This window comes from Sphaerodactylus townsendi, linkage group LG13, assembly GCF_021028975.2.
Source record: "Sphaerodactylus townsendi isolate TG3544 linkage group LG13, MPM_Stown_v2.3, whole genome shotgun sequence".
NCBI lineage: Eukaryota > Metazoa > Chordata > Lepidosauria > Squamata > Sphaerodactylidae > Sphaerodactylus > Sphaerodactylus townsendi.
In genome coordinates, this window is record NC_059437.1 from 55,598,082 (window position 1) to 55,882,044 (window position 283,963).

The 283,963-nt window shown below is 50.7% G+C and overlaps 6 protein-coding genes, 1 long non-coding RNA gene and 1 other non-coding gene across 16 annotated transcripts; 4 read left to right on the plus strand and 4 right to left on the minus strand.

Annotated features, from left to right (window-relative positions):
• Positions 1 to 204: 204 nt before the first annotated feature.
• NAA25 (N-alpha-acetyltransferase 25, NatB auxiliary subunit) lies at positions 205 to 36,246 on the minus strand. Of its 3 annotated transcripts, XM_048514402.1 has the most exons (25): positions 36,226 to 36,246; positions 33,398 to 33,483; positions 30,509 to 30,647; positions 29,757 to 29,875; positions 28,481 to 28,555; positions 27,180 to 27,287; positions 25,768 to 25,846; positions 25,443 to 25,554; positions 24,053 to 24,142; positions 22,704 to 22,873; positions 19,873 to 19,985; positions 16,308 to 16,515; positions 14,976 to 15,065; positions 13,774 to 13,954; positions 11,564 to 11,663; positions 10,755 to 10,906; positions 10,139 to 10,264; positions 9,229 to 9,475; positions 8,888 to 9,011; positions 7,895 to 7,960; positions 6,126 to 6,223; positions 5,891 to 5,998; positions 5,578 to 5,724; positions 3,169 to 3,330; positions 205 to 1,540 (listed from the first exon to the last, which is right to left on the minus strand). In XM_048514402.1, exons 1-24 carry the CDS (start codon positions 36,239 to 36,241, stop codon positions 3,208 to 3,210), a joined length of 2,877 nt encoding a protein of 958 aa, XP_048370359.1. In that variant the 5' UTR covers positions 36,242 to 36,246; the 3' UTR covers positions 205 to 1,540; positions 3,169 to 3,207. The 3 variants fall into 3 exon arrangements, with proteins under 3 accessions (XP_048370359.1, XP_048370361.1, XP_048370358.1); XM_048514404.1 differs by having other exon boundaries at positions 205 to 3,330; positions 7,895 to 7,957; XM_048514401.1 differs by having other exon boundaries at positions 205 to 3,330.
• A 1,266-nt stretch (positions 36,247 to 37,512) lies between these two features.
• On the minus strand, positions 37,513 to 45,042 carry DENR (density regulated re-initiation and release factor). Its single transcript, XM_048513876.1, has 7 exons — positions 44,673 to 45,042; positions 43,081 to 43,195; positions 41,036 to 41,055; positions 40,244 to 40,328; positions 39,033 to 39,116; positions 38,618 to 38,829; positions 37,513 to 37,587 (listed from the first exon to the last, which is right to left on the minus strand). Exons 2-7 carry the CDS (start codon positions 43,184 to 43,186, stop codon positions 37,513 to 37,515), a joined length of 582 nt encoding a protein of 193 aa, XP_048369833.1. The 5' UTR covers positions 43,187 to 43,195; positions 44,673 to 45,042.
• TRAFD1 (TRAF-type zinc finger domain containing 1) lies at positions 44,843 to 61,131 on the plus strand. Of its 3 annotated transcripts, none has more exons than XM_048514514.1 (13): positions 44,843 to 44,903; positions 48,035 to 48,102; positions 49,724 to 49,794; positions 51,548 to 51,683; positions 51,785 to 51,838; positions 52,666 to 53,080; positions 54,497 to 54,754; positions 57,039 to 57,106; positions 57,831 to 58,058; positions 58,179 to 58,299; positions 58,708 to 59,038; positions 59,856 to 59,913; positions 60,334 to 61,131. In XM_048514514.1, the coding sequence occupies exons 3-13, from the start codon at positions 49,736 to 49,738 to the stop codon at positions 60,376 to 60,378; spliced, it is 1,773 nt and encodes a 590-aa protein (XP_048370471.1). In that variant the 5' UTR covers positions 44,843 to 44,903; positions 48,035 to 48,102; positions 49,724 to 49,735; the 3' UTR covers positions 60,379 to 61,131. The 3 variants fall into 3 exon arrangements, with proteins under 3 accessions (XP_048370471.1, XP_048370469.1, XP_048370470.1); XM_048514512.1 differs by lacking the exon at positions 44,843 to 44,903 and adding an exon at positions 46,179 to 46,515; XM_048514513.1 differs by lacking the exon at positions 44,843 to 44,903 and adding an exon at positions 46,688 to 46,840.
• Positions 45,622 to 45,785, plus strand: LOC125443173. Its single transcript, XR_007246078.1, has one exon. It is a non-coding gene; the product is annotated as a U1 spliceosomal RNA (small nuclear RNA).
• A 734-nt stretch (positions 61,132 to 61,865) lies between the features above and the next one.
• Positions 61,866 to 159,833, minus strand: HECTD4 (HECT domain E3 ubiquitin protein ligase 4). Of its 5 annotated transcripts, none has more exons than XM_048514102.1 (76): positions 159,164 to 159,833; positions 144,245 to 144,762; positions 142,041 to 142,130; positions 140,863 to 140,993; positions 139,538 to 139,646; positions 139,010 to 139,148; positions 136,322 to 136,492; positions 134,445 to 134,637; positions 132,940 to 133,101; positions 131,626 to 131,739; positions 130,363 to 130,503; positions 129,129 to 129,361; positions 127,509 to 127,654; positions 124,572 to 124,642; positions 124,324 to 124,429; positions 123,413 to 123,533; positions 122,181 to 122,303; positions 118,458 to 118,582; positions 118,149 to 118,302; positions 117,445 to 117,545; positions 116,430 to 116,628; positions 114,397 to 114,516; positions 113,679 to 113,783; positions 112,433 to 112,596; positions 111,293 to 111,526; positions 108,427 to 108,619; positions 108,148 to 108,252; positions 105,394 to 105,482; positions 104,946 to 105,121; positions 104,043 to 104,178; positions 103,772 to 103,913; positions 103,313 to 103,479; positions 100,374 to 100,520; positions 99,122 to 99,306; positions 98,136 to 98,289; positions 97,629 to 97,909; positions 96,802 to 96,991; positions 96,638 to 96,719; positions 95,545 to 95,747; positions 94,844 to 94,979; positions 94,257 to 94,439; positions 93,501 to 93,671; positions 92,955 to 93,124; positions 90,759 to 90,874; positions 90,418 to 90,521; positions 90,039 to 90,200; positions 89,339 to 89,487; positions 87,434 to 87,513; positions 87,156 to 87,319; positions 86,034 to 86,271; positions 85,156 to 85,292; positions 84,089 to 84,215; positions 83,437 to 83,574; positions 82,772 to 82,908; positions 82,104 to 82,264; positions 81,073 to 81,254; positions 80,646 to 80,851; positions 79,797 to 79,927; positions 78,632 to 78,837; positions 77,958 to 78,137; positions 75,871 to 77,174; positions 74,644 to 74,851; positions 73,263 to 73,486; positions 72,675 to 72,826; positions 71,628 to 71,734; positions 70,536 to 70,659; positions 70,189 to 70,379; positions 69,907 to 70,053; positions 69,072 to 69,191; positions 68,769 to 68,924; positions 68,281 to 68,384; positions 67,908 to 68,129; positions 67,230 to 67,396; positions 65,723 to 65,918; positions 65,140 to 65,362; positions 61,866 to 64,675 (listed from the first exon to the last, which is right to left on the minus strand). In XM_048514102.1, exons 1-76 carry the CDS (start codon positions 159,335 to 159,337, stop codon positions 64,539 to 64,541), a joined length of 13,254 nt encoding a protein of 4,417 aa, XP_048370059.1. In that variant the 5' UTR covers positions 159,338 to 159,833; the 3' UTR covers positions 61,866 to 64,538. The 5 variants fall into 5 exon arrangements, with proteins under 5 accessions (XP_048370059.1, XP_048370057.1, XP_048370058.1 ...); XM_048514100.1 differs by having other exon boundaries at positions 90,039 to 90,221; XM_048514101.1 differs by having other exon boundaries at positions 122,175 to 122,303.
• A 15,472-nt stretch (positions 159,834 to 175,305) lies between these two features.
• RPL6 (ribosomal protein L6) lies at positions 175,306 to 181,128 on the minus strand. Its single transcript, XM_048514368.1, has 7 exons — positions 181,026 to 181,128; positions 179,678 to 179,827; positions 179,087 to 179,185; positions 177,401 to 177,544; positions 177,266 to 177,314; positions 176,397 to 176,581; positions 175,306 to 175,498 (listed from the first exon to the last, which is right to left on the minus strand). Exons 2-7 carry the CDS (start codon positions 179,825 to 179,827, stop codon positions 175,346 to 175,348), a joined length of 780 nt encoding a protein of 259 aa, XP_048370325.1. The 5' UTR covers positions 181,026 to 181,128; the 3' UTR covers positions 175,306 to 175,345.
• A 2,483-nt stretch (positions 181,129 to 183,611) lies between these two features.
• On the plus strand, positions 183,612 to 226,994 carry PTPN11 (protein tyrosine phosphatase non-receptor type 11). The gene is made up of 13 exons (XM_048513877.1): positions 183,612 to 183,666; positions 206,458 to 206,615; positions 207,825 to 207,921; positions 208,455 to 208,534; positions 208,919 to 208,957; positions 210,351 to 210,509; positions 215,376 to 215,507; positions 216,084 to 216,238; positions 216,641 to 216,708; positions 218,323 to 218,474; positions 221,777 to 221,889; positions 222,922 to 223,028; positions 224,193 to 226,994. Exons 1-12 carry the CDS (start codon positions 183,612 to 183,614, stop codon positions 222,992 to 222,994), a joined length of 1,281 nt encoding a protein of 426 aa, XP_048369834.1. The 3' UTR covers positions 222,995 to 223,028; positions 224,193 to 226,994.
• Positions 226,995 to 247,969: 20,975 nt separating this feature from the next.
• LOC125442676 lies at positions 247,970 to 273,813 on the plus strand. The gene is made up of 3 exons (XR_007246028.1): positions 247,970 to 248,126; positions 268,633 to 268,728; positions 273,801 to 273,813. It is a non-coding gene; the product is annotated as an uncharacterized LOC125442676 (long non-coding RNA).
• The last annotated feature ends 10,150 nt before the right edge of the window (positions 273,814 to 283,963 follow it).

A 283,963-nucleotide genomic window follows, 5' to 3' on the forward strand; every position in this document is an offset into this window, starting at 1 on the left:
GCCTCTTTTCCAAGGGTTTTTGGCAACTCTAAACTTTGGCATCTTGCCCTGTTAACATGGCCAATAGAATTAAACATCTGGGGTCCGATCAGGTGTACCCTCCCTGTTTTTGTTACCTCTGCAACCAACTTTTCTAAATGTTCAAATAAGTCACAGACAAGAGAGAAACATCTCATACATTCATGATGAGCAAAAGTCGAAAGGTAAAGAAACTGACTTTTTAATATAAATTATAAACCCATCCAGTTTAAAGCAGATCACTAGCAGTTTTGTCACTTAATTATGTCAGAGGCAAAGTGATACACAACCTTCCACAGTCATAAATTAAAGAGAGCAATCAAGGAAGTGAAAATGTTCAAAGGTGGTTTCTGCAGATAGCAGAAAACCCCCTTTTTATTTAGGTTAAAAGAAAACCCCTTCCCCAAAAAATCATGATTAAACATAACGATTGCAAAATATAAATGCAAAATTTAAGCAGGTCAAAGCTACTAAGGAAGATATAAGAGCCCCACCCTCCAATGGGCAACACAGTTAAAGTGATATAGTTTTGCTTCACGTAAAGGGGAGGCAGCTGAATGAAAACACACCTCACCTTTACCCCATGAAGATACACCCAACAAAACAGGCTTAAATCAAAGAATTTGGTTGCAAAAGACAGCTGCAGAAGGATCCTGGCTCATGATCCCAACAGTATATAAAATTAATTTCTCTCAGTCTGTAAACAGTAGTTTTGGTAGCTCACTTCTATATGCACATACCAGTTAACCCACAAATAAACGGGATAAACAGCAGCACGAAATTAAATCCAGAAGGGTGTGTGTGCCTTGACGAAGGAAAGAACCACGGGGTTAAGAAGAACTCATTTCACAGCTCACCAAGATCTAAACTCTTGGGTTGCAGAGTTTACTCCCTGTAATGGACAGAAATGCTAGGAATGCTTAGGTTGGAATCAGATGTTGCCTCTCTTATGTAACTGAAGACAGAGTGTGGGGTATACACCTAACCTACACAAGAAGACAGCAGCATCCTTTTCTCCAGATTGGGTATTGAATTTTTTGTGTGAAGGCCATTTCAGAATTCAGTTTCAAAACATCAAATACAAAAGGCAGCTCCAGGGTTTGGCATTCTAAAAGCCCTACATTTGTAAATTAAAAGGAGGAGAAAAAAATAAGGTGGGGGTGCTGGATTTCCTCACAAATTGGTCTCAGGCCTGGTTCAGAGGGAAGCTGCTAGCTGAAAGACACTTCAGAGCCCATGAGCCACCACACATAATTCTCACACAATTCCAACGGAGAAAGACATTCCCGGCACAAACAGTCAATACCACCACAACTCTTGTTTGATCTCCGGCAGTGCAATCCGAAGAAGGGGTCGTTGTGGTTTTATCTTTCAGTGAGTGAGTATAATATGGCAATATTCTGACGAGAATACCTTCAGATGGTGCTTTTATAAATCACAACTGGTCTTGAAGGCCGGGTCTAGGTTGGTGTCATTGGATGGTGAACTGACATGTTGGTTTCAATTCCGAGGCATATCAATCCTGGGAACAAATTACATCAAACTATTTATTACAGACTTGCACAACATTTTCCTAGACTCCTTCTCAGCACCTGGATATGTAGCCCTGGGAGCAGCAGCTGCTTTCCCCCTGGGACAGAAAGACAGTCACTCAAAAGGGGGAAGTTATCTCCAAAGAATCTACAGGATCTATCAGTCCCTGTCAGCTGCCTGGAAGAACGAAGAATCAATGCAGATTAAAGGTGACCCCCACCCCCGCATATGGGGCTGATAAAGGGTGAAGATTCCAACCTTAAGACCCCCTGCTGATAAAAAGGAAAGGCATACATAGTTGTACAGTTGTGCTTTGCAACCGTCTTGCCACAGGCAGCAGAGGCTCCAGAATCCTACGCGGGCAATGTTGAGTGCGTTACAGAACAAGAGATTGGGGGTGGGGGTGGGGGGAGAGTGCTGGTATTATTTTTTAAAGTTACACCTGTTATTTTTCTTTTGTTCTGAAAAAAAAAACCCCAACAGGTTTAGTGGTACCAGACACCATAAAACAGCCCCAGCACCAGGATAATCAAAACTGGCTAGCTACAAAAATAAGTGAAGAGCAGCATCCTTTGCTAGAAGCTGGTGCTGCGGCCGCTGGAAGATGGACAGGCTGGTTTTCATCTGAAAGTTCTTTATATTACCTTCAAAAATTTGGAGCACCTATGAAAATATGCAACACTCCACCCCAGCCACCCAAGAATGAGCCGTTTACTTGTGTTCCCCACACTTCTTGTCTGAAGTTTATCTTGCGTGCATCTTCCCGAAAAGTGGTCAGGATCTAGTCCAGAATTATGAGGAAGCACTACGCAAATGATGCACCTTGTCTCCTTCACCATACTATTTGAAACTGCCCAAGGACAGAGAGCAATAACACTTGGGTTTCTGTTCATCCAAAGCTTAAGAAACTGAGCTTTCACCCTGACTGATGAACACCTTTTGCAACTCTCACTTCATCTTTAGTAACCTGTATATTTATACAGCCTTCTCCAACATTGTTCTTTTCTCCCGACAAGAGTGGAAAAGGAGACTCAGTGGTCTTAAAAACTGAAACTTGCTTAGGTAGCACTTTCACCCAACAACAGTCTTTAGGGTGGCCGTATGAACAGACTGACAGTCAGACGGACAGCTCCACAACCAAAGCAGGTGCTGTAGTGGAAAGAGACACCCAGGGAGTTTCACAGCTGAACAGAGACCCTGCAGACTTCTGCTTCTTCTAAGGCAAAAAACCAACATGCAAAACTATAAACACTGCCGTGTAATGGAAAAATACAAACTCCTTTGAAATATGCTTTACACTGGATTTTCTATTGCTGCTTCTAAAGACGTCAAGCACCCCAAGAGTTTCTGGAGAATGCTCCCCCCACACCAAGGTAAATGAAACAGGTCAGGGTTGTTTTTTTTTGTTACAATAGGCTTATGAACATGTATAAAAAGTGGTCTAACCCTGGCTGAGGAGGGTCCCTGCTTCTGGTTTTATGTACAATAATTTAATCAGCTTGAATATATCTTTTTAATACATAAAAAAAACTATTTTACGACCAAAGTCCTTCATGCATTTATGAGGAAGTTCCAGATTTTAACTTCAAAGGTATGGCAGCAGATGTCAATTCTTGCCTGGCGCTGGCCGGCCTCTGGAGTCCAAGATGCGTGTCCTCAAACTTTCAGGTTTCTGATACTGTCAAGTCTTTTTTTCAGCAGTTCGCCAATTTCTTGAATCGAATGCTGGTAACTGTTCTGGACCTTCACTAGCGCAGTCTTTGTAAACTTTTTTTCTTCCTGCAAAAAAGTTACGTACAAATCAGGCAAGTCACATAGAAAGCTGCTTTCATTTAGCCATCCTTGCACATATCTTCAAGTACCACAGGCACATGTTGCAGAATTAAATAACCCTGACCTCTCGGCTTCTAAGGAGAGATGGTAGAAAATCATGTTGCCTTGCTCCAGCCAACCCCATCATGTAGGACCCAAGCTTAGGTCACCAGAGATCTTTATTAATATCCCAGATCAGGCTGAACCTCAGCCCAATAACTGCATCCTCACACCAAAGGATGCAATTTAGCACTTGAAGCCAGCGAAGGTGGGTTTATTGTACATCTTGTTTTTCTCATGCAGCTGACAAACCTGCTGCCTGGTGTTTGAGCGGTGTATCCCCCCCTGTATCTGCGGGGTGAGTTTCCATAATAAAAACTTGAGCTTTGGCTCAGCCTTAAACAGCTGCAGCATGCTTTATCACTGTTTCCTCAAACTATACTGTCTGGCCTATGGGAGTGGGAAAACCCCTAGGATTCCAAGCTCATGCTTATGCCCAGGTGGCAGGAAATGAAAAGGTTAGGGAGATTTTTCTCACTTGCTTTCAGTCCCACCCACCCCCACGCAAACAGTGCTTTGGGGGGGGGGGGGAAACCTGTCCATCTGTGAGCAAGAATAAAACTCTCTGCCTCTCCTGAACTGTTCACTGTGGTGATGTCACTGGCTTAAGACATCTCTGAAATCTAGAACTTCTTCAATTAGAGGCAAAGGTCACCTGGTCAGCCAGAATAGATGTGTCAGAAGCTAGAACTTCCCAACTTTCCGGACAGTGTATCCACACTGGGGCTGCACTAATCTGTGGTCATTCTGATCCTGGATGAGCTAACTCCAGAAAAACACTCGCCCAAAACAGGGAAGTACAACAAACTGATTTATAGCATGAATGACAAGTCTAAACGCATTAATAGTATTATAAATACATTCTTATACATGAATGGAATAGCACTGGAATCAAGTTCATTCATAAATCCCACAGATAGACCATTCTGATCCGGCCCGGTGGTGATGGTGCAGAGGGACTGCTCTCAGCAGCTTGGTCTTTGGGGTCCCAGAAGGGGTCCCATCTTGCCCCCAACGTTCTTTAACGTCTACCTGAAACCACTGGGTAAGGTCATCTAGAGAGGTGGGCTGCAGATGACACTCAGCTGTATCTTGCACTTCATGACACCAAAGCTCTAGAACTCTCTCCCCAGGGAGAAGAGGCTGCTGCTGTGCTTTGCCAGTGGGTGAAGGTTTTTTTATTCCACTTGGCATCCCCTCAATGATCCCTCTTTCCTAACCAATCGTTTTATGCTTTCTATGCATTTTAGTCTGTTTTTCAAACCTTTGTCTCGTAAATAGAGCACATTTCCTGTCCACTGTATGTCTTTCCATATGCTCCTTGCTGTATGAAAAAAGAGGGGGACGAAAGCAAGCAGCTCCTGTGCCGTCAGAAAACAGGAACCGAGAGAGCAAGAGGTATTTTACTGGTTTTAGCTCCCACAGCTTTCAGGCCCAGTTTTGGCAGGAGAGACATGTGATGGAAAACATACACAAATAATCTCAGTTGTTCACCTTCCTTAGTAGCCCTGCAGAGATGGGTGGGTGTATGTGTGATAGAAACATCCCCCCCCCCCCCCAAACAAATGGACCAAAACTAACATTTATGCTTTGTTTGATACCCTCTTGTGGCTGCCCCTTGAAAGGCATCATGTAAATATCTTTGTTTACACATATAGGTGTAAAAGCCAATTCTCAAACATCTGGTCACAGACATAAAGGAGCAAATCTTAGGATGTGGTTGGGCAAAAAAGAACCAGCTGGATTCACACTAACTGGAAACACCAAGGAGAAAGGCTGTTTCAGATTTTTCAACCCCACCTCACAGTCGTCTTGACTGCATGTTACATTTGCTTCATAAAAAAATGGCTGCCTTCATTTCAGAAGGTGGAGGAGAGTGAAGCACCAGCAAATTTTGCTAGGGGGAGGACAAAACCTTCCCGGACATCAGCCTCATGAAGATGCTAGCTCGACAGCCTATCATGAAGATGGTAGCTCGACAGCCTATCATGAAGATGCTAGCTGCAGCAGCAGCAGAAGGCCATTGCTTTCACATCCTGCATGTGAGTTCCCAAAGGCACCTGGTCGGTCACTGCGATTAGCAGAGTGCTGGACTAGATGGACTCTGGTCTGATCCAGCAGGCTAGTTCTTATGACATACACAGATTTTCTTACCGGTGACAAGAAAGTGTCTTCTATGGACAGCTCTTCAAGTTTAAGTGCAGTTAGAGTAACTTCAAGCCCTTTGATGTAGTCAATCACATTGGAAGTGAGTGTCTGAAGACCAGAAACATAGTCCTGGAAGCTGGAGAATACTGGGGGCTGCCATAAGGAGAGAAAAGCATAATTTTAAAAGGGGGACATTTCCCCACTGCCTTTTTCCTTTGCTGGAAGGCTGATGTGTTTGTTTGCTGCTCCCAGAGCACAAATATTTATATTGCAGACTCCCACCCTCTTGCATGTGCACAAGGAGGAAAAGACGGCCTACCAGGGCAGCACTTTCTTTCTTCTTCTTTTTCTTCTTCTGCAAGTTTGACCTGCAAGGTCGGAGGACGGCATCAGAGTAACTACACACCCACAGGACAATGGAGATTGTCTGGAAGGATGAGAAAAAGCGGGATGTGGGATGGAATGAGTGCTTTAGGGTGAGTAACTGGGCTGCAGCCACCAGCCATCCCTGCTCTTTTGTGGCTTTGCTGAAGAAAAGAGGCCTGTGTACTCACCTCAAGGAAGAAGACAAGGTTTTCTAAGATATTTGGATGGACCATGAAGCTCCCTTCTCTGACTTCCAATAAGTCCCCTTTGCATGTACTGAACAGATCTTAAAAACAGAGAAGTATTTTTTTACCATTTTTAAAGTTTTTATTGAAAAATCACCAATGTATGGAAAACACAAATAAATAGCAATTCAACAATACAGGAAGAATAATTAAACACAACAACAATCAGTGTTCTATACATGCACATACAAATGTACAACATAATGCTGCAGTTTGGTTTCCAGGTCTCAACTTGATCCCGGAAGATGAATACCTTCAGATTTAAATGTGTTTCCCTGTGTTTCCACTCCCATTGCGCTGGGCGTGAAGTTCTGTCTTATCATATTTACAATGTGTTCCTTTCTGTATTCCTTTCTGTCAAATGCATTGCTGGATTTTCTGTTTTCTGCGTTCCTTTTAAGTTAGCTACATTTTTAAATGTATGTACTGTAGAAGAACCCACTTAAACTGAACAAATTTAAACAGCTTCCTTTCCTTGAGAAATTTAAAAAAGAGAACAGGTAGAAGCTGTGCACTTCTAAACTAGTCTGGGGCAATCTGCAATGTGCCTACTCAGATCCAAGACTCAGCGGGCATCTTCTATTTATCTGGAGTATCTAGAGAGGACCAAATGGACCTATGGGTATATACACAGCCCAACACACACCTTAAAATCAGAAGAGGGGTGGAAATATTTACTGTAATCATTTCCTCAAGCTGACTATGACAAAGGTAGATTTACAACTATTTTAAAAAGAAACCAACAAGAGCTTGCCTGAGCAAAAATCAACCCCAGGCAAACAGGCTTCTGGGGTTTCTTAGTTTAGAAAGGATCTGCTAGGTTTATAAAAGTAGTGAAGGCATATAGAAAATAAAAGGAGAAAACTGCCCTCCCCCCAGTACTAGAACTGGTGTTACCCAACGACTGATTGGCAGTAGCGATTTAGCACACACATACCCCCCACTTCTTCTCACAATATAGATTATTTACAGAATTAGGTCTCCTTGTGGACATGGCTGAGATGTCTTCTAGCCTTGCCTGAGCTGGGATGCTGCTGCAGCTGTTGCCTAAGCAAAAAGCTGGTGAGGGCTAAAACAGCATATCTATAGTGCCAAAAGCAGGTGCGAGCCTACTCTGTTGTAGATTTGCCAGGTCCCTCTTGACAGTCAGTGGGAGTTTTTGGGAGACAGGCATAGGAGACAGCAAATCCCCACTGGAATTGCACTGGGGGGATGATCTAGTACTTGCCCCAAAACTCTGTGGTTTTCTGGCACGTCCTCATTGTACCAGTAGGAAGAATTAGCAGGCAACTGTCTGCCACTGGTGGACACCTCGGAACCCTAGTCAGCTGCATGAGTTCATGTACATGATGTTCGTGTTTTATGTATCATGAGTGTCTCTTTCCATGTTTACAGGAAATTCACCATTGAATACTAGCCATATCCCTCTGTCTGTTGGATAACATGCAATATCTGGCAAAGGCTACTGCTTGCATGGCCATAAGCCAGTGGACTTTCCAGAGGCCTTAGCCACTATGGCAAATGGAGTAATGAACTTGATGGATTCTGTGTCTGATCCCGGTAGATTTTCCTTATGTTCTAAGGTTGCTGTGTAAAAAAACTTTTTTCCTTGAGGCTATAAACAGTTCATACTGCAGCCTAACCTAGTTGGAACCTAACTGTGTGTAGGCAGGCTGGTAACATTTGCTGATTCATTTTCAAGGCCAATTTACCTGTCAGCTGTTGAAGTAACAATTTAAAGCTGTTCCCTATTCTCTCTTGAATTACTGTTGAATCTTCTGTAAATAAAGAAATCCAATCACTTATTTCGATATGCAATCATAGAACTTAAAATCACACATGCACAAATCAACAGTAATTTAGAATAACAACAAAGTGCAATAAAGGATTACCACAATCAAGTCATGAATATCTGAAGTACAGAAAATGTTGTCTTTATTAAGAAGCAGCCACAGCTGCTGTGACACAAAAAATGTAGCCACGGATGCAGAGCAACCATTGGGACTTCCTATGTTACTGGCTTTTGAGGTCACGGCTTCCGTTTGCAAAAAGGTCTAGTCCTCTTCGTTACAAAAATAAGCCAGAAAAATGGGCAGAACGACCTTTAGCCTGATGGCAAGTTCATTAGTTTTTTTGTATTTTAAGCTGACATCACGAATTTCTCAGAATATGATTTTTTTTTTCAGCGTAAGTGTTGTTCGTGGGGTTCCCAAACCTTTTTGAGTCTGTAGGCACCTTTGGAATTCTGACACAAGCGGTAGGAACAACTACAAAACGACTGCTGCAGGGAGTGGAGCCAACCATACAAATGCCAGGGAGTGAGGGGATGCATAACTCTAACAGCAACCTTCCAACATTTCAGGCACAAGTTCTGTTTAAACAGGATGCCTTTTAAAATGAACACACACAGCAACACATTGAAGATCCTTGTGTTGAGGGGACAGCTATTGATGAGACAACTATTTGGAACTCTGCACACCCGAGCAGATTTCCAACAACCAATCAGAAGCCCTGCTGGGAAAAGTCCCACCCCGGCCCTGCTCACTATCGAAAAGCACATGTCGGGCACCAGGAAACGCGTTGGTGAGTGCTTTGGGCACCATGTTGGGGACCCTTGGGTTCTGCAGAAACTTTCTGTGACCGAACAGCACCTGTAAGAAGGTCCACCCTCAGCCCACCCTGCCTTCTTTTCCCCAGGGACTTACCTAAGCCATTGGTATCTAGTTCATAGATTTCACTAACAAGATGAAACAAGCTCGTTTGACACTGGCAACTTCCACTGCTGAAAAAGCTGGCCATTCGCGAAGGAGGAGGGCCGAGGACTGGATACTGAGCAAAAACAAAGAGGGAGGGTGGGTGGGCGTTAAATAGCACAGCTCTCTTCTAAGGGAGACAGAAGCAATGTTTTCGGCTGGGCAGAAATGTGACACAGCAACATTCTAATCAGACCGCTGAGCTGAATGTCAGGAGATGAATCTCACTTCTGTGTCTACTGCTACAATTCAAGAGGTTTAATACATTTGGGGACTCCTTTGCACAGCACTACCTGAATCTTCTGCTCCAAAAACTGCTTCCCAGATTTCACTGCCGCGTCTAGCTGCTGCAGGAGATCCCGGACCGTGTCAATCTTGGAGGAAACGCCATTCTCTGTGGTCTTTTCAGAGTTCTTTGGGTGTGGAGCGCTGTGCCCAAGAGCCGGTAGTCCACTTATCAGCCTTAAAGTCAAAGACCGGATCTGCAACCAAATGGTCTCTTCCTCCAGTGACAGTTTTCTGTGTTCTTCAGAAATGCTCCTGCGGGAGAACAAGGATTCAGATTCAAAAGCACACTGCAAAATGCCAAGGCTGTTGGTACGCCTTCTTCCGTCAAAGTGGGAGGGGGCAACATCAAATCTATGGCAGCAATTTGCAGTGGTGGCGAACCTTTGGCACTCCAGATGTTATGGACTAAAATTCCCATCAGCCCTTGCCAGCATGGGCATCTGGAGTGCCAAAGGTTCGCCACCACGGGACTAGGGTGTGTTGTCTCTTCCACACAAGTGTGAGGGGGCACAGAGTCTGTCTCAATCATTGCTTGTATTACAAGCAGCGATAAATTGTTGTTTTAACTGCTGACAATTAAAAATGCTTACTGGCAAGAAGCTCTTTACTCCAATGCCCAGCATTTCCCAGCACAAAAGGTGTCTGACTTGTGTCCACGTGAATGAAGGCATAACACCATCACTAGCAGAAATGACTTGAGAGTTTGTGCACACATAGGCAGGCACACTATGTATTGGGAAATAAGAGGATTTCCCCATGGCATCTGCCGACCCTTAGAAAAAGATTCAGAAAACTATCTCACATTTGAGAGAGTGGAGTCTGGCCCATAAACACCCCCACCCACCCACTAAAGCAAGTTTAATGTAGTTCATGATATTTTTTTCCCCCCAGTGTCAGTGGGCCCTTTGTGTTTACCTGTCTTTTGGGTCCCAACTGAATAAGACAGTGAGGTCTCTGTTATCCCGCAGGTCTTTCCAAGGAATGTCATCCTCTTCTGGACTTAGACTCATGGACTTTATACTTTCTTCCAAACTCACTGATCTAATCCATGGGAAGAAAAACAAAACTACTGAGTTGGGAGTTTTAGAAAGACCTTAAGAAAGCAGTCTCTTTCAACTCACAGAAATGGTTAATCGCAGGGAAAAAGACAGAACTTCTCTTCCACATTTCTCTTCCACATTTGAAGCACAAGTATACTGGCATGGAAGGCAACAGGCAGAAGTGGTCCGAATTCTTGACAACACAGTGAAGCACATCTGAACTGACCTCGCCTGAAACTACTACTGCACCCTATGTAAACGTAACCCACATTATGGCTAGAAAAACAATATCCTATAACCCCATTCACATGTGGAGGGCCTCTGACCTAGAGAACTCAGCAGTCAATATAGCTGGGAACTGTGTCTCAGCACTGTAGGTAGCTGTTAGCAGCTGCTGCCCTCATATCCACACATTCCTCCCAGCTGCAACACCCTCTAGCCTGCTGGACTCCCAGGATGCCCCACGGCAAGAAAGGCCCTTCCATACTCACATATTTGCTTCAAGTAAGAGGTCCAATAACATCCGCTCTATGCGGACTTGTGCAAAGTGAAGCGAGGAGTTTAGCCTGTTCCTGAAAGCAATGAATTCTGGTATCTTCTCAAATGCACCATATTTGTAAGCTTGAATAATGTATTCTGAGGTCTAGAAAAAACACACACAGTGGTCTCTGAATTACATGCAACAGAAGAGGAGCTGCTGATTGCTAGCACAGATGCTACCGTGTTTCCCCGAAAATAAGACAGTGTCTTATATAAATTTTTGCTCCCAAACATGCGCTATGTCTTATTTTCAGGGGATGTCTTATTTTTCTGTGTTCTGTTCGTTGGGCATGCTTCCAAACAAAAACTTTGCTATGTCTTACTTTCAGGGGATGCCTTATATTTAGCACTTCAGCAAAACCTCTAGTACGTCTTATTTTCAGGGGATGTCTTATATTCGGGGAAACAGGGTAATAAGGACCAGCGCTGAAAGGCTCCTCCCTCCTTGCATCATCTGAGTTTTATCCCAGAAACTGAGCATGCTCCTGCCTGCGGAGGAAGTGGGAAGAGTAACCCAGTCTGGGGCAATTATGATGCAGCCACAAAGCAGGATAAGCTGCTGTAAGGGGTAGGCCATTGGAAGAAAGCAAGGCCAGAATTACAATCACATGGACAAGACAGGAATTGCTTCTGTCAGTGGATACTCTGGTTTCTGGTAATGATTGGCCTAGTGCAAGCTAGGGCCTGTCTGTAAGAACCAGAGTCTCTGTCCTCACAGTTTACAATCTACATATGATGAAAGAGACAGTCTGCCACTTACATCTTTCTGGTTGGAGTGAAAAAACCTGAGCGCAAAGTTGCAGGATTGCGATGCAGCAATATAGTTACCGAGAGCTGCGGCATAGCGCGTCAGCAAATAACTGAAATGCAAAAGTAAAAATCAGAATGGCAGAAGTTCTGTCTCTTAACAACTCTGCTACATTGAGCTTCATTAGCTCCCCCCAACTTTCCCCCACCCTTTCTGAGATGACAAAGTACATGGCTAATGTCCCTCTTCTTCCCTCACCCGTAAGAGATGTGAAGCTAGGGTGTGAACTGGGAATGATGTGGGTTGAGATGTCTAAATCACCATCGTTAATCTGATTGGGAATGTTTTAATTGTATATTTATTGACACTGCTTTTACTGTATTTTAAACATGTGTATTAGCCACCCTCAGCCCGGCTTCGATTGGGGAGGGCAGGGTATTAAATCAAATTAATAATAGTAATAATAATAATTAAAAGTGACAAAGTACAGGGGGGGAGGGGGAAGGATCTGAATAGGGCTTCACCCAGCAAAGATCCATAAACCTTCCCAGAACCACTAGGTCAGTGGTGGCGAACCTATGGCACGAGTGCCAGAGGTGGCACTCAGAGCCCTCTCTGTAGGCACGTGCGCGCACATCTAGGCTGGCCTGGGCCGCTGGACTTGATGCGCATGCACCTCAGCAAGCAAGGAGGACTCGGCTGGCGGGCCTGGTGCCTGTGCTCCAGGTGGCTGCTGCCCGGGGGTGGGGCAAAGGTGGAAGAGATGCTAGAGAGGCACAGAGCGGCACATGTAGGACTTGCTGGAGGCTATAGCAGGCTGGCCCCTGCTCAAGGGGGTTATTCAGGTTAAATTGCCGCATTGGCACTTTGCAATAAATAAGTGGGTTTTGGGTTGCAGTTTGGGCACTCGGTCTCGAAAAGGTTCGCCATCACTGCACTAGGTCTACTATCCCTTTCCCAAAGGGGCTCTCCCCCAAAAATCAGTTTCATATTTGGATATGTAAAGTATAAGGGACCCTGACCTGGGTACCCCAGGATCTTTTCAGATCTTGAAAGCTAACAGGGTTAATCCTAGTTAGTATTTAGCACAAGATGTGGGTTTTGACCTTTAAGGCTTTGCGCGGCCTGGGACCCTCGTACCTTCGGGACCGCATCACCCCATATGTCCCAATTCGGCCCCTGCGTTCTGCAGAGGCCAACTTACTGGTGGTCCCCGGCCCCGCTATGATGCGGCTGGCCTCCACGCGGGCCAGGACGTTTACGGCACTGCCCCCGGCCTGGTGGAACACCCTTTCTCCAGCTGTCCGGGCCCTGCGGGACCTAGGTGAGTTCCGCAGGGCCTGTAAGACTGTGTTGTTCCACCGGGCCTTTGGAGCGCCCAGCTGCTGATACGGTGCCCCCTCACTGCTCTGTGCCTGGGGCAGTTACATCAGGGGCCCCTCATGGGGGTAGGTTTTAAACTGGGGTCGGACGCCTCTTGTTGTTATTATGTATTATGGTTCTTCGCTGTTTTTATGAGTTTTAAGCTATTTTATGGGATGGAGCTTATGTATTTATATTTGTATGACTGCTCCTATTGATGTTCAGATAATGTTGTTCACCGCCCGGAGCCCTTCGGGGATCGGGCGGTATATAAATTTAAGAAATAAATAAATAAAATAAATAAATATTTGGATGGAAACCACCAAGGAAGTGCAGGGTTGCTACACAGAGGCAAGCAGTGGCAAACCACTTCTGAACATGTCTTGCCTTGAAAACTCTACAGAGTTGCCCTAAGTTGGCTGTTACTCAACAGCACTCTCTACCACCAAAGCTAAGGGAACTGTATCATGGCTTAGAAATAGCCAAACGATACACGGTAAGATACTCTAATTCAGAATGTGTGTACCCATCCTACAAAACCCACACCTGACATGGGATCTGGGTAACATAAGATACATGAAATTCATTCATATGTAGACTCTTCCGCTCAAGCCTCCTCCCCCAAGTTTCCAGCCTCACAGAAAAAGGTGCGTAATTTTGTTTAAGCGATCTTAAGTTCATAAAGTACTAATCTCAGTAGCTAGCCTCAAAAGCAGCTTAAAGGGTTTTGCACTTATGTAATCCATCTCAGTAGGGTTAAAGAAAAAAAAAAGACGAAGGAGCGAGAAATGCAAGATCTGAAAGAAGTCCCAGGGCTTAGGGATGAAGCCAATAGATTATTCTACGTACACACTACCCACCCAATGGTGTCGTGCTGTATGTGCTTTGCGTCGAGGCTGGAGTAGAGCTCCACAACTGGTTCGAACGCCCCGAGCATGCAGTAGATTCGGATGAGCAGCAATTTGAACTGAGCGTTCGAGGGACTGTGAGTCAGCCCTTCTTCTAACAAAGTCAAGCACTGCCAGGCAGCGGGCTCTTCACCTGGTAAAGAACACCATACTCAAGACTTCTGTAAAAACAGAGCATCCATTCCAGAAGAGGATGGACAAGACAACCCCAGCAGGGCTGGAAGGGCCTCCCCCTCCCCACCCCCAATGCACCCAAGACCCTCAGGCAGCCTTCCTGCAGGACAATATCTGAACTGTGGAGAGCGCAATGAAGAGGCAGACAACATCCCTTGGAGAGGGACCAGCACATTGACTGGACATGGGTTTTGTACAGTGAGTGTTGGGAAAGGCCCTTCTCCACTCAACATTCAGGAGAGCAGCTGCTTAGCCAGGGTATGTAAAAACAGCCACTCTGGATCATACCAATGGTCCATCTAGTCCAGCATCCTGTTTTATACTCTGGCCAGCCAGATACTTCTGGAAGGCCCACAAGCAAGGCAGAGAGGCCAGAGCCTCCCCCTGTTGCTGGTTCCTCCCCACACTGGCTATCACTTCTGAACACAGAGGTTTCATTCAGTCTCCAAGGGTAACAGCCACAGATGGACCTATGCTCCATACATGTGTTGACATCTCTAAACTAGCGGCCATTAGCACATCCTGTGGCAGGGAATTTACAAAGGTTGAATCAGTGCTGAATCTTTCAGTCCTTGACCGCTGTGAGTTCTAGTAGTATGGAAGAAAAAGTTATTTTATCCATTTTCTCCAGCCTGACTCAGCATACGCCAGCTTCAAAGTGTTGTGATTCCCACAGCAGCCTTGCTTGTAATGTCACCCCCCCTCCGCCCCCCCCATCTCCTTGGGTCAAACACTGCCAAAGCAGCGTGGGAAGAAATGTGGACATAAGTGATGCCCATGCAGGCCCTCTGTGGACTCCAGCGATGCATGTGGCCTTATCAATCTCCCCAGGTTTTGCAAGAACAGAATTTCAACACACTCACTTTCTAAGGCACCAAAAACGCATAACAGACGGGGCATGACCTAACTAAGGGCTTTCTCACCCCACCCTGCTTTTCCTTTTTGGACACATGCAGTGAGGGAGGTTTATATAGACATACCTGCCTCTAGCCAGATGTCAAGGAGCAAATGAACAGCAAGCAGACAGTAGTAGTCTGAAAACTGCAACTCTGTTTTCAAACAGGATTTTCCTGATGGGTAAAAACACACACATACAATGAACAAGACATGGCAAAAACTACCTGTTCGCATCCTATTCAAATTTTAACCAATTATGGGGGGGGGAGGGGGGGGAGGCATCACGTGTCAGATAATTTCTCAGAAACGCCACCAAGGTCAAATTCTTCCTCTGCGAATGAGCATAACTTCAAAACTTAATCATGCTTGATTAATTTAGGGAGCTGATTTAAATGTAGTCGCCAAGGCAGGGTGCTGCCATCTGGAAGATCCCTGATTCAAATTTTGCCTCTGCCCAGAGTTTACTGGGAAGCCTTAGGCAAGCCAATCTTTCACAGACTCAGCTCCTCTGCATACAATACAGAGATTACAACAGTAAGGCCCACTTTACAGAGTAGTTACAGAAATAAAGGAAGTTATGTATGTGAATCACTTGACACTAAATGTGCTACGTAGGCACACTACATTAACATGTTTATTCAAGTTATTCGTGCTCTTTAGTGTGTTCTTTGGACTTCGTTTTCCCAGTCAAACTACTGCATGCAATTCATGCATATAACCCTCATGCTAAAGCAGGAGTAGGGAACCTGCGGCTCTCCAGATGTTCAGGAACTACAATTCCCATCAGCCCCTTTCAGCATGGCCAATTGGCCATGCTGAAAGGGGCTGATGGGAATTGTAGTTCCTGAACATCTGGAGAGCTGCAGGTTCCCTACCCCTGTGCTAAAGTAAATGCAACCAAGTATGCAGAAGTTTCAATGAAACTAATTTGGAGAAAAACACAGCCAGGCAGAAAAAAAAAGGACGAGCATCCAGCATTACAAATGTCAGTTGGCTTGATGAAGATGTCACATGTCGCCTGATACTTATATATTTACTCAAGGAAGGCCTACTTGAGTCTATGGGAGTTCCTCAGACTTAAACATGCACAGGACTGCACCCTAAAGATTTTCTGGAATCAGCACCAATTTCAAGTCTGATTCTCATAATCGTTATGCTAGACTTGCTTATATTATGTCTGCGATTGTTTGATTTGTTCTAATAAGTAAAAACACCGGTAAAAAAGCAAAATAAAATCCACTTGGCTCAGAGGAATACTTTGAATGGGGCTCTGAACCCCAGGGGAAAAGGACAGCAACAAGGAATTAAATGAAAGCACAGACTGATGACAAGCAGGCAGGCAGTGAAGAACTACGATCATTCACCAAGAATTCTGGCATAATCTTCAACTGAGGGTAAATTCAAACACTTCTCACCAAGCTCTAACCCGTGCTGATACCGCAACATCAGATCCCGGACGGCTCCCAGTTTTTGGGCTTTGTCCATTGTGTGGTAGAGGCCAAGCAACCTTGTCAACTGCACAACACACAAATGCTGTTGCAAAGCCTTGATGCTTTCTGGCAGCGCGAGTTTGCCTTCTGATGGTGCTGACAGAGGGATGACTCCTAACAATTGGTTGATAAACTGGGGGGAGGGGGGGAGAAAAGAATGGAAACTTGAACTTTGCAGAGCCATAGAAAAGTCCTTTTTTATAACCTTGGAAGAGAAGCAGGAATTAACTTTTTCTCTTCTATATGATATCATGAATAGGCATGGTACAGTACAGTAAACCTTTATTAGGCATGGTGTTTCACAGAGTGCATAACCAATCAAATCCCTGCCCTGGAGAAGCTTACAATCTGAAGCAGAGCCCCCAAACTTTTTCCAGCCTGCAGATACCTTTAGAATTCAAACACAGTGTGGTGGACATAGCCACAAAATGGCTCCCACAGGAGGTGGAGCTAGCCACGACTGAATGCCACAGCTTACCTGCAGTCACACAGTGAAGATCCTTGTGCTGTGGGGGGACACCTGTTGCCAAAGCAACGTTTTAACAAAATCTGCAATCAAATTTCCAATAGCGTTGCTGGTCAAGAGCCCCACCTGGCCACAGACACTTTCTAAAAACACTTGGCAAGTGCCAGGAAAAGTGCTGGAGGGTGCCCGGGTGCCCACAGGCACCATGCTGGAGACCCTCGATATAATCTGTGACATTAAAAAGATAAGCGGGGTGAGGAATTAATTCCAACTGCACGTTCTTAGGCTCCATTTTCTCGGGGAAAGCCTATTATGGGAATTTGCTATTGGCTTCATGAAAAAGGTGGGCTTCAAAGAAGGAGTATGAGGGAAGAGAGAGGCAATATCAGACTGCTGCCGTTGTGGGAAGTGGCTCCAGCTATTACAGGGGTCTGCAACCTGTGGCTCTCCAGATGTTTGTGGACTACAAATCCCATCAGCCCCTGCCAGCCCCTGTTCATGGATTACAAATAACATCAGTTCATGGACTACAAATCCCATCAGCCCCTGCCAGCCCCTGTTCATAGGCTACAAATCCCATCAGCCCCTGCCAGCATGGCCAATTGGCCATGCTGGCAGGGGCTGATGGGATTTGTAGCCCATGAACATCTGGAGAGCCACAGGTTGCAGACCCCTTGCTGTATGGCCAACAGTGATGTAGCTGGAGGAGCAAAAGTCACTGGCCAGGATCTGGCAGAATAAGGAAGCAGGAAGATAAAGAAGCAAGGCTCTGGGCTGTTTTGAAGGGCCGGAAAAGGAGACTGAGCTGCAAAATGGAGGTATCCACTGTCCCTGCAGGAAACAAAGCAGGAAACAGAACAGACACAGGACTGTAAAACTGGGATGGGATCTGCTGTGCCTGAGTGGTGACCAGACAGAACTTTTTCAAGTCTGCTACAGTTAATGAACAGCGGGTAACGGAAGGAGCAACCAGCAGGGAATTAGGAAGGTGGGCTGTGCACACTGCTGAAGGGAATATGGTGATGGTCAGGAACGTGATATTCCACAGCAGAGAGGTAAGAAACAGAGGTGAAGGTAAGCGCAACGAGAATGCCTGAGACCGTGTGTGTCCAGGGAACCAACCAGGGAAGCTAAGCTCATTAAGAATAAGCAAGTTGCACCTGTATGCATCATTTGGTATCAGCATTGAAAGAAACACCTCAGTTGTAATTCTGGAATCTATTATGCACACTCAGTGAACTTTAGTTGCAAGCACTGAGGAAGAAAGGTTAGTGGAAGAAGAGGGAAGCAACACGGGTGACAAGGAAGGAAACGAGGGAGGGCCATAGGCAGAAACCTCGTTAATATTCATTAACCTACCCATGCATAAAGGTGTAACTTGCTTGCTCATTAGTTAAAAAAGCATTCCCATGAAACTTGCAAGGTGCTAAATATAAAACCTATGGGGGCCTGTGAACAAAACATTTCAATAAAGGGAAACACAGTACTGCCGAAGGCTTTCATGGCCTGTGAAATCTGCTCCTACCGTGTTTCCCCGAATATAAGACAGTGTCTTATATTAATTTTTGCTCCCAAAGATGCGCTATGTCTCATTTTCCGGGGATGTCTTATATTTCTGTATTCTGTTCGTCAGGCATGCTTCCAAACAAAAACTTTGCTACGTCTTACTTTTGGGGGATGCCTTATATTTCGCACTTCAGCAAAACCTCTACTACGTCTTATTTTCCAGGGATGTCTTATATTCGGGGGAACAGGGTAACAGCTGAGGCATCTAAAGGAGGCATAAAGCTCCAGGCAAGGGCCTTCGAAACCCAGGGCTGAGCAAGACCTCCTCAATTCTCAAGAACGGCCAAAATTAAGACCAGACCACAGGTACTACTGGCTTTACTCAGCTCTATCCATCCTAACATTTGCTCAGAGAGAGATGAAAACAACTATTGTCCCAATGTAGTTTGTAAACCACTTTAAAATAGCACCTGCTAGAGTCTGTTCAAATGCACAGTGATCTTTGGTGGGAGCTGAATGAGAGCCAATAACAGGAAGAAAATATTCAGACAAAGAATTCCAGTTATCAACAATGCCAACACCGTAGCCCTCAACAATGTTGTTTACAGATCCTGGCTGGATGAGTTTTTTTACGTATAACCTCCTCGCCACAGTATTTTCCCACAGGGGCTTAAACAAACAATGGGGCTGAACAGGATTCTCAGCTGCTGAAATCATCCTGCAAAGCTTCTCTTGATAGCATAATAAGCCCTCCCCTTCTTTCAGAGGATGTCTAAAGTGGGACAAACCTCCAGTGAGGACTGGTGATGCACCATGTTCCTCGTCAGCATTAAGAGGAGGCAAGCAAAATCACAGGGCTGCAGCAGCTGGGTGAGGATGAAGACCCAAAAATGGGAACAAGCACATGGAGAAAATGGCTTCCTGTGTTAGATCAATTTAGTGAAACATTTTAGTGCACATTCTTGCACATTTCGTGCATAGTGAAACAATTTAATGCACATTCTTGCACCCAGGTTTCTCGCAATCGTTAATTAGAAAGAAGAGACGAAGAAGAATTTGGATTTATATCCCCCCTTTCTCTCCTGTAAGGAGACTCAAAGAGGCTTACAATCTCTTTTCCCTTCCCCCATCACAACAAACACCCTGTGAGGTAGGTGGGGCTGAAAGAGCTCTGAAGAACTGTGACTAGCCCAAGGTAACTCAGCTGGCATGTATTGGGAGTGCACAAGTTAATCTGGTTCACCAGATAAACTTCCACAGCTCAAGTGGCAGAGCGGGGAATCAAACCTGGTTCTCCAGATTAGAGTGCACCTGCTCTTAACCACTACACCACACTGGCTCTCAGAGATCTGTGAAATGCAGGAGCTTTCATATTCCCAAGTTGCTCCAATGAAGACAATGTTGAATCTTTCATGAGTTGTGATAAACAAGGTGACCACAGTCTAATTAAAAACATCATAACCCTTCCCCAACCCAACAGAACAGCCATGTGAATTAATCCGGTGCAACTAAAGTTACCTTTGTATACTGGGTTGATGGGAGGAGGTCTACAAACACTTTGAGATCAGTAAAGCAGCAGGGTTTCTCCCCAAACCGTTTGAAATACTCGAACAGGAGTTCTTCTGGATTGCCTAACAGCAGAAACAGGACCAATAACAGATAATGTGCTGTTTGCAGTTGTAAATAAGTCAATGACGAAGTGACACCTTAGCCAATGTGACTGAACTGACCTCCAAGCCAAGGCAGCGCATTTTGCCATTTCTGCTCTCCAGCTACCGTGTTTTCAAAGTTACTGTCAGCCCAAGGAATTACATATCTTTTTTGATGCAAAGACCCCCCTCCTGCCAAACTGTTCTCCATCAGAGAACAACTGACCAGTAGAGTCATTGGATCCAACCATATGTCTCTGCGAACAAAATTAGTATCTTTTCAGTTTCTTTAAGGAAAAAGCAATCCTGCTACTTATTTACCTATTCCTATCACAAACCCAGCCCTGGGCCCTCACAACCAAATGGTTCTCACAGTGGTTTATATCTAGAATAGAACAAACACCACTAGGTTAGAATCCAGGCACCATAAGTGATCTTATTACTGCCAACTCAGTGTTAGAACACATCAGATAAACACAGTGGGATTCAGAGGTTTATTGCCTCTGATCGTGGAAGTCCCCTTCAGTCACCAAGGTTGGAAGTCACTTGATAGATCTCTCCTTCTCCATGAATCTGTCTAATCAACTGCCAACCAACTCCACTGAGTGCCCCTGTATCCCAGTATTATTAAGGAGAAAAAACTATCTACTTTCTCCACCTATGCATAATTTTATAAACCCTTATCATGTTCCACCATTAAATCTTTTTTTTTTTTTGGATAAGCGGAAAAGGCCCAGACTTGTCAGCCTTTCTTCACAGGAAAGAAACCCCTTAATAATTTTGGTGGCCTTCTTCTGCACTTTTTCCAGCTCTGTGATATCCTTTTTGAGATACTGCGGCCAGAACTGTACTCAATATTCCAAATGAGGCCACATTAGAGCACTAATTATATTTGATTTCCTTGATAACATCAAATGGCTAAGTGCGGAGGAATACCAGATTTCAAGCATCCTCAGAAGTCAAATTCAAAGGCATAAAAAGCTTCCTTTAAAGCCTCGTTTGCCTGGCTGTACCAAGAAATCTAATACTCTGCATTGCGGTAAACAGTCTTAGATCAAAAGAGATGAAATGTCAATCAGGTAAGTCCCATCGGAGGGACCTCTGGCTCGATCTGTTCTTTGGGATTCTAGCAGGGCAAAAACAGATCTTGCAATTTCAGGATTATTGACCTAACGTAAACTATAATGTATCAGGAAAATGGTGGAGGTTGGTAAAGTGATTGGGTCAGCATAACAGTTGTTTTTTTCAATCAAACTTTTCAATTCAATTTTCTCTATGATCCAGCTGTCGCTCTGACTCAGAAATTAAACCTCCCAATTCTCTTCGATACATAACGCTCAAGGAGGCCATATGGCTACCCATGAAAAATGTTGTTTTCCCTCTCTTCATTCTCCTCTCTTTGTTCTCTCTGCATCCCAACCACCACCACCCTTTTATTTCTTCTCCTTCTCAGAGGTCTTTCAAACTGCCTCTCAGTTACCCCCTCCACACTTTAATCTTATCTGTTTGCTCTGTCTATAACCCCCTTTTTTATTAGTACTGCTCATTGCTGTGTGCAATACAAGACTTTCACCCTTCCAGCAATTCACAAATGGAGGAATCCTTGGACTCAGGTGGGTCATACATCACAGCAGGGCTGCCACAAATGGTGTCTGTGAAACAGGGGTGGGGGTGGGGTAGTGCAGGTATAGTAAAATAAGCATTCCTCATCAAGGTTGATAGGGATGGGATGGCCCTTAGATCTTCCCACAAATACAGGAGGCAGAGTTGGAATCAATGAGTATCTGAAATTTACCCGGGGGACTGCAGTTCACCTATTCAACCTGTTGGCCTGCTCTAAACCTCCCAAGGACAGAAATATGGAAATAATTTATTTTGCAGAAGACCGAGGTGAAATCTCATCAGTCACAATACTGGATCAGCAAACAAACTACCAAGGAAGGGGAGTTTGGATTTATACCTCGCTTTTCTCTCCTGTATGGAGACTCAAGGCTGCTTACAAACTCCTTTCCCTTCTTCTTCCCACAACAGACACCTTGTGAGGTAGGTGGGGCTGGGAGTTCTAGCCCAAGGTCACCCAGCAGGCTTCATGTGGAGGAGCAGGGAACCAAACCACCAGTCCAGTTCTCCAGATTAGAGTCCAACACTCTTAACCTCCATACCGTGCTGGTTTCCATCACCTTTTAAATTATACAGGCTAAATATGCCAAACTCCTTAGTTCAAGAAAACTTTTTATGTAGCAAACATACAAAGCACATGCAGAAAGGTCAACTAGTTTAGAATACATTACATCCGTTCTGGAAAGAATCCATCTTTCTGTTCTGTGAATTTCTACTATTCCTGACTGATATTTAACCTGCTGCAAAACCCATCTCCCTCTCCAAGATCATTTAAAGGAATTTTATTTCTCTTGCAGCAGGTGGGGGATAATTCTTAAGTGCCAGCATTTCCTGATAAATGCTATTTGGTCAATGTGAAATTAAAAGGTGGTTTTGCTGCATCAACTCATGTTTACCACCCTCAAATCATTTCTTAATGCCAAGGATTAAAATAGAAGACAAACAATCCTCTCCCCAAAGCACAGGCACATTTCTGCAATTCTGGTACACAGCTTACATCAGCTGCTGCAATTCCAGGATAAGAAAGCTGCCTTCCGTTTTGCACCCTCTTCCCTGGGGCACCCTATGATCAGCTCTTACCCAATTTGTGTTCCTCACTGCACCCTCTGTGCCGCAAGCGTCTGATCAACTCCAGCCGGGCGAGGTATGGTCCCCGGAGAGGCCGGGTGCTGTTGCATTCTTTTGATATCCTCTGCTCTACAAAAGTCATGGCTTGCTCTATGCTGTGATGCACTTCACCCTCCAGAGAGCTGCATGAAAGAAGTGATGTTGAGTCCCAGCATTTCCATTCTATCTTTCCTTACTGGGTAATTGCAGCGAAGACACAATCAGATATATTGCTGCTCTGCAGCTCATTTCGTCTCAAAACCCAAGAGCCAGCATGACCAGAACTGCCCTACCCGACAGAGCTTTTGCAACAAGAAACAAGGCGTTGTCTCCCCCACCAATTCAACTGGCAAGGAAGACTTAGGCAGAGGTGGGAAAACTGGGGAAATATGTTGTGAATCCAAGGATAGAAGCCAATGCAGATATAGTGATGCAGGAACACAAAAATGTTGATGGATTTGGGCTACATTACATGTTCCCACAAAGATAGAAAAGATAGCTGTAAACAATGCCAATCCTACAAGCAATGGCTGGTTCTGTGTGCAACACAACCCCTAAGCAGCAGCAGCTTTCTCTCCAGCTTCAGGCACACTGACTTTTAAGCAAAGTCCCTACATCATTCTGCACCTCATCTGCTTTCGCCGGCACAAGCCAAAGAGCAGGCTCTGGGAACAGGCCCTAAGGGAAGTACTGGCAGGCTCCACGGGCAGCATGTTGGGGAACCCTGCCTAAGGCTCATTCCGCACACGCAAAATAATGCACTTTCAAGCTGCTTTCACAACTGTTTTTGCCATTCCGCACAGCTTCAAAGAGCCCTGAAAGCAGCTTGAAAGTGCATTATTCTGCGTGTGCGGAATGAGCCTAAGCCACTCACTTCTGTGCATGGACCAAGACAGCTCAATTTGCAAGATGGTCCCGGTTAAAAGTTAACTGCCCACTAGAGACCTGGGGAGAAAGGCAAGAATGCACTCACCAGGTCTCTGTGACAGTGGATCAGGTCCTGAATAACTAAGGACAGCTATAAACACTGGGGAATTCCCTCTCCCAGCAAAGAAAATAGCACCTCCCCCCACCTCTTTTTTGCCGCTTCATGCAAGGAGGCGCCTCAGGCACCCATCTTGCCAAGGCAGCGCTAGATCTGTACGTTCAACCACAAGGCTATATCTATTATCTTGGCTTCACCCCATCCTCTAGAAGAGCCCAAGGTGGGTTATGCTGATTCCATGCAGCAGGAACTGAATTCCCCTCCTTTTACCTAGACCAAACATCTTGGCTAAAAGAACAGAAACTCTTGAACTGTTAAAAAACCCCAAGAAACTCACTGCTCCCCTTCCGCTGGAGGCGTCCAGGCTGCATCAATCAGTTGAAAGACAGAGTCAAAGTAAATGATATAGAATTGCCAGTCATCCGGGCTAAAACAGAAACAAGGCAAGAAACAGTTCAGCATTAGAATTTTTTTTCCTTACTTTGGGGAGTCTGGCTTTCCTTTCTTACTCAAGTATTTCTATACTGCTTTTCCGTTCACAAAAAGGTTAACTACAACATAAAGAAATGACTAAAACACGTCAAATGTATTTTATAAAATGCAACAGCCCCCTCCCCTAATCAACAGCAGACAGATGCCGTAAAATAGCGTAGCCTGCAAAGAACCAGCAGCACATTCAAGCTACATTAAAAGTCTGTTGAAAAACCCCTTTCCATTATCTTCTGGAAGGAAGTTCCATAATAATAAAGTAACCACAACGAAAGTCCTGCTTGGTTCAACCACCCACTGTACCACAGAAAGCACAGGGAACACTGAATGGGGCTGCTCAGGATGATTTGAGCAAGGTGGGTTTGTACTGGAGAAGGCAGCTCTTGAGATACTCTGGTTTCAATCCCAGAAGGATTTAAAAGGTCAAAACTAGCCCCTTGAATTGGGTTTGAAGTCAAACTGGAAGTCATTTTGAAGGCTGATTAGCACAATCCTAAGCAGGTCTGCTCAAACACATACTCAGGTCTATTCGATTTATTTATTATTTATTAAACAAGCCCACACCACAGTCCAAGAGGGAACTTGTAACCAAACATTTAACAGTGCTGTGTATACCCTGTTTCCCCGAATATAAGACATCCTTGGAAAATAAGACGTAGTAGAGGTTTTGCTAAAGTGTGAAATATAAGGAATCCCCCAAAAGTAAGACGTAGCAAAGTTTTTGTTTGGAAGCATGTCCAACGAACAGAACACAGAAAAATAAGACATCCCCTGAAAATAAGACATAGCGCATCCTTGTGAGCAAAAATTAATACAAGACACTGTCTTATTTTCGGGGAAACACGGTATGTTTAGGGAGTACAGCCAAATGGCAAAATCCTGGGTGTTGTGCCAGGTGTCTAATTGCTGTTAATCATCCCAAGGGCTCAGTAGTCAATGTATAAGAACGCTGGAAAAAGACAGTAGGCAACTGGGTAGCTGGTACACATTCAAACCCTTCTATCACCATAAAGAAGAGAGCTAGAGTGATTTCTTTCTTTCTTTCCTTTCTTTCAATTATAAAATTTGGGGATGGGGAGACTGGGGTTCTTCTGAGAGTAGCACTCAGAGCTTGCTTATCCTGCTCAGGAACCGGCGGCTCTGACTGCACTGCACACAAAAGGAAAAGCAGCAGCCTTGAGGAAGGGACTTTGCCTTCAGTTCTGCACTGGGGACCAGCAGCCCAAACTCCCACTTACTTTTTCAGAAGGAGCTTCCTGGAGAGGGCGCTGCACTCTGGCCACTTGCCCAGCTTTCTGTACATCTCCATGCACTTGATCTCTCTGGACTGGAGCTCACTCGTCAGCTTCTCTAAGTTGAACAAAGAGGCACGGATTCATACAGTCAACCCCACACTTTCTACCACTGTCAAGATTTCAGGTTTTTAAACAGTCACTCACTTGATCACCCACAACAAGTAAAAGTAACCCTGGGAGACCAGGTAGGGAAGCTCAAAAAGATATAGAATAAAACACCGGTTTGCCTTAACCACTGGGCAGCTAATAGGAAAAAGGAATAAGTTACCTCCTAGTTTTCCTCTGACAACATCCAGGGCTTCCTGGTATTTCTCCAGACGTTCCAGAATCATGTAATACAGCTTAACCTGTACACGTTGAGAGAAATGGAGCACAACTGTCAATCAAGAATCACTAAGATATACAGAAACAAACACAGTCTGTGGCACTTTTTTTTTTAAAAAAGAAAAAGAACATTCAAATAAAGTGGTGGTGTTTTTATGCATTTGTGGACATATAAAAACAGGATGAATCATAGCTATAACCAAAGGAAAGGTGATCTCAGACAAGAAAAGTCATGTGTCCGAAGACAACCAAGGAAGCCCAGGGTAGCTATTCAGAGGCAGGCATCGGCTAACCACCACTGAACGTTTCCTGCTTTGAAATTCTACGGCAGAGGTGTCAAACATGCAGCCTGGAGGCCGGATCTGGCCCCTTGAGGGGCCTTATCAGGTTCATGAAGCAGCTGAGGCAACCCCTTCCCCTGTTGCCAATCTGGCCTGGCAAGTCCACGAAAGCAAGGAGTTGCCTCAGCTGGCTCACGTGGCTGATAAGCCCTCTCAAAGCAGTCACCCAACCCTGCTGCAGGCCCACCAGTCCTAGTCCCACCCCCCACCCCGATCAAGTCACATTTATATCATATCCGACAAATGAGTTTGACACCCTGCTCCTCAGGGTCGCCATCAGGCAGCTGTGACTGGACGGCACTTTCCCTGACCAAAAAACAAAGGCAAATTCTGACTACTTTTGCTGAGCTTTCTGTGTTAATCAGCTTCGACTTCTCACTACTAACATGTCCTTGCCCTAGGATGGCTCCATGTCCCATTTTTCCCCCGTACATGCCAGCTTTTAAAGGCTGCTTTCCAGAAAAGATTGGGGTACAAAACAAGGAGCTGTTGCAATAATTAACTCCTTGTTTTATATTCCGCTCTTTTCTGGAAAATTATGGCCAAATTCAGGAGAAAGCAGAAAAATGAAGGGCAATTTTTAAAATAAAACCCCTACCATTTCTTCATAATGATTGCTTAGCCTTTCTATACTGTGGCCATCCTAGCAAAAAGTAAATAAACTTGACCTGAAACTGATCAGGTTAAATCTTTGTCTTGGGTTTTTATGTTCCCAGGCTAAGCCAGGTGATCTCAGGGAAGTAAAAGTAAATGATTTCAATCCACCCACAACATGCATATTACTGTTATCATCTACTTTCTCAGAGGGTTCAGTCTCTGTTGGCTACCCATGGTTTTTATCTCTCACCTCCATACATGCGGCCATAGTTCCCCCTATGTCATCTCCTTTCAACAGTACCAGAATGCTGCATAAAGAAAGCTATTAAAATCTACTGCCTAAGTCAGCAGAAGAAACAATTATGATTAAATTTATTATGGTCAAATATGAATTCTGATATACATTTCAAAATCTTACTTCTGCTTCAGCTTCAATTTTGTCTTCCTTCACCATTTTTTCCACCATCCTTTCAGCTAGTGGTAAAAACATGGTTTTTGAGAGGTTTTCATCCTGTGCAGATATAGACTGGAAAAGAAGAACACATGAAGCGGCCTTACAGTAAGCCAGAACATTGTTATTTGGTCAAAGCAGGTGTCTTGTTCCCTGTGATGAAGGAAATAAACCTAAGACTTTCTGCACAGAAAGTCCTTGTTCTGCTGCTCTGTTACAGTCCCGGCCAAAGAAATAGTTTCAAAACGCTCTAAGTATCCCGGAGAACAAGGACTGTTGGGGAAAAAAATTATTCAACAGCTTTGTTTCTATAAGTAATTTACAAATTTGTAAGACTAGAAGCTCAGATGTATCCCAATGAGTCACATTTCTTAATCACATCAAACACTAATAAGATATTCATTCACCATACTCAATAGCAGATTCACCTCAGTTTTGTTACTGACTTCTAGAAGAGGTTTCCTGCTGAAAGTCCAGATTTACAGTTACTTGTGATAACAACCCCAGAATTCACACATCCATGGCAAAAAGTAAAGGATGCAAAGAGTCAGGGAGTTGATTACCTTTGGAAAGATTATAGGCTACTGCCTTTCTTTGCCTCTCTCAAACAGAGGCCCCTTTCATACACACGCAGAACAATGCACTTTCAATCATTTTCACCATTGTTTGCAAGTGGATTTTGCTATTCCGCACTGTAAAATCTAGCTGCAAAGTGCATTGAAAGTGGATTGAAAGTGCATCATTCTGCATGTGTGGAAGGGGCCTAAGGGATTGTACACAGCAGAGCTGTAATGTTTAAAGTGAGGGAGTTCCTGGTCTCATAGACACCAAGAGGGTAATCAAAAGCATGTAGTTGAAACCTTCTGAAATTCTTCATTCACAGAAACTGGGGCTAAGTTCTGTCATTCAACCTGCTGTACTGGTGTTCACAAAAACTACCAAGCACCTCCTTTCCTTTGAATTTTTTATTTATGTACTTACTTCATTTATTTCCTGCCTTTCTCCCCATGGGACCCAATGTAGCTTACATTGTTCTACGTTCCTGTATTTTACCCTCCCAATAACCCTGTGAGGGAGGTTAGGCAAAGTGTGTGTGTGAACCAATGTCACCAAGAAAGTTTCCATGGCAGACTGGCGATCTGAACCTCAGTCTCCCAGATCTTAGTACGACAAGCTAACCACTACATCCCACTGACTCTCAATTTGCATTATTTTCAGTACAAGGAAAATTATCCAGTCGGGCAACTGTTGTTTTTTTCAGTACTCACCTGCATAATTAAGCTCATCACCGACCAAAAATAATAAGGATTTTTTGGTACAATCTTATAAAGTGCCATTCCAGCCTAAAAAATGAAGAGGTGTATAAAGTAAGCATCCTGAATATTAGTGCATCTTTATATTGATTTACAAACCAATATAATCTGCTATAGAGATCTGTGAACACTATAGCAAATTAGCTATCTTCAGGAACAGCCTCTAATTCACTGATCTTCTGAACTTAGAAAAAGAATACACATCCCTTGCCTCCTATCTTATTTGGGTGGCAAGACTATGTGGCTAATAACTTGAATTTTAAAAAATGTGCACATGTTCATTTTTTATGTTCCAGTCATCAAACCTCAGAACAGAGGTTCTAGAATTTTAACCAAAGGAATAACTACTATGCCTCTGGAGCTTATTAGCACAACGTGAAATTGCTGATGGAAGACAAGATTCTTGGAAGACTCCTTACTCACCATTATTCCCTGAAACGCACAGAAAAAGCAGGTGCCTGCTGCATACATTTTTATATATCAGTTTACATTCATTAACATAGATACTTCTCACACAGACAATGAAATGCTGACATGCTCAAGCTGATAGAGATGGCCCTCCCTGGTAGATTTGACTTAGGCACACTTGAGGAGCTGCACTAGGGAGTTAGCAGTGTTTGCCTAGGGCAGCAAAAACAAACAAGAGCCCTCTGGTGCGTTAAATGGCAACAATTTTTTTTTCAAATATAAGCTTTCATGGACTACTGCCCTCTTTGCGTGACAAAGTGGATTCTAGTTCGTGAAAGCAGATACTACCGTAACACTGCTACTCTTCTTTGCCACAAGACTCCTATTTCTTTTCAGTTTCATACTGCAAAATGACTGCACTCAAGTTGTCTGCCTCTTTTTCTCACACGGATCTTACACACAGAGCCATGCAAACACATTAAAACTCACTGTCCTTGTACCAAGACACACCCTAAAAGGCTTTAAGGGTTCGCTTGACTAGGCCCAAGGATCATTTTCCTGTTAGCGCACACATGCACTCACACACAATTTTTAAACAGATCTCAGCTCACAAATAAAATAACTGAAGCCAAACAGGAGATCCAATTGTTAAACAAGGCTGCATGTTTATCAGATGGCAGAAGCTTCACAGTCAATGGCTTGCATATATAATATGCTTAACAGAGCCAAAAGAGTTCTTCAGGTTGCAACTGCCTCTCTAGTGAGTCCATTATTCATTCACAAATCAAATGGGCTCAGTCTGCCCCCTCATTCTGACAAGCACCTGTTGCATCTTCTTGTATTCTCCAACCCTCGCATAGGCCATGAAGAGATGGGAGTGATACTCTTCGCTGTTGGGAACTTTCTTCACAGCTGCCTCATAGAGTTTTGTGACCAGCTCCGCTATAAAGAAAGGGACATTATAACAAACCAGTGAATGTTTGTCTAGGGCTGTAGGTTTTTTTCTTTTAAAACATCAAAGGGATTTCATAAAGAACTGAAGCTGACACAGGCATCAAACATTTCTATGCAAGGCCAAGAATGTGAGGAAAACCCCCATCAATTTTTAACCACCTGCCTAGAATATTTGTGTGCAATTTCCCCTGCAACCTGTGCTGAACTCTCTACACCCCAAACTTCACAACATATTGTGTTTAGTACTTGTGCCTATTTCAGATGTTTGCTTTCTATTGATTGCACTGACTTATGTTGTTTAATCTGCCTTGTGCCTCAGTGACAAAAGTAGGCCATACACACACACACACACCCCAATTTAATTTGCTGCCCCCCTAATATGTTCCAAATGGATGTCACCCTGTTAAGGGCACACTTTTGAACCGACTGCCCTACAGGGGGTCTGCAACCTATGGCTGTCCAGATGTTCATGGACTGCAATTCCCATCAGCCCCTGCCAGTAGTCCATGAACATCTGGAGAGCCACAGGTTGCAGACCCCTACGGCCTAGCAAGACCTCAACGAAAGCTCCTCCAGGCCCTACGTGAAGCACAAAGGAGAAAAACAAGCTGGGAAACCTACGTCTATGCATTTCCCGGTACAGGATAGTGAGGGCCTGTAATGAATTGTCATCCGTCGGTTCAAGGGCTGCTACTTCTTGAGCCAAAGCGAACGCCTCATCTTGTTTCCCGGTTCTCTGCAGGCCAATTGCTTTCAGAACCTGTCCAAAAGGAAGAAGTAGCTTTCAAGGAGTTTCTCAACTGCTACAAAAAGGAAGTTTCTCTTAAAAGGAACAACTGCAGAGATGCACAGTAAAAGGGGCAATGTGTCTGTGTTATGATACCACAAGCCTGCCTCTCCCCCCCTCACCAGACAACAGGGTCACCCCAACAAGCACCCCAAACCCTGCAGACCCCAATTCTGGCAGACCTCACTTGGCCAAGAAGTGGAACCAGGGAGCAGTCTCAGGCTCCACTATTTTTTTGTGAATGAATGAATACATTATTTATTATTGGGGAAGACCAGTTTTAAATACAGGCCATAGCACCATTAATAGTAAAATAAGAACATAAGAAAGAGCCTGCTGGATCAGACCAGAGTCCATCTAGTCCAGCACCCTGCTACTCGCAGTGGCTCACCAGATGCCTTTGGGAGCTCGCATGCAGACTGTGAAAGCAATGGCCTTCTGCTGCTGTTGCTGCTGCTCCCGAGCACCTGGTATGGTAAGGCATCTGCAACCTCAGATCAAGGAGGATCCAAGATTGGTGGCCATACATGCGAAGCTTCTCCATAAATCTGTCCAAGCCCTTTTTAAAGCTATCCAGGTTAGTGGCCATCACCACCTCCTGTGGCAGCATATTCCAAACACCAATCACATGTTGCGTGAACAAGTGTTTCCTTTTATTAGTCCTAATTCTTCCCCCCAGCATTTTCAATGTATGTCCCCTGGTTCTAGTATTGTGAGAAAGAGAAAATTTTCCAGTGATCCTGTAAAAAGAGCATCCTGAACAGAGCTGGCCTTAAACTGCTAGGGTATAATGATGTCATTTCTGTAATCTAAAACAGTACTTTGTCCTTCTAAAATTCCTGAGATGGTTTTATCAAATTTAAGTGAATACACAAACTAAGAAAGCACAAACCTCAAGCAACACATAAATAAACAGGAAGTAAGAGTCATAAAGGCCATCTACGCTAATTATAAAAAACCTGTAGTGACAGAGCAAGATGAGCAAGCACCCCTTGGCACAGTGCTCACTCCCCAAAAGGCATTACAATTGGAGCAACCTCTTCCTGTGCAATCCATCACCATACTTTAGATGGGCGGGTGCACATGCCAAAGGGGATCTTTGATGGTGCTTTGAGGACCACAGTAGGTTAATACAGAAAATTACAATGTTTGAAATACTTTGATCCCAAAACTGTTTTTGGCTTTGGAGGTGAAAGGCAGTCCTTTAAGTTCAGCCAGGAAACTAAATGGAAGCCAGTTTCACTGATGTAAAACTGTCTGTCCCCACTGACACCCTCGTAGCCATAACATGCTGGCCAATTCAGACTCCCTAAGAAATCCTAGCAAACAGACTTTGAAGAACTTTCTGAAAATCTCAGGGAGGGGCCCTCTCTCATGTCTTCAAGCTGACCCATTCCACAGAGCTATGATGGAAAAGGTACGGGGCTCTTCTCAATGTAGATGGGTCACCCTACGTAAGTGGTGGCGAACCTATGGCACGGGTGCCAGAGGTGGCACTCAGAGCCCTTTCTGTGGGCACGCGCAGAGTTGCCCCCCCCCACACACACACACACATCTAGGCTGGCCCGGGCCACTGGGCTTGATTATTAGCATTAAACTTAAGACCTAGTTTTGGGGAAGCAGTGTAAGTAACCCTGTTAAGCGCTGTTAAACCCCACTGATTTTGATGGGAAGAACTAAAGCGTGATCTTTACCTGGGGTAAGCTCGATTGCTGGCAATGGGGCTCGCTTCTGAGTAAACCCTCCTAGGGTCGTGATTCACCCATTGGAAGAGTTCTTGCGGTTGCTTCGAAAGCAAAGGCACTGGCTACCACAAGCTTACTCCCAAGTAGCACTTGCATGGAGCCAACCGTTTTTTCTACACTAAAACCTCAGTATTCAGGTTAAATTGCTGTGTTGGCACTTTGCGATAAATAAATGGGTTTTGGGTTGCAATTTGGGCACTCGGTCTCGAAAAGGTTCGCCATCACTGCCATAAGCTGAACTACCTGCACACCTAAAACCACAGGCATCCCATGTACACTCCAATAATCTGTTCTTGACATCACTATGGCATACATAACCATACTCAAATCACCTTGGCAGGTAAAAGACACTCCCAGGCACGACCACTTCATGGTCATCTGAGAATAGTGATGGTTCCAGAACTTCTTGAAACTGAGAACCAAAGAGGGAGGTACAACCCCATTCTTTTATGCAGTGTTCTTTTAGAATATATACATTCAGCCAACCTCTCCCCATCAATTTGTCCCCCTAAACATTCTATAACACTTCCTACTGCTTCCGCCAAACATGCCACTTCAAAGGGTTCATTTGGGGAGAGGGGGGGGAAAAAAGAGAGCCATTCCAAAAAAGAGAGCAATTCCTTCACTGCCCCCGTTGTTATTTGCAGCAAACAGCACTGGGTTATTTAAGTATATTATTTAAATAATATATTATTATATTATTTAAATCATATTCAACACCCTGAATAAATCTTTGATTTGATCTTGAGATTCCAAAGGTTGCTCAGTGTTAAAATATGTTTAACATTAAACTTAAAGCACATGCAGCAACAGGTCACAAAGGACACCAGTCAGTTTTTAAGCAAGGCTAGTGTAGCAGAGCAGAAATGAAGCATGTTAGGGAGAGGAATGGTCAGCAGCCAAAGAATACAATTGCCCCTGACTTGTGTACAATTCAAGACAATTTAGCAAACTGAAACAAATGAACCCTGAGCATACCTTAGCACAGTGAAGATCTTTGTGTTTTTTCAGCAGCTTGTCTGCCTGTTGGATTGCCATTTTATTATTGCCATTATCAAGGTAATCTAAAGAAGAAAAGACCCAAAATGGTTACAACCACAAACCGGAAAGCTAGGTTCCTGTCCCCTGGGCCTTCCTACCCCCTGGGCTGCATTCACATCTGGCTTCACATGGAGGGCAGGATGATGACTACAGGGGAATGTGATCAAGATGTACACGCATATGTATACTTATTTAAAACATTTCTACCTTGGTTTATCTCCTAGCACACTCCACTTTCATTCTCTCACAGCACTAGAATTTGGGAGTCACCTGCTGAGTTACAATAAACAGAAAAAGTACAGAGGGACTATATTTCAGTCAGCAGAAGACCTGTTTTGCTTCCTCGAGGTTCCAGATTCAACTCCAGGCACTTGCAGTTAAAATCTCAGGGAGCCCTTGATTAAACACTTCCTTCTCTACCCAAGACTCCTTAAGAGCCACTGCCAGATACAGTAGGGCCGGGCAATCAGAGCTAGCTAGGTCACTGGTCTGATTTGGTAGAACGGAGGTCCAAAACAATTGGTTCTTCACACATCATTATCCACTAGTTAACTACAGAAGTGGAATTACAGTGTCCAGTATAAGTTTGTAACTGGTTATTTGTTCTTTCTTGCTTATTTGTAGATGGGTCCTAGGTTATCATTCATCTGGGTGTGTAAACACAGCACATGCTTCAGGAGTGCAAACCATGTAATTAGCACAAGTGATGAATGGATGTTTCCTATCAGTTTAATGGAAGCAGGAACATTATAAACTAATGTATTGTTGAAGGCTTTCACGGCTGGAATCCTTGGGGTGCTGTGTGGTTTCCGGGCTGTATGGCCATGTTCTAGCAGCATTCTCTCCTGACGTTTCGCCTGCATCTGTGGCTGGCATCTTCAGAGGAATCCTCATCCTCTGAAGATGCCAGCCACAAATCGTAACGTCAGAGAGCGAAATCTTTCATAAATTTCCCAACCGGAAACCACACAGAACCCCATTATAAATTAAGTTGAAGAAATAAAACACGTCAATAAAAACAACCAATAACAAGTGCATAAAACAAACAGAATAGCCTAAAATGATACTGATAAAATAGTCTGAAACTACTTAGTTAAAAACCTAAGTAAAAATAAATGTTTTGGCCTAGAGCGGGGTGTCCAACTCTGACCCTTTAGCTGTTCATGGACTACGATTCCCATCAGCCCCTGCCTAGAGTCTGAAGGAAAGCAAAGTGAGACAGATGAGCTTCAAGGGGGAGGACGTTCCAAGGGCAAGATGCCAATACCAAAAAAGCCCTGCCAGTGATTGCTATCTGCCTAACCTCTGCATGGAAGGCACAGAGAACAGAATTTGAGAAAAGAATCTTAACAGGTGGGAACTACAATATGGGCAAGGCAGTCCTTCTAGTACCTGGGCCTCAAGGGACTCAGGACCTTATAAGTAAGAATCAGGACTTGAATTTACTCCTAGAAACAGATGGACAGACAACATACACAGATCTTTCAAGACAGGGACATAAAATCCTGATATCCTGGTGCCACCAATATGTTACTTCATTCTGCACCAATTCAAGTTTCCAAACAGTTTCTGAAGGCAGCCTCATTTAGAATGCATTACAATAATAGAATCCGACTCTGATTAGAGCACTGACCACTGTAGCCAAATTACTTTCTTAGCAACAGCACCTCTGAGTGCTTTTCTGAGAAACAGCCATACTTGCCATATCAGTGGAAGGCCAGGAGCAGCACCCCCAAACAACAAACCTATGGCTTCAGGGATAGTTTAGTAGTCCCTTCATCCCATTACCTTCTTTAGGTATCTGCTCAGGGCTGCACAGACTCACCTGACCCAGCTGTTAAGGAGAAACAGAGCTAAGGGCCAACTGCATACTGGCAACTCCTTATTCCAAATCTGGAGGAAGTACATAGCACAAATACCACACAGCTGAGCAGAAGCCCCCTAAAACCACTTTGTGGAATCGGTCCACCAAGTAAGAGCAAAGCCACTGAATCATGGTGCCAGCCCAGCAAGATACTGTGGTCAATGGTACTTTAAGCTGCTGACGGACGCAGGAGAATCAATTCAGACACACTCTCCCCGTCACGACCTGTCAGGGCAATTATGGCTGCTGCCATCCCAAGCCCAGGCCTGAATCTGTCTTGAAAGGGGCCCAGACAATCCACTTCCTCCAACAGCACGTGAAACTGCATAGCCACCACCTTGAGCACCTCACCCAAGAGTGGAATGATGGCCACTAGGAGACAGTTATTTAGGTCATTTGAGTCCAGGGCACCGTCCACAGTTCTCACAACCACCTCTTCCATAGCAGCCTGTTAATCACATGAACACGTAAATATTTATTACCTCCTGGACCCAACCGACCAACCAGGCCCAACTCAATATTACTAGCCACGAGGGCAAGGGCTGAGGCTAGTTGTGATGGGCTGAGTACTTCCAAACAGCCTTCTTGTCCACTACTGCATAAAGCCTCATGAACTGAAAAGTCACCCGTGTAACTAGAACCAGACTGAATTCCAACAGCATTCCAAGATGTAACACACTCAGCCATGGCATCTAAGTTGCAGCAAATGTGAGCAATTCTATCTTCAAAATGCATTACAAGAGAATAACCACGGGTCTGTGTGTTCTCTAGTAAAGCCCTCTCAGAGGCCTGAGACCAAAGCCCTCTCACAACATGGAAAAGTTCTCCCGGCCCGCGCTGCATGGATAAAACAGTGAGCTCATTTTGTGGCCATCACTGCCACAGAGTAATGCCTCCTTACCCATGTCCAGCCACATTCACTGAGTTTCTTCTGATAAATCCTGCACGCCCGACTGTGTTACTGCTTTCCCATGGTACTCTAGTCAGAACAGTAACTAACGAGAAGGCTGCAATATGTTTTATATGTGGTGAGATTGGAAATGGGGCATGTCTAAAATACTATATGCATTGAAGTAATACGAACAAGTTTATCCAGAATCTAAAATGCTTCCTGTACCAAAAAGATAAATTGTTACCTTAGAACATTTTAATATTTTGAAGGATGGCGATTAGGGAAAACAAGTAAGTACAGCTTAATTAACCTTTTCTGTAACATGTAACCAATTAAGACAAAAGGAACACAAACCATCATCTAACCTTCACCAGATAAAAGGCTGCATGTTGCTGATGAAACAAAATATAGGCTTGCTTGAACATAATGTTAGACGCAGGGCTTTGCCCTGATGTTTATATCTCATATTCATAGATGAAGTGCAGTAGATACCATACGGGTGTCAAACTCTGGCGCTTCAGATGGTCATGGACTACAATTCCCACCAACCCCTGCTGGCAGGGGCTGATGGGGAATGCCGAAGTCCATATTTCAGTGCCAGTTGAACACCTAGTCTAAGGAGACAATTTGCAGTCCTACCTGTACTGTGTTCATTTTTGTGGTAAATTTTCACATTGTACTACATGATAATTACACATTATTAGGAGCCTATAAAAACAGAGAACCTTCGCAACACGACACTGGCATTTTCAGTTCAAAACATTCCAGACAGTGTGAGTACTTATTTGTCTAACAGTCTTATTCCGAGGCATTAGCCATTCAAAATAACATGCATGATAGGACTCTGCCAGATCCAAGCACATTTAGGATTACCACTTCTCTTCAAAACAGTTCCATGAATGTAATTTGTTGAGTCTTTTCCAAAATGACTTTGGAAAACAAAGACACAAAAATATATCACCTTATAAAACAAAGTACATCTCATTTTTTCTAACCTAACTTTTAAACTTAGCATCCCTTTGAGAGTGCATTCTTTATTCTTCCAAGGCAAAAACATCTCACTACAGGATGCTGCTGTGCCCATCCCCTTGGGGAAATGAATGACAGCAAAACACTCCACGTTCGTTCCTTTAACACACTCCATAATGAAGGTTAAAAAAGCAGAGTGGGTGGCATATTTTGGAATATCATGGAGCTGTTTCCTGTGTAGAGCAAGGTATCCAGGTCAGTTTATCTTGCAAGTTTCACTGTTGGGGATGGGAGGGGAGAGACGCACAAATTAACATAGCACATGTCTCACAGTACTACCCAGTACCGGCCCTTCACTTCTGAACACATGGAAGAGGCCAAGATCTGAAAAGTTTCATGCAACTGAAACACAAAGATGAGGCAACAACACATTCAAATGGAAGGAGAGCAAACATATATCCTGAAGCTAGGGGATAATTAATACTTAGATCTAGGAATCAGTCCTGGACCTGGGTCATGTGTGCGCACAGAGATATACAAATATGTTGCGGAGCCATCCTGAAAAACAGATTAGGTTTGCGGACTCCTAACTGCATGTAACAATGCTTGCAAGGATTGCAAAGGGGCCTTCAGTGCTCCTGTACCACAACATGGTGTGCAAAAGCAGAATGAGAGGGAAATCCAAAACCCATAATGGTTATGGGGGGACACACACATACTTCCACTCTTGGAATTTAGCTTCCACTTGACAATTATCTTCCCCATCTCAAATCAGCCAAAGTCACCCCGCTCACCCCCAATGCTTAACTCCACTAATGTCCAATCCATACATGTAACATATGTTTTTAAATTTAATAATTTAATAATAGTGTATAACCCCCACTGTCTCATACCTAATGCCAATAAAGGTTACTGTGACTGTGACACTAATATCCACAAGGGATCTAGCCTAACCACAATCAAACAAAATGCAAAGTTCACATCCCCAGACTTCCGAGGACAACAACCCTTTAATCCTCAATTAGGAAGAATAAGTTTTATGCCCCATGCCCTGTCTCAGCACCGAGAATTTTCCAAAGAGAATATGATGGGGTGAGGGGCTTAAAATCCAGAGAGACCCCCCCCCCCCATACACACCCTGCCCCAACTGCTAACAGGCCTGGATTTCTCCCCAGCTTGCAGTTGAACTGCATAAAAGTATCACCCCAAAAAGGCTAGCGGGGTTCTCCAACGCACAACCCACAAAAAAACCACGTGGGAGGAAAAACGACACCCCCCCCCCTCAAGTATTTCATTTGGGGCCCTCTGCACATGCACACACGCGCTCTCTCCAGCACAGGCAGCCCGTGGGGAAGTTGTGGGGGTGGGCACAGGGGCACCATTTTCTCTCCAGAAAACCTTCCTTCTGCTGATGGCACCTCATAGCACCTACTGACTTGGGGGGGAGGAGGGGGGGGAATGAATCTTCCCACTTCTCCCAGCCCTCATGCAGAGACTTGAGGAGTCTCCACCCTTGGGGCAAGGTCACGAATGTTGCAAGACCGCAGACTCTCGTGACGTATTTCTTTTTCGCCCGAGGGATTTTTGCTATCGTAACTTTTTGAGGCACGGTCTTCTTTTTCTGTTTTATCTGACCTCTTCCACCTGGGGAATGGGGCAAGGAAAGGTCGTGAAAATCACTGCAGAGGCTTCAGAGCCAAGACTGGGCTGAGACATCAGATCTTCACATGGTCTGCTGGCCTCTCCGCTCACCAGCCTGGCCAAAGAGGGCCGCCGTGAGCCAGGCTCTAAAGAGGCCCGTTATTTGCTGCGTTCAGCCTGCAAAGAATCAGCTATTTAGACCTTGCCTCTCTTTTGCTTTTTCTTCTCTTCCTCTTCTCCAGCTGTCCCTTGACCTTCTCCAGTCCCGGATTCTCGTTTAGGACAGTTCTCTAAAATGGAATAGAAAACAAGGTCAAATTTTATAAAATGGTTAATTCAGAACGAAACTAAGCGCATAGCGGGGTTTAGGCAAGGTGTTTGGGATTGCAGCACCCAGTGTTATTATAGCGATATTATCATGGCCAGATCTTGCAGCTAAATTGCACATTAGCACATTTATTTCCGAAACTGTTCTCACTGAGAAAGAAAGCAAAAGGGAAGGGGTGGAAAAGTAATACTGAGTTTGAATCCCTTCCTCACTGATGCAAATACCGCCGTGGACCTTCCTAGGATGCCTCTGCCTGCTGTGGCAAGAAGAACTAATACCTCTCGAGGGACATCATCATATGCCCCCATGGAACTATTCCCAAAGATTTGCCCTATTATGTCTGGTTCACACATGCAGCAGAACGAGGCAGCGGAATGGACGGTACCACTTTAGACTGCAGGGGATGGATTCCAGCTCTGACTGTTCCTTTGCTTTAAAAACTCTATGCAAGAAGAAAACTAGCACTGCAGGGAGAACAAGTTTCAATTTACACTACTGTCATGGAATGATGCTATCGCTACAGTAAAGGGAAGTCACATATGACTGTGAAAAGCATCTTTGCCTTTTGATCTCCTGGAGGGAGGACAGGAAGCCATACAAAGGTGCCAGGGTGAAACTTCAAAGGACTAAGTTACCTCGTGGCCTGAACAGAGTTTTCCTGAGAAGGGGAAAACAAAGGTTTTGGAATTCCATCTTGAGATGTGGACAGAGAAGCATCTCTGGGCCATGGGTTCCCGGAATGGGGACAAAGAACCAAAAGGAATGTAACCAGTTGAGCAACCTCTGTGCATTTAAGTTTTATTTCTTTGATTTCTGTTTTTCAATAAAAATCGTTGAGACCTCAGGTGGTTGGAGTTATTGGAGAAAAGAACCCAGTTTTTACTGAAACAAGCGTGGCTCTCCCAGGCTTGCTTTCGTGATAACTACTTTATATACAAACACCCAAAATTCAACCCTGATGCTATGAATGTCCACCACAAAATCCCCATTAATGTCAGTACAACAGGTTTAACAAGTCTCTGTTTGCTTTTGTACCCAACTCTCTAGGCCCAAAGTCTCCCAGAAACCCCACAAACAAGATCTCCTTACCTACAGTCAGTTTTGCAAACTCCTTTGGAAAATTCTTCTCTAGCCACTGTCTGCATTTTGCCACATCAGGCATGTATTCACAATACTGGAGGAGGAATGCAATTTGTGAGTTGAGAAGTCATACACACACACATTCACGACAAAGGAGTTTGTCTTTGCAAACGACGACTGTGGGAGAAGAACTAGCAAGGCACATGCATCTATCATACTTAATTTCCTGTGAAGTTACGGTGGGAGCAGGCAGCAAAACTTTGATGCTCTTTGGCTAGAACGGCACTCTCCTGCTCAACCTTACTCACTTTTTGGAGACCAGCTAAAATTGTCTGAGACTGCCAAGCCCAGTGCACTGCACTCAATTCCATGGATCAATGGTCTGACTTAATCTAAGGCAGCATCAATTACCTGCTACATAAATATTTATTTAAAACAAAGAAATCATCCTTAAAAAGAGCAGCCCACAGGGAGGAAAACTCACTCCGCCTCGGCAGACTAAAGACCTCCTGAACAGAACAGCCTCAATATATCCCCTTCTGGAGAAAGCTAATTATATGGGGCTCTCCGTGGTAAGGAGTTCAATGATTGAAGTGCCACCACAGAAAAGTCCCTCCTCCTTCCTGTTGCGTCATGCCACCTTGTGCCAGGCCTCCTTGGTCAATCTTGGGGCAAGGGAGCAATCTACAGAAGGAGGACCACAATCTGGTCCTGTCCCTGCACTCACATGTGAATCTCTGCTTCAGTGGGACATGAAATGGACACCAGCCATGAAAATAAGGCAATAAAAAGGTGACTCACCTCTGTTGGCAACGAGCAGACTGGGAAAGGAAAAAATAGAAAAAACTTTTTGATTGAGAATATCACATTTTCCCTATTTCCAGAGGGTAGCTGCGTAACACTGCAATCCTACGCAGAGTTCTGTCAGTCTAAGGCCCCTTCTGCACATGCAAAATAATGCATTTTCAAACCACTTTCACAACTGTGTGCAAGTGGATTTTGCCATTCCGCACAGCTTCAAAGAGCATTGAAAGCAGTTTGAAAGTGCATTATTCTGCATGTGCGGAATGAGCCTAAGTCTATTAAAATCAATGCACTGGGAGTGGAGGAACTCTGCAAAGGATTGTACTGCCAGCACGTTATTGGCAGACTGCAAGACAGTCCTGTGATACCTTAAAGCCAAACAGATGTATTACGCCAGAAACTCTGCATTACAGTAACTGTTGATTACATCCGTGTGACGTACATATTCAAATCTCCCAAACACACATATCGGAAGTGTTGAATCCTGTCATGAACTGAGTTTTACCCTGACTGGGCAGAAAGGCAGGATATAAACATTTGCAAGTCAATCAAATAAATAAATACATTTTACATAGAAAGCAAAATGACCCAAATTATCACTACCAACTCTTTATAAAACCACATTTTAACAACCAAAAAGGAGGGTAGAGTTGGGTGTGAATTCTACTCTTTTTCAAGTAAGTGTTTACAGCTGAGCTTCTCAAGATACCTACACTCAAGCACCTACACTGGGAACCTTCTGTTGGGCTTGCAAAACCATGTCATGTCAGGAAGCACCTCATTTATTTTTCTTCCTCCTTCCACTTACAATACCTAGTAAGAAGAAAACATACAGGGGAAATATCCTTTGTAGACAATAGAGGATACAGTCCACTATACAGCAATCATTACAGGAAAATTGGTATCATTTTTCAAAGGACTGCCTCTCCCCCTATCAACCAACTCACCAACTTCGGCCCCTGCTGTGTGGTTCCTGCCCACCATCTGCCCATCCTTGTCCCCTACTCCTGAAGATCATCAATCCCCACCTAAATCCTTGGCTTTCCCCCTCGCTACCCCTATGTAGCAAAATCATCTTCTAGAACAGTGATGGCAAACCTTTTTGAGACCAAGTGCCCAAATTGCAACCCAAACCCCACTCATTTATCGCAAAGTGCCAACTCAGCAATTTAACCTGAATGCTGAGGTTTTAGTTTAGTTTAGTTTAGTTCCTCCGCCCCACCTGCTCGAGAAGCAGCCAGCCTGCTGTACCCTCCAGCAAGTCCCGCGCACTGCTCTGTGCCTCTCTAGCATCTCTGCCTCCTCTGCGCCCCCCTCCCCCCCGGGCAGCAGCCACCCAGAGCACAGGCACCAGGCCTGCCAGCCAAGTCCTCCCTACTCACTGTGGTGCGTGCACATTGTGCTCAGTGGCCCAGGCCAGCCTAAATGTGTGTGTGGGGGGGGGGTGATTTTCCGCCCCACGCATGACAAACTCTGCGTGTGCGTGCCCACAGAGAGGGCTCCAAATGGCACCCGTGCCATACGTTCGCCATCACTGTTCTAGAATCAGTCCAGAAGGCACCTACACTGGTAACCATCTGCTGGGCTTGCAAAACCATGTAATTTCTACAGGCTTTCCTCCAGAAGGGCACATGACGACATGCCCGATTCAGGGCAACATGCCCAATGCCATCAGGTGCAAACGCCCGCCTGCCTCAAACCCCTGGATTCAACACCGCAATTCCGCCCATTTTAGTTTCAGCCCGCCGTCCGTATCGGTTATGCTCAATAAGCTTGGAAAGATGGGAGATAATTTCAACAATACAAAATAAACATTCTTTATGGCACATTGAGGCTGCGGCATTTGAGCCGGCAAGTCCTACGACGGGAATATGGTATTGACAAATCGTGGACCATTTCCCCTTTTCCGCAAACATCCAAGAGGAGTCCCACAGGGAGATCTTTCACTGTCTGTTCTGGGCTGTTATGGTGAATGAAATTATTACTATCATAACCGTCATCACCCAAACATGCCCCTCCTCCACCACCCTTTCAGCACTTGCCTCCACAATACAGAACTCGCAGGGGGTAGTTAGCATCTGCCCTGGTGTTGCACCTTTGGTCTCCTTTGCAGTTAAGGACGACAGGCTCCATGGTGTCTGTGGCCATCACACAAGCCTAGGAAAACCCAAGCAGAGAACGTCAGCATCAGCAGGGAGTCTAGGAATCGGTATTCATCTCGGCAGGCCTCTGTTCCCCAAACCAAAAAGTGAGGTGAGAGAAATTAAAGAACAGAAACAGGCAGACAAAAATTCACTCAACTAGTAACAGCAGAACTCAACATAGCACAATGATAAAACTACTAGCATTGCCAAAAATGTAGATACAACGATAACAAATCGAAACACATGTCCATACATTAATTGCACATAGCCACAACCAAGCACTTTTAAAAATATTAGAAATCCCAGTGCTTGAAATGAGCTGGAGCATATTTAGAACATTAGAACATAAGAACAAGCCAGCTGGATCAGACCAGAGTCCATCTAGTCCAGCTCTCTGCTACTCGCAGTGGCCCACCAGGTGCCTTTGGGAGCTCACGTGCAGGAGATGAAAGCAATGGCCTTCTGCTGCTGCTGCTGCTACTCCCGACCACCTGGTCGGCTAAAACATTTGCAATCTCGGATCAAGGAGGATCAAGATTGGGAGCCATAGATCGACTTCTCCTCCATAAATCTGTCCAAGCCCCTTTTAAAGCTATCCAGGTTAGTGGCCATCACCACCTCCCGGGGCAGCATATTCCAAACACCCATCACATGTTGCGTGAAGAAGTGTTTCCTTTTATTAATCCTCTCTCTTTATTTGTTCATAGTCCATAGACTCCATACAATTTTAAAAACAGATAACAGTTAAACAAGTGATATTATAATTGCGTGGAATTTAAGACAGTGTAAAACAGTGCTATTTGATGCAAAATTATGGCTTCATTATCTTAGCCGATTTTATTAGTCCTAATTCTTCCCCCGCAGCATTTTCAATGGATGCCCCCTGGTTCAAGTATTGTGGGAAAGAGAGAAAAAAAAATCTCTCTGTCAACATTTTCTACCCCATGCATAATTGTATAGACTTCAATCATATCCCCCCTCAGCCGTCTCCTCTCCAAACTAAAGAGTCCCAAACGCTGCAGCCTCTCCTCATAAGGAAGGTGCTCCAATCCTTCAATCATCCTCGTTGCCCTTCTCTGCACTTTTTCTATCTCTTCAATATCCTTTTTGAGATGTGGCTACTACATCCAATCCCATTCATTGCTGTGAATTCTGCAGAATGGAGGGCCAGGAGCACACCAAACGTGCAAGAAGGTGCCCCAGACGCACGCACCAGCCCCTTGTCCCAGGTTCTAGAGTTCCCGACGTGACTCAGGGGGGATAACACGCATTATAATACCAGACAGTCCATAGCAAACCTAGCAAGACAAGCAGTAAAAACGCTGACAACTACGACCATCCGGCACTATGCAAGTGACCTGCGTCCTTAGGGCGAGCGAGCGACCGAACAGCACTCCTCACAGCGATGCGCAGAGAGTTGTGAGCGCTGCAGGTTTGCAAGTTTCTACTACAAGTAATTTCAATGTAAATAATTTAAAGTTGCCCCAAACCTTATTACAGTGAAAGAAGAGGGCGAGTCACACTCCGCGCTGCGATTTGGCCCTGGGCGCTCGCCGTCCCTGCGGAAGAGCCGCGCACGGGATGAGCCAGAGAGGAAACCACGGAGAGGAGGGGAAAGGAGAGGGCCTACGGGAGCGCCGTTGGGCCAAAATAGTGGCGATGGCTGATTCCCGAGCGCGGGGAAGACCCACCTGGTGATGGGGTCAGCGGGGAGCTGGAAGGTGAATTGGGGAGCCCCGGGCTGAGCTGGCAGGTGGTGCAGGTGCGCACGTGGCTCTTCTGCCAGGGACCTCTTGTGTTGCAAGCCGTCTTGCCTGCTGCTAGGGGTGGAAAGGTGGCGTGGAAACCTTCAAAAGCCAGGGGTGCCCAACTCTGGCCCTCCAGATGTTCGGGCTATGCAGGTAGGGACATCTAGAGGGCCAGAGTTGGATCATTATAGCAGCTCTCCCGGAACTGCCCCCCCCCCGCCCACCAGCGACAATGCATCCACCTCTGGTGTTTCAGATGTTCATGGACTACAATTCCCATCAGCCCCAATTGGCCATGCTAACAGGGGCTGATGGGAATTGTAGTCCATGAACATCTGAAGCATCAGAGTTGGACACCCCTGATCCACCCGGATGCATTGAGGCCCTAGCCCTGCTTTCCCAGAGTTCCAAGGGAAAGGCGAGTGAAGCAGTGGTCTGCCAATTGCTTCAGAAGGAAGCAGTGAGAGGTGGGCGGGTATGCAAATGAGTGTAGGCTCAGAGCATTGTGGGACCAAAAAGAAGATCAGATCGGGGTTCCCCTTGCCCCCCCAGGACGTATCCTGCAGTTTGGAGCAGCACAGCATTACTGAGCTGCTGGACGGAGGGGATGGGAAAGGGGGGGCTTGTGGCCACCGTGAGCTGGGTGTCAGGGCCCAGGAGAGGCGAGGGGGGGCGGGTTCCCTCCCAACTCATACTTACCTGGCAGGGGAGACACCATGATCACGAAGGTGGTTTTCCCAGGGTGAGGCTCATCCATTGCACTGCGGGTGTGCTGACCCCTGCGATTTCCCCAAATGCGGGAAACTCGACTGCATAATTTGTGGTAGTGGGGGACTGCGTTCGCGCTTTCCCCTGATCCTCCTGGTTCAAAGACAGAAACTTCTACTCCATATTTGTTCTGATTTTATCCTTGCGTCTGTTCGTATTGGGTGGGTTTGTGCCTGATTCAGCCAACCCAGGTCATGTTGGCCCTTTATCTTTTCCTGGCGTTATTTTTCCAGTGATTCTTCTTGCGGTCTGATAATGTGGCTACAGGACAATAGCCTCAGTCTAACCGTTTTAGCTTCAGAGAGTTCATAGAGTTGGAAGGGACCCCAAAGGCCATCCAGTCCAACCATCTGCTCTGCAGGAAAACACCATCAAAGCGCTGCCCAGGCGGCCTCTGTTAAAAGACCACCGAAGGGGGCGGCTCCACAGTGCATTGAATGAATGAATAAAGCCTTTTCCCGCCACCCTCATTCAGGAAAGAGCCCCCCCCACGCCCTCCCTCGCAGGAAGGCGTGGCCCAAAGGAGGGGGCGTGGCACGTCCCCGATTACGTCCTCCGCTGCAGCCAATCAACGCGTTCCGCTATTGCGGCTGTCAGGAAAAAGAGAGCGAAGGAGCGAGAGGGAAAGTGGGAGGTTCTTCGTGAGACGGGCATGCTTCTGGGCCAATCGCGAGGAGGCTCGTGCGAGTTGACACAGCCACTGGCCAACGAGCGCCGGCGAGAGGCTAACGGGAGGCGGCAGCTGTCTCATGGGCCGGTGGAGGCGGATTAGGAAGCGCGGAGCGTCTGAGGAAGCGGCGGCGACTTCGTACCGCGGGTGAGAGTGGAGCGGGGCGACCACCCCCGGGCGTCGTTCAGGCGGCGGCGGAGCACAGGACCGGGTCTGCGGGGGGCGGGGTTTCAGGAGGGTCTCCCCTGGGCGGGGGGCGGCGGCGGGGGCTGTGGGAAGCCCCCTCTGGAGAACGGCTGCCGTGGTGGACCCCGTTCCCGGGGAGGTTGCTAATAGGCCCAAATGGGGCCTGGAGGTCTTCCGGAGTCAGACCTGGTCTCCAGGGGGCCGAGCTGGGACCCCCTCCCCGGAGGAAATGGCCGCCCTAGGAGAGGGCAGGCAGGCAGGCTCTGTGGTATACCATCGAGACCAGGTCAGATTCACGCACACGCTCACAGGCACCGCCTCTAGGCATGCCCCACAAAAGTCTTTGAGCGTCTCTTGGGCGGGTGGTGGTGGTGAGGGGGTCTTCCACCAATCAGGCAAGTCTGGGCTCATGATCCTTTCCCCACCTGGCTTCTGAACAGGTGATGTGGGGGGGGGGGGCTGTCTTTGGCCTGGCTCTTCCCCTCCCTCCCACCCCTTCCTAACCAAGCAGGGGGTACCTGACTGATTCTTGGCCTGAGTGGGTGGTAAGAGTGGGTGGTAACTGTTTTTTTCAAATGGCGAACCATTTATCTGCATCCAATTTCATCCTGCCCTTTTCCCCTGGTGGCCTGGAGTGCGTGGCTCCCTCTCTCCCTGTTTTATCCTCACAATCACCCTGTGAGGAGGGCCAGGTGGAGGAAGCGTGCCTGGCTCAGGGACACCAGCAAGCTTCCAGGGTGCGTGGGTGGGCAGGGGGCTTGAACGTGACCTCCTCAGAGTCTGGTCGGTCAGCTCTCCGTTTTTGAAGCTGTTGAGGGCAGCTGCCTCTCATGGGGACGCAGGGGCTGCTGATGTTTGGGGTGCCCCAAAGCGCCATGTGTTGGGCCACGTGTCCTCAACTCTGCCAAGATATTTTATATGGCGCTCCTGAGAACCCAGAGAGCCTCAGAGGCGCATTGTGGGCCAAAGAATCCTCCAGGCCTCTTTGACTTGTGTCCCGAACTGCCTTGAAGGCTGCCGAATGACTCACCTGCATCGCATCCGTTGGGGGCTGGCGTGGTGTTCTGTGGCTTCCTCTTTCCCAGGTCTTGTGGTTGTGGGCTTATGTTTGGCGCTCATTCCCTACTGGAGGTCCCCAGCCCAAAGGAAATCTTGAGTGGTGTCACCCAGGCCTGGTCAAATTCTCTGCCACCTGAGACCTGGGCCCTGTGGGACTTGGCAGAGTTCTACAGGGCCTACAAGGCAGAGATGTTCCCCCAGGCCTATCTAGGGGGTCTTGCCTTTTTGCCCCGCCTCCCCTCTCCCTTCTCTTCCCCTCTGAAATGACCGTGACCCTTCAGCATCTTCTGCACACTCCATTCTGCAAGAAATACAATCCCCTGCTTTAAGAACTCTTGAGATACTTTCTTGCTTTTCCAGTCAATTTGCTTGATGTTTATGAAAGAGCCCCACAGTTACAATTTGTTCATTCTTCATGTAGACTAACCGGAGACCAGATTGGACGACTTTGCCAGAAGTGCTGTGAAGTTTTTTTCTGGTGATTTTTAGGTAAGTTGTTGAAAGATTTCCTTGTAAAAGATTGTGGGTTTTGAAACATGTGTGGTGCTGTCAGACATCTGCTGTGTTTTTTATTGTGTGGCCAAGAGAGAACTAATCAGGAATCCTCCCCCCCCCATACACACCCCGCCCAGCATGAGTGCAAAGGCAGAAAGACCATGAACTGAAGGAGTGGGGGGCGGGGGGGGGGGGAATGCCACAGATTCCTCGCTGTTCCATTCTAGAAGCCTCATGACAATGCCCTGCATGGGCCTGTGTGTAAAAACACACAGAGACTGAGAACAATGGTGGTGTGTTTAGAATGTGTGCATGTGAGCCATAAACCTCTGAGCTGTGGTGGATCTCTCAGACACATCAGCCTTCCTAGTCTTCGATCAGATGTCATGCCCTGAGCTGGCTGTTCCAGGTTAGCCTGAATCTCCTCAAGCCAAGCAGGGTCGTTCCTGGTTAGTATTCTTGTATTTGGATTTATACCCCGCCCTATTCCTGCAGGGCTGAGTGCGGCTAACAACATAGCGAAACAATATACATTAAAACAGGGTAAATATGAATGGAATACATGAAACTAAAAAACAAGAAACAAATACAGATGGTGACTTAAACACATCAAGCCTAACAATTTGCCAGTAACAATAACAGCAGTGTTACATATCAATGCTAACATGTACATATCACTACTATGGAGGGAAGGCAGTCTGAAGTATACTATTACAAAATAATCCAATCCAAGCGAATCCAGGACGAGTTCCCAGGTATGTCCTTGTTTGCGTGGATCCAATGTCCACTTCTTCCAACACGTGTGTCTCGCCGTGTCCGTTTCTAATAGTACTTGGATGGCAGACCACTGAGGAACTCCAGGGTGGCTACGCAACGGCAGGCAATGGCAAACCACCTCCATGCGTCTCCCTTTAAATCTATCCCCCCCCAATCCACACAAAATTTAGGCAAATAAAGCAATGCTGTTTTTCAGTGTTGTTTAAAGGGGGCCCATGAGGCTTCCAACCCCTCCCCCTTCAAAATGTATTTGATTCCAGTGGAGGGGGCATGCGGTAGCCTTGTCATGGTATCCCAGGGTACCATGGAACCCTGGTTGGGAATCACTGGGCTGGTCTGACCTCATCCCATCTCAGAAGTTAAGCAGGGACAGTCAGCAATTGGGTGGGAGCCCACCCAGGACGTCCAGGGTCGCTATGCAAATGCAGAAGCAGGCAGGAGCCAACCACCCTGCAAGGTCTCTTGCCTTGAAACCCCACAGGGGCCCCTTCCACACACACAGAACAATGCACTTTCAATCCACTTTTGCAGCTGGATTTTATTGTGCGGAATAGCAAAACCCACTTGCAAACCATTGTGAAAGTGGATTGAAAGTGCATTGTTCTGCGCGTGCGGAAGGGGCCAGGGTCTCCGTAAGTCAGTTATGGCCTGGCGGCACTTTCCGCAGCTGAATAGATTTCCTTGGAATGACGCCAGCAGCATTGAAATGCGGCTGATCTTGACGATAAGAACAGGGAGGCAGAGAACATGAGTAGGAGAAGAATATGAGTCAGCAGGACGGGGGGGGGGAAGGAAAACAGAAAGTTACCTTTTTTTCCCGCTCTCTTTCTCCTCCCAGTTCCTGGATCAAATGGTCGTGATGGCTGCAGTGGCAGAAGAGGAAAGCGAAACCCAGCTGTGCAGCAACTGGTAAGACGACTTCAGTGGCGCTCTGGAGGGCGTGGCTTGTTCACTGCCTGTGCCGGCTCTCCGTCGGACTAGGTCTCATAGTTGGCTCTTAGAGTTCCGTTCCTTGTTTTGTTTTGAGAATCCCTCTCTCCATGGAGATGATGCTGAGGACAATTTCAAATGCACGCCCTTCTCAGTTGCCTGGCGTGATTCATTTCGTTTTAAGTTCTGCTTGTTGACCAGGGGTTCCAAAGGTGCTCTTGACATTCCAAGAATATGAATATATTAGTGCAACACCGTACAGTTTAATGTGCGCCCCGCCCTGAGCCCTGCGGGGAAAGGGCTGGATATAAATAAAATAAATAAAATAAAAGTACTTGTGTCAGGAAAGCGTGGGATAGAGCCAAATAAAATGAAATAAGTGTGCCCGTTTGGAGGTGAGTGGGGTAGGGTGAAAACTGGAATTCATTTCTTTTAATTCCCCACTTTTAAAACCTTGCTGTGGCAGAGGAGCAGGGTCAGTCCGCCTGATTTACAAGCAGGTATGTAAAAGTATCTTTGACAGTATACCTGTGCAGGCTTGTTTGTGGGAGCATGAGCTTCATTTGCCAGAGAGAGCGCCTGCCTGCCTCTTATCCCTGTCAGATGACCCTTTTCCCATTCACTGTTCACTTTGAATGAGTCCTTAAGTGTGTTAAGAAGGTGAACCCGAACAAGAGAGGACAGGCTGTATTTGAACAAAAGGGAGCGAGGCTCAGAGCAGAGCAGTTTTTCAACTAGCTTTTGGGGGAAAGCCAAGAGGACTTTCAGAGCCTTAGATCTGGGATGACACATCCCAAAGGAATGGTGTACTGAATTCTTAGGGCAGTATTGGTGGGAGTGCATTAGAAGTGGAGAATGAGGCAAGGCCAGTACAGGAAGGCCAAGAGACGCGCAGGCCCTTGAAGAGGGAAATGAGGCACAGGTACCTGAATGCAAATGCTAGAGGTCACCCAGCTGACACGGTTTGGAGTGCACAAGCTAATCTGGTTCCCCAGATAAGCCTCCACAGCTCAAGTGGCAGAGTGGGGAATCAAACCCGGTTCTCCAGATTAGAGTGCACCACACTGGCAGAAAGCAGAAAATGTGATTCAGGTTTGCTTCAGTTATCTTACTTTGACTGGGGAAATGCACCCTCAGGCTTTCCATGCACTGTAAATGACTGTGAGCTGGAGCGGCTGGTGTACTCAATTCTGGAAGCTGGAAGTGCAACAGGACTGGTCTTGGTTCTGACCGAGGCTGTAGACCTGGTACCAGATGTCGCTACGGTTTCATCCCTGGGAACTGGGACCATAGTGCTCCTGCTACTACTACTTAGTTCAACATTCATGACAACTTATTTCTGTAGGGGGGGCAGAGCAGTTATGTAAGGAAAAGGAGCAGATTGATACACAAAGGAATCCTGAGAAGGAAATGCATCTTTTAGTGTGGATTCCTGCCATGACTCACTAATTGGTCATGGCTGATGATTATGTAAAAGACTGTACTTGACTTGGAGTTACAGACAGACGTTATCTAAAAATAAGCCTTGTACATACATTTCTAAAATAGTAACAAGGTTAAGGGAGTCATCGTAAACTGGTCGACGTGAAAGTAACTCTCCTGTTACTCACTGGGGCTTATTCCCAGGGAAATGCCGTTAGTGCCCAGAAGTTTGATTCCAATACATTGTTCCAAAGCCATTCTGTTGTTGCTTCCTGGGTGACCTGCCTGAATGCCCTCTCTCTCATCCCAGCAAAAAGGATATTCCTGTGGCAAACTTCACCATCCACGAGATCCACTGCAGCAGGAACATCGGGGTTTGCAGTTTCTGCCAGGAGTCCGTCCCCAAGTCAGAAATGGAAAACCACATGGAACTGGAGCACACTCAGGTGACTGAGCAGCATCACACACCCCACACCCCGCCCCGCTCTAATTTGGCTCCTCCCTGGGAGGGGGCTTTCATCCTGATGTTTACCTTTTCCCATTGCAGATCACCTGTAAATGCAGCATGAAAATGGAAAGAGGCAACTTATTGGAACATGAGGTTAGCAGGCTGAGCCTTGGGAGCCCTTGTTTCTTGTGGGCTGAGTTCCAACTGAACGACCACGGGCCCGGCTGCTGTGGCTGGCCTCCAGGTTTTTGTGTGCTAGAGGAGAGCAGAGTGTTTCAGCCTGAGTGACCAGGGCAGGCGACTTGGGGCACATCTCAAAACGGGCTGGTAACCTATTTGCAGAAGCAGACCCATGTCGGTTGGTTGTAGCAAAATTAAACGAAAGTCCAGGGGCACCACAAAGGCTAACAGCATTTGTTTCCATATGCGTTAGAACTTAGAACTCCTTTCTTCAGTTGCACGGGCGAGTGCTCTGAGTCATAAAAGCTGATACTGAAATAAATGTTAGTCCTTTTGTTGGCATACTTGCTTGGCTGGAATTTTTTAAAAAATTGTAGATGGGGGAACTTTGACAAAGGGCTTTTTCGTCTATAGCTTTTTAGCATGTAAATGGAAATAGTAGACTCTCTGAGCGGGTTCAGATGTCCAAGGGAGGTGGCAAAGGATTTCTGCACGGGGGTGTTGCTGCCCAGGGGTCCAGTTGCAGCTCATAAGACTCCTCTCTTTTGAAATGCCTGGCAGACTGTGTTCTTGTGCCGCTTGCGTGAACACAGCCCTCGCTGCAGGCAGCTAGACCAGATGGTGTCCTAACCTGACTCTTGGTAAATCGCCCGTCTGTGGCTTTGAACTGGACTTGCCAGAGCTCGAACCGAGGACCCTTGCCTTAGCACTGAGCCACAGCACTTTGCAAAGTGCCTTTGTTTGCCTTCATCTTGGCACGATGCTTTGCAGCTGTGGACCTCTTGGTTTTCTCCTCCTAGGCCTCAGCTTGCCCTTTGCGCCCTGTTGCCTGCCAGCACTGTGACCTGGAGCTCGCGTTTCACAAGCTGCAGGACCACATGGACTACTGCGGCACCCGGACGGAGGAGTGCAGCAGATGCAGCCGCAATGTGATGCTGAAAGACCTGGAGGAGCATCTTGAGGACTGTGGGAAGAAGGCCGAAGAAAGCCGAGTCGGCCAGCCGCAGCCCTGCGTGAACTCTGAGGCATCTCTACGAAATATCCAGACGATCAGAAACATCCTCCATTCGGACGGCTCCCCGGGGCCCCCACCCGGGGTGAACAGGCTTTACAACTGTCTTTCTGGCCAGAAGCTGCCCAGGAACCATCCCAGGAGGAATGTAGATCCGTTGCAGCCAGATGGAAACCAGGGGGATGGCATCAAAAGAGAATCGGGTGACTAAAAAAATTGATTTAACATCTTAGGTGTTTTTAGTGTTCAAAGTTGGCTGCCCTGAACCTCTTCTGTGCTGCCTGTCCTGGTTATACAAAATGTCTGGCTTTTATTCCCACCCACCCCCACCCCTCCCCGCCAAAGAAAAAAGTGTGTAAACACTGGCTTTTAGGCTGCTAGTTTATCCCTGGGCTAAGCCAACACCTGGGGTTTTGTTCTCCTTTCCAGTGGTTTCATTTTAGTGTGGGGGGGTTTACGCATTAATACCTCTCTTCTTGAGTTGACTCCTGTGCTAAGGGAGAAGGGAACCGGGCACCTTGTCAGCAGCCGCCTGTTTTTCAAAACCAAAGTACTTAATTGCTGAAGTAGATGACTACTGTTGGCAGAGGTTAGCTTAAGACTGCCCCAGGGATTAAGTTCAAAAGTACGACTGCTTCTGTCTAATGCAGACCTGGGCATTATATCCGCCGGATGACCCTGACTGGCCCGCATAGAAGGAACAGATCGCAACTGCATGGGTTTCCGCGCGGGACTACGTTTCCCAGGGTATTGTGCGGCAAGATTTGGAACGCTCCGATAAATACACCCATGGGCAATGGAGCGGTTAGGGTTTCTCCCTGCCTCTCCCAGCGAGCAACCCTTTAAGCAGCGCGGAGCGGAGGTTGCAGCTCCCCGCCAGTTTTAGGCAAGGCGCCCATAGGCAGGGGGTGGGATTGCAAAAGAGGGAGGGAAGAGACTTCCACTCACTGGAGCTGGCAAGCTGCGGTAGTGCAGGAGGAGGAGGACGACGAGCTGGTGAGGAGGTGGAGGTGGCGGACTACCGGGAAGAGCCCCTACGGCTGGCTGGCTTGGCTAGCCCAGGCGCTCACAGCGGCGAGTCCCGGCGGTGAGAGGCAAGAGCCTGGGACGCGCCAGCAAAGATACCCCAAAGTCCAACTCAGTACTACCAATTGTATTCAGTTGAACTTCATGGAATACATTATGCAAATCCATGACTACTACTTGTGTATCAGTAGGAGAAATCTCGGTAATATAAGCATGACTGTTGGGTTACTGATTAAAGTCAGGCACAGTCAAATGTTAGTGCAGGCAGTCCTTTCTCTGAGAAAAAAATAACAGTCCTATTGGACAAAATGCAGATAGGTTTAATGGCGAGGTGAGTAAAATTGTTGATTACATTGATGTGATAAAATCACACAAATGCTGAGCTCCTCAAAACATGTTAAAAGGTTGCCTGCCCATTGTAACAGCCAAGGGACTGATAATTACATTGATGCTATGTCAGGCCAGTCTTGAAGCTAGGAATATAACATTCTGCAGCGGCCCTCCACTATATTTTCTGTTTCTTATGCGGCCCCATGGAAAAAATAATTGGCCACCCCTGGTCTAATGGGTGGTTATGATTCTTCCCCCTGAAGGTCGCCTGGAGAAGACAGACAACACCTTGGCCTTTGGTGGCGGAGAACCCGACTGCCACTTGGATTACCTCTTGGCTCTCAGTTTGCAGCAGGACAACTTCCAACAGGAACACAGCCCAGCCAAACTCCAGAGGGACTTCTGGAAGAGTATCTGCCCCGCAAGAACTAGCCCCACCGGCAATTCCCTGGAGGCTAATCACTTCAGTAACTTCTCTCAAGACTTCCTGGGGTCTGTGAACTCTTCCAACAACTCAAAAGGTAAGCGTGGCTTGCGGCACACAGAATTTTGTCCTGGCTGCTGGTTGTGGAATGCTCGAGCAAGCACTGCGAACACTTGGCAGAATTCACGATGGAAGACTTGCAAAAGTTGTAACTTCAGTGGGGGAGAGAACAAGTGGAGCTGGGTGGAGAAAACTGGAACCAGATTCAGAAACAGTCTACATTTCAGTGATAAGCGTTGGGAGGAAGCGGGGAAATGAGCATTGGAGGCTGGTGTGGTTTTAGTTCCGCCACAAGCCCAGACAGAGGGGTGGAGTTGAGCACAGAAATGCCCGTGTGGCATGGGTTCTGTGGAAACAGTATCTCATATGCTGTTGGATTGTCCTTTTTATGAGATAGGTAGGAAGAAGCACATAATCCCCTTCCTGCATGGAAGTGAAGACATTACAGATAAACAGAAGGTTATATATCTTTTAAACAGCCACAACGACGAGCTGTTGGAAGCGGTGGCTAAATTTTTAAATGGTGTTATTTTAACTCGTCAGAAGTTGTAAAGGCTGTTATTACCTTGCAATGTTAATGTTAAACTATTTATATGCCATTAAAGGTATTTGAAATCAAAAAAGAGTTGAGCACAGGGGCAGGATTTCAGAATTCATTCAAGCTGGTCTTCTAACAGTGGCAGTTTGGGGGATCTCAGGATTCCCGTGTCACATGTAGTGCCCTTGCTGGGACTCCCTCCCCATGTGGCATGAAGTGTCTCTCACAGCTATCTCTGAGGCACAGGACATATCTGTCCGGCAGCAACTCATGTCACAATGGGACTCAAGTGAGGGAACGTGGTGGGACTAAACTATTTGGCAGAGGAAGGGAAAAGTTGGCTGGTGTTCCCCAGCGAGCTTCTGATCACGGGGCGAGTGCTTACAGTTGAGACCACACAGCTGTAAAGAAGACACACTCATGAAGGGATGCGGAGAGTGCTGTCCTGCTTGATTTCCCACCCCCCGCCCCCTTCTCATTTTCTGGGGATGGCACAAGATTGCCTTGTGCTGCAGAGTCAGTTTTCTTCTGCAGCTGCTTGGACAGGAGCTTCAAAGTGATGGCCCCAAACTCCTTGCTTCCAGAACTTTGCCAGCCAGCCCTCAGCCACTCACCATCTGCTGGGCCTTGAATCATCCACTGCAAAATGGGAAGAAGCGCAACCTGCCTCCCAGAGAGTTAGCTTTAGAGTATGTGCACTAACGCAGTCTGTGATGCTCTGAATATGGCTCTAGGAGGAGGGAGCCACGTAGCGCTACTGAATTTGAATCCGGCAGGACCTCAGAGACCCGTAAGGTTTTCCGGTTGGAATCTTTCAAGTGTCAGAGCTTCCTGTGTTAGACCTGGCGCAGCATCGGATGGAGGCAGCTTTGACTCTCAGAAGCTTATACCCAGAAAGTCCTGTTGGTCTCTAAGGTCTTGTTACGAGGGCTGGATATAACATAAATGTGACTTGGTTGGACCAAGCCCTTAGTGCGGGATGTGGCTGTCTCAGCTAGAGAGCTCTCGGCAGGCTCCCCAGCCCTGATTGGCACTTAGGGCAGTGGTGGCAAACCTATGGCACGGGTGCCAGAGGTGGCACTCAGAGCCCTCTCTGTGGGTATGCACAAACAGAGTGCCCCCCTGCACATCTAGGCTGGCCTGGGCTGCTGGGAAAACTAAGACTTAGTTTTGGAGAAGTAGCGTAGGTAACCCTGTTAAGCGCTGTTAAACCCCACTGATTTTTATGTGAAGAACTAAAGCATGATTCTTTACCTGGGAGTAAGCTCGGTTGCTGGCAATGGGGCTTGCTTCTGAGTAAATCCTCCTAGGGTCATGATTCACCCATTGGAAGAGTTGCATGTAGCCTTAAAAGCAAAACCACCAAGCTTGCTCCCGAGTAACGCACACCTCGGAGCCAACCATTTTTTCTAAACTAAAACCTCTGTATTCAGGTTAAAATGCTGTGTTGGCACTTTGCGATAAATAAGTGAGTTTTGGGTTGCAATTTGGGCACTCTGTCTCGAAAAGGTTCGCCGTCACTGACTTAGAGGGCCTCAGGCCAGCTGAGGAGCAAGTGGCGATTTCCTCAGGCAGCTCACAGGCCTGATAAGCCATCTCAAAGGGCTAAATCCACCCCCACCCCCCATGGTTGACATCCCTGCTCTAAGATATTCCTGGGCTCAGATCTAGTGCTCTGAATGTCCGTGTGTGATGGGGATGATAGGGGATCCAAAGGATAAGGCTGCTTGCTGGGTGCTGTGGGGTGCATGTGTGGACAACCCTTCTTTTCTTCACCTTGCAGGGCCGACTTTGCTACCCTGTGAATTCTGTGAGGAGCTGTACCCGGAGGAAGATCTAATCCTTCATCAGGTTAGTATTTCCATCTCTGTTCAAGGTTCTGGGTGCTGCAGCTGCCTCTCCTTGTATTGAATTGATGGTCGTAATCTAAGTGAAGTTGAGTGGGGGTGCGCAGCCAGAGAGGAACAGGGCCGGCCTCCTAGGACCAGGGGGAAAGCATCACTGTTAGCGGCAGATATCTGTGGGATGCAGTCCCGTATGGGGGAGATACAGGTATAATTTTGAGAATTCCTCCCCGGAGAGGGTCTTGCAGGGAGGTAAGATCTAGCACGGCTCAGAGCCCCCTTGGTGGTGGTGCCACAATAGTAACACATTTGCCAAGTCAGAAGTTCTTCGATGTCCCAAGCTTTCTGTTTTCAATTGGTGGTCGGTATAAACAAATGATCCCTCCTGTTCCTTGAGCCTCCTAGGAAAGGTGAGCAGGGAATATTTATGGAACTGGTGATTCAGAGCTGAAGTAGGAAATTGTCGGGGTGGGGGAAAGGGACACAAAGACAGATTCTAAATGTGTGCTTACTGCAGATGATACCGTATACCTGGAGAGGAGGAATGGGCTTTAAAAAATGCATAGTTCTTGTGGGCTTAGAAAAATGCCTGGAAAGGAACGTAGAGAAATGGCGTCCCTTCTCTCCCTACCCCTCTTCTTGCGTGGTTGGGGAGAGATGAAGCTGTTTCTTACTTGCTATGGGGGCCTTATAAGCCGGGCATTCATTGACACTTTCCCCCCACGTGACAGACGGGGTGCAGCCCGGCGAGTGCTTTGGCTTCCTTCAGCAAGAGGAGCTCCCTCCCCCCTCGGCCGGATCAGGATGAGCGTCTGACAGACTTGTGGGAGCAGCTGCAGAGGAATCAGTCCAGCGGCAGGGAAGCGTGCCCCCTGCAGCCTGACTCTGGGGGCAGCGTCATGATCCCCTGCGAGTTCTGCGGAGTCCAGCTGAAAGAAGAGGCCCTCTTCCACCATCAGGTACGGTGGCTGTCTCAGGCAGAGTCTAATGGGCCTTACAGGTCAGCCCCCTGTTCAGACTTGGCCTGTGTGCATCTCTGAGGAGGTCTCCAAACGTTTATCCTCCCGTCTTAACCACAGGACCGTTGTGACCTGCGTCCAGCCACAGGAAGATCCCTGTCACAACCACGGCCTCCAGCCATGGAAGACTTGGAGAGGACGGAGTTGCCGGACCTGCCCAAGAGAAGCGTCCATCATCAAGGTATGATGAGCAGTGGGTGGGTGAGGAGAGCAGCTCGCTTCGTTGGCTGAGACAGATGCCTCCTCCTTCAGAGAAGGGACATGCTTTGTTTGCAGAGACTGTTTGCTACAAGAAAATGGTAAAGGGCTGTTTGTGCTTTAGAGTGAGGTGCAGGGAGGAGCTGAAGTTTCTGGCTCGGTTTCCCTCCTTTCCTGGCGACACTTCATGGTGTTCCCGTTGCTTTGAAACAGAAGCCTGCAGCAGCTGGACTGTCCTTCCGGCCTCCGTCTCTTCCTGGTGTTGAGCTGCCGGCAAGGCTGGCCCCCTGGGGCAAAGCGGTCATCCTTTTTGCTGTGGGCTTCCAAGTACTGCTCAGTTCTCTGTTTTGCAAATGTGGCTTCAGGTGAAACTTCCTCCTTTCTGCCTTAGGGGACGTCTCACCTCGGTACCTGGAGGAGTTCCAGCAGCAGAGTCCTCCCCAGCCTGTACGAGGGAGACACTCTCGGGGTCACCCAGTGGCTGCCAGACGGGTCCAGCTGAATTCTCCCAGTAACAAGAGAGAGACTGAAATTGGCCCTTCGGAGCGAGGGAAGCTCAACGACCAGGGTGGAGGAGGCAAAGAAGAGAGAACGCAGCGTGGGGGCCAAAGGGACAGGATGGCAGAGCTCCGAGACCCTGCGCCAGTGAGGCGTTCCCCTCACAACTGTCCTCCCAGCAGTTACGTGCCAAGCTTCCCTGTTGCGGTTCCAACACGACCCAGGTAGCGTGCCCGGGGGAAGCGTTTGTGTGTGTGCTCTAGACTGGAAGCAGCTCAGGTTTCCGTTAGGGATAGACGGCACCCACCCACCCACCCGTTCCATATGTAGAAGCTGGCACTGGTCTGCAGTTGAGACTGACCAGTCTGCTTGGGCTTCCAATTGTCCACAGGAACTGTGGGTATTGTAGTTTTTCTCCTCCATTGAATCAGTAAAGGAGGATAGGAAAATTGCAATTTGGGAGAAGAGGAACATTTAGAGGGTTTCAGCCATGACAGAAGGGGGCTCTAGACCAGTGGTGGCGAACCTTTGGCACTCCAGATGTTATGGACTACAATTCCCATCAGCCCCTGCCAGCATGGCCAATTGGCCATGCTGGCAGGGGCTGATGGGAATTGTAGTCCATAACATCTGGAGTGCCAAAGGTTCGCCACCATGGCTCTAGGCGATCTGTGGTTTCCACCCCCCACTGCCCACTTGCGAAATTCTCTTTTTCCACACAGTTACCGTATTTCCCCGAATATAAGACAGTGTCTTATATTAATTTTTGCTCCCAAAAATGCGCTATGTCTTATTTTCAGGGGATGTCTTATTTTCCTGTGTTCTGTTCGTCGGGCATGCTTCCAAACAAAAACTTTGCTACGTCTTACTTTCGGGGGATGCCTTATATTTCGCACTTCAGCAAAACCTCTGCTATGTCTTATTTTTAGGGGATGTCTTATATTCGGGGAAACAGGGTACTCTGTCCGTGCCAAGTGCCGCTTTCAACTTGGAAGTGCTTTTTGGGTTCCACTCCTAACATTCCCTCTGTTTTGCTCTTAGTCTGAGAAGTGAAGGCAGCACAAGAGCCCCTGGACCTGGCCAGTACAGCCGCCGTACGGTAAGGGCCGTCCCTGGGCCTCGCTTGGCTTGGGGCAGGGCTGCCACAGGCCCCGCCTCTCCCACAGAAGCACATGGGGTGACCTTGGGCCCACCACATACTGGCCCACCTCTTGGGATGATTGTGAAAACACGAAGGAGAACCATGTTCAGAGTGCTTGGAGCCCCATCTGGGGAGAAAAGTGGGCGAGAGATACAGAGTCTGTATATTAAGCACCTGAGCAAACATACATGGTTCTGGAGAATGTCTAAATTTGGAGCAGAGATTACCAGACTTGGTTTGAAAGCGTTCTAAAAATCCTAGTCATTTCACAGCCTCTTGAGATGCGAGCCTCCCCCTGCGCCCCCCTCCCCCCCCGCCAAACACCTTGGGAGGAGGAGGAGGAGGCCGTGCTTTACTTTTTGTTGTTCTTTCTCACAGGCCAAACCGTGGCAGACTGAACCCGCCTACCCTGACGAAGAATAGGAAGGTGTCGCTGGACTAATTTTTTTGGTGGGGGGAGGGGCAGGTGTTCACCTGCATTTCTTCTAGCACAAAAGATTTTTGTGACTGTACCGGTCTTAATGTAGGCAGTTACATAGCTGCAGGGCAGAGATGTGGCAGCTGGAAACATCAACTCCCGTTCACGTTATGTTTTTCGATGTGCAGTGTGTTCACGTGCTCGGCTGCGGCAGGGTAGGCAGACCATCCCAGCTTCCTTGCTTAACGAAAGCACAGCTTTGGGGGCTGGCTGGTGGGCGGTTTGCATGGGAGCACTTGGCTCTCAGGTCCCTTGGTGGGTTTTGGCATCCGCCGTTCACAGAGCCAAGAAGCTGATGAGCCAGTTGGTACCCCTTGGGCAGCTTGAGACTGGGTTGGAAAGCAGAGGACCCCCCCCCCCAAGGGAGGTTGGAGGGTGCGCTGCTGTAGCTTGGAGCCTACCTTGCACTCCGTTGGGGAGAGGAGTTTCTCCTCTTGCCCTCAGCAAATTGGGCTGAGTCCCTAAGCAAGTCTGTGCATCCAACCAAGAAGAGAGAAACATGGGGAAAAGCCATACTCCAAGGTGCGGGGTGGGGGTGGAGCTGTTCGTCTTTAATACCATAAGTGCCCAGTCAAAAATCCTAAGAATTGAGACATGCTTTGATAGGTCGACTCGTTCTCTTCCCTCCTGTGCTGACTGTTCTGTAGTAGAGAATGTCCATTTTAAAATTCTTGTAATAAAAATTTGTATTTACCAGGTTTGTGCTTCCCATTTCTTTTCACAGCTGCTAATACGGGAAGCCCCCACATTATACAGCAGAGGCTGCCTGGCTGACTCTACTGGCTTGATGGGTGGGAGAGGAATCTTTTGTCAGAGGTCTCACCCAGCTGAGGTGCTAGGGCCCAACATGGGCGGTTGTGGCACTCGCAACCGAGATGGGTTATTATGTGGATACTTGCTCACCTTTCCTAGAAGGCTCAAGGCACAGAACGATCATTTGTTTATACCAACCACTGTCTGAAAACAGAGAGTTTGGGACATTGAAGGGCTTCCTTAGGCCTGGGCCCTCGGCCTTTGTGCCCTAGGAGCAGCAGTGGCGTAGGAGGTTAAGAGCGCGTGTATCTAATCTGGAGGAACCGGGTTTGATTCCCAGCTCTGCCGCCTGAGCTGTGGAGGCTTCTCTGGGGAATTCAGATTAGCCTGTACACTCCCACACACGCCAGCTGGGTGACCTTGGGTTAGTCACAGCTTCTCAGAGCTCTCTCAGCCCCACCTACCTCACAGGGTGTTTGCTGGGGGGGGGGAGGGCAAGGAGATTGTAGGCCCCTTTGAGTCTCCTACAGGAGAGAAAGGGGGGATATAAATCCAAACTCTTCTTCTTCCTCTTCCTGCGGTTCCATACGAGCCCTCTTCCTTCACTGCAGCTGTTAAACATACCGGAGGGGACGGGGAGGAGGGCCATGTTAAGAACAAACCAGCTTTAAGACACTTCCACCAAAAGTAAGCATTTATTAAATACAAGAAAAGCCAGAGAAAGATATTAAAAACCAGTGGCAACCAATCTTGCAGTGTTATATTGAAGAGCAAAGTGCTATGAGGGGGTTACAGAGGGAAGCCGGGGGAAGAATTTGGATACGCTCAGAAAGGGATAACAGTTCTAAGGGGAGACACTTTGGTGGCAGAATAAAGTGTAGAGAGAATAAATTAACCCCAAAAAAGGAAGAAGCAGCGTGTCGGTGCAGCCGGCCTTGCGCTTGAGCAGCAGGAAGCAAGGTCCCTCCTGCGCAAGAGGAACAGCCAGCTGGGACTCGCTTGTTCCCTTTTATACAAAATATTTACACCTATGCTGTTTTAAGTACATACAAATAAAAATTAGTGCATTAACCTATTCCCCAGAGAGCAGGCGTCCTTCCTGCCTGTCATCTCGAGTAGTTTTCAGTGTGGTTAACAGTGTTTCACTTGCCTCTGGGCCAAGAATTAGGAACCACAGAAGACATACAGAGACGGACACACACGCACGCACACGACCAGTAATCGGAAGAATTCCCCTCGGCCTGGATGTCTGCTACCTGCCCGAGAGCGCTTGAATAGGCCAAGAGGGACGCTCAACGGAGGCTTCTTCCCTCAGTGCCTCAACGTCCGTGGTCGCGGCTGTTCTTAGGACAGCTGTACATTCAGAAGGAGTATTCAAGTGAAAAGAAACAGCCCTCGTGGTCCAAGAGGTGCTCTCGCTGGCAACCACAGTCAATATATTCAGACAGAGATCAGGGAGCAAGGGAACACTTTGGCGACTCCGGGTCGCCAGCCTGCGACTGGCTCGTTCTCAGCAGCACCCTTCTGCTTGTCCTGCCTGCTCTTCCAAAGGAATCCTGAATGCCGGGGAAGGAGGAGGGCATCGGAAGCAGTTTTGGACATACAATGTCCCCAAGAAAGAAGCTCCGTTACGCAGGGTAGAATATGAACAACAGGGAGAACCATTTCTCTTTTGTTAATGCAACCATAAATAACTAATAAATATACACATCAAATCACTCAACAGCACGCTCTCTTCAGGGCCGAGGAGTTGGGGCGGGGGGGGGGGGGGGCAACTTCTCCAGCAACAGGAAGGCCTGTGAGGTATTTGACGGAATGAGAAGTCTCCTCGAGAAAAGGTGGCGATTCAAGGCAAAGATGGGCAGAGCCCTGTGCTGGCACCCATCTGGATACCCTGTTTGCCCAGCACAGCCAAGAATGGCCTGGGCAGGTGGGTGGAAGGAGGCTCTTTTCTGCCCCGTTTGCTGTGGCCAGGTCTCTCTTGGGTATTTGTGAACGTACCATATGACTGTCATGCCCACCTGGGCTGGAAAATCTCCAGTTTCAGAAAGAATGCTTCAGCACAGGGAGGTTCTCTTTCTCCACTGTGCAGCACAGCTGGATTTGTCATGCACCAATCGCTAAGCCAACCCTCCTCCCCGGGGTTTTTGCTCGTTCCCCTCAGCTCCACCCACTGACTCTGCAGCCCTGCCCATTAACAATATTCACAGTCATGTTTTGTCATGACTGTCTTTCCTGCCATTGCTGAGAAGCAAAATTAATTGAACTTGTTTTTCTGTCTCTCAGCAGCTCACACAGTTAGTTCCCTGGGAGGTTTCTGCAGGCTAGAATACAACTTAGAGCCCTGCACCCAACCGGCCAGTTTTGATCCAGCAATATCTTCACATCAAAAGGCTGCATTCCAAAGCTTTGAAAGAGCCCTGGCAGCAGTTGAGGGATAAGAGGAAAAAGAAAAGAGAATGTGGATGCTTGCCGGGTGCATCTTGGACTGAACACAAACACACTCCGCCAAGCGGGCTCCCAAACAAACCTGGCTGCAATTGCAAAGCTCGATGGACCATCCCTGCCATTTTCCCAGGGAAGAGGAACACAACCTGTTGGAATCCAGCATGGTTCCCTCTGCCCTCCCTTTTCCTTCCCTTCTTCCGGGTGCAACCTAATTTCAAAGCAACCATGTCTGAGTGCCAGAGATTAGCAGGGCTTTCCGCTGTCCTGTGATTTGCAGGTAACAGAGGCATCTCTCTTCTGTCTTTGACTGAAAGATTCAAACTTGCAGTATCTTGCAAACCTTTTGCGCCCTGTTAAAATTTAGATTCTGTGGAAACACATTTGTAGGTTCCTTTTCACCCAAGCCCATTCCACTAGTGTCAAGGTCAATTTGCCCACCCTCTCAGCTCCTGCCCCAGGGAATGAGAGGGTTTGAGTGTCTCATAGTAGCAGCTGGTACCCGACGTGACAGCAGCCTCGTGTCTGAAATGAGAAATGCGAGCAAGAGAGAATAATAGGCTGCCTTGCCTTGAAAGGTCTTGGCATTCAGTTTTTGTTTCACAATCAGCACTTGTAATTACAAAAGAAATGTAAGAATTTCAAGGTTTGGCCATCAGTCTGCGTACTAAACTATCCTACAGGTATTTCACAAACAAGGCAGCAACGACAACCCATCCACCTATGACTACAAAATGGAAGTTTTCCAGCAACCAACCAACCACTGTGGCAGCGAAATCTGGAAGGAAATGTCAGCACTTGGCTCTTGCTGTGGTGTCACAGGGAAACCTTCCATGGAGCTTTGCGTTTCAGCAGGGGCGTGGAAAGGGCTTCTCCAAAGGGGCCGGTTGCCTTGGCACAGAGTGGCTCAGCCACTGAGAGGATCCTCACGGTAGTGGATGGCATACCGGAGTTTTTCCAACATTATATCTAAAGATGAGTACTGAGGGAGTTTGATCATGAACATGCACGTCTCCACACGGATGTAGCGTGAGTCTGGAGAACCTGAAAAGAATTGCAGAGAAGAACCGTGACCTGGCATGGTAGGGTTTTGTTCCTTCTAAGTGAGTTCCTCTAAGTCTAAGACATAAGTTGTCACTCTGCTTTCCAGAACTGGTTTCAACTGTCAACCATCTTGAACACCACTGAGAAAGGGCTCTGCTATTCAAGATGGAGGCGGCTGAGATGGTATTTGGCCTTGTTAAAACCAGGTTGCTTACTACTGCTGGACATATTTATGGATACCCAAGATAAAGAGTCATCAGAAGTCAGACTGGGTTCTAATCCCATTCGTTCTCAAACTGCTGGGAAGAAAAGTAACTCAACTGAAGAACAAATGTTAAAATAACCCAATCCCTTGATTACATTTTTGGATAATTCCAAAACTGTAACATCTAAAATTCTTCTTCTTCTTCACTTCCCCGTACAATATTCAAATCAAGCTGTTTCAGAGCCTTCTGGACAATTACCTGCAGTGCCATCTGGAGGTGCAATTTTCATGGGGTACGGGGGTACGTGTGCTGTATCTGGTCCCCCATCCTTACATGGGCAGGTAAAAGGGATTCTCTCCTGGTTGCAGGCAAACTTGATGAACTTGCAAAGTTCCTCCTGCGTAAACATCTCTAAGGCTCCCCAGAAAAACTCAATATGTTGGTCCGTTTCCATCAGTCCAACTTGATACATGGTATGTGCCTATTCATAGGCAAAAGGGGAGAGGGGGGTAGGGAGAACGAAGAGAGAGAGAGAAAGAAAGAGAGGAAAAACTGTGTTATGTCCTGAGAAACAGGTTCTCTTTTGTGATGGCCATTTGCAGCCCCGCCCCCCCGACCTTCAAGGCCCCCCAGCTCATGACAGCCTCTGATCATCATGCTGTTACACGATCGCTACACAAGAAGGGAGAATGGCTGGCTGCTTGTGCTCCCCAATCCGTTCCACATGAGCATGTTCTGGGCCTGTGGAATCCACACCTTGTCTGCAGAGACAGAAGGTGCAGAACCAAACACATGTACATTTGGTTACTGTCTCAGGAAGGTGATCATGAAATATATGAACCTTGAGGAACTCCAGGTTGATGTAGGGGAGTCCACAGGTCCTTAGTTCCATCTCCAGCGGCGTCAACATGGTCAGGAGCTGGAGGGGGATGATGGAGCCCAACCCAGCTCGCACAGCCGTCACGCACTCGGGATTCTGCAGCTCATGCATCCTCAGATTCCGGATTGCTGTTGCATAGATATCCTTGTTCTCCCATCTGAGATGAGAGAAGATGCGCTGGTGTCAGAATGCTGAGCATGTGCACAAAAAGGCTTTTCTTATACCTTCATCACACCGACCTTTAGAGCCTCTTGGAATAGCTTGCAGGTTGATTTTTGATTCTCAGACCCCACTGCACATCTCCACCAGTTCCATCCCACCCAATTTCACTCTTAGCCAACCCTCTTCCTACTTTCTGGTTTTGTGTATTTTAATTCAGTATTATAAAGCTTTCGTCTTCAGGCTTTAATTGTGTGAATGTTGTGGGTTTTCCAGGCTGTAGGGCCGTGTTCCAGTAGTATTTTCTCATGACGTTTCGCCTGTATCTGTGGCTGGCATTTTCAGAGGATCTTTTGAAGATGCCAGCCACAGATGCAGGTGAAACGTCAGGAGAAAATACTACTGGAACACAGCCCTACAGCCTGGAAAACCCACAACATCCTAGTAATTCTGGCCGTGAAAACCTTCGATAATACATTTAATTGTGTGATTTAATTTTACACAAGATACTGCATCCTAAACATGGGGCTGGCCAAATTCTTAGTAAATGAATAGAGAGCGTTATTATCTTTAGATTTATCTTGGGAGAAGAATGCATAAATTGCCTAGGGTGCCTTTTATTAAAGAGAGTGATTTATAAATAGTTCTTCTAAATACAACTTGCTGCCAATTTATTTATTTCTATCCTGCCTTATCACTTACTCAAAATGGTTAACAGAACAAAAAGGAGACAGAAATGTAACAGCTTATTAACTGGGCGAATGCATTTGTGCACCCAGGAAGGTCAAATTGAGTAATTCTGAGAAATGGCAAATATAGAAGATAGATTGGTTTTAAGTTTCATAGAGAAAGTTACATGCAGCGCTCTAAAATTCTGATGTGATTGTTGAAAAAATGATGCTCGTGTCACAAACGGACTTGCTTAGATCTGCTTTCACCATTTGCCAAGGCTCAGACACCCCCCCCCCTTGTTTTTTGCTTTCAGAGAAATGCACAAACTGGGTGGTCTACAGAAAGGAGCTGGCACTCACTCATTGCTGAAAATCAAAGGGCCCCCCCCATAATGGGTGGATCATCTGCCCATTGTGCCATGCCCTTCCCTGCCATTCTCTGCTGCTTCCGGGCTCCGCCACCAATCCATACAGGTCCCTGTCCTGATCCACCCCTCTGCCACCACCATCACGGAATACTTCAAATGTGCCAATCCACACAGCCTTTTCCCAGTGGGCATGTGGCTGCCTCCATGACACAGGCCCTGCTCCCTCTGCTCTTTGCTTAGCTTTCGGTGGGGGGAGACTCTGTGACTCACACGACAGGAATGTGTCTGCCTCGGGCACACAGCTCCACCTCTTCTCCTGTCATGGTCAGGTAGGTGAACTTGCAGCTGGGTTTGTTGGGGCAGTCGGGGCTCTCTATTGCCAGGTGCTGGGAAACGATCTCGGCACACAGGGCCTCCAGCTCCGCCTCGTCATTGAGCTAAAGCAACAGAGAAGAAGTTCACAAGGGAAGTCCTGACAAACCTTCATGGGCAATAAAGCAGGATTGGATTGGATTGGAAGAGTCAGAGGGAAGTGCCGCTCCCCCTCACCCGCCCCATGTTGAAGGCTTCTTTGTGCCTTGCTCAGGACACAAACGGGGCCCAGTGAGGTGCTCAGAAGTCTCCTTGCTGCCCTTTCCTATGTCAATGCCGGGGCCCATTTTTCTGGACAGACCCAATTCTCTTCCAGACAGACTGCATTGGGTCAGTTTTGTTTAAACACATCACTCCGGATGCGCTCCACGGCTGCTGAGTCCTGATGGTGGCACTTTCCCTACTACAAACACTGGCACGAGCAGAACAGATCTGAGAGAGCCAACCCCTGAGTAACTTAATCCAAGATGGATCCCAGCTGAACCACCCAGGACCTTCCAACTGTCTGCTGCCTAGCATTTTTTATGGCTGCTGGAAACGACGCAGGGGGACACCCAAGGGGCACCCAAGACTTACATGTTCAATTTTTTTGACATAGTTGTAGGTGAGCACATCTGCTTCCTGGAGGTCAAGGTCTTGATCGAGTGGTTCGCCTACTAAGGTCTTCCAGAACGAGGGCAGGAGATCCAGCGGCAGGGGCACGTCAGCGCGAACAGCGATGCCCAACAGCTGCCCAAAGAAGTGCAGAAGCTGCTCCTCCCCGTAACTGATGGGACTGGGCGTCAGAATGTACTTGCCCTAATGACAGAGGATGCCGTTAGCCAAGAGGCACACGATGAGGGCAAGAAAGCAGATGGTAGTGCCCCCATCCCCCCAAACAAGGGATCAGCTGCTGTGCCAGAAAGGCAATCAGATGTTTCTGCCCTTCTCACAGGCTGGGACAGCGCACCTTGTTCTTATTGACGGCTGAGCTGGGACAGAGCAGGAGGAGGGACAGCAACGAACTCTGCAGCTCCTTACAGACCTGCCACAGGAAGTGACGGAAAGAGCCACCTGGAAGAGCCAAGACGGATCCTTCAGAGACACACCCCAGTCAGCCACGCCCCCTGCTCTCCTTCAACCAATCACCCTTTGGCTCTCGTGAGGGGCTTTGTTAACTAAGGTCAGCCTTTCCCCCCACCCATTCCCTGACATCTCTTAAGGTCACCAGAAATAACTGGGAAACGATTCTGAAATCTACACCTCTGATGGCAGCCAAGTATTGTGGTGAGTATGCAGCACAGTGGTTCATCTCAGCTGAACAGGACTTTTTGGACTGGGGGACGGGAGATTTTTAGCTAAATATTCTCTGCCAACTTTTCCAAGTTCCACACACAGTCAGGACCTGCAGCACAGCTGCTGCTTGAAAAGCAAAGGTTGGAAAGCGACGACCCTTACTGGTGCCGTGGACCTCCTCGCCCGTAAAACGAATGTTGAAGGCGTAAGTGGGATCGCCACCGCTGGCCAATTTCACACAAAGCTGTGAGGACGGGACGCAGGCCAGCTGCCGGGCCGCTTGGCAGAAGTAGGAGTTTTCCGAAGAACGAATCTCTCCTGTCAGCCAGAGAGGAAACGAAAACAAAACATCTGGGTTTGCGCTGGTAGAAATTCTCACAGCTCTCAAATCCATAAGAACTTCCTCTCTGCCCCAACAGTAACCCAACATTTCAAACAGAAAAACCAAATGAGAGCCAAGAATACCTCCGACTATTTCAAGTGGATCCAAGGTGATCTCTGGGGCTGCGTGATCCGCTGTCCTTTGCACAGTGGCATTTAGCACCCGGTTCACAACAGTCACTTTTGTATCATAAAAAATGAATCCTAAGGAAAGGCCAAAGGAACAGATGTGAGAAATGCATCCTCTGGGTACGGCTACTATCCAAATGCACCATTTTCTGGGTGACCTGGACATCTGGCAGGGACTCTGTGTTCCGGTCAGTTCCTGGCTCCTTCCTTAGAGTGATGCGCACGGTGCTTCTCCACTGCTGCCTGAGGATTGGGGCTACTCACCTCAGAAAGAAGGAAAACAGCCCGCTCCCCACTCTTTCCAGCCCCTTTCTTTGTTTGGGGGTTAGAGATTCAATTCAGCAGGTGCAGAATGCCACAGCTCACACATTGTTCCCATCCTGTAGGCACTCCACTGCCGGCCCACCAGTTCCTTGCCTCGATTTAAGGCCTTGAACCCCCATATCTGTAAGAATGCCCCTCTTGTACTCCATGATTCACAAAGTTACTTGGGCAAATTATTAGGGTCTGTGGTCTATACCACTGTGTATAGAGTGCTGAAACTAGAGTCCTACTGTGGAATTTTTGATCTTTTAATGTGTCATGTTAGCACTTATGGTTTGCTTCAGTTTTGTTTGCAGACCCTAACCCTATTGCACTGACTCCCTCCAAGAAATCCACCTTGAGTCCCAAGTGAGAGAGATGAACTACACAGAATGTAAGTAAATAGGTCTGTCCATTTTGTATTATTGCAAAACAAGCCCCCTTCCTTCCCTTACAGACAGGCATAGAACCAGTGCATAATCCTCACCTTTGGCCACTTGGAGCAGGGCTGCGATGCAGTTCATGTACATCTCAGTCTGGCGGAGCTCCACCAGCGGCAGGAAGAAGGTCTCCAGAGTGGTGTTGAGGGACTGAAGCAGTGCAAAACGGAGGCGCAAGCTTTCAAGAGGGACATCTGCGCGGGAGAAAGAGAAGCCAGCCACTGAGAGGGGGGTGGGGAAGGAGAGCCGACTCCTGCTTGGGCCACCAGATCCCCCCTTCAGCCTGGAAGCCCCAGGGCTGGGCTGGCCCACCCTGACTCCACACATACTCAGCAGGCAGGAGACGCGGGGGTCGGCTGTGTCTGCAGGGTCCAAGTACACTTCGTGTGGGTGCAGCCGAGCTGGGGTAATGGCCAGATGGCGGCAGAGGCGGTTGACGTACTGGACAAGGGCAACGTCCATTTCTAGGGACCACTTGCGGGAAGCCTTCTGAGCGTGTCTGGCATCAATGCAGGCACACCTGGGGACATGGGGAGGTTACAACTCAGAAGAGTGAGGCACGTGGTTTGGGACTGACGGACAGACAAGGTGCCAGAATCAGTCCCTTCTGGGTCATCTGTGGGGAAAGCATCATCCAGCCCCTCTCTTGCAAAAAAAAAAAAAAGCCCTCCCTCACCTTTCAAAATGAAGGTCATAACCACATGACAGAATGGCTCGCCACACACTTCGGATGTCCTGTTTTGCCCGATCAATGACAAATCTGTGAAATCCATCCAGTGTCAGATATTTCTCTTCCGGAACTAAAAGAGGCATCAAGAGAGCATCCAAGAGGCAGCTTAAAATACTGGCCGTGCTGCTACATTAACCTCCCCGCCCCCCCCCGACACACAACCACCAGCAAGCCCAACCCTCTTTCTTCTAATTTTCAAATCACAACCTACTCTGGATTTGTATTTATTCTTTAAAAAAATTCTTCCCTACTTCTATTTTAGGTCACATTACTGGTTTACATCAGTCTTAAAAATACACAAGGAAAAAACACAGATGCACATTCAGAGAGCCAGCGTGGTTACAAGGTGAGACTAGGATCCAAGAGACCCAGGTCTGAATCTCCCCTCCCATGGAAGCCAGGTGAACTGAGGCCAGCCACACACTCTCCGGTTAAGCTCAGGGTTGTTGGGAGGATAAAATGAAGGAGGGGAAAATGATGCAAGCTCCTTTGGATGCCCATGGGGGAGGACGGCACATGGCATCGGTGAAATAAATACATCTGTTTCAAAGCTGTTAAAACAAAAACAGCCAAAGGAGACAGAATAAAATGAACCCAGCCAGCAATTACAGGCAACCAATTATTTAATACTGCAAATACTAAAAGCACCTTAAAAGACCATCATGGGCCAGATTCTGCACCATTTTCCAGTCAGCCATTCAGCTGGATCAGGCTAGAACAGTGGTGGCGAACCTTTGGCACTCCAGATGTTATGGATTACAATTCCCATCAGCCCCTGCCAGCATGGCCATGCTTGCATGGGATGATGGGAATTGTAGTCCATAACATCTGGAGTGCCAAAGGTTCGCCACCACAGGGCTAGAAGCATTTTAATTCAAGCGAGCACCGAGCATAACTGGAATGCAGACCAGCCTGGGAGGAATCTGCAAAATTTAGGTGCTGCAAATCTGTTGTTTGCTGCCTCACCTCTCCTAAGAAAAGAGTGGAAGTATTTCACACACATACAACACACACGCACACACAGACACGAGGGCTTACCCTCTTGCTTCTTTGTGGGTGACTTGTCTGGATCCTTTTCATCAGGTTTGCTTTTCTCAGGGGACTTGGGTTTCACAGTTGGCTTTTTCTCACTCAAGGCTGTCCTGCTAAGAGAGAGGAAACTTCAACATCAGAATGAACACTTTCAGCTGCTTTTGAAAGCAAGCAACAATCATTTATTCAGCCACTGAGTGCATACACATTTTCTTATGGGCGTAGACAATGCCTGATTAAGTGCGTGATTTCTTGCCCTGCTGTGTGGTTAAGCAGTAGGAAAATAAAATAATGGCCCGTCAGCAAACCTGTGCCGATGTATGTTGTTCTGTGTAATCCATACAGGTTGCAGTTTTCCTTGGCACAGAATTTATGTATGTTTGTTTTTAAATTGTAGTATATAAACAACTCAAAATATCTGACTCCACATGATCCAGAACAGAATCCGGACCACATGACAGAAGGCAAGGAAATGAGACCCTGATTGGGCAGCTCAGAAAAGAACTACATGCCTAATCCAATGCAAGTCACCCTTACCCACCTACCCCCACCCACAAAATGGAAGCTGGGACTTTAGCTGCATGTGGAAGGAAGTCACCATGAAGAGTTTGGATTTATACCCCCCCTTTCTCTCCTGTAGGAGACTCAAAGGGGCTGACAATCTCCTTGCCCTTCCCCCCCACTCCCCCCTCCTTGCCCTTCCCCCTGTGAGGCAGGTGGGGCTGAGAGAGCTCCAAGAAGCTGTGACTAGCCCAAGGTCACCCAGCTGGCGTGTGTGGGAGTGCACAGGCTAATCTGAATTCCCCAGAGAAGCCTCCACAGCTCAGGCAGCAGAGCTGGGAATCAAACCCGGTTCCTCCAGATTAGATACATGAGCTCTTAACCTCCTACGCCACCATGGGAGGGAGGGGACATGGTGGGGTCAAGTGGAGCGCTTCTGGGTTGCCAGTTGCTGTCCAGAGCGCAGGATGCTTCGTGCGGTCTCTTGCACAGCTCCCAAAGAGCTGCCTTTGCAGCTCCAGGATCACGCCCAGAAAGGCCCCAGGCTCTCACCTGACACTGTTGAGCACGGCCTTCTCCTTGGCTGGCGGTTTTGTGACAGGCCTCTTGGTGCTGACCACTTTCACCGGGTGCTGCTCTTTGCCAGCCTTGCTGTACTTGCTCTTGTCAAACTTTGGCTTGGGAGCCCCGTATTTCCTCAGAATCTTCGGAAGTCAGAAGAAAGAAGCGTTAGCTGGCACTGAGCGCGCATCGTGCCAGGCAAAATGGAGCACATTCTGCAAAAGGCATGATGAGACAGAAAGAGGCCCTGGGCGCATGTGTCGGCAGCCAAAGAATCTCTGCCCCCTCACTTGTAGCAACTAGAGTTCATAAGGACTGCAAAAAAACAACAACCTTGAACGGGTATCTTGGGAAACCTTAGGAAACCGGGGCCAGGGGAGAGTCAGGCTTTTTAGCAGCTGTTAAGAAATGCAGCTGCCGTTCTGTCCTTGTTCTTTGCCTCTCTTCCCTATGACTAGCAGAGAGCTATAAAGCACAAGAATATGCCAACAACACACAAGTTGCAGAATCCAATCTTTCCTGCCACAGAACTTCCTCTTCCTTAAGCCCAGGCAGAACGGCACAAAATGTCACGCTAACCTGAGTGAGCTGATCCTCCAGGACCTTCTTTGGGGGCCGGACATTGGTGAAGAAGGCATACAGGAGGTTCCCAGGCGTCTGTGCATTTATCTGCTCTTTGCTTAGATAGATCTCTGCCACTTTGGTGGGCTTTGTGGGAGTCAAGCTCAGCATTTGCTCAGAGTTGAGGCAGCTTTTGAATATTTCAGTGAGGACTTCGCGAGCACCTGGCACAAGCTTATCTCCTGATGAAAACAATTTTTAAAGAAGTTGCAAGAGGATGTTAAAGTGAGTTTGAAACAGTTTTCCTTCCATTTAAGAATAAGCATTTATTGTCATTGTGCACGCACAACGAAATTTACAGCAGCAATTCCTCGATGCACACAATTTCAGACTCATACCCCATCCTCACTTTCCCCTTCCTCCACCCATCCCTACACAGCCCCAAACACATCAACACGAAGCCACGGAGTTCAGCATAGCCACAGCTCTAGAGTAGAAGCTGTCTCTAAGCCTCTCTGTCCTAGTTTTGATAGACCTGTATCGTCTGCCGGATGGTAACAGTTCAAAAAGAGAGTGTGCTGGATGAGACGGGTCTCTCAGAATATTACATAGAACTCCAAAACAGAACTTTCAACACATTTATTCTTTATTTAAATCTTAGGCTCATTCCGCACATGCAGAATGATGCACTTTTAAACTGCTTTCAGTGCTCTTTGAAGCTGTGCGGAATGGCAAAATCCACTTGCAAACAGTTGTGAAAGTGGTTTGAAAATGCATTATTTTGCGTGTGCGGAAGGGGCCTTATATTCCTCTTGCCTGAGAATTATGTCCCTTCTCCCTGACTGAACTGGTGGCTGGGGCTGCTGCTTGTGGTGCTGACCAGACCTCCCAGGAGCCAATTTGCAAGCAGGAGAATCTCTTTTCCCCCCTTCTCCTCAGACACCTCCTTGACAGGCCTGCCTGAACAGTGAACAAGGCCTGGTGCCGGAAAAGATGGAAGGAGTCACTCTGGTGGATCAGAATCCGGCCTGACTGGTGAGTCAAGATGTGGTGGCAGCAGCCCCGACCTTTTACACAGGAAGTGCATGTGCGGAGGACAGAGAACAAGATGAATGAAGGAAATGTCACAGGATTCAGGGCATTTGTTGTGGCCAAGGACAGGAACACATCTTGAAATGACACGCCTCTGAAGATGCCAGACATAGTTAAGAGGCAAAACGTTAGGACCAAAAACTACCACACCAACACAGCTCAAAAAACACACAACAGCCAGTGGAATTGGCTGTTTTACAGATGCAGCATAAGTCTTCAGATGCTTGCACTGCACAAGTCTCATGGAAATAAGTCCTCACACTTACATACACATAAACACACTTGATAACTGCAAGAATGCGCTCACCTTTGATGGTCTTGTCATTGAAGTAATCTTCAAGCACAGGACTTCCTTGAGTATCAAACAAACTCTGGTTTACAGTAGAGACAGTTAAAATCTCCTCTGTGGACATTTCCATGAGCTCGTCCTCCCCATCGAGACTGGACAATCCAATCAAATCGCTGCTGTTAAATAAACTGGCCCGTATCCTCTCTATCTTAGCCCGGGATCTTATCTGTGGTAACGACACAAGCGCACTCAGCAAAGCAAAACCATCTCTGGCGTCCAATAGTCAGCTCTTCTTTTGTTCCCATTCTGATCTAACCCAGGACAAACAATGGGCTGTCGAAGGCTTTCACGGCCGGATTCAGCTGGTTCTGGTGGGCTTTCTGGGGGGTTATGTGGCCATGATCTGGTGGATCCGGTTCCTAGCGTTTCGCAGGCATCTGTGGCTGGCATCCGAAGATGCCAGCCACAGACCACACAGCCCGGAAAACCCACATTGAACAGCACAAGCAGCTTCTCTCCCTCAACTGCAGGCCTCCTCGGCATCCCCAAAGTCATTTTTTCAGAATCCAAGATCAAATACTCTCAATGCCCTACCAGTTGTATTAATTTAAATTGTGGAAACACTGAGATGCATTTTAAGCAGCATCACTCGTTATCAAAACACCCTGCCTGACATTTTAGAAGAGGAGTCGTGTAATCTGTTGCGACAGATGAAACAGCAAAACAGGTTGAACCCAGCAGATTTGTTCCATGAATGGTTAATAGTCTCCCTAAACCTAATCCTGCACATGGGCAAAATCCACTGCCATCTGCGCATGCGCAGTCTCAGTTGTGGCTCCCACTTTGCAGAATGTGCAACACAGAAGTGTTCAGGGGGGCATTTTTATAGAGGGAGCAGCACTGTCGCCTACTGCCTGGTCTGCTGCATGTATTATCTTGCTCTTATTGCATTGCCTTCTACCTTTTTTTGCATTTTTTGCACACCATGCCTTAGTTTTATTTATTTACTTACTTGTTTTTGCTTGCAGCATTTTCTAACTCTGTAAGCCTGGTCCAACTGAACTTTTAACGGGATATCTTATGCTTTCTATCATTTTTATACCATGCAACCCTCCTTGAGTCTCAGTGGGAAAGGCAGGCTACAAAATAAACGTATCAATAAAAACAAACTCTGGAGAAAACCCAGTGCCTATGGATAGCTTGTCTGATCTCAGTAAATTCCCATCTGCAGAAAACTGTTGTTACCTCCACAACCGCAAAGCCTTTGACGGGCCTGGATGGGATCGACTGACTGTCCAGCGACGTCACGGTGTACATTGAACCAACGTCTGACACCGAGGCCGTCTCCACATTGTCAAGCGGCTCCCCGAGGCTCCCCAGGCTGCCCAGACTGCCTGTACTACACAGGGAAAGGTCTAAGCTCTCCTGACTGGGGGCCTCATGTGGCTCCAGCAATGCAGGTGGCATGGGCACCTCCAGGCCCGCCTGGAATTGGTCTACAGAGATGTCACTAATAGTCCGGGAGATGCCCTGGGAGCTGCACAGGGAGGCCTGGCTAGTGGAGGCAGACGCACTGACGCTCATGGCTGGCGTGACGCTGCTGGAGCTGCTGATATCCAAGCTGTCCACACTACTGGAGACCACCGGCTTGTCCAGCTCAGTCCTGCATTCCCCACCCTCTGCTTTGTCCTTTGTTTTTTTAGGATCTTCCTCCTGCAAAGGGATGTAAATTTCATCCTTGAAGACGCCGCCGTGGGCATTGCAGGCCTTGCGGATGGCGTTCCGCACAGTGCCCTCTTCCAAGTGAGTGGGGATCCCTGAAATCACCAGCAAGCGGCTGTGAGCCGTCGTCCCAACTAAGGCTTGGCAGGCGTCCGTCACGGCGTCGTTTGTCACACTGAGCCCCTGGGGGTCCTTCTTGGTCAGGTGCCGGAGAATTATGAGCAAAGTCAGAGTCCGATGGAACCACAACATGTCCTCTGGCTTGCTCCCCCCGATGCTTAGTATGGCAGCGTCTGTTTCAGCAGCTCTGGACAAAGTCCGCTTCCCTGAAGACGACGTCTTCTCTCGCTTGATTTTTACCTTTTTCCTCTTTGACAGGAGACTCGGGCTCTGGGGGGTCTGCCCCGGAGAGGAAGAAGAGGAAGAGGAAGAGTCGCTGAGGTTTGGGCCCCCAGTTGTTGACATCACATTGGCCGTTATGCTCATATTGATAGGCAGAGTCACTTCTGCTACAGCCAGACAAACCTCCATCAATGCATGGAAATAGGTGGAGAACCTCCCCTGATCCGCTCCTCCAACCCCGGACCCAGCACAAGTGCTCCCAGACACCCAATTCTGGGTTTCTTCATCATACAGCTTGTGCAGCTCCGACTGGAGAGCCATTAGCATCGCCAGGCACGGGTTCAGCTGCAGCGCAATGGAGGAGGACAGCCCTGCTGGATTCTTCTTCTGCTCCAGGCTGTGGATTTTGCGAAGCAGTTCAGCCAAGAGGTGAAACAGCAGCTCCTTCACACAGGCGGCCATGCTGGTGGTCCACAGGAAGTTTCCTAGGAATAGTCAAACAGGGCACAGAGAAAATGAGGAATTCTAAAGCATTCCACCGATGTGGCAGAACTCACGGGAGGAGCATGCATCCAACAAAAGGGCGAATGTGAAGTCCGACTGGTTGAACAGCATACAGCTTTCGGAATGTGTTTCACTCTAGTCTGAACGGAGTCTGCGTAAGCTGTGCCCCATGCTTAGCTAACAGGGCAGATAACATCCAGCTCATCATAAACCCGTGTTTTCTATTCTTGGGGGGGGGCAGGGAACAAAGGAGCCAAGGTAGGTGGCATCTGCTGGACCTGACACAAGACTGTATGTGAGCTCCCAAAGGCACCTGGTGGGCCACTGCGAGTAGCAGAGTGCTGAACTAGATGGACTCTGGTCTGATCCAGCAGGCTAGTTCTTATGTTCTTATGTAGATGCCACCTTAGATGCCATTCCTGGACTTGTGTCCGCGTCCCACTGGAGCCAGGTAAGCCCCTCCTACAAGGCAACTTTCCTGGATGAAATATGTTTGGTGGGCCTGTATACAAGAGCAAGGAATTATCAAAGCCATTCTGCCAAAACTGAGACCCTGAGCCCTAAACCCAACAAGTTTTCGCTCCAAGAGCTTTAAGAGGATTGGCTCCAAGTGAACTTGCCTGTTTTCCTTTTATTCCCCCCCTTTAAAGTAACTGTAGGGAAAGACTGCAATTTCATATTTGGCTGAAAATTCCTGCCAGACTACTCCCCTCTCCCCCCATACTCCCCAGCGTACGGTCTGCCACAGGGAGCTTCATCCTCACCTAAGATTTCCACCACTTGCAGGAGAACCGAGGCAGGGATCGTGTCCAACTCCTCTTCAGACTTCCCATCACAGTCATCCAGTTTCCAATTCAGGAGCTGTTCGGCGAACGCCATGGCCAAGGGGAACTCCAAGGGAAGGGAGTGCAAGATAAGCACAGCTCCCGGAGGGGGTGAAACTCCTTGAATGAGACCCACAGAAAAGGAGTAGCTGATACAGCTTACTTCTAGTAAATAGTTATGCATATACAAACCTAAAAAAACCCTTACAACCAAGGGGGGGAAAGATATTCAACCCCTCCCCTCCCTACGCCCAAATCAGGCATGAGTTTGGAATTCTCCCAAGGCAGTTTTAAAATGGTGGTGGAATTTTCCCATCCATCAAAATGTTATCAAAAAGTTTCTTTAATAGACTCTAACTGCCTGCATTCTACAGAGACAAACTATAGTCAAGACATGCTCCCAAGATCTTGGTCTGGTGGATATTTGGTCTGAGCTCCCAAAGGCACCTGGTGGGCCACTGCGAGTAGCAGAGGCCTGGACTAGATGGACTCTGGTCTGATCTAGCAGGCTCTTTCTCATGTTCTTATTTGTACCCAGGCACTCCATTGTCTACAACAGTTATCAACACCCATTTGAAATGTTCATGGGCGCTCGTTTTTTGTTTTAACCTTACCGAGTTTGATGTGGACCTTGTCTGTGGAGATGATGACTGAAGGATATTGGTTGGCTGTGGGGGGTGGAGTCAGGCCCGTGTTGGTTGGAGAAGCATCTCGAGGGTAGCACACCGCCTCAATAAGGTTCAGTTGGCCATTCCTCTTTACTTTGTGGCCCAGGCCATAGACTAGAACACGTGCCCAAGGGGCCTTATACAGAGAGGAGCTAGAAAGTAAGGTAAAGAATGACTCTTCATGCTTCAACACACTTCAACAGCTCATTGTTGGCAGAGACCTATTATTTTGTGTAGACTACTATGCAAAGCACCATATATGCCAGGGGTCCCCAAACTTTTAAAACAGGGGGCCAATTCACTGTCCCTCAGACTGTAGGAGGGCCGGACTAAAAAAAACTATGAACAAATTCCTATGCACAAATGATTGTAAAATGTTTGATTTCACCTTTCAGCCTTTCTGTCATGGTCTATTTTTAGAACAGTGACCAAAGTATGTCAAGTACAGGGTGGGCTCCAAATATTGTTGGGGAGGCTGTGGAATACCTTCCCCTGTAAAAAAAAAAAAGCAGAACTTTCCCAATGAAACATTCCATCTAACCCAGGATCAGGTATCTTCCTGGGTTCTTTCCTCCCTAGCAGCCAGTGAGCGATTCGCCAGCCTGGCTGATCCCAATGGGAGTGAGGCGGAACAGAAAGCCTGAGAGCAACACATGGAGTAGCTGAGAGGGAAGGGCGGAGCAGGTGTTGCCACATGTAAGGTTTCCAACTCTGGGTCAGAAAATTCATGGAGATTTGGGGGTGCCATCATGTAACTCCAATCAACAGCCGTTGGGGCCGGTTCCTCCTCTCCCTCGAGCCCCCACTGCACATGAATGGAGCCATCGCCGCCATGCCTGGCGGGCCGGATAAATGCCTTCAGGGGGCCACATTTGGCCCCCGGGCTGTAGTTTGGGGACCCCTGATATATGCCATAACCCCTGCCAATGGGACTGCTGAGAATTATTTCTGCATTGCATAAATATAGTTATACAGAATCTTCCTTTCATGCAGCCATCCAATTTAAAAATGTGAAGCACTTTGGTAAAAATAAACATAACACGAGTTATTGAGCAGACAGGCACATTTCTGAAGACAAATCCCCACCTTCTGCCCATTCACTGATACTTACTCTTTGCGGAATCCAGATTGACTTTCCTTACAGGACACAACTACAAAGGCTGCTCCAGGGAAATTAACATCCATGTTGACTTTTGATTCAGAAATAGGAAACTCTTCAGAAGGGAACTGGTCAGGTGCATTCTGAAAATAGTATTTAAATAGTATTTAAACAGTCAAAACCACCCACTGGAAACACAACCACCCCTTATCAGGTTCTAAACATAGAGAGGTCCTCAGTCCCACAAATGTGTGCAGTCACAAGATGCTACCTCTTCATGCTGAAAAGTCTGAATACAGATATAAGATGTGAAGTTCCATCCAATTGCCCTCCATTTTTTTCTCAAAGCAATTGGGAGAAACAAATCACTAGGGGCAGGTGAGCTATTCTAAGCCAAGGAAATGGAGTCCATCAACTCCTTAACAAGAGTATGCCAACAAATATGGAAAACAGAACAATGGCACACAAACTGGAAACACTCAATTTATATTCCAATTTTCAAAAAAAGGAGATGTCCAAGACTGAAGCAATTACTGGACCAATAGAGGGCACCAAGTGATGCATCGCTCACTGCCACATATATTGATTTATGGGTAAAACTTGGGAATGATCAGGGCAGGAGCAGAAGAGTAGGATTCGGCTGGAGACCCTTGACACCACAGCACTTCCCTTCCTAAAAAATGAATCACTCGAATGTTTCCTCGTCTACACTCCGGTCCCCTTTGAAATTTCCTATTTTCACTCTTGTAAAATTATTGTTACACCCAAAAACATTTTGTCAAGGGAGGAGCCTATCTGGTGCCTAAGACGCTATTTTATAAATACAACCAGGATGTATCCTAGACTTAATTTTCAACTTGCCTGCAAGAAGGAGCAGATCTGTTTTGTCAAGTCAAGCAGGCTGTCCTCCCCCTGATGCAGGCTCCGTGTGATGGCGACAGAGAGCCACTCCTGGACGGTTTGGGAATTGCCCTGGTAGAAGAGGTCTGTGGCTGAGCAGTTCTGGGAATGGATGCAGTGCTGCAGCGACTGAGCTAGAAGGATAGAGCTGGAGCTGATGGTTCCATCTGTCAAAGGAAGTAGACAAGGGACCATAAATACACCGATTTCCGAAAAACAGCCTTCCTTCAGCCCTTCACTAGAGCAGGCTGACCACATGCCTTATTAAATCTCCACAGCTATAGAGAATGATCCAGTTGAAAGCACACCCACTTCCTCTCTTTATGGATCAGGTAGAGTCTATTGCGTCACCACACCCCTCCCACATGACAAGCTAGTGCCATTTTACCAGGAAGAGGTGGTGCAAGAAGTTGATTGGACAGCAGCTGGAGGTGCTCCAGGGTGATGTCCCGGATGGCAGGTATGTGAAACAGATGAGTAAACATATGAGGAGATTTAGGGGCAAAAATATTGAGCAGAGCCATGCGGCAGTACAGCCTAGCGAGTGCAGCCTCACATCGCAGTAGTTCTCTGAAAAAAAGATGGAGGGATACATCTCAGGACACTTAAAACACAACATCTGTACCTGCAGAGTATTTGATCCCCTCACAAGGAGAGAATTGCAGACTGAGATGGCTAAAAACTTTTAATCCCAACAATAAAAGCATTCAGAGGGTCTTTCATTTGTACCATAAATGCAGGCAGTTATGATACTGGGCTTGATTAGTTGGTTATAATGTTTTAACTGTGCATCCTCTCAATACCGGAACATATAAACGTTGTTTCAGCCCTTTGAGTCCTGTTTTAAACATGCTGAGTTGTGCTGCTACAGAGCCGGTTATGTCAGCATACCCAAGACACAGCACTACAGGGGCACTGTACCCAAGCACCCAGTGACAGAACACGGTGTCAGGTCATAGAACAAAACCTTGCAGTGAAAAACAACTGCTTTTCTGTTATCTAAGACTGGGCCAGGCAAGTCAGTGGGGCTAGATTACATAACCACAGACGCACATAAGAAAATAAATGTCAACCAATTTGAGTTATCAGAGCGTAAGCAGGAATTAACCACAGTTGAGAAGTTTAAAAAAATCCCATATGGAATATAAGAATTTCAAACCCATTGCAGTAGAGATTTTGGGGCTTTCAAGGTTGACCACCCATGCCCCTTTCAAAGCAGTAGCCAGAAATATAAAGTCAATAGTGCAGAAGATGATAAAAAGGTCCTGCCCAGGTTTTCCTTTTAAATGTTCAAGGATTCATTAACAAAGTGCAGCTATTAACTGAGTCTAAGACGAAATGCGCAAATGTCTAAGACGAAATGCGCACTGAAGCAAAAGGAATAACCTTAAACGACATGCAGGCTCCATGTCTTTTTACCTATGAATCTGAATGTTTGCATTGTCCAGAGAAACCAGTCCATTTGTTGCTGTCCGCCTATAGCCAGCAGGTGGTCGTTCGAGCATATCAATAGGATACCAATATCTTACCAAGACACCTTCACTTCTGAGGTATGTCTCTACCTGGACCAGCTCATTTACCTAAAACAAAAAACACCCACCATCATCTGACACCTTTCAACCATTGTGAACACGGCAGCAAATACTGGATTGGATCCAGACTAAAAGGGCAATCTTCTCTATACGACTAGTTTCCACTTCCTGCTGTAGATTCCCCCCACCCCACCCCCGTGTGTCATTCCTCAGAAACCCCATATCAGGACTACATCTCCCAGAATCCACCGGCTCCCGCCTCCACCCGAGAGGCAGGAAAGAGGACCAATAGCAGTCAAGAACCACCCGTTTGAACGCCCCATATATACTGGAACTGAGGGCAAAAATCCTCAGTTCCAGCACCTTGTAGTTAGGGCAACATAAATCAATAAAGTTTGTTCGTTTGCTAAGTTGACTTTGTTTGTGTGTTCAGCCTTAAACCCTTGGATAGTACTTTCTGGAGATGAGTGGACTTCAGTGAGAAGAGGGAGTTCCCTCCCGCTTTTAAAAAATCCAACCTCTGTTATATCCCAGCTAAAGCGAGGTACAACTTGCCGAATCAACATCCAGAACCACTCCATGGAGCCCAAATGTCTTCAGCATCCCACGAATGGCAAACTTAGGCAAGGCAGTTCCTACAGTGTTGGCAGCTACGTTGTTACTGTCTGGGCAGCGAGTGACAACAGTCAGGCCTGAAACCGAAAGAGAGTTCTCTCATCATCATGACCTTCACCAAGAGGCACCTAAGGTCTCGTTCAGTAAAGTGTCTGGCACAAGGATCACCACCAAGGGAGAAGTGCAAATTTGAAGGTAAATTGTGGCAGGCTCCACCCCCTGCAGGAAATAGTGGACTGCAGTGGCAAGGGGGAAGCGATCAAGGAGGAGGAAGCAGGAAGGAGGCGGCCACAGGGAGGGGGGGAGGGGAGATGCATGGATAGGAGTGTGTGGTCATGTGTAGAAGGGGACTTTTGAAAGGGAGGCCCAGAAATCTGTTCCGCAGAATTTAAGGCACCTAAATATGGATCGTCAAGGAGTTGCTGCTGTCACCTGCAACAGTTGTGGAATGTTTGTTTTTCTGCCAGAGGATATGGGTAGCTACACCTGCAGCAAGTGCAAGTTGGTGACTTTGTTAAAAGAGATTGTACAGCAGCTTGAAACACAAGTATCGACACTTCAGCACGTTAAGAAGAACGAGAGAAAACCAGAGAAAAAAGATGTACCTTTTCGAACTTTATCAATGGTGAATTTGTTTGCTTCATCTTTGATATCCTCTATGGTGGGAAGGTACAGATCCCGAGGAATGCCCCCATTTTCCTCATAAAGGAATTCGACTGTTTGTCGGGCTATATCAACCATTCCTGAAAGAGAGATTGCACAGAGCTACAGGAGCTTTCGCAGTCTGCCTGCTTCATTAGGGACAGGAGCCAACTGGCCAATACAGCTCAGATTCTCTGGGAGAGGCATGCTCCATTGCTCCAGCTTGCTCACCTGAGCCAAGCCTTCTAAAGGTACCACCCAGCAAACGGGTAAGGTCAACAGCTGCCCATACCTAAGTGGTGGCTCCCGCTTGGTGCAATGGCCTGAATGATGAAATCAGGATGGCCCTCATTTCTTTTATTTCATACAAGCTATAAAATGGAAATGTTCCGGGGGGCATTATATAAGGGGAAGAGGATTGCAGATGGCATCTGAAATTTTACGCAGTTTTCATTGCATTGTTTGTTGTATAAAAACAAAAGAAAAGAATGAACTTCTGACAGTGTTCTTGACTGCAAATAAAAGCAGAAACAGCAAAGCCTTCTCTCTCGTGGTCTCTGGAAAACAGTGCTAAAATTCAGAAGAGAAATACATGGAGAATTCTGACAGGCATACCCAGCTGCAAAGCTCCTTTGATCTGATCCAAGCCAGACTTCCTCTCTGCTTCATTGCGGAAACGTCTTCTAATTGTAGGGAACACTTTTGTCTCCCAGGCTTTTACCAGCAAAGCATAGTGATCCTCCTAGGACAACATAAAACATAAAACAAGATCTACCAGACCACAGCTACACAGCCTGGAAAACTCACAACATCCAGTTGAATCTGGTCGTGAAAGCCTTTGACAATACAAACTAATCTCACTTTTGCAGCAGCTGCCACCAGATTGATTTTATTTTCTCTCACTCCTTTTTCTCAGTGTATTTTTAAAATTATCCCTTTTCTCCTTTGCACTTGGATGCCCTCTGTGGGGTGGAGTGGCTCCAACTCCTGCAGCAGCCATTTTGTGATTGCATCCCCCACCCTGAGTCAGAATTCCAAAGGTGTCCACAGACTCAAAAAGGCATGGGACCCCTGCCTTCCTAGCCTTGTGAGAAACAAAACAGAAAGGAGTCTCATGACACTTTGAAGACCTAGCGTAACTAGGGGGGAAAGCACTAACACAGTCAAAGCAGAGGAGGAAAAAATAATGGTGCAGTGGGGAAGAAGTATTTTTACAATGTTTCACTTGAAGATCCCTCTGTTGTTCCACACACTGCTTCATCAGGGGATCTGTAAAGTTGTTTCTCTGAATGTTCCAATGATAATAAGATGTGTAGGGATCTCTGAGGCCCCTTCCGCACATGCCAAATAATGCACATTCAACTCACAATGGTTTGCAAGAGGATTTTGCTATTCCACACAGTAAAATCCAGCTTCAAAGTGCATTGAAAGTGGATTGAAAGTGCATTATTCAGCATGTGTGGAAGGGGCCTGAGTGAACCATAATAAACGTCTTTTCCCTTCCTGCTGCCCCATCTTTTTTTCTTCTCCGCTTTGCTTGGGGAAGACTATCAAATACACTGAAGCAGAAGCTTTGGGGGATTAGAATTCTTTTCATCAGATGCATGAACAGAATTCTCAGGCACGCAATATGGGGAGGGGAGAGAGTGGGCACAAACACTTTGGTACCACATTCTGTTTACCCGTGGGATGTCATCATCATCGTCGTCATCGCTCTCATCATCTGCAATGGGAGGAGGGTGAGGATCTGGGCCCGACGTGATGAAGTTTTCAAAACTGAGTTCCATCTTATAATGGCAGGAGGTGTCGCTGTCATACTCTGTAAGTAAAAAGTATTTTGTGAATTTTAGGTCTCTGTGATTTAACTGCGAATTGGATCACATGGATCTGTTCTGCTAAAAGAGACTTCTCTCCACCCAAGAGGAGTTTGTTGTGTCAGGAGAAGGCTCTTGATGCTGGAAGAAAGTGACTCCCTTTGATTTTTTAAAAAAGAAAACTTTTATGTATTACACTCGGTAACAGCCTAGCTTGGACTGTCCTGTTTGTTAGAGCCTCTCATAGTTTTGTGTTTGCTTGTTGTAGGGAATTTATCAAGATCTGGAGAAGCTGGAAGCTTCCTCTACAGTGGGCTGACTACCTTCCAAGGGATGATAGTCTGTTGCTTATAGAATTCTTTGGCTAATTCATTCACAGAAATACAATTTCCGGGTGTTTGGAGGGGCAGGCTGCAATAAAGACACAGCATCAGTTTTTCAGATTCATTACTGTAAGACAGTGATTTTAAGCTTCTTTGCACACCAGGAGCTCTCAAAACCTCTTTCCCCGAAAACGCTGCTGGTTTCTAAAGTGCTACTGAATTTCAATCTAACTCTCTGCACACAAAGAATATTCTAGCAATGATAATGATATTATAACTAGGAACATTTAATTGTCAGTTGAGCCCAGAGCTCTACTTATTCTGTCCTTAACTGCTAAATCATTTGCTACGGCCATTATTGATATTTTGCTTTGCTACTATGGACAGAGAATGCTACTTGAAAGCGAGGCGAGATGACTTTACGTTGCTGAGCTGTGGCCACGGCAGCAATCCTGCAAGGAGGCCCATGAGTCCCGGGGTCAGAGGCAGTGCTGGTGCCGGCATCATTGTCGCTATCGGAAGCCATGGCAAAAGGCAACGCTTCGAAGTTGGCACTGATTTCTTCCGCAAGATCCACACAGAGGTCAGCGGCATTCCGGTGAGCCTGTCCTTCTGCATAGGCAAACTGGCGAGACCCAAAATTTGCCCGTACTTTGGTGTTCTAGAAGAAATGGAAGCAAAGCAGAAATGTTGAGCCCTATCTGTTCTTTAATATGCTATTAAAGGGTTCTCTTTGGGTTATTAAAATACTTTTCAGAACCAGGATCTTGCTGAATGAGGAACCAAAGCATTTATCTTAAACAGGGGTCTTCAAACTATGGCCCTCCAGATGTTCATGGACTACAATTCCCATCAGCCCCTGCCAGCATGGCCAAGTGGTAGGGCACATGGGAATTGTAGTCTATGAACATCTGGAGGGCCATAGTTTGAAGACCTCTGATCTTAAATGATGGTACTAATTACTGGGTAGCTGGTAGTTCAGTTCACATGAAACCTTCCTAATCCTCCTTTCCCTTTCCTTTGGGCCTTCTTTTACTTCCAGTTTCTTGACATACCAAAACTTATTGCTAGAACTGAACCAGGCAAGCTATGGTTTGTGCAAACCAGAATTCAACTGAACTGCTTGCCATGGTATGATGGTGTGTGAGGAAGAGGAGGGATCACATGACCCAAAGCTTTAGTACAGTCATCACACATGAACCAAATTATCATCAAGAGAATAATCAACATCTGGGAAATGAAAAGAAAGCCAGAAATATTAATAAAAAGTAACTGTACTCTGCAATGGACACAAATAAATATACAGCAAATATATGGGGCGCCAGGAGCTTTAATGTCCCCAGGTGAGAAGGGCTAGGATTCTAGCTTGCTTTGAAAACGATGCCCCAGAACTGGACTGCTCTAACCCCAGATATCTGTGGGCAGTTATTACACAGTAAATGAGGGGAAGCCACAAAGATGCTGCTTCTTATTGTTCTGCCTGTCTCATGCCTTAAAGTAACAGAGACCCAGGTGCCAAGCTTTTGTAAATGAGGTTTAACCTGCCTTCTTCTGGATATGTACAACTGGCCACATTCCCCCTGAAACATCCTCCAGATAAGGCCCCAAACGCTGTCCACAGTACGTGAAATACACTCGGCCTTTGGCAGGCTGTCCCGGAGGAGGAGGGGTGCCTTCTGCCCTCTCCCAGCCAATTCCTGCAACGTCACCTAGAGGAAGGCAAAGTCACAAGAGGGACACAAGGTCAAATCTTCTTTCCCCTCCTTGTGACCCTGCCCTCTTCAAAGAGGCTTGGAGGTGAAACAAAGCCAAAGCTGACATACCAGGAGAGAGGGCCACATCCAGACGCACGCTCTTCCACTGCAGTAAACTAGAGCCATTGTAGTGAACAGCTCGTCCATTGCTGGAGAAGTGAGAAGCAAGAAGCAAAGCATTAACTGGCCACATGTCAGGAGAAACCGTTAGCTTCTAGCTTCATCTTTCATTACAGAATTGGCAGACTTCAAAAACGGTGCTCTTTATTCTCATTCTATAGACATCTTTGCTGAGGCCTAAACTGTTTCCAACACTTTACAGAAACAGAGGCCCTTTCTGCATGGGCCTCTATGTGCCCTCACACCGGCAAGAATTCTGCCGGCGTGGGGGTGGAGGCCGTTCGCACGCAAGCGTGCAAGCGGCCCCAGCAGAGGCCGGCGCAGGAGAGGCAGCTCCACACGGAGCCGCCTCTTCCCCGTCCCTCTCCCACTTACCTCGTCGCTGTCGTAGCCCTGCTGCCCTCCTAAGCCCCGCCCACGCTGCCCTCCGACCTCCAGGGGTCGGAGGACAGCGAGGGAGGGTCTTAGGAGGACAGCAGGGCGACGATGGCGATGAGGTAAGTGGGAGAGGGACGGGGAAACAGTGTGTTCCCGGCTGTGCTGTTTGCACCGCGCCGCCGGGAACACGCTGTTTACTCAAAAACTACCCTTTAAACGGGTGTTTTTGAGGGCGGCCTGATGCCACCCTGAGGGAGGGGAAGGGGAGCCAGGTCGGCGCTGCTGCGTTTCAGCAGCGCCGCCTGTGCGAACGGCGGTCTGGGGATGGCGTTTTTGCCGTTCCCAGGCCGCCGTTTTTGGCCCGTGCGGAAAGGGCCAGAGTATCTAAAATGGCTTGGATGATGCTTTTCCTTGTGCCAAATAAGATCCCAAATTTTGGGGCAGAGTTGGTAGTACATTTTCAAGCTTCCCAGAGCTTTTCCTTAACCAAGATCCTTCCTTTTCTCTAAGATGCATGCTTTTGTTTTATTTTAAAGGGGGGAAAAATCCTGAAATTAAAAAAAAAAAGGAAGCAGAAGCTTCCTCTGCTACTGAAGGTCCACTGTGAGGGCAGCATTAGCAGGCATTGCCTGCCTCTTGTTCTGAGGCAGCTGTGTGGGCAGGAGCAGGAAGGCCAGACTTATTCTTCCTCAAGACCAGAGGTGGGATCCAGCAGGTTCTCACCAGTTCCCGAGAGTGGGTTACTAATTATTTGTGTGTGCCGAGAGAGGGTTACTAATTGGGTCCGCTTTTCCGCCTCCACGCCCTCACCTCCCCGAGAGGCATCCTGCCTTTGAACGTGAAGGTTCCATATAGCAATTGCGACTAATAATGTAACTCCCTGAACTGGGCTAATCCCTTTCAGGTACTGCAATTCATTGATTCTCAGCCTTTCATATCTTTTATCTCACCAGTCTCTATCAAAGAACCTGTGTGTTTCACCATTGCTGTGTTCTGATTTGTGAGTTGGGGCATTTTCTATAATGGGATGATGATTTAGAAATGACCAGGTGGAAAAAATTTGGGGGGTCATGGTGGGGTGGCTGCCCATGGGAGGGGGGGGCATCCAACTCAGGTTTTGCCCAGGGCTCAGGTTTGCCTAGGTACGCCTCTGCCCCCTTTGCTGAGGGCGGGGGGGCTGGCGAGGGAACCTGTTGCTAAAATTTTTGGATCCCACCACTGCTCAAGACCCAACCAAGCCCAGGTAGGAGGTGCATGTGCTGGGGGAAGGCTGAATGGAATAGAAAATACCTCCGGCAGTTCAAAATGCAGCACTTTGCCTGTGTGGTCAGCATAAGCAACATCAACCTGAGTAACTAGCCTATCACACCCTGGGAGTCTTGCAACAGAAATCCCAGTTGCCTTGTTCTTGCGTGCTTCAACAGCACTGTATTAATACTTGAATATAGCTTTGCAGCAGATATATCTACAACGTACTTGTGGAAGAGGCAAGTGCCGACAGGGTTGGTCCAAGCGCCATCGCGTTTTTCTGCTTCTGTCGCAAACCCAAAAGATACTATTGGGCCCGTGTCGTCATCCGTATCTCCGTAGGACACGATCTCTATCTCCCAGTAGAAGGACGGTGCCTATCAAAAACAAGGTTCATAAGAACATAAGAACAAGCCAGCTGGATCAGACCAGAGTCCATCTAGTCCAGCTCTCTGCTACTTGCAGTGGCCCACCAGGTGCCTTTGGGAGCTCACAGGATGTGAAAGCAATGGCCTTCTGCAGCTGTTGCTCCCGAGCACCTGGTCTGCTAAGGCATTTGCAACCTCAGATCAAAGAGGATCAAGATTGGTAGCCATAAATCGACTTCTCCTCCATAAATCTGTCCAAGCCCTTTTTAAAGCTATCCAGGTTAGTGGCCATCACCACCTCTTGTGGCAGCATATTCCAAACACCAATCACACGTTGCGTGAAGAAGTGTTTCCTTTTATTAGTCCTAATTCTTCCCCCCCAGAACTTTCAATGTATGCCCCCTGGTTCTAGTATTGTGAGAAAGAGAGAAAAATTTCTCTCTGTCAACATTTTCTACCCCATGCATAATTTTATAGACTTCATGTAGAGAAAGAAGACACTTCTTGGACCCGTCTGGAATGCACAGACTGGTTCAAACGCCCAGACTGCAAACTCTCACCTGTACTGGAACTGGTGATGTGGCATAGATGAAGGTACCACGGGGCAGCCCTCCACCTGCACTGGGATCCGCAAGGAAGGTCACGGCTGTAAGGTGCGAGGAGAACATGCAGGCACGTACTGGTGGGAAGACCCTAGAAGGGCTCCAGGTGATTTCCTTAGGCTGAGTGAATAAGAAAAGGATCTGCTTTGATTCTACATAACTGCACTGAGGATGCTGGATGTTGTGCCTATATAGTTCAGGGCCTCTTCTAAAATGCACCCTTGGTACAAGGCAGTCTGGCATGATATATCCCACATGGCAAAGCCTGACTACTGCCTTCCCCTGGCCCAAAAACAGAGGAAGAGGCAGGGAGTTATGCCTCAGCTCACATATTTACCTGTCTTCGATCGGTCTGAAGGGGTGGAGGGGGAGGACGAGCGCTATCGCGGTACAGCATCCTTAACTTTTCACATTGAACTTCTACAACCAGCAACCGCTCCCCTAGGATATTGCAAACAAAGATCATCACAAAGACAGCAGAAGTATCATTGCTTAAAATAAAGTTTGCTGTTATTCATTCTATTTTACAGCTAGCGGCTGACCTCTGTGTTACTCCCGTCCAAACTGAAGGGTCAAGCCGTAGTAGAAAAATACACTGAACTGCCTGACTTTTTCTTGAATGCACCATGGCTCATGTCCACTGCTGCCCTAGCTGTGCAAATAAGACCAAGTTCTTACCAGGGTTGCACTCCTGGGCCACAAGGTTCAGGACCTCCACAGCAGCTGGGCACTGCTGGATGAACTCTTCACAGAAGGAACTGTCTTCCAGCAGCTGTGCCATCACCAGGCATGCTCTTAAGAGGAGGGGAGGCAAAAGTGAGCAAGTATTTTAAAGCCACACCAGAACATCTACCATGCTATACTGATTGCACTGCTTGTAGAAAGAAGCTTCAAGAAAGAGGACTTCCTGCCCTCTGGCTCTTGAAGCACCATGAGTTTGCCAAGTCTATGCTTTAAAGCAGCTGGCCACTGCAATGCATGTTGGAGTCTGGTGAATGAAACCACATGTTGGAGTTTGGTGAATGAAACTAAAAACAGCGTCCCTGGGGAGGGGTTCGCACGGCTGCCGCCGCATCGCAGCAGCAGTGGCCTCACAACCCCCGAGCGGCGCGAAGCTGCTGTTTCGGAAACAGCGGCTTCCAACTGCTGCCGTGCGAACGGCAGCAGCTGGAAGGCGCCATCCCCCCCCTTCCCAAACGCCTACCTTGTCTCCTGGCTTCCGGCTTGTCGCAGAGGCCAGGGGACACGCCCCCTTGGCCTCTGCGACAAGCCGGAAGCCAGGAGAAAAGGTAGGCGTTCGGCAATGGCGCAGCGTCGGCATTGTTTATGCCAACGCAACCCCGCACCATTGCGGTGCGGAAAGGGCCTTACTGCCAATTCTTAGCTGACATACACAGGCCCTCATGCAGACACAACACTCAGTCTCAGTTTGTTTTCCTGAACTGTGCTCAAGCATTGCAGCTGAATACCAAAAACAGGGTTAAGGATGGCCACAAACCAGGATGTGCAACCATGTGTTGAAGTGCGCATTTTTAAATGCACCAGTTACACTTTTTAGCTGAAGAATAAGAGTTAAGGGAATTTCCCCCACCTGGCCCTTTGCAAGGCAGCAAGCAAGACTCCCTGGCCTCTGGGGGCAGGGATAAGCTGGCTAAGCCGAGCTACAATTCAAGATCTCTGCCTGCCCTGCATGGACCATACGACACAGCCCACCCTGACCATAAATGATGCACAATCCCACAATGTCCAAACCCCAGAAACAGCTTCTACTCTAGCACACATTCATCTGGCATTTTCATTATTGGAGCACAATACTACTTCTGTATGTCACAGCTTTGACCTGGGGAATTAATTGCTCTATCAGGCAATCACTGTGGGACCCTTTTAGCATTCGCTCTCCCACAAAGGAGCTACTTAGCAGCAGGCAACTGTAACAGCTGGGAGAACATTTCACGATCCCGACTGTGGGCGGGGACAGAAATGTGTGCACGCTCCCTCCCAGCATGGCGCTGATTGAATGGAAAAGAGCTGTGTACGACTGGACTCCACTAACACGGTTAGGCCGCTTAAACGTCTTTGTTGCCCATGGCTCCCATACAGCAGGGAAGACCTCTAAAGAGCTTGTTTCCCATGGCAATTGGCCTGTCATAGCTACGTCAGCTAAAGCTGCCCTTTCTTCACATCTCTGAAGCTCAAGGAATGCTCACTTCACAAACAAGTTGGCTTAAGATTGAGCCAGCTGCACGTCTCAAAATGGACATTTGGCAATTCAGCTAGCTGCATGCCTCAAATGGACATACGTTGCTTGGTGTGCCACCAGACTTCCCAGGGTAGCTATCTCACTGGCCTAGGAGACGTGTTTGCTGATCACTGCTACCTGTATTAAAGGTGAAGACAGACACACTGAAAGCAGTGAAAGTGCTCTGGCTCCAAAATGTACTTTTCCCTCTCCAGAGCAAAGTACTGGGGAAAGAACATTCTGCAATTCTGAAGTTGAAGCCAGCGGCTGACTGGCTGGCCCATCATGTCACCAAGGGCCGCCCCAGACTGCTTTTGCACTTTCTGTTTGTTCCAAATTCTTTAAAAATAATAAAGGCAAGAATCTTCACTGAGAATGCCCAAAGCATGGAATTGGGCTGACAGTTGTATCAGTGTTCCATTTGCTGGCAGGCACACCTGTCTTTTCAGGTGTGAAACTGGGAGAAAGAACTGGGATGAAGACCCCTGCAATAAGCCCTGTTCTAATACTATGTCTGCCTTCACCTTCAATCAACTGTACTCCTAGATGGCATTATGGATCCACCAAACAAAGCATCCAGCATTCAGATCCGGACTCCCACCCACTGCTCAAATACGGCCAAAATGTCAACTTACCTGGTTCTAATTTCAGCAAGGAGTCGGACCACTGCCATTACTGGAGTTGAGCCATCTCCTGTTGCAGGAAGTGAGGTATGAATAGATAGACTTCCCTCCTGAGGAAGCAACATGGACTGGACTGCCTGTACTACCTTCTCAGTAATGGACAGTTTATGGAGAGGCAATGCCTGATGGTGGTGGAGGGGGCACGGTAAAAAGTTAAATTCAAGTCGTTAGTTTCTAGGAAATAAGGGAATTACCTGGAGTTGTGTGTGTATATATATATATATATATCAATATTCTTGTCTTTTATACACATTCACACACACACACACACACACAATTAAAAATGGCAAACCAACAAGCTGTAGAATATCTTCAAACTGAAGATGTGTCAGCTATATAACTTGTATACAACTTTCAAACTGTGTACTCTAAATCCCGAAAATTCAGCTTCAACAAAACATAAAATGGCCCCTTTTACAAAGTGCTCGTAACCTAAGCCTGATTTTTAATGTAACAAATTGCCATTACACTTGATGTTGGATTTTAAGATGACCTTACCTCTGATCTTGGAACACAGAGCCTAGATAATGGAATAGTTAAAATGTCTGATGCTTGGGAGGTCTTTCTACCGTCTATACTGGTAGGCGGGAATCTGACCGTTGCTATACCTTCCTGTTCGTTAATGGATGCCACCACTCCAATGCTTCCAGCAATCCCCCTCCCTAAAACCTATACATGAGAGAGTGGGAGGGAACGAGATAACAGAACACTGATGAATGAAGGAAAGCTTAAAAACAAGGCCTCAAACTAAATGCTGAGGATGCAGTAACAACCACGGCACGGAGGGAGAGGAGAAAAATGACAGCCATCCTACCCCATGCACTCTCTCTACTCCAGGAATATAAAGGAAAAATCCTGCCAAGACACAGATTCTGAACTTCGGCTATAAGCCAAGAATTGCTGCGCAATGATAGCCCAGTGACCAACATCTCATTTTGGGACAAGGTTCTAGAGATAGTGGTGGAAACTGAGCTGCAGGGTTACTTGGAAGAAACTGATTTTCTAGACCCAATCTGGTTTCAGGCATGGTTACAGCACAGAAAAGGCCTTGGTCACCCTGATGGATGACCTTTATCGGGTGAGAGATGGGGGAATACTACTACCCTGTTGATTCTCCTTGATCTCTCAGTTTTCCTCTGCACTCACTAAATGGCATTAGGCAAGCCACACTCAGTCTGAACATCAGCCCTCTTGCCCTTATGTAACATGTTGGGGGCGTGGGGTTAGGAGAAACAAAAGAGCCTGACCAGTCACCTGCACTTCAGAGCCGATTTTGATGGTCTCTTTGAAGCCACCAAGAGCACAGAGAGCAGCCACTGCCTGGCGAGCAATCCTCTGAAGTTTGGCCAGCTTCCGCCCACTGCTGCTGCCGTTCTCCAGGATGCTCTCGGCATACTTTCCAAGCTGAGGAATATACATCAGAGCACGCGACAGAACCTGGGGGCATTTTAAAATTATATATTAATAAACATAATTATTTAAATTGTGACAGATTATTAGACTGCTGAATTTATGTTAGCCTTTTGGGGTAATTTTGTCACTGTACACAGAGCAAATATATTCCTATTAGAGAAGCTGATGTATTTGACTTGTGGATGATTTACTTAGTACTTGATGCCCTTAAGGAAATACTGACACAGCCTATGCTGTGAGCCTTTTCGGTGTAAATCCTTTTCCTTTGCGTTCTTGTGTTACACTACCATCCCCCTCCCCTTTGAATTAACATGGAAGATATTGGGGTTTCAGCTTGCGCAAGCAACTCCTGAGATGCAAAATGTTCTCACTGAGGGCTATTATCTTTACTATAGAAAAGCCATTACAGAAGTCCTCCCCCTGCTTACTTTTTCAGCTGTGGTTGTCCATATCTGGGCTGCATTGGATTCTGGAGCCATCAGCAAGCTATGAAGCAGAGCAATCACTTCTGCGGCCATGCTGTTAGCAACATGGCCGCTAATGAAAGGCCGCACAGGGTCAGTCCTAGGGAGAAAGACAGATGCTCTACTCAGCTCTGAACAAAAATGTGGAGATGGCTGGGCAGTGCATTAAAACACCCTGGAAAGTGTAAACAGCTACTACATAGCCCTCACGTAGCTACCCACAGGAAAACAAGAGAAGTCCGAGGAAGAATCCATCAACTAGTGGGAAGATGCTTCTCTGTGTGGCTTGGGAGCCTTAGGGAGATGATACCGAAAATCACAATAGTCTGAGATCTACACCAGGCTTAAACTGCTTCTGGCAGCATGCACATAAAGTCTGCTGACAAAACTGATATTGCCCCCATCCCCACCCCATTGAGTGCACTTCTGTCACTGAACCTAAGAGGTAAGTAGGATGCCACATGTGGCAGGCAGATGGCTAGCTGAACCCCATTGCTCCGACATGACCTGGGTAACTTGGCTGCTAATATCTTCACTGATTTAAAACACTACAAAAACGAAGTCCACTCTGCTAACTGGGTTCTTGATTCAGTTTCTAGGAGATGAACCAGCACAGCTACGTGATCACACTCTAAATACTGGGAAGTCAAGCAGGGGTGTCTGACCTGGCAAGCTCCGAGTTCCGCTCCCTGCAAATGGAAGTCTGTGCTGTTTTCTTTTTGTCTCCAGTTGACAGGCCGCTGCTGCTTTCCGGATTGACGGTCTCTATGGGTGGCCCCACACTCACAATTAATCCAGACTGTGCCCACTTGGTTGCTTTCCGCAGAGCTGCAGCCGCTTCTTCAGTGATAACTTCACAGGAGCCACTCTGAAAAAGACAGACATGCCTTTGCAGCTATCTCCGTAGTGTGTCTGCCTTGGCCACATCACCATCAGAGAAGCATTTTTTCATTTTTGCAAACTAAAAGTATACTATAGAATACCTCCGGCAAAGCTAACAGTGGCTACAAGTCAGTTTTTGATGCCAGTTGAAGCCTTATTTTGTTTACTCAGGCTTCTTGCTGAATTCGTTCCATCGCGTTTTCATACAGCTTTTCTTAACATCTCCTCATATTGTCTTCCAGCTCCTAATACTGTCAGCACAACTTCCTACTTTTATATTAGCGATATTGGTTTGCTTATGCTTGCATCTGACCCATCCTGAATGCCAAAGTAATAGCCGGTGTAAAAAAAACTACAACCCAATAGATGATTTTCTACTGTGACGTATAAAGCTGGAGACAGTCAGCCCAGCTGCTCAATTTAATCCTGGCCTCAGCGAGGCTTCAGTGAAAGTCTGCAGTTTAAAGCTGGATCAGAGCAAGCTAAGGGCAGTATCAAACGGGCCTGCCAGCTGGCATTCAACTGCATTCCTGCCCCCGAGGGGGAGTTTGGGGGTGGGGCACAGCTGTAGGGGGGGGTGGCACCCAGGATGAGGTCATTGGGCTTGCCCCAAGCACCATTTTACACAGCTATGCCTCTGCTTGGTTTTAATACAAGTAATTTAAAGCATTTTTATCTTGGTAGAATTACCAATTTTATTTGTAAATAGCCTTGGGAGCCTCCTGGCTGACAGAGTGGAATAGAAATAATGCAAATAAATAAAGCATTGACTAGCAAAAGCCCGCCTTCTAGAAACAGGATGTTCAGATTTCTCCTTCTGAGTCTCTAAGGAAGGGATTAAGCTACTCAAACGTATGCTCGTTAGTGGCTACTTACTTTCGTCATGTCTCGATCCATCTTAACCACCTTCTCCATATTAGCTCCTGTTCCGAGTCGAAATGGACGGCCTTCTGAGCTGCTATAAAGGGAAGGAGACAGTACAGTATAAATGCAGATGCCTAAGACAGATTTTTAATTGCATCCTGTTGGGGCAGGGTTACCTTAGAAGTGGCTGAAGGACTTCATGAGATGACTGGTCTTCCCGCTTATGAATAAAAATGGAAAGTTTACCGTCCACAGCTTCACTTTCTTCTCCTGGATCTTTGTCCCCTTTAAGGGAGCTTTTTGGACTGGATTTTGTCAGTGAGGTATCAGGTTCAGAAGCAGTTGGAGAAAGAACTGTCTGACATCCTATAAAAGCAGGCAGAAAGAAATATGCTGCAAAACAGTAGCTAAATGTACAATAGACCTTTTCAGGGAGGACACAGATCCAATTCATAACTCTCTCTAGTCCAATGGCTCAGAGTGACTAGTAGCAAGTTAATCACAAACTCCCCCACTACCCTGATGAAACTCAACCCTGCAGCATCATACACTATCCCCAGCCAACAAAAGCCAGTCTGAACAAGGTCTTACAATGTCTCTGGAAGACACCTAGATCCAGGTTTTAGTGCCTCTCCAAGGGAAGGGAGAGAGGCATCCTCCAAGAACACCCCTGAACACTGTAGAGTCCTAACTGTATATAGATGGTCTGCTAAACAGGGCATTTCCAGTCATCCTTAAAGGCCATGCTGGAACAGGTAGATGGAGGGCCTGTTAGAATACCTGGGCCCAGGTGGTTTTGGTTGGAGTCATGGTCAGCCTCTTAAATTTACTGCCGAAGGCAACACAGAGCCAGTGTGAGCACTGAAGCACCAGGATAACACTTCACTCCTGAAGCCTCTAAAGTAAACTCTTACACGGTGCAACACAGTTCTGTGTTCTTATGCAACACTGATTCATTTCTCAGGCTATCAAGCTGCTAATGTAAGAAGGTAACATTCACTACCTGGTACCACATAATCGGCCAGCTTTGCCAAGAGCAGGGAAGCAATTTTGGAAGCCGGGTCACTGGGATCATCCTGTTCACTATTCAGGGAGGGCACAGAGTAACTCCAGGGGGGCAACTCAACATTCCCACAATCCTCAACACTCATGAGGGGAAGAGCAGCACGGCAGAGCTGAAGGATGATGAGGACCAGCTTCGGAGAGGGACGCTGGTCCAACAGCAGGGACAGGAGCTTGGACACGCAGGCCGGCTGGCTCAGGATGGCTTTGCCAATGTGACTCCTGGAAGAACAAAACAGGGTTAACATTGAACACATCTAGGATGGCCAGTACCGCATCGGGACTGGAACTACAGAATTACTATAGAATTTCAAAAATAATTTATTTCGAAAGGTTCGCCTGCTAACGTGTATGAAACAAATCAGTTCTGTCCAAGAAAAAGCAGCCTCTAAAATGAAGTAAGTAAATAAATAAAAACCCCACACAGTAGGTCAGAACCAGGCTGTACCTCGACAGATCATTCAGAAGACTAAGGACATCTTGCAGGGCGTCATTTCCAGCCGCCTGGTTGCCACAGCACTCTGTGGCCCGTGCCAGATGATTGGTTAACAGACTGGAGACTTGGCGAGCCAGACCAGAGTGCACAGCCTCTGTTGACCCACCTGCAAGCACAACACAAAAACAACCAAAAGAACCCAGCTGAAACACAGTGGAAAGTCATTAGATAACAAAACTGACATCAAAACATTTGAACTGGAAGTTGTCTTGTTTGTTTTTTAAAATAATTTAAAAGAAAATCTGAACAAGTCACTAATGTTACCATTTTTTGAGACAAACTATATTTACGTAGAAGGACATGTGCTCAACCCCAACTATTAGCTTAGCTTTAAAACACAGCACACTGGAGCTTAGGTTGGAGGGAGGCATGCTAAAAATTATCCCAGATCATCACAACAAAAATAGGAAGTCACCCTGCTGTTAAGGACAGTTTCCACAGTCTCATCACCTATTGCTGATGTTTTAGAAAGCTGCCAACTGCAGAACAGGCAGAAATGTATGACATCATTACTTGTCCTTTGGATCTTTCCTCTAGGCCAGGGGGTCTGCAACCTGTGGCTCTCCAGATACTCATGGACTACAATTCCCATCAGCCCCTGGAGAGCCACAGGTTGCAGACCCCTGCCTAGGCTACCCTATTAGAAAAAATGGGACACTGAGTTTTTTCAGAATTGCTGAAAGAAACAGGGCAGGGGCAAAGGGTCCAGCCAGGCTAGAAGCAAACAAGCATCCTTCCTGGGGAAACCAAGACTTGGTTTTTAGCTCCTAACTTAGCTCCTAATTTAACATTTTTTTAAGCAAGCTGTCATCACTGGGTTGCTCTATGAGTGCCATGAGCAATGCAATCCCAGACTCGGTTCCTTCTCTTCCCCTGCTCTCCTACCCATTTTGGCGCTTTCAGCCGTCAGCAGCGCCATGCGGCCCCCTGCTCCTTACCTTCTTCCTTTTCCCATTCCACACAACGGTTGGCCAACACTTGGAAGGCAGCCCAAGCCATGGTGGCCACCTTCTGCTTCTTTGTCTGCTTCTCGTTGGAGCTGGACTCCGTCTGGCTGCTTAAGCTGCACAGCCGATCCATGAGCTGGACCAGGCCACTGCGCACCAGGCACTTCTCCTCACTCCTGCCCCAAAAGACCAAGGGCAAGAATTGGGCCACAGCAACAGTTCACACACTTCAGAAGTTACCAGATGACACTTACTTACTTACTTACTTACTTACTTAATTAATTAATTAATTAATTAATTAATTCAATTTTTATACCGCCCTATCCCCGAGGGGCTCTGGGCGGTGTACAACAAAATTAATACAATAAATTAGGGCAAACCATACAAATAGAACAACAGCAGCCCATAAAACTCCAACATTAAAACATACTGAGTTTCATTAAAACAGCGGTAATTTCATAATAAAGGCACCCGGAGAATCCTTTCCTTTAAAACCCTCCCCTAGGGAGCAATCGGACTCCTCCATAGGAGGATAATCTTGATGGAATCGAACTGGTCTACATTTCAGCAGGTCTACCGACAGGACTAAATCAGATCACAGCTGAATATATTCTGTGTTTAGCATTATGGATTATGCATTTTGTTGGCTGGGCTTGAATCTTTTCTCCTATTTTTGGCCATCTTTGATTTCATTGTACGCTTTAATTTTGTTAGCCACCACGAGGAAACATAGGATCCATAATTTAGGCTTCAACCATCTCAACAAACAAAATAAACAAACAGAATCTAACCTAGACTTTCTCTCATTACACAACCTTGCAAAATGCACAAAAAAATATTCAGCATTTGAAAAGATGAACTTTAGGCACATGAACTTTAGGCACATAAAATAAAGCTGGGGTGTTGTGGGGTTTCCGGGCTTTATGGCCATGTTCCAGTAGCATTTTCTCCTGACGTTTCACCTGTATCTGTGGCTTCAGAGGATCCTCTGAAGATGTCAGCCACAGATGCAGGCGAAACGTTAGCAGAAAATGCTTCTGGAACACAGCCATAAAGCCCGGAAACCCCACAACACCCCAGTGATTCCAGCCGTGAAAGCCTTCAACAATACATTAAAGCACAGGTGTCAAACTCGCACCCCTCCAGATGTTATGGACTACAGTTTCCACCATCCCCTGCTAGCATGATGCGAGTTTGACACCTGTGCAAAGTAAAGCTGCTTTTCTTATCGGCGCGTGCCTACCTGGTGTAAGGAATGGTGCACAGTAGACCGATGCTGTTGGCACAAGCGATGGGGTAACGCGCACAGAGAGCCACCACAGAGGTCATGGTCCCTCCAAAGGCTTCTTGCACTTGCTCCACCATCCCGCCACAGGTGAGCTCTTCAATTCTGTGAGGAGTCAAACAGATGAGACCCTGAAAGCCAACTCTTCCAGCACAAGCAGCCCCTTAGCCCCTTGCAAGAAATGCAGGATGCAAAGCAGCTTTTTCATACTGGGCAAAACAGGAAAGGCGGCACACAAGCATTTCAACAGCAAACCACAGCAGCTACCCCCCCCCCTCCCTTGAAAGATAATTTAAATAGCTTCCTCCGCTCCTGCTGTCTGACCATTGGCATTGGAGTCAGGTTAAGAGAACTAGAGCCCTGCATGTCTCACACCCACCATCCCACAAGGACAATTGGCTCATCTCATGTGGAGCTGTGTAGATGTCATATAGATAAAAGCAGGGCAGCATTGCATGAAATGCATGACCACCGAGTCACATCGCCCACTGAGGATGCTTTGGTCGTCCGAAAGCAACTTGCTGGTGGTCCCCAGCCCGAAGGAAATCCAGTTGGCCTCAACCAGAGCCAGGGCTTTCTGGGTTCTGGGTCCAGCCCGGTGGAACTCTCTGTCAGCTGACACCCGGGCCTGCAGGACCTCAATCAATTCCACCGGGCTGGCAAAGCAGAGATGTTCCACAGGAACTTTGGTTGAGGCTATTCCCTGAGCTGAATATTCCATTTGAAATGGTTGGCCTCCCACACCTGTTATATCGGTATTTATGTTATCATCACCAGCCCCATTTACATTTTCACCCGTGTATTGGCCCTCCCTCACCTGTTCCCTTATCTGCCCCTGGTAAATAAATACTAGAGAGTGGTGAGATTCATTGTATGGCAGTCATCTAGATTGGGTCTTTAGAATGATATTGGATTGTTTTAGGATGGTATTAATATTGTAGTATTTCACTTGTGATTTTCTGATGTTATATTGGATCTTAATTCATATTGTAAGCCAAATTCATATTGTAAGCCACCCTGAGCCCAGCTTTGGTCAGGAATTGGGGGGGCGGGTAGAAATGCAATTAAATAAACAAGCCAACAAACCAACAAACAATTCTTAAGGTCTATTCCTTGGGCTCCTGCAGCAGCTTAGAGGAACTGAAGGAAGAAGTGTGTGATGGTTCTTTTTACACTGCGTAAAATAAATAGTCTTTAGTTTGGAGAGGAGACGGCTGAGTGGGGATATGATGGAAGTCTATAAAATTATGCATGGGGTACTAGAACCAGGGGGCATCCATTGAAAATGCTGGGGGGAAGAATTAGGACTAATAAAAGGAAACACTTCTTCACGTAACGTGTGATTGGTGTTTGGAATATGCTGCCACAGGAGGTGGTGATGGCCACTAACCTGAATAGCTTTAAAAGGGGCTTGGACAGATTTATGGAGGAGAAGTCGATTTATGGCTACCAATCTTGATCCTCCTTGATCTGAGATTGCAAATGCCTTAACAGACCAGGTGATCGGGAGCAACAGCCGCAGAAGGCCATTGCTTTCACATCTTGCATGTGAGCTCCCAAAGGCACCTGGTGGGCCACTGCGAGTAGCAGAGAGCTGGACTAGATGGACTCTGATCTGATCCAGCTGGCTTGTTCTTATGTTCTTAAGGTGCACCTTCAGGGACACCTTGCTCTTGAAAGAAGCTGTGTGTGACTGCACAGAAGACCCCTGAATGAACATCAGTTGCAGGTAAGTGCAACCTTGTTTTCCGTGTGAGGACAGAGAGACTGTGCAACAGTGTAAGTGTGTAGTGGAAAACATGCCCTTGACTTGTATTCCCTTTTAAATAAATTAATTACATTAGTTTCCCTTTCTCTCTTGAGTCAACATTTTCTTTGGAGGAAGGAGGGATGTTTCTCGAGTGGCCAGACCCCCAGTTTAGGCCATGGTGTGCAGCAAGGAGGGGCCTCAGCCTTATGCCCAATGCCGGCCATCACAATAGATAGAAAGCTCTTTGGTTCCTTACATTTTTTGACATCTATTCTCAGAACTGATAATGACTGAGATAATGTCTGTGAGGGAGCTGCGGGTTGTATAATTACATCCGTGCTTAGAAAAGACTTTTCCCATAAAGTTGCCATGTTTTCAGAGACTCAGTCACTCCTTGCCTTAGGGGAGAACTATATAGAAATCAAACATTCAGACACGTCACACCCCTCTCTAGGACAAAGGAGACAGAAGGCACGGCCATCTGAGTAAGGCATTCTGCCATCATGCTGGGCACATTTTGCGTAATGACGAGAAAGGAAAATAGGTCATCTCATTCAATAGATGATTCATCCCTTTGCAGTAATTTTTTGTATCACACATAGGTACACTTTTATTACTATTATGAAACTCGAGGCTGCAAGAATCATGTTGACTCTGCAACAGTTAAGAGACACTGGTGGAAGAGGCATGACCCCTTCCCTTCCTGCTACGAGAAGGCAGGAACAACCATTAGAAGAGGGGAAGAAGCTCAAACTTGGAAGAAGCTCCGGAATATTTTGTGGCTGGCCTGTGGAGTTGATGTGTGGGTACCGCACAGAGAACTCAATGATGAACAATCGCCAAGTTTCTTTGGAACAGGAAACAATCAATATAAGTTTGTATGGTTGATCTGTTCAAAATGAGTTAACTGCGGACAAACCATCTGCAACAGAGTGCCCACTAATTAAGCACCCCTCTCACATTTGGCGGAATTTTGGAATCCCAAGCATTTTAAGCTAGATCAACAATTACTAACTAGACACTCCCCCTGACACACACTCTGAGAGAGCTAATTCTGAAATTTCCTGTTTCAGGAAATGTGTTCCAATTGGTAGATAATGTACTCCCATTCAGCCTTCCTCAATCAGGGTTTTGAAGAGGAACTGACCGTGGGCCCCCTTGGAGTACCATCGTGACTGGACCCACAAGATGTGTCACGCCCCCGACACGAACAGCTGCCGTCAGGAGTTCCCGCATGTGCACCAAAGCCTGTTTCCTGGTGTTTCCACGCCGCCACCTGGTCTGAGCAGCTAACAGGAAACTACTGCTAGATACCTAGGAGAGAAGAGTGTTTTGACTAGAACATTAACATTATTTTTGTTTGACTAACTCACTTGGAGCATGAGAGCCAGTGTAGCGTAGTGGTAGAACCTGGATTTGTACCAATGAGATTAAGATTGCAGTACCAACTCAGCCACTTGTTTTCAAACTAGAGCTCTTCAACCCCCTGAGGTTCTATGGCTCTTTTGGCCATGTAGCTTTGACCTTCAAAAACGTATACCCCCCAAATCCTGCTGATCTCTAAGGTGCTTCTGGACATTAGACACCTTATATTGACACAACTTACTGCTTGGTCAGGGTTTGTGCCAATGAAAGCAAAGAGCTGCCCCAGCAAGACACTGTATGTGGGCTTATCTCGGCTATCCTCGATGGTCAGGGACTGAAGAAGAGTGAAGGAGCTGCTTCTGTGACTTGGAACGTGGCGCCTTCTAAAGGAGGGAGAAGAGAGCCAGTTAGGAAGAGCAGCTTGATTGTACTGACATTTGGACTCTTAAAACTGACTGTGTTTTAAGGGGGATTAACAACAACAACAACAACAACAGCAACAATGCACATACCTCTGGCTTGACCTGGTGAACTCCAGATCTTCATTTGCAATCATTTCAAGGTCAGATGGTGCTGACATACTACGGAGAAAGATGGGCTGGCGGACAGCATGAGAAATCACCTTTGTCTCTGAAGCCGACTTACAAGCTGCAGGATTAGGAGTACAGAACAAGAAATTGCTTCTAATCATTCCAGGATAACATTTTAAGAAGTAACTATCTGTCATGAAGTCTTTAATGTGACTCTTCACCTACATACACAACATGTCTGCTTTTCATGACTGATACACTAAGAGAGCTTTGGATAAACAGAGAGGCATTAAGTATATGCGGGGAGGAGAGGTTGAAAGCATGCATGTTGGGTTAAATATACCTTTTTTTGCCCCTGGAACAAGCTCTGCAGAAATCCACTCTACAAGCTTTCAGGGTGGTTCATTTTGAACCTAAGGGTGTTTCCCCACTTGCCACGACCCCCCCTATGCCACACGCTCCTCTCAGTGCGCGTCATTTCAGGCGTGTGCCCGGGCTTCCCCACGACCCCGCGCCCTGCGCAGGGTCATCAAAAGGCGCCGTTTGGAAGAGCGCCAGGAATGACATGCGCTGAGGGGGCACGACAGCGGCAGCGTCAGGGCAGCTGCGTTGTCACCGCCCCTGTAGTGGGGAGTGCCGGGGGACCCCGCGCTACTTGCCTACAGTAGAGCGCAGCTACTGGTAAGTGGGAAAATGCCCTAAGACATCTGCTATGAGATGTAGCAAGGGGCTAGCACCTGCGGAGTGACCATATATTTTCCCACCTCTCTCCCTGGATTTGTTTTTAAAAGTTTGGACTTTGCAAACTCAATGCTACAAGCATATTTTGTCTTGAAATAAATGTTAACCAGTTGCTCAAACATTCCTTGCTGCAGCCGCCCTTACCTGGTGTCTCGGCAGGTGTTCCAGATATGCTCCTGGTGAGCCCAGACTGTGCTGCAATAGTGACATGCAACAGCAATTCCGCTCGGTTCATCAAGCTCTTAACCAGTGCCTTGGTTTTAGCCATGGGGTGCAAAGGCTTCTGTAGCAAGGAGTTTACTTCCTGGAAGAACTTTTCTCTACAAAAAGTAAAGACAAAACTTAGATAGACTGGATGTTCATTACGTTTTCAGGAATCCCTACACATACAAAAAGGAATAAGTCTAGGTTTTTCAGGTCTCAGGATGCAGTGGGAAAAGAACACAGTAGCTGGGGTCTACACATCCACATAGCCCAAATTAACAGAGAGAGAGAGAGAGAGAGAGAGAGAGAGAGAGAGAGAGAGAGAGAGAGAGAGAGAGAGCGCTAAGGAAGAGAGGGGGACCCGATCAGATTCAATGATTACACCAACCTCAGTGAGAGAACCATATTCTCAAGATCACTTCCATCAAAAGAAACCTCCTTCATTGAGCACAGAAGTTCCAATTCTTTCATTTTGCTCTGAAGAGACACAAAATGGCATTCAGATGTGAGCACACCTGATGTAAAAGGTGTCATAGAATTCAGTTGATCACAAGACCAGCAGGCCATGAATCCACTATTTGGCAGCAAATGCAGGGTCTTAAGAACACATCCAACCCATTTTTAATTAGGTCCCTAGGTAGAATGATGGCACATAGAAACTATCTGTAAGTTAGTAAGAAGAACAATTATATTGTTAACAAACAAATAAAATAAACTGTTGGCCACTGTTGGCCACCCCCCCCCCCCCTCCCCACCAATCTTTGTTCCAGGCTGAATCCCAGAATAAACATGCTATACCAATTATTCATGTCTCCCTGGTTTTTGTCTACAGAGTTTGGGCTTCCTGAGAGAAAAATTCAAATGTATTTTGTTGGAGTTAACTACAGAGTCCTGATCTGAATAATTCAGGCTAGCTTGATGGGAGACCACCAAGGGTTGTTAGGCAGTCAGCTATGACTTGATAGCACATTACACACACCCCAACACACAGAGAACTGCTTCATTCTGTTAGAAATGGACTGCCAAGTTGAGAAGAAGAAGAAGATCTCCAAGTATTAGGGGGAAACCATGATATTCATATCTTGCTTGTGAAACTCCCCGAGGCATCTAGATGAATATCAGTGGGGACAAGTGTCATGGAAAGATGCTATCGCTACAGTAAAGGGAAGTCACATATGACTGTGAAAAGAATCTTTGCCTTTTGATCTCCTGGAGGGAGGACAGGAAGCCATACAAAGGTGCCAGGATGAAACTTCAAAGGACTAAGGGCCACTCCCCACTTACCTTGTCTGAGTGCAACCCCACAGCGACCCCTCGTAGAAAAGCCTCTGTGGCTTTTGACAACGGAGACATTTGTTCCCCACTCATTTTCCATTTAGGAAATAGTGTGGGGTTCCACATCAAGAGTCAAAGAGGCAATCGAGCGTTCTGATTGGCTGGCACGCGTGTGCATCATTTACACGTGGGAGTTGCAGCCAGCCGAAGGCGGGGCTCCATTTTGATTGGCTGACCCGAAAAGTTCGTTTGGATAAGCTGAACGCATTGTTTTAAGACGTCTGCACATGCTGACGTCACTACCTGTTGCAAATTGCTTGGGCAGAAAAATGAAAGTAAATATCGGTTTCGGTTTACACCGCTGACAACCCTGTGCTCAGCAGCACTTTGCCAAGCTGCAAAACAGTGGAGCTTGAGCAAAAAAGAGCAATGTTGGCACGTCTTGTTGTGCACACGTCTCAATTTCCTAGCACTTTCTGACGGGAATACCCTCCCTAAACAAAATGACGGTTCCTGTTTCCTGATTGGCCGGAAGCTGCGCTTCAGAGCGAATCAGCCACGCGTAAACAGCTGAGGTTCCCCACCCCCCTGCGGCACCTGCAGGGTTTTTGAAAATGTTGCTCTTTTCAGAGGAGCTAATTTGCCGCGCAACAAGGAGGTGGGAGAGCAGCAAATTAAGGGCAGCTGCGCAGTGGGTGCTGCTGACGTGGGGAACGTCCATCCTCCTCGTGTCTTTTAAAGAGGTGACCCCGCGGCTTATGGTGAGTGGGGAGTGGCCCTCTGTTACCTCGTGGCCTGAACAGAGTTTTCCTGAGAAGGGGAAAACAAAAGTTTTTGAATTCCATCTTGAGACGTGGTCAGAGAAGCATCTCTGGGCCATGGGTTCCCAGAATGGGGACAAAGAACCAAAAGGAATGTAACCAGCTGAGCAACCTCCGTGCATTTAAGTTTTATTTCTTTTATTTCTGTTTTTCAATAAAAATCGTTGAGACCTCAGCTGGTTGGAGTTATTGGAGAAAAGAACCCAGGTTAAACTGAAACAAGCGTGGCTCTCCCAGGCTTGCTTTCATGATATGGTGACAAGTATGCTGGAATAGATGGATTCTAGACAGCCTGATCCAGAAAAGGAGATTTATGGTGGCCAAAAATTTGAGGCAGTGGCCCACACTCAGTTAAAAGAAAAATTCTGAACATGTTGGAAGTATTGCATTCTCTACATCCAGACCTCCTTCTAGTTCTCTGAAAGCAAATAATAGCAGCCATGTTCAAAATCTATCACAAAATCCATGACAATTGAGCTTTGTGAGGAAACCTCCACACTGGAATGGCTGCATCCTTAAACATAAGCTAGGAGAAAATAAAAGGGCTGTGCTAACCATGAAGGGCTAAAAAAAGGGCTAAAAAGTCCAAAGCTGATGGTGCAAAATAAAGTAAAAATATATTTTATTACTCAGTTAAAAATCCCTGTGTGTTTTTCCAAGTGAATAATAGAAAAGCTACTGCTTTTGTACTCTTTTTGAAGAAACACTACATGACTAACAGATTTCCCTGAAGAACCCTGATGGTGAAAGGCATAAGGAATTTTAAGTAACAAAATATATTTTTCCTTTCTTTTGCACCACTGGCCTTGGCTTTATTTTTTTAATCTCCTAAACATATGCTGACAGAGTTCCTGGAATCATCAGCAGTCTATTTGCAACAAAGGCTTAGTCAGCTGGTTTTAAAGGGCATGTAATTTATCCCTGGGCACTAATAAACCTGGAACAATGTTTTACAGGAACAGAGAAAGTGGATTTAGAAAAGAGATATTCAGAAAGAGCATCAGCTGATTTCTTCAAGTCTTATTGATGCTCTGCATGTCACTCACCTCATTGAAATGATAGTCATAAAAAAAGGGGACATTGTTCTCCAGTTTCCCGTGCATAGCGTCTTCCACTTCACTTTGCCATTTCTGTTCTAGCTCGGCGACACTCTGGCCAAAAGACAAGAGCAAAGTGAAAGGGGCTGATCTTCATTAGCTTACCGAGGCCAAAGGTAAAGTAAAAAAACCGGAGCAGAATGGGAGCACAGAGCTTTCTGAGAAAGAGACAGTTTAATTTGAAAGCAATACTATCTTGTCTATCTCTCTACAGAAAATCAGTCTTACCTGCAATTGCCTTTCCATGGCATTAAGTTTCTTAAAGGTCTCTCCCATAATTTTACAAAGCAAGTCATATTCCTCTGCATGCTCCTCTTGATACTGGAAATTTATTAGGGATTGGAGTGCGTCGACCAGATTCAAGTGCTTGATAACACAAGAAACTACCATTTCTTCCATTATGTCTGGCTGGATCACCTCCCTGTTAAAGGGTGGCAAGAAGTTACATTCTGGCAGACTGGCATTTGACAGTTCAACTAGTCTGAGACAGGTGAAATAAAGAGGATAGGAAAGGCTGCTCTGAGGTGGGGTGAGGGGGGGTGAGGGGGGGGGAGACAACGTAAGGCATCAAGAATCTCCCAGAGTCTAGCAAGAACATAGTCCAACCAGTATAATGGAAAGACTAGACGCCATGGTGGCAAACCTATGGCACTCCAGATGTTCATGAACTACAATCCCCATCAGCCCCTTCCAGCATGGCCATGCTGGCAGGGGCTGATGGGGATTGTAGTCCATGAACATCTGGAGTGCCATAGGTTCGCCACCACGGGACCAGAGGCATGAGAAGCACACTGAGACCGCAGCACAGAGGGGCCCAGAGGAAGCACTGACATCATTTTTCAGCACTGACGCAGAAGAGCCTTGCCACCAACTACTAGCCAAAATCTGGGAGAAAACACCAGCAGAAGACGGAAATCAGGGCTTTGCTGAATGTTGGAAAAACATGTCAGCCACCAGCAGAAGAGGAGATGATGAACTCAGGAGACCATGGTCAGACCTGGACACCAAGGACAATACTGGTCAATTTGAGAACTAGGACGCTGGGAGAAAGGGTAGATTTCTTGCTTATTCTTAGGCACATTAATTCCCCTCAAGCATTATCTACCCTGTGATAAATAAATAAAAGAGCAAACACATCACACAACATGTATCTAGTTGCTAAAATATTTTCATCATCGTAAATAAGTTTGGCAATGTTGGGGAAAATAAACAATATATGAAACGAAAGAGGATGGTGTGGTGGAAAACAGCAAATTACACTAGAGATAAAAACCAACCACACGAAAGGCTACTGTATCAAAGACATATAAAAAGGAGTCGGGAGGAGTGCATATATAAATATCCAGATGCACAACACGTCAAATAAAGCAACAGCAAGCAAACAGCAAAACAGACTGTAATTGACAAGTGCAAAATACCACAGGAAAAACAGGTAAGTCCAGTAAAGCAACACTTCAAAGGTAAGTGCGCAGGAGGATTCTACATATAAGATAATGTTTTTGTAATAAATTATATAGGATATTGAGGAGATAGAAAAGGTGCAGAGAAGGGCAACAAGGATGATTGAGGGACTGGAGCACCTTCCCTATGAGGAGAGGCTGCAGCGTTTTGGACTCTTTAGTTTGGAGAGGAGATGGCTGAGCGGGGATATGATTGAAGTCTATAAAATTATGCATGGGGTAGAAAATGTTGACAGAGAGAATTTTTCTCTCTTTCTCACAATACTAGAACCAGGGGACATTCATTGAAAATGCTGGGGGGAAGAATTAGGACTAATAAAAGGAAACACTTCTTCACGCAACGTGTGATTGGTGTTTGGAATATGCTGCCACAGGAGGGGGTGATGGCCACTAACCTGGATAGCTTTAAAAGGGGCTTGTACAGATTTATGGAGGAGAAGTCGATTTATGGCTACCAATCTTGATCCTCCTTGATCTGAGATTGCAAATGCCTTAACAGACCAGGTGCTTGGGAGCAAAAGCCGCAGAAGGCCATTGCTTTCACATCCTGCATGTGAGCTCCCAAAGGCACCTGGTGGGCCACTGCGAGTAGTAGAGAGCTGGACTAGATGGACTCTGGTCTGATCCAGCTGGCTTGTTCTTATGTTCTTATGTTCTTATTTTTAATAAATTATTCACATCCAATATTTCTTTTAACTTCTGATATTTAACAATACTGAAAATAATTACAATGGGTATTTATAAAAACAATGTTGAAGTGTATTGTCGAAGGCTTTCACGGCTGGAATCACTGGGGTGCTGTGTGGTTTCCGGGCTGTATGGCCGTGCTCTAGCAGCATTCTCTCCTGACGTTTTGCCTGCATCTGTGGCTGGCATCTTCAGAGGATCTGAGATCCTCTGAAGATGCCAGCCACAGATGCAGGTGAAACGTCAGGAGAGAATGCTGCTAGAACACGGCCATACAATATTGAAGTGTTTACAAAATTCATTGTATTTATACACTAGTAATTTATTGCTTTACTTTTAAATAAATTATTTTTGCTAAGAAAACCCATAATTGGGCAAGCTTAAATAATTTGGGGTGCTGATGAAGCAGTCTTGGAACTGCGAAATGGGAAGGAAAGTCGGATCATCCCATCCTAAACTATCCTACACTATCGCTGTTGGAAATATCCACTTTCTTTGAAGAATTTTATTTTATTTTCACATTTACTACAAAAACATATGAAGAATCCTCTCACAGTGGAGAATCTTGACTTCCTGCACATTTACCTTTGTTGCTTTACTGAACTTACCTGTTGTTTCTGCGGTATTTTGCGTTTGTAATTTCAGTCTGTTTTGCCGTTTGTTTGCTGTTGCTTTATTTGATTTGTGTTTCTGTATACTTATATGTGCTCCTCTCAACTCCTTATTATATGTCTTTGATGCAGTAGCCTTTTGTGTGGTTGGTTTTTGTCTCTAGTACGCTTTGAAAATAAAAAATAAACAATAAAGTTTATTTACTTAAAGGGAAGTTGCTTTAAACAGAGGCATCAAACAAAGCTGCTGGTTTAAATAACCACAAAATCAAATTTGCTGGTAAAAGAAGCATTGGAAAAGAACTGCTGTTGGGAAAAAGAACTGCTGTCACATACCTGATACTGGGTCTAAACTGAGGCCGAGCACGGCCAGATATTTCCCTGAGCTTTATCATGATTCCAGGAGGGAGCCTGATCCTTGGCAGGTCAAAGTAGTGACCCACAGGGGGCACAAGGACATCTGAAGGGTAGATGAACTCCCGATCTTCATCTATGGTAAGAGGCAGTGGAGAAGGGCTTGGTGTGAGAGCTGGGGAGATGACGCCATTGGCTTCCACTTGCCACTGGCACCTGGTAAACGACAGAGTGGAAAGTCTTAACTTCTTTCCAATCCAGACAAAATCCATTGTCATTTTAAGACCCTTTAAATCAAGATGGTGTAATTAAAATCATACAGTTCCAAAAAGGCAGATAAGGATACAGCACATTGGAAGTGCATTCTCTCTCTCATGCATTCTTTACAGAGAATCTCATTGCATCTAGTTTTGAGAATCAGCTCACTGGACTCCTTCTCACACAACCCATACCGATAACAAGATAACCTGGTAACCTCCTGCCTAGACTACAGCTATGCACTCTACCTGGGACTTCCCTTGAAGACAGTTTGGAAGCTGGTGTAGGTGCAGAATGCAGCTGCTAGACTGCTGACAGGTCATAATGCTGGCCCGGAAAGCTCTGTGCTGGCTCCCTTTTTCTATGGGCCCAATTCAAGGTTTTGACACTGATGTTTAAAGCGCTAAATGGCTTGGGTCCCACCCACTTGAAGGCACCTGTGCCCATATGAAACTGTTGGTGTACTGGGGTCAAGCGGGGGGGTGAGGGGGGCTCCTGGTGGTCTCTTCCTCTGCCAAGATATGGAGGGAGAGAGTATATGGGAAGGCTTTTTGTGTGGCCACCCCCAGACCGTGGAACAGCCTCACCATGGACATTCGCCTGGCGCCAACCCTGTATGGGTTTCACCACCTGGCAAAGACCTTCTTATTCACCCAGGCCTTTGACTTTTGACCCCCTAGACACCCTCTTTGGTAGCTGCCAGTCTGGGGTGGGGGAGGAGTTGTGGGTGGGTATGCTTTGGTTTTATGATTGTCATATATGTATGAATTTTTAACCAATGCTTTATTGTTGTTTCCTGGTTTTGTGTAGGGCGGGGTATAAATCTCAATAAATAAATAAATAAAACTTTAAAAAGATAGTTACCTCTGCAGTAGTTTGGACCTTAAAAGTTCTTGGCACGTTTCCTCCTCTTTGGTTATTTCTGGTCCGTTGTACAGTATCCTCAGCATAGAACAAGCTAGCACAGACAAGCCTAAAGCAAGGTCTACCAAGAATGGCAATCCTCCTGATACATCTTCTGAGGATTCCTTCAAGGAGGAGGAAAAAGGGTAGCTTTGAACAGCATCTGTTGGAGCCCCCATCTAATTAAGAAATATGGCCCTGAGACATATAACGTGGGCCTTCTAATTCCTCACTTTCAGAGCAGCTAATCTGAACTACATCAAAAGTTCCTTCTGAAATTGTACCAGAAGCAACACACAACAAAGTGGAAAGGAGATGCAGGTGAAAAAGGAAGCACCTCATTGTGCACACTTTGACAGGTGTGTGAGATGCCAGTGAGTTGAATATCATGGATCCATAACACTAAGAGTGGCATCTTCCCTGGGCACTATGAGCCTGCCCTGGCCTTCAACTGTACACATTTACTGAAAAGCCATGTTTGTGACAATGCCCAGGCTGAACACATTCTGTGCAGCTATGTGGAACCCGCAAAAGCACTGAACACAAGTGACAGAACAGTAGAAAACAGATGTACAGAAGAACTCATCTGATTTGTCAGACCACTCTCAAAAGCCTCGTTTTGCCTTCTTCCCACAAGGATAAGGATGAACCCTGTCTCATGATGACCAGGCCGTCTTTGCTTCCCCTTGGCAAATTTAAACACACCCTGGCAGTTCAGTTCCTGCCAAAATCACCTTCCCCTTCCTCCACACAGCTGTGGTCATACTTGGATTCAGCTTGAGCACTAACTACCAACATGAGCTTCGTCAATATGAGTGATGGGAGCTTCTATTTTAGAATAGGGGCCGAAGATGTTCTCCCACCAGTGACGTAGCTATAGATTTGGTATGGGGGGTGTGGGGGTGTGGCCATGCCTCCCAAGCTCCCCCCCCCCCCCCAGCCTCAGTGCTTATAAAAGCAGCTCTCCGAGGCCGGGGACGGCAGTCTCTTCTCCCCGTAGTGGAGGGAAGAAGGGACTGCCGGCTGGAAGCCCAGCCGGTGGGGGGTGTGGTGGGCAGGGGCAGAGCTTCGGACATGTAATGGGAGGGTTTGAACCTGTGAACTGCCCCTTACCGACGTCCTTGTCTCCCACCCTACAACACAGTACTCTTAGGCCTACTTTAGTAGTTCATGAACCACATGCAATACAAGTCTGAAACAAGCATACCTGTGCCCGGACAGTGCAAGAAAACCCCCACATCGCCTTGTCTGGGGTGTTGTGCTCTCGGCCACTCCTCATTTCAAAGGAGAAGGTCACGGTATCCCCTTCCACCTTAGGTTTCCAAAAAGCAAAGCAAAAAAAGACTGTGTTGAGCATCCAAGTCATGGAGGGACGGATTGTGGCTCGGTGGTACAGCAATGCAGAAGATCCCCGTTTTGATGACTATCATCTCCAGTTAAAAGGATGAAGTAGACTGCATAGGTGTCAAACTCGTGGCCCTCCAGATGTTATGGACTAAAGTTCCCATCATCCCCTGCCAGCATGATGCTGGCAGGGGATGATGGGAACTGTAGTCCATAACATCTGGAGGGCCACGAGTTTGACATCTGTGAAGCAGAGGGTGATGTGAAAGACCTCCACCTGTGGACCTGGAGCGCTATTATCAGCCACATGATCAGTGCTAACTTTCACAGACCGACAGTTTGACTCAGTGTAAAGCAGCTTCGTGTGGGACGCACAGATGCCTCTGCTTCTTTCCAGTGGGACTTTCAGGGGAACAGATAGGACTGAAACAAGGGGGTACAACAACTTAACACAATTGACTGGTGGTCTTAATTGTTCTGAGGTCTATCTATCCTATTTTCTTAGGGTGCAGTGGCCCCTTTGAACCATGATGTGACCTCTACGCCCTTTTTGAAGAACAGAAAACTTACTCATAACATACCTTGACAAGGTCTTTGGGCCAACCAGTTCCTAAGACACTACGGCTGCCGTATCCAAGGGTGTTGCCTCCATATTCAGCAACCTTCCGACTATTTGTGTTGGGGCCAGCATAGATCACCAGCTTTAAAAAAAAAGAAATAAAATGTCAGGCAGCAAAAAGTGAGAGTACATGCATACAGCATTTTGAATACTGAAACAAATTCTTGAACTGCTATGACGGGGACAAGCAAGTGCTGTTTAACAAACAGGAACATAGGAACGAAGAGGTATTTGACATAGCTTGCCTAAAGTAATTTCAGAATGACTGCTTCGATCCAGAAAAACCTTTGGACTCTCATACATCCTACCCATCTGAGCCTCACTAACCCACCTGCTTCTCTGCTTAGAGGAGTTAATTTCCTTTAGGCCATCATTGCTTCTAATGGTGTCCTGTGAAGCTCAAAGGCTCTATCAGGTGGGTCTCAACTTCTATTCTGAAGTTCCTGAGAGCAGGGGAATTGCAGTTATCTTTGAATACCTCATCCAGCCACCCTGGTATCATCATGTCCCTGGTTCGTCCAACAATCAGACTCAACTGATAATGAAATCCATTTATTGAAAGACAGACTTCCGGTATGGTACATGGTAAGAATCTTTAGATGACACTAATTTTGGTGCCCAAATCCACCCCCACCCCGCAAGAGAAACAACTCAACATCTTCCTCCCTCCGTTGCTAAGCAATCCAGTCCTCTCAGCTATCACTCAAAGCCTTGCAAGGTTCCCAGACAGACCTATCTCTCTGTTTAGGAATCTTTATTCTTTGAAACCACCTGCAAGCAAAGCAGTGATTCAAGTAAAAGATAAAGCAACCCGAGTAGGGCAGTTAACAATTAGCTCAACAATCTAAAAACACAAATGCCACATCCCAGATCTCTCCTCTCAGTTTTCCCCATCTTTCTAGACTCAACATTTCACACTTCTATCGTTTCAGATTGTCTCCACTTTGGGCTTTTTCACGTGTGGTCTCCTTTGTGTTGAGAGTATGTACATTCCCAAAGGGTTTGATTCTCAGTGAGGCACACAGTTCCCCCTCTTTGGCAGTTAATCCATCTTCACATCAGAGAATCTGAAAGTGTGACTTTTCCTCTCCTTTTGCAGAGAAAGGGAAGATCATCATGTGTTCAACTTTCTTCAGGTTTTCTCACTCCCCCCCACCTTCCCCCTTCTCCCACCCACACCACTGCAGTTCCTCCCACTCTTTTGGCCACCATTTGAGAAGGCTCAGAAGGGCTTTCTTTTATTTTTATTTTCATGCTGAAGATCTATCACTGGAGTGATAGACCAAATGAAACTGACAAGAAATTGAGATGGTTGAGCAAACTAATGCTAGAGGTGGCGAGGCGGCAGGCAACCTCCCCAAATGGAGTGAGGGGTGGGCAAAATGGCAGATTGGATCAGCTGGGGACACTTAACGGGGGGAGTGCAAACAAAACAACCATAAGAAAATCGCACTGTGAAACAAACAGCCATGGGATTTCATTACTGCATGCATAAATGGCCTTCATAGCTAGATTCTACAATTGCAAGAAAATGCTGGAGCAGCACTGTTCAGTCCTCAAAACCTCCCTCCCTCTTGTCGTTCAGGACATAAGGATACATGCTCCATGCCATCAAGGATCCAGAGACGCTGGCTTTTCTAGGCTACATGGCTGTGGTCTGGTAGGTTTTGCTCCTAATATTTTGCCCACATTTATGGCTGCCATCTTTAGAGGCATCTCACAGTAAAATGTGCCATGAAGAGATGCCAGTCATAGATGTACGTAAAACATTAGGAGCAAACACTCAACTCACAACACCCAGTTGATTCCAATCATGAAAGCGCCTTCGACAATACATCAAGAGATGTATTTACGACACGAACATGCTATGAGACATAATATGTAGAACAGAAGCAAATGGGAACCTCACAAGAGTAAGGCTCCCTACAAGTAGGAAGAGAGATCCTTCTAGCAGGTCATGTGCAAACTGACATTTCCATTCTGGTCCTGACTTACCTTGTCATAATCATACTGCGAGGAGCATCGGCTATCAAACCTCAGATACAAACAACGGGCTCCTGGAATATGCACTGTCTCTTTAAATTTATAGTTGTCCCTGACAGGATGAACCGTCTCTACAGTCTTCCCAGCAGCCCAAGGAGCTGGAATTTTCAAGCCAGTAAGGAAACCTGGCTCTTCTTTCTCTTCTAGCATTCTGGTATAAAAGAAAGAGAAATTATAGCAAGAAGCAACCTTGCAGGATCTATATTCTCCTCCAGGGACTTCAAACATTACTACATTTTCACTGGAATTCAGTTAGGACAGGAAATATACAGTACAAGTGAAGCTCACATGGATATCTCATCTCGAATTGTCCTGGTGATAGAATACCCGTGGAATACCTAATAGATCGCAAAGCAGGCTACACAACTCTTCAACACTGCCTTATCAGACCCAGTGTGGTTCAGTGGTTCCCCAGACCTGGTTCAAATGCCCATGCGGCCATGGAAGCTCACTGGCTGACCCTGGGTCTCTCACACATATTTAGCCTAACCTACCTCACAGGGCTGATGTGAGGATAAAACAGAGGAGCAGAGAAGAATGTAGGCCACTTTGGATCCATACTGGGAAGAAATAATTGTTATCTCTGGACTAAATTCTGAAAATCAGGATGAGGTAACTACACTTTGCCACTTGCTATGTTCTTAATCTCCCAGGCTAAATAGCCTCTGCCGCTCTTCCAAAGGTGGCAGGGAAAGGGGAAGAGAAATAAAAGATGGAGCTCATTCTTCAATAGACTTTCTAGTTAGAATAATCACTGTCAGTTCTTTACAGGAAAGCTTTGTTATGAGCCTAGAAAGCAATTTAAAAGGATAACCCAACACTGACCCCTGAGCTCCCTGCCTGTGAATCATACAAAAATGGGCTAGTTTAACAGCAATACCTACAGCAAATTACGAGAGTGCTTTCAACATATTACTGGGCAAATGCTGGGTGTAAAAGGGCAGTGTGATGATGTTACATCAATTACCTCTCATCAGGGAACAGCTTGCTCCTTTGTTCACAGGCTCCCCCGGGAGAACTGCCCACTTCGGAGAAAACTGGGGACTGGGTTTTTAGCAGCAAGGCTGTCTGTAGCACGAGACATGTCAGGATAAAAGCTGATCAAACTAATATGGGTTACAACAAATAAAGCCCCACCTAGCTGGGGGAAAGGAAAACTGGGAGGCCTCTTCTCTGGGACCGGTCCTCCCCACATCAAGGCAATCCTTTAAGCCTCCTTACTGTCCATAAGGAGGCACACCCCTCCCAGCCCATACTATCCTTCAGGAGAGGGGGAGACTAGATTAAGCGGCAGCTGTCAAATGCAGCTTCAGAGAATCCTGGCCTGAAGCCACATGACAGCCCCCATCAGCAAGCAATTCAATTAAGTTTTTGCAAAGGGTATGGAGAGGATCCCAGATTGCCTAAATGCATTCTGGAGAGGCAAATACTGCTTCAGTTTCATTGGAACCAAAAACGGAAAAGGGGAGTTTTAAAAAAATAAATAGAGGATACTGTCTGCCAAAGCAAAATGCTTAATGCACTATTGTAAATATCATCATAGCCGCTGAAAGTTGTCCACTGTGTCAATAATTGTTCTGAACAACAACATTCGTCCTGATCCCCCTGGGTAAGACAAACAAATGGCACTAAACTGTCAGATGTGCAAAAGGCTCAGTAGAATCGCTGCACCTGACTCGTGTAAAGAACCAGCTGTACCAGTTGCGGCATCAGAGCATCGGCCATGGTCAACGTCTGCAGGTTGGGATGCATCAGGGAGGTCAGCAGAACTGGCAGCAAATGGCCCAGCATTGTGGCTTTGGTTACCTGCTCCAGGCCTTTTAACCTGCAATGAGAGGTCCGGTGGATTAAGTTCACTTCAAGGCCCTGGAGAATCACAGAATTAGAAGGGGCCATGCAGGCCATCCAGTCCAACCCCCTCCTCAACGTAGGATCAGCTGGATTACACAGTGGCTATGGAAATGCCAAACAAAATCTTACCTCTGTTCCCTATCGGGAATATCACTGTTTATAAGAGCCATGGTGACTTGCTGCAGCATTTCTAGAACTTCATCGCACCCAGTCAAGATTTGTGTAGCAAGAGTCAAAATACTGGCCTTAAGTTCCTAGGCATAAAATGTTATAAAACAATAGTTTACATGGCCAAGGGAATGACCAGCTTTACAACAAAATAAAGGATGCGCTTCCAAAACTGATGCAGGGATCATGATAATGGAACCAGGCAAGGGCAGATTTAGCTCTGACCCTGAAGTCCGACAACGGCTTTTTGAGAGAGCTGAAGGTGATCTAAAAGGGACGTAATTCCCCACGGTGCACACAATCACTTCTATCCACACAGGTCTCCATTGTGCACACACAAAAAATAGAGAAACATAAAGAAATGGACACACCATACAAAACAGTGCCTTCCACTCTCTAAAAAAGATTTGCCTCTCCCCAACTCAAAATTTAAAATATTCAATCCTACAAAAATGTAAGAGCACTTTTATAAGAGATGCACCTGGTTCCAGTGAAGAAAACACAGGGCTGGTTTTGTCTACAAGGATTCCTGTTGACATGGCTTTACTATAGGTTTAGAAAAGCCATCATACATACAACTCAAAATTTCTCATCTTCCAGCCTTCATATCAAAAGGGCCATAATATTTAGTTCAAATAATTTAAACACTTTTGCTCAATTAAAGAGTGCCCTCAAAGGTTTGGGGGGGGGGGGGGCCCTTAAAAAAGATTTTAACTATTTTTAAAATAGTGGAGAGAACAGTATACTGTCATACTGGAGAGAACAGTAATCCTTTATATTGATCTATTGCTGGGAACATGGCCGTGGCAGTCTATTTCACAGTGCTGGAAAGGCCAATTTCTTCCTATCTGCACAGAAGAAAAGGCAGCAAGACCAATACAGTGCGAGGGGAACGGCAGTTACTCAAAGGGAAGGGCTCTAACTGGGCCAGAGCTGACACTGCAGAGTACTTATCAGAATGATTAATCCAGCCCTGACTGCTGGCCAGACAAGGGACGAAACAGACAGCCCTAGAAGGGAAGATAGAAGACAACTGCAAAGAGAAACTGGAAAACAAGGTGTTTGTTGGATGCGAGACATCATGGACACATTTAGCACTTAGTCACTTTACTCATGGCTGCGTTAGAGTGGCCTATATAGGACAAGTTCACAAATATACCAATGAAAATTGAAAGGCACTGATGAACAGGGGCGGCAGTCAAACACAGACTTCTTGTTGTGGGTTTTCTGGGCTGTGTGGCTGTGGTCTGGTAGATCTATCAGACCACGGCCACACAGCCTGGAAAACCCACAACAACTAGTTGAATCCAGCCGCGAAAGTCTTGACAAAACTTAGACTTGGTTGCAAGAAATGAAAGCCTGCTAGTATCAAAGGGGCACCAGCAGAAGTTCGAGGTCCCTCAGGGGCTGTAAGCAGTTGCAAAAACAGATGCAAAATTGTCCAGAAGAGGACAGATCTTGCCCTGCTCCTTTGGATGCACAAGTAATAGTCCTTGGAGTGCATGAACTGTTCTATTCCCTCAGAAACTCTTCCTCTAATGGCAGTATTTTACTGTAACCAGATCACCACTAGCAGCGGCACAACGAACAGGAGATTAAGTAGGGCATTAAAGCATTTGAGAAGCTACTTTTCTTTCTCCAGACCCAACACTTGCCCCCTCAGGAATACGCTGTCAAAGCAGCAAGTTCCAAAATGGACTCACAAAGATACACTTGAACAGCATTCAGCTAACAATCAATCTGAAACAAGGGTCCAAATGTCAGGTTAACAAGCTCTGTCACAGCAGACATTTTTATGCACAGAAAAGACTACTTGCAGGTACATCTTCACCAGAGATGCACATTTCCCCCAAGAAACCGTGAGGAAATGAGAATTTTTGGTTAAGAATTTCCCAGTTCCCTCGCTGAAATGACATTCCCAGGGTTTGAAGCCATGATTGTTGAAGTGATGAACCTGTTTAGAAGCCTACTGCACAAACCTGACTCATGGGTATGACAAAATAGAGGCTCCCGGATGAGCTGGGGAGAAGAAGAGGAAGAAGAAGAGGTGTTTGGATTTATACCCCCCTTTCTCTCCTGTAAGTAGAATCAAAGGGGCTAGAGGAGGAGGGAGGCACACAGCTGCATGCTTCTAGAAAAGGCTGAGGGAGTGAAATTAAAAAGGGGAAATTTCGGATTTTGGTAGATGAGGAAATATAGATTTTGAGCCAGGGGACTGAGGGGCTCTCAGTAGGATTTAAAGCCCCACTGTCCTTAGTCGGAATTAAAGGCCCAAGATTGAATTCCAACAAGTTTAACAGAATGGTTTAAAAAACTAGTAACTACACCAATGTTATCAATGCACAGTCTCACACATACATGCTTTTTAAATCAAATGGTTTGTGTACGAACAGCACACGCAGCAATGGGATTTTCTGTAACAATAGTACATGTATAGAATCAGATAGCTGGCCCCAAGCAGAACGGCACTCAAGAAACAATTACATGTGGACTGAAATCTAGGATGGGAAGGTATGATTCCTACTCCATCGCTGCATTTTTTGAATGGCACAGGGCAGTCAACATACGCATGACTTGAATCAGCCTTGAATTAGGTTTAGGAGCCCCACCCTTGGATTGCCTTTGGGAATACCAGCTGAAGCAGGGGGCAAGTTGTAGCTTTCTGTCACAAAAGACACTGAGGGTCACTATCCACTCACCATAAGCCGCGGGGTCACCTCTTTAAAAGCCACGGGGGTCCTGGACGCTCCCCACATCTCCGGCGCTCACTGCGCGGCTGCCAGGGATTTACCTCTCTCCCGCCTCCTGGCTGCGCGGCAAATTAGCTCCGCTAAAAAGAGCAACTTTTTTAAAAACCCCGCGGGTGCTGCGGGGTTGTGGGGAACCTCGGCTGTTTGCGCGCGGCTGATTCGCTGTGACGCACAGCTCACGGCCAATCAGGGAACAGGGAGCGCCATCTTGTAAAGTGGGGGTGTCCCCGTCTAAAAGTGCGTGTAGTGATGACGTAGACACGTGTCGACATCCAGTCGAAGTCCGTCTTCCGTCTCAACTTGTTCAAAGCCGTGCCGAGCAAATGGAAAATGGTCGGTAGCCAGTGGCGAATGAGGAAGTACAAGAGGCGTCGCGTCGCGAGCTGGCTTCTGCTTTCACTTCCAAACACTGCTGATGGCGTGTCTCCACAGAAAGCGCAGCCAGCGATTTACTGCTGGCGTCAGCGTAATGTGCCGATCTTAATAGAGCGCCTCTTTGATAACGTTCGCACTCACGCTCGTGCGAACCTATCATAAACAACCTCTTCCCAGCCAATCACACTGGAGACCCGCCCTCAGCTGGCCGCCACTTTCTCGTAACTCATGACGCACACGTTCGACAGCCAATCGGAGCGCTCCATTCCCCTCATTGCAACGGAACTCCCGCTCTTTGCTGCCCGCGTTATTTCAAGAATTGCAAACGTGTGGGGAACAAATGTCTCCGTGGTCAGAAGCCACGGAGGCTTTTCATTGCGGGGTCGCAGCGGCGTTGCAGTTTAGTGAGGTAAGTGGGTAGTGGCCCTGAGACAACAAGAAGCGATGCCACATGACAGAAGGTTACACCTGTCAGATCACCTGTATCGACACAAAGGTCAGGAAAGAGAGGGGCTTGTAGAAAGAGGTACTGGAATTTAATCTTGATGTTTACCTGTACCTTCAATGTCTCTCCCTGCAAGGAGCTGTCACTGTCATCGTTTTCGTCGGGCTTAATCAAAATAGTATTACTCAGAAGATGGTTCTGTACAGCCATCAGATACCGCAGGCAGGAGGAGGCAGCCTTTAACATAAACGAGCACCATTCGCATTACTGTCTCAACACTTCAATTAGAAAAATTAGTGCAGAAAAGGCTGGGTGCTATTTTTGAAACACAAAGGAAGAGAACAAACGGGGAAGGGTACAGGGGAAATGTTAAATTATTCTCTTGTTAGACTCAAACTCAACCGCTTTGCGACAAAGCACAAAAGCACTGCAAAAGCTTGCTCATTCGGGCTAACATGACTAGGAATCATGATACAAACTGCAACACTTTGCCAACTTTGCAAGAAGGAACAAACTTAAAAATGTGCAAATAGACAGACAACTTCACTTTTAAAGCAAGGCTGGATTGCAGATAAAGTAAAAAGTGGCTGTTGGGCCTATGATGTGACATCACTTCTGGGGGAAACACATCTGGCTGGGGATCTCCAAAACTCTATGGTTTTATCAGGCTTCTGGTGATTCCTAGAGAGGAGTGACATCATGTCATCATGACAGAAGCCACCCCATGCCAACCCCCATCTCCTACTGGTGACAAAGCCAGGCCTGGCACTTCTAGCTTGTTAGTTAGGTGGAGTCCCAGTGTATAAAAAAAAAGAGATGTCAAAAAAGAAAGAAGCAGAGGCAGAGGCAAGCTGGCTGGGAAAAGCTAAGAAGGCACCAAGAAGGGATGGGGAGTCTAGAGGAGCAGTTGTGATCCTTTTGTTTCGAATATGGAAAGGGAAAGCAGGATAACGTGTGGACAAAAAGAACCATGGAATGCCCATGTAAGCATACAGGACACTGGGCGATGAGTTGTCTTTTTTAAAGATACTAAATGGGAGACGGCACACGCGTTTGCAGCACTTTCCGTCACAGATTACACAAAGACAACCATGGAAGAACACTTACCTCAAAAGTCTTCCATCTTGCCAGTAATGTATGCCATAGTTCATATCTGCAGCCCAAATTCAAGAGATCTACCCTGCAACTTTGCAGAGGCCACAGCAAAGCCCCTGTCATCATTGTAAAGGTGCAACCACCAGGTCATTACTGACCCGCAGAAAAAAGTCACATCACGACTCATCATCGTAATTGTAAAACAAGGATCTTTTGGAAAAAAGAAGAGTAAGCCAGAGGGTTTTACTCACAGGCACAGTTGAAAGGAGCCGTTGAAATTCATCTCTGGACACAGTTTCGCACTTGGTGATTAAGATACAAGATTCTCGGACAACTATCTTGAGAATGTAGTGCAAAAGTTCATCATTCAGTCTTTAAAATGCAGGAAAGACATGGTAAAAATGAATGAAATACAACATTGCACACGCAAACTGCAGTGGACGAGAACTTTCAGTACAGTAACACTGATTTGCATCTTTTTACCTACTTAACTTCCATTGGCCAGGATTCAAAGAACAGCACAGTCAGTTCTTGTCATAAATAGAAGTCCTCTTTTCTAAAATTCTCACAGACCACTGGGAAAGTGCACGTTTCAAAAGCAGCTTCGGATAACAGAATGGGAGTCTGCTGTTCAAACTGTACCAGTACACATAAGTACTCGGAGCCACCAACATTTGCTCTTTGCTTGGATCCTGGCCTTGCTGTGTACTTTCCTAGGAATATATCCTGGGCAAATGAACAATATTCCTAGCAAGTGGTCCAATGTTTGTGAAGAGGAAATCTTTAGCAAACAGGAATCTGCACTGTTCATAATCTCAAAGGCTGATTTTAGTGCAAATAACTGCTATGGCACATTAACAATAATTTATTCCCTAAGTTTACTGTAGGGAAATTGCTCTCTCACAGTTCCAAGCATCTCTTTGATTCCTCTGAATCCTCATTCTAAAAATTATCACTGTCTCTAGAGGGGAAAAAGGAATCTGAAGGAAAATTAGCTGACTCTTTGGTCCATCTGGCAAGGTTCTGTTACCTGAACTACTTTGACAATTATTTTACATTTCAGTCGCTTGTCTTTATAGAGAATGGGTCTACTCATGAAGACTAGACTTGGTGGTCTCAACAGATTGCTCCCTGACTATACAAGATGTCCCATGCAAGTTACCTGTAATGCTCATCCTCTTCACTGCCAAATCTGTTGTTCTGAAGCTGCTCGGCTAGGTTAGTCATAATCACATCTCGAAGTTGGGCCAGCCCGCTATTTCGATCCCCTACAGTGAAATAAATGGTGGGGCCACTGGTTATGGGCTATGCAGCCAGACTAATGTCCAAAGTATGCTTTCTGGACTGTGCACAGTCAGTTCTCAATTTTCACATGAACTTTCTTTCCAATGTCCTTGAAAGGTCTCTTACCTTCTGTTAAGACCAGTTTAAGCAAGTTATTAATCTCTACTTCTCCAGGATACAGGATATTTAGACCAGAGCTTGAGAGGAGAGAAATTAATAAATACATTTCAGCATTTGCTTAGAGCAAAATATCTTTCACACACACAAAATTACGTAGGGGATTATAGATAGTTTTATTAGGAGCCAAATGAAAGCTAGGTTTCCTTTTCACAACCTGAGGGGAGGACTGGGGGTTCCTCAATTACACAGCCCCTCAGCTTAGACATGTTTTTCCATTCATTGCAGAAAATATGGTAGAACATGGCTTAATATAGAAGAGTCACATTTCAGCCAGTATTACTTTAGAAGATATTACTAGGATACAATATAAGCCTCATCCTAAAGAAATATTAAGTCATCCTAATTATAACTCTTAAATCTGGGACAAATGGTGCTCTAAATTGGCTTCAGGAATTTCTCCAATCCAGTCATATCTAGCATAAGAATATTTTGTTCCAGAAAAAGGAAAGAATTCCTTTACAGGCTTGACAAACCTATTGTAATTCAATAGGTTTCAATAACTCAAGGTTCAACATTGAATATACACTGCACCAGAGGTGGGATCCAACCAGTTCTCACCACTTCTCTAGAAGTGGTTACTAATTTTTTCTGAGTGCCGAGAAGGGGTTACTCAAGGTTCAGCATTGAATATACACTGCACCAGAGCAGCAGTGGCGTAGGAGGGTTAAAAGGAAACTGCGAGGTATCTAATCTGGGAGGAACAGGGGGTTTGATTCCAAGCTCTGCCACCCTGAGGCTGTCAGAAGGAGGCTTATCTGGGGAATTTAGATTAGCCTGTACACTCCCACGCACGCCAGCTGGGTGACCTTGGGCTAGTCACAGCTTCTTGGAGCTCTCTCAGCCCCACCTACCTCACAGGGTGTTTGTTGTGAGGGGGGAAGGGCAGGGAGATTGTAAGCCCCTTTGAGTCTCCTGCAGGAGAGAAAGGGGGGATATAAATCCAAACTCAAAACTCTTCTACTAAAGCAACCTCCCTGCCCAATAGGGACTGAAGGTGCGTGTGTGCGGCGGCGCCACTGTTTGAATCCTACCACCATCGGAACCTGTTATTAAAATTTTTGGATCCCACCATTGCACTGCATACATTAAACAGCAACTTGCAAGGGAATACACACAGTTTGAGAAATAGGTTGCCAATAGTTCTTCTTACCTTATTAAAGCTAAAACATTAGGGAGTCTAAGTTTGGCACACAATTCCTAAATATATTGCCTAATTAGGGAAGAAGAATTCCATGAACCAAAAGACCCCACAGTTTGGTCCTTTATATGTACAAATCCATCTTTTTCTTTCTCTACACAAGTTCTGCATTACATAATATTTATCTTCAGATAGAACATATTTATACTGTATCTTCAGCCAAATGTCGGAAGAAATGAAGCAACAGAGGTATTTATTAAATCTGGTGGCAGCGTACCAAATTTCAACTTTTGGGGCTCTGATTAACATGATATACAAAAAATAACAAGGTTTACCTTTCCTTTATGAGTTAAAACACTTAGGCTCATTCCGCACACGCAAAATAATGCACTTTCAAGCTGCTTTCACAACTGTTTTTGCCATTCCGCACAGCTTCAAAGAGCCCTGAAAGCAGCTTGAAAGTGCATTATTCTGCGTGTGCGGAATGAGCCTTAGGAAAGAACTTACAAATCTTACACCTGCTAAAATGGAAATAGCACAAAAAAGGAATGAAAAAACTTTCCCATCTATTCAAACTTGGTACAATAGAATATGACCACAGATAAAATGTCATCGCACTTAAAGGGAATAGGAACCCTGCCCTATACTTCCAACTTCCAGTAAAAGTGTGTGTGTGTGTGGAGGGGGGTTGTACTCTGTTTTAAATGCTGATCTAAGCAAAAACAAAGCCAACCTACATCTTATATATACACAATTTTAAAATAATGGAAGCAACACCATAGTTTTTTCTCTATTTTGTTAAACTTTATAATGAACAGCTGTATCATAACAATACTTAGCGGTTTCTATTACTGTAATGGATGAAATCTATACATATATTTTATTGTATTTACATCATTTTGTTGCTAGAGCTTATATCAACAGTTTCTTAACAGTTGATGGATTTGACATATTTGTTCAATATGATCTGCTATCAACTTGCTGAAATAAAATAAAAGACCCCCAGAACAAAAGTCTCTGTTTAAGCTAGAAGGGTGTCAAATGGCCAAACCACCTCCAGGCTCAAAATGAGCACACTTGAAGGTCAAACATTACATTTTTTTTTGTTCTTGGAATCTGATTCAAATTAAGCACCTTTTTATATTACAACATTGGAACATCTCCGTGTCTACAATTAAAGGAATAAACAGGCATGTGTTTCAAAGTCTTCACTAGTTTACATGGTGGTGCTGCTCACACTACCGGTGAGAGGTTTTACTCAAGAAGTCATATGTTCTAGCTGATGCCTTGGCCTTCGCAACTACTAAAGCATTTTACAGTCCATATTGTTCACAACCACCCAGTGAGGTAGGTTATCCCTATTTCACAGAAAAAGAACTGAGATTCAAAATCTGTGGCTTTATCAAGGACATGCAGCGAGTTCGTGACTGAGGAGAAATTTTAGCTCAGGTCTCACAAATTCAGGCTTAAAATTCACCCTCTGGAACACATTTATACCCTAGCATTTTCCTGTGGAATTCAAGGGGGATATATGTACAGATTTCCAGGAGGCCAGTGCCCTGCTAGGAGACTGGGCACAGACGCAGACCTGCTAAACTTCAGAAGATGGCTGCAAGATAGGCTTCCCTTCAAAATGTTAGCCTGAAAAAGGTGATAGGATATCTGCCCTCTGTACAATGTTGTGGTTGATCTTTAGTGCAGCCGTGGAAATCAGTGAGATATATATATTCCTTTTCAGAACGCACCTGATTGCGAGGCAGACCTCCCTCTGAATTTCAGGGCTGATCTGGTCTGCGGGTGCCATCAGTAACTGCCACAGCAAGAGGGCAGATCGCCTCACAATCTCACGATTCTTCTCTGTTTGGGGGCTGAAGAAAAATTTAAAAACCACCTGCAAGGACAATCGTTTGAGGAAAAATGCTCATGTTGAAATACCAGCTACAAATTAGAAATAAATGACTCATTAGAAGACCATATGGTCATTTGGTCATTTGGATCCAAAGACGCCCTTTCCCTTGCAGAAGATTTCTCAGACACGAGTGGCCCATGAGAGCAGTGAAACCAAGGCCTCTTCCGCACATGCAGAATAATGAACTTTCAATCCACTTTCACAATTGTTTGCATGTGGTTTTTGCTATTCCACAGCTTCAAAGTGCGTTGAAAGTGAATTGAAAGTACATTATTTTGCATGTGCGGAAGGGGCTTTAATCTCAAGACTCTCTTCTGCCTGCACAAGGGCTTATGCAAATTCTTACTCCAATTCTCCTGAAAGTGGAAGCATGAAACCCACTCTGGAAGCTGCGTGGGTTTTCTCATAATTTTGTGAGTACACTGATGGGATCAAGTGGCCGAGAAAAAGGAATTTGGTTTGTGGTGCTAATTCCAGCTCAGATCCCAAATACAAGCTGAAAATCCACCCACTGGAACACACTGGCTCTCCAGATGTTCATGGACTACTATTCCCATCACCCCCTGCCAGAATGGCCAATTGACCATGCTGGCAGGGGATGATAGGAATTGTAGTCCATGAACATCTGGAGTACCATAGGTTTGCCACCATGGCACTAGGTGATTCCAATTCTAATATTAGAAGCTGCAGGCATCCTATGAAACCAACTGACAATAGATTCAAGACAAACAGGAATAGGGAGTATTACTTCACACAATAGGCAGTTTACTTGAGAATCTCACTGCCGTGAGATGTGCTAAGGGTCACTGACCTAGATGAATCTAAAAGGGGTTAGACAGATTGAGAGGTGATGGTCTAAAAGCAACATGGAATATAATGCAATTGAAATAGAATATACATAAAACAAAACAGAAGGGGGAAAAACCCAAACAGCTGCCAAAACTGGGCAGAACAGTTAGGCTTTCATTCACTTTCTAAAATTCAGAAGATAAAAACTTAGCAGGCCTCTTTGGACTGTGAACACTCATGCATTTTCTTCAGAATACACAGCCTAACAGGCGTCACAGTTTTCTCTGCGCACAGGGGCCTAACGTCCTTGCAAGACTTTGGAGGAACAGAAACCAGGTCCAGAGAATGGCAACGGCAGGCATGTGCCAGAGTCCCAAGACTTGTGAAGGGTCCAAAACCCCATCAGTGCTGACACTCTTACTTTACCCCAACAGTGCTGACACTCTTACTTCAGAACACTGAAGAAGGTTAGAGACAATTTTGAGAAAATTCAGTTTGCAGACATCTTTTCCAGGTTATGGGAACCACATCAAGGGTGACTTGCTTAAACCTCCTGAAAACAGCCAATTTACCACAAAAAATTTCTGCAGACATTCAGAACAGGACAATATGTGCAGCAGGAACTGAATGCATTGCCTGCAACTTGGATGCCCATGTACAAACCTACCTGGAAGACAACCAGGATACAACGTATTATACAGGTGTCTCCATTGACCATGGCTTTCTCCATAATGTCACAAATGCTACTGAGATGATGAGCTTCAATTTGGTGCTGCTTGCCCAAAAAATTTGTAATTGGAAGGTTGTTACTTGCTGCAAGCAGGTTGAGCTGATGGATACACATGGCACCAACATGGTGTAGTAACTGGTTGATAACCTCATTTGTGGTGATGGCATCTCCTAGAAGAAAACAGGGCAACACAGTTAATAATATGTCATGCAGATATGCAAAGTGCCTTTCAAGTTATCAGGCCTTATGTACTCTCACCCTGCAAATCAGATCAGCATCTAATTGAAGCCCTAGTTGCAAGGACATTCATTGGCAGAGCAGGTGGCCTGAAAGACATCAACTGTCAGCTGGACTAGACAACCCTGAGTTAGACTGATGATAAGGCAGCACCATATATACATGTATCTGGACAGACAACAGGAAAAGAGCAAGAGTTTGGGATTAGGCTGGCAGCAAAATTCAAATAACCAGCAACTACCACTTGGAGAGGGAACCAAATAGGGCTACAGGAAAACATCCACTGACTACTGGAAAGCTTTGCCAGGATTGTCCAGGCTTCAGAGCACTTTTATCCAAAAACATGCTTTGAAAAATGTGTGTTTATGCTATTTTTATTTAACCTTTTAAAATATTTTTGTATTTTACATGCTTTTTAATGTCTGAAATTTAATGTTTTGTTTTAATGCTTTTATTTTTTTATATTTTATATGCTACCCTTCCCCTTCCCAGCTCAGGGCAGTTTACATCATGTAAAATACAATAAATACATTTCTATTTTTAAATCATTAGTACAAAGGTATCTTGGGGATCCCAAACTGGGTGGGAAGGCAGCATAGACAAATTTTAAATAAAATAAATAAGTATATTTTTAAAAAACCTGAACTATTTTAGTGCTAGTGCTTGAATTCAAAAACATATTTCTGTGTATTTCTTCTGTGGCTGAAACACTGAGCTGTCTCACTTAGCACACTTCCGATGAACTCAAAAGAACTAACCAGGCTTCTACAGCCACAGAACTTCCGAGGCCCTGGGTATTCCTTCATCAGCCTTACACACAAGGGCGGAGCTACACTGTCGGTGTCTTGGCAAGGTGCAACAAGCTTAGAGGAGAGCCTCACCGACCTGGGCTGCCTGCCTTTGTACAGAGGGTCGATTGCTGATTTCCCCTCACCTGTTGGCTCCATGATGATATGGCTGACTCCTAGCCTCTGGCAGACATAGTGGAAGGCCTGGTTCCCAGGATTGCACCACTGATCGATATAGTCATTTGAGCATGTCCAGATCATGTTGTTCATAGCATCATAGCATGCACCTGAAGACAAACAATGCAAAAAATGAAAGCTGGGAATTCAAAAGCCCCCACCAGTGGGGGGCCATTGCCAAGGAACCAGGGCAGGGAAGCTACAAAGAAGACTGCCACGTGGAAGCCCTGTTGCCACTGCACTATTTTGGCAGCTGGAGTAGCAATGGGGAAGCTATACAAGCCTGTCCCTGTGTGGAAAAGACCAAAGAGCTTTCACTCATCTCTCCCTCCTTAGCAAAACCATGACAACATGAATCAGGACCAAACTAGATGCAACAACGTCCTTCTGACATTCAGGATTGGGTCCATGTGGCACTTTTAAATCACTTTACAATGGCGGCAGCAGTGTCCCTGTGGCAGACACAAGGATGCTTTTACATCTATAGTTTGGCCCACAGGCTTTCTGGGGACGGCGCATTCATTTCCCAGCCAACCCAGGCTGTTTTCTACTGCAGTCAATGTGATTCTGAATACCTAGAATTATAAAACTTGGAAATATGCTGAATGGCATTTATTAGGTAAATTCCAAGTATTTCCAAATCTGAATTGCACATCCTTACAAGAATCAGATTTCTAACAGAATATCAGGGAATCTCCAGCTTCCCTAAGGAAACTATTTAAAAATCGCTTCCTTCTACCTCTTTCCCCATGAATTGCTCAACAGGTATATTTCTCTCTTGCGCCCACCACCCCGACTACAGAGCCCTGTGGTATAAAAAGCCCAGTAAACTAAAAAGTTGCTGTTCAAAGAAATCTTTGAACAGCAGTTACTGCTTCTGTTGACTACATTTTGTCTGCCGGATCCCTCTTAAAATCAGGCCAATGTGTGCTGCTTACTGGCATTGTATAACTGACTTCCTGAAACCATATGGTGTCAGCCCCTTAATAAGGCTGAGGTTCACATAAAGTTTACAGTTTCAAAAAGCGGTTCTATAATTATATACCAGTAATTGCCTCTTATTTTAAATGTTATTAGCTTCCTCTTCCTTTAGTAAGTTATTTGCACACTTAAGAATAGGCAGGGTTCAACTCATTAACTATACATAGCAAACCTGATGTTTATAATCTGAGCCATCAGGTACTGTTATTTCCAACAGCAGGTCACACTTAAAACACATCTTCATTCCTTACCTAGACCAGGAACAAGGGCGCTGCGTCCAAGGGAGCTCCCGGCAGCGTCGATGAGATCCGCTCGGCTTGCAAACTGCCCGTCTGATATATTGTACACCAAGCTTGAAGCCAAAACTTCAAACAAAGAACCTCCAGTCAACATCTCAAAACCTGACATATTTTTCAATAATAATTTTTCCACTGAGTCTACAGGAAGTGTTTAATTTCTTTAAGGCAGCAGGTGCTGCATCTGGAACCTGACTGGAACACACACCTTCTGACCTGGAACATCTAGGGGAGGAGCCATCACTCAGTGGTAGAACCCCTGCTTTCCATGCAGAAGGTTCCGGGTTCAACCCTTGGCATCACCATTTGAAAAAAAGTCAGGTATCTGATGATGGGATAGATCTCTGCTGCCAGTTGGGATAGACAATAATGGTTCCAGATGGACCATTGGCTTGGCTCCAAGGCAGCTGCTTTAGTTCATCTATGCCTGCTGTTCCGCCATTTGGGGAGAACGACTACGGCTACTAAGCAGGGATGAAAAAAAGACTCTCAAGTAGGAATGCAGGCCCTCCTCTCCGCTTCCCACCTGATTGTTACTTGGAGCGCCAAAAGCTTTTCCCCACAGAAATGCTTTCAGCCTAGAGGCTCTCTCTTTAAGCTGAACTGCACGCCTATGGAGCAAGAACGAACATTATGCAACTCACAGAGGCATTTAAGGCAGCAGTCGTGGCTGTCTGTGCCACGTTTGGAACATTTCTTGAACAGAGCCAAGTTCAGCGAAACAATAATCAGTCCATATCAAGGAGCCATCAGGCATTACCTCAGGAGTCTGACAGTCTGAAATTGAGGGTCTCAACAAGCAAAGAATGACATACAACAAGCACTTTCACACATGGTGAATACACATTTTCAGTCTGCTTTCAATGTACTTTTATGACTGTTATTCAAGTGTTTTAGACGTTTGTTGTACAAACACTTGAATGAGGTGGTGATGTTTTGTTTGCTGTAGATTAGCAACCAAATGAACACAGCAAATATGCAGACGCATCACCATCACCATCACACACTCCAAGGCTAAGGCCTAAGCCAAACACTGATGTGGGGACTGGCCAGCCTCACCTAGGCTCATGCTAAATCCTGAACTGGCCAACCATTGGAATCAGACTGGAAGGAAACTCTTCCTTTGAGGCAGAGGGGGAAAAAAGGATTCTCAACGTAGGAATGGGTGAAAAAGAGGGCCAAGGACAGAGCATTTCACAGAACACTTTGTCAACTTCTGAGGTCACAAGAAGGAGCCACAGTAAGGAAGGTGGGCAGCAGAGAACTTACTTTTTAAGGATGACAAACCGCTTGTTCCACCAAAAAGAGACCGTGTGGCAGAGCTGCCAGAACCACCAGGGGGTGGGACCAACATCACCAAATATGTTCCACATGTGTATATTGGAGTCTTCCGCAGCATTTTGAGAGGTAAGCCACAACTCGTGTTAGCAGCTGAAAAGTTCAGGCAAAAGTTGTGAGAAGCAAGCAAAACACTTTGAGCCCCATCCAAAGGGGGTAGGGAAGCAGCATGCTGCCACACCTGAAGATTTGTCCTCCCAAGGGCACTTACCCCAGTGGAGGAGTAATCTTGCCGGCATGTGGCTGCCACCCTCCACCCCCCAGGTGTGGAATACCATGCTGAACACAATGCCAGAGTCCTAGGGCCACTGCTGCTGCCATGGTGGCGGTGGGCTGGGGGCGTGGCCAGGGGAGGAGCCGACTAATGTCAGCTCCTTCCTTGCCTTTGCTGGCATTATACGAGTGGCCCGTTCCTCAGACTTACTCCACCCTTTAGGGTGCCACAGTTCTCTTGAGGCCCATAGAGGCTTCTCGGCAGTGGGGAGGCTCTTTCACTTTTCAAGCCTCCCCGTGCCACTAGGACACCTCTTCTGGGGGCGGTGGTCAGGCACCTGGCTTTTGGATGGGGTTGCCCCCCTATTAAAAGGAAAGCAAAAAGCTGAAGATCTGGTGGTAAAATGGAAATCAGCCTCAGGAGAGCTTTAAACATAAGCATCCGCAAAGCTAAAGCCACTTTCAACGTGTAACATTTTGAGGAATGGCACAGATCATCAGGATTCCTGGAACTTGCTGACTCTTCATAAGAGCGCAAGCAGGTCCTTTCAACAAGGCTTGTTACAGGAGTCAGCCCCAAGTAAGATGTGCACCACATAGCCAGAGAGGCAACCCTAGTCAATTCTAAGGACTGGACTCTAGTCTTCCATACCGGTTAAAACAGGTTGGCTTGACTGAAATATGGCTGAATGAAACAGAAATTGTAAGTCACAGGTAATATCAGTGGAGTAGAAAGCCACCAGCCTCAAAGAAGATCTTAGTGATCTTTTCCCCATGCCTTTTTCAAGCCATAGGTATCTGGTGCAGACAGAAGCCAGCCTTGATCATATGCAGTGGTGGGATTCAGCAGGTTCGCACCACTTCGATAAAACTGGTTGTTAAAAAACTGGGGCTGATGGTGAATTGTAGTCCATGAACATCTGGAGCACCATAGGTTGGCCATCCCTATTTTAGAAGATGCTGTAAGGTTGTTTATTTGCTAGAATTTCTGACATGGTTTGAGAGTAGAGAGAGGGCTGAGACAAGATTTTATGTTAATATGGATAGTTTTCATTTAGAATTGTAAGTTAAATTGAGCCACAAAGGAAAAGTCAAGTGCCTGAGCCTTCAGGGAGGGCGGTATATAAATATAAATAATAAACAAATAAACAAACAAACAAATAAACAAACAAACAAACAAATAAATAAAGGTGCAACAATATAGCGATCAATTCCCTCCTCACCTGCTTGGTCTTCTTTCAGTGTATTGGAGATTGTGGAGCCAGTAAGTGCAGCCAAAGTTGCTGATGGAGAGGCTCTGTATCTTGACAGCCTGCTCAGAAGCATCTCATTGATACTCTTGGCTGAGTCCCCCTCTTTCCTCATCAGTATGATGCGTTCTTGAAGGGGATTGGCTATACAGACACCATGTTCCACCTATTAAAATGATCCATGTGTTTTAATTCTCTTGAGGAGAAATGAAATTTACCTTGAATCATACGTAGATCCCAAAATACAGCATCAAAAGGAAAAAGTAAAGTCCCAGTCCCAGCTATGTAGAGTTTTGAATACTGACGATGGGAACTGGAGACTTATAAAACTTAAACTGCTCTTTTATTTAAAGAAAGACCTCCATGCAATATTTAAAAAATTAACACCATAAAAACAGTTGGAACAGAAAAGGGCAAAACACCAATACACAGAATCGAATTTTAACAGCCTCAACAATCATTTGCTAGAAAAAAATAGTTTGGCAGAACAGTTCGACTAATGCCAAGAAACCTCAGGCAGTGTGGTCCACAATAGAAACAGCAGCAGCTGAACCTTCCACAGCATTTCTTGGATAGATCTTAGTAGGGATCAGGGGTTTAATCTGTAGTACACAGGACAGGGAACACTCAAGTTTAAACCCTTGAAGGCTCCTTTGTGTCAAGTTGTAGTCCGGCCTCCTTTTGTGAGCCATTGTGAATATTTATTTATTTATTTATTTATTTATTTATTTATTTATTTATTTATTTATTTATTTATTTATTTATTTATTTATTTATTTATTTATTTATTTATTTCAATTTCTATACCGTCCCATCCCCGGAGGGCTCTATATAAGCATGGTTATATAGAGGGCTCTATATAGAGGGCTCTATATAAGCATGGAGAATATATAAGCATGGAGAATATATAGAGCCCTCTATATAACCTATATAAGGGTTATATAGAGGGCTCTATATAAGCATGGAGAATATATAAGCATGGTTAAGATTTGCTGCTTTTCTCAGGCTTTCACAGACTGATGTCCTTCTACTGTGGATCTCTTTCTACTGAGCTCATATCCCTCCCAGTCCCTCTGCCCTACAAGCATCAATCATATCCTTTAGATCAGTGATTCCCAACCAGGGTTCGTGGTACCCTGGGGTACCCTGAGCACGTCCCAGGGGTACCATGAGAATGCTACCACCTGCCCCGCCCCCCCACCGGAATCAAATGGATTTTGAAGGGGGGTTGGAAGCCTCATAGGCTCCCTTTAAACAACACTGAAAAACAGCATTGTTTTATTGCCTAAATTTGGTGTGGATTGGGGGGGGTAGATTTAAAGGGAGATCTCCCTTTAAATCCCCCCAAATCCATGCCGAATTTAGGCAAACAAACAACGTGGCTGTCAACACTGCTTTCCCTCCCCTCCCCTCCCCTCGCTTGCCATTCCCTCCACCTACAGGCCAAAAACAGAAAAAACCTTTAAAAAATGCAAAAAAAAATCAAATGAACCTCAAGGGTACCCTGAGATATGAAGAGCGAGGTCAAGGGTACCACGACGTTGAAAAGGTTGGGAAACACTGCTTTAGATCATAAGCTGTGGAATGGGGTCCTCATAGTTTCTAATCATGAAAACCTAACTTAAGGCACTCTGTGAATAATAACCAAGTACTAATAAAACTATACAAAGGATATATAACCTAAGCCACAGGGTTTGAAATGGAAAAGATCTAAATACTTAATAAGTAATTAAGCCACAGCATGGAATGAACAATGACACAGACCTTAAGCAGTGAGCACACTAGGCAGAATGCAAGGTGAATCGGTATCAATCTTAATTCTTTCCCACCACCTTGGAAACAGCACTTACAATCAGTTCAAAAACATCCATAAAGACAGAGTGTCCCTTGGGGGTTTTTTCATTCAAGCTTGCAGGTGACCAGATCCAATAGAAATAGGTCCCATCAGAAGAAAGATGTACGGTGGTCATAGTGCTCCCTACTGGGAAGTGGTCTGCAGGCATTGGGATCAGCTGACATACCTGCATCATGACATAAGAAGAGAAGGAGTGAGTGGAGAAGAGAGAGAATTCATTTCTTCTCAGAGGCCCTTTCCGCACGGACTAAATACGACGTCATGGAAACGGAAATAAAAACATCACAGCGAGAGTAAGTTACGCGACGCCAGTAATGCGGGCGGAGGTCGCGAAGTCGCTACTGCCATCATGGAAACGCTTCCACCGTAGCGCTGGTTATGCCGTGAGATTCAAAAAGCGCCTCTGGACCGAGAGGTTTTTTCAAATGACGCAACGCTTAATCGAGGCCGCGACTCACGTGTGAACCGCCGCCGTTGTCAAAAATGGCGATGTCACTGCCTGCTCAAGCACCTTTCCCGGATCCATGTCACCTGTGCAGATGGCGGCTGCCCATACGACCTCTGGTGCCATAGGCGACATGAACTGGGACGGACAACAGCTGGGAGGGGAGGCGATGACAGATGGGGCGGGCAGAACATCAGGGCAGTCACTTCGGCCAATCGCGCTGCTGCACGGCCGTGACATCGGGCCAACGTGGCTCCGCAACTGCGCAGCTGCAACGAGACGCGGCTTCCGCAGCGCTTCCGTGCGAACCGCCACATTTCTGCGGGGCTCTGTGTGCACGCAGCTCCACCTGTCTGTGCGAACACTTCTCTGCGGATGCGCTGCTATTAGCGACGTCATCGCATCGCTCTTTTTGTATGTGCGGAAAGGGCCGAAGTCTTTCTGGCTTCCATCATGAATTCCCATTCTGAAAGTACCCCAGCAGGTTGGCTTGGCTTGCCTATCTCATTTGCCCAATTAAGAAGAAGAAGAGTTGGGTTTATATCCCCCCTTTCTCTCCTGTAAGGAGTCTCAAAGGGGCCAACAAACTCCATAAATGAATGTTTTCTAAAAATGAGACTGAAATAATTCTTACTTTTCAGTTTACGGAAATCACGACAAAACATGATTTTACGAACTCGCTCTTGAAAATCAATACACTGAAATGCTAAGAATTTTAAAATGCTCCTGGTAACGCACTTCGCATATAAGAACTCTCAGATTCCCACATCTCTGAAATGCAGAATTAACCAATGGAAACAGGAGAGGCTGCAGACTGGGGATGGAGCATCTGTTCCTTACATGCCTCCCATCCCAGCTTTGAAGTCTAGCACATCCAGTTAAAAAGGAACCATTTTTATGGCAAAGCTGAGAAAGATCAAGGAGGAGACAATCCTGGCCTATGTGGATAAGTCCGCTCCATATCATAGCAGAACAGATCAATCCCCATTTGTAATATTGATGTGGCTAATACTGTGTTCAAATGTATAAAAATGTTTTCATGCTGCTGAAAAGTGACTTGCAGGCAGCAGTTGGAGCAACCATAATCTTTTAAAATCATTTTTTTCTAATCATATCTTGAATGCAGACAAAACACAGTTTTAAAAAGCATAGGGCTCCCACCCTCCTAGAATCACTTATACCCTTATCCAGCGTGGTGTAGTGGTTTAGAGCAGTGGACTCTAATCTGGAAAACTGGGTTTGATTCCCTCAGTCCTCCACCTGAGCTGCGTACCCTTATCTGGTGAACTGGATTTGTTTCCCCATTTCTACAATCCTGCTGCATGATCTTAGGCTAGCTGCAGTTCATTCGGAACTCTCTCAGTCCCACCTACCCCACAAAGTGTCTGTCATGTGGAGAGGAAGGGAAAGGAGTTTGTAAACTGCCTTGAGCCTCTCCTTACAGGAGAGAAAGGCAGAATATAAATTCAAACTGTCGTCTTCTTCTTAACTTCTACACTAGTATATTAGACTGTACACTCAGCATTTATTGCTACCTCTGTCACTCTGGCACAACATTTTGAGGCACTGTCCAGGACAGCAGCTGATACCACTCATACCAGTGATTTATTTTACTAAATAAATAGAATCAGGGTCATGAATCACACATATGGCCAGCATGCAATATTTTGCTGCTCCACAGACATTCTGAATTCCAGTCCTTCAAAGACAGATTGCTACTGAGTCATCTTTAACAGACATAAGGTACAATTTTCTGAGCAATTATTCAAGTGCCGAAGTTTTACTTTTATGCTTGAAGACAACAGGCAATGTGTTTCTAAATTTTTATATGAATAAGTACTTAAAAAAAGCACAAAGACAAAATCTAATCTGATTTTCTGAAATGCCACACACTTTGAAAAGCGCAAATGATAGACAGAATGACTGATAAGTCATGCTGAAGAAGTCAATATAACAGCTCATGTTTGTAAACAGGAAAACTCATCAGAGTTCTTTGTATCTTAACGGAATATCCTTTAATAAAATTCACTAAGTATTGGAATGAGTTGACAACGCACTTCCAACCAATGGGTGTGCAGGAAGGCGGGTGGGGAACTGATTGGAATGTGAGGAACACACTCCCAACCCATAGTGAATTATATTGAAGGATTGGTTGAATATGCTATCTGCCAAGCAATAAATCTTTTTTCCAAGCTATATCCCAGATAAGAAACAAAAGGTAACTTCTTAATGTTTTACCTGAAGGGTATTCTGGTCAATGACCTGGAAAAGGGAATGAGGTTTATTATCGAAAGAGACAGGCCTGTGAAGAAGTCTGCCATTGCCAAAAGCAACCCAGCCTGTCTCCAACTCTTCATTACGGCAATAAACAAAGCCTCTAAAAAAAGAAAAAAACAGGAAGTTAAAGGTTTACAAAATGTTTAATGAATTAACTTTATCTTAAAAATAAATAAACAATAAAAATATAAGCAAGGAAATATTATGGGTTCCTGGGGCGGGTATTTTTTAAATTTTTCAGTATCCTCACCAATAGATCAGATTTATTCATTCAACTTACTATGCAAACATTATTCCACATATGTGGAATAGGAACAACAACAAAATAAACACTCTGCAAAGTTGAAAAACAGTTGAGGCCACACGCTGAAATCCCCTACTGTGGCCTCAGAGAAACTATGGTACAATTATTTTAGATGCCTCTCTCCAATAAAATGTTGCATTTTAAAAGAGTACATGAATTGGACAATGAATGAAAACATGGCTTACCGTAGGGTTCCATGTAACCCAGATCCTAATTTGCTTATTCCCCAGCCAACTGAGTTTGTTGTATAAAGATAAGACCCGTCTGCTGCAAGGCAGCGCCCCAAGTCTGCATCTATAACAAGAAGAATGCATTCAAAGGAAAGCTCTTCCCAAGCAGCAAAGTCATCATTATCAGGCAGGACTTTCACTCCTATGTGCTGCTGGGACAATGCAGAAGCCAGTTCTTCTATGGGGGCCAGAAGCAGTGCACACAAACGCTACCCAAATTACTTCTTACCATTAGGCCAACAGCCTCAGGACTGCTTATTTCTGTTCCTAAAAACTGGCAGCATTTGCTTGATCTCTTAGTCTAGTTTTATAGCCAGTGATTCAATAAGGAAAAGAGGAAGAAGAAGAAGAAGAGTTTGGATTTATACCCCACCTTCCTCTCCTGTAAGGAGACTCAAGGGGGCTTACAAGCTCCTTTCCCTTCCTCTTCCCACAACAGACACCTTATGAGGTAGGTGGGTTGACAGAGTTCTGAACAAACTGTGACTGGCCCAAGGTCACCCAGCAGGAATGTAGCAGTGTGGGAACACATCTGGTTCACCTACTCATGTAGGTTCACGCTACTCATGTGGAGGGCAAGTCATGCTTCCTTCCAGGCAAGTACTCAGCCATTCAAGCTACCCAACAACATATAGAACAGGAATGCAGGTTAGACTTCTTCCAGCACGTCTGCAAGTATTTTGCCCCAATCTATATGCCCCCACACAAATTACTAATTTTCCTAATACTCAGATTTTTGAAATTGCAATATTGGTCCTAACTATGTAAAGTTAATGCACAAGACCCACTGTTAGAAGCACATTTCTAAGAATAATGTTACTGTCCCAAATGGGCAACTAACTGGCACAAATTCATTGGTTACATCTGCACCTTCTGGGGTTGATGCCCCTTGTACCCAGGAACTGTGAACTCTTAGAAAAAATACTTTGGAATATTGTCCTTTAGCACCTGCTCAAGCTTGTATAGTTTCCAGCAAGCAACCCTGATCTTGTGGCACCAGATACTTCTAAGGCAGTGGTTGTCAACCTGTGGGTCATGACCCCTTTGGGGGTCGAACGACCCTTTCACAGGGGTCACCTAAGACTCTCTGCATCAGTGTTCTCCATCTGTAAAATGGATAAATGTTAGGGTTGGGGGTCACCACAACATGAGGAACTGTATTAAAGGGTTGTGGCATTAGGAAGGTTGAGAACCACTGTTCTAAGGCAAAGTGATTTTAATGAAAAAGTCACCAGACAGCCTGTGACAGCAGTTCCCCTTTTTCACATCAAGAGTCTCACCTTTATTTTCTGAGCCGGAACCAGGATTGCCATCAGGTGCTGGCAACATATCTTCAAAACCCCAGGAGACCACGTGCTTGCCCCCGAGCAAACAAGAGGGAGATCCAGGACCCCCTTCCAAAAGCAACAACCTTTAGAGAACAGAGACAGAGCTGCTATGAAATGGAAATATTTCTCCATACAGGTAAAACAGCTCATATTAAAATATGTTTAAGTAGTATATGATCTATGTTGAGTGGTGTGAACAGAACTACTAATGTAGTTCACGGAAGAAAGTGGCTAGGCTTTTCTGACTGCTGATTTTGAAACTCTGCTAAGTTACAGAAATCTCATTACTGCTCAAATATGAGTATTAAATATATTAATTGGTCTAAATTAATACTTGTACAGAATGCGGCAGCCAGACTCCTCTCCGGAGCAACAGCTAGGGATTCACTGGTCCCTATACCTCAACTGCACTTTGGCTGCCGAATCGAAAACAGTACCAGGTCATGTTTAAAAGTTTTGGTATTGAGCTTCAAAGCCATTCGCTGACCTTACAGCCCTGCTTATCTGAGGTGGACCCGTCTCTCCCTATATCAGCCTTCTTCTAGGGCCCCTCCTCGTTCATCGGAGGCTGGACTCCTACTGGTGATCCCTGGCCGCTAAGGCTGATCTGGCTGGCCTCTACAAGGACTCACAGGGCTTTTACTGGCTCTGGCCCTGCCTACCTGTGGGTGAAACAAGGCTTTAGGGTGAGACTCAGGGCCCTGCAGGACTTTCATACAAAGTTTCTGCAGGGCCTGTAAAAGGCATCGGACCCTTGTCTCCTGCCATGGCGCTTTGGCCAGCCGGGATGATGTCAACTTGCCATAAAAACATCTGGCCTCCCATGGGTACATAAAGGGGAAAAGAAGAGCTGAAGCCATCTATAGTTTAGTATTTTATGTATTTTAGGTAAATTATATATACGATGTTTTAAACTTTTATTGTTGATGGAAACCACCCTGAGCCTTTGGGGAGGGCGGTGTGTGTGTGTATATATGTGTGTGTGTGTGTGTGTGTGTGTGTGTGTGTGTGTGTGTGTGTGTGTGTGTGTGTGTGTGTGTGTATATATATATATATATATATAAATAAATAAATAAAGCCACACACAATACAATTACACCATTGCCACCACCTCGAATACTCATTCCTACCTGTATAACACATCAGCCACAGGCAGCGATCCCAAATCACTCTGCTTCTGCAAAAGGTGTACTGTGTGAACAAATGTTTTCAATGATCCCCTAAGAAAAGAGCCAAAATTCAAGGCACTGGTCACTTTTTTGAAACACTGCAAGACATCAACTAACAATTCTTTACACATTCAACAATGAAGCAACCCATTCTAAACCTCAAGACATCTTTCTGAGAGAACCTGTTTCCTTTCCTAAAATATATGGTCCAATATATGGCTTCCCTCTTTAGGGGAGGTTTTGATTTCTAACTGATTTCACAGAGTTCTAACATGGGGCTGGTATGTCTTGGTGGAAACCCTCATGTTATGCCTGAAAGACCTTTAGGCATGACCCTTGATAACCCAGATGCCCCTGATCATAAAATACACTGGATAGCAGAATCTGCCAAAGGATATAATTAACAATAGGCTAATTGCACCCAGCCATATCCCAGGGTTTTTTTTAACTGTAACTTCCTCTTCACCTTCCAGAGTCACAGAAGAATAGTGGTGACAACACTGAAGACAAAACAATCGACAGATAGGCAGAGACCAAAGGGTAGAAAAATTGGGCAGTTGAGGATCTGAAAAGACCACTAATTTCCAGCACTGCTGCTGCAACAGCCACTGCTAAATTTCTGCATGAAAAAAAGGAAAACAGATGTTGCCTCTTACAGAGTTTTCCCCAGGAGAACAAAAAATCATGGCAGAACTAATCCAAGGGCATAAAGAAACAAAAAGCTGATTGAGAAGAAAATGGTTAGCTTTATTTATTAAGTAGGTGACAATACTGAAGAGTCCAATGATATTTCTTTGGATTTTCCAACATGTTGCTTTTCAGTGAGACAATTTGTGAACAGTATGATCTAACACATAAGCAAAGTGAAACAGGATTGGGCGGGAAGAGGGGGAAAAAAACCCATTGCCCATAACTCCACTTCCCCAAATGTCAAGTTTATGTTCATATTTTATTGGGTAAGGTAAACAAAATAACTAGATAGCACATTCAACAGTAAAAGAGTAGAAGTTGTGCTAACAGTGTCTTCTGAAGAATCACAGATCATTTTTATAGCCAACTTCAGATTTAAAGCCACCTTGGAAAATGCATCAGTTCCCAAGTGATGGCAATGTAAGAATGTAAGAAGCCCCTTGTTGCTATTTTTTGTATATAAACCATTCCATGTGATGTATACACACAAAGGTTTTTGGGGTAAAAAGAATATCAGTGGCGTACCGCTAATTGCAAAAATGCCCAGCCAGCCCTTCTAAAGGGCAATCTGAGAATGGTTGTCAAATTACTGTATAATTTGCTCCTGTGGATACAATTAATTCTGATCACACGTCAAAATGACAGAATTGTCATCTGACTCTCATATCGGGGTCTTGTTTATGCCTTCGTTTTGATGAGCAAAGTCACAGCACTACTGAGGCTTGCAGTGTGGTGTAGGAGTTAGTGTTGAACTAGGGTGTAAATGAACCAGGCGTGAATCGCCACTCTGCCATAGAAGCTTGAGAGTAATCTTCAGTCAGTTACACACTCTCACCCTAATCTACCGCACAGGGTTGCTGTGATGGCAAAATGGAGGAAAGGAGAATTATGTAAGTTGCTTTTGATCACTTTTGGAGAGAAAGATGGGGTATAAATGAATTAAATACATGATAAATGAATTCCAATAAATACAAAAGCAACAGGAAATAGTTGAGGTACTATAGAACTGTGGCCCATCATTCACTTGCACTAGATACAGTGGTGGCGAACCTTTGGCACTCCAGATGTTATGGACTACAATTCCCATCAGCCCCTTCCAACACGACCAATTGGCCATGTTGGAAGGGGCTGATGGGAATTGTAGTCCATAACATCTGGAGTGCCAAAGGTTCGCCACCATGGCACTAGAAGGTTCCTCTTCCCTGTGACAATCTGCAAAACCATCTATCTGAAGAGGAAAAATTATATCCCAAAAAAGTTATGCAAAGGAACTCTGCTAATGACAGAACACTTTGGGCAGCCATGTTGGTCTGATTCTTAGTAGCAGAGAAGAACAAGAGTCTACTCGCACCTTCAAGACTAACAACATTTCTTGCTTTTGTGGTACAATGTTACTCAAGCAATGAGAATCAGAATATTTTCTCCCACAGGCATACAGTTCAACCCTGCCCAGATTGCCCTCTCCCTTCTCTTACCTTGCACAAGCCAAGGCAACAAGTGCGGCAGCAGCGTTTTCTTTTTGCTTGTGTGGAATCTGTTGGCCTGAAGAGGAGGTTTCCTCCAACCAAGAACAGAGTAGAGCTTCGATGCCATTAAGACAGTCCGCTGGCTCCTTAGTCAAGCTTAACGGCTGGCAGTCACGAAGGCAAGTTAAGAGCACCTCAGCAGTTATGTTACACAGGGAAGGGTCCGTTCTACTTTGGGATTCAATGAGAGGAAAGACCAAGAGAAGTCCCATCCGTGACGTGAATGGTGCCTGCTCAGGTTGCTGCAGAAGGCCCTGCCGCTTAAGCAAGGCCAGAGTTTCTTCATCTCCCGAATTTTCCCGTTCATGCTGTTCTTCCAAGGCAAGTTGACGTTGGGCATTCCAGAGTCCACGCAAAGCATTCAACCGGTATTCCAGAAGGCGGGCATAGGCGTTGCTTTGATTTCCACAAACAGAACGCAGGCGCTCCGACAACTCTGTGGGACTCTTAGTCTCAAAAGATAAAATCTAAGGAAAAAATTAGAAAAACTTGACGCTGACAAATGCATTGACCAGGTTGCTCTACAGAGGGTCTCTCAAAAATTGAGCTACAATTTTATGTAACTTGGAAACATCTATTATCCCAAATCTAAAAGTTCTGCATAACAATTACAGACTTCAGATGAAAGACATATCACCTCATGTCTTGGTTCATAATTCAGAAGCTGCAAAACAAGTGGATGTCACTAGCCTGATTTGAGTGACCAAAAAAAGCTTTCCTTGGGGTCTACAAATTGAATACTAAAGTGAAATGTTAGATTTCAGAGATCCATGCTTGTTTTACCTCCTTTATGGATAGTTGATTGCTCATCAAACACAAGATATTTTGACATATTTTCCCTTCCTCTGGGCACAAGCTACATCACTTCAAAGAAAAAGTGGAAGAAGAAGTTGTGACACAGGATCACAGTCAACAATCCTGCCCTGCTTTAATTACCAGGTTTCTTTAATAATAAATTAAGCTATAGCTAATGACATTGCTGGACAGTTCAATCACATGTTTACTCACACAGATGAGAACAGATGCTTCAATACTGAAGTTCCAAAGATTGGCTTTCTAAGCACCAAGACCTAATTTCTGGCCTTTACTAATCAAATCCAGACTGCCCTAAAATGGTCACTTTGCACAGACCAGCCTCTTGTCCTGCTACTCACTGGCCACCATTTGTATGTCAGTTCTACAATTTAATTTCTGTCCCAAGAAAAGCACACATGCCTCATTCACCTTCTGACCTCATCCGTTTCATCACTGTGCCTTAACAGCTAAGCAGTTAAAAGCCAGGCCTGCACAGGGGAAAAAATTCTATTGATTGCTCCCCCCCACCACATTTTCCAATTTCATAAGCGCATGCCATACACAATGCTTTTATCAAGCACTTGTCATAAATGTGTCCTGCACAAAGAAAAATCACCATCTGGTTAGATTTTTTAAGAGCTAGGGTTGTGTTAAAAGGTCCCTCAAGGTCAGTATTAAAGACTTCTGAATTTGCTTCTGTAAGAGCTCTTAATGTTTTCAGATGATGTTCCTTGAGATGCAACACCAGTTCCTCCAACCAAACAATTTTAATGGAATTTTGAATATTGTTTTAGTCATTTTCAAGGACAAAGCTCAGTTTACACCATATGGGATTGTCCCGAATGGGTTTCAATAACTAACCAAATAAACATCGGCCGGCACACATACACACATGCTGCAGGTATTGATTTAGCAATATCCAAATCTCACAGCTGCTTTTAAAAACCCATTAGGATTTTCAGGGGTACTAATCTGCAGTGGGACCTTGCAAGTCCTAGAAACTGCCAATTTGATCAGGCCTGTCGGCTTTTCCCTCCCGAAGGTTTTGATGATCTTCCACCGTTGCTATTAAACTGCAGGAGAAGGAGCTGTGGCTCAGTGGTAGAGCACCTGCCTTGCATGTAAGAAGGTCGCAAATGCAATCCGCAGCAGCCCCAGTTAAATGGATCAGGTTGCAGATGTCTATCAAAGATAGCGTTGGCTGTTCTCACTGCTGTTAGTTCTCCAAGTTCACGGTTAAAGGACTTTCACAGGACCTACTTTGATTTGATTCAGTATAGGGAACCTTCGTGTGTTTGTGTGCATACTGTGGGCACAAGGGAGGGTGGGCAGATGGTCTAGTGTGCAGTCTGCCAACCAAGGTTATCTGCTTCCTCAGGCCAGGGTCAGGGGAACGAGACTAGCTGGGCTCCAAAACCTTAATACAAACATGGAAGAACAGGATGCAGACCAATGCTCTGTTTAAAACATTTGTTCAGCACTTAGTTTTCATCAAGGGCTTATACAAACAGATTGAGCTTGGTATCAAAGATAGCAGGAGGAAGGTCACAGCGTTATAGGTTCTATTCCCAGCATCTCCAGTTAAACAATGTCAGGGAACAGATGCCGGGAAAAGCCTTTCTCTGCACATGACCTTCCATAATCCAACGTTCCTCCAAAACAAAATCTCATTGCCTTCAGAAATATTGCATGGTTGAGGGGAGAGGTGGATACAGAGCTAAGGGGATGTGCAGCAGAAGACAAGAACTCCAGGACACAATCAAAATATGATGTACAGAAGTAGAGAACGGATAGAAACTGTGGCAGGAACAGACCCCCAAACAAGCCAATCTTGTTTTATTCTAGCTATGCTGGTCAGGTTGCTATGGTAATGGTGATCAGGATAGAAAGGTGATGAAGATCAGCAGCCAGAAGCTGCAGGGCAAAGATCTTTGAGAAGAAAAGGCTTGGGCATACAGGCCAGACAATAACAAAAACACGCTGCTCCAGGGAGCTCTGAACACACCAAGGGCTTTAATAGTGTTAAGACCACAGCTGAACAGCAAGTTGGGCACGAAATCTTGTAAGGGTAGGACCAGAGGTGGGATCCAGCAGGTTCTCACAGGTTCCCGAGAGTAGGTTACTAATTATTTGTGTGTGCCGAGAGGGGGTTACTAATTGGTGATTTTGCCACGTGATTTTTGCCTTAGTTACGCCCCTCCTCTCAGCAGTAGCGCGCAGAACTTGAAGCAGTCTAGCAGGAGGTGCACCGGCGTGCGCAGCAGCCTGCGCCTGCGTGCATTCGTTTCCCGCCCAAGGACCGGCGCAGCGGCTGCGTCCTTGCCACAACTCTGCCCAGGAATGCCCCACCCCGAAATGCCCGGCCACACCCCTGTCGTGCCCTGCCCAGCCGCATTGGTGCTACGCCACAGTTTGAATCCCACCACCATGGGAACCTGTTACTAAAATTTTTGGATCCCACCACTAAGTAGGACAGTTGGGACAGTGAGACTGCAGAACCCCCTCGTCCACAAGTCTTGAGAATTTTCTACATATTTGGAAAACAGCGGCAAGGACAAGAGCAAAAAGTATGAGGCACAAAGAACTACTGATCTCATTCACTGCCCAACTGTAAATGTACATCAGCATCCAAAAGAAGGTAAGTATGTTTGTGGGAGGGGATGGGCACAGTGTCATCCATGCCATATATCAGGGCAGCTTTCTAACAAGACATTGCAGTTTGCAGCACCCAAAGAATCATACTGAGCTCCAAAGAGCTTCAGACACATACTTTTTGCACACATGCAATGGCAAACCACTCCTGAAACAAGCTTCCAAAGGACTTTGTGATTGAGCAGTGGGATCTGCTTTTCAAAAAGAGACTTGGAGTCAACTGAATATGCATGAGCTCTCCCCCCACCCCAAGAAACTCACTGGAGCCAAGCCATGCCACAATTTCATGCATCTCCAAAGTGGGCCAGATCATGTCCTCTAAGTACCTGTCTGCGTCTGGAATTGCAAAGAGGATCTTGTTTTGGGCCTTATCAGAAGATTATCCCATGCAAGAAATAACAGGATTAGCTGCTGTGAAAGGGATATCTAATGATGTGATCAGCTGGTCGCACAGCTCCTTCATAATAAGATCACAATAGCAAAAGAAATCTTTGCTATATCTATTGTGTGCACATGCGTATACATTTCAATGGGGTCAGGATATGTTCTTGCTATACTTTGTAGAAGATGATGAATCATAGAATCACAGAGTTGAAAAGGGCCATCCCTGCTAAATGCAGGATCAGCCAGAAGCATCCCTGACAAGTGGTTGTCCAGCTGCAGCTTGAAGACTGCCAATGAAGGGGAGCTCACTGCCTCCCACAGCAGCCCATTACACTTTGGGTAATAACTGCCCAATGGCTAAGATGAAAGCAGAACAACAGCTAAGTTACTCCTTGCTACCTGATGGAACAAGCAGAAAAGAATGGGGAAATACATGGGTTGGGGCAGTGAAAACTTTTTGTAAGTGCTAGTCACATCTTAAAAATAAATCATTCTCCCAAATGGAGAACATTTAAAGCAAGAAAAACAGACACGTGTGTGTATGCATATAGTTATATATATGTGTGTGTGTGTGTGTATGTGCATAGTTACACACACACACAAACATACCGTTATACCTTTTGTTCATGGGAACACAAACAGTGGAGGGCACACCTTGCTCCCACCCCCAAAAAACTACTCTCAAAAACAGAACTCAGATCAGCCTTCAATGTTAACACAAATATGAGCCTTTTTACAAGAAACACTGGGAGAATGTGCATAAGTGCTTGTCTCCTGTATGACCCCTTGAACATTTTTATTTATTTAAAACATTTTATGCTGTCTTTCCCTCTCTTAGTAGTAAGAATCTGGGACATACTCTGCCACCAGATATCATGATCCTGGCATTAGCCCAAGATCTGTAAAGTCAACATCTGTTTCCTTTTAATTAGACAAAAGTTTTCTCCAATAAGAGCCAATGTGGGGCAGTGAACAGGGTTCGTTTGAGAAGCTCTGGTTTCAAATCACACCCTGCTAAAGACAATGCAAGGCCTTGGACAATAAGCGATCTTTCAGCATTCATTCCAGATTTATTAAAAAAGGCGTTCTTGGGACCTGAAGCCTCTAAAACCTTCTGCAGCCTTATCAGCACATCTTATACAGCAGTGGTCTCAGATGTGCATGCAGGTTCAGTCACCAAGTTATACATCAACACAGCATACTTAAATACATACAAGAAAGCCCTGGGTTTGCCAATGAACCAGAACAGAGCCTTATTATTTATTTATATTTTCAGGCACTGCATCTGAATCAAGTCACTGAATTGAAGCAGAACCCTTCGGTTCAGCAAGCCATAAATGCGGCATCCGATATGGAATAACCCTGGCACACTATTTCTTCTGAGAATATGCCAAGGAAAGATATTTTAAAGAAATAAATGCGGGATAATTTAAGTCTGATCAAACTTACCTTGGGAAGAAGCAGTGATTTACTAAAAGATATTTTTAGCAAAATGAGTAGGAAACAAGGTGCACAGGACACACACATCCAACAGTAATATACATTTAAAGTTATTACTAAGCTCTATTCGAGGTTCTCTTGTCCCATGAAGAGTATTCCCCATTCCCTTCATTACCCTCTAGGACACAGGTGTCAAACTCGCGGCCCTCCAGATGTTATGGACTACAGTTCCCATCATCCCCTGCCAGCATGGGATGATGGGAACTGTAGTCCATAACATCTGGAGGGTCGCGAGTTTGACACCTATGCTCTAGGATCAAGACAGTCACATTTCTAAATGGAAAAAGGATTAGCACAAGAACATAATTGCTGATTTTGGTCTGCCTAATTTGAGGCGTACCACTGTTTTTACATTTTTAGATGCTGAAGTCAAAAGCTTCAGCATCATATGTGAAACATCATGAGTTCTGCTCAGGTGCCAGAAGAGTCTCAGTGGAGCTCTGGCAAATTCCCAGCCCAAGAGTGGAACAAGAAGACTCGGCTCAGCTCAGGTATTTGATTTAACCTAGTCAGCTGCCAGCTGACTGGAACAAAAGCTAAAGGGACAACGACAGGCATGCACAGGGTGGAGTTCTTTGCAGAAAAGGCAAGGCTGGGACAAAAAGGATTACATTTCATTATCAAAGTGCTTGCGGGAACCTGGTGGGATTTTTGAAGTTTTTTTTACTAGATAGCACACAGCCCAAAAAAGTCTGTTTTCAACAATCATTGTAGGCCTTTTCCACATAAGTTGTTTACTACGTATATCGTAACCAAGTGCTGCATTTGTTCCCTTTTAATTTCACATGCTTTTTCCTCCATTTGGTTCTAGAAATATTTTCCCTCATTTTCCCTCCATTATTTACCTGAGCATTTTTACCACGATTTTAAAAATCCATTTCCAAGCCTGCTTCCCTTGAGAAGACAATAAACAGTCTTTATTTCTCTACCTCACCAAATACCTGGCCCTTATCCATGCCCCATGTAGTTGCCCAACCTCCCCTTCACCAATTTTCTCCTCCTCGGTTTTCAAAAGGATTTCCCCTCCTTTCTTTGTCATATCTAACTGGCGGTTAATTTTCATATATACACCCTGTCTCACCAAAAGATAAAAGCTCAATTGAGAATTGAGCCCCCTCCTTTGTGGCCTGTCATCTGGCCACTCACCATCTAATGAGACTCACCATGCCTCTCCCTTTTCTACTGAGGGAGGAATTTAATTTGGATTACTAGGCGTAGCTATGCTTTCATCAACTGGGACTTGTGTGTACATTGTTTTTAGCTCTTACCGCTGCTTTTAACTGTTTAATTGTTTTATACTGTTTATTTGATATGCTGTACACCGCCCAGAGCCCTTTGGGGATGGGGCGGTATAAAAGCTTAATAAATAATAATAATAATAATAATAATAATAATAATAATAATAATAATAATAATAATAATAATAATAATAATAATTAATCCACCACCACTGTGACCTGGACCTTTTTCCCTCCTTCTTTTCCCCCTGGCAGAGAGTGGTGTCAAGCTCAGGCTGAGCAGAACAGTCCCATCCTCAGATTTTAAAATTTTTTTAAAACCTTTCCTCCCCACAAGAGGCAGCGGTTGCTCAGACCCCGCCATGCCGGCTGCCAGACAGGTAAGAAGTAATCAGTTCTAAGAAAGTTTGTTTGGAAGCAAGTTGCTCGCTGCCCCACCGGGCCTGCCACCAAGCCTCCAACAACCCTTCTCCTACCGAAGGGAATTTTTTTAGAGCGGAAGTACTCTACTTCCACTGAACAACTTCCAATCGCAATTTCATCTTTCGTTGAGATGGGGTATAGAACCTGTAATGCAACATTCAGGCAGAGGTACAAACAAGCAGGATCAATTTTTGTGGGGGTGGGTAGGCTACACAGTAACGTTAGGGCATGGACACAAGCCAAGTTGATTATATCAGCTTTATCAATTTCACCTTGAATTAGCAATGTAATATTAAAACAAAGAGACACTGTGTCCCAGTTAAGAGCCCATGAAATTGACAAGGGAGGCTGCTTTGCAGGGAGAAATAGACAAGAGATTGCTGGAGTAAGGATTGTGTGTTAATGCAGTTCTAATTTGGTCAAAAAGTGCGGTCCTTTGTGTGTGAGGGATGGGCTACATGTTGCTGCTCCTTCAGATAAAGGCATCTACTTCAGTAGGGTTTTTTGGCTTCCATTTTGTGCAAACACCTGGCTGTTATGCATGCCTGTGTAGTTGACCAACCTCCTCTTCAGCTATTTTCTCCTACCCTTCCTTCTCTGTGGTTCAAAGGGAGTTGGTTTTATTTATTTTTTATTTTTGTCATATCAAACTAGTGATGCAACACTGAGGCATAGATACAAACTAGAATAGTTGATTGGATCAGCTTTGTCAATTTCACATAGAACTTGCAATCTTAACATTCAGGCAGACAGCGATTTTGAAGTTGGGGGTAATTGAATAGAGTAGAAGGTGTAATTGCTATATGTAATCTGGGACTGCTGCAGTAATGATTGTACATTACTGCAGACCAAATTTGGCCCAAAAATGTGGTTCTGGAGGGGGAGGGGCTACATGTTCCTGTAGATAATGGTACCTGCATCAGGAGCTGTTTCAGCTTCCATTTGGTAGTTCTCAATAGTAGAAATGGAGGCTGCAACATTTTTGAATTACCACTTCAAAATATAACTGTGCAGTAACACTAGAGCACCTGCGCAAAAGAAATAAAGGAGGGAAAGTTGTTCTGCGTTATGGATGACATCCCACTACCATCAAGAGTAATGTACTTTCAGCAGCAGCTCATGGAATAAATGCAACTGAAGAGGCAAAGGGGGAAATAAACCCAAAACTAGGAGAAAAGGAAGTGTGTAGGATGATTTCACAGAAAACATATCCAAGACACAAGGCTTGAGAACTGGGAAAATTTTGTGATAAGCTGAGCATGCGGAAAAGACCTTCGTCTCATATAGTTCGCCATGTAGCAAGAAGGAACTACTACTACTTAAGAAACCCAAGTCAGATACCCAGAACTAGTTATATGATTGTCTGAGTCCAGGTCAAAAACTGGTCACTGAGTTCAAATTAATGTAATACATTATTTACCATTTTGTTGTAGTTAAATGTAACCATACAATAAATTGAAAAGTCAGTCCAGGGAAGCAGATTTAGAACCAGGATACTCACGAAGCTGGTGGTGGGAAGGAGAGACAGACCTGACCTTAGCTCAGTCAAGCCTCACCTACCTCACACAGTTGCTAGGAAGATCAAATAAGAGGATGGAGAGAAGGCAGCCATGTAGACCAGCCAGGCTGCCTTGACAAAAGGGCAAAAGACCATTATCTTCATTTGTTTTATCATATAATATTTTGTGTGATGTTATTTTGAAACATTTTCTAAAAACGTACGTGCCATTTTCATGACTAAGCAGTAACTGGCCTTATACCTTTCTCAACAGTCAGGTCTTTTGCATCCTCCGTTTACTTTCCATTTGAATTCATTCTGAGCCATGTCTGACGTTAAACATTCCCTTATTTGCCCAGGAGCAGTTCTGCAGGCGGCTCAGCCATTGGGCACCTATAAATTAGAACTTAATGAAATAATGATTGGGTCGGCGTGCTACACCCTAAGAAAGGGATGTGAATGAGGCCAGCCAAAAAAAATCATCACTTCCTCCCTCTGTATCAAGCAACACCACCAAGGTGAATCGCTAAGAGGAACATTCAGAGAATGCAGTCATCCTAGTTAGTAGCATGAGTAACTGAAATGGAATCTTATAGGCCTTCAGGTTATTACCTTCGAATTGGTCCAGCATTTTTAGCAGTTCAGCTGATATCTACTATGTACAGCTACTAACCTCCTGCTGGGGACAGAAAGCCTGGAAACAATCACAAGGGTCAGAGAAGTCTGTGTCAAGCAATTCACTACTTGTTTTTAAGGCCACCAAAGAGGTAGCAGCCGCATGGATTCTTGAGCATATGGTAGCTCCAGTGCATATACAAAGCTTCTGCATGAATAATTACTCCCTTGCCTGCTATAACATTAAGAACATAAGAACATAAGAACAAGCCAGCTGGATCAGACCAGAGTCCATCTAGTCCAGCTCTCTGCTACTCGCAGTGGCCCACCAGGTGCCTTTGGGAGTTCACATGTAGGATGTGAAAGCAATGGCCTTCTGCGGCTGTTGCTCCCGAGCACCTGGACTGTTAAGGCATTTGCAATCTCAGATCAAAGAGGATCAAGATTGGTAGCCATAGATTGACTTCTCCTCCATAAATCTGTCCAAGCCCCTTTTAAAGCTATCCAGGTTAGTGGCCATCACCACCTCCTGTGGCAGCATATTCCAAACACCAATCACACGTTGCGTGAAGAAGTGTTTCCTTTTATTAGTTCTAATTCTTCCCCCCAGCATTTTCAATGAATGCCCCCTGGTTCTAGTATTGTGAGAAAGAGAGAAAAACATTAGAAGCAGCATTACATGCACAGAGCTATCCATATGCGTAACCTGGGGGGGGGGGGGGGTTTATAGCATCTATGTAGGTATAATGCATGTATAAATAATAACATTTGCATTATACTAGCAAGGAACTAAGTTCTCATACAGCCGCATCAGTATACAATTGCCACTATAAGGAAAACAGTGGCTCCAAGGGCTCTTCAAAGTTGGGAAAATGGTGGAGGGCCAACTCTTAAGGCCCCTATCCCCTAGTCTCCACACACCATGATCTAAATCACGGTGATCAGCAGCCTCTCCTTAAGAACTCAGTGCCTCAATGAACACAGCACTGTTTTTCATACCACAATGATAAGAAGCACTGATTACATGGTAAGCTTTAACTATATTAGTTTGGTGCCCCAGCATCAGAAATTCAGTGCTCCTTTCCCGGACAACTGAGAGCTGAACCTGATTATGTTCCTAATTACATTTCTTGAGTTGCAAACATCCATTACCAAAGGATTCCAGATTTCTGAACATAGCTAGCAATTTTTAAATTTATTGTTGAAGGCTTTCACGGTCAGAATCACTAGAGTGTTGTGGGTTTTTTGGGTTGTATGGCCCTGTTCCAGTAGCATTTTCTCCTGATGTTTCACCTGCATCTGTGGCTAGCATTTTCAGAGGATCTGATGGCTGTAAAGCAAGTGTAGTATATATACCTCTGAAGATGCCAGCCACAGATGCAGGCAAAATGTCAGGAGAAAATGCTACTAGAACACGGCCATACATCCAAAAAACCCACAACACTCTAATTTTTAAATTATAATCTGTTCTAAGTCATTCCCATCTGATGCTGCTGGTTGAATAAACAACCACACAAAATAATATTTTAAATTACTGATGGGAATCAAATAGCTCTTTCCAGATTAATATCCAGCGGCCCAATGGCTTGGAACATTCATTTAAAATTTGGAACATTTGGAACATTCATATAAAAATAAATACATTTTAATATGCTTTTTATGGATTCAACAAACATTCAAATAATCATAACAACCAATCAATGGTGCAGGCCCTACTGGAAGAAAAGGCTTGTGTGTGTAATGGCAACCCTACAGCCATAAGAAACTGCAACATTTGGACTACAATCTAGTACGCCACACAGCTGAGCCACAAGTTCATAGCTGAGCTTTTAAAACTTAAAAATAAAAAACAAATGGGGAAATAAGACTGCTTGTTTTGGCCTTGGCCCGATGTGTCCTGATCTTGCAACCTATTGCACTGTCCTGCATGCAACAATTGCAATTATGACCATTACTGTTCAAGTTAACCTGTGAACAGTTAGAGATATTAATTATACAGTTTAACAATGAACCCCAGCTCTTATGAGCATTGGAAACACACGAGAATGAGTAATTCTTCAAAAGTAGGAAGCAAAAGTTAGATCACATATTGCACTATGGATTGATACAATGTGAGACTTTACAGACAAAGAAAGAGCTGTCTTTAATAGACAAGAAACAAGAGTGGAATACCATGACACTTGGATTAAATTTGTGGATTTATTTGGATATTGATATGTGTTGTATACAGTATGGAATTAGCCAGCTGCTTTGGGGCAAAGCAGGAATATTTGTGGGCTGTCTTTAAATGGCCACACAAAAGTCCCTTTTTGCCTGCTTCATATCATAATCAAGGACTTTAGCTTATGTAAATGGATCTGGTCAGACTAGACCAGGTCAGCCTAGATTGATAAGATCCTAACTTAGGGGGCAAGTATGAAGCTGGCACGATGGTTGGTGCCAGGATGTAAACGTGCATCAAAGTTAAGGGTGTTAATCTGAAAATAAATAAGTCAAAATGTGTATTGTAAAAGGCTTTCATGGCTGGAATCAACGGACTGTTGTGGGTTTGCTGGGCTGTGTGGCTGTGATCTGGTAACTGTTAGGAGCAAAAACTGTTAGACCACAGCCAAACAGCATGGTAACAGATGCAGAACCAGGGGGTGAGAGGGGGCAGGCACCCCAGGCATGATTCGCATGGGTCACATGGGGACTGCATTCAGCCATCTGCCCCCTCCTCCTCAAGCAAGGAGTTTGGGCAGCCACCCACTGGCCATAGCTCATCCCAAGCTGGAGGGTGGAAGACGTGGCGAGTTGGTGGGTCACCCCTTTGCAAAGCGGCCGGCCCAAGCCCAGCATGGCCTGCCTTCTGAGAAGCTGCGCTGTTAGCCGGAGCACATTTTCTGGCCCAAGGTGCCTGGTGCTGCTACCTGAACTGCGCTGCTACCTGAACACTCAGTCTGCAGTGCAGGAAGGCAGGCAAATGAGGGGGTGCCCTAGCTGCAGGTGGCCGCTGACTGGCTGAGGAGAAGGTGAGAAGCAGCAGCGGCTGGGCACTTGGGATACCTCCAAGCAGTGGCAAAACCTCAACGTCTACAGGGGCGAAATAATAGGCGGATCTAGAAGTTGAAAGGGGGGAATAATAGGCAGATCCAAAAGTTGGGTGGGTGCAATTTGACAGCTTGCCCCAGGCGCCATTTTCTGTAGATAAGCCCCTGTCCAGAAAACCTACAACAGCCAAATATTTGTATTTGTATCACTTTTTAATAAAAGTTTGAAAGTGAATAAATACAATTTTTTAAAGTCAGGAAAACCTGGCAACCATATTGAGGCATCTGTTGATGAAGCAAGTCTGCCTAAGCCAACCATTTATCAGTTACATGGACACAAAGGGGCATGGTGCTGCATGGGTGCTGGACAGCATTCAACTGGACCCTGGCTGCTAAATGGACCAGGAGGATGTTGGTAGGAATCAGAACACTCTTGGCACTAGTCTATGCAGGAAATGAAGTGCCAAAAATGTTCTTCGTGATTGGTTGTTGTGGGCTTTCCAGGCTGTTCTTCATGACACTCACAGTTGACAAATAATAACATTTAAAATATATAAATGGCTTCCTCTTTTTAGAAAATGTTATTTAAAAAGAGAAAATAATCAGTTGCCATTTCCCTTTTTAAAAGGTCATGCACATCCATTTTATCCTGCAGGAAGCAACTTGGGCCTGTTTAGAAATCAGTCGGGCTCCTCAGCCAGCACATGCCAAGCACTACCATGAACCTGCCTGAACAATGGCTACCAAGAAAGCAACTACATAGCCACATCACTTGCAAAGCTAATGGTTTCAGCGCCACCTCTTTTCACAAGCTTTACTGCTACAAAAATGAACCTGGACCACAAGACCAATGAATCATTGCATTCTTCACTCCCCCAGACACAGTAAATAAGCGACTCTCCAGAGAAGTACCCCCCCCCGCCGCATTGCTCGACAAAATGTATTTTAAAAACTACAATCCCACAATATTTGATTTTATTTAAAAAACGCAGCCCCACAATATATGGAGTTATCTATCAAAAACAATACTTAGACCATTCTCTATAGTTAGGAAACAGGCATTCCCTCTTTCATCGTATTATTCTAATGGGAGTTTTCCCAAACAAGCAACTGACCTCTGTGTTACCAGAATACATCCATCACACCCTCTGGACTGCTAGCTACTACATTTGGATCTTTTGGCAAGGATACAACCTGCCCCTACGCCCTAAATGAATATAGGTGACTGAACATAAACATTCAATGCAGCGCTTCCCGAACCATCCCCATTCGGCTCACGCCACCCAGTTTCTGACAAAGAACCTGTGTCACTGCAAGCCACACTGTGAGTGGGGGGGAGGGTGGGGTGACAGAGGGAGGTGCATGGGGGGAGGATGCAGACTGTGGAAGAGATGCAAGCAGAAATTACAGACAGCAGAAGTACATATTTCAAACAACACATAAACAGCTCAGATGTACGGTTATCCATCTACTGATGCTTCCATTTACAGGAGGAGAATGAGAGACAGAGAGGGGGAAATTACAGCTGCTCCTTTTGGCCTTGATAAACACATCCTGAATACCCAGCACGTAAACACACTTCTGAACCCCTGGTACATTTTTGCTGTAAAAACAAAGAGCTATAAATCACCACTACCAAACAACAATAATTATAATCCTACATAATTAAGATTAGAAAGTTACAAATATAATTAGTGCTTTACAAGCCCCTTTCTGGAAGAGAAAGACAGGCAGTGTTTTTACCCTTCCTGGTTTAAAAACCAGGGAGGCTTCAAAGGGTGTATGTATCTTCTTGCCTCCCTGCTCCCAACCCAGTGCTGAATCACCTTTGCACCACCATTTCAAAAAAATCAGGTGCTGACAGACCTGCGAGGGTATGTGATCTTGCTTCAATCACACTTCTTGTCTGCTAAATCCCCCCCCCCCCGCCCCCTGACCCTCAATATTATGATTCTGGTGGGCACAGACATTCCTGAGGGGGGAAAAATCAGGCAGTTCTCTTATGACCACCATATCAACAGTCACCTCCTATTGATTCTCCACTTGACACACCCAGTTCCCCATCTTCCAACTGGTCTCCATGACCCCCTAATACTTGACAGACCATTCACCACCCCTTGGCCTCCTCTACCTGTACAGCCCTTCATCAAGGACCTGCCACCTTAACTGCATTTGATGCCCACACTTTTTATGCCCAAGTGTGCCCCAATCTTCCAACCATCCCCATCTCTGCTCACTGCCTGTAGCTGCTCTAAGTCCCTGCTCTCCTCCTCTGCGCACCAATCTCTTGTGGACCCCCCCCTCCACCTTTCCCCTTCATTCCCACTCATCTCTGCCAGGGCCTTTTTGGCACACCCCCCCTCCTCTTTCCAACTCATCCCTGTCCCTGACTCCCTCCACCACTATCACCACCCTTCCTCGTAACTTGATATCCTCTTTTCATCCCTCGGGTACCACAGAGCTTCTTATTTTATCCTCCGGCCATCAGGCACCTGCATTGGCACCTGCCCATCCTCTCCCATAAGAGTCACCCTTTTCACCCCATCCTTCCTGTCAAATGCTGGCATCCCACCCCTGGATGACTCCCTCCCCCCCTCCACTGCACCCTCCCTCATCTGATTCTGATGCCCCCCTCCCCCATAATCCATCATCCTCCATGTTATCCTATAACTGGGGGGGGGGGGAGGGTTGAGGAGGAGGATGGTGGTCCAGTCGCCCCCCTCTCCCCCCTCACCTCCAGCTCGGTATCCGCGGGCTCGGCCACGCCGATGATCTCGCTGGGCAGCTCGGCCAGGTCCGTGACCCGGATCAGCCCGTCGTGGAGGAAGATGGTCTCCTCCTTCACCGACAGCCACTGCGCCGAGTCGGCGGCGGCCGTCGAGCTGGATGCGCCCGCCGGGGACCCCATGGAAAGCAGGGCGGCGGCGGCGGCGGCGGCGGCGGCCTCCGGGAGGCGAGCCTGAGGCGGCGGCGGCGGCGGCGGCGTTGACAGCAGCACCTGCCGCCCGGCGGCTGAGGAGCAGCAGGGATGCTGAGGGAGGGATGCTGAGGGAGGCGGGCGGGCGGGCGGCCAGGCGGAGTCCTTCACCCCCCCACCATGGTGGGGAGGAGCCAACCGGGGGGGGGGAGCGCCGCCTTCCCCTCCCCCACAGATCAAAAACAGGAGGAGGCGGAGGCGGGGGGGAGACGGACGAAGCGAGGCGACCTTCCTCCCCTCACGCCCTCCCCGCCGCCCTCTTTCTCCCCCTCACGCGCAGGTGACAGCGCCGCGCCGCCATGTTGGGGGGCAGGCGAGGAAAGCGGCTGCCTCGAGAGGCGGGCCCGACATGCACTGCGCGGGAGCGCGCGGCTCGCCCCCGAGAGCGCGCACCGGCACCTTCCCCGGCGCCGCCTGACCGAGCGGGAGAAAGACCGCGGCTGAGGAGGGACTGACGGACACAGGCGGGGCGGGGCCGCCGGCGCCACGGGGCCCTCTCACTGGTCGCCGCGGACGGTGGCCCCGCCCCTCAGCGACCGTGTCCCCGCCCCTCGGCCTCAGCGCTCGTTTCATCAGTGGCTCTTTGGAGGGTTTTCTCCTCAGAGGTGGGTCTCTAGTTGCAGCCTCTGGGGGAAGACCTCTCTTCTCAGGGCTTGCGCCAGAATTATTATTATTATTATTATTATTATTATTATTATTATTATTATTATTATCATCATCATCATCATCATCATCATCATCATCATTAGTTAGTAGTAGAATTAGTAATATTCCATCAGTGACTATGGTTTTTCTCGCAGGGGTCTGCAACCTGCGGCTCTCCAGATGTTCATGGACTACAAATTGGCCATGCTGGCAGGGGCTGATGGGATTTGTAGTCCATGGACATCTGGAAAGCCACAGGTTTCAGACCCCTGCTGGAGAGTCTAGGGAAAGGACAGGTCCTTGACCCTGAGGAGGGGGGCTGTCCTATCTGTCATAATTCTCACAAAAATGGCCTTCCTTGCTTCTCCATTGCCTCTCCTGGGGCTCCCCCCAGGTTTCCACACATCTCCTCAGAGTTTAGGATCTCCCACCAAGATTTATCCCCATCCCCCCCCCCCCCCGCCCAACATAAATGATGGTTCTTGAAAGCATGACACCTCCCGCCCAAGCCTGGATCTGGCAACTATTCTCTCCCATCCCCCAGAAGAAGTAGAGTTTGGATTTATACACCACCTTTCCCTCCTGTAAGGAGATTCAAGGTACAAGCTCCTTTCCCTTCCTCTTCCTACAACAGACACCTTGTGAGGTAGGTGGGACTGAGAGAGTTCAGAGAGAACTGACTAGCGCAAGGTCACCCAGCAGGAATGTAGGAGTACGAGAACACATCTGGCTCATCACATAAGCCTCAGCCACTCAGATGGAGGAGTGGAGAATCAAACCTGGTTCTCCAGATTAGAATCCACCTGCTCTTAACCACTATACCACTCTGGCTCTGATAAAATCTGGCTGCCCCCAAACATAGGAAACTAGGAAACTGCTCTTTGCTTGGTCACCTATGGAAAATCAGTAGAGTTTGGACCTTTATTTCTTGTTGGAGGTTGTCAGTGTTCAGCATGATGGGTAGATGTGGGCAGGCAGACTGACAAAATGTGAAGGGAAAGGTGTGAAGGAACCTGGCAACCCCTATTGTGCTCTGTCTGCCTTGAATGCCCCTCTCTTGTTCTCCCTCCCATTCAGAGTCCCTTTGGACCTTCTGGGTGTCTTTGCGCTTCAGTCTCTTGCAATGGCTTTGCAGCGGCCGGGAATCAGAACCCACAACAGCAAAGTCTCGCACATAGCAGAGAGTCAGCCTTTAAAAGCTGGGGGGGTGGACTGCACAGCAAGGGGTCTGGAGTCTACCCCCTGAGGAGGCATCTGCTAGGTATCTGCCATTAATAAGAGATACATTGGGGAGGAGTTTGCATTAGCACTCTGTTGCCGAGGATCCTTGCAAACAGCTAGACCTCTGCCATGTGTTGTCAGTCTGCTTGCCCACGTCTACCCATCATGCTGAACACTGACAACCTCCAAGAAAAAATAAACATCCAAACTCTACTGATTTTCCATAGCTGACCACTGACCAAGCAAAGGGCGGTTTCCTCATCTCTCTGTTTTGTGGTGGTTGATTTCATAATGTCAGCCCCCCCCCCCCCCCCCCCGAGATACCCATTGGGTACACTGGAGTCCACCCTTTCTTGGCACCCACCAATTATTTTTAGAAAGTGAGAGGAGTCAGTTTGGACTTTTATCCAGCGAGACTTCTGATGGGCCATTGGAGATATGATTGGCCATGCACGTTTCTGAAAACATTGGTGCCCACCACAGCACAAGGAGCTTCGCTGTTGACTGAAGGTCAACCTCCAAAGAAGGAGACTCCACCACACTCCGACGTAGCGCGTTCCACTGTTCAACAGCCCTGACAGTCAGGAAGTTCCTCCTAATGCTTAGGTGGAATCTCTTTTCCTGCACTTTTAATCCATTACTCTGTGTCCTAGTCTCTGGAGTAACAGAAAACAAGCTTGCTCCCTGTTCGACATGACATCCCTTCAAATATTTAAACATGGCTATCATGACACCCCTTAACCTTCTATTTTCCAGACTAAACATACCCAGCTCCTTAAGTCTCTCCTCCTAGGCCATGAATTCCAGACCTTTTACCATTTTGGTCACCCTCCTCCAGCCTGCTGGAACTTCTCCTGTTCTCCAGGAGTTCTCAAAGATCATAGCAGGGTTATCAGTAATTTCTTACATCAGCAAATATAATTCGACTATTGCATGACTTTAATTTTAAAACAGTGCAAACAGTTTTAGAACTGCATGTTTTTCTTGGAACTGTACATTTTGTACCCAAGTGCACATATTAAAACATTAATAAGTCATTTAATGGGGAAGGGGGCGGTGGCAATGCTGTGGCTAAGAAATTCCTCTTACAACTGATTCTGTAGTGTTATTTGAAAGTAAAATTTTCACTGAACTTGCCCAGAAAATTAATATTCTATTTACATTTATGACTTGCCCTTTACCACAGTCTCAAGGCAGGTTACAAGAAAACATGCAACATTAAAATCATGACTTTAAAAACACAATGAAACCACATTATTAAAAAAGTATTAAAAAACAGATGCATATGTTGTGTTTAACAGACTGTATACACAGTCTCTTTTGGGTTATTGAATTAGGGGAATCAACTTACTTCAGTGGGCATGGCCGTTTAAGAAGGTTCAAGAAAGTTGCTGCCTGTCAGGGTTGCCAGTAGCAACGCAGTTTTCTACAGTCCTGTATATTCCTATAAAACTCCAAATCCTCCTTAAGGTAGCAACGAGAAGTCCTGTGTGGCACATTAAAGACTTAGTAAATATAATGTGACATAGATTTTTATTATGTCAGAGCCCACTTCATTAGCTTTATTATGACCACTTATGCATCTACGCTAGGTACAGAATCATTGTTCCCTGGAAGGTGAAGCAGTGCAATCATCTGTTCCAATTCTTAATTCAATTTGCCTCTCAGCTGCTCATTTTTAATATGTTTCTAGGTGAGCAGGCCCCCTGGAAAGAGGTTCATGCTTGGGTGGCATCTGCTTGCGTTCAGAGCCACGCTAATCCTTGAAGCAGGACACTGTGCACTCCCAGAGGCATCTTTCCTTGTCCCACAAGGTTGTTTTAAACATAAACCAGAGCATCACCATGTGTTTTGAGCCTTGCAATGTGTTTTAGTAAGAAAAGAGCTTCTTTAGGCATCCCCAGCTTAATTCATGAAGTAATTCCCAGTGTGATTCATGCATTGTATTTGAAGTAGCTGATGATAAAATAAACAACACAAGGCAGTCAAATAACATCACTTGACAATTGCCTAAGCTGAGCAGTTGATATAGACTAGCATACCGAATACAGCATTAGTATGTATGAACACGGATCCTGCTCTAAGGAGACTTTTGCCATTAAGGGATGTGTCCTGAATCAATAGCATGGTTTTAATTTTTGCCCAATTGACCAGGTGTCAGGAAAACCTCTGGTGGAGAAAGGTACTGCGCAGTCGAGGGGCTACCTCTGAAAAAGCCCTGCTTTTAGTAGCCACCTTCTGTCCAGCTGACATAAGGAGCAATAGGATAGTATTACTATAGAATATACTACTAGTATATATATTACTGTATATCGCTAATTATATAATACTATATATTACTCGTATATATAGACATTACTATATATTCTATAGTAATACTATATACCAGTGATGGCGAACCTTTTTGAGACCGAGTGCCCAAATTGCAACCCAAAACCCACTTATTTATTGCAAAGTGCCAACTTGGCAATTTAACCTGAATACTGAGGTTCTAGTTTGGAAAAAAAAACAGTTTGCTCTGAGGCACACGTTACTTGGGAGTAAGCTTGGTGAAGCAACCGTGCAGCACTTCGAATCACGATTCTAGGAGGGTTTACTCAGAAGCAAGGGCAGCCTAGATGTGTGTGTGTGGGGGGGTGATTTTCCGCTCCCCCCACATGACGAACTCTGTGCGCGCGTGCCCACAGAGAGGGCTCTGAGTGCCACCTCTGGCACGCGTGCCATAGGTTCGCCACTACTGCTATATACTGACTAATAATATTTACTACTAAACTATTAATACTCTAGTAAATATATCTATATATAGCTAGGGTAGGTATTACCTAATAATTATTATAGGTACCTACTATACCTCCCAACCTATACTTAATTATTACTGGAAGGTATATAATATACATTTTATATATTGTACTATATTTAATATAACATTTAATTAATATGTATAAGTATGTAAAATTGTAATATACCTAACAGTAATTATTTATTAGAAGTAATTACTATGTTATTAGTACTATATTTATATTTAGTAGTATTACTAGATTATTACTATTTATGATATATATCATAAATTATATTAACACAGAGGAACACACAACACAGGATATTGATGGGCCCAATGGCATCAGCCTACCCAGCAGGATTTTTAACTCTGTTTTGCTTACTTCCTTTCTTTGAGCGCATTAAATTATTGTATGGTTATTTGAATCCGGATCACTGAAATAATTGTGATCAATTTTTTAAAATTAGGAGATAAGAGCAAATACATTTTCTGGGCTTCAATACACGTCTGGAGTAGTATTACGTATTTGCCTTGCGGTGGCCATGCTCAATCAAGAACGGAAGCAGAGCCCCATATATTCAGCTATAATAGAATACATATAATCTGCACGCCACATATAATACAATATGGCCACTGCTGAGATTAAATATGAGTCCTTCATGCCCCATTTGCAGCATCCCAGTCCAATGAGCTGAGAAGAGAGTATTGTCAGGAAAAAAGGGGTCAGTGGTACTTGGCAATTAGATGCCCATTTTCATGGTGCTTGGCCATGCTGTCAGGGGCTGATGGGAATTGTAGTCCATAACATCTGGAGTGCCAAAGGCTCGCCACCACTGTGCTAGGACATCATTCAAGGGTTAGGTGCACCTAAATCCCATTGAGTTGCAATTAGCATTTTAATCACAATGGTTCAATTCAGACATCTTGCTAGAACATAATCTAAGAGGCTTAGCTATGTTTTGGTAGATGACTGTTTGGCCATTGATAAGCAAACTAGAACCAGAAACCAGCAGCAGCAGTGGCGTAGGAGGTTAAGAGCTCGTGTATCTAATCTGGAGGAACCGGGTTTGATTCCCCGCTCTGCTGCCTGAGCTGTGGAGGCTTATCTGGGGGATTCAGATTAGCCTGTACACTCCCACACACGCCAGCTGGGTGACCTTGGGCTAGTCACAGCTTCTCGGAGCTCTCTCAGCCCCACCCACCTCACAGGGTGTTTGTTGTGAGCGGTGAAGGGCAAGGAGATTGTCAGCCCCTTTGAGTCTCCTGCAGGAGAGAAAGGGGGGATATAAATCCAAACTCTTCTTCTTCTTCTTCTTGGCTTGCGGCTTGGTATGACCAGATGTCAAAGTAGACAAACTATCTCTCATATTCTTGCTTTGCTTCTGGAGACCACTGCTCCCAGAAACAGGAGTTCTGAGCCGACGGACAACAAAAGCCGACGGACAACAAAAGCAGACAAGCCACTCTAAACCACAGGTTGCCTGATTGTCCAGAATCTCAATCCACCATTTGGATTCTTATCTCCTATTGACAGGAAACAGGATTTAGCTTGAACTGTGCCATTCTTTTCAGTAGCACTTTGATGCCCATAGCTTTCTCTGCACTGTACCCTTTGGGTATTCCGAGATCAGAAAGGGATAACTGTGGGTACTTACAGTCAGTGTGTGATGCTTTTTGCTCGGTTACATACCACAAAATCAAGATAACTGTTGTTAAATATAATCATGTCATCTTTTACACTTGTCAAAACAAAGATAGATCATTATCTGCTAGAGACAGAATAGAATAATTAAGGCAAACCATTTTTAAACGTTTTAAGCACATTTTTAATAGCCAGAAAGGAATTTTATTTCCCTTCCTACTTAGACATTGGAACAGTTCTGAATTTGAGAATGGTAATTTAAAGAAAAGAGAAATTATAGAATAGGGAAGCAAAAATCTGCTAGGAATCATTAGTAGTAAAATATAGGCCAAAATTACTGTAATAAAGAATTACAGAATTTATTTATCAGACAGAATAAAAATTAAATTTCTCTGCAAGTGAGATTTTGGTGTGTTTTGTGGCGGATTCTCGATTGAAGGCTGCACACCAGAGTCGTGTACTGTACGATATTTCCTAGTCCTTTGCAGTGTGCAGGGTTTCCACAGCAAACATGGAAGAGTTGCTTAGTCACAACAAGCATAAGCATAAGCATTTTATTGTCATTGTGCACGCACAACGAAAATTTACAGCAGCAATTCCTCGATGCACACAATTTCAGACTCATACCCCACCCTCACTTTCCCCTTCCTCCACCCAACCCTACACAGCCCCAAACACATCAACATGAAGCCGCAGAGTTTAGCATAGCCACAGCTCTAGAGTAGAAGCTGTCTCTAAGCCTCTTTGTCCTAGTTTTGATAGACCTGTATTGTCTGCCGGATGGTAACAGTTCAAAAAGAGAGTGTGCTGGATGAGACGGGTCCCTTAGAATATTTTGGGCTTTTTTTAGACTTCGGGAATTATAGAGTTCTTCCAAGGAGGGGAGAGGGCAGCCGATAATCCTCTGAGCAGTAGTGATCACTCTTTGGAGTCAACAAGTCATCATTCACAGAGGAAGTTTTGGAAGGTAGCCATGTTGGTCCACAGTAAAACACTTATATTTGAGTCCAGTAGCATCTTAGTGGCGTAGGAGGTTAAGAACACGTGTATCTAATCTGGAGGAACCGGGTTTGATTCCCAGCTCTGCCACCTGAGCTGTGGAGGCTTATCTGGGGAATTCAGATTAGCCTGTACACTCCCACACACGCCAGCTGGGTGACCTTGGGCTACTCACAGCTTCTCAGAGCTCTCTCAGCCCCACCTACCTCACAGGGTGTTTGTTGTGAGGGGGGAAGGGCAAGGAGATTTGCTTCAAGATTCAGTCCTGTGTCGGAAAGGGAGCTTTAGCTCTCGAGAGCTGGCAGCCGAAAACATATTGGTCTCTAAGATGCTACTCTATGCAAATCTAGCTGTTGCAGTGCCTCTGGAGTGGAAAAGTATTTCAATGTATTTAGGTGTTTTAAAAAATAAGTTTGCTCTGAATCAAAACATGTCATCTGAACTATAATGAAGATGATTAAACATTAGTAGTGTATCCTAAAATGTGCAAATATTCTTGAGAAGATTTGTCCGTGTATGAAGGGTAGTTAAGCAGTAAGGAAGAGAACATCTGGGCAGTTCTGAAGCACATGTACTCAGTTTAGAAACCGCAATAAAATTTCCATATTCATTTCACACATTGCCAAACACAATTTTATAAAATCAGTTTAAAGCTACTTCATTGGTTTTGATAGCCAGGGAAAATACACTTGTTCACACACTCTTTTAATATATCTCTCTCTCTTTCTCTCTGTACTACTGGTTTTTATATTATGATACATTGCTTTTCTTAACTTACAGCTGAACTTTATACTTTTTCATTGTGATTACTTAGCCTGTGCTGTTTCTTTATTTCATCCTTGTTTCTTTTGCATTTCTGCTTCAATATAATTAAAATAAAACTTGCTAGAGGTCTTTAAAAAGATCCAAAATCACCCCTTTTAGACATACATTACAAAATGCAGATATGTAGACTGCGACCCTGAACACACATACTTGGAATTAAGTTCTATTTAAATTAACAGCTTTTCATTTTACATAAATACATTTGAACAGAGGGATCAGGAAGTCTATGAAACAGGGACAGAGTTGAAACCAAAGCTCCTTCCATGCACAGTATTAGTAATGATAATCAATTTGATGACGTTGGTATGGCAGGATGTTACCTCCCTGCCAAATTCTTTTTCACCAATAGCTCTTTATTGAGCTAATAAAGATGATGGCTTGCATTGAAAAAGGCACAGTCTTCTATTTAGCTTCCCAATGGCTTATTTTTAATCTCCTGGTAAAAGATGTACCATTCCAGTAATCCTTGATTTATCTCTGGTACAGCTCAATAGTAATACTATTTAAGAATCTTCAAATGCATTTTTCTTTTATTGACATTTAAACACACAACATATTTACAATTAATTAGCTTGGAAAACATAGAAGTATCTGCATTTACTTCTACACAAACCATTTATAAAGAGAGCTTTTTGTGTGAGTCCAAAATTCAACTTACCCACTGTAAGTCTGGTCCAAACTAGGAAGTTTCCACACTGTATTGTCGAAGGCTTTTGTGGACAGAATCAACTGGCTGTGTGGTTGCGGTCTGGTCGTTTTAGCGAAAACCACCAGACCATGGCCACACAGCCCAGAAAACTCACAATAGCCAGTTTCCGTACAACTTAATGTATGATGTTTAGAAGTCCATGCTTTCTTTCATTTCAATTTGAGATTTCTGCTTGTCTCCAGATTTTTGTAGTCCAGGCTCTATTGCATCATTCACTGGATATTCTATCCTGCTGATTGTACTTGACTTGTGTGTGTGTGTGTGCTGTCAAGTCACAGCTGATTTACGGCGACCCCGTGGGTTTTCAAGGTGGCTTGCCATAGCCTGCCTGTGCATGGGTGGAGAGCACTCTAAGATATAGGTGTCAAACTCGTGGCCCTCCAGATGTTATGTACTACAGTTCCCATCATGCTGGCAGGGGATGATGGGAACTGTAGTCCATAACATCTGGAGGGCCGCGAGTTTGACACCTGTGCTCTAAGAGAACTGGAAGCTCTGGGTCTTCTGGGCTGTGTGGCCTGCCAGTTTTTGCTCCTAATGTTTCGACTGTATCTATGGCTGGCATCTTCAGAGGCATCTCACGGTTACATTCTGGTCATAAAAGCCTTCACCAAGCCGTTCTGAGAGAACTGTGACTGGCCCCAAATCACCCAGCAGGCTTAATTATCTGCAAATGGTATGCAAACTCAACTACATGCTGGCGTTTTCCAAGCTCCAGCCATTCTGTGCATTTACCTGAGTTTAAGCTCACTTATTTCAACGGGTTTAGACTGGAGCAACTCTGCATCGCATGGCACTGTAATTCGATTTTTTTAATTGTCCTATCGGAGAGACCAGGCCCTTTGGACAAACGTGTACTAAACCACACAAGACTGTTCTTGGGCCAATGTTTCTTGTATATTTAAGGTACAAACAGCCCACAGAGATACCTTCACATTGGACACAGGGAAATAATTCAGCCATTATTTGATATCTGTATTACCCACATAGACCATATTTCAGGCCATTGCAGAGTAAAGTATTTTGCTGCACAATCTCCGCTTTAGAAAAACCCAATGAAACTGTTAAAATGTCAAATTTGAAAAACAACACTAATCTCAACTGCCAAATCATTTGGATGTTTTGTTGGCCCGACACCATGAGAGCTAGAACCACATTTCTTTACTGCAGTGCTAACTTCTATTTTTAATCTTACAGCTTAATGCTTCAAGGCAAATCTTATTGCCTGTGGTTTTCTGGGGGGAAAAAATGGACAAATAAATTTTTATCTAAATCTTATTGGCACCCACTGGCTCCTGGATATTTTTGGTAAATGATGTGCGTTGCAATACAAACATGAGGATTATAATGCAAAAAATCTAGTGTACAGAAGTATTATCTATCCATTTTCTAGGACTGAGTTGCTATGCCCCGTTAGCCAATAGCCCTAGAATCACTCAAGATACTTCACAGAGGTTCATCTCCACGTACTTCCTGGTTGTTGACAAAGGAGTGCGTGCTGTTTCCTGTAATTTTATAGATTAAATCAGAAAGGCTGTCATTTGTATACCATCAAACTTACAGAACCGGTTTGTACTTCTGGAGACAGGATTTCATTTCCTGCTATTGGAACTAAGCAAGAGGCTCTATTCGTCTTAATGAATTTGCAGTTTCCGATTATTTGAGTATTCATTATTAATTGTAAAGATTATATACCCTGCCTTTCTGCCATATATGGCCAAGGTATCTTACAAAATGTAAAAAGATTTAAAATTTTTGTTTTAAAAAGAGGCTAATTTCAGCAAAATCTGTGAATCTTTAAGGCTCATTCCGCACATGCAGAATAATGCACTTTCAAACTGCTTTCAGTGCTCTTTGAAGCTGTGCGGTAGGGCAAAATCCACTTGAAAACAGTTGTGAAAGTGGTTTGAAAACACATTATTTTGCGTGTGCGGAAGGGGCCTAAGTTTCAGTTCCTAGTTGAGACCGCAGTATTGAATGATTTCTTAATCTTTTCCCAAGTTGGTACATACCTGTATAGAAATTTTTATCAGACACATAAATGTTTCATATTACACTTCCAGGATCTTCATTCATACATTCTGTGGCAACCTACTAGTTATTTTGTCGTCTTCTCTTGGTTTTTCAGTGGGTGTATAGTAATGCTTATTGAGAAATCTCATCTTGCTGAGGTCAAACTAATTAGTGTTTGGAAACCCCGAGATCCTTCAATTAAAGGGGCTGTCATGTACGCATCTAATGATGATTAAGAAATGCTTCATTCAAATAACCTTAACTACGTCCCTGTCTATTGTCAGGATAATGCAACTTAAAGGGCTTGGCAGATGTGGTGATATTATGATTTTTCTTTCTGTTCCCTTTCAACAAAATATGTGTTTGTACCACAATGGCTGAGTGGTGATTCTAAGGTTTGGACTGTTGTTAAAAAATGATCAGTCTTGGGAGGTAATATCTTTCCATCACCAGGTGAGCATCACGCCCTACATGAACGAGCCTTTTTAGTCCTCACAGAACCACCTTGGAAAAAGGTATACTTAGAAATTAAAATTAGTGTCAGATCGTTATTTAGCTACAATTAATTGGGCATCCTTTTGGCCTTCAGTGTGTAAAAAAAAAAACTTAGATGCTTGTCATATGTCCAATAGGCCACACTTGAGAACTAGGGTGGCTAGAATCTAGATGAGATCTGGGCTCAAATTCTTCCTTGACAATGAGGATGAAGCCCTCTGTTGCTGTCTCTCACCCCAATCTCCCTCACAGGGGGACAGGAGCACCTGGCATGCCATCATTATCTCCTTGTAATTTTGAAGACAGGCAGGCAATAAGCACAATGGGAATGCAAAGGGCTCAGCGTTTAATTATGCATATTCATCCTATAAAGCTCACAAAAGTTTGGCGGGCCCTCCTTTTCCCCAGAGAAAAGACCAAACCTCTGCCTCCCGTTTCCCTAACCAGTACACCATTCGTATAATTGCCATTTTCTAAATTAGAACACTCAGCATCGAGCAGATCTGATGCTAATCAAATGTGTTGCTGTGCTTGACTCTGCAACTATTTTTGGTAACAGATACCTTTTTAGCATTTTCTATTGGCTGTCCCAAGCTGCGGAGAGGGAAGGAGAGCTCGCAGCCCTTTTGTGCGCGAAGTGCTCAGCTGAAAGCAATGAGTCAGCAAAGGCTGCCTGCTGCAGATTCTGCGGCTTGCTTGCAAACGGGGATGCAGCCCTTGATCGTGTGGCAGATTGAAAGATCTGCATCAAACCTCTGATCTATTTGCAGGATTTCGCCGGCATGGCTTGTATTGCCAGCCATCCTATTTTTAGGACAGCTTCACACACAACTTTAGATTAGATTGCTCTGCTAAATAACGCACCTTGTGTAGTGGAAGTTAGCCTTTCACAGAGCCTAAGTAACTAGGTAAAGGCCAGCATCTCCCACCCTATTGGGCATCATCAAGGTATGATCTTGAAACTGTCATCATCCCCCCCCCCCCATTCTGGAATCTGGAGCTTGCAAAAGTGCTCAGGACAACCTGACCATCCTTGCCACAGACTTATAAATAGCTGCGGGATGAAAACATAACATAATGCACACTCATTAGGTCTGCATAAGAATAGCTGCAACCAAGCTATGGAACTCCCTTCCGGAAGACATTGTACAACTCGATCTCTGACAGTATCCTACGAGTCAGGTATGGCCTGTTTATTTCAAAATCCCATCCTTCTTGGCTGCCCTTGGTGAGTTGCAGTTATTCCAGTTCAAACACACTGATTGCATTAGGCACAGAGGCTGTGGCAACTTCTCTTAAAATGGCAGCACACCACCAGGGTACCATGTGATTTACGACTAGCAATACATTGCACGTGATTTTCACACTTTTAAAGTTGTGTAAATAATAATAAAATGTAAAACCAGGAAGTCAGCCACTGTTTGTTTCCTGCGCAAGCTTCAGTTGTTGTAGCAGTGGCGTAGGAGGCTAAGAGCTCGTGTATCTAATCTGGAGGAACCGGGTTTGATTCCCAGCTCTGCCGCCTGAGCTGTGGAGGCTTATCAGGGGAATTCAGATTAGCCTGTGCACTCCCACACACGCCAGCTGGGTGACCTTGGGCTAGTCACAGCTTCTCGGAGCTCTCTCAGCCCCACCTACCTCACAGGGTGTTTGTTGTGAGGGGGGAAGGGCAAGGAGATTGTAAGCCCCTTTGAGTCTCCTGCAGGAGAGAAAGGGGGGATATCAATCCAAACTCTTCTTCTTCTAACCCTCTAGTGCCTTAGCCTAGGTCCTGCCATATTTCTATCTGTTGAGAGCTTCCTGCTCCAACAGGCCTGGGAAAGTTTGCTTGTACTTGGTACTGTTATCTCTTTGCAGCTGCAGGGGGATGGGGTGGAAACGGTTAAGCTCTCATCCCTCTCCTTCCTGGTTATCACTGTCTGTGGAATGAGTGGGCGTGTATGCATGTGACCGCTATCCCTCTTCCCACAAAAGGGTGGGTGGGGTGGGCCTGATGTATCTGTGTTGGGGTGGTGGTGGTATAATCCTTTCCCTGTTGAACTCAGTTCAGACAATAGAAGTCATTTGCCCTCCTATGCTTGTCATCAATAAATGAGAATTTGGCTTGCAAAGTAGTGATTCCTTTCACTGAGCAAGTCTGGGGTTGTGACATCAGCAAGCCCACCCTGCTTGCAATAGGTGGATCTTCTGATATTTTAACATTTGGCTCCCCCCCCCCCCACCAGCTGCTCAGTTTAGAAAGCTACACCTGGAACTCTGCTCACTGGCGCACTCTACTGACAAATCCCCCTTTACAACCATGGGGAGCATCACAAGGCTGTGCATTCTGGCTTCAAACGTGAAAGCATCCGAACAGGGCTTGTGCGGATTGAAAAGAACCAAGCCTCCCCTCATAGGAGAAGTCTCTCTGCTTTTGTACAATTCTGCCTCCTGCTCCAGGACCTGAGGGCAATTCTGCTTTGTGCATGAGCTGTGAAAGGTTTTCTAAGATAAAGGATGCTGCATCACTGAAGATATTTTAGGATTGGAAGGGGAACCAAGGAAAGCATCTGTAAACTCAAAAAAATTTTTCCAGCAAGGTCTCTTGTCAGTGTACCCCTTTCTAAGGCCTACTACCAGTACCCACTTTATTCAGACTGGGATTTGCAAATGATTGATGTGAGCTTTTAGAACAAAACGTAGAGGGCTTCTATTCTCCGGGCTTTTCAGCAAGGCTGCAAGAGGGAGTAGAGGTTAGAGTTAACATTTATCATCTTGATTCAATTGCCACTGTTTTACCTATGATGTTCCTTCTTGGGATGCTTTATTGTTTTAACTTTGTTGTAAGCCGCCTAGAGACTTTATACGAGGTGGGTTATAAATATTTACAAATAAATACAAATTTTGGAGTGTATTTCAGAGCAGCTTGAACCTGCTAATGAAAACTCAATGAATTCTTCTTTGGTTTTAAGCAGTTTTGAGGTATTTTGCTTTAACCATTTTCAGGTGCAGGAGTTTCTACACTGCTGTTACTTAATCTTGGAATCCTGAGATGCTGGGAAAAGAGATATATTCAAAAATGTTTTAAATAAACTCCTCCTCCTGTAGGTTTTACAAGGCACAAGCCTGTTCTGTTGTTCCTTAAATATTTTAGAAAGACGACAAAATGTGAACAAGAAGTACTGGGTACTCCACCACCACATGCAAATACTTCACAGCTGAAACCAGCAATAATCACTCCACAAAAGCAATTCCCGCTGACCAAAAATGTGCCACGTGACTATTGTCTGCCCTGGGCACTCCTACTCACATTGACTAGATATGTATTACCTTTTAAATTACAAAAAAAAAAAAAAACCCCACACCCCTAACTACAGTAGTGTTCTCTTCCCCCACTACAATGGGACCTCAGCCAACCCTTGAGTAAAGGCTAAGTAAAAGCTGTGACAGAAAACTGTGAGCAAGATTCTGATTTTTCCCAGCACCTTCATCAGGCTGGGTGTTAAAAATGTTTCCCTAAGTTGAACTCTTGCACTGTAGGAGTCACACTGGTTACAACTTCCCTCCATGCCAAGTTTTCAGCTTGCAAGGGATTGTTTTATGGGGCGAACATTCAACAGTGGAACACTCTTTTCCATCACCTCATGTCAGAACTGTCTCCCCTAAACAGAGAAGTCTCCCACAACCAGATCCTTTTAACTGGAGACTGAATCTGGGATTTTCTGCATGCTAAGCAGATACTTGGCCACTGAGCCTCACAGCCCTTCCTGCCTTTTTCTTCCCTCTTATCACCCAGAACGAGGGCCCCAACTCAGGACCACAGAAGACACTCACAGCATCCCTAACGCACACCATCCCTACTTGATTCAGAGACCTCTTCTCAGATACATGCATGTCGGGGTGAAGACCACGCAATACACTTGGCAGTGCTTTCCTGCTGACAGGCATCAGGGATGCTAGCAGGTAGCCCTTGCACTCGTCTCTCCGACAGCAGCTGTTTCAAGTCGGAACACCCCCCCCCCATTAAACTTAAGTCTGGTAAGGCATGGCTCTGCTCACTTTCCTGAAGCAGAAGGCAAGTGTCAAGAGAGGCCACTGGCACATCAAAGAGCCGCATGTGGCTACCAAGAAGTGGAGTTTACCAAAATGGACATATGTACGCTCACAGTTAGCATTGTTCATGTGGTTCATAATAGCGCTCCAGGTCCACAGGTGGAGGTCTTTCACATCACCCTCTACTTCACAGATGTCAAACTCGCGGCCCTCCAGATGTTATGGACTACAGTTCCCATCATCCCCTGCCAGCAGGGGGTGATGGGAACTGTAGTCCATAACATCTGGAGGGCCGCGAGTTTGACACCTATGGCCTACGGGAACCCAGTTCCAAGACTGAAGGCGGGTGGGGGCAGTCGGTACAGCGAAGGCAGGTGTGCAGGCCAGCCAGATTCAAGCCAAAGAGCTTGACCAAAAGCTCTGATCAAACATCAAAAGAAAACCACACCAGCACATTTTGACCCACATTTTCTTGCAGAGGAAACTCAAGTTAAAAAAATGACTTCAGAACAGGAATGGGAGAACAATAATGCCTTGCATGGTTTTGCCAAAGCTTTACTGTGATGTCTCCAGGCTTATTTAGAAGACCAATTTGTGAGGATAGACGCCATTGGAGAGTGAAAAGGTCGACCGCAGGTAGCCACGAAGCTGAGGCGTCTTCTTCACGATGGGAAGGATCTGAGAGTCCACAGCCTTCTGATCGGCCTTGCGTCGCTCCGTAACCTCGTATTTCTGAGAAAGCAGGACAGCAGTTTCTTTAATGCCCCTTCGACAAAAGGACTCACCAGCCCATGATCAGAGCAGCCTCTAATCCGGGGAATCCCACCCCCAGCCCATCCCCCTTCTATTGCTCTCGATCACTGCCTGACTCCCTGACTGGGATCCTATGAACTACTCTGGGGGCACTGTGTAAAAACACGGGTGTGGCTGTAGGCATTTTTAATTGGCTCTCAACAGCAAAATACCACCACCGAATTAAACATCATGGAAAATGCCTCTCTGTTCAGGTCTGTCCTAAGGTGCCCTGGATACCAATATGTACTGATTCAGTTCTTTGGACTCTCCATGGACATTGGCACAGAAACAAATCTAACACCAGGCAACCACCTACATAAACAGCCATGACTGACAGCAGCCTTGAAATAGAACTGAAGGATGGGTATGAGCCCCCAACATGCTTTGCTGAAGGACAGAGGCTGAAGAACTTGTGTAGCCAACCACCATCTGTAGAATAGATGTTGTAAACTGCAGCCCAGGAAAGGCTGAAGATCACACAGACGGGCATTCGATCTCTCAAAACTAATTTCTATTGCTTCACAAGGGTCAGCCTTTGCTCCACCCTCTGGCCCAGAAGCACCTCTGAAGACCCCAGGGCCAGGAAGTTCCACTCAACTGCTAGTAAGACCGTCCCTCAGAGGACTGCAAAACATACTTAGAATGGCCTGAAAGATTCCAACACAGCCCCTTTTTGTTTGCCTGTCCGAAGGCAACAGATCAATCTCCAGGGGAACCACAGTCTATGTTAGATACCCACTTCCAGATCTACCATAATTTTCAGATAAGCAGTCCTAAAGTCTCACTCCATAATGAAAGCCAGCCTGCCACACATACCCCAGCCCAGCTCACACACCTCTTTTTCAGTATCAAAGATTTCACCCTCTTGGTGTTTGGGTTTGCGCAGCCTCTTCTTTTTGAAATAAAGATCGCTGAGATGCTTGGGAAGTTTCACGCCAGAAATGTCGATCTTAGTAGAGGTGGCGATGACAAACTTCTGATGAGCCCTGCGCAGAGGGACGCGGTTGATGACCAGGGGCCCTGAGGGCAAAGAGGAAACCAAGTAAGTGACACAAAGGCCTGACACAAGAAGAAGAGTTTGGATTTATATCCCCCTTTTCTCTCCTGCAGGACTCAAAGGGGCTTACAATTTCCTTGCCCTTCCCCCCTCACAACAAACACCCCGTGAGGTAGGTGGGGCTGAGAGAGCTCCGAAGAGCTGTGACTAGCCCAAGGTCACCCAGCTGGCATGTGTGGGAGTCTACAGGCTAATTTGAATTCCCCAGATAAGCCTCCACAGCTCAGGCGGCAGAGCTGGGAATCAAACCCGGTTCCTCCAGATTAGATACACAAGCTCTTAACCTCCTATGCCACTGCTGCTTTCCTGCCATCCAACACAGAAACAGTTCCAGCACAAAGCAGCTAACACACATAGAGACCAACTGTGCCCCATCAGCAATCCTGCTCCCCTTGGGAAACCTGGTACGTTCTGAAGCCATCTTATAGCACAGTACGGTACGGCTCCATCGCATTCAGAATCATCTATTCCAGTTGGCAACAGCTCCCCCAGGACTTGGGACAAAAGAGAGTCTTTTCTAGCAATTAGGTCCCTTAACTATTGAACTTGGGATTCTCTGCATGCTGACCAGTTGCTCCAACCCTGAGTCAGACAAAGAAAAATTAAGCAAGATACAGCCCCAGGTTGGCATCTGAGGAGCCACTTACCTGTCACCAGCAACAGCCCGCTTCCCAGCTGCTTCAGAAAGACCACACGCTGGAAACACAAGAGAAGGGGATTGTCAGAAGGTCACGAGAGAACAACCCAGCAGGGATGAAAACGCCTTGTCCGGTTTCCCTCACCTTGCCTCGGTGGCGGCCGGTGAGAAGGATCAGGATCGTTCCCGGGGTGATTGTGGCGCGCAGCTTCCTCTTGTGCAGGGCAAAATTCTTTTTACCGTGACTCAGGAGTTTACGGGGAACGTCTTCCGTTGGGTAGTACCTTGGCTGTGGGGATTTAAAAAAGGCAACATCATACAGAATTCCAAGAATCCCCTTGGCTGGCAAAGCACCTGCACCTGCCATTCAGTAAATGAGGATGACCTCAGCCATGGGGGCTGTGGGTGCCTGGAGGTGTCCCCGCCCCCCGTGTGTTTTACTGGTTCTTAGGTGTTCAATTGTGGTAGCCACAAAGCTCAAATCATTTTCAGTTTCTGTGCAAGTTTTTGAAGATCCTTGGCATAAAGCTTCCTTTGGGATGGAAAAGAAAGACTTATAAGCCCCTTCGCTCCTCTGAAAGCATGCTGCCACGCACAGACACAACGGGCAAGAGTTCATATCTTCTCTGCACACTATGTGACCTTTGACCAGATGCACTCAGCCTAGTTTCAATTCATGTACATTACAACTCCGGGTGTGCAGAAGGCAACTGGAAAGTGCTTTTAGAGGTTCTCTGGCTCCTGCCTTTGACTCCGGCTGCAGGGAGACAGCCTGCCACATTAAAATGGAGAGAAAAACAAAATGTCACCAAGCCCAAGGGTGACCAGGCACTGAACTCACACCTGATGTGCCTTCCAGGCAGCACTGAGCACTGGTCCAAGCGCCAGACTAGCATCTGGGGGACGCCCATTCAAATCCGTGCTCTGCCATGGAAACATGCCAGGTGACCTTGCGCCAGCCACACTCAGAAATGGCTGCACCACACAACGCTGTTCTGGGGATAAACATGATGCAAGCCACTTGGGCTCCCCACTGGGGAGAAAGGCAAAGTATCACTGAAGTGAATAAATCAATCTACAGGGGAACCAACCAACAGTTGGGTGTGTGCTTCTCCCAAGCTTCAAGAACCATTAACTATGTTTTAGCCTACCTTTTATACAGTGAACTCAGGCCAGTATCCATGGGCCCCCTGTTTAATTTCCACAACTACCCTGTGAGGTAGATTACAATTGGGAGGCTGCAAAATCACCCAGCGAGCTTCATGACTGAACTGCAATCTGAAGCCTGATCCTTCTTTAGTCCAGTCCAGATGTTCTTCCCGTATGCACCTCGTGCCCGCCAGTTGCCTTCTCAGTCACATATTGCTCCTTTAGGGCCACTCACAAAACCGTACAGCCAGCATCCTTCCCAAATAACTCAGCGCCAAACAACTACCATAGATACATCTGCCCTCCTTTCTGCACATATCCTGCTCGTGTCCTGGCTAACGGCTGACATGACTGACGCCAGAAATGGCAGTCAGAGCCCAAAAGGTTGATTTCAGCCAGATTTGCACCTCAAGCCACCACAACTTTCCTGAGCTATCCAGCTCACGCATTGCAAGACCGGTTATCTGCAGTCCTTGAGGGATCAAAGAGCCAATTTCTCAAACGCTTCTCTGTCTGGTGGGGGACATCTGACACTGTGAGGAAAGAGACCCCTCACAAGCAGGTATTAATACACGGATACAGCTGTTTTTAAAAACACGTTGAAGTAATATACTGACTGCCAGGTCATCTGGAAGTCTTGAGCCCAACCGCGTGGCCTCGACTTTGGACTAAATCCTCTTACCATTTTGCGAAGTTTGACCACCCGGTTGCCGCCATTCTTATCCCCACCGACGGGTTTCGTCTTCGTGGCTGGCTCCTTCTCTCGCTTTTTCTTTTCGATCTGCACATGAAACACACGTGAACGTCACAGTCTCGCAAATCCTACTGGCTCAGTCCAAAGGTTTGTCTCGTCCAGCATGCTTACCCCAAATGAACCAGCCAAAAGCCACTGGGAAAGTTATAAGAAAGGAACTCTTCCCTCAGTGCTTGTCACGACATGCAACAATTGCAGGTCCAAAAGTTTGGAACATGGAAGCTCCATTTAGCACAGGGGTGTCCAACTCTGGTGCTTCAGATGTTCGTGGACCACAATTCCCATCAGCCCCTGCTGGCACGGCCAATTGACCATGAACATCTGAGGCACCGGAGTTGGACACCTCTGATTTAGCAGCTATGGTTAACTGCTGTCAATAGACCTCTTTGCTACCATGAAAAGCGTCCAGCATTGTGACTGGGCTCTCAAAGCCAGTACGACTTCTGGGAAAGAGAATCCCATGGGTTACCCTGAAGCTTCCTTTACTCCGTGGAACCGCCCCCCCCCCGATCCCCCTACCTTTGTTTCCGGAGCCTTGTACTTGCGCTTGTACATGGCCTTTCTGGCGTACATGGCCGATCGGGAATACCTCCCAATCCCCCGGGCCAGCACGGGGTTACGGCTGGGATGGCATTTCCGAACCCTCTTCGCTTTTTTCTCGTTCGCCATCTAACCAAAGGAAAAATGAAGATTAGTGACTTATACGATGTGGGGGGGAGGGTGATAAAAAAGGAGAACAAATCATCTCTTTTTGAGATCACTGAATATGCCCCCAATGCTTACAGTGTACACAAAAGGGGTTCCTATTAAATTCAACAGTGCTTCACTCTCAAATAAACACAGGTTACTTTACCCTCCCACCAACACACCCAAGAATCAAAAGGGGCCAAATATGTGGGTCGGCATGTGAGCCCCTCCCCCAGTTCAAGTCCAGCTCATCAATGAGAGATGATCAATAAGAGATTGTTCACAGACGACCCTCAATCACCATGCAGAGGAGCAGGCAACAAGGTGCCCAAACAGGGAGGGGAGAGAGGGAGTCAGGTGCGGGTTGCAAAAAGGGGCCTTCGGACGCAAGATAGGTTGCAGTCCAGGTGCTCGGGAGCAACAGCCGCAGAAGGCCATTGCTTTCACATCCTGCATGTGAGCTCCCAAAGGCACCTGGTGGGCCACTGCGAGCAGCAGAGGGCTGGACTAGATGGACTCTGGTCTGATCCAGCTGGCTTGTTCTTATGGACAACCTCCAAGAGGCTACCAGCCCCAGGCATTGCTTGATGCAAAGGATATACAACTAAGTTCACACGTGTAAAGGAAGGGGTGGGCCAAGAACAGAACCGGGTCACTCCTAATGCCGGCCGGTACCATGCTTTTATCATCCAGTTATACTATGTTATTCATAACCTCTCTTTTGCACCGAGACGCCATGTCTGGCCCATCGAGAAGCCCCCTGCAACTGGAAAGCCAGCCCTGAGCCACGTCTCGGCCCCTCTCCACTTGCTCAGCTCGCTTTCTACTGGAGGGGCGGCTTTCATTGTCAAACAGGGCGCTCCAGCCCCTTGCACGTGTGAACCGGGCTTCACGCATCTTCCCATCCCGCGAGAGGCCGGCACCGAGCACAGGCAGGTACCCCACACCCCACGCGGCCTGGTCGGGGCAATCGGGCCGCCCGCAGGAGCCTACCGGCTTCCCGGCCTCCTCTCCGCAGCGCCGCGGCCCGACCCTGCATAATAGCGGCGCCCGGCCCGCCCGGCGCCCCCGGGCCAGCCCGCCCTCGCCGGGAGCCCACCCGGCCCTCCCCTGAGGCGGATGGCGGCGGATCCCCACTCCCGGCCGCGGCTGAGGAATTGCCCAAGGCCGCCATTCTTACCTTCGGAGAAGGGAAAGGGAGGCAACATCCGGGAACACGGCGCTAAAGAGGGACGGGTGTGTGACGTCATTCCGGGTCCCCCTGCGCCCTCTGGGAGATGTAGTTTCTGCCGCCGTCCAAGCCAGGAAAGGTTAAGGGGGAAAAAGGAGAAAATACGACCTTGCTGCCTTGTGGAAAACAGAAGTCATGCATGCCCCAAACCTATGGCACCACTCATCTGCACGAGGCAAGAATCAAGAACGCCATGACAGGGAACCGCAGCATACACATTTCACCATTAAATAAATACTAGTATACAAATCTCATAGAAATATACAAATGAATGGTGCGAAACAAATCTCACACATAAAAAATAGTGGTATACAAATCTCATAAAGAAATAAATAGCAGTATACAAATAAATAAGTAAATAAATGGGGTGGAATTTATTTCACGGGACGCTGCCGCCTCAGTCCATTGCAAGAAAAGAAACTAGAATCTTACGGCAATGGGTCGTTGAAGGCTTTCAGAGCCTCAATCAATTGGATCTCGTGGGATTTGGGGCTGCGTGGATGTGGTCCAGGCCCATGGTCAGACAATTTTCATGAGCAGAGCAAATGAATACAGTGGTGGTCAGACCATCATTGTTTATTTCCTTATTTGTGCTTTATTTACCAATTTTGTAGTTGAGACTCAAGATGTATACACAGTATAAAGCAACGTAATTGAATTTTATTAAGGATCTAATAAGCAATGCAATAGTTAGGATTACAAAAATTTTAAAAGGTGCAAAAACTTTCTGCCATCTTCCATCAATCCCAACTCCTGCTGGTTTTTAAAATTAGGACCCTTCAGCCTTGCTAATTTCTAAGCCCATTCTAGCCAGTTGCAAAGAGGATTCACATCGGGACGATTGATGAGAGGATTCATATCTTTTTATCTCAGCTTCTTACTTTTTTTACATAAAGACTTTACACTTGAAAAACCCGGCCTATGCCGATTGGAGGGGCCACCCTTTTTCACACGCACTGTGGCTTGCGCATGGTTTTTGCTCCTAACGTCTACTGCTGCTGCTGGGCTGATCTTGTGCACGTCTGAGCGGTGCACGGGAGTCCCGCCTTGCCAACTTCAGGGTTGCTGCGCCAGTGCAGGTTCCCTTGGGGCAACTGCGGAAGTCGGACCTGGGGCTGGGATGCAGCAAATCTGTCGTCGTTCCCTCGAGCGGCCACAAGGGGCCTTTGAGTCGCTGTTGGGATAATCTCCCAGGGCCGTATAGTGCTGCCCAGCCATGTGCGGGGCTCGAACTTCATGAGAGGATTAATGGCAGGAAGAGCGGGAGGCCCTTCCCCTCCCCTCGTGCCCACGAAATGCAGCGCGGGGGGGTGGGCTGGCGGGAGGGAGAAAAGTCGCTTGTCCTCCCAATCGCTGCATTCCGCCTATTTTTATGCCGCCTCTCTGAAGTTCGCTTGAGAACCGGACGTGTTAGCATTATCCTCATGGAACGTCCGGACGTCCCCGTTGATGCCGACAGAGTGAGCGCATGCGCTCAGGGCTCTCCCCACGCAGCATCGTTCCTCCACGGGAGGAGGCAGGCCTGCGCGACGCGAGCCGATGACGCACAAAGGCCTGCGACGTGTTGCTCTGTGTGGCTCCCAGGCCCGAATGCGGCTGGGCCGGGGTTGCTTCTTGCTCTCCGTCCGGCGAAGGGGCCTCATGTAAGGGAGCCGGAGGCGGGCCGAGGTGGGAAGATGACCTCGAGGAGGTGAGGACGGGAGAACGAGGCCGTGCAGGCCCCGCCCCTTCGCTTCTCCCCCTCCGTTGCTATGGAAACGGATGGGGTCTAATCCCCTGGATCTGTCGGGGGGTGGGGGGTGGGTGCTGCCCTCCGTTTGTGCCAAGAAGTTGGGCGGGGGGAGGGGGGAAGCGGGCAGCAAAGGAGCAGCTGATTTGCCTGCCTGGTTTAGGGTGCAGTGAAAGATTCACCCCCGTCCAGATTTACCCCGAGAGGAATCTTCCGCTTGCGGAACTCCCTGTCACAAGAGAGTGAGACGCAGAGGAAGAAGTGACTTCGAATATTGGCTTGTTTACATTCTTTCTAGTCCCCCTTTCTCACTTGGACTCCAAGCAGGTTATGCAGAGTCGGTCAGCGCAGTTGACGAATGGAATGTTCCGTAAACAGTGCACTGGGATGACCCCAGAAATGTGAAAACAGAACCAAAGCAAAGCATAAGTGTCAAAAATGACACATCAAATTGATGCAGAGTTCCACAGTAGGATCCTAGTTTCATTAGTCTGTACGCAATGGTGTAGACCACAGCCCCAAATAATTTGCCCAAGTGACTTTGTAACTTGTGGGCAGTTGTGGATTTTGCCCTTTGGCAGGTTGGCACCTGCAGAAGACCCACACCAATGAGTCACACAGTCATGGCAGGGCATCAGGAGGAGAGGTGGGGTCAAAGATATGAGGGTACAAGGCCAGGAAGAGCTTTGTATGTGGTTGCCCAAACCTTAAATCAAGGCCCGTAACTGATGAGCAGCCAGTGGCGTGCCCGCAGGATGGGAATAATATCGACAGTAGCTGAGCTGCGTCATTCCACACCTGCTGGCATGCGTCTGAGGGAATGTGATGCTGTCACTTTGCTGAACCTGAGGCAAGGGTCAGGTCAGTGCCTCCTTGAGAGATCTTGTCGGACTGGGGGAAGAGGGAAGGGAATCTGCTCACCTGTCTTTCTGACATGACTGAAGGGTCATCTCATCCCATATGGTAGGTGGCACAGGGCGCCTTGAAGTTGACGGGTGGAACTCTCTGTCACAAGATTAGTTTAAAAAGAGTTAGGCATAGACAGTAAGAAGGAAGGAAAGGGCAGGAGTTAATCCTGGCAAACAGGCCTCAGGTATAGTCAGGTCTGCAGTGCAGCAGACTTACAGGTGTGTGGGTTTGGTCAGTGCTTAGAGGCCTCCTGGCTTCCTGATGTTCTTCCACAAAAGCTGTGTTCATCTGAGCAGGGTTTTTGCAGGTATCAACCTGCAAATGGACAAAATCTCCAACTGCCCAACACATGCTTTCAACTGCCCAACACGTTATGGCCCCCATCTTATGAAATGGCCTGCCTGAAGAGGGTGAGAAGGCTCCCACTTTTCTGGCTTTCCACAAACCCTGCAGAACTGAATTATTCAAGGAAGCTTTTCTATGCCGGAACAGAGTTGCACTATATTATTATTATTATTATTATTATTATTATTATTATTATTATTATTATTATTATTATTATTATTATTATTATTATTATTATTATTATTATTATTATTAATTCAATTTAGTATACCGCCCCATTCCCAAAGGGCTCTGGGCGGTGTACAACATAATCAGTATAAAATATAATCAACAAGAGGAGCAAGCAGGTAACAACAAATAAATAAATAACATCTAACATTAAGAACTCAGCCCCATAAACTCTAAAATATTAATTTAAAACAGCAATTACTACACTAACTTGGCATCCCTCGAATCCTTCAGTTAAAATCCTCCTAACATGGAGGAGGGGGGCACAGTGGGTCCCAAAGATGTGAAGGGACCCTCAAACAGGAGATCAGAGGGGGCACAATTCAGCGACTGGTCTCTCCAAAGGCCCGGTGGAACAACTCAGTCTTACAGGCCCTGCGGAAATTGCCGAGGTCCCGCAAGGCCTGGACAGCTGGAGGAAGAGTGTTCTACCAGGCCGGGGCCAGAGCCGTAAAGGCCCTGGCCCGAGTGGAGGCCAGTCGCATCATCGAGGGGCCAGGGACTTCCAGTAGATTGGCCTCTGCGGAACGCAGCGGCAGATAGGGAGATATGGGGTAATGCGGTCCCAAAGTTGGAGTAATGCGGTCCCAAAGTAAATAGTTACTTGGATTAATTATTAAGCACTGTTGTCTGTACTACTGCATATATACTTTTTCATCATTTTGTGTGTCATGTTAACACTTGTGCTTTGCTTCAGTTATGTTTTTAGACTTTCAGCTGGCTCTGCCATGCTAATTCTATTGACTATTGCATCCCGTTGAGTGTATCGGCTGACTCTGTAATCTGCCTTAAATTCAAGAAAAAAAAGCAGACTTTAAATAAAATACATTTAAAAATCATTACCTCCCTGACCAGCTTTTTGGGCTTCCTAGTAACATCTGATTGGCTGCTCTTGGGAAGGCAAGGCAGCGGATCAGGCTAAAGGTATTTAATGCATGGAATCTTGGTGTAGGGTTTGACGACTGGAATCTGGAGCTAGACCACCCGCATCTAAGTGAGTTTTGTGGTTTTCAGGTTCATTCTCTTAATCTTTTAGGGTTTTCTTCTCTTGTTTCAGGGAAGCCACCCTTTTTAATCAAAGCCAACTCTTTTTAATGCACCACACTCAGCAAAATTTTGTTTTTGGCTTCTCTGCTGAAGCAACGGTGCTTTGAATTATGCTTTGCAAGACAAGCAAAAGTTCAACAGAGGGTACTTTTTCTGGTCATTGCATTGATTGCATTACTGCTTGCTGTGCCACTGTTAAAGGGACAGAGGCCCGTTCGTGAAGTGGCACACGGTCAGATATTTGTGTGTAGATTTTGTAACCCTAAGAAATAGAGAATATCCATTGTTTGGGTTGGCAGCAATGAAAGTTAACAATAGTAACAGTGGAATAGTTTTGAAGCAATTTTGCGTGTTTGCTTTGGAGCCTTCTTAGAAGCTTATACCCTAAAAATCTTGTTGAACTCTAATGTGCTATGGGATTCAAATCTGGTTGTTCTATTGCAGACTGACACAGCTACCCTCTGAAATTATTCTCAACTGTGGTGTTGTGGGCTTTCCGGGTCATATGGCCGTGTTCCAGTAGCATTTTCTCTTGACGTTTCACCTGCATCTGTGTCTGGCATCTTCAGAGGAGAAAATGCTACTGGAACACTGCCATATGACCCGGAAAGCCCACAACACCTAGTGATTCCAGCCGTGAAAGCCTTCGACAATACATTCTCAACTGTGTTATCATTTAAATTCTATTTAAATACTGTCCCTGTTCTAGCACCACCTGCTAAATCAGAGGTCCTAGCAGGAGGTCATATTGAAGCTGCTGTATGCAGATGCAGGCCATTAGTCCACGTAGCTCAGTGTTGTCTGTGTTGATCGGCGTAGGCAGTAGCATGGTGTCACGCAGGGAGGGATCTTCCCCAGTTTCTGTTGCCTGAGGTCCTTTAACTAGAGTAGTGGTGGCGAACCTTTGGCACTCCAGATGTTATGGACTACAATCCCCATCAGCCCCTGCCCCCCCCCCCCACCCCCCCCCCCCACGACCCCCCACCCCCCCCCCCCCCCCCCCCCCCCACCCCCCCCCCCTCCCCCCCCCCCCCCCCCCCGCCCCGCCCCCGCCGCCCCCCCCCCCCCCCCCACCCCCCCCCCCCCCCACCCCCCCCCCCCCCCCCCCCCCCCCCCCCCCACCCCCCCCCCCCCCCACCCCCCCCCCCCCCCACCCCCCCCCCCCCCCACCCCCCCCCCCCCCCACCCCCCCCCCCCCCCACCCCCCCCCCCCCCCACCCCCCCCCCCCCCCACCCCCCCCCCCCCCCACCCCCCCCCCCCCCCACCCCCCCCCCCCCCCACCCCCCCCCCCCCCCACCCCCCCCCCCCCCCACCCCCCCCCCCCCCCACCCCCCCCCCCCCCCACCCCCCCCCCCCCCCACCCCCCCCCCCCCCCACCCCCCCCCCCCCCCACCCCCCCCCCCCCCCACCCCCCCCCCCCCCCACCCCCCCCCCCCCCCACCCCCCCCCCCCCCCACCCCCCCCCCCCCCCACCCCCCCCCCCCCCCACCCCCCCCCCCCCCCACCCCCCCCCCCCCCCACCCCCCCCCCCCCCCACCCCCCCCCCCCCCCACCCCCCCCCCCCCCCACCCCCCCCCCCCCCCACCCCCCCCCCCCCCCACCCCCCCCCCCCCCCACCCCCCCCCCCCCCCACCCCCCCCCCCCCCCACCCCCCCCCCCCCCCACCCCCCCCCCCCCCCACCCCCCCCCCCCCCCACCCCCCCCCCCCCCCACCCCCCCCCCCCCCCACCCCCCCCCCCCCCCACCCCCCCCCCCCCCCACCCCCCCCCCCCCCCACCCCCCCCCCCCCCCACCCCCCCCCCCCCCCACCCCCCCCCCCCCCCACCCCCCCCCCCCCCCACCCCCCCCCCCCCCCACCCCCCCCCCCCCCCACCCCCCCCCCCCCCCACCCCCCCCCCCCCCCACCCCCCCCCCCCCCCACCCCCCCCCCCCCCCACCCCCCCCCCCCCCCACCCCCCCCCCCCCCCACCCCCCCCCCCCCCCACCCCCCCCCCCCCCCACCCCCCCCCCCCCCCACCCCCCCCCCCCCCCACCCCCCCCCCCCCCCACCCCCCCCCCCCCCCACCCCCCCCCCCCCCCACCCCCCCCCCCCCCCACCCCCCCCCCCCCCCACCCCCCCCCCCCCCCACCCCCCCCCCCCCCCACCCCCCCCCCCCCCCACCCCCCCCCCCCCCCACCCCCCCCCCCCCCCACCCCCCCCCCCCCCCACCCCCCCCCCCCCCCACCCCCCCCCCCCCCCACCCCCCCCCCCCCCCACCCCCCCCCCCCCCCACCCCCCCCCCCCCCCACCCCCCCCCCCCCCCACCCCCCCCCCCCCCCACCCCCCCCCCCCCCCACCCCCCCCCCCCCCCACCCCCCCCCCCCCCCACCCCCCCCCCCCCCCACCCCCCCCCCCCCCCACCCCCCCCCCCCCCCACCCCCCCCCCCCCCCACCCCCCCCCCCCCCCACCCCCCCCCCCCCCCACCCCCCCCCCCCCCCACCCCCCCCCCCCCCCACCCCCCCCCCCCCCCACCCCCCCCCCCCCCCACCCCCCCCCCCCCCCACCCCCCCCCCCCCCCACCCCCCCCCCCCCCCACCCCCCCCCCCCCCCACCCCCCCCCCCCCCCACCCCCCCCCCCCCCCACCCCCCCCCCCCCCCACCCCCCCCCCCCCCCACCCCCCCCCCCCCCCACCCCCCCCCCCCCCCACCCCCCCCCCCCCCCACCCCCCCCCCCCCCCACCCCCCCCCCCCCCCACCCCCCCCCCCCCCCACCCCCCCCCCCCCCCACCCCCCCCCCCCCCCACCCCCCCCCCCCCCCACCCCCCCCCCCCCCCACCCCCCCCCCCCCCCACCCCCCCCCCCCCCCACCCCCCCCCCCCCCCACCCCCCCCCCCCCCCACCCCCCCCCCCCCCCACCCCCCCCCCCCCCCACCCCCCCCCCCCCCCACCCCCCCCCCCCCCCACCCCCCCCCCCCCCCACCCCCCCCCCCCCCCACCCCCCCCCCCCCCCACCCCCCCCCCCCCCCACCCCCCCCCCCCCCCACCCCCCCCCCCCCCCACCCCCCCCCCCCCCCACCCCCCCCCCCCCCCACCCCCCCCCCCCCCCACCCCCCCCCCCCCCCACCCCCCCCCCCCCCCACCCCCCCCCCCCCCCACCCCCCCCCCCCCCCACCCCCCCCCCCCCCCACCCCCCCCCCCCCCCACCCCCCCCCCCCCCCACCCCCCCCCCCCCCCACCCCCCCCCCCCCCCACCCCCCCCCCCCCCCACCCCCCCCCCCCCCCACCCCCCCCCCCCCCCACCCCCCCCCCCCCCCACCCCCCCCCCCCCCCACCCCCCCCCCCCCCCACCCCCCCCCCCCCCCACCCCCCCCCCCCCCCACCCCCCCCCCCCCCCACCCCCCCCCCCCCCCACCCCCCCCCCCCCCCACCCCCCCCCCCCCCCACCCCCCCCCCCCCCCACCCCCCCCCCCCCCCACCCCCCCCCCCCCCCACCCCCCCCCCCCCCCACCCCCCCCCCCCCCCACCCCCCCCCCCCCCCACCCCCCCCCCCCCCCACCCCCCCCCCCCCCCACCCCCCCCCCCCCCCACCCCCCCCCCCCCCCACCCCCCCCCCCCCCCACCCCCCCCCCCCCCCACCCCCCCCCCCCCCCACCCCCCCCCCCCCCCACCCCCCCCCCCCCCCACCCCCCCCCCCCCCCACCCCCCCCCCCCCCCACCCCCCCCCCCCCCCACCCCCCCCCCCCCCCACCCCCCCCCCCCCCCACCCCCCCCCCCCCCCACCCCCCCCCCCCCCCACCCCCCCCCCCCCCCACCCCCCCCCCCCCCCACCCCCCCCCCCCCCCACCCCCCCCCCCCCCCACCCCCCCCCCCCCCCACCCCCCCCCCCCCCCACCCCCCCCCCCCCCCACCCCCCCCCCCCCCCACCCCCCCCCCCCCCCACCCCCCCCCCCCCCCACCCCCCCCCCCCCCCACCCCCCCCCCCCCCCACCCCCCCCCCCCCCCACCCCCCCCCCCCCCCACCCCCCCCCCCCCCCACCCCCCCCCCCCCCCACCCCCCCCCCCCCCCACCCCCCCCCCCCCCCACCCCCCCCCCCCCCCACCCCCCCCCCCCCCCACCCCCCCCCCCCCCCACCCCCCCCCCCCCCCACCCCCCCCCCCCCCCACCCCCCCCCCCCCCCACCCCCCCCCCCCCCCACCCCCCCCCCCCCCCACCCCCCCCCCCCCCCACCCCCCCCCCCCCCCACCCCCCCCCCCCCCCACCCCCCCCCCCCCCCACCCCCCCCCCCCCCCACCCCCCCCCCCCCCCACCCCCCCCCCCCCCCACCCCCCCCCCCCCCCACCCCCCCCCCCCCCCACCCCCCCCCCCCCCCACCCCCCCCCCCCCCCACCCCCCCCCCCCCCCACCCCCCCCCCCCCCCACCCCCCCCCCCCCCCACCCCCCCCCCCCCCCACCCCCCCCCCCCCCCACCCCCCCCCCCCCCCACCCCCCCCCCCCCCCACCCCCCCCCCCCCCCACCCCCCCCCCCCCCCACCCCCCCCCCCCCCCACCCCCCCCCCCCCCCACCCCCCCCCCCCCCCACCCCCCCCCCCCCCCACCCCCCCCCCCCCCCACCCCCCCCCCCCCCCACCCCCCCCCCCCCCCACCCCCCCCCCCCCCCACCCCCCCCCCCCCCCACCCCCCCCCCCCCCCACCCCCCCCCCCCCCCACCCCCCCCCCCCCCCACCCCCCCCCCCCCCCACCCCCCCCCCCCCCCACCCCCCCCCCCCCCCACCCCCCCCCCCCCCCACCCCCCCCCCCCCCCACCCCCCCCCCCCCCCACCCCCCCCCCCCCCCACCCCCCCCCCCCCCCACCCCCCCCCCCCCCCACCCCCCCCCCCCCCCACCCCCCCCCCCCCCCACCCCCCCCCCCCCCCACCCCCCCCCCCCCCCACCCCCCCCCCCCCCCACCCCCCCCCCCCCCCACCCCCCCCCCCCCCCACCCCCCCCCCCCCCCACCCCCCCCCCCCCCCACCCCCCCCCCCCCCCACCCCCCCCCCCCCCCACCCCCCCCCCCCCCCACCCCCCCCCCCCCCCACCCCCCCCCCCCCCCACCCCCCCCCCCCCCCACCCCCCCCCCCCCCCACCCCCCCCCCCCCCCACCCCCCCCCCCCCCCACCCCCCCCCCCCCCCACCCCCCCCCCCCCCCACCCCCCCCCCCCCCCACCCCCCCCCCCCCCCACCCCCCCCCCCCCCCACCCCCCCCCCCCCCCACCCCCCCCCCCCCCCACCCCCCCCCCCCCCCACCCCCCCCCCCCCCCACCCCCCCCCCCCCCCACCCCCCCCCCCCCCCACCCCCCCCCCCCCCCACCCCCCCCCCCCCCCACCCCCCCCCCCCCCCACCCCCCCCCCCCCCCACCCCCCCCCCCCCCCACCCCCCCCCCCCCCCACCCCCCCCCCCCCCCACCCCCCCCCCCCCCCACCCCCCCCCCCCCCCACCCCCCCCCCCCCCCACCCCCCCCCCCCCCCACCCCCCCCCCCCCCCACCCCCCCCCCCCCCCACCCCCCCCCCCCCCCACCCCCCCCCCCCCCCACCCCCCCCCCCCCCCACCCCCCCCCCCCCCCACCCCCCCCCCCCCCCACCCCCCCCCCCCCCCACCCCCCCCCCCCCCCACCCCCCCCCCCCCCCACCCCCCCCCCCCCCCACCCCCCCCCCCCCCCACCCCCCCCCCCCCCCACCCCCCCCCCCCCCCACCCCCCCCCCCCCCCACCCCCCCCCCCCCCCACCCCCCCCCCCCCCCACCCCCCCCCCCCCCCACCCCCCCCCCCCCCCACCCCCCCCCCCCCCCACCCCCCCCCCCCCCCACCCCCCCCCCCCCCCACCCCCCCCCCCCCCCACCCCCCCCCCCCCCCACCCCCCCCCCCCCCCACCCCCCCCCCCCCCCACCCCCCCCCCCCCCCACCCCCCCCCCCCCCCACCCCCCCCCCCCCCCACCCCCCCCCCCCCCCACCCCCCCCCCCCCCCACCCCCCCCCCCCCCCACCCCCCCCCCCCCCCACCCCCCCCCCCCCCCACCCCCCCCCCCCCCCACCCCCCCCCCCCCCCACCCCCCCCCCCCCCCACCCCCCCCCCCCCCCACCCCCCCCCCCCCCCACCCCCCCCCCCCCCCACCCCCCCCCCCCCCCACCCCCCCCCCCCCCCACCCCCCCCCCCCCCCACCCCCCCCCCCCCCCACCCCCCCCCCCCCCCACCCCCCCCCCCCCCCACCCCCCCCCCCCCCCACCCCCCCCCCCCCCCACCCCCCCCCCCCCCCACCCCCCCCCCCCCCCACCCCCCCCCCCCCCCACCCCCCCCCCCCCCCACCCCCCCCCCCCCCCACCCCCCCCCCCCCCCACCCCCCCCCCCCCCCACCCCCCCCCCCCCCCACCCCCCCCCCCCCCCACCCCCCCCCCCCCCCACCCCCCCCCCCCCCCACCCCCCCCCCCCCCCACCCCCCCCCCCCCCCACCCCCCCCCCCCCCCACCCCCCCCCCCCCCCACCCCCCCCCCCCCCCACCCCCCCCCCCCCCCACCCCCCCCCCCCCCCACCCCCCCCCCCCCCCACCCCCCCCCCCCCCCACCCCCCCCCCCCCCCACCCCCCCCCCCCCCCACCCCCCCCCCCCCCCACCCCCCCCCCCCCCCACCCCCCCCCCCCCCCACCCCCCCCCCCCCCCACCCCCCCCCCCCCCCACCCCCCCCCCCCCCCACCCCCCCCCCCCCCCACCCCCCCCCCCCCCCACCCCCCCCCCCCCCCACCCCCCCCCCCCCCCACCCCCCCCCCCCCCCACCCCCCCCCCCCCCCACCCCCCCCCCCCCCCACCCCCCCCCCCCCCCACCCCCCCCCCCCCCCACCCCCCCCCCCCCCCACCCCCCCCCCCCCCCACCCCCCCCCCCCCCCACCCCCCCCCCCCCCCACCCCCCCCCCCCCCCACCCCCCCCCCCCCCCACCCCCCCCCCCCCCCACCCCCCCCCCCCCCCACCCCCCCCCCCCCCCACCCCCCCCCCCCCCCACCCCCCCCCCCCCCCACCCCCCCCCCCCCCCACCCCCCCCCCCCCCCACCCCCCCCCCCCCCCACCCCCCCCCCCCCCCACCCCCCCCCCCCCCCACCCCCCCCCCCCCCCACCCCCCCCCCCCCCCACCCCCCCCCCCCCCCACCCCCCCCCCCCCCCACCCCCCCCCCCCCCCACCCCCCCCCCCCCCCACCCCCCCCCCCCCCCACCCCCCCCCCCCCCCACCCCCCCCCCCCCCCACCCCCCCCCCCCCCCACCCCCCCCCCCCCCCACCCCCCCCCCCCCCCACCCCCCCCCCCCCCCACCCCCCCCCCCCCCCACCCCCCCCCCCCCCCACCCCCCCCCCCCCCCACCCCCCCCCCCCCCCACCCCCCCCCCCCCCCACCCCCCCCCCCCCCCACCCCCCCCCCCCCCCACCCCCCCCCCCCCCCACCCCCCCCCCCCCCCACCCCCCCCCCCCCCCACCCCCCCCCCCCCCCACCCCCCCCCCCCCCCACCCCCCCCCCCCCCCACCCCCCCCCCCCCCCACCCCCCCCCCCCCCCACCCCCCCCCCCCCCCACCCCCCCCCCCCCCCACCCCCCCCCCCCCCCACCCCCCCCCCCCCCCACCCCCCCCCCCCCCCACCCCCCCCCCCCCCCACCCCCCCCCCCCCCCACCCCCCCCCCCCCCCACCCCCCCCCCCCCCCACCCCCCCCCCCCCCCACCCCCCCCCCCCCCCACCCCCCCCCCCCCCCACCCCCCCCCCCCCCCACCCCCCCCCCCCCCCACCCCCCCCCCCCCCCACCCCCCCCCCCCCCCACCCCCCCCCCCCCCCACCCCCCCCCCCCCCCACCCCCCCCCCCCCCCACCCCCCCCCCCCCCCACCCCCCCCCCCCCCCACCCCCCCCCCCCCCCACCCCCCCCCCCCCCCACCCCCCCCCCCCCCCACCCCCCCCCCCCCCCACCCCCCCCCCCCCCCACCCCCCCCCCCCCCCACCCCCCCCCCCCCCCACCCCCCCCCCCCCCCACCCCCCCCCCCCCCCACCCCCCCCCCCCCCCACCCCCCCCCCCCCCCACCCCCCCCCCCCCCCACCCCCCCCCCCCCCCACCCCCCCCCCCCCCCACCCCCCCCCCCCCCCACCCCCCCCCCCCCCCACCCCCCCCCCCCCCCACCCCCCCCCCCCCCCACCCCCCCCCCCCCCCACCCCCCCCCCCCCCCACCCCCCCCCCCCCCCACCCCCCCCCCCCCCCACCCCCCCCCCCCCCCACCCCCCCCCCCCCCCACCCCCCCCCCCCCCCACCCCCCCCCCCCCCCACCCCCCCCCCCCCCCACCCCCCCCCCCCCCCACCCCCCCCCCCCCCCACCCCCCCCCCCCCCCACCCCCCCCCCCCCCCACCCCCCCCCCCCCCCACCCCCCCCCCCCCCCACCCCCCCCCCCCCCCACCCCCCCCCCCCCCCACCCCCCCCCCCCCCCACCCCCCCCCCCCCCCACCCCCCCCCCCCCCCACCCCCCCCCCCCCCCACCCCCCCCCCCCCCCACCCCCCCCCCCCCCCACCCCCCCCCCCCCCCACCCCCCCCCCCCCCCACCCCCCCCCCCCCCCACCCCCCCCCCCCCCCACCCCCCCCCCCCCCCACCCCCCCCCCCCCCCACCCCCCCCCCCCCCCACCCCCCCCCCCCCCCACCCCCCCCCCCCCCCACCCCCCCCCCCCCCCACCCCCCCCCCCCCCCACCCCCCCCCCCCCCCACCCCCCCCCCCCCCCACCCCCCCCCCCCCCCACCCCCCCCCCCCCCCACCCCCCCCCCCCCCCACCCCCCCCCCCCCCCACCCCCCCCCCCCCCCACCCCCCCCCCCCCCCACCCCCCCCCCCCCCCACCCCCCCCCCCCCCCACCCCCCCCCCCCCCCACCCCCCCCCCCCCCCACCCCCCCCCCCCCCCACCCCCCCCCCCCCCCACCCCCCCCCCCCCCCACCCCCCCCCCCCCCCACCCCCCCCCCCCCCCACCCCCCCCCCCCCCCACCCCCCCCCCCCCCCACCCCCCCCCCCCCCCACCCCCCCCCCCCCCCACCCCCCCCCCCCCCCACCCCCCCCCCCCCCCACCCCCCCCCCCCCCCACCCCCCCCCCCCCCCACCCCCCCCCCCCCCCACCCCCCCCCCCCCCCACCCCCCCCCCCCCCCACCCCCCCCCCCCCCCACCCCCCCCCCCCCCCACCCCCCCCCCCCCCCACCCCCCCCCCCCCCCACCCCCCCCCCCCCCCACCCCCCCCCCCCCCCACCCCCCCCCCCCCCCACCCCCCCCCCCCCCCACCCCCCCCCCCCCCCACCCCCCCCCCCCCCCACCCCCCCCCCCCCCCACCCCCCCCCCCCCCCACCCCCCCCCCCCCCCACCCCCCCCCCCCCCCACCCCCCCCCCCCCCCACCCCCCCCCCCCCCCACCCCCCCCCCCCCCCACCCCCCCCCCCCCCCACCCCCCCCCCCCCCCACCCCCCCCCCCCCCCACCCCCCCCCCCCCCCACCCCCCCCCCCCCCCACCCCCCCCCCCCCCCACCCCCCCCCCCCCCCACCCCCCCCCCCCCCCACCCCCCCCCCCCCCCACCCCCCCCCCCCCCCACCCCCCCCCCCCCCCACCCCCCCCCCCCCCCACCCCCCCCCCCCCCCACCCCCCCCCCCCCCCACCCCCCCCCCCCCCCACCCCCCCCCCCCCCCACCCCCCCCCCCCCCCACCCCCCCCCCCCCCCACCCCCCCCCCCCCCCACCCCCCCCCCCCCCCACCCCCCCCCCCCCCCACCCCCCCCCCCCCCCACCCCCCCCCCCCCCCACCCCCCCCCCCCCCCACCCCCCCCCCCCCCCACCCCCCCCCCCCCCCACCCCCCCCCCCCCCCACCCCCCCCCCCCCCCACCCCCCCCCCCCCCCACCCCCCCCCCCCCCCACCCCCCCCCCCCCCCACCCCCCCCCCCCCCCACCCCCCCCCCCCCCCACCCCCCCCCCCCCCCACCCCCCCCCCCCCCCACCCCCCCCCCCCCCCACCCCCCCCCCCCCCCACCCCCCCCCCCCCCCACCCCCCCCCCCCCCCACCCCCCCCCCCCCCCACCCCCCCCCCCCCCCACCCCCCCCCCCCCCCACCCCCCCCCCCCCCCACCCCCCCCCCCCCCCACCCCCCCCCCCCCCCACCCCCCCCCCCCCCCACCCCCCCCCCCCCCCACCCCCCCCCCCCCCCACCCCCCCCCCCCCCCACCCCCCCCCCCCCCCACCCCCCCCCCCCCCCACCCCCCCCCCCCCCCACCCCCCCCCCCCCCCACCCCCCCCCCCCCCCACCCCCCCCCCCCCCCACCCCCCCCCCCCCCCACCCCCCCCCCCCCCCACCCCCCCCCCCCCCCACCCCCCCCCCCCCCCACCCCCCCCCCCCCCCACCCCCCCCCCCCCCCACCCCCCCCCCCCCCCACCCCCCCCCCCCCCCACCCCCCCCCCCCCCCACCCCCCCCCCCCCCCACCCCCCCCCCCCCCCACCCCCCCCCCCCCCCACCCCCCCCCCCCCCCACCCCCCCCCCCCCCCACCCCCCCCCCCCCCCACCCCCCCCCCCCCCCACCCCCCCCCCCCCCCACCCCCCCCCCCCCCCACCCCCCCCCCCCCCCACCCCCCCCCCCCCCCACCCCCCCCCCCCCCCACCCCCCCCCCCCCCCACCCCCCCCCCCCCCCACCCCCCCCCCCCCCCACCCCCCCCCCCCCCCACCCCCCCCCCCCCCCACCCCCCCCCCCCCCCACCCCCCCCCCCCCCCACCCCCCCCCCCCCCCACCCCCCCCCCCCCCCACCCCCCCCCCCCCCCACCCCCCCCCCCCCCCACCCCCCCCCCCCCCCACCCCCCCCCCCCCCCACCCCCCCCCCCCCCCACCCCCCCCCCCCCCCACCCCCCCCCCCCCCCACCCCCCCCCCCCCCCACCCCCCCCCCCCCCCACCCCCCCCCCCCCCCACCCCCCCCCCCCCCCACCCCCCCCCCCCCCCACCCCCCCCCCCCCCCACCCCCCCCCCCCCCCACCCCCCCCCCCCCCCACCCCCCCCCCCCCCCACCCCCCCCCCCCCCCACCCCCCCCCCCCCCCACCCCCCCCCCCCCCCACCCCCCCCCCCCCCCACCCCCCCCCCCCCCCACCCCCCCCCCCCCCCACCCCCCCCCCCCCCCACCCCCCCCCCCCCCCACCCCCCCCCCCCCCCACCCCCCCCCCCCCCCACCCCCCCCCCCCCCCACCCCCCCCCCCCCCCACCCCCCCCCCCCCCCACCCCCCCCCCCCCCCACCCCCCCCCCCCCCCACCCCCCCCCCCCCCCACCCCCCCCCCCCCCCACCCCCCCCCCCCCCCACCCCCCCCCCCCCCCACCCCCCCCCCCCCCCACCCCCCCCCCCCCCCACCCCCCCCCCCCCCCACCCCCCCCCCCCCCCACCCCCCCCCCCCCCCACCCCCCCCCCCCCCCACCCCCCCCCCCCCCCACCCCCCCCCCCCCCCACCCCCCCCCCCCCCCACCCCCCCCCCCCCCCACCCCCCCCCCCCCCCACCCCCCCCCCCCCCCACCCCCCCCCCCCCCCACCCCCCCCCCCCCCCACCCCCCCCCCCCCCCACCCCCCCCCCCCCCCACCCCCCCCCCCCCCCACCCCCCCCCCCCCCCACCCCCCCCCCCCCCCACCCCCCCCCCCCCCCACCCCCCCCCCCCCCCACCCCCCCCCCCCCCCACCCCCCCCCCCCCCCACCCCCCCCCCCCCCCACCCCCCCCCCCCCCCACCCCCCCCCCCCCCCACCCCCCCCCCCCCCCACCCCCCCCCCCCCCCACCCCCCCCCCCCCCCACCCCCCCCCCCCCCCACCCCCCCCCCCCCCCACCCCCCCCCCCCCCCACCCCCCCCCCCCCCCACCCCCCCCCCCCCCCACCCCCCCCCCCCCCCACCCCCCCCCCCCCCCACCCCCCCCCCCCCCCACCCCCCCCCCCCCCCACCCCCCCCCCCCCCCACCCCCCCCCCCCCCCACCCCCCCCCCCCCCCACCCCCCCCCCCCCCCACCCCCCCCCCCCCCCACCCCCCCCCCCCCCCACCCCCCCCCCCCCCCACCCCCCCCCCCCCCCACCCCCCCCCCCCCCCACCCCCCCCCCCCCCCACCCCCCCCCCCCCCCACCCCCCCCCCCCCCCACCCCCCCCCCCCCCCACCCCCCCCCCCCCCCACCCCCCCCCCCCCCCACCCCCCCCCCCCCCCACCCCCCCCCCCCCCCACCCCCCCCCCCCCCCACCCCCCCCCCCCCCCACCCCCCCCCCCCCCCACCCCCCCCCCCCCCCACCCCCCCCCCCCCCCACCCCCCCCCCCCCCCACCCCCCCCCCCCCCCACCCCCCCCCCCCCCCACCCCCCCCCCCCCCCACCCCCCCCCCCCCCCACCCCCCCCCCCCCCCACCCCCCCCCCCCCCCACCCCCCCCCCCCCCCACCCCCCCCCCCCCCCACCCCCCCCCCCCCCCACCCCCCCCCCCCCCCACCCCCCCCCCCCCCCACCCCCCCCCCCCCCCACCCCCCCCCCCCCCCACCCCCCCCCCCCCCCACCCCCCCCCCCCCCCACCCCCCCCCCCCCCCACCCCCCCCCCCCCCCACCCCCCCCCCCCCCCACCCCCCCCCCCCCCCACCCCCCCCCCCCCCCACCCCCCCCCCCCCCCACCCCCCCCCCCCCCCACCCCCCCCCCCCCCCACCCCCCCCCCCCCCCACCCCCCCCCCCCCCCACCCCCCCCCCCCCCCACCCCCCCCCCCCCCCACCCCCCCCCCCCCCCACCCCCCCCCCCCCCCACCCCCCCCCCCCCCCACCCCCCCCCCCCCCCACCCCCCCCCCCCCCCACCCCCCCCCCCCCCCACCCCCCCCCCCCCCCACCCCCCCCCCCCCCCACCCCCCCCCCCCCCCACCCCCCCCCCCCCCCACCCCCCCCCCCCCCCACCCCCCCCCCCCCCCACCCCCCCCCCCCCCCACCCCCCCCCCCCCCCACCCCCCCCCCCCCCCACCCCCCCCCCCCCCCACCCCCCCCCCCCCCCACCCCCCCCCCCCCCCACCCCCCCCCCCCCCCACCCCCCCCCCCCCCCACCCCCCCCCCCCCCCACCCCCCCCCCCCCCCACCCCCCCCCCCCCCCACCCCCCCCCCCCCCCACCCCCCCCCCCCCCCACCCCCCCCCCCCCCCACCCCCCCCCCCCCCCACCCCCCCCCCCCCCCACCCCCCCCCCCCCCCACCCCCCCCCCCCCCCACCCCCCCCCCCCCCCACCCCCCCCCCCCCCCACCCCCCCCCCCCCCCACCCCCCCCCCCCCCCACCCCCCCCCCCCCCCACCCCCCCCCCCCCCCACCCCCCCCCCCCCCCACCCCCCCCCCCCCCCACCCCCCCCCCCCCCCACCCCCCCCCCCCCCCACCCCCCCCCCCCCCCACCCCCCCCCCCCCCCACCCCCCCCCCCCCCCACCCCCCCCCCCCCCCACCCCCCCCCCCCCCCACCCCCCCCCCCCCCCACCCCCCCCCCCCCCCACCCCCCCCCCCCCCCACCCCCCCCCCCCCCCACCCCCCCCCCCCCCCACCCCCCCCCCCCCCCACCCCCCCCCCCCCCCACCCCCCCCCCCCCCCACCCCCCCCCCCCCCCACCCCCCCCCCCCCCCACCCCCCCCCCCCCCCACCCCCCCCCCCCCCCACCCCCCCCCCCCCCCACCCCCCCCCCCCCCCACCCCCCCCCCCCCCCACCCCCCCCCCCCCCCACCCCCCCCCCCCCCCACCCCCCCCCCCCCCCACCCCCCCCCCCCCCCACCCCCCCCCCCCCCCACCCCCCCCCCCCCCCACCCCCCCCCCCCCCCACCCCCCCCCCCCCCCACCCCCCCCCCCCCCCACCCCCCCCCCCCCCCACCCCCCCCCCCCCCCACCCCCCCCCCCCCCCACCCCCCCCCCCCCCCACCCCCCCCCCCCCCCACCCCCCCCCCCCCCCACCCCCCCCCCCCCCCACCCCCCCCCCCCCCCACCCCCCCCCCCCCCCACCCCCCCCCCCCCCCACCCCCCCCCCCCCCCACCCCCCCCCCCCCCCACCCCCCCCCCCCCCCACCCCCCCCCCCCCCCACCCCCCCCCCCCCCCACCCCCCCCCCCCCCCACCCCCCCCCCCCCCCACCCCCCCCCCCCCCCACCCCCCCCCCCCCCCACCCCCCCCCCCCCCCACCCCCCCCCCCCCCCACCCCCCCCCCCCCCCACCCCCCCCCCCCCCCACCCCCCCCCCCCCCCACCCCCCCCCCCCCCCACCCCCCCCCCCCCCCACCCCCCCCCCCCCCCACCCCCCCCCCCCCCCACCCCCCCCCCCCCCCACCCCCCCCCCCCCCCACCCCCCCCCCCCCCCACCCCCCCCCCCCCCCACCCCCCCCCCCCCCCACCCCCCCCCCCCCCCACCCCCCCCCCCCCCCACCCCCCCCCCCCCCCACCCCCCCCCCCCCCCACCCCCCCCCCCCCCCACCCCCCCCCCCCCCCACCCCCCCCCCCCCCCACCCCCCCCCCCCCCCACCCCCCCCCCCCCCCACCCCCCCCCCCCCCCACCCCCCCCCCCCCCCACCCCCCCCCCCCCCCACCCCCCCCCCCCCCCACCCCCCCCCCCCCCCACCCCCCCCCCCCCCCACCCCCCCCCCCCCCCACCCCCCCCCCCCCCCACCCCCCCCCCCCCCCACCCCCCCCCCCCCCCACCCCCCCCCCCCCCCACCCCCCCCCCCCCCCACCCCCCCCCCCCCCCACCCCCCCCCCCCCCCACCCCCCCCCCCCCCCACCCCCCCCCCCCCCCACCCCCCCCCCCCCCCACCCCCCCCCCCCCCCACCCCCCCCCCCCCCCACCCCCCCCCCCCCCCACCCCCCCCCCCCCCCACCCCCCCCCCCCCCCACCCCCCCCCCCCCCCACCCCCCCCCCCCCCCACCCCCCCCCCCCCCCACCCCCCCCCCCCCCCACCCCCCCCCCCCCCCACCCCCCCCCCCCCCCACCCCCCCCCCCCCCCACCCCCCCCCCCCCCCACCCCCCCCCCCCCCCACCCCCCCCCCCCCCCACCCCCCCCCCCCCCCACCCCCCCCCCCCCCCACCCCCCCCCCCCCCCACCCCCCCCCCCCCCCACCCCCCCCCCCCCCCACCCCCCCCCCCCCCCACCCCCCCCCCCCCCCACCCCCCCCCCCCCCCACCCCCCCCCCCCCCCACCCCCCCCCCCCCCCACCCCCCCCCCCCCCCACCCCCCCCCCCCCCCACCCCCCCCCCCCCCCACCCCCCCCCCCCCCCACCCCCCCCCCCCCCCACCCCCCCCCCCCCCCACCCCCCCCCCCCCCCACCCCCCCCCCCCCCCACCCCCCCCCCCCCCCACCCCCCCCCCCCCCCACCCCCCCCCCCCCCCACCCCCCCCCCCCCCCACCCCCCCCCCCCCCCACCCCCCCCCCCCCCCACCCCCCCCCCCCCCCACCCCCCCCCCCCCCCACCCCCCCCCCCCCCCACCCCCCCCCCCCCCCACCCCCCCCCCCCCCCACCCCCCCCCCCCCCCACCCCCCCCCCCCCCCACCCCCCCCCCCCCCCACCCCCCCCCCCCCCCACCCCCCCCCCCCCCCACCCCCCCCCCCCCCCACCCCCCCCCCCCCCCACCCCCCCCCCCCCCCACCCCCCCCCCCCCCCACCCCCCCCCCCCCCCACCCCCCCCCCCCCCCACCCCCCCCCCCCCCCACCCCCCCCCCCCCCCACCCCCCCCCCCCCCCACCCCCCCCCCCCCCCACCCCCCCCCCCCCCCACCCCCCCCCCCCCCCACCCCCCCCCCCCCCCACCCCCCCCCCCCCCCACCCCCCCCCCCCCCCACCCCCCCCCCCCCCCACCCCCCCCCCCCCCCACCCCCCCCCCCCCCCACCCCCCCCCCCCCCCACCCCCCCCCCCCCCCACCCCCCCCCCCCCCCACCCCCCCCCCCCCCCACCCCCCCCCCCCCCCACCCCCCCCCCCCCCCACCCCCCCCCCCCCCCACCCCCCCCCCCCCCCACCCCCCCCCCCCCCCACCCCCCCCCCCCCCCACCCCCCCCCCCCCCCACCCCCCCCCCCCCCCACCCCCCCCCCCCCCCACCCCCCCCCCCCCCCACCCCCCCCCCCCCCCACCCCCCCCCCCCCCCACCCCCCCCCCCCCCCACCCCCCCCCCCCCCCACCCCCCCCCCCCCCCACCCCCCCCCCCCCCCACCCCCCCCCCCCCCCACCCCCCCCCCCCCCCACCCCCCCCCCCCCCCACCCCCCCCCCCCCCCACCCCCCCCCCCCCCCACCCCCCCCCCCCCCCACCCCCCCCCCCCCCCACCCCCCCCCCCCCCCACCCCCCCCCCCCCCCACCCCCCCCCCCCCCCACCCCCCCCCCCCCCCACCCCCCCCCCCCCCCACCCCCCCCCCCCCCCACCCCCCCCCCCCCCCACCCCCCCCCCCCCCCACCCCCCCCCCCCCCCACCCCCCCCCCCCCCCACCCCCCCCCCCCCCCACCCCCCCCCCCCCCCACCCCCCCCCCCCCCCACCCCCCCCCCCCCCCACCCCCCCCCCCCCCCACCCCCCCCCCCCCCCACCCCCCCCCCCCCCCACCCCCCCCCCCCCCCACCCCCCCCCCCCCCCACCCCCCCCCCCCCCCACCCCCCCCCCCCCCCACCCCCCCCCCCCCCCACCCCCCCCCCCCCCCACCCCCCCCCCCCCCCACCCCCCCCCCCCCCCACCCCCCCCCCCCCCCACCCCCCCCCCCCCCCACCCCCCCCCCCCCCCACCCCCCCCCCCCCCCACCCCCCCCCCCCCCCACCCCCCCCCCCCCCCACCCCCCCCCCCCCCCACCCCCCCCCCCCCCCACCCCCCCCCCCCCCCACCCCCCCCCCCCCCCACCCCCCCCCCCCCCCACCCCCCCCCCCCCCCACCCCCCCCCCCCCCCACCCCCCCCCCCCCCCACCCCCCCCCCCCCCCACCCCCCCCCCCCCCCACCCCCCCCCCCCCCCACCCCCCCCCCCCCCCACCCCCCCCCCCCCCCACCCCCCCCCCCCCCCACCCCCCCCCCCCCCCACCCCCCCCCCCCCCCACCCCCCCCCCCCCCCACCCCCCCCCCCCCCCACCCCCCCCCCCCCCCACCCCCCCCCCCCCCCACCCCCCCCCCCCCCCACCCCCCCCCCCCCCCACCCCCCCCCCCCCCCACCCCCCCCCCCCCCCACCCCCCCCCCCCCCCACCCCCCCCCCCCCCCACCCCCCCCCCCCCCCACCCCCCCCCCCCCCCACCCCCCCCCCCCCCCACCCCCCCCCCCCCCCACCCCCCCCCCCCCCCACCCCCCCCCCCCCCCACCCCCCCCCCCCCCCACCCCCCCCCCCCCCCACCCCCCCCCCCCCCCACCCCCCCCCCCCCCCACCCCCCCCCCCCCCCACCCCCCCCCCCCCCCACCCCCCCCCCCCCCCACCCCCCCCCCCCCCCACCCCCCCCCCCCCCCACCCCCCCCCCCCCCCACCCCCCCCCCCCCCCACCCCCCCCCCCCCCCACCCCCCCCCCCCCCCACCCCCCCCCCCCCCCACCCCCCCCCCCCCCCACCCCCCCCCCCCCCCACCCCCCCCCCCCCCCACCCCCCCCCCCCCCCACCCCCCCCCCCCCCCACCCCCCCCCCCCCCCACCCCCCCCCCCCCCCACCCCCCCCCCCCCCCACCCCCCCCCCCCCCCACCCCCCCCCCCCCCCACCCCCCCCCCCCCCCACCCCCCCCCCCCCCCACCCCCCCCCCCCCCCACCCCCCCCCCCCCCCACCCCCCCCCCCCCCCACCCCCCCCCCCCCCCACCCCCCCCCCCCCCCACCCCCCCCCCCCCCCACCCCCCCCCCCCCCCACCCCCCCCCCCCCCCACCCCCCCCCCCCCCCACCCCCCCCCCCCCCCACCCCCCCCCCCCCCCACCCCCCCCCCCCCCCACCCCCCCCCCCCCCCACCCCCCCCCCCCCCCACCCCCCCCCCCCCCCACCCCCCCCCCCCCCCACCCCCCCCCCCCCCCACCCCCCCCCCCCCCCACCCCCCCCCCCCCCCACCCCCCCCCCCCCCCACCCCCCCCCCCCCCCACCCCCCCCCCCCCCCACCCCCCCCCCCCCCCACCCCCCCCCCCCCCCACCCCCCCCCCCCCCCACCCCCCCCCCCCCCCACCCCCCCCCCCCCCCACCCCCCCCCCCCCCCACCCCCCCCCCCCCCCACCCCCCCCCCCCCCCACCCCCCCCCCCCCCCACCCCCCCCCCCCCCCACCCCCCCCCCCCCCCACCCCCCCCCCCCCCCACCCCCCCCCCCCCCCACCCCCCCCCCCCCCCACCCCCCCCCCCCCCCACCCCCCCCCCCCCCCACCCCCCCCCCCCCCCACCCCCCCCCCCCCCCACCCCCCCCCCCCCCCACCCCCCCCCCCCCCCACCCCCCCCCCCCCCCACCCCCCCCCCCCCCCACCCCCCCCCCCCCCCACCCCCCCCCCCCCCCACCCCCCCCCCCCCCCACCCCCCCCCCCCCCCACCCCCCCCCCCCCCCACCCCCCCCCCCCCCCACCCCCCCCCCCCCCCACCCCCCCCCCCCCCCACCCCCCCCCCCCCCCACCCCCCCCCCCCCCCACCCCCCCCCCCCCCCACCCCCCCCCCCCCCCACCCCCCCCCCCCCCCACCCCCCCCCCCCCCCACCCCCCCCCCCCCCCACCCCCCCCCCCCCCCACCCCCCCCCCCCCCCACCCCCCCCCCCCCCCACCCCCCCCCCCCCCCACCCCCCCCCCCCCCCACCCCCCCCCCCCCCCACCCCCCCCCCCCCCCACCCCCCCCCCCCCCCACCCCCCCCCCCCCCCACCCCCCCCCCCCCCCACCCCCCCCCCCCCCCACCCCCCCCCCCCCCCACCCCCCCCCCCCCCCACCCCCCCCCCCCCCCACCCCCCCCCCCCCCCACCCCCCCCCCCCCCCACCCCCCCCCCCCCCCACCCCCCCCCCCCCCCACCCCCCCCCCCCCCCACCCCCCCCCCCCCCCACCCCCCCCCCCCCCCACCCCCCCCCCCCCCCACCCCCCCCCCCCCCCACCCCCCCCCCCCCCCACCCCCCCCCCCCCCCACCCCCCCCCCCCCCCACCCCCCCCCCCCCCCACCCCCCCCCCCCCCCACCCCCCCCCCCCCCCACCCCCCCCCCCCCCCACCCCCCCCCCCCCCCACCCCCCCCCCCCCCCACCCCCCCCCCCCCCCACCCCCCCCCCCCCCCACCCCCCCCCCCCCCCACCCCCCCCCCCCCCCACCCCCCCCCCCCCCCACCCCCCCCCCCCCCCACCCCCCCCCCCCCCCACCCCCCCCCCCCCCCACCCCCCCCCCCCCCCACCCCCCCCCCCCCCCACCCCCCCCCCCCCCCACCCCCCCCCCCCCCCACCCCCCCCCCCCCCCACCCCCCCCCCCCCCCACCCCCCCCCCCCCCCACCCCCCCCCCCCCCCACCCCCCCCCCCCCCCACCCCCCCCCCCCCCCACCCCCCCCCCCCCCCACCCCCCCCCCCCCCCACCCCCCCCCCCCCCCACCCCCCCCCCCCCCCACCCCCCCCCCCCCCCACCCCCCCCCCCCCCCACCCCCCCCCCCCCCCACCCCCCCCCCCCCCCACCCCCCCCCCCCCCCACCCCCCCCCCCCCCCACCCCCCCCCCCCCCCACCCCCCCCCCCCCCCACCCCCCCCCCCCCCCACCCCCCCCCCCCCCCACCCCCCCCCCCCCCCACCCCCCCCCCCCCCCACCCCCCCCCCCCCCCACCCCCCCCCCCCCCCACCCCCCCCCCCCCCCACCCCCCCCCCCCCCCACCCCCCCCCCCCCCCACCCCCCCCCCCCCCCACCCCCCCCCCCCCCCACCCCCCCCCCCCCCCACCCCCCCCCCCCCCCACCCCCCCCCCCCCCCACCCCCCCCCCCCCCCACCCCCCCCCCCCCCCACCCCCCCCCCCCCCCACCCCCCCCCCCCCCCACCCCCCCCCCCCCCCACCCCCCCCCCCCCCCACCCCCCCCCCCCCCCACCCCCCCCCCCCCCCACCCCCCCCCCCCCCCACCCCCCCCCCCCCCCACCCCCCCCCCCCCCCACCCCCCCCCCCCCCCACCCCCCCCCCCCCCCACCCCCCCCCCCCCCCACCCCCCCCCCCCCCCACCCCCCCCCCCCCCCACCCCCCCCCCCCCCCACCCCCCCCCCCCCCCACCCCCCCCCCCCCCCACCCCCCCCCCCCCCCACCCCCCCCCCCCCCCACCCCCCCCCCCCCCCACCCCCCCCCCCCCCCACCCCCCCCCCCCCCCACCCCCCCCCCCCCCCACCCCCCCCCCCCCCCACCCCCCCCCCCCCCCACCCCCCCCCCCCCCCACCCCCCCCCCCCCCCACCCCCCCCCCCCCCCACCCCCCCCCCCCCCCACCCCCCCCCCCCCCCACCCCCCCCCCCCCCCACCCCCCCCCCCCCCCACCCCCCCCCCCCCCCACCCCCCCCCCCCCCCACCCCCCCCCCCCCCCACCCCCCCCCCCCCCCACCCCCCCCCCCCCCCACCCCCCCCCCCCCCCACCCCCCCCCCCCCCCACCCCCCCCCCCCCCCACCCCCCCCCCCCCCCACCCCCCCCCCCCCCCACCCCCCCCCCCCCCCACCCCCCCCCCCCCCCACCCCCCCCCCCCCCCACCCCCCCCCCCCCCCACCCCCCCCCCCCCCCACCCCCCCCCCCCCCCACCCCCCCCCCCCCCCACCCCCCCCCCCCCCCACCCCCCCCCCCCCCCACCCCCCCCCCCCCCCACCCCCCCCCCCCCCCACCCCCCCCCCCCCCCACCCCCCCCCCCCCCCACCCCCCCCCCCCCCCACCCCCCCCCCCCCCCACCCCCCCCCCCCCCCACCCCCCCCCCCCCCCACCCCCCCCCCCCCCCACCCCCCCCCCCCCCCACCCCCCCCCCCCCCCACCCCCCCCCCCCCCCACCCCATGAAGATGCCAGCCACAGATGCAGGCGAAACGTCAGGAGAGAATGCTGCTAGAACACGGCCATACAGCCCGGAAACCACACAGCACCCAAGTGATTCCGGCCGTGAAAGCCTTCTACAATACAAGAACTTCCCTGTTTGTGACTTGAGAAGACAACCTGCTTTTGGTGTCCAGGCAGAATTAACCAGGCTCTCTCTCTCTCCTCCTGTCTCTGGCAGCCCCTCAATACCACCCGCATCAATGCCGCAGAAATTGAGAGCAGAGTTCGAGAACTGAGCAAGCTCGCGGAAACAACCGACAAAGTCAAGCAAGGATTCTGGGAAGAATTTGAGGTAGGTGGGGGAAATGGGCCGTGCCAGCATGGAAATGGCTGACTGCCTCATGGAAAGTGAAACCGACACAATCTGAGATTGCAAATATCAAAAGAAATCTGAAGAGAATGAAAGGAAATAATAGTTTTTCATTGTAGACTTTTTTGTTTTTACATTCACTGCAGCAATTGCAAAATGCCCCATATTTATTTTGCAATTATTGCAGTTAACTAGAGATAATGCAGCAGAGTAGATCTGCAACCAGCTTTTGGGTGCTGTGTAATTCTGCCAAGGGGCCACCAGGAGGAGGCACGAGACTGCTAGAAGGTTTGCTTTGGCAGCTCTCATCCTAAAAAACTGTCTGAACAGGGCGGAATGCCGGCCAGTTGAATGGATTTCTGCGGTAAAAGCAGAATTTGAATATTGCTAAGAAGGCAACTTCTGAAGCTATCTGAGGGTAGAGACTTGAAAGGATGCCTCCATGGCTTGCAATTCATCAACACTGGACTAGGCGCACACTTGTGTGCCCCCACCATATCCATGACGCCTTGGTATTGCCAGTCCCACGAAGCCACCAGTCAGAATTCCAGCAAATGATACGGCTTACGAAAATCACAGACGACCCTTTACTAGCTTTGGAGGGCTGATAGTAGGATTTCAGCTCTCTTCAAGAGCCGACATCCCACTCAGAGCCTTCTCAAGTGCGCCCGGACCCCCAGTAGGCCCCTGCTGGTGCTCCAGAGGCTCTCGAGTCATTTAACCCTTTCTGAGGAGCCTCCACCCACTCGTCAGCGCTGCAGCCCACAAGGCTGATGCTCCTGAGATATTGCTAAGCGGCTCAAGGGCTGGAAGAAACGCCCCTGTTGGCCAGGGTATCTTTTGCCCACCCCCTCTGCTCCAGGCATTTCTTACCTGCTTATTTTGCTGGCCTCTGGATGTGAAGCCCTCCCTGGCAAACCTGGGCACTGCTATCCTGCCTTCTCCAGCAGCAGCCTTGGACTCTCACAGCTGTCAGCAAATGGCAGTTCATGGCCTTGCCTCACAGCTGGCGCTCAGAAGCCTCTTGAGCAGAGAGGTTTCTCCTGGCAGAGACACCCTGGGCCAGCAGGCGTCTTTGGTGTCCATCCTGTCTTCTTTAGACCTGGCGGGCGGGGAGCTGGCAGAAGCCCAGGGAGAGAGAAGTGCACGAGGCTCATCGTTAATTTTTCCACATTGTTCTCTTCTCTTTAGACTCTGCAGCAACAAGAATGCAAACTCCTGTACAGTCGCAAAGAGGGGCAGCGGCAGGAGAATAAGAACAAGAACAGATACAAAAACATTCTTCCCTGTGAGTCAGCCGTGGGGTTCGGTCTGCGGTGGTCTCCTGGCCATTCCTGTATTGTTTAAGACTTGTTCTAATTTGCCAGATTTCTTTCCCGTTCTTCCTCCGAGAAACTCAGAGGGCATACCTGGCATGACTTTTTTTTCTGCAATATCCTCACCACAACCCTGTGAAATAGGCTAGGTGGGGTGTGGGGAGGCTTTGAGATCCGCTTTGAGACTCCTTACTGGAGTATAAATCCAAACTCTTCGTCTTCTTGATGGGTGGAGAGTTACTCCCATCTAAGCTCATTCATTTTTTAGTCAGCTTAGAATGGAGAAACTCTGCATAGAATTGCGCTGCAAGTGTACAAAAATATAGCCTGATTAAAGTACTCTGAAGATCCTGGGGGATGGGATTAGAAAATACTCCCAACTTCTTCTCCCTGCCTGGTGTTCTGGAGGCAATTTTTATTCATCCCAGGTGAGCAAGCTTTATTTTGCCCTCAAGTGCAGCTGTTTAACGAGGTGTCTCTGGTTTTCTTTGTGTTTCTGTTCCAGTTGACCACACCCGTGTTGTCCTACACGATGGTGATCCAAACGAACCTGTTTCTGATTACATAAATGCCAATATTATCATGGTAAGGCCTTGTCCCCTGCCTTGGGTTGTAGGGATTTCTCTGGCCACTGAGAAACAGGCAGTCTGAGGACGGCTTCGGAGGAATCCCGTAGCTGAACACTTCACAGCCAGAGCTTATTTTTTAGTGGGGGGGGGGCGGGGGCGGGGGCAGGGGGCACAGCCTTTTCAGTCATATCTCAGGTGAGGTGGTAAACCAGGGTTGTACCCCACCAGGCTGCTGGTAGGGGTTCAGATGGCTTAACTGTTTTTCTATACCAGAAGAAAGGAGAGAAGGTTGGATTCATTCCACTAGCAGATACACTTTCCTCTCTAGGAATAAGCTTTCCCCCTAGCAGGTGTGTGGTGAAAGGTTACTTATTTGTTTTTTTATCTACATTATTTATAGCCTGCCTCTCTCGCTGGGACTCAAGGCGGATTACACAGAGTAAGTCAATGCAATCAACAGGATGGGACGTGCAATAAACTGTGTAGATTAGCAGGTTTTGGATTACGGAAAGTAGGGCACTTCCAGAAAGGTTGAGAGCTAAAAGAATATCTAATCCTGGAGGGGCAACCGGGTTTGAGGATTCCCAGGCTCCACAGGTGCTTGGGCTGTGGAGGCTTGTCTGGGGGGTCCAGATTAGCCTGTACACGCTCACACTGCATAGCTAAGGTGATGCCAGGCTAGTCACAGCTTCTCAGAGCTCTCTCAGCCCCACCCACCTCACAGGGTGTTTGTTGTGAGGGGGGAAGGGCAAGGAGATTGTAAGCCCCTTTGAGTCTCCTACAGGAGAGAAAGGGGGGATATAAATCCAAACTCCTCCTCCTCCTCCTGGAGGGAAGGGCTTCCGCTAGCAAAGAAACGATCCACAGGGTCTTCTTTCATGAAGATTATTAGTGGGTCAGGGAGCCAGCTAGTCAAGCAGGCCTCTGGAGAGGCGGCAGGTGCATTTTCCAATACATGACATGTGAGTTGTGTGCGCGCGCACTCAGAGGTGCATTCAAGTGTCAGTCCTGCTTACAGCTGAATGCAGGATTTAGGGTGTTTGGAGAACCAAGTTTTGTAAAGACCTGAGGGAGCTGGTGCACACAAGCTCTTAATTGGCTCCCTTGCCCATAAATGTTGATCAGTCCCCGCCTCCCTCCTGTAAACATGCCCTTCCTGGTTGCCAGAGACAATTTCTGGTCACTTCCAGCAAGCCTTAAGAGACTGGAGGGGAGGGACCTACACTTGCCTATGAGTGAAAACCAATTTTTGGAGGATAGTGATATTTTTTTGGGTAGATTGGGTGAGTGGCAGCAGTGGTAGCCAGGGAGTCACTAGCTATGCAAGGCAGACACAGAGGAAAGATACAGAGAGCTGGAACAGAGCCAGACGAGGGTAGAGAGATGAACCAGGAAGGATCATGCCCAGTGCATGGTTTCAGTGTCAGCACAAAATGCTCCTTGAGGGAGCTGTGTTGCTAAAAGCCTGCCTTCCCGAAGGAGCCCAGCTCTCAGCTAAAGGGGCCTCTCTTTCTCTTGCTCCAGCAAGGCCTGCTATAGTTCCCCTGGGGACGAGGGAGTGGCAAAGGCAGCCGGGTCCCCAGAGCCAGGGGCACTTACAGCATCTGGGGGGGTTGGCCATGAAACCCACTAGCAAGAAGGGATGAAGAAAGCACAGACCCCAGAGACATTCCTCCAGTGCGCGAGGGGTTGCCTCCGTGGCTGTTTTCAGAGGAGTCCATGGTGGGGTCCCCCTCGCTCTCGCCAGACATCTCTCTGATGCAGAAGTGTCCTGACATAGGGACGCACCCTTCCTAGAACAGCCCGTTGACAGCTTTTTCTCTGATTTGCAGGCCGAGATCGAAACCAAATGCAACAACACAAAACCGAAGAAGAGCTACATTGCCACCCAAGGCTGCTTGCAGAATACTGTGAACGACTTCTGGAGGATGGTGTTCCAGGAGAACTCCCGCGTGATCGTCATGACCACAAAAGAGGTGGAGAGGGGAAAGGTAAGAGAGAGAGAAAGAGAGTGCCTCCCAGTGGCCAGCTTTGATACCCTCGTGGTTACTGGATTGCCATTCTGGCAGGCTGGTGTCTGACCCTAAATCGGCAGGCTGCTTCTTGCCTCTGCTGGGGCTGAAAATAAAGGCCTCTTATCAAAAAGCCAGAGCTCTTGAATTGGCACTAGATGGTGCTAGAGCAGGTGTCTGCAGCCTACGGCTCTCCAGATGTTCATGGACTACAAACCCCATCAGCCCCTGTCTGGCATGGCTACATTAGGTGATGGGGTGTCGAATCTGCATGAACATCTGGAGAAACACAACTCCCAGGCTCCCTGGTCGAGTACGAAAAGAACTTAAGGATAAATTTGGATGTGCCTGACCAACCAAAGGAGATATTGAATGAATTTAGAACAAAAAGGAAAAAGCCGCCCTTTCTCGAGAGTGCAGAGCTTTGAGAGCATCTTCTGTGTTAGCTCCATGGACATGATGGGGCTGAGCCTTCTTCTCCACCTCTGTCCCACCAGTGGTGCCATTTGTGGTCGTAGCGGGGTGTGCGTGTGTCATCCTTATGTGTCTTAAATTGTGAGTGCGTTCTATAATGATGCAGAAGTAGGCATGGTCCACTTGCCAGTGAGTGGGGCGGAGGCCGTGGCCCTCGGCTCTCTCAAATTGACCATGCTGGCAGGGACTGATGGGATTTGTAGTCCATGAACATCTGGAGAGCCGCAGGCTGCAGACACCTGTGCTACTTGGCCTTTTATCACATCAATTGGCCGGATGGCATTAGTCAGGCGGTAGGATGGCATTAGTCAGGCCCCAGTCTCCCGCCGTTTCCCTTTTCCTTGCTGAAGCAGGAGCAAGTCAGCATTCTCAGATCCGGTGCCTGCAATTTCCATATTCAGCATCCCGGCAGACAGCATGTTCTGCCCCAGTGCCGCTGCTCACTCGACCCGGGCGCTGGGCGAAAGGGCTCTGGGGTGTGCTTGTTAGGCCGTGACTCCTTGACGTGTTCCAGGCGAGCAGTTCTGCTTTCCCAGGGAAAAGACCAGGTTGGGGGAAGCGAGCTGGAACCACAGACAGCTCAGGGATGTTGAGTGAAGTAGAGGACGATTAGGAATTTCCTTTCATTTTCCTCTTGGGGTCCTGCACCCATTTTCTAGAATGGGGCAAGTGTGTCTGCAGCACGCTCACAAACATGCCAAAAACCTGGTAACAAATCTATCACGTTGCTTTGGCGTGTTCCAGAGGTCCTGGGGCCGTGTAGAATACTAGGGGTTGTTTTTTTTTACTGCATTTGCCACTTAAAAGTGTTGTGGCAAGATCTCTTGGCCTGCTGACTTATTCCATTTTCAAGAGGTTTTTCTTGAACATTAAGAATTTGCTGACTAGCAGTGAGATTTACATAAGTGGGGGGAAATGTTCCAGCTGTGCACAAAATACATTCTTTGCCCCAGCTCCTAAAATCTATAAAAGTCCAACCAGTAAAGCAGATGAGGGCACAATTCCAAGCTCCTTTGATCTTTCCCCAGAAGGACAGCCGGCTGCTTCCGGCACCTGAGAGGTTGTCAGTTTCTGCACAGGTGAGACTCCTAGGTCTACCTGACACTCGCTCTTCCGGATGTGAGCCAGGAAGTCTCTGGGGCAGGTGTGGGGGAGGGGGGTGTCAGTCCTGGGCTGAGCTGCTCAGGTCTTAGAAAGGGGCAGTGGAAAGGAGGCTGGGAAACCAGAGTTTCCAGGGAAGCCAGGAGAAGAGAACAAGGAGCAACGGAAGAGGGGTTGAGGTTAACCTGCAGGTGGCCAGCTCCGTGGTCTCCTTTGAGCAAGGGCCTACCTTCATCTGTGAAGGAAGGGCCCCCCAAATTCCTGAATTTCAGGAATTCCTGCCAAACTGAGCAGCCTCCAGGGGACGTTTTTTATTCCCACTTGGAAACTGCACTTTCGGTGGTTTTAGCGAGTTGGCTTTTGTCATTTTAAACGTGGGACGTTTCCACGCTGTTGCTAGTCTTTGCATTGTATTTCGGGCAGCATATCAGGAAATGCTCCTTTCGGTTGCTTCCTTCTCCACAGTGGCAGAGATTTATGGAGGAGAAGTCGATTTATGGCTACCAATCTTGATCCTCCTTGATCTGAGATTGCAAATGCCTTAGCAGACCAGGTGATCGGGAGCAACAGCAGCAGACGGCCGTTGCTTTCACCTCCTGCATGTGAGCTCCCAAAGGCACCTGGTAGGCCACTGCAAGTAGCAGAGAGCTGGACCAGATGGACTCTGGTCTGATCCTGCTGGCTTGTTCTTATGTTCTTATGTTCTTATGAGCACAGGCGGTCCCAGGTTCACTCCACAGCCGCTTGAGTGAGAAGGATCAGGTGGGAGGTGATATGAGACACCGGGAGAGCCCCTGCTGGTCAGAGCAGCCCCGCCAGCCTTGCAAGGCCAGTGGGCTGAGTTGGCTTCAGTGTGCTCATCCCAGAGTGTGCTCATCCTTTGCCCCATCCCCCAAGGCCTTCTTTCCACTCCCAGTCTGGTTTCTGCCAGTGGGGTGTAATGATTTAGAGCTGGTGGATTCTAATCTGGAGAACCAGGTTTCCCCACTCCTCCACCTGAGTAGCAGAGGCTTATCTGGTGAACCAGATGCGTTTCCGCACTCCTGCATTCCTGCTGGGTGACCTTGGGCTAGTCACAGTTCTTCGGATCTCTCTCAGCCCCACCTACATCACCAGATGTCTGTTGTGGGGAGAGGAAGGGAAAGGAGCTTGTAAGCCGCCTTGAGCCTCCTTACAGGAGAGAAGAAGAAGAAGAGTTTGGATTTATATCCCCCCTTTCTCTCCTGCAGGAGACTCAAAGGGGCTGACAATCTCCTTGCCCTTCCCCCCTCGCAACAAACACCCTGTGAGGTAGGTGGGGCTGAGAGAGCTCCGAGAAGCTGTGACTAGCCCAAGGTCACCCAGCTGGCATGTGTGGGAGTATACAGGCTAATCTGAATTCCCCAGAGAAGCCTCCACAGCTCAGGCGGCAGAGCTGGGAATCAAACCCGGTTCCTCCAGACTAGATACACGAGCTCTTAACCTCCTACGCCGCTACACCAAAATCATCTTCTTCTTCCTCTTCCTCACCTGCACCTATCCCATTTGTCAGACTACCCTTCCACCAAGGAGCATCAAGGTCAGGTACACAATTCTCCCCTCCTTCCATGGGATGTCCGGAGGCTGGGCCTGGTTGGCCGATGGTCGCACTGCATGTTCTCAGTGTCTTTGAAGGCCAGTAGAAGATCCCAGCCAAGGTCAGCCACAGACCCCTTTGCCTGCCCTTCTGCCACTCTGCTAATCACTGCCAGAAGCTTTGTGTTGTAGTAAGGAGAAATTTTCCTCAACCCTTTCCCCCAGTGCTTTTCCATGTGTTGGCCAACAAGCCAGGGTCAGGCATTGTGTGAATGGGGTTCCTGCTGGCCATGCGAATATTGATTGCTTTGGTCTGCACTGGGTCTCTTGGGAGGGAATATCAATGCAGGCCTGGCTGCCTTTGTCAACCGCAGAGAACGCCTTGGGAGTCTTCTGTTTCATGGGAGAAGAAGTCACCAGGTTCTGGTTCCAAGGCACATTAGCAGCCATGGAGGTGCCATTCAGTTCCTTCCACTTCTTCTTTCCTTGGGATCAGCCGTCAGAGACCTCTCTTCCTTCCGGAGGCGTTCATTAACAAGGTCTTGATTCTCAAAGGCAGTGCTGTGGGACCCCCAAAGTGCCTTAGCCGGGTATCTGGATTAAGGTCCCAGCTGCAAGTGCCTGCGTCTTCTCAGTTTCCTTTAAAGCCATCTGTTTGTGTTTCTTGTTCCTTTTTCCAGCGGGCTGTGAAATGCTCTTAATCCTGCCAGGAACGGTGCCAGTCGCTGTCTGGCTTCTGTCATCGCTTGGCTGGGGAAAATTAGCTTGCACAGTTTTGTTTTTATTTCACGCATCTCCAGATCATCTTTGTGGTGATTAAACAGAAGGCAGCAGAGGACGCTTCTGAGTCTGTGCAGTGCTGAATGTGGGGACATTCCAGTCCTGGCAAGTTGGGTGGGCTGGGCTGCAGCAAGGCCGTGGGTGGAGCCAAGTGCAACTCAGGCCCCTGTCTATGGCCGGATCCCCGTGGAAAGCAACTGGGTGGAGAGGAAGAGACAAGCTGGGAACACTCCTGGAACCAGAAGTGATGCTCCTTTTGTATGATTTATGCTTGTCTGGAAAATGAAAATGTCTAGCTCATTGGCCCAAATATACTTAGGCTAGGCTGACCAGCCGTCCCGCTTTTGGCGGGACCGTCATGCCTTTGGACAATTTGTCCCACGTCCCGCGGGTTCTGCAAATTGTCCCGATTTTTTTAGAGGCTGCTGCACTGCCTTCTGGGGCGCAAGGCAGTGCGGCAGCCTCCCATGCGCCCAGCTGCAGGAGCGCATGGCCTTCTGGGGCTTGCCATTTGCTGCTCTGTGACAGGGCGGCAAACGGCAAGCCCCAAAAGCCCGTGCGCTTCTGTGGCTGCGCGCGTGCGCACACGTGCCCGCTTCTCCCATTCCGGATCTCAAAAGTGACCATCTGGTCACCTTAACTTAGGCATAAGCTCCATGTGGCCTGAAGGAAGAATGTGATAACTTCTGTGAAGCTTTGCTGTCTAATCGCTTGTATGCAGTTCTTGCTCACCCTAGATGACTAAGAGAGGTGTGGTTTACAAGCCTGACTTATGCAGACTATAGAATGTAATCCACCTGGCTGCAAAAAACAAATCAAATTACTTGCTGAGCAGAAGGAGAGCCGGCTTTGACACTGGTTTCTGATTTGGGCGACCTTGCACTACAGTAGTACACATGCCTAACTGTGTCCCCTGCCCCGGTTTTTGTCTTCTAGAGCAAGTGTGTGAAATACTGGCCGGATGAGCACGCACTAAAGGAATATGGTGTTATGCGTGTCAGGAATGTCAAAGAAAGCGCAGCTCACGACTACACATTACGAGAACTCAAACTTTCAAAGGTTGGGCAAGTACGTTTGCAAGGTCCTCTGACACTGTGGCATCTCTGGCGTTGCAGCAGAAAATTCCCAGAACCATAGATGAGGGAAGCGCAAACACTTGTGTGCGCGGGTGTGTTTCCTCGTGTCCCTCCTGTCGGCTCACCTAACGTTGAGCTCCAAATATCCCCCGTCACGTTCCTTTGCTGTGAAGGTGAAGGCCGTTCTCATTCGTATAATTGGCGCTCACTTTTGGAAGGGAATGGAACCCTCTGGCTTGGAATGCAGTAAAAATGGTCAATCCAAGAGTGTCACCTCTGAGAACTCCCAAGAGACTCAAAAGACCCAAGTTCTGTGGAATGGCCCCTTTTTAGGAATGTGTCCACGTCTGTTTCCCTGCATAGGTTTCTTGCCCTGGTCCGGGGGTTCTGAAACTACAGCTGTCCCTTTGGTTTCCCCCCTTCCTTTCCCCTCTTTGCTGTCCAGGAGCTAGGTGGGAATATGAGAGAGGGGCAGACTTAGATGAGGATCACCCCTCACCTTGCCTGCCTTCCTGCCCACACCTCAAGAAGGGCCTCTTATAACTCTTTTGGGTGGCGTCTCGTTCAGGGCAACACCGAGCGAACAGTCTGGCAGTACCACTTCCGGACTTGGCCTGACCACGGCGTGCCCAGCGATCCCGGTGGAGTTCTGGATTTCCTAGAAGAAGTTCACCACAAGCAGGAGAGCATCGCGGAGTCTGGCCCGGTCGTGGTTCATTGCAGGTACAGTAGAGCGTTTGTTAGATGGTCGTTACACTTTGTGTTAACAGCCAAAAAAGGCCAAAAGAAGAAGGAGAAGAGAAGAGTTTGGATTTATATCCCCCCTTTCTCTCCTGCAGGAGACTCAAAGGGGCTTACAATCTCCTTGCCCTTCTCCCCCTCACAACAAACACCCTGTGAGGTAGGTGGGGCTGAGAGAGCTCCGAGAAGCTGTGACTAGCCCAAGGTCACCCAGTTGGCGTGTGGGGGAGTGCACAGGCTAATCTGAATTCCCCAGAGAAGCCTCCACAGCTCAGGCGGCAGAGCTGGGAATCAAACCCGGTTCCTCCAGCTTAGATACACGAGCTCTTAACCTCCTACGCCACTGCTGCTCCTATAATAAGAATTTTTCCCCCTTCTCAACAGTGCGGGGATCGGTCGAACTGGAACGTTCATTGTGATAGACATTCTCATCGACATAATCAGAGAGAAAGGTGAGTCTGTCATTTTCTTTCTTGACGTAAGCCTGTGTTTCTGGGAGCAACACTTGGTTGAAGAGACAGGGAGTTTGCTTTGTATTCCTACGACCTTGTTTTATTTCTCATGTTTTGGTTACAGTGAGTTCAGTTGACTTCTATGTAAAAGGTTATTTACTTTCCAGTCAGCAGAGCTATTACAGGGCATGCCGTATCCTGGCAGGAGAAGGCAGAGCCTGAAATGGTTCTGCTTATCTTCGTTGACAAATATTGTTTACATGCAAATGTACTAGTCCTTACTGTGATGTTAGACTAAACTGTCGTTTGATTCTTGGGACACCTTGAGAGCATAAGCTCTGATCTCCACTGGATTGTTCTCTGTACAGAAAATACATCTCCTATATTTTTCCTAATTGAGGCCTCTTTATTCTCACCAGGTCAAACAAACAAACACCCTAAATTAGGCGATCAGGCCATCCACACTAAGCCACAGATAGCTCATGGCTAAATCATGGCTACTGTCGATTATGGTACATTATTGCGCGGCCTGGGACCTCCGTACCTGCGGGACCGTCTTGTCCCATATGTCCCGAAATGGCCCCTGCGTTCAGCGGAGGCCAATCTGCTGGTGATCCCTGGCCCCTCAATGATGCGGCTGGCCTCCACCTGGGCCAGAGCCCTTACAGCTCTGGTCCCTGCCTGGTGGAACGCTCTTCCTCCAGCTATGCGGGCCCTGTGGGATCTTAATGAGTTCCGCAGGGCCTGCAAGACCGAGCTGTTCCACCGGGCCTTTGGGGAGGCTGGCCGCTGATGGGCCCCCCCCTTTATAACATCTGAGGATCCTGCTGTCCCTCCCCTTTTTTTGGTAGGGGATTTGTTAGTAGGACGCCATCTGTTGTGCTTGTTATTGATACGCTGCTTTTAATGGGATCTAGTTTTAATATATATAGAGCTATTTTTAATTAATTTTTGATATTTACCGTTTTAAATTGTGCTCTATCTTTATGCTCTGTTGTTCCCCGCCCTGAGCCCTCCGGGGGAGGGCAGTATATAAGTGTAATAAATAAATAAATAAATAAATTATGGAACTCTTTTAACTAAAGATCCCAAACATACAGCAAAATCATAGTTTATTCTCTGGGCTGGCGTTGCCCCGGAGGCCAATCAGATCCGTTTACTGACTTGCAAACAGAGAGAGGTGTGGAAACTGCTGTGACCTTGCAGACTGCTTCAAACAAGGGATTCACATCTGGGCTTGTGCCCAGTCCTTAGTGAAGATGGAGGTGTTCAAGCATAACCCTCAAGTGGTTCAGTGTTAATGTCTTTACGTGACTGTACAGTGAATGTGGGTCAGCTTAGTCCTCGAATACCAGTGACATCCAAAGCCCCCCTTCCCCGTGTTTGAGAGGGACCAGACTGGCCTCCAGGGCAGCAGGGCCTTCTTACTGGTGGCCCAGAGCTGTGAGATGCCTTTCCTCAGCAGAGCTGCCTTGTTTCTTATCCTCCCAGAAGAAGTTTGTATTTTATTGACACACCGCTCCTGTCCTGTTTGCTGCACCTGTCGGAGAGCTCAGGTGACACCATTTCCTGTCCTGGGCCCTGTATCCCATTCCTTTGAGCATCTTCCCACAGGCGTGGACTGTGACATCGATGTTCCAAAGACCATTCAGATGGTGAGGTCCCAGCGGTCTGGGATGGTGCAGACAGAGGCGCAGTATCGGTTTATTTACATGGCGGTCCAGCACTACATTGAAACGCTACAACGCAGGATCGAGGAGGAGCAGGTACCTTTTCTGAAGAGGTTTATATTGAGCTAGGCAACTGGAACGGCTTGGCCGGAGTCCTTCCTGATCAGGTCCACATTTCAGTGCATGGGCACTATCTATTAAAGACTTTTATATCTTAGGAAGCAACCTTGCAGATCAGTCTGCCAAAGTTGCTACGCTAGAAATGACTTTGCTGCCTCGCCTGCCCCTTCATTAGACATTTGTGGCCTGAAATAAAGGCCAACTTCTCGCTTGCCGGGCCGCACAAGCTCGGGTCCTGGAATAATAATAATTATTTATTATTATTTATTACATTTAATAGACCGCCCTACCCCCGAAGGGCTCAGGGCGGTTTACAAAACAATCAACATTTGAATACAGCAAATAGTTTCAATTAAAACAATAAATAAATTAAACATTAAAACACTAGCAGCAGTGATCTTCCACAATTAAAATAAGTAGATGTTGTCCGGCATTAACCTTCCGGGAGGGGACAGGCCGATATTCAATCGGCAGATGACAAAGCTGTAAGGAGCAACAAAGAAGGGCGGACTCAGCGGCCAGCCTCACCAAAGGCCCGGTGGAACAGCTCGGTTTTAACTAATTGACTAAGCAGTCCAAGTCTCTCCTTGTTGAGTTGGGCTTTGGCATTCCGGCATCGATAGCTGGTGGGTGAGGAGGCGCTCCCACTCAGCCCTCCTAAGTCTCGACCTGATGCGTAAAGAACATTCCTCTCCACACGCAGAGTGCTTTCTTTTGTATTTCAGTAAAATGGAGAACAGCTTCCGATTTGTAGCCCACAGCTCTGCGAAAAGCACCAATGCGTGTATTTGTCAATGAATAGCGGGGCTAATTGATCACCTATGCATCTCAACACTTCCTTGTGATTGTTAGAATCCCCATATTCTTTCCATCTACAATTGGCTCCTGGCAGTCAAAATCCAGGGCAAATAAGTAACCATGAGAATGCCGCCCCTGCATTTTGCATTGTGTCAGGGGAGGAAGGGAACGGCTTTTCTCTAAAAGCCACAGCAATGGCAGTTGCTACCTGGATGATAGAGAGGGTGTGTTTGTGAACATGATGAGTGTGGGATCGACCTGCAGGGCTGTAATCCAGAGTCCTCTCATTTGAGATCCTCACACACTCTCTCTCAAGAGGAAGTGCGAACTGCAAAATGCCATGAAAACACAGTTCAGTAAAACACCTGCATTAAATGAGGCTCGAGGCCAACCGCAGCCGTCATAACCAAATGCCTGCAAATTAGCAGAGAGCAGGGACAGCGCAACAAATGGGGACGTGGTTGTGGACCCACAACCTAAAAAGAGCCTCGTCCCCAGATTACCTGAACAAAAGAGAGGCGTTCAGACACTGTGCCTTGCTGTGTTGCCCTGTTATGCCACTCACCTGGATCGCTTTAAAAGGGGCTTGGACAGATTGATGGAGGAGTAGTCGGTCTATGGCTACCAATCTTGATCCTCTTTGATCTGAGGTTGCAAATGCCTTAGCAGACCAGGTGCTCGGGAGCAGCAGCAGCAGAAGGCCATTTCTTTCACCTCCTGGCTGTGAGCTCCCAAAGGCACCTGGTGGGCCACTGCGAGTAGCAGAGAGCTGGACTAGATGGACTCTGGTCTGATCCAGCTGGCTTGTTCTTATGTTCTTATGGTCATCTGTTAAGGCAGAGGTGGCCATGCTGGCAGGGGCTGATGGGAATTGTATTCCATGAACATCTGGGGTGCCAGAGTTGGACACCCCTGTGTTAAGGAGTATTTTGTTATGTGCAGAGGGGTTCCCGTGCATCTGTTCTGTTCCTGGTGACCGAACAGATCTGAGGGGTTCAACCTACAATGTTAAGAGTCGGCATGTAGCGTGTTACTGTTTGGCTAAGGTTCATTTGTGTGAAATGCCTCTCCTCTGGCAGTTCCCAGTTAGCTGAGCCCGTAACCCCACTGGCGAATCAGATGGTTTTGCTGAAGTGGAGAGTTTCCTGCAGGTTTCCTGTTTGGAAGCAAGATAACTAATTTTTTTTTTTAAAAAGTGGTTGGCCTCTTAGAAGCAATTACTCCTGATTAAGGAAAGTGAAATTCAGAAGAAGAAGAAGAGTTTGGATTTATATCCCCCCTTTCTCTCCTGCAGGAGACTCAAAGGGGCTGACAATCTCCTTGCCCTTCCCCCCTCACAACAAACACCCTGTGAGGTGGGTGGGGCTGAGAGAGCTCCGAGAAGCTGTGACTAGCCCAAGGTCACCCAGCTGGCATGTGTGGGAGTGCACAGGCTAATCTGAATTCCCCAGAGAAGCCTCCACAGCTCAGGTGGCAGAGCTGGGAATCAAACCCGGTTCCTCCAGATTAGATACACGAGCTCTTAACCTCCTACGCCGCTGCTGCTGTAGGAATCTTAGACTGACGGGAGAGACTCAAAAGAGAGGAAAAAAGTCTCTCAGGAAAGGGGTAAATCAGGTGCCGAGTCTGTTGCTTGCAGCTGGCTCAGTCAAGTAGAGTATCCCTCTGGCGTGGCAAAGATTCCTCTTGCACACCAGCAGCAGGAGAGGCCCAGCTTTTCTGGATGGGTTCTTCTCATACGGAAACACTCCCATTATTATAGACTGGCCTGCCTTGCTGTGGCAAGCAGCAGTGGCGTAGTGGCTAAGAGCAGGTGCACTCTGATCTGGAGGAACCGGGTTTGATTCCCAGCTCTGCCGCCTGAGTTGTGGAGGCTTATCTGGGGAATTCAGATTAGCCTGTGCACTCCCACACACGCCAGCTGGGTGACCTTGGGCTAGTCACAGCTTCCCGGAGCTCTGTCAGCTCCACCTACCTCACAGGGTGTTTGTTGTGAGGGGAGAAGGGCAAGGAGATTGTCAGCCCCTTTGAGTCTCCTGCAGGAGAGAAAGGGGGGATATAAATCTAAACTCTTCTTCTTCATTGTGATGCACCAATGTGCTATGGTAGTCGGTCTGGGAGACCCAGGTCCGAATCTCCAGTCCACTGTGGAAGCATTCTGGGTGATCTTGGGCCAGTCACACACCCTCAGCCTAACATGCCTCCTGGTGGTGTTGTGATGATAAACTGGAGGACTGGAGAACCACGGAAGCCATCTTGAGTTCCCCTTTTTTGGGGGGAAAGGCGGGGTACAAATGAAGTAAATAAATAAATGACCTTCCCTCTTCTGGGGAGGCCTGTTCAACGGAAGCTGCTTGTAACCTGGTGTGGGAGGTGATGCAGCCGTTCTGAGAGATGGAAAAGACATTTTGCAAATTTGAGAGTGATTCTGTGAGTGAATTTTTTTTGCTGGGGGCGGGGGGGGACTTCTCTCTTTTCAGAAGAGCAAGAGGAAAGGACATGAATACACCAACATTAAGTATTCTTTAACGGACCAGGCGAGTGGAGACCAGAGCCCCCTTCCGCCATGTACTCCGACTCCTCCCTGTCCTGAGTAAGTGGCCGGCAGCCCCTGAAACCCGAGCACCTGCTTTGCCAAGTTGTTCAGGATCTGTGTACTCAAGGAATTGCTGGGGGGCGGGGGGGGATTTAGGTATAAGAAAGGGAAGCTGGCACAGAAATGGATCCTCAGGTGTACAAAGGTGCCATTTTTGTACATTGCTATAGTTAGTCTTCCTTTTACCTGTTTTCATTATCAATGTTCCCAATAAACTGTTTTCTCCCCCACCCCCGTCCTTACCCAATTGGCCCTCAAAACCTAAAACTTGTGTCTATTCAATGGCAGTGAATTGGCACGAATCAGCAGGAGCCGCTCAGAAATGCACGTTCTGTTTGCTGAAGGGAAAATGCAGCCGAGAGAATTGTCCAAATTCATTTTTTTAAGTTTAAAGCTTCTACGGCCCAAAATGCCCCGGTTCAGGAGGCCCCATCTTGATGATTGGTTGTTCTGGCTTTTCTCCTTCTGATCACTTCCTCCTGGGAGCAAGTCATTCTTCCTGGCTGGGTGCATTTGATGGCCCCCAGGGCAGCCATATTAGGAGAAATCTGGCTTTGAGGAAGCTCTCCTGTTGCATCTCTGCATGAATCCCTGTCCTGTGTCCAGTGACACAGAGATGTACAGAGATGTACAGAGATATGACAAGAAGACTCTTCCTCTTGCATATTTTGCTGTCTTTTTTTTTTAAGTCTGCCTCCATGCTGTTCGAAGCTCGTGAAGCGGAGGTTTAGCTCTCAGAACAAGCCTTACTTGGATTTTCTGCCTATCGGGGAGGGAGTCTCCCCCTGCGCCACCCGAAATGTTTAGCAAAGATTGTTGCTAATGATGGCCTCGCTGTGCTTATCCTACTTTTCTTCCTATTAAAAAAAGGTTCCCTTTGAAGCCATGAGTCCTTTCAAACAGCTTGCTAACGTTTCAGTTAGAGCCATAAGACTCCAATCAAAAGCTTTCATTAAAACTGTTCCCAAATAAGCTGGAGCCCAGAGCTTGTTGCTTGGCGTGACTTTGCAATCCTGCCCCTCCCTCCAGGATGCGGGAAGATAATGCCATGCGGGTGTACGAAAACGTGGGTCTGATGCAGCAGCAGAAAAGCTTCAGATGATGAGACCATGCGAGGAGAGGCCCCGGCAGGGAAGGTAGGCTTGCTGGTTAAGGGCTGGTGCCGTAGTGGGGCAGGGGGGAGGAATCCCAGATGAATTTATTTATTTATTTATTTTATTAAATTTCAATACCGCCCTTCCCTGAAGGGCTCAGGGCGGTGTCCATCATTCATATAAATAGTTAAAATCCATTTCACCCCCAATCCCAGTTAAAACCATATACAAATTATAAAATTCAAAGTTCAGATGGCGATTAAAGTTCAGATGGCGATTGAAGGCCTCACTCCCCACATTCTGGAGGAAGCGTAACTCCTAGCTGCCCCCCGGGGCCTTCTGGTAGCCTGGAAAGGTGATGCTGTTGGTCTTTGATCTTTAGCTGATCCTGGTCTGGCCCCTGCTCTGCCAGCTGGGTCTTCTACGTGGCGCTCCTCCTTGCTGAGTAGGAACAGCTTTTCAAGCTAGCTATTTCCCTCTGCCTAGGAGCAGCAGTGGCGTAGTGGTTAAGAGCAGGTGCATTCTGATCTGGAGGAACTGGGTTTGATTCCCTGCTCTGTCACTTGAGCTGTGGAGGCTTATCTGGGGAATTCAGATTAGCCTGTACACTCCCACACATGCCAGCTGGGTGACATTGGGCTAGTCACAGCCCTACCCACCTCACAGGGTGCTTGTTGTGAGGGGGGAAGGGCAAGGAGATTGTCAGCCCCTTTGAGTCTCCTACAGGAGAGAAAGGGGGGATATAAATCCAAACTCTTCTTCTCTTCTTCTAGATCTGCTGCCCTCTTTCACCTCTTCCTCCACCTCACTTTCTGCTGCCTCTTTTCTCTTTCTTTCAGTGGAGGTGCAGCTTCAGCCCAGTACAGATCCAAAATGATGCTGCCCTCTCTCTGACTTGGCTTAACTCAGAGTCTTGTGGTTGTAGGTTTATCCTGAGCGCTGAAGCTCTAGCTCCCTAAAAGCCTGTTCAGGACCCGCCCGCCCACATCCGAAACAAGATATTAAGTTTTCATGTCTCTTTTTTGGAGTCGTAGGAACTTGAAAGTTGAATGGAAGTTGCAGTCCTCAGAGTGTTGAGTTCCACTTCTGATAACCCATTTCTGCGCTTGCATGGACTTTCAGAGTAGAGGCCGCCTTAAGTATGTTACTGAAAGGCCATAACCGGGATTTTTCTTTCTTTTTTTCTCTTTTTGCATCCCTTTACAGAACTGAAATTGCTGGGGGTTTTTTACGAGAAGATGAAACAAGGCGTCTCGAAAAGCATCCTGCAAAGAATGGACTTTGACTGCTGCAAAGAGCCTGTTTTTTATTTATGGTGTTTTAACCCTTCAATAATGAGCAGACCACCTTTCTAAGAAAATTCTGATGCCTTTTCTCAAACATCTGATTTCTACAATTTCTGATGTTTTGTTTCCGTTTCTGAGCATACAGGGATGACGGATCCATTTTGCTAACGGTGGTGCTTTCTCCCGGGGCGAGGAGACTTTACCTGCCACAAGCTCCTCGTGCTCTGAGGGGCGTGCGCGGAAGGACCACCATTAGCGCGACAGATTCACGGGATCCACTCCAAAGCTCTCTTGTCTTTGATGCAGACCAATATACTCTGTTGTACTTGAAAGGATTTCTTTTTCCTCTTCCTGGATTTAGACATTATACAAGAAAAATCTAATTCTTACCCTTTAAAAAAACCCAGAGTTGTAGGTCAGTATCAACACAAACGATATCGGGGAGAGAAAGCAGACGTGCTGTTCAGAAGCTCGGTTCTCTGTTCTCCCCACCGCCTCCAGGGAGCAACCCAAAGCTCCACCTTGGACAGGTCTTGTTGATCAGTGTGGTAAACTAGTCCTCACGCTTTCCATGCTACATTTTCTTTCTTGAAATGAACACGCTTTCCTCAAACTTCCAAGCATGCGTTTTTGCACCGGATTTCAGCTAGCCTCCGTCTGGGAACGGCCCAGCGATGGCCCTGCGACGTGTGGACGGCGTCGCAACTTGCAGATTCAAGTCAGCTGCGCCCTGGGGGTGTCATTCCTGCCCACTTGCTTGCCGGGAGCCACCTCATAGGGCCCGCCTTCTTTCGTGCCCCGCTCGTGAGCTTGCTGGGTGCACCTGGGCAGTCCAGTTGGAAGACTAGATGGACCGCTGGTCTGAACCCCTGGGGCTCCTTCAGGGGGCAAGACGTGGGCTTTTCGGGGTGGCTGCAGAGGCTGAGGGGTTTGCAGGCCCTGGTTATGTCTCAGATGCCCGTCAGAGGGCGGAAGGCTCAGCTGCTTGTACAAGCTTTTCTGCTTTGTGCTCCATTAGACAGTCTGTAATGTTCTGCCTTTTCCAAGTGCCTTTTTTTCAAAGCTGCGTCCAACTACCTGGTCTCTTTTCCCTGCAGAAAGGCTTTGGCCAGGGAGGGGCTGTCCGGCACTCTTGTTGGGGGGGGTGGGGTCTTTTTCTCGCCGTAGAAGGGCTCCAACCCATCCAGGCATGGAATTGCAGTCTCCTCCAGCTGGCTTTCGGCTGCTAAGCAAGCTGTTGAGGGATCCACAGTGGCAGGTGGTCCCATTGCGAGCATTCGGAGGGGGGGGGGGGCTGCTATTTTCATTTCCGCCCTATTTCTGCAAATGCATTTTCAGAGGGGAAGCTGGGTCTTGGTGGAGCCAAAAACTGTTCAGATCACCTGGTTACTGTCAGGGCTGGGTGTGTGTTTTTAAATCCCGCTGTTGCTTCAAGAAAGTCTTTGTTCTGCAACCTGCATAAATGTGTGCCATTTTGCCTCTTTCAGATAACTTATTGGGGTGTTCTTCCCCCCATAATGTGTACTGGCTTTTCTAATCTTGGAGAAGGGCTGGCGGCTGAATCTGCCTTTGGAGATTCCTGCCCATTCTTTTCTTTTCCCAAAATTTCCTCATACGTTCAAGGAGATCTTCACAGTCAAAGAAATATCTCCCCCCCCCTCCGCCCCGCCCCGCCCCGCCCTGCTCCCCACACACACACTTTTAAGCAAAAGGTTCTTGGGAGGCTAAATTCCATACCCAGAGCCACAGTGATTCTCACAGCTCTGTTTGCACGTTGAGCATAGATGTGATGAGAAGCTACCAGGTCTTCCGCCTTCTTTGCGTACCTCTCCTCTTTGAACCTTGGAACTTCCCAAAGTCTTGTATCTTGCGTTGTCGCTTAGTCACGTAATCTGGGCACTCCTGTTGCGCTTGCCGCCTTCTCTCATCTCCCCGCCAAGTGGCTGATTGTGCCAGCAGGGTCCCACTTCCAACCCACTGGGCTTGGCTGGGAGGATGTAGGTTTGGAGACAGAGCGGTGGAGGTGCCGTGTTGGATGTCCCATAGCACCAGTGTTGCAAGCAGGTGTGAGGGATGAATGACAGGTTTTGTATGAGCAGATGGAGCTAGAAGGGCCTGTGGAGTAGAAGGTGGCCCCCGCATTCTCCAGAGGGGCATCTTGTCTGACATGCTTGAGTTGTCCTTGCTGTTGGTGCCAAGGTAATGCTTTACACCCTGTCTTGATGAGAGGTCCTTGAGATGACCATCTGTCAGCAGGGCTTTGATTGTGTGTTCCTGCATTGCAGGGGGTTGGACTTGATGGCCCTTGGGGTCTCTTCCAGCTCTAGGATTCCGTGAAAACAAGCTTATTTTCTGTCTGATCCCTTTGGTGTCATAAGTTGCCTGATTTCTGCATTTTTTTTCCCCAGAGCTGAATCCATAAATGCAAATCAGCTGGGAAGTTTTAAGAGTGGAACTTAGATGTTAGTGGGAATGTTGGGCTGCCTCTGAGAATGGCAATCTTGGGTTGAGTTCTTCCCCTGTATAACATCTGATAGACGACATACCCAGGTGTTGACATTCTGATGGCCCTTGGCAGCAACCAATACGTGGAGGTGCCTGAAAACATGCCGTGTCGTGACATCAAGGCACACCACATCTTAGAACCTGCTGTGTTGGAAAGGGAGAAGGGCACAAAAGATGCCACTTTTGGCGGCAGCCCTGTGTTGATCCTAGTGCAGTGGTGGCGAATTTTTTGGTACTCCAGACGCATGGGACTATAATTTTATCAGTTCCCGCCAGCATGGCCAATTGGCCATGCTGGCAGGGGCTGATGGGAATTGTAGTCCATAACATCTGGAGTGCCAAAGGTTCGCCACCACGGTCCTAGTGTTTAATTTCGACCCAGGATTCCCATTGAGCCGTTCCCTGTGCAGGGGCGTGTTGTGTGGCATCCACTTCACTCAGACTCATTGCTGAATGTTGGACTGGTCTTGGAGCAGATGTGGGGCTGGTTTTGAAAGAATGAGTTTAATATCTTCCCTGTTACCAAAAAGGGATGGGGAGAGAGACTTGAGAATGGGTACGCCAAAATTCATGGAACTCTTTTATTTTAACTCACAGAGATATACATTCCCTAATTTGGCCGTGTCTCTCTAAATGACTGGGATGAATGTCCTGGGATGCCTTGAGGGGCATCCATTTTCTCTCCCCATCCAGTCACTGCTGGAATTTGAGCTGAAATCTCCCTTCTGCACATGCTTGCACACACAGGATCATGTAGATCTCTTTCCGGGTTGTTACCTTTTGAGCTTGGACCCAGAGAGAAAGATGCTGCCGGTCCATGCAGTAGTGGCCCCCGCCTCCGTCTGAATGGTTTAGCCCAGAAAAGCTTTGCGACCTCATTCTCTCAATTCTGAATGTTTCAGTCTTTCCGTTTAGGCGAAATGCAGAATCTTGAACATGTACGTTGTAAAAGAGGATGTGATGGAATGTTGTCTTGAAACCTGGAAGCGGGACTGTCTAGGACCGTGGTGGCGAACCTTTGGCACTCCAGATGTCATGGACAATTGGCCATGCTGGCAGGGGCTGATGGGAATTGTAGTCCATGAACATCTGGAGAGCCGCAGCTTGCAGACCCCTGGTCTAAGAGATTTGTAAGTGAAAGAGCTTGAGATAGGTTTGGACGTGCTGATAACCAAAGGAGATATTGAATGAATTTAGAACAAAAAGGGGAAAGCAGCCCTTTCTCGAGAGTGCAGAGCTTTGAGAGCATCTTCTGTGTTAGCCCCATGGACAAGACGGGGCTGAGCCATCTTCTCCGCCTCTGTGGTGGTGCCATTTGTGGTGGTGGTGGTGCCATTTGTGGTCGTAGCGGGGTGTGTGTGTGTCATCCTTATGTGTCTTAAGTTGTGAATGTGTTCTGCAATGATGCAGAAGTAGGCGTGGTCCACTTGCCAGTGAGTGGGGCGGTGGCCGTGGCCCTCGGCCCTCTCAAAGCGGGGCGTTAGATCGCGCGGCTGGAAGGCACATGGTGAGGTGGGAGCGTGCAAGTGTTTTGGTAGAGCAGGTGTTCTCCACGGAGCCCAGTTGGGGTGCTGGTTCTGTTCCAGAATTAAGTCCCATTTTCATGCCCTTGTTTTGGCTTTTGGAAAACGTGCTGCTTTTGTTTAGTTTAATGGGAAGTTGTGAGATTTGGAATGCAGACTCTTTGGGCAGTTTTCTCCGTGACCAAGAAGGGCACTTTCGCTCCACCTGTTCCTTTCCCTTTTGTTTGGGACAGTCTTCTGAAGCCCTCGTAGCCAGTCGGTCTGACTCTGGGTGGGATTTGTTTTGCAGATGGCCGTGTTCCCTCTCCCCAAGCTCTGTGACATGGCGAGGGCACCACCATTCACAGAACAAATGGGCACAATCTTACCCCCTTGCCTTTGGGATGTTAACAAAATGAGAAGATGGCTCCTGTGCCAGTAATTCTTGTACTCTCCATATCTGTGGAGGGGGGAGATGAGGGGGTGGTAATTCTGCTGTGTCTCTGCATGAGTTGCTGTTCTGGGCCTTCCAGTCAGCTTCATGTGATACATTTCATTATTCATTCACTCCCGGTGCATAGAGTTGGCAGAGTTTCCCGCCTTTTCAGGAGGGCTGCCCATTCCTCCTCTGCATGAGTTCTCTTCAGTGTGCTAGTCCCTTCCAAGAACAGATCAGTGATGCATGCAGAAATGCAAGGTGGGGGCTCCTCTTGGGGGCAGATAAGTTCTATTCTTGCCTGCTCACGAAAGGAAACATGCCAGGCACGCAAGACCTTAAGTACGCCTCGATTTTTAATTCAGCGGAAGAGTGTGCCTCGCTTTCCAGAAGTCGTCTGGGAAATTCTGCCCTCGGGGAACAACAGTTGCCCAGAGAGCCATCCATTACGAATGTCTGATCATGCACATTATTTTTGGTAGTTGAATCTTTAACAGTGCTATTCCTCTTGACCAAATTGTCCATGATCCCTATTCACCAAAATGTGTGTTTAAACTTGGCCCTAACTTTGCTCTCTTTCTGAAGAACAACAGATTCTGATATATGCTTTAGGTAGGGGGAGAGGCAGTGAATAACACACACACACACCTCTTGTAACTGGCAAAGGTGGAAAATTTGATGCCTAGAATCTGGATACTGGCTGTAAGCAATTCAGAATGTTCCTGAACTCAGAGATTAGGGTGGTATTGGTATCACCGTTCTGTTTTTTTTTTGTTTTGTTTTTGTTCTCCAGTTTTTTAAAAAATCTTTTAATTTCCAAGTAATTTTACAGCCTGTTTTGTTTTTGAAATAATTTATGAGTCCCCCTTTATGACTCTTCTTCAGCAATAATTTTACTGGCTCAGTGAGAGAAAACACCCTTTGTTTCTTTTTTTCCCTTTAGGCCGGTAAAATCTCTTCCTCTCTTTGTTCTGACCTCTTTCCTGCTAAACGCATTATGAAGCATTGTACCAGAGTATTAAAATGAAATGTAATATTTTTTTTATTGAGGGGGTACCGACCAGCTTTCTCTTTAAAAGGAATACATGCCGAATGTTACTGATTTTTATATGAATCATGTACTTGTTTCAGATATGATGTTTTCCCCCACATTTTGGAGGGAGGGGGGTATCAAGGCCTCTGCCGGCACAGCTGTGTCGGGGCCCCCCGTGCTCACACGAAGGATCGGGCGGATTTGCCCCTTTGGTGTTTTGAAACGTGCACCTATTATTGCCTTCCGCCCACATTTTCTGTCAACCATTCTCCAATTGTCAATGTGTGACATTAAAAGGAAAAAAAGATCATGTATAGAACAGTTAGTAATTGTCTGTTTCCGGCCCATATTTATGGGCATTGAGTCTGGCCGTGTTGCTGGCTGTGCAGTGATTTTTTTTAAAATTGCGCCAAGGCTTATTATGAGAGTAAAAGCATTTATTTGTAAAACATCAGAACGAAAAAAAAAAGGAATTAAAAAAATCCATTTTCTTATTACTTGTTTCTGGAATGGTTTTATAAAGCTCCTTTATCTTGAACGCCGACTTGAGGTAGGAATTCCTGGGGGTGAGGAGGGTGGGGGTTTATGAAATAAAGGAGACTGCGAACCGGGATTACAAGTTCAGGTAGCTAATTCAACTGCGCTACGCAAAATGAAATGCAATCTTAAGGTAATATGTAAAATTAAACACAACGTGGCAAAGAGGATCTTAGCTGCTGGGCTGGTCAGTTTTAAGCGGCAGGGCATGTTCCTAGTTCCTCCTGGCCCTGAAAATGCCTCGGCGGCGCTGGTCTGAAATCCTGGCTTCCGGAGGGAAGAGTGGCTTTCAGTTGTTCAGACTCAAGCTGACAGCCCTCTGCGGCGCTCCTTGTTTCTCTGCACCGCAAAAGCAGAATCAATTATGTATAATATGCAAATCACGGTGGTCTGTGTAATGCAGATCGCAGCATTTCGGCTACCTTGGCGGACAGATTATCTTTTCTTTTTTTGGATCGGAGCCTGCATGGAGCTCTCAGAACTGCTTCTCAACTTTTATGCAGGTTTTCCAGAAATGACCAACGGTGCATTTCGGCATGAGGAATAGGATCATCTGCACTGGAACGGGCAGCTTTTTAATGCCGTGTGTGGGGAAGGGGCGTTTATTTTATTTTCCGCCATGGGATGCAACTCAATGTGCAGGGCAGCCAGCTAAATAATTCGTGTCGTTCCTGGGGGCTCTGTTGCCAAGGGAATTAACTAAAGCCTGGGGGGGCTTGCAGAGACCTCCCACTCCAAGGGGAGGGGAATTGCAGCAGCTTTGGCCAGGAGGGAAACACTTTATGTATGCCTTTTTAACCTCCAAGGAAGCGCACAGAATAGCGTTAATAAAAGCAAGGACTTCAACAGCTCGTTCCTTTTGAGAGTCTTTACAGTGCAGAAAAATGCTTCCTAAATAACTCAGCTTTGCCCAGCTGCTAGAAGAAGTGAGGGCTTTCCTGATATTCTTGGGAAAATGTCTGGTCTGGACAGACACTGTTCTCAACGGCCTTCAGAGCATAACGGGAGATATGTCAGATGCCTTGCCCAGAGCACAATAGATCAATCGCAGGGACCTCGAATAAATCTAGGAAACTAGCAGGCAACCAATGATGCATTTTCACCATCAGAGTAATACATACATTATGGCTAGCTCTGGATAAGTAGGTGAAATGTCACTTTTGTGCTGCAAGTTACCTGTCTTACAGGGCAGCCCCATGTAGAGCGCTCTCCTGTAGTCCAGCCTTGCTGGGACCTGGCTCAGTGCGGCCAGATCGGGGGCCAGCTTCCAATCTAAGTGAAGAAGAGGGAGGGAGAGAGGAGGAGGAGGAGTTTGATTTCTATCCCCCCTTTCTCTCCTGTAGGAGACTCAAAGGGGCTGACAATCTCCTTGCCCTTCCCCCCTCTCAACAAACACCCTGTGAGGTAGGTGGGGCTGAGAGAGCTCCGAGAAGCTGTGACTCGCCCAAGGTCACCCAGCTGGCGTGTGTGGGAGTGTACAGGCTAATCTGAATTCCCCAGATAAGCCTCCAGAGCTCAGGCGGCAGAGCTGGGAATCAAACCCGGTTCCTCCAGATCAGATACACGAGCTCTTCACCTCCTACGCCACTGCTGCTCCTGACGTTTCCTGATGAGAGGCACTGGTAGAGGCTAAGTTGCTGGGTGCATTGTGCATGCTCAGACACTGCAAAGGGAGAGCACCAAACCTCGAGCTGCAACACGCCCCCCCTAGTTCTGTGCCCCAAATCCAGTCCTGCAACCTGAACCAATTATGTCCATCTTGCACCGAGAGGGGCTGGAAGCTCAGCAAGGATGGAAGGTCCCTCTAAGTCAGTGGTTCTCAACCTTCCTAATGCCATGACCCTTTAATACAGTTCCTCGTGTTGCGGTGACCCCCAACCCTAACATTTATCCATTTTACAGATGGAGAACACTGATGCAGAGAGTCTTGGGCGACCCCTGCGAAAGGGTCGTTCGACCCCCAAAGGGGTCCCGACCCCCAGGTTGAGAACCACTGCTCTAAGTTCTCCTTTTCCCCTAAGAGCTGTCCAAATGCTGCTTGTTCCTGACTGCCATGAGGGCCAGAAACTTGGGCTGTCTTTAAGAAGGGAAGCTGCGATTTTTGGCGATGGACGGTCATGCTTGCAACAGCACCATTGTGGCTTAATTGCAGTTGAGGCGATGATGGCAAAATAAAGTTTGAGCACGTGAACAGTTAAGAGTCCAGTCAAGGAGCACCTTCTTCTTTTTAAAATGTTTTTATTATTGATAACAAAAGAATATATAAACAAAATACATAAATATAGAACAGACATACTGACATAAAACATAGACATAGTACATAAACATAGAACAAACCTAACAAACTTATATATCTTCAACCCTAACGCTAACCCTTCGGCACCACACACCCATACACACACATATAAAAAAGAGAAAAAACGACAGAAGAAAAATATAGCACCTTCAATGCCAGCGAGATTTTGGGGGCATCCGCTTGCAAGAGTCAAAACTCCCAATGTATTGTCGAGAATGGCGCTTTCGCGAGTTAGTAGTATCGATTGGTGTGTTGTAGAGCTTCGATACAGGAAAGTCAGAATTTTCTTAGTAGTGATTTCTCCTGACGCTTCTGGAGATGCCAGTTACAGTGAAACGTCAGGAGAAAATGCTATCACGCCATTAGTACTGAAACTCCCACAACATCCTGAAATCAAAACTCCTTTGTCAGATGCAGCAAGGAAGAAAGAAGGCCACGGTGGTGATCTCTGAGTCTTTATATCCCAGTCAGAAGGAGGGAGGGGTGCTGCAAAGGAGGAGCTAAGGAAGCGTGATACATATTGTGATCAGTTTTTCTGCTAATGCAGAAAATTAGCATCCGCGGCGAGATGAGTATCTGGTGTCTCTGCCGAGCCCTGTGGGAGGTCTCCATTGTGCTGAACGTGTGAATGAACTAAATTTCAGCAATCTCCAGTTATAATCTTCGCTCCCCAGCGTGAGGCGGGCGCCCCCCTCCTCCGAGCAATCTTTTGCGCTTCTAAGATTGGATCCAGGCAATCAGGAGGGCAGTTCTGGCAGACTGGGAGGCTCTCTTCCCTTCACACGCTAAAAAGACAGGCTTGATTGCTCAAGAGAGCATCTCTGGCATGTCCTCTCAGCCTTGGCATGATGGAGACCCTCTTCCAATTAGCTCCCTTTCCCCTGTCCAAACCTGCCCCTTCCGCACATGAAGCCTGCTCCAACTCAGCTCCAGCCAGATTTTCCTTCCACTTGTCCCCTCCGGCTCTTGCTGTTTGCATAATGCCCTGACAAACTGTCACCAGCTAATCAAGAGATGGGCTAAATATTGCATGAAATTTCAAAAGGCTCCCTGAGGATTCTGCTGGGGGAAAGCATAGATAAAACTAACCTGTGCCTTTACTCGTTTCCAGTAAGATGCACTATTTGCAGATGCCTCCTATTTCTGGGGTTTTGGGGTGGTTTTGGAAAGCCAGAAAATATCTGCCCAGGAAATTCTGACTGGGAGTGGGAGATCTGGCACAGTAGCAGTGGGGGTAGCTATTGAGAAATGCCTCCCTATCCAAGTACTGAAGGTGGCCACTTTCCTCTCGTGGCCATGCTGGCAGGGGCTGATGGGAATTGTAGTCCATAACATCTGGAGTGCCAAAGGTTCGCCACCACTGCCCTATTACATGGCAGTCCAGTCCCATTTCTCTGTGTGGGGTCAGGCAGTCCCCAGTGCCTCACGGGTCCCAAAGCAAGCACAGCTGGGCCTCTTAAACTACACGTCCATTTCTATGCAGGGCTCCACGCAGTGGGTTAGAGCCTATGTATCTCTTCCATGAGTAGAATCGTAGAATCATAGAGTTGGAAGAGACCCCAAGAAGGGCCATCAAGTCCAACCCAGAGGTGGGATCCAGCAGGTTCTCACAGGTTCCCGAGAGTAGGTTACTAATTATTTGTGTGTGCCGAGACGGGGTTACTCATTGGTGATTTTGCCACGTGATTTTTGCCTTAGCTACACCCCTCCTCTCAGCAGTAGCGCGCAGAACTTGAAGCAGTCTAGCAGGAGGTGCACCGGCGTGCCCGCAGCCTGGCGCAAGCATCCGCTTCCCCGCCCAGTGATCGCGCAGCCCTGCTGGCGTCCCTGCTACAGCCCCTGCTCCAGGAATGCCCCGCCCCCGGAATGCCCAGCCACGCCCCCGTCGTGCCCCGCCCAGCCCCATTGGCGCTACGCCACAGTTTGAATCCCACCACCATGGGAACCTGTTACTAAAATGTTTGGATCCCACCACTGGTCCAACCCCCTGCAATGCAGGAACGTACAGTCAAAACACTCCTGACAGATGGCCATCCCGTCTCTCTTTAAAAATCTCCAAAGAAGGAGGCTCCACCACACTCCAAGGTAGAGCATTCTTTTGCTGGAAGAAGCCGCCTCCCCACCTAAACGGAAGGCGCCTCTTCAGAATCTAACCCCGTCTTGCAATCTGCCTGTGCGGTTTGCTTATAATAATTATTCCTGCTTTGGATGTGGTGCCCTTATTCTAAGTAGGGGCACAGCTGTTTATAGTTTGAAATGGATGCACTTAAAAAAAAATTAAATCCCATAATTTAGCATCACGACCAGTGGCAGAACTGAAGTCCCTCTGTTGCCATGGCAATGCTCCTCCCCCCTCCCTCCTCTGATGTGGCCTGTTTAACCTAGAACTGACACTTCCATTTGTCTGGAAGATGGGGAGGAAATTTCAGAGCAAATCTACTGGTGAGCAGCAGAATCCTCAGACCTGGGGGGGCTCCAGGAGGCTGATCACTTTATCCAGCAAACTGCCTTGCGTGTGCTCATAAATTATTATATTTGACGGCTGGGTGTTAGGAGCCTGGCAGGTGGGCTCCAAAGGGCCAATTGCCTGTGCTGTGAAATTTTGATAGCTGTTAATTTTTGCGCTCCCCCCGCCTCCCCCCCGCCACTTCCAGTCTCTTCTGGAGCTCCCTGTCCTCCAGCAGGGGCTGATGGGAATTGTAGTCCATGAACATCTGAAGTGCCAGAGTTGGACACCTCTGGTTTTGGGCTTTGAAGGTGAGTACCAAAACCTTGACCTGACCTGGTACTCCACCCAGAGCCAGTGCAGCTGACGCAGTACTGGTTGAAAATGCGCCCGCCGTGAGTCCCCCATTAAGGGAACTCCACTGTTGTATGATGTACCAGCTGGAGTTTCCAGAACAGCCTAAGGGCAGCCCTGTGTAGAGCGAGTTGCAGTAGTCTAGTCAGAGGTGGGATCCAGCAGGTTCTCACCAGTTCGAAGTGGAGTTTCTTTCTTTCTTTCTTTCAATGCCTAATAAAGGTGGTTGTTGTTGTTGTTGGGGGGGATCAAACTCAGGTTTTGCCCAGGGCTCCAGTTTGCCTAGGTACGCCACTGGATGCATGTGTTAAGTTGGGTTCTGTGTTAAATTGGGTTCTGGGGTTCCAGGTGATAAGCTCCATCCTGCAGACCCTTCCCACTATCTACGGACCCTTCTGCCAGCACATCGATCCCTGGCTTTGAGGCTTCCATGTGCCAGGGCAAAGCACCACCTCTAGCAGCGCAGAGCCACGGGGTCCAACCCAGGGCGCACCCTCTGGCTTCCATGTTCCCAACCCATCTTTGTGTGCCTTGCAGGGCCTCTGGCAATTGGTCGGCCCACGGGAGCCAGCCGGAGCGAGCGCGGAAGAACGACGAGCTGACGGACGAGGAGAAGGAGATCATCAACAATGTCATCGCTCGAGCTGAGAAAATGGAGAAAATGGAGCAGGATCGCATCGGGTGAGAAGAGGCTCATTAAGCCCCGGGGAACGTTTGGCAGAATGAGGGCTCCGGGCAGGGTTTGTGTGAATCCTTTCCTGTCAGATTCCAGCTGTGCCTCGGAGCTGAATAGGCTGCGGAAAGACCCTTTGTGGCATCCTTCCAGGGTGTTTAGGAGATTCGTAGCTGTCGTGTGGGAGTCTGATGTGGACTGGAGCTGAACTAAGGGAGGAGAAATTCTGCTGCAGCTGTGCTATAGCTAAATCAAAAAGGCCCCCTCAAGCACTTGTGGTTACCTTGGAAAGAAAGGACGGGGGGGGGGGCAGTAATTTAGTGGTAGAACATCCGCCCTGCATGCGCGAAAGGTCCAGGTTCGGTGCCCGGCACTGCCTGTTAAAAGGATCTGGCAGTTGGTGATATGAAAGACCTCCATCTGCGACCCTGGGGGGTCTTTGCTGATAAGAATAAGAATGGGAATGTCCACTCAATGCATGGCAGCTGTGAAAAAGGCAAACTCCATGCTGGGGATAATTAGGAAAGGAGTTGATAAGGGCAAGGATTGTCATGCCCTTATATAAAGCAGTGGTGCGACTGCACTTGGAGTCCTGTGTTCAGTTCTGGTCGCCACATCTCTAAAAGGATATTGAAGAGATAGAAAAAGTGCAGAGAAGGGCAACGAGGATGATTGAAGGATTGGAGCACCTTCCTTATGAGGAGAGGCTGCAGCGTTTGGGACTCTTTAGTTTGGAGAGGAGACGACTGAGGGGGGATATGATTGAAGTCTATAAAATTATGCCTGGGGTAGAAAATGTTGACAGGGAGAAATTTTTCTCTCTTTCTCACAATACTAGAACCAGGGGGCATCCGTTGAAAATGCTGGGGGGAAGAATTAGGCCTAATAAAAGGAAACACTTCTTCACGCAACGTGTGATTGGTGTTTGGAATATGCTGCCACAGGAGGTGGTGATGGCCACTAACCTGGATAGCTTTAAAAGGGGCTTGGACAGATTTATGGAGGAGAAGTCGATCTATGGCTACCAATCTTGATCCTCCTTGATCTCAGATTGCAAATGCCTTAACAGTCCAGGTGCTCGGGAGCAGCAGCCGCAGAAGGCCATTGCTTTCACCTCCTGCATGTGAGCTCCCAAAGGCACCTGGTGGGCCACTGCGAGTAGCAGAGTGCTGGACTAGATGGACTCTGGTCTGATCCAGCAGGCTAGTTCGTATGTTCTTAAGAATAGACCCTGAGAGACTATTGGAATGACTCACTAGAAGGCCGCTTGTCTTGTTGAAAAGGTGGGTTCCCGCCTTTGAATGTCTGTTCATTCTTATCCCGCCCTTCTAGGGAGGAGTGTTCAGAGATTCTGGTTGCCCTTGAGGCCTAAGGAGGTCATGTGCTTTGGGTCGAAGGAGTGTGGGATGGACCCCAGAGATGGCTCAGTGTTCTCTCTTTCATTTGGCAACAGCACATCTGTCCTGGAGCCAGCGAAGCAAGACATGGTAGACCAGGGTTGTCCAAGTCTGGCGCTTCAGATATTCATGGACTACAATAGTCCATGGACATCTGAAGCACCAGACTTGGACACCTCGGTGGCAGACCCTAATCCCACCCTTAGAAAACATTACCATAATGCTCCGTCACTCACTATGGATTTATTTGTGCGATAGATGCAGATATTATTCTCTGCATGTTGATAGGGGTACAGAAGAGGATCCACGCACTGGTGGTCTGAATTGATGTGTGTACGCAAGAGTTTCAGAAAAGATCCTCCAAATATGGATAAAACAGGGTCAAAAGGAGCAGGCACCCAAAAATAGGGGCTGTTCAGTGTCAACGGACCAGGGACAAACTTGAGCATCTGTTGCGGTCACCTCTTGTGTAGCAGGAGTTGGCAGAATGGATTGGTTGGCTGATTGCTGGAAGCTGTAAGGGCAAAGGGCCTCCTTGCCAAATACTTTTGGTAGCTCCTTTGGTTCCAGTGTATTCCCCCTTGGTTGGATGGCCTCTGTCAGGAGGGCTTTGATTGTTTGTTCCTGCATTGCAGGGGGGTGGACTTGATGGCCCTTGGGGGTCTCTTCCAACTCTATGATTCTACCTTTCCTTCCCACCTGGTCTGGAGTCCCCCTGGTGTCCTTCAATATCCGTGGCTCACCTTTCAGTAACAGGCACTTTCAGTTCCAGCGATTCATCGGGTAAAAGCCAGATTTATTACTTTATGGGTGTTATTGGTTGGATATGTCTGCTTGAAAAACACTCCAAACAAGGTTTGATGCCCTTACAAGTGTGAAATCAACATCGTCGGATAGAGACTGTTAAAAAAAAGTCAGCCGCCGCAGCCCTGTTGGCAGCCGAGGAGGAAAATTGATCCATAAAACGATGCCGTCAGCAGCAATGAAGCACAGAAATGGGCCAGTAAACCCTTTAAGAAGAGAAGCATCAACCCACCTAAAAATTGATTATTTGGCAGCTCTCCAGATTGGCCAGGGAGTTAGCTGTTGCTAGGGATGCCAACTGTGGCTGGAGAAATTCCTGGAAAGCCGTGGAAGGGGCATTTGGGGAGGGATTTGTAGACACTAATAGTGTCTCACGTGCAAAGAAACTGAGAAGACGACCTGTCAGGTTAGAGACCCTTTTGCCTTAGGCTGATCATCTCGTGTTTCCTTCTTTTTCTTGGCGGTCTTGTCCCCCTCCTTCCCTGGCTGGCCAGGTAGCTGAAGTCTATCCCGGCTTCCCAGATTTCCTATCTGAAATATCTGAAATGCAGTTCCCTAATTAACATTTAGCTTTATCTTTCATCAGCGAGTGTGTCGCTTCTCTGCGCAATTAGCACTTCGCCAACAGAATCGCTGTTGAGTCAGGCCTCCAAAGCTGCTGTTTTCTCCAGGGGAACCGATAGGGGCAATCTGTAGGGGTGCTGAGTCCCTCCAGCCACCGGCAATCAGTTGTGGCTCCAGGGGAACTCCACGCTCTGCTTGGAGGTGGTCCTTTGAGCCACTTGGAAAATACAACAAGAAGAAGAAGAAGAGTTTGGATTTATACCCCGCCTTCCTCTCCTGTAAGGTGGCTTACAAACTCCTTTCCCCTTCCTCTCCTCACAACAGACCCCTTGTGAGGCAAGGGGGGCTGAGAGAGTAGGAGTGTGGAAACACATTTGGTTCACCAGATAAGCCTCAGCCACTCAGGTGGAGGTGCGGAATCAAACCCGGTTCTCCAGATTAGAGGCCACCCCTCTTAACCACTACACCACTCTGGTGGAGAGAGAAAGACAGTGAGTTTTGTGGCAGCTTCAGGGATATGCGGTGTCCCAAATCTCTTTCCTTCAGTTTTAGCAAGGAAATGGCAGCCGCTCCAGGGGCAAATGTCCAGAAACCTGTGGGTCTTTTGGGGGCTGGCGATTGCTGTTTTGAAGAAGAAGAAGAAGAAGAAGAAGAAGAAGAAGAAGAAGAAGAAGAAGAAGAAGAAGAAGAAGAAGAAGAAGAAGAAGAAGAAGAAGAAGAAGAAGAAGAGGAGGAGGAGGAGGAGGAGGAGGAGGAGTTTGGATTTATATCCCCTTTCTCTCGTGTAAGGAGACTCAAAGGGGCTTACAATCTCCTTGCCCTTCCCCCCTCACAACAAACACCCTGTGAGGTGGGCGGGGCTGAGAGAGCTCCGAGAAGCTGTGACTAGCCCAAGGTCACCCATATGGCGTGTGTGGGAGTGTACAGGCTAATCTGAATTCCCCAGAGAAGCCTCTACAGCTCAGGCGGCAGAGCTGGGAATCAAACCCGGTTCCTCCAGATTAGATACACGAGCTCTTAACCTCCTACGCCACTGCTGCTCCTAGCAACATTTGAGCCTAACTGAAAGGATCCCTCGTAAAACAACACCATGCAGATGGGCTAGGATTGGGTTCAAGGTGAAGGAAAAGAGGTTCCACCTAAACATCAGGAAAAACCTCCTGACCATCAGGGCTGTTGGACAGTGGAATGCATGACCTCGGAGTGGGGTGGAGTCTCCTTCTTTGGAGGTTTTTAAAGAGAGGCTGGATGAACATATGTCGGGAGTGCTTGGATTGTGTGTTCCTGCATTGCAGGGGGTTGGACCTGATGGCCCTTCTTGGGGTCTCTTCCAACTCTATGATTCTATGAAATGCTGTGCGGTTCTTCAGTAGATAAGCCAACGAGGGGGGGGGGGGGAAATCCCCACTGAAGAGACCAAGTTTGAAAATCACCGCTGAATTGCAGTCCAGTTCTATCTACTGCAGCCTCTCCCGCACTCTCGCCCCGGCCAAATATAAAACTGGAGACAGTGGATGGATGGTGGAGGGGCCTCCAGCTCAACCTCTTTGCATCAATATCTTCTTGGCTTCTGCTTTTCTCTTGCCTGCTTCCTAGAGCTGACTTAAGTCCAACAACTAAGTGGCTGAGGGTTTATGAAACCCCCCCCCCCTCCCCGCCCCAAACAATTACTTAACATTCATGGGAGATTATAAATGGCCTTTTCCGAGGGCTGGAAAAAGCGTTGTTTGAAAAGCACGGGGTATTTTAATTTGCCAGAATTATGGACTCGAAAGTTTGCTTAGCATTAAGGCCCAGAGCTGCTGAGTCACTCATCGGGAGTAGGAAAACACCACAGAGGTTGCAGCTTCTCCAAAAGCAGTGATGGCGAACCTTTTCGACTCCAAGTGCCCAAATTGCAACCCAAAACGCACTTACTTATTGCAAAGTGCCAACACAGCAATTTAACCTGAATACTGAGATTTTAGTTTAGAAAAAAGGTTGGCTCCAAGGCGTGCGTTACTCAGGAGTAAGCTTGGTGGTAGTTGGTGGCTTTGCTTTGAAGCAACTGTGCAACTCTTCCAACGGGTGAATCACGACCCTAGGAGGGTTTACTCAGAAGCAAGCCCCACTGCCAGCAACCAAGCTTACTCCCAGGTAAAGGATTGCACTTTAGTTCTTCGCATAAAAATCAGTGGGGTTTAACAGCGCTTAACATGGTTACCTACACTGCTTCCCTGAAACTAGGTCTTAGGCTTAATGCTAATAATCGAGCCCAGTGGCCCAGGCCAGCCTAGATGTGTGGGGGCGTTTTGAGGGCGACTCTGTTTGCATGTGCCCACAGAGAGGGCTCTGAGTGCTACCTCTGGCACCCGTGCCATAGGTTCGCCACCACTGTCCTAAAGGCTCCTGTCTGTAGCAAGTCAGCAGTTGGGGCAAAATTGTGGTACCTTGCTACAACAGCCTGCTCCATCCTTGTCGCATTCTTGGCTTCTTGTCAGTCTCTTGTCAGTATGTCTGTGCCCTCCACCCCCCCCACCCCCCGCCAGGGACCAGCCTCCCTCCCAAAGAAACCTGGTGGAGGGGGCCACCTGATCAGAACTCTGGAGTCCAGTTCCCCCGGGGTGGAGGGTGACGGAAGGCAAGTAAGTTGTTGCACTGTTGCATCTTGGGCAAGAGAAGGCTTCTCAGAGATGTGAAAGGCAATACTTAAGAACATAAGAACAAGCCAGCTGGATCAGACCAGAGTCCATCTAGTCCAGCTCTCTGCTGCTCGCAGTGGCCCACCAGGTCCACTTGGGAGCTCACGTGCAGGAGGTGAAAGCAATGGCCTTCTGCGGCTTTTGCTCCCGAGCACCTGGTCTGCTAAGGCATTTGCAATCTCAGATCAAGGAGGATCAAGATTGGTAGCCATAAATCGACTTCTCCTCCATCAATCTGTACAAGCCCCTTTTAAAGCTATCCAGGTTAGTGGCCATCACCACCTCCTGTGGCAGCATATTCCAAACACCAATCATGAAGACCTACTTGGGGAGGTCTTCATGATGCTAAGGTTGGGTTCTCCATATCAAGATGCTGGAAAAGGAGGGAGGTATGGGGTGGCCAACAGAGCCCAAATGCAGAATGTGGTATCAGGGGCAGGATTCAGCATCCCCAAAAACAACAGCAACCAAGTTTCTTGCCTTTATGGGTGCAAAATCATACAAGGAACTCCTGGTGAACGTTCTGAAGCAGGGGGTGGGTGGGTGGGTGGCTTTCTGGATCAAGCTTCCTTACCCTTTCCCATAAATAGTGGAAGCAGAGTAAATTATGCACATGAAAACTCTCCTTGAAAAATTAATTGTACTTCATTTACAAGACTGAGAGAAGTCACAGCATTCATTTTAAAGTAATGAAGACAGATTGCTGGCTAAGAACTAATTTGCTCGTCTGTCCAAAGGGAGGGGGGCATTCCCGTTGTGTTTTCTGGCTGTTTCTGAAAACAGCATTCAGTGGGGTATGTGTGAGCGCACAGCTAGATTTCAAGCTGTTGTCTGGAGGAATAAGCCTGCATGCTAATATAGGAAATAACCTTATTGCATCTTTTCTGACTGGGAGCGTCTCTCCTGGGTCTCATGCGGAGAAATGCCTTTCTTTCCTAGATCTGGCGGAGATGCAGCCAGGGGTCAGAGGTCGAACCTGCTACTCTCTGCATGCAAAGCAGTTGCTCTTCCTCTGAGCCACAACCCCTTCCTGCAGGGGCTGCGGCTGTTGTGCCAGGGCCAAGAAACGAAGGGACGATGTTGTGAGATAATTTGGAGATGACCGACAGTGTTTAGTGACAGAGCATCAAAAGAAGGTATTTCTACTTTCTCAGGTTTTTTAATGTTTTGATGGGCACTGGAGTCAATTCCAAACTCTGCTTGTGAAAACCGGACGTCTGAGAACTTTTAATTATTTTGAACTGGTTTAATCAATAGGCCAATCCATCAAAGCTTTCAGTAATCAACTGATGAGCCTGGAGAGTTAAAGGGCAGTTCTTGTTTGTTGTTTTTGACCCTGTTGCTTGACTGTCCTGTAGAAGGAAAAAGAAAAGATCCGGGCTGTGATGTCCTTCTAGCCCTGGGAGATGCTTATTTCATGACAGCCCAAGAGAGAAGCTGCGAGAGAGGCGATTTCCGCACAGCAGAAATAAAACGTCCTGCAGGCATTTTAAATAAGATCAGTTTGGGTTTCTGAGTTTGCACACGACCTGCCAAAAACAGCCAGCCAATAAAAAAATAAAAAATAAAAAATAACAATAAATAAATAAATAAAATAAAAATAATAAATAAATAAATAAATAAAAATAAAAATAAATAAATAAATAAAATAAAAATAACAAAAAATAAAAAATAAAAAATAAAATAAATAATAATAAAAAATAAATAATAAAAATAATAAAAATAATAAAAATAATAAAAATAAATAATAAATAAAAATAAAAATAAACAAATAAATAAATTTTAAAACACAAAAAATAAAAAACAAAAAAAATAAAAAAAATAAAAAAACCGCCAGCCAAAGGCATTGGCCACAAAAACAGATCTTTCCCCCCACCTGCTGCATGGAAGTCTTGCCAGTTTCACAGTTGCAGCTGCCATTTTGTGTGCTGCTGTGCATGCATTCTCCACGCCTCCGCCACTTGGTGAAGGTTTCCTGCGGAGGTTTCCTCTGCTGGCAGCTCATTCACACGATTTCTGTATAAAAAGTAGATGAATAAAGTTGGTTTTGCCTCGTGATCCCACGCACATGTTGTTTTTCCTTTTTTTCTTTTGAGGGGGATGCTTGTGAAGCTACTATATGGTGACACAAATCTGTGCATATTGCAGCTTCTGTAATCATGTCACCAGAGCTTCACAGACATACCCCTCAAAACAAAAAAATAAAAAGGCAAAACAATCCTTGCGCAGGATTGCTAAGCAAAACAGACTTTATTCATCTATTTTTTTACATGGAAATCACGCACGGATGAGCTGCCTTCAGAGAAACTGCTGCAGCACACAGAATGGTGGGTGTGAGCGGTGAAAATGAAAGTAAGAGATTTTGGATGGGAGAAATAAAGTATTTCCTAGTTTAGTGATTTTCGAAAAACCCAGGTTGAGAGAAATAAAGCATTTTGAGGACGTTTTGGGGGAGAGAGTTTTGTGACATTTTATTTCTGCTGTGCAGAAATCACCAGAGGGACCCTTTTTTTAAAAAAAAATCCCCTTTGCTGCCCCCTCGGGCAATAATCTAGGGTGAAAATTCTCTCTCGAGTGAGGGCAGAAAAATTTGCCCTCACTTTTATTTGGCATCATGATGTGATTGCGCAGCCAGATTGGATTGGCTGCATGACAACATGATGTCATAGTGCTGGCAACGAAACCTTCTCATTGGCTGGGTCCAGCAGCTAGAAGGCAAAATGAGAGGTTTTTAAAACAATTGCTCCAAATCAGCTGCCAAGAGCAAGCAAGCAAATAGCCGCATGCCAGAATGGAAAAGTCAAGGAAAGCATATTTTTCATTCCTCATTTCAGTCACTCACTGTGTAAAGAAGCATCTCCTTTTGTTCGTCCTAAATCAGCTGCCCATCAGTTTCACTGGATGTTCATTGGATTTCTTGTATTTTGAGATAGGGAGAAAAGAGTCTCTTTGTCATCTCTGTCCACCCCATGTATACTTTTATAGATCTCTATCATGTCCCTTCTTAATCTTCTCTTTTTAAAACTGAGAGGTCCCAGCCTTCAGCCTTTTGTTATACGGGAGGTATTCAAACCCTATAACAGTGGTGGCGAACCTAGGGCATGGGTGCCAGAGGTGGCACTCAGAGCCCTCTCTGTGGGCACGCGCTAACAGAGTCACCCCCCACCCACACATCTAGGCTGGCCTGGGCCACTGGGCTCGATTATTAGCATTAAACCTAAGACCTAGTTTTGGGGAAGCAGTGCAGGTAACCCTGATAAGCGCTGTTAAACCCCACTGATTTTCATGCAAAGAACTAAAGCGTGATCCTTTACCAGGGAGTAAGCTCGGTTGCTGGCAATGGGGCTTGCTTCTGAGTAAACCCTCCTAGGGTCGTGATTCACCCGTTCGAAGCGTTGCACGGTTGCTTCAAAGCAAAGCCACCGACTACCACCAAGCTTACTCCCGCGTAACGCACGCCTTGGAGCCAACCGTTTTTTCTAAATGGAAACCTCAGCATTCAGGTTAAATGGCCGTGTTGGCACTTTGCGATAAAGAAGTGGGTCTTGGGTTGCCATTTGGGCACTCGGTCTCGAAAAGGTTCGCCATCACTGCCCTATAACAATCTTGGTTGCTCTCTTCTAACCTTTTCCCCCCAGCTTTGTGATGTCCTTTTTGAAATACAGTAACCAGAGAGCCAGTGTGATGTCGTGGTTAAAAGCAGATTCTAATCTGGAGAACCAGGTTCAATCCGCCACTTCTCCACCTGAGTGGCGGAGGCTTTTCTGGTGAACCAGATGTGTTTCCGCACTCCTACATTCCTGCTGGGTGACCTTGGGCTAGTCCCAGTTCTCTCAGAACTTTCTCAGCCCCACCTGCCTCACAAGGTGTCTGTGGCGGGGAGAGGAAGGGAAAGGAGCTTGTAGGCCACCTTGAGTCTCCTTACAGGAGAGAAAGGTGGGGTATAAATCCAAACTCTTCTTCTTCTTTAGAACTGCACATAGTATTCCAAATGCCTCATCATAGGTCTATATTTATTTATTTATTGGTTGGATTTATAGGCCGCCTCATCCCCGAAGGGCTCGAGGCGGCTCACAACATACTATACACCAACAATCCATAAAATACATAATAAGAATCTGATTAAAACAAATCATTAAAATAATCAGTTAATTTAAGAGCAGCAACAATTTACTTTAAAACCAAATAATAAAGTTAAGGCAAGCAAATTAACAACAACAATATAGGAGTATTATAATATGAGCTGTTTTATTTTCAGTCCCTTAACCCTAAGGGATTACTAATAATCCCCCCCACATACAGTTTTCATTTGTCACCACTGCAGCCCCCCACGGGGTTGACACTTTCATTCAGCCTCCTGATACAACCCCAAGACTTCCCCCCTCTCAATTTCAGGAAGTTCAGACCCCACCAGTCTAACGCTTGAAAGTGAGATATTTTTTTGGTCCCAATGTACATCACTTTATGCTCACCAGCACTGAACTTCATTTGCCCCACTGATGCCCACATCTGTGTCGATTCCCCAGGAGTGCTTCCCAGTCGTGCTGGGTTTTCACAATCCTGAACAATTGTGTGTCACCTGCAATCTTGGCCACCCCATTGCTCACCCCTGGCTGCAGATCATTTATGAACAAATTAAACAGCACTGGCCCTAATACAGAGCCTTGTGAGACCCCGCTGCTTACTCCCCTCCATCAAGAGAACTTACTGTTTATTCCCACTCTTTGCTTCCTGTTGTTTAACCAATTTTTAATCATTCTGTCATTCCATGACTGCTACATTCTCAGAAGCAGAGGTGGGATCCAGCAGGTTCTCACAGGTTCCCGAGAGTAGGTTACTAATTATTTGTGTGTGCTGAGAGGGGGTTGCTAATGGGTGATTTTGCCACGTGATTTTTGCCTTAGTTACGCCCCTCCTCTCAGCAGTAGCGTGCAGAACTTGAAGCAGTCTAGCAGGAGGTGCACCGGCCTGCGTGGCAGCCTGCGCCTGCGTGAATTTGTTTCCCGCCCAAGGACCGGTGCAGCGGCTGCGTCCTTGCCACAGCCCTGCCCAGGAATGCCCGACCACGCCCACGTCGTGCCCCACCCAGCCCCATTGACGCTACGCCACAGTTTGAATCCCACCAACATGGGAACCTGTTACTAAATTTTTTGGATCCCACCACTGCTCAGGAGTGTCTGCTGGAGTACTTTGTCAAAAGACTTTAGGAAGTCCAAGTATATCCTGTTGACCAGGTCACCTTGATCTGCATGCCTGATCCCTGGTTCTGAAAGAACTCCCCAAGGTTGCTGAGGCCGGACTTCCCTTGGCAAAAGCCAGGCTGATTGGCTCCTCTGTATTGGGCATGTGTGTGTGTGTCAAACATGTGCCCTGCGGGTCGGATCTGGCCCCTAGAGCGGGCTTATCGGGCCTGTGAGCTTGTAATCCAGCTCAGCTGAAACAAAGCATATGGACTGATGTGTTTGCGCGGACACCATTGAAGGGGGCTGTCTGTTCTCGGGGGCTGCGGTGGCCCCTGCCCACGGGGACCCCTTCTCTCAACCACATGTGATGTGCCAGCAGCCCTCTTTGCTTCCAGAGAAGGTCCGTCTGCTGGGGCAACCCTAGTTCTGGCTGGCACAGAATCCTCCTCCTCCTCCTCCCTGCTGTGACTGGCACAGTGCCCTCCCCATCAACAGCATTTGGTAGGCATGCCAGGAGAGACCCCCAGAACAGTCTCTGCCCCCGAGGACTCTGCAATCTCACACAAGGCGGGGTGGGGGTGGTCTGCAGCGTGGGAGGAAATGTGCAGGCCCAGTTTGCTGACAGGGGTCGGAGAGGAAGGCTTTGCAAAAGCAGGTTTCGAGGAAGGACTGGAGGAGGGGGAGGTGTTTGCACATTCTGTGCAAGGATGCATAAAGGGATCTTTGGTCGTCTCTCAGCCTCGGCTGCAGTCTGCAGTAGCATTGGCCTGCCTTGAAGGGGCGTTGTCCGGGCACGCGAAAATGCATGTCAAGACCGAGGGCTATTGCGAGAAGAGGTCTGGCCCCGCGTTTTCTCCTGAGGTTCGCCCGAAGGAGGAACCAGGCTTTGGGGAGGGGTCCCCGACTCCAGCACTCCTGTTTTCATCCCACCCACCCACGAAAACCCCAACCGTGTGCACGGAGGTGCGGACTGGCAGGAGCGGGGGGGGGGCACCTGTGATCTGGGGAGCCCCCGAGGTCTGCTGCAGGCAGTTGCCCGCCGTGGGGGGTAGAGGGGTGGGCTGGGAGTGCCCCCGGGGCGGCATCTGCTGGGCTTTCCCTAAGCCCCCCCCCCCCCTCCCTTGCCCCGGCTGGCAGACGCAGAACGCGGGGCTCGATCCGGCGGCCTCTGGGGCTGCTCGCGCGCTGGCTGGCTGGCTGGCTGGCAAGGAGGGGCGGGGAGCGCCCCCCCCCCCCGTCCGCCCAAGCGCGCACCTCGGCGCAGGCGCGCTCCCCTCCTTGCAGCAGCAGCCGCGGGTAGCGGAGGCAGCCCGGAGCCCCGCACGGCCCCGCTGCGCCTCGCCTCGCCTCGCCCGCGCCTCAGCCCGCCCTGCGCCCCCCGCAGCCCCCCCCGCCCGGAGCCTTCCCCGCCGCAGGTCGCGCGGCGCTGCGAGCGCCCCCCAGGTAGGCATGCAGGACCCCCGCGGGGGCACCGTCGAGCAGCGGCAGCCACGACTCTGGGCTGCAGGGGGGGCTCCACGGGCTGGGGGTGCTGCCTGGTAGGGTGCAGGGCCAGTCCCTCCAGCCGAGGGACCCAGGTGGCCGGGGGGGGGCACCCCTCTGTTTACGGTGCAGCGAGTGGGGGGGGGGGTTGCCCGCTTGGCTTGCTGGACCCCGAAAGGGCCGCCCGTTCCGCCTTCCCCCCCCCCCCCCGCTCCATCTCTGCTACGGACTGGCGATGCGGCTCTGGGCACGTCGCTCCTGCCCAGCCTGTGAAGGGGGTGGTGGGGAGGGGAGGGGCGGGGGGGGGGCGAGGACTGCCGGGCTCCCCGCAGCGGGGCCAGGAGGGTCCTTTGCCCAGGGAGGAGCCCTTTCAGGAGTCTGTGGGGTCTGGAGGAGAGGAAGGGGGCACACGACAGCCCTGCTTCACTCTTGGAAGGGATCATCATGCCCAGCTGGTTTCCTGCAGCTCCAGAGGACCAGGAGTCCCAGCCAGGGCTTCAAGGTGCAGGAAAAGGGGTCGCACCTAAGTAAGCCTTGGGAAGAACTTCCTGGCGGTCAGTCAGGGCTGTTGGACAGTGGAACTCACTGCCTCCGGAGTGGTGGAGCCTCCTTCTTTGGAGGCCGGGTGGGCTCCCGCCAGCAACAGGGGGCTGGGCTGGGGGGGCTCCTCTAGCAGAGCAGGGGTAGACCAAATTGTGCATTAGCAGTCCCTCATGGGCATTTTGCTGTGATCTTTAAGAAGGGGACCTCTAGATCAGATGGGGGGAATCAATAGCAGGGGAGGCATCTAGGGTGGGGAGGAGGGGGGCACTGATTGGAAATATCCACTTTGTAGCAGTGGAATCCAGCAAGGTGGTTCCTAAAGAGTTACACCTCGGAACAGACCGTTAAAGCATCCCCATGAGATTGCAGGGTGGTTCGTCTGATGATGTTTATGGCCAGCGCATAAAGGCAGGGGGTCGTGACCTGCCCGGACTTCCCGGGGACCTTTGCAGGGGGCCATAAAGACTCCCAGAGCATTCTAAAGGGGGCCGGGGAGAGGCCCTGGCTCAGTGGAAGCGCATCTGCTCGGCATGCAGAAAACCGTGGCTTCAACCCTTCACATCGCTAGTCGAAGGATGAGGAAGGAGGTGATGCGCAAGACCCGGAGAGCGGCTGCCGGTCTGAGTAGGCAATGCTCACCTTTACGGAGCCATGGGTCCGATTCCGTGAAAGGCCACTTCATGCGCTCAGGTGGACCCGGGTATACCCAGGTTAGCTGTGCGGCCATCATGCGCAAAGCACCTGGAGCGAACTGGTGCAGGATGACAGGGTGACGACGATGGTTCTGCTCACAAAACTGGTTCCCAGTGGTGTGTGTGTGTGTGTGTGTGTGTGTGTGATCTGATGGAGTGCTGCCACCGGACTTTGGGGGAGGGGGCTCGAGCCCCTCCTTGACTTGGCTGCACAGGCCAAGACTCCCTTTGCGTCACCTCAGGCTCTCTGGGGCTCTCAGAGCACACCAAGACTAACGGGGCGCACTTCGGCTGCATGGGGGTCCCAGCAAATGCGCAATCTGGCCAACTGGGGTGCTGTGCGGTTTCCGGGCTGTATGGCCGTGTTCTAGCAGCATTCTCTCCTGACGTTTCGCCTGCATCTGTGGCTGGCATCTTCAGAGGATCATCAGATCCTCTGAAGATGCCAGCCACAGATGCAGGCAAAATGTCAGGAGAGAATGCTGCTTGAACACGGCCATACAGCCCGGAAACTACACAGCACCCCAGTGATTCCGGCCGTGAAAGCCTTCGACAATAAATCTGGCCAACATTTGAGCCAGCCCTGGGCCTGGGAATGGAGGTAGTGGGAGAAAACCGAGAGAGGCTGAGCCCAGGTCTTTTGTCGGCTGCACCCCCACTGACCGGTTCTGAGTTGGTCTTCTGTGGCACCGCTGCGAGGGTTTGGCCCATCGTGGTGTGCCCAGGAGGTGATGCCAACCACTTCCTCTGCCGGCGATGGCTGATGGAGAGCAGGCGGAGCTCCTTCCGTGTGCCTGGGCGCTTTTGGTTTGCGCTGCCTGAGCAGGTGACTCAGGACGCTTGGCCTGAGAGAGGACGTGAGCATGAAGCACCCCTTGTTGTGTGGAGGAGATACCCTGCGATGGTCAGAAGATATGGAAGCCCCCCCCCCCCCACCTTGTGTGTGCTCCCGCCTCCACGCTAGATGTTCTGCAGGTGCAGGAGAGAAGCTGGGAGAAGAAAGCAGCTCGCCTGGTTGGTTCAGACAAGCATCGGGATGTGCTTAGGATGCAGCAACAGGGAGATCGACCTCTGCATCCTCCCCCCCACCTGAGGCACATCCTGGATTCCAAGGCCAAAGGCCTCCTCCTGCAGATCCATTCAGCTAACACTGGAAGGTGCCTCCCGCGGCTGATTCTTCCTTGATCAGGGTTAAAAATCCCTGTTCCTGGAGTATTCCTGCACGATCCAGCCCTCAGTCCACGATCCCAGCCTTGATTTTGCTATTCAGCTGATGCCAGGGCAGCTCCTGTTGCCGTCACTGAGCTCTGTGAAGTCTGGTGGGCCTCTGGAGGGCTGTGAGGCAGGATACGTCCCTGGCTCCACGAAGGGCTCAGAGACCGGGTCCGTCAAAAGCTGTTGATTAAGATAGCTCTGTCAAACTTCCTTGTATAGAGGCAGTACATCTGTGCCTCCCGATTTGCTGTGGGCAGCCACACTGAAGGCCGTTGCAGGCCTGTCTTAGCTGTGTGGTCAAGGCACACTCTAACTGGGTGGAAAGGTGGCAGAAATATGTTTCTAAATAAATACCAGCAGGAGACAAAGCAGCCGGGGAAGGCCCTGCTGTTCTTGAACTTACGGGGCCCACGGTTGGCGACAGAAAACCAAGGGAGCTTCGTCTGATCCTGCGAGAGGATTTTGCATTCTGACGTGCATAACTGAGGCATGTGATTGTAAATCATTCTGAGACGAAGGGCAATGAAGAAATCTAATGATGATGATAATGATGATAATGATGATAATGATGATAATAATGATGATGATGATGATGATGATGATGATGATGATGATGATGATGATAATAATATTGTCGAAGACTTTCACAGCCGGAATCACCAGGGTGTTGTGGGTTTTCCAGGTTGTATGGCCGTGTTCCAGCAGCATTCTCTCCTGACATTTCGCCTGCATCTGTGGCTGGCATCTTCAGAGGATCTTCAGAGGATCAGATGCCCATGCACGGATGAAAAGCAGCGTCAGGAGAGTACTGCTGAAATCTGACCACAAATCGGAAAACCCACAACACCATCATCATCATCATCACCACCACCACCACCACCACCACCACCACCACCACCACCACCACCACCACCACCACCACCATCATCATCATCATCATCATCATCATCATCATCATCATCATCATCATCATCACCGCCATTATTATTACTAACAATAATGTTTCATAATTCTGTCATCTATATATTGCTGTACAGACACTTAATAGGGATGAGGCCACCATGATGTTTTCCCACACAGACGGTTCTCAGTGGGTCGTGGTCTGGTACCCTCCGCCCCCGGACAATTCTAAGTTTGGGGATCTTTCCCTTTCCTTAGATTTCCTTTTGCTTGGTGCATCTATGAGGCACATCAACAAAGCAGCCGTGGCCAAGGGTGTCCTGCGGCACCCCCGCTGGGAGCAGAGTGCCCTCAGATGTCGAGGGTCAGATCCGACCATCCGCCTCCGGTGTTCTATGAGCTCCCTTGCGCGTCTGCCTGTGGATGATTCCAGTTTGCTGCAGGCGACCAAGCGGATGGTTGTTTTCTGGTCTGGCTTCGCTGTTTGCGTAATTATCACCTAACAGTTCTAATCTGGGAGCAGCACCCTCCTCTTCTGGCAGGCTTTTGACTCTTGTTTTACAGACAGGCAGGGCTTGGAGCTGGCTGAGGATTCCAGCGCTGAATCCTGGAATGTGTACAGAACCCCTGATCATAAACAGAGTGTTTCCCCTCAGCACAAAGCAACCAGACTTGCCCCTTGCCTGTCTGGGCCTCCCCTCAACACAGCAGGAAGGAAACTTAAGGTGGAGGCTTGCGGGAGGCCAGAAAAGGCAGGATACGACCCCTGGCATTTATGTGACGCGTCTCAAATGTTCAAAATGTTCACACATGTTGGCTTTCCAACAGTCCTGTGAGGTAGGCCCCACAATGTAGATCAGCATGCTAATAATGCCAGAGCAGTGGCCTAACTCCATTGAGAAAGTTCTAGTTATTTATTTGCTTAAAGCATTTTAATGCCACCTTTCTACCCAATAAGTATCCCTAAGGCGCTGCACGTGAAACATTAGAACCATTAGAAAGAACATTAAGATTATAAAATATTCTGATAAAAACAAATTTTGAAAAGTAGATCCAGGGAGGAGGAGGAGGACCAATAATCCTTAACTGGTGTGTGCCAAATGAAACACACACAAAAATCTTCACCCGCTGGCAGAAGACACTGATAGAGGGATAGAGACAGATGACTCACCCTGGGGAGAGAGTCAGCGTTTTGGTGCCACAACGGAGGAGGCCATTTTTGGGTTGTCACCTGCTTAGCCTTGAACCGAGGGACAACCAAAGCTGGGTCTCCGAGGGTGACCGAAGCGTAGGTTAGTATGGGAAGAGGCATTTCTGGTATGCTAGTGTCAGGCTGCAGTGGACTTTAAGAGTCACCAGTAGTTTGGTGGTCAAGGCGAGCGTGGAACATGGGGGGGAGTGGCTGGATTTCTCTGTTGGCCACTGGGGGAGAAGAGAGATGGCTATCAAGGGTCCCCAGCTGCTCAATCCACTGTCCCCTGCAGAGACAACTCCTGCGCTGGAAGATTCTCTAATCCAGGGGTGTCCAACTCTGGCCCTCCAGATGCTCATGGGCTGATGGGAATCATAGTCTTAGCGTCTTAGCAAGCCTTTATTGGCATAGAGGGAATCATAGTCCACGAACATCTGGAGGGCCACAGTTGGACACCCCTGCCTAACCTGTCCCTAATTATCAGTGATATGTCTGTGGAGGTCCTCAAACCTACCTTCCTGGCCAAGGGGACATTTTGGTGCATCCGTCGCATTAAATTGATGCAGATCTTTACCTGGAACCTTTCTGTGCCAGGTCAGATGGGGAGCCGCGCTTTCTTCTTTTGAAGATGTTCTTAAAAGCATCTGTTAATAGGAGCCGAGCCCGTCCCACTGAGAGGCACGGTTTGGATGTAGCACGGAGCGTACGGTGCTGGAAACCGATGGAGCTTTCCTGCCAAAGCCACAGCGGGTCACGTGAATCTCTTTGGCATGACCCAAGTGTGTCCAGTGCCTTTTTGTGCTTCCTTAATCGTTTTCAGGAGAGGCAAGGAAAGATTTTCCTTTCATTTGAAGCAGATGGTTCGATAGACCCAAGTGGCCGATCTTATTAACCTTCGCCAAAGTGCTCAGAGCAAGCAGGGGAGAAAAATATTGACGGAATGGCCTCACAACAAACCTGGGAGATTTAGTAGTCTGTTTCCAACAGTGGCTAGCCAGAAACCTCTGTACACCCTTGTATCTGCTGTACAGAAATAGACTGCCCCTAAAGGCGAAGGCTCTACTTAGCTGCCATGGCTATTTTTCCTCCCTGAATTCCTCATACCCTTTTAAAGCACCATCTAAACCAGTGGCTGTTGCTCAGCCAAATGGCCACAAGCTCTGTAACTCAGTTGGCCTGAAAATGAAACTTTGGGAGTGTTGATGTTTTGCATAACAAAAACTTTAAATGTTACCCTCTGAATTACAGGACAGGCATACCTATCTGACCCCCCCCCCCTTAATTCTCAGGGGCAGTAACTGTGGAGAGTTTAGCCTGGAAGCAGAGAGCAGGAACAAAAATATACCCTGCAAGTTGAATATGTGTCTCACTATTTTATTCAAGGGATTGGAGATGCTGAATGTGAAATGGTTCCCTTTTATGCCACAGCCTTGCAAGGTGGGATGGGGTGAGAGACAGGGAGTAGCCCAAACTGGTGAGCCTCGGGGTCCAGCACGGATCGGAACCTGGGATTTCCCTGGCCCATATCCAACATTCTTGTTATCATGTCTCTGTGGGTCTCAAATACGTGACATTTGGAGGCTACATCAGAGGTGGGATCCAGCAGGTTCTCACAGGTTGCCGAGAGTAGGTTACTGATTATTTGTGTGTGCCAAGAGGAGGTTACTAATTGGTGATTTTGCCACGTGATTTTTGCCTTCGTTACGCCCCTCCTCTCAGCAGTAGCGCGCAGAACTTGAAGCAGTCTAGCAGGAGGTGCACCGCCGTGCGTGGCAGCCTGCGCCTGCGTGCATCCGTTTCCCGCCCAAGGACCGGCGCAGCGGCTGCGTCCTTGCCACAGCCCCGCCCAGGAATGCCCCGCCCCCAGAATGCCCAGCCACGCCCCCGTCGTGCCCCGCCCAGCCCCATTGGCCCTACGCCACAGTTTGAATCCCACCACCATGGGAACCTGTTACTAAAATGTTTGGATCCCACCACTGGGCTACATGTATTCGGTGCCACCCCAAAACATTTGCATTTATCTCATAGAGGACTGAAAAGAACACATTAAGTCAATCTGCTCAATTTATTTGCTTAATTTTTTCTTGGTTCCGCTTCTAATGGGAAAGGCGGAGGAGGTTTGTGCAGTCCTGGTTCCCTCCGCTGCCCCTCCTTCTTTGGATTTGCTGCTTCCTTCTTTGCTCGTGTGTTTCCTAGCTTGCTTTCCCCACTTTTGAGGCCTAGGAGCTTGAGATGCAGAAATTCTCAGACTGTGCTTACTACTAAACCGCAGGTGGCTGGATCGTGACTGGAGGTGTGGGAGCGTCTGCCTCAAGTTGAGAATTTTAGGAGCTGTCAAAGGCAACAGAAGACAATTTCGGAATTAGGCCACAGGATTAGGTTTAGTTTGTGCCAGGATTTAACCCTTTGCAAAGAATTTTGATGTACCTGTGTGCATGTTTATTAATTAATTGGTTTTTAATCCAGTTTTTCAACTACAGTTGACTTCTAATGTGGTTTTACAAGAATGCAAGAAAATATAGATGATGCTGAATGGAATGAAAACGATTCTCAGGTGAAGCAGGGTCCAGGCATGGTTCAGTGGGCTGCTGAATCCAGAGCCAGCGTGGTGTAATGGTTAAGAGCAGGTGCACTCTAATATGGAGAACTGGGTTTGATTCCCCGCTTTGCCACTTGAGCTGCGGAGGCTTATCTGTGGAACTAGATTAGCTTGTGCATTTCAACACTCGCCAGCTGGGTGACCTTGGGCTAGTCACAGCTCTTTGGAGCTTTCTCAGCAGGGTGTTTGTTGTGAGGGGAAGGGGGAGGGAAGGAGTTTGTAAGCCACTTCGAGTCTCCTTGCAGGAGAGAAAGGGGGGATATAAATCCAACTCTTCTTCTTCTTCTTCTTCTTCTTCTTCTTCTTCTTCTTCTTCTTCTTCTTCTTCTTCTTCTTCTTCTTCTTCTTCTTCTTCTTCTTCTTCTTCTTCTTCTTCTTCTTCTTCTTCTTTTTCTTTTTCTTTTTCTTTTTCTTCTTCTCCTTCTCCTTCTCCTTCTCCTTCTCCTTCTCCTTCTCCTTCTCCTTCTCCTTCTCCTTCTCCTTCTCCTTCTCCTTCTCCTTCTCCTTCTCCTTCTCCTTCTCCTTCTCCTTCTGCATCTGACAGCAGCCAGAGCTTTATTCTGGTGCTGGATCCAGCCCTGGTGGTAAAGCGAAGAGGTCCTCTGAGCCTACACAGAGTTCCCTCCACTCCCAAGGGCTAGGATGAAGGGCTTCCCTTGCCAGAGAGTGCTCCTCTTTGCTGGACTGCTGCTTCAGTGCCCGCTCCCTCTGCCATTGAGCACAAGCCCAGCCCTGAAAGCCAGGGGGTCGGTTGCATCCCCGGAATCCGCTCTGCTGGCCAGGCACGTCCCTCGTGCTGCAGGGGAGAAGCACCCCCGTTAGCAGAAGCACCCATCCTATCGGGTGGCTGATTTAGAATTTCTTGGGCCAAGAGCTGAGGCTCTCCAACGGATGAGGCTTGGCTGCTGCTGAACCTTTTGGAAATGGGATTTGTGGCATTCGAGCCAAGGCTGGTGCACAGAGAGAGGGAGAGCGAGCGAGCGAGCGACAGAGCAGGTGGTCGTGGGCACGTAGATTTTAAAATCTGACCCTCAGAATCTCATTTGGGGTCCCATTTGTGACCTGCATTTCAAATCCCTGCAAGCCCCTGGCGGGCTGTTTCTGGATTGGGGGGGGGGGGTGTCTGGGCGTCGGTTGGCATTGAGCAGTCGACAGGATCGTCTTTCCAGAGGGGCAAAAAGCCCCGTTGCCATGGAGAGGCCACTGCAGAGGATCCTGCCGCGCGGAAAGGAAGGACGGCCTGTTTGGGCTGGTGCAGAATGCAGGGGTGGGCGGGGAGTGCGAGCGAAGGAGGGATCAGATGTGACAAGGACACTGGGGGAGCTTTTGCCCGGGAGGTTTCGTGCAGCGAGAGAGCCGGGACCTATTTTGAGAGACGCCTTCGGCCCAGAAGTCCGACCTGGAGCATCAGGACCGGTGCGGCGGAGTGGCCGTAAAACGGGGAGCCTCCTGCCCACCTCCCGCTCCCGCTGCGATCCTCCTGGCTTCCCTGACGCAAGCTGTTCCCTTCATCTGTGATAACAGCGTAATCATAGGACTGACCCACCTTAACAGAGCTGTAGCAATCGACGGCTGTGAGGATGCCACATACTCTGAACACTCTAAAGTATTACACCCTTGTGCAATAAAGGCAGTTGCCTCTGGGCACGTACAAAGTGACTTTCCTTCCCCTGGAGTTATTGTGGCCAGCTAGGAATTAAGGAAACCATTGCAGAGGGAGAAGGTGTGGCATCCAAGTCAGCCTGTGTTCATGGAAGATAAGGCAAGGCAACACTGCAAGACAATTGTGCTGTTGGTTGTGGCGGGCTTTCTGGGCTGTGTGGCCGTGGTCTGGTGGATCTTGTTCCTAACATTTCGCCTGCATCTGTGGCTGGAATCTTCAGAGGTGTTGCCTCTTAGCCTGGCTCTGGCCCTTCTCTACGCTGCTCATCTCCTTTGTGGTCCTTGTTCTGTTTTTAAGTTCTTCAAAGCAGGGACCTGTCCGAAAGGCTGATGTCTCTGAAGAAATGAATAGCTGGAAGCATCCTGGGTGGATCCCATGGATCCAGTCTGCAAATGGTGCTTTTCTTGGTGCAAGGAGCCCTCCCACCCCGAAAGCCTTGCGTGGCAAGGGAAGGATGTGTGCACTGGGGGAAGGGACCACGGTTAGTGGAACAGATCCATGAGATGCAGCCCATTGTAATTGGCTTGGGTGATCGGCACAGCTCTCCTATTTACCAGTGGGGGGTTTCCGTAGGGGTGCATGTGTGGTTCAGTGGAAGGGGCTGCTGCCCCTCTCTCCCCCTCCTGGGTTCACCAAAGGCTGGGTTTTTTTTTTTGAAAGAATCAACCTCCCAAGCAGCTCCATACCTTTTGGTTGCTCAAGCAGGTGATCCCCTCTCCACACCTGAGTAGCAAAGAGCTCAACAGGGACTCAGCCGCTCAGTTTGACACTGCAGCTGAAATCTGACCTCCAAACAGTCGACGAGGCAATCCCTTTCAGTTTGTGTCCAGCACCAGCTTTTCAGAGATGGACTGTGTCTGTCTATGGAGGTTCTACTCATTTTGCTAAGACGGACCTTGACCCCAACCATCAGCCTGGTACAGACAGACATCCAATGGGCAATGTTGTCAATGGGCAACTGAGGGTCTCAGCCCCTCCTCCCTTTTGCCAAATCCCCCCCCCCCCCCCCCCCCCCCCCCCCCTCTCCCCCCCCCCCCCCCCCCCCCCCCCCCCCCCCCCCCCCCCCCCCCCCCCCCCCCCCCCCCCCCCCCCCCCCCCCCCCCCCCCCCCCCCCCCCCCCCCCCCCCACCCCCCCCCCACCCCCCCCCCCCCCCCCCCCCCCCCCCCACCCCCCCCCCCCCCGCCCTCTGCCATGCAGGCAATGTTTACTTCAACAAACCCCGGGCAGCATGATGGCTCTGCCTGCTTTGTTTTGGCACTTCGGGAATCCAAAGCAGATGGAGAAGCCGTCTGTTTCCCTTTGCTTCTGAGCTCTGCTGTCCAGAGATGAGAGAGAGAGAGAGAGAGAGCATTGTTTTCATTTTGTTTACCGTATACCAAAGGATTTTGTCCCCCTTGGTTTAATAATAGCGCAAGAAGAAGGGGAATTGGCTGCAGTGGGCACCAAAAGGCCAATGGATGAGCAATGGGGCTTGATTGCCTATCAAGAAAGGCATAAGAACATAAGAACAAGCCAGCTGGATCAGACCAGAGTCCATCTAGTCCAGCTCTCTGCTACTCGCAGTGGCCCACCAGGTGCCTTTGGGAGCTCACAGGCAGGAGGTGAAAGCAATGGCCTTCTGCTGCTCCTGCTGCTCCTGAGCACCTGGTCTGCTAAGGCATTTGCAACCTCAGATCAAGGAGGATCAAGGTTGGTAGCCATAGATCGACTTCTCCTCCATCAATCTGTTCAAGCCCTTTTTAAAGCTATTCAGGTTAGTGGCCATCACCACCTCCTGTGGCAGCATATTCCAAACACCAATCACACGTTGCGTGAAGAAGTGTTTCCTTTTGTTAGTCCTAATTCTTCCCCCGCAGCATTTTCAATGGATGCCCCCTGGTTCTGGTATTGTGAGAAAGAGAGAAAAATTTCTCTCTGTCAACATTTTCTACCCCGTGCATAATTGTATAGACTTCAATCATATTCCCCCTCAGCCATCTCCTCTCCAAACTAAAGAGTCCCAAACGCTGCAGTCTCTCCTCATAGGGAAGGTGCTCCAGTCCCTCAATCATTCTCGTTGCCCTTCTCTGCACTTTTCCTATCTCTTCGATATCGTTTTCGAGATGCGGCGACCAGAACTGAGCTTCTGGCAAAGCTCCGGGTGTGTTTGGAGATGCTGCTTTACGTGGCAGCTCTTTTAATGGTTTGTTGTTCGAGCCAGGAGGGGCCCTGGCTCAGTGGGAGAGCATCTGCTGGGCACGCAGAAGGCGCCAGGTTCAATCCCCAGCATCTCCAGTGAAAAGAATCAGGTAACAGGTGAGGGAGAGACCTCCAGGTGGGCAGTGCTGACTTTTTTGTGCCTGGTGATCTGATTCTGTGTTACGAGGCAGCTTCTTGCATGTTTGTTTTAGGACCGAACCACACGGGTGGGAAACTGGGTGCTGGACTGACCATTGGGTCCTTTGGCCTGGCCCAGTGGGGGCTTCTGGCATTTGTCTTCTGGACGGTGACTCTTCAGAGGTTGACGTGATTCCTGAGCCTCCGGGCTGAGCCGCATCTTCCGGACCTGCAAGAAAAGCAGGCAGGGCGGGTGGAGCTGGTAAAGAGAAATTGCTCAGTGGGGAAAGGTTGGGGGAAGACGCAAATTGCACCCTCCCAGGGGCAGAGCACTCAAGGGGACAGGTGGGGTCACATGTCCCCGGGCGCATGTCAGCTGGTTATATGGGGGGCAAGGGAATCTCCCCCCACGCCCCTCCCCTCGACCCTGCCCCACAGCCTGGGAGGGCTAGACTGAGGGGGCTCCCGCTGGCTAAGGTAAGTGGTGCGTGGGGGGGGGGCAGGGGCAGTGGTGGTGGGGGCACCTGGAGCAGGTGTTGCCCTGGGCGCCATTACTCCCCCCTACGCCTCTGCACCGTCCCCCGTCGCTTTGCAGAGGTTTGGCAGAAATGAGGGGATTTTGCTGCGGAAGATGCGGGTCGGCCTTTAGAAGGGTCTTTTTCGTGCCCACGAATTTATTTATTTATTTATTTATTTATCAGTCTTATATACCGCCCAATCCCCGAAGGGCTCTGCCACAGACCCCTCCCCAGAATGCCACAGACCCCTCCCCAGATGACAGGGCTGGGCACACAATGACTTGACGCATGCAGTGCGCTATTTCCCTGCCCCCTCGTTGTACATGAAGTACCAGTGTGCCAAGTGGAAATGCCCAGTGATGTGGAGGATGCGACGGGATGCGACGGATGGTTAATTTGCAGCAGGTGAAGCTGCGTCGAGAGATGCATTGTTTGTAGGTCAGCGTCATCAAAACCAAGTTGCGATCGTGGAACAATGAAGGAAGGGCGTAAAGCCAGGGGAAGCAGAGGGCGGGAATGCATGTTGCCTGTGCAAGGGCAACATCAGAGGAGACGGAACTACTGCTATGGGGCATGTGGAACTCATTGCCCCAAGAAGTGGTGGTGGGCACTGGCAGAGAGGGATTTATAAGGGGGTTGGACTGTCTTCTGGAAGGTAGGTCTGTTGTTGGCAATTAGCCAAGCTAATCCAGCGGGGCCTCTTTATTAGAGAGGCAAAATCCTTCTGATGGGCAAAAACCGGTGAGCAGCCGGCCGGGGGCCGATGTGGCCAGTGGGACCCCCTTAGGAGCTACCCTGCGGCATCTGACCGACCTCTGTGTGCAACAGGTTGTAGGACTAGGAGGGGTCTGCAACCTGTGGCTCTCCAGATGTTCGTGGACTACAAATCCCATCAGCCCCTGCCAGCATGGCCAATTGGCCATGCTGGCAGGAGACTGATGGGCACAACCATCACGAGGCTTTATCTGAAGAGAGCTCCCACAGGTTACGAACACCTAGACTTCTAGATGGACCATAAATCTTCTTTTATGCAGGCCCAGTCTCCGGCATCTCCATCACAAAGGGAGAGCAGATCGGCACCAGGCAGGGATTTGAGGAGGAGGGCATTGGAGATGTGTGGGGCAGCAAGGGGGACTGGGGTAGGGGGCTCCGTGGGGGGCAAAGGCTGAGCTAAGGAGGCTCCCTGCCGGGATGCTTGGGAGGTGTGCTCAGGGGGCTTGGAGCCCTCTTGATTTCCACAGAACTGGTTTCAACTGGCGCCTCGTTTGTTGGCGTGCCTATTTGGAGGCTGGCCGCCCGATTCCTATGGCAGCTGTGCGGATGATGCCTTCTCGCTTTGGACGGTCTCTGTTTGGCCCGGTTGGAGATTCACTGCAAACTTGTTGGAGAAGAGGAATAATTGCAAGGGGGAAACCTTTTCCAGCGGAGCAGAAGGATTCTCCATTTTTTAATTCCGCGTCTCCTCAGTACTAGAACCAGGGGGGATCCATTGGAAATGCTGGGGGGAAGAATTAGGACTAATAAAAGGAAACACTTCTTCACGCAACGTGTGATTGGTGTTTGGAATATGCTGCCACAGGAGGTGGTGATGGCCACTAACCTGGATAGCTTTAAAAGGGGCTTGGACAGATTTATGGAGGAGAAGTCGATCTATGGCTACCAACCTTATTTATTTATTTATTTATTTATTTATTCCACTTTTATACCGCCCTCCCTCCTTGATCTGAGATTGCAAATGCCTTAACAGACCAGGTGCTCGGGAGCAACAGCCGCAGAAGGTCATTGCTTTCACCTCCTGCACGTGAGCTCCCAAAGGCACCTGGTGGGCCACTGCGAGTAGCAGAGTGCTGGACTAGATGGACTCTGGTCTGATCCAGCAGGCTAGTTCCTATGTTCTTATGTTCTAGATTAGGTTTTATTTCAGAAATCCTTTGTTCCTATGTTCCTATGTTCTTATGTTCCCCTGGGAGGGGGGATTTCAGGGTGTGCCCCCTCCCCCTTTATTGCGCAATCCTGGCTGGAGAGACTCTCCCTGCAGGCTGTGCTTATCCTCGGCACTCTCCAAGGTGGGCACCAAAGACCAGGTACGCCGTGCTTGAGCCCCATTTGTGGGGCGCTGTGGTGTCGTTGCCCATTGTTCCGGGGGGGGGGGGCAGTGTGGGCGGGGGTTGCCAGCCTCCAGGTTGGATTTCTCCCGAATTGCAACTCACCTGTAGGGATCAGCTCCCCTGGGGGAAAGTGCAGCTTTGGAGGGGAGACTCTATGTAGCCCCCTGCCCTGCTGAGGCCCCCTCCCTCTCCAAACTCCTCCCATCGCAGACACCAACAGCAAATCCCTAGGAATCCCCCAGTCTGGTGTTGGCAGCCCTAAGGGAACCACCATATTGATCAAGGCAGGTGTACAACAGGTACAGTCAAAAGTAATTACACCAATGTGTACTCAAACTCACTAAGTGAGTGTCATTTAAATAATTGCTATAGAACATATAATTCTCTCTTTCATTCACTGATAACAATTCCAAAAAAATTCAAAAATAACTCAACTGGTAAGTACAAAGTCTAGTTTGGCTGTAAAACCTCTAGATTTTGTATGGTTTATATGGCTACCAATCTTGATCCTCCTTGATCTGAGATTGCAAATGCCTTAGCAGACCAGGTGCTCAGGAGCAGCAGCAGCAGAAGGCCATTGCTTTCACCTCCTGCATGTGAGCTCCCAAAGGCACCTGGTGGGCCACTGCGAGTAGCAGAGTGCTGGACTAGATGGACTGTGGTCTGATCCAGCAGGCTAGTTCCTATGTTCTTATGTTCTAGATTAGGTTTTATTTCAGAAATCCTTTGTCAAGCCAATCTGCAATGTATAAATACAAGTGTCGGCATGTGTTAACAACGTACAACCCACTCATTCTTATAATTTTCAAAATCCCCTGGCATTCATTCTCTCGGCCTGCGGAAGAAGGCTGGCGCCTGGCACAGCAGTTGCCTGGGGGGTTGGGGAGAAGACCACAGTGGCCAGAGGGTCAGGGTCACCCTCCCACCTTTCCAGCCCCTAGGAGGGACCCAGCGGGCCATGCTCAGCTAGATGGACTCAGGCCACCTCCTACGACCAGCTAGGTCAGTGATCGCGAACCTTTTTGAGACCGAGTGCCCAAACTGCAACCCAAAACCCACTTATGTATTGCAAAGTGCCAACATGGCCATTTAACCTGAATACTGAGGTTTTAGTTTCGAAAAAATGGTTGGCTCTGAGGCGTGCGTTACTCGGGAGTAAGCTTGGTGGTAGTTGTTGGCTTTGCTTTGAAGCAACCGTGCAACTCTTCCAACGGGTGAATCACGACCCTAGGAGGGTTTACTCAGAAGCAAGCCCCATTGCCAGCAACCAAGCTTACTCCCAGGTAAAGGATCACGCTTTAGTTCTTTGCATGAAAATCAGTGGGGTTTAACAGCGCTTAAAAGGGTTACCCACACTGCTTCCCCCAAACTAGGTCTTAGGTTTAATGCTAATAATCGAGCCCAGCGGCCCAGGCCAGCCTAGATTGGGGGGGGCGCCCTGTGCGTGCCCACAGAGAGGGTTCTGAGTGCCACCTCTGGCACCCGTGCCATAGGTTCGCCATCACTGAGCTAGGCATTGGCAGGCGGGCTGGGAGTGAGGGTCTGGCGGCCGCTGGCTGTGCTGGATCTGAACTTTGACACCCGGACTGCTCCTGTGGTTGACAGCAGTTTCCCAGATGCTGGAGAGGGGGGCCCCGTGTTGCAGCAGAAGCGGCTCTGAGCTCTCGCCATGGCCAACTGGAACGGGAACAAATTGCCTTCCCATCCTGCGGGAGACACGAATGAGTGAGCCGTGCGGAGGGAGCTGCGTTTCAGTGACAAACGAGGCAGCAGCTTCTGCTTCGTAGCCCCTCCCGTGGAAGAGGCTGGAGTTTCTCTCATGCGCTGCAGAGATGCAGCTGGGGTGGCATTTCAGCCGGGCCTCCGTGGACAGACGATCCCAGCCCTTCTGTCACTGTTGAGGAACAGGGGCAATAGCCAAACCACAGGCCGTTTGCGCATCGAAGGTAGGGGGCAAGTTGGGCAACCTGGGTAGAGGTGGGTTGTCCATGGAGCATGGAAGGTCATGTGATATTTGCTGAGTTCTTAAAATATCCATAAGAGGGGGGGGGCAAGTTGGGCAACCTGGGTAGAGGTGGGTTGTCCATTGAGCACGGAAGATCATGTGATATTTGCTGAGTTCTTAAAATATCCGTAAGAGGGGCTATATTTTCTTTCCATCCACATCTTAAAGAGATGTGTGTGTGTAAAGTGTGTGTAAAGTGGTCAGTTGTAGTGACCACGTGGGGGTTTCAAGGCAAGAGACGTTGGGAGGTGGTTTGCCATTGCCTGCCTCCACCTGGGATGAGAGAATTCTGAGAGAGCTGCGACTTTTCCGTGGTCACCTGGCAGACTTCATTTGGAGGGCTGGGGAGTTGAATCTGGTTCTCCAGTCTGCTGCTCATAACCACTACACCATGTTGTCTTTCTACCTTAAAGATGGTAGATGGGAACCCCCCCCCCCATTTCCCCCCTAGGCTCAGTGAGGGCAGCAGGTCAGGCAGAGTGGCATGCAATATTTTTTCCAGGAAGAAACTTCTGAGCATGGACAGAGAGTGGCTTTCCTACCCCAGTGATATTACAGCCACATTTGAGAGTAGGGAGCAGGGTTTCTTAGTGGGGGACGTTGAGCTCGGGGCGCTGTTCTTCTTAAAAATAAAAATAACCGACACGCCCACTGTGCTGCTAACTCTCCGCTGCCAATCAAGCTTTTCTTGACGCAGTGACTGACTCAGCCTCTCTGTGTCAACATTCGGTTGTCAGCAAATGCTGTGCTCATTTCTCCGGGGGGCTTTTGCCGAGCAGGGTTTTAATTGGGATAGAAAGTCCCGGCTGCAGAGAAGGAGCTCCCTTAATCGCTGGCTGCTGTGCTGATAGCTTTAAACTTCTGCTGCAGCTGAAGCGCATCCATCTAGAAAAAACATATGAGGCGAGGGCTGTGGAGAGGCAGTGGGGTGGAGTGGTTAAAAGGGTCAGGCTAGTGCACGAGTGCTCCGAGCTGGTGGCCCGAGGCTGGCCCGATCTCAGATCTCAACAGCTAAGCATGGTCAGCCCTGGTTAGCTCTTGGAAGGGAGATGGCCGCGGAAGTCACTACACAGAAGAGGAAGAAGAGGAGTTTGGATTTATATCCCCCCCTTTCTCTCCTGCAGGAGACTCAAAGGGGCTTACAATCTCCTTGCCCTTCCCCCCTCACAACAAACACCCTGTGAGGTGGGTGGCGCTGAGAGAACTCCGAAGAACTGTGACTAGCCCAAAGTCACCCAGCTGGCGTGTGTGGGAGTGCACAGGCTAATCTGAACTCACCAGATAAGCCTCCACAGCTCAGGCGGCAGAGCTGGGAATCAAACCCGGTTCCTCCAGATTAGGATGCACCTGCTCTTAACCACTACGCCACTGCTGCGGGCGATGGCGGACTACTTCAGTTGGTTCGATCTGTCCTGAGTGGCCCAGGCTGGCCAGATCTCATCAGATTCCAGAAGCTGGGCATGGTCAGCCCGGATTTACTTTGGTGACTTTAAAAGGAGAGTAGACCACTCCGTGGAGGACGGAGCTGTCCATAGTGATTTGCCAAGAGGCCAAAATGGTACCTCCATGTTTAGAGGCTGTTTTCCTCTGAGGGGACACCAACCAGTGGGGATAATTTGGCCCCTGGGACCTGGCTTGCCAGTCTTTGAATCCATCTGGGTTGGCCACTACCGTGTTTCCCCGAAAATAAGACAATGTCTTATATTAATGTTTGCTCGCAAAGATGCGCTATGTCTTATTTTCAGGGGATGTTCTTATTTTTCTGTGTTCTGTTCGTCGGGCATGCTTCCAAACAAAAACTTTGCTATGTCTCACTTTCAGGGGATGCCTTCTATTTCGCACTTCAGCAAAACCTCCACTACGTCTTATTTTCAGGGGATGTCTTATATTTGGGGAAACAGGGTAACAGAAACCAGGGGGTGGGCCAGATCAGAGGTCTACAAACATTTTGAACCTGTGGGCACCTTTGGCATCCTAAGACGGCGTGGTGGGCACAGCTACAAGATGGCTGCCACGGCTTCCCTTCAGTCCCACTGTGGAGATTCTCGAGGGGCCAGCTGGTGCCAAAGGAACCTTTCTAAACATCTGCTCAATCAAATCTCCGATGGCCAATCAGAAACCTTCCTGAGCAAAAGCCCCAACTAGCCCTGCCCACTTTCTAGAAACAGTTGGTGGATACCAAGAAAAGGTGTTAGTGAACATAAGAACATAAGAACATAAGAACTAGCCTGCTGGATCAGACCAGAGTCCATCTAGTCCAGCTCTCTGCTACTCGCAGTGGCCCACCAGGTGCCTTTGGGAGCTCTCACCTGCAGGAGGTGAAAGCAATGGCCTTCGTGCGGCTGCTGCTCCTGAGCACCACAGTGCTAAAGGCATTTGCAATCTCCGAGATCAAGGAGGATCAAGATTGGTAGCCGCCCGTTGACTTCTCCTCCATAAATCTGTCCAAGCCCTTTTTAAAGCTATCCAGGTTAGTGGCCATCACCACCTCCTGTGGCAGCATATTCCAAACACCAATCACATGTTGCGTGAAGAAGTGACATATATTGAAGTCCTAATTCTTCCCCCCAGCATTTTTTAATGGTGCCCCCTGGTTCTCTATTGTGAGAAAGAGAGAACAATTTCTCTCTGTCAACATTTTCTACCCCATGCATAATTTTATAGACTTCAATCATATCCCCCCTCAGGCGGCCTCCTCTCCAAACTAAAGAGTCCCAAACGCTGCAGCCTCTCCTCATAAGGAGGGTGACCGATCCCCTCAATCATCCCCGTTGCCCTTCTCTGCACTTTTTCTATCTCTTCGATACCCTTTTAGAGATGCGGCGACCAGAACTGAACAAAGTGCTCCAAGTGTGGTCGCACCACTGCTTTATATAAGGGCATGACAATCCTTGCAGTTTTATTATCAACTCCTTTCCTAATGATCCCCAGCATAGAGTTTGCCTTTTTCACAGCTGCCATGCATTGAGTTGACATTCCCATGGAACTATCAACTAAGACGCCCAAATCCCTTTCCTGGTCTGTGACTGATAGCACTGACCTCTGTAGCGTGTATGTGAAGTTTGGATTTTTTGCCCCTATGTGCATCACTTTACATTTTACTACATTGAACTGCATTTGCCATTTCTTAGCCCACTCACCTAATTTATCAAGGTCCGCTTGGAGCTCTTCGCAATCCTTTGTGGTTCTCACCACCCTACAGTTTCACAGTGGCCACAGTTTCACCCACGGGCCCCCTGCCAGGGGACGCCCTCCCGGAATAGATGGATTGACGGGCTGCCGCTGATCCTGTGTGGCTCTGAACAGAAAGCGCAAAGCCATGCTCTGCGTTCCTTGCTGAGGAGGGCTGACACCTCCAGATCGGTTCCCGATTTCTTTTTTGTTTTTCATTTCAATTTGTTTTCCCCCTAAAGAGTGCTTAGCCTTTCCTTGAATGAGATTAATTACCTTTGTGTTTGTCAGTGTAAGAACAAAAAAAAAACTAACAAAGAAACCCTTTAAAAAAAAAAACCAAGAAAGACATCCGAGGCAGTTCCCAATTGCTGGCGTGAGCTGTTGGAGAAGCCTCCGGTATTTAAGAACGCTGCATTGCAGAGCCGGGAAGAGGAAGGAACTTGCCGGGAAAGCCCAGCCGAAATGCCGCCTGCGTCGGGAGGAAAGGCTCAGAGGAGGTTTCCCCTTTGCCCACCTTTGCAACCCTCATGGAGATCAGGGGTGGGGCCAGCCCTACTTGCCTGTGTTCAACTGTGCCCCTGCCCAGAACTCCACAGGGCATTTGGGGGTGTGGCACAGTTGCGAGGGGGGTGTTGCGATTCAGCAGTGCACCCCCAGGAAGTGGCACTCGGGGCTGCAGTCCCTCCCACACGCCCCTTGCTACGCCACTGGGAAGAAGATCAGGAAGAGAAGTCAGCCGGGAACTGTGAGGTGGTCGGCAGTGAGGTCACAACCTCATTGAGACATCAGGAGGCCTTCTCATTCATAAACACCTGCAGGGGAGTTAAAAGTCTACTCCTGAGCCAAGTGCAGACGGCAGGAAGCGGGTGCGTTTGCAGACACCGGACAAAAGCTTTCTGGGCCCCATTACACTTGGTGGGTAGGTCGGAGCCTGCATTCTGGGCATTGCTTAGAGAGCCAGCGTGGTGTGGTGGATAAGAGCAGGTGCACTCTAACCTGGAGAACCAGGTTTGATTCCCCGCTCTGCCACTTGAGCTGTGAACTATGTGTGCATGTGTGCTATTTGAACTAGCTCCTTTTAATGGCCACCTGCCCATTAAAATCTTTGAAACAAATTAAGAAGAAGAGAGAAGAAGAAGAAGAATTGGATTTATACCTCCCCCTTTTCTCCTGTAAGGAGACTCAAAGGGGCTTACAAGCTCCTTTCCCTCCCTCCCCCCCACAACAAACATCCTGTGAGGTGGGTGGGGCTGAGAGAGCTCCGAAGAACTGGGGCTAGCTGGCATGTGTTGGAACACACAAGCTAATCTAGTTCAGCAGATAAACCTCCACAACTCAAGTGGCAGAGTGAGGAATCAAACTTGGTTCTCCAGATTAAAATGCACCTGCTCTTAACCACTACATCACACTGGGGGGAGGGTCACATTCTTTCCATGTGCTTCTGGCTTCCTCTCTCTCTCTCTCTGAATCCTCCACCCTCCTTCCTTTTCTCCTTGTCTGCCTGGCTACTGACTAATGCTCTTGCCTGTTTTCTTTCCCAGGTAGCCACAGCGCTCAGCCATGACGGACACGGTGGTTGGCAACAGTACTGGCCAGTGGAGGTACCAGAATGAGAGGCAGATGGCCCATCGGACCGGGTAAGAAGGATTTTGACCTTTGCCCTGCCTGCTGGGCTGCTTTGTATAATTGCACAGTATACAATCCTATGAATCGGTTCATATAATGGCCAACTGGTTCATATAATGCCTGCCCCCCCTTTAATGCCTTGCACCGTGTTATTATGCCAGCACTGCCGGCATTGTAGTTCCATCTTCGGCAGTACGGTCCCTCCCCACCCCAACTTGGGACCGGATGCCATTAATATACTATATTAACATAGTATATTAATATGGAATATTAGAATATATTTAAAAATTAGCTAAGATTTTATGATGCTGCCTTGTTATTTTAAGGATTTAATATTATAGTGGTTATTCATAATTTATTGTTTTATCGGCCCATGTGCCCCTTGTACACCGCTCAGAGCCCTCTGAGGGTGTGCGGTTTATCAAATGTAATAAATAATAATAATAGCAATAATTATTATTATACTGGGGCACAGAATGCCCAAAGAATATGGTGTTCAGTAGGCAGTGGTGTACTGCTAATGGGGACATGGGGTTTCCCATGTCCCCGGGTACACGCTGTTTCATCACATGGTGGGGGGGGGGGTGCTGGGCGAAACTGTGTGCACCTGAGCCGCCCCCCCGAGCCCCACCCTCCCCCGGCCTCCTTGCTGGCTCCTGTGTGTGGGGCACGGGGGAAGGGGAGCAGGGAGTTGGGCGGTTGTGGGTGGGTGCGGGGAGGTGGTCTTGCCCCTGGACACCATTTAGGCCTGGTATGCCACTGTCAGTGGATATGGAATTCAGCTGTTGGAGAATGCCAGCTTCAATTCATGAAGAAATGGCAGTTCTAGTCCTCAGGTTGTAAAGACGTGCCTGGACGTGTGTAATGGCTGAAGCCCTGGGGACCGGAGGAGTGTGTGGACCGGCATTTAAGTGGTTTGGGGCTGGAGTGCCTGCATTGTGATTGTGCTTTACCTCTTCCCAGAGCCGAATCAGACTAAAGCATGCAAAACCGTGCACAGTTTTCTTAATTTACATAATTTATACAGGCGACAGAACGGAGGTCCTGCAGCGATTTTCTTTTTAATGCAGAGTGTGTTGCATCATTTATACCAGCCTGGGCTATATTTTGCTGTAGGAAAATGGGGGACAAAGCGGGAGCCTGTCAATCAAAGGAAGCCAGAGCTGAGAGAGAGAGAGAGAGAGAGAGAGAGTACACAAAAGCTCCTGAGCACACAAAAGCTTCCTGACCAATTGGCCATGCTGGCAGGGGCTGATGGGAATTGTAGTCCATGAACATCTGGAGAGTGCTTCTTCTGTTCAGTAGAAAGCAGAGCCTTGAAGGAGCGGGGATCCAACCATCCAAGCGCAGAAAACAGAGTTGAGCTTGTATTTCTCCCTTCTCACTCTCAGAAAAGCAATTCTCAGGGTAGTGAGGTGCACATGAAGATACGAGTTTGGATTTATACCCCACCTTTCTGTCCTGTAAGGAGACTCAAGGTGACTCACAAGCTCCTTTCCCTTCCTCTCCCCACAACAGAAGCCTTGTGAGGTAGGTGGGGCTGAGAGAGTTCAGAGAGAACTGTGACTAGCCCAAGGTCACCCAGCAGGAAGGCAGGAGTACAGGAACACATCTGGTTCACCAGATAAGCCTGTGCCATTCAGGGGGAGGAGTGGGGAATCTAACCCGGTTCTCCAGATTAGAATCCACCTGCTCTTAACCACTACACCACGCGGACCACATGTGCGCACATGTGTGAAGTGAGGGGGTGGGCAGAATTCCTCCTGCCCCACCTCCAAAAACTCAGTTCTGCTGCAATTTCATCACCTCGTCTTACCCATTTCCGGCCCTCTTACCCATGTGGGCCCCGTTGAGTCAATGCCGGAGGAACTCATGTGAGGGCCCAGAATCCACCTGGGCCCGGACGATGTATGACCTCATAGGGCCAATCTGGTGGCTGACGTAAAAACTTATCAGTGGGCTGCACTCACTCAGTCTCAGCCACTCACTGGAAGTCGTAAAGCCTCCGGCAACGTGTCTGCCTGTGACTGCCAGGCGGTGCCTCCAGAGAACTGACTAGCAGTTAGCTCTAAGTGCTGGGGGGGAGGGTGGTGGGGGTCTCTGGCTTCCAGGCGGTGGGACATTTGCCCTGGAGCCGTGGACTCCTTGACACCCTCCTTGCATTAGCACAGTGGTGGCGAACCTATGGCACGGGTGCCAGAGGTGGCACTCAGAGCCCTTTCTGTGGGCACGCACAGAGTCTCCCCCCCCTCCCCCACATCTAGACTGACCTGGGCCTCCGGGCTCGATTATTACCATTAAACCTGAGACCAAGTTTTGGGGAAGCAGTGTAGGTAACCCTGTTAAGCGCTGTTAAACCCCACTGATTTTCATGCGAAGAACTAAAGCGTGACCTGGGAGTAAGCTCGGTTGCTGGCAATGGGGCTTGCTTCTCAGTAAACCCTCCTAGGGTCACGATTCACCCGTTGGAAGAGTTGCACGGTTGCTTCAAAGCAAAGCCACCGACTACCACCAAGCTTATTCCCGAGTAATGCACGCCTTGGAGCCAACCGGTTTTTCTAAACTAAAACCTCAGTATTCAGGTTAAATGGCCGCGTTGGCACTTTGCGATAAATAAATGGGTTTTGGGTTGCAATTTGGGCACTCGGTCTCGAAAAGGTTCGCCATCACTGCATTAGCAGCTAGTGACTGTCAGGTGTGACTAGAATTTCCATCTGTCCGGGCATCCTTGGCCCCGAACGAATGGCTCCTGCTAATGTTTATCTGTAAGGTTGCGTCGGTCGCAACTCAGTTCTCAGTTTGGTGGCGGAATGAAATTCAAATGATTTAAATAATGTATATGTTTATTTCCCTACCGGGAAGGTGTGTTTGCTCCCTACCAGACTAATGCCCAGATGCCCGGATCTGCTAATGGGCTGTGGAGAGTTCATTAGATATTAAATAGTTTGTAGGCTGCCATCGGAGGACACGGAACAGGAGAATTTGCATTCCTCAGGTGATCGCTGTGGGCTTGTGGATGTTGCTAGGGGACTGCAGGCAGTGCTAGACTGACACTTGATGGCCCTTGGGGTCTCTTCCAAATCTATGCTGCTCCTTCAAGGGGCCACTTTGTGTGTCTCTGCTTTCTGAAGAATGACAGGTGGTGATTGGAGGCAGGGCCTGCTCTGTGGTGGTCCCCGTCCACAAGGATTCACTTGGGGACCTGCTTTTCTGGCTTGTTGGCACCTGGTTGAATTCAGATTAGCCTGTGCACTCCCACACACGCCAGCTGGGTGACCTTGGGCTAGTCACAGCTTCTCGGAGCTCTCTCAGCCCCAAATACCTCACAGGGTGTTTGTTGTGAGGGGGGAAGGGCAAGGAGATTGTCAGCCCCTTTGAGTCTCCTGCAGGAGAGAAAGGGGGGATATAAATCCAAACTCCTCCCCCTCCTCCTTCTTTGCCATTCCAGCATTTTGTTGATGCGCTTTTTGTGCCCTCGAGTCCCTGCTCTTTCAACTTCTTGGTTTCCATGGTTTTTAGAAATTTGTTTGATTTTATTTATGCCCTGTTTTTCTTCCCGGTGGGGTATCAAAGTGGCTTGCAGCATTCTCCTCTCCTCTGTGTCATCCTCACCACAACTCTGTGCTGGCAGACTGCTTCACAGAGAAGCGGTAGCGCACTAATTAAAAGGGATGAAAGGTACATTTTTATTAGGGAATGACACTTCAGAGAGGGAAGAGGGGGACGGAGATGGCACGCCGCCGTTGCCTCACTAGCTACCGAGAGAGGTTTTTCTATTCACTTCCAAGAAGAAGCAGGATATTGGACCTGACAGTATCAGTCTTAAGGACAGACTAGAGATTATACGAAAGGACGGAGGGGTTACTAACCTTATAGGACAGTGGTGGCGAACCTACGGCATGGGTGCCAGAGGTGGCACTCAGAGCCCTCTCTGTGGGCACGCGCGCACAGAGTTTGTCATGTGGGGGGGAAATTGCCCCCCCCCCCACATCTAGGCTGGCCTGGGCCTCTGGACTTGATGTTCGTGCACCTCAGCTAGCATGGAGGACTCGGCTGGCAGGCCTGGTGCCTGTGCTCCAGGTGGCTGCTGTCCAGGGGTGGGGGGCAGAGGCGGCAAAGATGCTAGAGAAGCGCACAGTGGCACATGTGGGATTTGCTGGAGGCTACAGCAGGCTGGCCCCTGCTGGAGGGGGTTATTCAGGTTAAATTGCCGCGTTGACACTTTGCGACAAATAAGTGGGTTTTGGGTTGCAATTTGGGCACTCCGTCTCGAAAAGGTTTGCCATCACTGTTATAGGACTATCTAGCTGACCGCTTACCCACCCCCTGGTGGGTCTTCTCCTCAATCATCTGGCAACTCAAATGTTGGTGTTCTGGGCCGACTTGTGAGTGCGCACGAGTCCAAACATCGCTGAATGTTTTGAGTATGTTTTGAGTATATTTTGAGCTCTATTGTATACCTTGTTGTTCACCACCCTGAGCCCTCCGGGGGAGGGCGGTATACAAGTACAATGATGATGATGATGATGATGATGATGATGATGATGATAATATGATGTTTCCCCTCCTGCAGAAACTTGAAAGCGTGCATGTTTCTGTGCTGACCCAACCGGACTCTATGAAATATGAACTTTCTAAATTGGGGTGTCAAACTCATTTGTTATGAGGGCCAGATGTGACATCAATGTGACTTGGTCAGGCTGGACCCTGGTTGGGGGCGGCGGGAAGGTGGCTGGAAGGGGGTGCCTGGACTGGCCAGCCTGGGGCAGGGTGGGGGGGCTGCCTTGCCCATGCGCCAGCTGAGACAGCCCCCCTCTTGCTTCCGATCTGGCCTTGCCGGGCTTGTTGGGTGGGGGGCTGCCTCGGCTAGCTCATGGGCCTGAGAAGCTCTCTCAAGGGGGCAGACCCGGTCCCTAGGATGCATGTTTCATACCCCAATTGTTGGTGTTCAGCCCGAATGTACACTGGTGTGTGTGTGTGTGTGAGGATAATAATATGTGTCAGGATGGCAGGGGGCAGGCAGCTTCTAACATGACTTCCACTGACTTCCTCCCTCCCTTTTGTGTTGCATGCTGCTCCACAGTGGAAAAGAACAGTAAGTACCTTTTCATCCTGCCGTGAATTGCATTTGTAAGTAAAGGCTTTAAAAACGACTCCTGGGAGATGAAACGTTCTTTAAGAAGTGGACTCTGCAGCGTTCGGCTGCTGGAAGTTTGGCTGCTGCAGATGGGCTTGGGAAGGTGGCGGGATCCTACCTGTGCGCTGGTGAGGGTGCAAACTGGGATGTCACAACAGTCCTGGAATACGTGCCAAATACATTCAGGGTGACAAGTCTCCCCGGGGGAGTTGCCAATCTTCTGGCACCACCTGGAGGAATTACAACTGATACAGAATTCCCACAGCCCTGTAAGGTAGCTCTGTTGTGGCACAGGAAGCGAGCTTGTTTTCTGCTGCCTCAGAGGACACGGAGCAATGGATTTAAACTACAAGAAAAGAGATTCCACCTAGACATGAGGAGGAGCTTCCTGACAGTCAGGGCTGTCTGACTGGAATACGCAGCCTCGGAGTGTGGTGGAGTCTCCTTCTTTGGAGGTTTTTCAACAGAGGCTGGACGGCCATCTGTCAAGGGTGCTTGGATGGTGTCTTCCTGCCTGGCAGGGGGTTGGACTGGATGGCCCTTGGGGGTCTCTTCCAATGCTATGATCTCCAGACTACAGAGATCAGAGATCACAGAAAGTTCAGCCAACAGATGGAAGAGATTTGATTTCCCTGCTCTGCCACTTGAGCTGCGGAGGCTTATCTGGTGAACCAGATTAGCTTGTGCACTTCCACACACGCCAGCTGGGTGACCTTGGGCTAGTCACAGTTCTGTGGAGCTCTCTCAGCCTCACAGGGTGTTTGTTGTGGGTGGGTGGGTGGGAAGGGAAAGGAGATTGTAAACCCCCTTGTGTCTCCTTACAGGAGAGAAAAGGGCAGAGGTGGGATCCAGCAGGTTCTCACCAGTTCCTGAGAGTGGGTTACTAATTATTTGTGTGTGCCGAGAGGGGGTTACTAATTGGGTCTGCTTTTCCATTAGAAATTCCATTAGGTCCAGAAAGATACCAGCTGGAAATTAAGAACTTTTTTTTTACAGTAAGAGTTTTTTACAGTAACAGAGAAATTATTAATGCCCGGCTACGCCCCCCGTCGTGCCCCACCCAGCCCCATTGGCGCTACGCCACTGTTTGAATCCCACCACCATGGGAACCTGTTACTAAAATTTTTGGATCCCACCACTGGAAAAGGGGAATATAAATTCAACGCTTATTATTATTTGTGGCCTGCCCATGGACCTCCTGGTCCACCCCCCCTCCCCGCCCCCATTCTTGGAACGAGTCTCTGCTACCCAGGGTTACCAACCTCCAAGTAGAATTACAATTGATCTCCAAAATACATAGTTCGGTTCCCTTGGAGAAAATGACCATGTTGGAGGGTGGACTCTATGGCATTATATACCCTACTGAAGTCCCACTCCCCAGCCCCGCCCTCCCCAGCCTTCACCTCCCCGAATCCAGGAATTTCCCAACCTGGAGTTGGCAACCCCATGGCTCCTGCAGAGCTTTCTAGGTGAGCTGCAGGGAGGTAGAGTGGAAGAGAGCAGCAACCTCAGGCAGACCTGGAGCACCAGGCATGCGTCCCTCACCCATGGCAACCTCACAACAACCCTCCAAGGTAGTTCAGGCTGAGAGGCAGTGGTTGGCTTGGGCCAGCTCCCTTGTCTGTGTAATAATAGGTCTACCTTACAGGGCTTTGAGAGTTCTTTGGGATTATAAAGAGTATGTCAGGGTACCTTGGACCCAGAGGCAATTCAAACAGAAAGTTCAGCCAATAGATGCAAGAGGCTCAGACCTCCCCCCTCCCAATCTCTTTGTACAGTGAAAGCAAATTCACCTCAGCCTCTCTCATCTAGGCCTACCTCTCAGGGTTATTGTGAGGATAAAATTGAAGAGGAGGAGAACATATTTACTATCCTGAGTTCCTGGTGGGGGTGGGAGTTGGGGGGAAGGCTTAAAATGAATATTTTGTTTGTTTGTTGGTAATGTCAGTCGTTGCCATAAGATGTGACTTGATGTCCCCCCCCTGCACAAGCCCCTTGGCCTTGGCTAAATACCCCCCCCTCCCCCAGCCATTGATTCTTGGTTCTGGAGCGGCGACTTCCACGCTTTTCTTTTGTGGAGCAGCCCACCTGCCAGCGAGATGCTCGCCTGGCCGACCCCCTTGCGAGGCGGCCTCTGCCAGGATTGTACAGCAAAGGCTGGGATTGGCGGGTGATGAATGAGGAGCTGAGATCTCTGAAAAGCCCACCCTGATAATTTGAGCAGCGGGGAGAACAATTGGTGCTATTTTTATGTGCCCTAGTTAGCTCCCCCCGCCATGCCGGCGGCTTCCTTCCTTCCTTCCTCCAGCTGCAGATTTCTGCTTGTTCCCAATTGAATAGAGATGCTGGTGGCAATTTTCCTTTCTGCAAGAATCCCGCTGCTCAGTCGGATGGGCGTCAGTCAATCTGAGAGGCCTCGGCTGGATGCGGCAGGCTAGCCTGACCTCATCAGATCTTGGAAGCTAAGCAGGGTCGATCCCGGTCAGCATTTAGATGGGAGACCACAGAGGAAGCCCAGGGTCGCTACGCAGAGGCAGGTGAATGCAAACCACCTCTGTATGTCTCTAGTCTTGTAAAACCCGCTGTAAATGGTCTTTTCCTTTATTCCTGTCATGGATGGCGGGGAGGGGAAACCTGTCTGTCATCAGGATTTTAAGAACATAAGAACATAAGAACTAGCCTGGTGGATCAGACCAGAGTCCATCTAGTCCAGCACTCTGCTACTCGCAGTGGCCCACCAGGTGCCTTTGGGAGCTCACCTGCAGGAGGTGAAAGCAAGGGCCTGCTGCTGCGGCTGTTGCTCCCGATCACCTGGTCTGCTCAGGCATTTGCAATCTGAGATCAAGGAGGATCAAGATGGGTAGCCATAGATCGACTTCTCCTCCATAAATCTGTCCAAGCCCCTTATAAAGCTATCCAGGTTAGTGGCCATCACCACCTCCTGTGGCAGCATATTCCAAACACCAATCACGCGTTGCGTGAAGAAGTGTTTCCTTTTATTCGTCCTAATTCTTCCCCCCAGCATTTTCAATGAATGCCCCCTGGTTCTAGTATTGTGAGAAAGAGAGAAAAATTTCTCTCTGTCAACATTTTCTACCCCAAGCATAATTTTATAGACTTCAATCATATCCCCCCTCAGACGCCTCCTCTCCAAACTAAAGAGTCCCAAACGCTGCAGCCTCTCCTCATAGGGAAGGTGCTCCAGTTCCTCAATCATCCTCGTTGCCCTTCTCTGCACTTTTTCTATCTCTTCAATATCCTTTTTGAGATGTGGCGACCAGAACTGGACACAGTACTCCAAGTGCGGTCGTACCACTGCTTTATATAAGGGCATGACAATCCTTGCAGTTTTATTATCAACTCCTTTCCTAATTATCCCCGGCTTAAAGTTTGCCTTTGACAGCCACTTTCTGCACCGTGCTGGTAAATGCTCGTTTCCCAGAGGGTCACGTGTGTGGCAGGATCAAAAATCTACCCCACTGTAGTTTGGCAGCTGGTCCAGAGGAAACCCTCCCTGCAAAAGACCGGCCGTTCGAACTGGCTGGAGGCAGAGCCCCGCCCATTGCCCCTGGCTTTCCAGTGGTTCAGTCAAGGGCTTAAACCGTGGTGGCAAACCTTTGGCACTCCAAATGTTATGGACTACAATTCCCATCAGCCCCTGCCAGCATGGCCAATTGGCCATGCTGGCAGGGGCTGATGGGAATTGTAGTCCATAACATCTGGAGTGCCAAAGGTTCGCCACCACTGGATGGTATCAGTGGGCTGCAGGGCGGTTGCTGGTGGAGAGAGAAAAGGATGGAGCTGCTGAGTTGCGTTCCAGAACCAGGCATCTTGCGCAGCATCTACAAATCCTCACGCTAGAACTTTTTCTAACACAAAGGGAGGGAAAAGGACAGAGGGAGAGGGATGATTCAGCTCCATCGATTTCTTCTGTTTCCTTCGTCTTCTTTGAAGAAACAGGAAAACTGCACGGAAGTTGGCCGCTCCCTCCGCCTCCCTGCACAAAATGTGACCAGCATCAGGATGAGATAAGCTCAGTTCCCAGCCGGGCTCCTTCACGGGAATCTGGAAATTGGGTCTGGCTGCAAGTTGGCCATGAACTGGGCTGTCGCTTGAGAAGGGTTTCTCTCGTGGCTGGGGGGTGGCGGGTGAGGGGTGGGGTGGGGGTCTACCTCTAGGGCAGTGATGGCGAACCTTTTCGAGACCGAGTGCCCAAATTGCAACCCAAACCCCACTTATTCATCGCAAAGTGCCAACCCGGCAATTTAACCTGAATGCTGAGGTTTTAGTTTAGAAAAAAACTGGTTGGCTCCCTCTTCCTCTGCCCCACCCGCTCGAGCAGGGGCCAGCCTACTCTAGCATCCAGCAAGTCCCGCGCTCACCGCTCTGTGCCTCTCTAGCATCTCTGCCTCCTCTGCCCCCCCAGGCAGCAGCCACCCAGAGCACAGGCACCAGGCCCGCCAGCCGAGTCCTCCCTGCTCACTGCGGTGTGCGCACATCGTGCTCAGTGGCCCAGGCCAGCCCAGATGTGTGTGTGTGTGTGTGTGTGGGGTGATTTAATGACCCCCACATGACGAACTCTGTGTGGGCGTACCTACAGAGAGGGCTCCGAGTGCCACCTCTGGCACCCGTGCCATAGGTTCGCCATCACTGCTCTAGGGGAGTCCTGGATATTTCCCGGAATGACAGCTGGTTTCTGGATTACCAGGATCAGTTCCCCTGGAGAAAAAGGGTGCTTTGGAGGGTGGGGGTCTGCGGCATCACATCCCTGCTGAGCCCCCTCCCCAAATACTGTCCTCCCCAATGTCTGCTCCCAAATCTCTGGGAATTTCCCAGTCTGGAGGCAGCGTTCCATGGATCTCAGGCAGGATCGAGAGCGACAGGTTCCAACAGGTTGCGCTTCAATAATACACTTTTGACTAAAGTTTTTGCATCAAATCAAGTTTGATGAGCCCCCCCCCCCCCGCCCCCCGGCCCTTGCCCCATTGCTAAGCCACAACAGCTCCCTCTCGACTTCCCCGGCTCTTTTGCAAGCTTGCGCTCTTCCTAGGGCCCTGCTCCAAGATAAGGGAAGACCAGTTTTAGGGCTGAGCTCCTTCGCTGGTGCTTTGAAATTCAGTTCTCAGCCAGTTTTGTGTTCTTTTGAGGGTTTCCTAAGGAAGGTGTGGTCCTAGGCAGGATGACGCCTGTAAATCCTTAAACCCACGGGCCTCAGTGGATTTAGAAGAGTTTAACTGTTCAAGATCGCTCTGTAAGGTTCCAGGTCTAGCAAAGCTTAGCTTCAAGACCCAGTTAAAATAAGGTTTGCAGGAAGTGAGTGGCTAAATCAAATAATCCGTGGTTAAGACTATACTGGATATTGATCTGGCCTGATTTTGGTTTGAAACTGGTTCACCCATTGGGTGCTGGGGTGTCAAGTCATGTGGGCCGAGGCAGCCAGTCAGATTTGACTCCTTGAGGATGTCAACAGAGAGAAATAGGCAGAGGTGGGATCCAGCAGGTTCTCACAGGTTCCCGAGAGTAGGTTACTAATTATTTGTGTGCTGAGAGGGAGTTACTAATTGGTGATTTTGCCACGTGATTTTTGCCTTAGTTACGCCCCTCCTCTCAGCAGTAGCGCGCAGAACTTGGAGCAGTCTAGCAGGAGGTGCACTGGCATGCGTGGCAGCCTGCGCCTGCGTGCATTCGTTTCCTCCCCAAGGACTGGCGCAGCAGCTGCATCCTTGCCACAGCCCCGCCCCCAGAATGCCTCGCCCCCGGAATACCAGGCCCCGCCCCCATTGTGCCCCGCCCAGCCCCATTGGCGCTACGCCACAGTTTGAATCCCACCACCATGGGAACCTGTTATTAAAGTTTTTGGATCCCACCACTGGAAATAGGAGACAGTTTATACTGGCGAGGAAATCTTTTTTGCAGTCATCGGGAGAGATTGTTGCAGGACGCACGAAACAAAACAAACTGTTTAGGTTGAGCCCTGGTGAAGATAGAAGTAATTTGACCTGAGGTGCAAACCCCTGAGATCTCCTTGGCGGAAGGCTCTGGGTATTGAGCTGACAGGCGAGGTAGGGCAGAGGTCTCCACCCTTTAGAGCTGTGGTGGCGAACTTTTGGCACTCCAGATGTTATGGACTACAATCCCCATCAGTCCCCGCCAGCATGGCCAATTGGCCATGCTGGCAGGGGCTGATGGGAATTGTAGTCCATAACATCTGGAGTGCCAAAGGTTCGCCACCACTGCTTTAGAGCCTGTGGGTACCTTTGGAATTCTGACATAGTGTGGTGGACACAGCCACAAAATGGCTGCCACAAGAGGTGGAGCCAGCCACACTGCTGAACCTTAGCTCCAGACACAGTGAAGATGCTATTGCTGTTTGCGGCAGCTGCTGCCAAACATCTGCACACCCGATCAGATCTCCGGAAGCCTTGCTGAGCAAAAGTCTCACCTGCCCTGCCTACTTTCTCAAAACACTTGGTATGTGCCAGGAAATGCGTGGGTGGGGGCCGTGGCACCCACAAGCACCATGTTGGGGACACCTGAGTTAGGAGCTTCTTCCGCTTTATGAAGACCCGGATCTGCTCTTAAGCCTTAAAGGTAGTGACAGGAATTGCGTCCCCACGGGCCAGAAATCGACTGCTCTGCTGCCGGCCCACCTTCCTTATTCTGACTCACTCCAACAGCCACAAAATCCTTTTTTTGTGTCTGTATTTCCTAGACGTGGAAGAGGCTGCACCGCCGAGTTAATTCACGTTATATTTAGCGAAACGGAGGCTGCCGTCAGGAGGAAATCAAGCTGGTGCTTTTGTCCTTCCAGTTTTGGCTGAAAAATGGTTGCTAATTTTCCAAGAGGTTGAACAGATTATTAAAAGGAGCCCAGGCATGTGGCAATAATAGTAGTTTTGCATTTCGCTGTTTGGGAGGGGGGCTTCCACCGCCCCGCCTGGCAATACATCAAGAACCGAGGGGATGCGGAAAAGGCAACATGCAAGTGGGAAGGACGGCTAAACCCCGGGGATTTCTGCACGTCTTACAGTCTTGCTGTGCTGTGCTGTTCTTCAGGAAGCACATTTATTGTGCCGGGGGGGGGGGGGGGGGGGGGGGGGCAACTCCGTGGACCTTAATAAGAACTAGAAACAGCTTAACTGTTATCAGTTATTAGCAAGCCTGTATTGGCATAGACAACAGTACAACAATAATAAAAAACGGATTAAAAAGCATATACAATACAGGAAATAAATGTTAGGTCGAAGGAAATCTACTGGCGTTTAGTCATTTCCAGGAGAAAGTCTGCCACTGTCATACAGAGAGAAGGATCAGGGTTGTCCAACAAGTAGTGTAATCTAATTAGATCGGGGGGATGGGGTAAATGTAAAGGAGTAAGATTCACATACTTGGATCTGATTTCCTTGAATCTGAGACAGTGTAGTAATTGGTGGGCCAGAGATTCAACTGAGCCATCGTTACACGGGCACAATCTTTTTGCCTTTTCTTGCTTATTAAATCTGCCATGTAACAAGGCAGAAGGCATAACATTAAACCTGGCGAGCATTATGGCTCTCCTTTGAATGGGGTTTATTAAGCAATACAGGTAGTGTGCCGAGTGGCCCCGTTCAAATGGGAGAGAAAAATACAGGGGGGAGCACGTTTTCTTGGCTGCGGTGATTAGGGTAGAGAACTCTCTATCCAGTAGTTGACCTTTTAATTTAGAAGGTCAACAGCTTAACTGAATTCAGTGCGTACTTTTCTCATTTTATCCTCACAGCACTTCCACGGGGTAAAGTAGCCAGTGCTCTGGGTTTGGATTTCCTGTGCTGAGCAAGGGGTTGGACTAGATCAGGGGTGTCCAAGTCTGGTGCTTCAGATATTCATGGACTACAATTCCCATCAGCCCCTGCTAGCATAGCAGGGGCTGATGGCAACTGTAGTCCATTAACATCTGAAGCACCAGACTTGGACACCCCTGGACTAGATGGCTTCTAAGACCTCTTCTAACTCTGGGACGAGGATGGGTAGAGTGCTTTTTTGGAACCTTCACAACATATATTACCTCTGCAGCTTTTCCAATCATCTGGGCAAAGTAGGCAAGTTTCCTCCCCGCATTTCCTGCCGGTGGTAGTGGCGGAGAGAGATGACTTGCCTGAAGGCCCTTGGGCAATCCCTGGCTTGTGGCTCACACCCTCATTCATAATGCTTCTGTAACTCTAGGAGCTCTGGTTGCCAACTCTGGCTTTAGAAATTTCTGGACATTTTAGAGGATGGAACCTGGGGAGGTTGGACTTTCACAGAACCATTGAATCATGGAGGATACCACAAAGGCCATCAAGTCCAACCCTCTTCTATGCAGGAACACATAATCAAAGCACTCTCAACATATGTTCATCCAGCCTCTGTTTAAAAACCTCCAAAGAAGGAGTCCCCACAACTCTCCAAAGCAGTACATTCCAATGTCTAACAGCCCTTACGGTCAGGAAGTTCTTCCTAATGTTAACGTGGAATCTCTTTTCCTGCACTTTGAACCCATTACCCCTGGTCCAAGTCTCTGAGGCAGCAGAAAACAAGCTTGCTTCCTTTTTGACATGGCAGTGATGGCGAACCTTTTTGAGACCGAGTGCCCAAATTGCAACCCAAACCCCACTTATTTATTGCAAAGTGCCAACCCAGCAATTTAACCTGAATGCTGAGGTTTTCGTTTAGGAAAAAACGGTTGGCTCCCTCTTCCTCCGCCCCACCTGCTCGAGCTGGGGCCAGCCTGCTCTAGCCTCCAGCAAGTCCCACACACATCACTCTGTACCTCTCTAGCATCTCTGCCTCCTCTGCGCCCCCGCCCCCCGGCAACAGCCACCCAAAGCACAGGCACCAGGCCCACCAGCCGAGTCCTCCCTGCTCACTGCGGTGCGTGCACGTTGTGCTCAGAGGCTCAGGCCAGCCTAGATGTGTGCATGTGTGTGTGTGTGTGTGTGGGGGGGTGATTTTCCACCCCCACATGACGAACTCTGTGTGAGTGCCCACAGAGAGGGCTCCAAGTGCCATCTCTGGCACCTGTTCCATAGGTTCGCCATCACTGTGATATGGCATCCCTCTCATATTTAAACATGGCTATGTCCCCCCTTAACCGTCTCTTCTCTAAAATAACCATACCCAGCTCCCTAAGTCTCTCTTTGAGTAGGGCACGGATTCCAGACCTTTCACCATTTTGGTTGCCCTCCTCTGGGCATGCTGGGAAGGAGAGAGGCTGCAGTGAGGTGTAATGCCATAGCATCCCCCTTCCGAAGCATCTGTTTTCTCCAGGAGAATTGATCTCTGTCGGCAGTGTTGGGGAGAACCACACCTGGTGTGTGTGTTTCCCTTGAAAAGTAGCAGAGCGGCACAGAGGCTGAACACAGGGAAGCTTACCTGGGCACACACGCGTGGCTGAGCTGGCTAGAGAGAACTTCAGACACAAAAGAAAGTCAGAGTCATTTGTAGTTTCTAATCTAATGAAAAGAGTATTTATTAGTGAACTCCATTCTGGATGGAAAGGTGGAGAGATAGGTTCACTACCTATTCTAATCTAGCTGGATGGAGGCGGATTCGTAGGAGACACATCCTCTCCCTAGGCATGGTGAAGGTAAGATGGAGAGGTTCAGAGAAGAAGGCGGAAGCAAGGGAGGAAGTCCCTAAGAGTATCAGTCTACATCAAAGGGATAGAGTCAGCATGATAGAGTAAAGGTGACAAATTCCTAAGCCCCTATCTAGCCACTAGCTTGCTAGTAAAAACCACCTCTGTAGGATGAGGCAGGAAACAGCGTAAAGTCCCTTTCTTTCTCCCTCAGGTGCCCAAGCATGGAAATGGATCCACACAGGCCACTGGAAAACTTAGTAAAATAGAATCCCGCCGCCGCCACCCACAGGGCTTTTCTCCCTGCCTCCCCCCCCCTTCCCTGTCTCTCGAGGGCTGCTGCCGCCGCCACTGCCGCCTTCCAAGATCAGAGGGAGGGAAATGGGTCAGCTTTCACCGTTCCCTTTTATCAGTTTCTTGACACTGGGAGAAATTCTGACTCTGAGAGAGAGGAAAAGGTCTTTATTGGACTTGAAGTGCAGCGCTTGAGCTAGAGAAAGGCAGTAGCGCTGCA

What these genes read in the sequence shown, in the direction of transcription:
- DENR (XM_048513876.1), bottom strand. Translation starts at nt 43,186, where the DNA reads ATGGCCACAGACACCATGGAGCCTGTCGTCCTTAACTGCAAAGGAGAC. An exon ending in TCTGCTCGTTGCCAACAGAG is followed by an intron (nt 40,329 to 41,035) that starts GTGAGTCACCTT and finishes TTCCTCCTCCAG; the next exon opens with TATTGTGAATACATGCCTGA. An exon ending in CCCTCCTCCCCCCCAAGTCA is followed by an intron (nt 37,588 to 38,617) that starts GTAGGTGCTATG and finishes TTTGTGTTTCAG; the next exon opens with TTGCATGAAACTTTTCAGAT.
- NAA25 (XM_048514402.1), bottom strand. An exon ending in AAGATCTTCACTGTGCTAAG is followed by an intron (nt 30,648 to 33,397) that starts GTATGCTCAGGG and finishes CCTTTTGGACAG; the next exon opens with GTTCTGAAAGCAATTGGCCT. An exon ending in CCTCCAGCGGAAGGGGAGCA is followed by an intron (nt 22,874 to 24,052) that starts GTGAGTTTCTTG and finishes TCTTTCATGCAG; the next exon opens with CTCTCTGGAGGGTGAAGTGC.
- RPL6 (XM_048514368.1), bottom strand. Translation starts at nt 179,827, where the DNA reads ATGGCGAACGAGAAAAAAGCGAAGAGGGTTCGGAAATGCCATCCCAGC. An exon ending in CGGGCTGTTGCTGGTGACAG is followed by an intron (nt 176,582 to 177,265) that starts GTAAGTGGCTCC and finishes CTTTGCCCTCAG; the next exon opens with GGCCCCTGGTCATCAACCGC. An exon ending in TCTTTGATACTGAAAAAGAG is followed by an intron (nt 175,499 to 176,396) that starts GTGTGTGAGCTG and finishes CTGCTTTCTCAG; the next exon opens with AAATACGAGGTTACGGAGCG.
- HECTD4 (XM_048514097.1), bottom strand. Translation starts at nt 159,337, where the DNA reads ATGGGGTCCCCGGCGGGCGCATCCAGCTCGACGGCCGCCGCCGACTCG. An exon ending in TCTGTGTTCCAAGATCAGAG is followed by an intron (nt 93,125 to 93,500) that starts GTAAGGTCATCT and finishes CACCACCATCAG; the next exon opens with GCATTGCCTCTCCATAAACT. An exon ending in CAATGACAAGACCATCAAAG is followed by an intron (nt 73,487 to 74,643) that starts GTGAGCGCATTC and finishes TGTTTTCATCAG; the next exon opens with GAGATAAGCTTGTGCCAGGT.
- PTPN11 (XM_048513877.1), top strand. Translation starts at nt 183,612, where the DNA reads ATGCGTCTGAGGGAATGTGATGCTGTCACTTTGCTGAACCTGAGGCAA. An exon ending in CGACATAATCAGAGAGAAAG is followed by an intron (nt 216,709 to 218,322) that starts GTGAGTCTGTCA and finishes ATCTTCCCACAG; the next exon opens with GCGTGGACTGTGACATCGAT. An exon ending in CCGACTCCTCCCTGTCCTGA is followed by an intron (nt 221,890 to 222,921) that starts GTAAGTGGCCGG and finishes CCCTCCCTCCAG; the next exon opens with GATGCGGGAAGATAATGCCA.
- TRAFD1 (XM_048514514.1), top strand. Translation starts at nt 49,736, where the DNA reads ATGGTCGTGATGGCTGCAGTGGCAGAAGAGGAAAGCGAAACCCAGCTG. An exon ending in CTCTTCCAACAACTCAAAAG is followed by an intron (nt 54,755 to 57,038) that starts GTAAGCGTGGCT and finishes TTCACCTTGCAG; the next exon opens with GGCCGACTTTGCTACCCTGT. An exon ending in GCGGTTCCAACACGACCCAG is followed by an intron (nt 59,039 to 59,855) that starts GTAGCGTGCCCG and finishes TTTTGCTCTTAG; the next exon opens with TCTGAGAAGTGAAGGCAGCA.